Raw genomic sequence first — 288,358 nt, 5'->3', positions numbered from 1 at the left:
CATATCAACAAGGTTTGACAATTTTTAGTAGTACAAAAATTCGAATAAGCAAATAACAATTTTCTGCGTTTGGGTGGGTGCAAAGATGATTTTCTTATCAATTGCTGTAAGAATAAAAAAAAGACGGTTAGAAACTGACTGTTTTCGGTTTTTGAAATTGGACTCCTGTACTGCCTATAATCGCATACCAGTCCCATATGGATTTTCATCGTTTTTGAGTTAAATATCAGATTCCATCTATTTCTTGCTCTACTATCGATTAAGGAAACAAAAAAGTATGTTTTATTTGAAAAAGTCGGAAAAAAATGTGAGGTCAAATTGTCCCATCTTAAAATTAATCGCATATCAGTCCCACCAAATGTTCTCTTAAGTATTGCCATATTTTTTTCTTCAATCCATGGGGTCTACCAAAGACCCTATTGATACCCTAAACAAAGCTGGAATTTATAAAATTGCATGCAGTCACTAAAAAACGTAACCTAGGGATACGTTTCAAAGAACATTTCGCAGAAGTGAACAAAGCAAGTAAAGTTTCAACAAATGCCCCACCACACCATTTCAAATCAAAAGTGGCTGAACATATTTTTAACGAGGAACATCCACTAACTTCGGATAACATTCACCTCCTCCGCCCCGTTAATAATTTATGGAAATTAGACGTAGCTGAAAGTTTAGAAATTTATAAACAACACTCATGCACGCTTCTCAATAAAGACGCAGGTAATCACCCCTCATGGCTATTCAATCTGCTTCCCAAAAACCCCAGACATGGTACGGTAAACAATCGACCGCATAATTCCCTACCTAACTCCAATTAAGGGTGCTAAATTTTCATTTTTACCTACTACAAATAAAAAAAACAGGATTTACGCTTTGCTCTTTACCAGTCCACATAAGCACTGAGGAAGACTGTACGTCACAGTCGAAATATATATTTGCGGACTGAATTTCAATATTTATTTCCAAAAAAATATAAAAGTATAACGGAAACCGATAACTATTTCTATGATTGATCTCAATCACTCTGCTAAGACGCTCGTTATAGATTTTCTAGACATGTAGCACATATTTGGTCTGTTTTCAAGCTTTTTACTGTTAAAAAATCATCAAATAATTAAATAATGCAAGGTTGTTTCAAACACACACAAATTGTCAGAACTCAGTAGAAATCGTTTTCATTGGTTAGCTAAAAACAGCTTGTACCTCTTTTCATCGCCGTCGTCTTCTGTCAAGTCACTGTTGTAATGAAATTGGAGACTTCCCTATCTCAATACCACTTTTCCAATATGCCAAATGCACGGACTAATGCGGAATAATTTTATTCAGCACGTATTGCGAAACACTGAAGACGTAAGAAAGGAAATTATTCAGTAGCATATCTAAGACTCCAACCTTATATTTTGCTTGTTCTAAGACGACCTTAAAGTTGGGGTAAGTAATGGTTGGACGTCTCCCCCATTTTTCATGCAGCATAGAAGCTGTCTGCGGTCATAAACATCTGCCCATATTCAAAATACTTGAGAAAAATATGACTACTCCTCACATAGCGGTTGAGAGTGAGACTGGTATGTGATTTTTTTGCTACTCGATGGCCTTAATAATCTCATACCAGTCTCGTCTTTATTTTTCATTGTAGTTTTCACGAAAAAGGCACTTCTTTGATGAAAAAGTGATGATTAAGGTCTATTTCATTACATTATGTCGAAAAAATAAGAATAATCCACCCCAAACAGGTGGAATACCCAAAACAAGAAAAATATCTTTAAACGCTGTTTTCTCAACTCGACGATTTTCCAGATGGGACTGATATGCGATTATAGGCAGTGTATATGTTGCCGTAAGACGTATTCTACCTCAAAACACAACCTTTAAAAGTCAAGGTAAGTAAAAATAAAAGTAAAAATATAATGTTTTACTTGTTGATGGTTTTTATTGAAAGTTATGAAAAGACAACTTACTTTCACTGCCTAACTTCCGTTTATGTAATCGAGTATGACTATCGATCAACTACATCAACAATATTAGTCTTAAACGAAACTTCTAATCTCTATTAGGTGGTTAAGTTGCTTTACTTACGACAGTTATGTTCGCAATCACATGGGCATTAACAACTTCGAGAATCGCAAATTTGCCTCTCGCTAGGTTGCGAGAATAGGGCATTAAATGAAACATAGATGGCGTACACGATTTTTATTTAAATTTGGACAATTCATATTCACGTGTAACGTGAAAACAACAAGCTGTCAGTACATTTTGTTGTTGTCCACAGTGTTGATGAGTAAAACAGTGCAGTTTTCATTGAAAATATAATAAAAATGCTCCCTGAGGCACTGCAAAAGCGCCTGGCCAAGAGAGGCATTATTCAGGGCGATAGTGGTGCCACCCCGGCCGTTCAGCAAGCTCATCATCCACCTCCCCCATCCCGGCAGCAGCAACATTCCGAATCGTCCTCGCAATCGGATAGTGATTCCCAAGATGAGCGCCGGGATGCGGATCTCAACAACGAAGAAATCATTGCTGAAGACTATGATGAGTACGATCAGATCAACCCAGAAGCCTTCGAGTATCCAATTCAAAAACGGAAAATCAATCCAGCCTTGGATTGGTCCGAGAAAATGAAGCAAAAAATGGTCAAGCGCTACGGATTTCAGTCCGTCGATGGTTGTCAGAACAAGTATAATATACATCACCACTGTACGATGTATTGCGTTCAGCGCTACGGAGAGGTTGAATTCGAAATCGAGAAGGAATACGAGAAACGAGCGAAACGTCTTCTGGAACGATATCCACTTCCCCGACACTGGCGTAAGGAGTATGACATTGGTTGCAAAGCTTTTTATTTCTACAACAAAGAAACTAGGATTGTATCTTGGTTACCCCCTACCCATCCGGATGCAAAAATGACAAAAAGCGCCAAAGTTCTACGGAAGGAACTGATGGAGATTACTAAGAATCAGGAGAATGCTAACGATGCTATTCCAAAAGCCGTAATTGTGGAAAGCTATCCTCCACTTCCGAAGCCCTCAAGCCGTGAACAGGGAATGGTCGGACCGGTCGGTGAAACTCTGAAACCTCCAATAGTGAACCCACCGAAGCGACCTCACCTTAAACATCCTTCCAGGGATGATGAAAAACGACCTCGAGTCGCGGGAGCTAATCGAATCGAAAGAGATAGAGAGCGTGACCGCGATCGAGATCGTGAACGGGACCGAGATCGCGACAGGGATCGGCGAGATCGTCGGGGTGACGACCGTCGTGATGAGCGTCGTGAGCGTGACCGAGATCGCGAGAGGGGAGAAGGTCGTGGTGGTCGAAGTGGTAAACAGAGCGGCAACAGTGGTGCCCTTGATCCTATGGATCCGGCTGCCTACTCCGATATACCGCGTGGAACTTGGGCCAGCGGGTTAGATGCCGCTGCCGGTAAGAAGGAGAAAGAAAAGAAACCGGAGAAACGCAAGGCACCTCGTGAAGACGAAAGTGGCGATGAGCATGAGGTACTTAAGGTGGCTGCCATCAGTGAGTTTACCCAGGAAGATGACAAAGATGAATGAACATAGATTTTAAATAATAATTTGGAAATATAAACGATTGAATTGAACCGAAATGTTGGTTTTACTTTTCTAATCTAAGCAGCGGATGTTTCGGTATGTTGTGTCTCTCAGTCACAATCACTTTGTATAGAGAACATTTTGTTACACTTTATTTTTCATAGATCATGGCGATTCGCAAATTTTGTGTTTACGATTTTCGTAGGTAATCGTTTCAATTTATCCTAACATCAGTATCTTGTTTGTTTCCATTTTGTCACAATTAATTCTGCCTCTGATGATTGGAAATTTTTACCACCAAGTGGAAAAGGGTAATGGTGAAAGTTGAAGTAGAAATTTATCGAATAATATAAGAACAATTCGAAAAATGGTTGCCATTTTTCATTCAAAAAACTCTAATTCACAACACCTCTTCATCCTTGGTAAGAAATCTTTCACAAATAAATAAGGATGTGCTGATACAACGTTTCTGGTTTTGAATACATGATAAAACGGTACTCCCGCAGTATTTTTAGCTATGCAGGTTTCGTTAATAAAAATGACAAAATTGGATGTGCAGTGAAGCTTTCTTTTGCCTATTCCGTATTGCTCCAAATAACGTTACCTCATTACCTAACAGCGATAATAAAATATATCAAACGATCAACTCTCTCAGTTTCACTAAATTGCGCCAGTGCGACACGTTCTCATTTTGATTTCGCAGCGCATTTCCGGCCGCATTACTATCTACTTCTATGTATATGTCGATGAATTTAGATAAATTATTTAATTTATTCTCTTATAACACTACAAGGAATCGCAACCAATTTAAAATAATAAAACAAAATCAACATCGCATTTTAAACTACCCAGATCACAATAAAGGTTTTTTGTTGCTTTTTTTTAATGTCCACCTTTAGCTTTCATTGCTTAAAGTGGGTTAACAAACGAAAACATAAAATTTTTGTTTCCCCTGGAAGAACCGATTCTTATCATATTTGCACAATACACACACGCACAGTAGCTCAATTGTGTTTTCCACGGACAATGAATTTTTTACCATATTAACTTTCGAAACTCGAAGTGGACAGAGCCGTGAATAATCGCTATTGAACTATTGCGAGTTTAATTTTACCAAGCTTCGCTTGCGAAGATCTAAAACTCTTACAGCCAAGAACAAACGATTTCTAGTTTTAGTAACAAATGAATATGAAGAAGTTTCAAAAGAGTCGAATATCCTCGCCTGTAAAAGTCTCTTCGTCAATTCCGATTCCACGCCCTCTTGTCTGCAATCTCTTTTGCGTAACAATATAATTCAAGCATCATTCTTACAAGTTAAAACGTTGTATATGTTGGTACTTAAAGTATACTTAAAAGCAAGCCTTAGAAAACGTATTCGTGTGTAAACTATATTGTCGCATATAAAAAAAAACATAAGAGCGAGATTTATTTCCGAAGAAAAGCACCATTTGAAGCAGGTTTTAAACCTCCTTCTAACAGGATATTTTTTGTTAACAATATATATTGCAGAAAGCTACTTATTGCAAGCCAACCGTCTGCTGGTTGCAAACGTAAACTTAGACTAAATTAGGTTAGTACGTTCAATATATTAAAACACGAAAAAATAAAACAAAAGGAAATCGTAAATTCTCTAGATCTCTCTGGTTGACCCTTATACTAGATAACTTCTGCACGTTCATCATGCCGCGTTTCTGCCTGTCCTTTTGTCTGGTTTGTCGTTTGCATTTTGTTATTTCTGCTTCTAAATATCTAAGTTTTGAATTTGTGTATATACTGATCCTCGTCAGTAAACTGCCTAGCTTGCTTTTTTCTGTATTTTGTGTTCAGTTTAGCATTTACGTGTAGAGAAAACTATTCAATTGTATTGAGAGATTATTTTTTGTCAGGTTTTTGAACATGTTGTTAGTTCCTAATTATACTAGTTCCCGGTATTCTGTGCCGACCCGTCGCGGCACCGCATACTGTCTTTAATCATTATTCGAGACTGCTACTGTTCACTCTTTACACGCGTTTTTTAGGTCGCTGTATTATGCTGAGAATGTAATACCTGCAAGTATGGTTTAGCGAAGGAGAAAGATAGTTTAATATTTATAATGAACGATTCTAGCAAATGCAACTAGAGCAAGCATGTTATCAGCTAAATGAAGACTGAAAAACAAACAAAACTAATAAGATATGGTAAAATAAGACAATTATTGACTACCTACTTATCAAAATGCTATAGATTCAAATCTCAGTTCTGAACTAATTGCAGAATCTATTAACCCGAAGTCTTTCATACATCTCCGATACTTATACGATCATACTAAGCTGTCGTTCGCATATTAAGTCTTTTACATTTTTTAAATACTTCTTATTTTCAGGTCATATATAGCAAATCGATTTGTCTCGATCATCTCTAATCGAAATGTAACATTGATATATTAATAAGGTAGGGTAGCAAACAACTTCGGCAATGGCTTTCATCGGCAGGCCGTTCGCTACCTAACTCATGGTTGAATTTTCCATTTTTAGTTTTAACCAAGAGAGAATTATCAAGATTAGATTAAGAAATAACTTTGTCTAACTTTTGTAAGGAAGCTCCAATCATGTTTGTCTGGCTAAGATTTAATAATGGTAAGTTTTTTTTGGCAAATTTAAAAATAAAATCTTAAAAACGGAACTCGTAGCTTCAGAATATTTCCCTTTCCGTCACAGTCGTTAGAGATGCAGAGGTAAAATCAGCCTCTGACAACAACGATTATAATACTTTCTTCCTTCTTTCCCTAACGGACCGTAAGGACGTAAACTACGTCGTTATCGAATTTTTCAAGACAGCAGAAGCTTTTGAATTATAGTCGTGAAGATGGTAAATCAATCCCAAACAGGCATCTAGGATCCGCTATTAAACAGTGCATGTTAGTGCAGTTTCATTCATAAAATGTTATGCAAAGACCCGTTTCAAAATTTACAAAAGCAGCTAGAGTTTTGAACAATATATCGATTTTGAGTTGTGCCATTCTTGAAATCAACTGACGTTATAGTGACCTGCTTAAACTGCGGAATGACTACTGCACTATTTACAACGTGAAAAATACTAAACGAAAATCAGAATACAAGTAGACAGTAGAAAAGGACCAAGAAATATACGCTGTGATACACTGTTCTTCATTCGTTACGTGCCGATCCAAAGACGAACATCAAGCACCGATTGCATGCTAGATGGTAAGAAAAAGCTACATTTTGGCTCCGCACACAATGCTGTGCGTGCTTCACCAAATTTGCTGCTGCCTGTACCAGCATATTTTCCCTCAAGGCCCTCAGTTTCAATAACACTCTCACAGCAGACCGTGAAATTGTCTCATACAGGAGGTTGTTACGAGCCTCGTGAAAAATCTTTACTTTCCAGACATCAAAATAGTCTAGACTCATGGAAGCACACTTTTGCAGGTTCCTTAAGGTCCAAAACATGAGAAAAAAATGGTTTCGTTTCGTTGATAGTCAATTTATTTGATGCAAATTTTGTTGTCCTTCGGAAAGGCGGTTTTTCAAGCAAATTTTGACATTCAATCGTCAAAAGTGTTTATCAAACCCAAAGCTATCACCAACTCAATATTGTCAAAATATTGGAAATTTTATGAGGAAAAACTTTGCCGCAAAAACATGGCTCTAAAAAAAACGTGATTTCAAGTTTTTCGTGATTTAGTGTGGAGTGAAAAGATTAATTTTCATGTTCTTACAAATAGCATTAAGATGCTAGGTAACTAACAACTGGAGCCTTTGAAGAATTATTTTGATGTTTGCAGTTTTCTACTACAACCATCAGCAGCTGATGTTTTCTTGGTCAGTTTTCGGACTAAATTCGTTATAATCTGTTTTAAGGGCTCGTTCTGCAGGATCGTTGACAACTTCCAAGCTATCACATTTTGATTTGGTATCAAGATAATCTCTTCTTATTATCCAGGCGTTAGAATCTTTCTCGTTCAAAAAACTACTATCAAGCCGCAGTAGATATATCGAAAAACTGTAGTCACTTCTCCGTGACGTAAACTTTTACCCTTTTTTACGCTAGAAATGTCGTATGTATGTATGTGCTTCACCAAATAGCATATTTTCCCTCAAGACCCTCAGTTTTAATAACATTCTCACAGCAGACCGTGAAATTGTCTCATAAAGAAGGTAGTTACGAACCTCGTGAAAAATCTTTACTTTCCAGACATCAAAATAGTCTAGACTCATGGAAGCACACTTTTTTTCATTAAGTCTGGAACTCAGGGAGCTCACCACCCAAATGTTGGAAAATGGTGTTACAAACAAAATTTTTTTGGCAGCACCTCTAAAAAAACTAAAAAAAGGTTTTTTTATGTGAAATAAAAGAAAACATGTTTAGTTATTCAACTCTCCATGAAACCTAATCCTTTAATATTTTTCGCAGGTTTTTTTAAGGTCCAAAACATGAGAAAAAAAAATTGTTTCGTTTCGTTGACAGTCAATTTATTTTGCTGCAAATTTGGTTGACCTTCGGGAAGGCGATTTTTCAGGCAAGTTTTGACATTCAATCATCAAAAGTGTTTATCAAACCCGAAGCTATTACCAACTTTTATGGGGAAAAACTTTGCCGCAGACAACATGGCTCTTAAAAAACGTGATTTCAAGTTATTCATGATTTACTGTGGAATGAAAAGATTAATTTTCATGTTTTCTTGCACTTAACGATAATCAGGATGAGACAAAAACATTAAAAAATCAAATAGCATTAAGATGCTAGGTAACTAACAACTGAAGCTGTTGAAGAATTATTTTGATGTTTGCAGTTTTCTACTACAACCATCAGCAGCCGATGTTTTCTTGGTCAGTTCTCGGACTAAATTCGTTATAATCTGTTGCTATTTTAAGGGCTCGTTCTGCAGGATCGTTGACAACTTCCAAGCTATCACATTTTGATTTGGTATCAAGATAATCTCTTCTTATTATCCAGGCGTTGGAATCTTTCTCGTTCAAAAAACTTTTATCAAGCCGCAGTATATCGAAAAACTGTAGTCACTTCTCCGTGACGTAATCTTTTACCTTTTTTTACGCTGTCGTTTCCGCTGTTTTTCTCTTTCAAGCTTTGTACCAACTTCAGGCAAACATTGAGCACTAAAAGACACCATAAGAGCTTTTAGAATGTCTTCGACGTTGATTTGCTCAGTTCCTTGACAGAATAATTTTTCAAGTAATGCATAAATTGCAGATCGTTCAACGGCAATTCGAGCTTTATACCACCCTTTTAAGGAAACTTAAACCACAAAAAGTACGAATCTTAGGAGTAAATTGCAATCCACCATAAACTGCTCTCGGAACAGGAACATTTTTAGATCGTAGCCATCCATCTGGCATGGTGTAGTGCACCAGGACAACAATGTTTGCCGTTTCTCCCTCGCTGATTGTACCCTTAAGAGACGAAGAAGAATGGTTGTATTCATTTATTTTCTTTAATAAAACACTTAATTTATTGCTACCTTCAGGAAAACCAGCGTAACTATCCTTGTTCAATCTGTTCCATTCACTCCGAAAAAAATTGAACAGAGAGCCGTCTGGAGAAATCGTTGCTTGCTTGAAACAGGTCTTGTATGCCACGTAATGTCTACACGGAAAATCCAGCAGCTTCCTTCCGAGCAATCTTTTCAGGTTAACACCAGCTCCATTTTTCTCTCCAGAGTTGACAGCATTTTCCACCGGTTTCTTCAAGAAGCATCCATATTTCTCCAAGCTTTAAAACCTTTTTTTACTACCGTTCTTCCTGTTCCAGAGCCGATAAACGTTGTACTGATAATTTGCTCAAGAGAATTTAGTCTAGTAACCACAACGGCTAACTTTTCGGTCTTCCTTCGGGTAAACATCATCTGCTTGGAGTCAAAGTGAACCACAAAAGTGTTGTTTCTTTGGAAGTTCTTCTGAATAGCACTTCAACTTTTTTGGATCAAGACCAATAGTAACCGCTGTGGGCTCTAATAAACCAACTGCTTCTCGATTCGACACACGAGCTCGCTCCAAATTTTCGACAGCAGCATTCGTTGCCTTGTACTTTGACGAAATTTCGTCCAATCTGTCAGTTGTATCGTCTACGATAGCTTTTCTACGTTTCTTCCCAGTCGTCTTCTTATTGTTTTCTCTAGCCACCTATTCGCTCCAAAACTCGTACCGGACAGAATCGTTAAGGAGATACTTCGCGATGTGATTTACGCTAATGTTGAAAAACTGATCAAGATGCTTCTTTCCTATCTTCACTTCCGGCAATGCTGCTGATTTTTTCCTAAGTTTTCCTGAGACGTCGCCAGCCTCCGACAAGTTTGGAAACCCAGACAAAGACCGGCTTTATTCCAAAAAGCTACAGCTTCGGTTGCCACATTTTGAACACTTTGGTCAGTTGAATGATTTTGATTCTAATGCTGGCACCAGATTTCCAATTCTGACGGCAGATGGTTTCTAGGCAAGCTCTTGCGCGCTATCCCAGTTATGATATCCAGCTTAAGATTCTATTTTGGTGACTTGATAGATCTTTTTCCGTTCTGCGTTTAACGACAAGCGACGGAAAACTGATGAAATGCTCCAGTTCCAGAAGCTTCGAATCACTTGAAACTAAGGATGTTACTAAGCAACAATTGAATAAAACATTTTTTTACATGTTACTAGATTATCTGAACTCGACCTATTTGTTGACAGACAATTTAGTTGTGTTATAAACACATTATTGCTCAAAAAAGCATAAGAGTCCCATATGACTTTTGGGCAAATTTTAGTTTATGCTGTCAATGTATCTAATTTTGATCAAATTATCATATGCTTTGATGAAATTTTAAAGTTTGTTCTAAAAAATACTGGAAAAATACCAAAGCTCGCCTGTCCCATATAGAAAATAAAGGCATACGTATCCCATCCTGAATGTATATGCAATTGTCTTTTGAAAACAAAATTCCACATTTGTTATCGAATATGAGAGAAGTATTCACATAATAATATCATTGGCTGAAATAAATTAAAACACAGTTCATGTTTTCAATTAAAGATAATAAAACCGATTGACACTTGTGTGCATTTCCGAAGAAAATTGAAAGTTAAAATAAAGTTTTGTCTGGCAACTGTTTCCAGGAATCTTTTTTAGCATCTGGGAAGAGTGGAATTGAAGCGTTCGGGAGTGTGGCCTTACGGTCTGCATCAATTCCTCGTGGATTTATGAATTCCTAAAGATTCATTGTAGACTCTATGTCGAACGAGCTTTCGTCTATCTGTTTAGGTGCTTGTTGGTAGATAACATGCACCGTTTCATGTTGCAATCCGTTAAAATCAAACCGCTATATAGCAATTCGTATGATCCAAAAATGTTAAATTGAAATAAACTGTTCACATGACAGACACAATAAAGAATGATAATAAATGCCTTGGCCGCCTAAGAATGCGTTGGAGACCGATATGCCTTAATTCTTTGTAAATAGAGGAAAAATAGAGGCAAACGAGTCCTCCCATCATTTATTTCTAAGCCTGAAATTCATGCAAAAGTTCTTAAAACTCATGGAAATATAAAATGTTTTCTAAATTGTGACCATTTCCATATGGGACTCATATGCTTTTATGGGCAGAGTAATTAAAATATAAATTATTCATTCCTCAGTGAATCACGAATAACTTAAAATCATGTTTTTTTAGAGCCATACTGTATTCGGCAAAATTTTTCCCCATGAGCTTTAGGTTTGATACCCACTTTCGATGATTGAATGTGAAAATGTGCTTGAAAAATCCCCTTTCCTTAGGACAAAAAAATTTGCAGCTCAGTAAGTTGACTATGAACCAACCACAACACTTTTTCTTCACATTTTTTGAACCTTAAGGAACTCGCAAAAAATGTAAAAGGATTAGGTTCATGGAAAGTTAAATAACTGAACATGTTTATTGGATTTAACAGAATAAAACCTGATTTTTTTTTTAAATAATCATCAGGGCCATTCGAAAACATCATTTTCAGGAGTTGCCGCCGAAAAGAGTTTTGTTCGTAACATAATTTTCTATCATTTGGAGGGTAAGCCACCAGAATTATAGAGTTGATGCAATTCTGGGATGCCCTAGACTATACTAAAGAGAATATCACAGTAGGCAGTTGGTGTCTACTCATGAAGTTTGGGGCAAGCGTGCTCGCACGTGATTGGTTGATTGTTCATGAAAATTCGAAACTTCATCAATTTTTACTGCTAACCAAGGAGGTTATAATTTAAGTATCTCAAAATGGTCCGTCATCTTATCAATCCAACGACATATTGATTATTGTAACCCCTTATGTGGTCACTCAAGTATTTCCGTTTGAAATATTTCATGTCGACACCTTGGTTTCAGTTTCCGCCGAATGTACCCCGATTGTCTAGTGTATATGCTACATAAAAAACTAAAGTTCGTTGCACCACCAAAAAATGACAACATACGCAAAGCATACGATTGATACCACATTGGCCAATCAATACACTATCCGAATGGGCTTTCGCATTGTTAAAACATGGGTCAAGTACTTACCATATGCATCACCAGAATCTCCTTCGTCTTGAACGAAATGGGGCAAAGTTTGCATTTGAACGGTTTGTCATTGTCGTGCTCGGCGTAGATATGTGCCTTCAGGTTGTTCAGATGAACAAACGTCTTAATACAGCTGTCGCATTTGTAAATCTTCGGCCCGGTCGAGTTGGCCTCGCTCTCCTCGATCTGCTGTAACAGCTGCCGATGCAGGGAATTCTTGTCAATGCCGTTGGTGGTGATGACGGTTGACGGCGTACTGTTACTGCTCGCCAGTGCCGCCACTGGGGCATTGTTGGGACTCGTTGCGGCAAGCGCAGCACTACTGATGATGCTGCTACTGCTAGTGCTGCTGATACTGCTGCTAGGAACAGCGGTGGTGGTAATCAGCGGGTTGACATGCTTGCTCTGATTCACTGGCGCAGTGACACTGTGCGAGGCCGTTTCATCGTCGATCAAAATTACGTCTTGATCGGAGTTGGTTAAAACTGTAGCGGGTGGTCGTTTTGAATCAGATGTTTCTTCGGGTGCACCTGGTTTTTGAATTTTAGTTTCATCAATCATTACTTCGAAATCACAACTATCGGAAACGGATGAACGAGTGCTGAGAGATGTTCCCACGGTGTGGGACATAGCATGCGGTTGAGGAGACTGCACTTGATGCATCGATTGGACCGTTCGTTGGTCAACGGCCTGCGTGATTACTGTGGCATTCGATCCGTTTACGCTGTGATGGCTGTTGCGATGGGACTTGAAATCTAGATAGGAAGTGTACGTCTCCGTACACCGGTCGCACTTGTATACACCATTCTCGGAGTGCATCTCGATTACGTGGTTCTCCAATCGAGTCGGCAAACTGTACGTTCTGAAGCAGATGTCGCATTCGTACCTCTGCGAGGAATGGGCTTTTAAAAAGTGCTGCTGGCATTTTCTTTGCTTGGTAAATGTTTTCGAACACTTACCGCACCGGTAGAGAACTTTCGCGTGGTTTTTCATGTGTCTTTCATAGTTGTACTCGTACTTAAAACTAGTTTTGCAATGCTTACAAACAAATGGTCGATCGTGTACTCCTCTCGGTGTTATAACGCTACCGACTGCGGTGCCTCCTCCCTCGTCCATATAAACTTCTTCCTCTGGTAAGTGTTCAAGAGTGGTGCATTCAATCTCGGTTTGATTATCATATCCCTGTGGCACATAGTTTGCGGCATTCACGTACCCCTCGGCCGTAGTACGGATAGCATAAGTGTCAGTTCCATCGGTGTAGTATATCTCGTGACCTTCGGTAGGTTGAATGCCTTCCGCATCACTGTATCCGCCAATATGTATCTGCTGCTGTTGGGAGGTGCTGGACACAACCCGCACATCCCCTGATTCAATGTACTCGGTCATTGTACCATCGGCCGATACGTACTGAATTGTTTGCTGTTCCACAACCTGCGGGTCCTGCTGCATGACAGTCTGTTGATGCTGCTCCTGATGGTGTTCTTCCTCAGTCTCCTCTTGGTACTCGTCTACATCGGCCGATTCATCGATGGCCAGCGTTATATCGTCCCCATCGTCAACGTACTCTTCCATCCCAACTTTATTATCCTCCGTCGGTTGCATATGGTGCTGCTGATGCACGTGGCGATACTTTTCAGCAGTTTTCAACTCGTAATACTTTAGCTTAAGTATTTCATCATTTTCAATACATCTTCGACGAAACATATGGTACTCTTCCAGCTTACTTTTACAACCGAGGCATATTGAGGAAGGAAAATCCGTTGCATAAGTTACCTTAAATTGAACCATTCATAGTGAATTGAGTGGACTGAGATTGACAATCGGGATATTTACCTGTATTGTAGTCAGTTCTAGTATTTTCTGAATCAAGGGTTCATCTGGTGCATCTTTCGAGTAGTACACGGGTTGAAGCCGAGAGTTGGTGCTGCCCTCCGCCAAGCACAATCTGCACATATTCATATTGAGGCCAACTTTGACGGTGACTGTGCTGGTGGTATTGCTGCTGCTAGTAGAGGCGATGGTTTTGTTATTACTTGCGCTGCTCCTAGGACTATGGTGCTGGCCAGCAGCACTCCTACCTCTGCTGCTGTGAACGAAAACAAAAACAAGCGTACATCGTAATCAGCAGATATATTGCGAGCCGAACAAAAAAAAAATCTCGCGCTTAAATGTATAGCAAATAGGTACATACATAGTCGTAAATCTGCGAACATTGATTCAAAGCTCGTCTTCGCGCTACAAACAACACTTCTTGTTAACTGGCAGCGGTGGCTGATATAAGCGGCGCGTAGCATATCTTATTGGCTAAGCCAACCAAAGGCGCTTTAGGTGTATGCGAACGGTATTTGCGCTCCGAAACCTCAGAAACAACTTCGTATACATAAAGGCTATACGAGTGAGTGGCATGGCAAGGCAAGGCGCATTACCTATACACCAGCGAGCAAGAAGAAGCACGGATTGATTCCTGCAAGAAACCTCCGTTCGAGAAATCAAGGCTTGCGCAACGAATAATATATGCCACAATCGCAGTGGTGCCATGCAATTGTACTTCCCCAAAAACTGAAATTACGAATCTTTGCGCGTTGCTACCATAAGTTTCCTTGGAATCCTCACACTAGTTTGAGGTAAATTGAACTCCTTCAGGGGGTAACAAATGAGGCCAGATGCTAAAGACATGAATGAATATGTGTTTGAACAATCATGGAAAAATTGGTGGTATGTGAATTAACTATACTAAAGTCATGAAGCGTTGACGGCCAAATTTATACTGAGTTACCAATGGTAACTTACCATCAGTAGAGAATCACCACAAGTGATATTTAAATCATAAAAATTAAACGAGAACTCACAACTAAGTTATCGAAAATCACCAACCAAATTGGCAACACAGGCCGTCCCCACCGACCACAGTTGCATTGGTATTTTGATTCCACTGTGCATATTATTTTATTTCACACACAGCGGAGCTGGCAGCAGCAAAAAAACGAAGTGAGAGTAGAGCAGTACCATGAAGATCGAAGCAGCAAAGGAAAAAAAAAACCTTTCTCGAATTCTTCCTTCTGTCATCCATTTTTTCGCGAAAGGAATTTGTTCACCGTGCAATTTCTCGTCACCCAGTTTACTCACCGACTTGGTTCATCCTTGATTACGTTGCTTTCCACCTCCATCGTGAAATGGGACGCGAAAAGGCTGACAAAACTGGACAAAATTTGCACTTTTCCCAGCAAATCCCGAGCTGGGACTCTCTTCCTTCTGTTGCGTTTGCTAAAATACTACCGAACCGTCACCGTCCGTTCTCTGTTGTGTGTGCACGGATTACGCTACTAGGTTGGTCGCGGTTAGTAGTAGTGCCGTGTCGAGACTTTCATCGACCCACACCTCTACCAATTGCTTGCGATTCGCTTGCTGTTTTCCTTTAGCGCTGCATATATTTAAATGTATGTAGAACACCAACACGGCGACGGTTCGCGAACGATGCACTTTGGTTTCTTTCTCACTACCACCTTAACGTGTTGGACCAAAGTCTAATCACATCAGGTGCGCACCTGTTTTTCGTGAGATTGTGTGAGGATTCAATAAGAAATTCAAGGGAGCAATGAACTTGTAACTGACGAATAAACTAAAAGTTACACTTCATGATTGATCATAAACGTGATACAATGCTTGTACGATGAACTAATGAATGTTACTGTGCCACATATTGACAATTATAAAGTAAATGAATCACGACAAATGCACGCTAAAACCGCTGTTTCCACTTTCCAACTAAGCAAAACGTGCCATGGTTCATACTGATACGAATATTAATGCGTATTGAAGTAGAATACTTCTCTCAGGAAGTTCGGCTACATAGGGATGTGAAACGAAAATCTAAAACCGAAAAAAGTGAAAAATATGTCCAATTTCAAATGCTAACAAATCAGTTAGTACTCAATGGATTTCCTTCGTTCTTGCAGCAATAGATTGGAAAATCTTCTAAGATTCTTCCCAAATGAAGATAATTGTAATTTTATTATTCAAACTATTGTACTATTGAAAATAGTCAAGCCTTGTCAAAATGACAAATTCGACCTCTGATTGGTCGTTATATGATTGCTTCCCAAGCACGGATATATAAGAACTTGTTTTAGCCGAAGCCGCTCATAATAGTTCTAGATAGCGACAACAGCAGTCCTCCCTTAGCAGCAGCAGTAGCAGTGCAGTGGATACCAGCGATGGCGGATAGCGGCCACAGCTGTGGCATAGCAATGGATAGCGCACTAGGTGCAGCGGATCTCAGCATCGATAGCAGCTGGGCCAGCTGATGCAGGGACAGCGGATACCAATGGTAGCGTATAGCGGCCACAACTGTGGCATGGCTACGGATAGCGTAGCAGTTGCAGCGGGTATCAGCATCGATAGCAGCTGATGCAGTGAGGTACTTTAGTAAAATACAGACTCTGTGTGATAGCGGACACTAGTAAATGCATTCAATGGAGAGTTGACTCATTTTGACAACACGTGAGCCGTCTAATTTTGAGTGTTAAATCAGCTTTTCACTGTTTATTTTATCACAAGAAATACTTAATTCGCACTGTCAGTGATAACACCAAGATGTGATCGGTATCTTATCCGATATTGAATTGAACAACAAATTGTCCTTTTCAGGATGAGAAAAAGCTGATGATAGAAGAGTTAATATTTTCTCTTGAGTTAATTTACATTTTTAAATTTGTAATAGCTATAAATTTTACTTTATCTCCGTGTCTCAGGACGCACTGAATTATCTTTTCCCTCAGTCATGAGCACGACATCCGAAAAATTTTCATTATCTGCATAAAAATTAATTTTTTGCATGACAAAAATTTAAAAATTGTCAAGCCCCAACCATGACAAGCAACTTACTATTATATTGAAAACGGTCAATCCTTGTTGAAGCGCAAAATTCGATTGATATGATTAGCCAACATTTATTTACTAGAAAAAAAATGACTGACACGCAAGCAGCCGGAGTATCTTTCTTGTAAAAGTATTCTACTTCAACCTTGCGGTCGTGGCTTTGCACACAACCCTCCTGTGATTTTTTTCTATAGGACGATATTCAACTCTAAGAGCGCAATTTAAAATTCCTGTCGCATTTAGGAAAACGTTTTATGAACAAAAAATGTGCCAAAGTCAAACCGATTCTCATGTTTTTGCACCAATCGTATCGGGGCTTTTCCAAGCTTTGTATGATGTTGAAACGAGACATAGCCCTTTGAAAAAGGAATCGAAAATTAATAAAAAATTAAACGATAAAAGTCGGGTTTCTTGCTCACAATAAATCAATTACGTGCGACGGTGCCATAAATATGCCCATGGTAAAACCAGTAAAACCTCATCTTTTCTGAGTCAGCAAAAAATTCGACATGCTCATTCTATAATTGTTTTCATGAGCTTTGACCAATTTGACGACCTGAAAGTAAATAAAGCTTCTTTGAATTCAATTTGTTGCGTTGCGTTACGTAATTAATAAACGACGCCAAAATAAAAAGCAAATCTAACTCGACGGAAAAAAAACTTAATCTTTTTAGCTTTTACTATGAATTTCTTAGTTATGAGTGGTAAAAATACTACAAGTTATACAACCTTAGAGGTTGTATTAAATGGTGACGTAGTACTAAATCATGTAATTAACCGGAACATTCACCATGGCGGACGAAGGCATGTTTTGAAGTAGAATACTTCTCTCAGGAAGTTCGGCTACATAGGGATGTGAAATGAAAATCTAAAACCGAAAAAAGTGAAAAATATGTCCAATTTCAAATGCTAATAAATCGGTTAGTATTCGATGGATTTCCTTCGTTCTTGCAGCAATAGATTGGAAAATCTTCTAAGATTCTTCCCAAAATAAGATAATTGTAATTTTATTATTTACACTATTGTACTATCGAAAATAGTCAAGCCTTGTCAAAACGAAAAATTCGACCTCTGATTGGTCGTTACATGCTTGCTTCCCAAGCACGGTCGACAGGATCATATACCTTGTAATTGAAAACATGCTATTTGGCCTATATAAGAGCCTGTTTCATCCGGAGCCGCTCATAATAGTTCTAGACAGCGACAACAGCAGTCGTCCTTCCTTAGCAGCAGCGCTAGCCCTGTGGTTGGTCACCACGTCTCAGGAGCAGGGTTGATATTTGTTGACACTCTTGAGTGAAAGTGAAAAAAAGCATCCATAAACGTTATTTTTTTACAATCCTTTCAGAGTTCTCCCTTCCCGCTTTTTGCATGGAAGTGAACTGTCAAAACACCTCATTATATTTCATGCGATGAAAGCAAGACAACAAAATCAGTTTATCAGGTAACGAAGATTGTCAAGGCATCGGTCAGTGTCAGTGAAAAAGTGCTTCGGTGAGGTTCATTTTGGTTGAGTGGACTGTTTTTTTTTTCGCTTTGAAGTGAAGATCATTTGGTTGGATTTGTCGTCAAATTTTATTCCGTAACCGTGAACGATGCGCGCGATCTATTTCATCTGAGTATAACAGCACGTTACTAGGACGAAAATCTTGTGTATCCGAAAGAGTGCTGCGATCATTGGAAGTGAAAATTGAAAATGATTGGCTGTAATTTTCGAAGAATTTTGCTGGGGAAAATGACTTTTATCAGCACTGCTCAGGAGCAGCGCGGGTTTTCTCAGCGTGTGTCGCCAAACAGCCATTATTCCCCCCGTGTTGGGGCAGCATGAAGATTGCCATCAGGAAATCCAATTTTGAACATCAAAATGCCTTTTTGAAGGCAAATAAACAAGTCATTAAAGTTAATAATTTTTGTCAACGCAAGCAAGCATTCTGTGTTGCATATTAGCAATTTAAATTTGTCGCACCCGTCTAATTTACTGAATGTGAAATAGCTTCCATAGTGCATGTTGTCCGTGTATCTTAATTCCCGCAATGTTAAGGCAGCTCAAAGATTGTAATTAGCAACCGATTTTGAACCGCATAATGCTTTTTTTTAAGGCAAATAAAAAAATAATTGAAGGTTAATAATTTTCTGGCATCAACACAAGCAGACATTCTGTGTGGGATGCAATCAAATTCTGTTGTAGTTGTCTAATTTTCACTTTATTTAGTAAACCCCCCACTGTAGAGGCAGCGCAAAGGCTGCGATCAGCATAACCAACTTTGAATAACAAACTGCCCTGTTAGACCGCATTGACAAAGACAGTTAGTTCGACTATGCAGAGCTAATATGAAGTCGATCAATCAATCAGCAGTAACAGAATTTCGTCGTCTCCCAGTTGCCAAGTTGCAACATGATGCAACACGCAACAGCGAGCAAACGAAATCGCTTGATGTTACAAACCGCAATAAGATACGGGTTAAAACCGTTGCGTGTGTGAGAGCAACATCGGTGTTTATTCGCTGGATACAAAAATCAAATGTGAACTGTGGAATAATTCGTCTGAAGAACATAAGGAAATGGTAGACCTAAACTGAAAGGCGTGGCCTATTACGTAGCACCCTTCGGCTATAAAAGAGTGTTTCTGGGAAAACTAGCTACATTCATTAGTCGGAGAGTGAACTGGATGGACCGTCCACAACGTTGACAGCAGTAGCAGCAGATATCGGCACTCAGCAGTAACAGATCATAGCAGCGGTTCGCGCCTGTGGCTGCCTTCAAATTAAACACTTGTCCTGTGGTTGGTCACCACCTCTCAGAAGCAGCGCGGTTCTCCTCAGTGTGTGTCGCCAGACTGCCATTATTTCCCCACTGTTGGGGCAACATGAAGATTGCCATCAGGAAATCCAATTTTGGAAATCAAAATGCCTTTTTCAAGGCAAATAAACAAGTCATTGAAAGTTAATAATTTTTGTCAACGCAAGCAAGCATTCTGTGTTGCATCCTAGCAATTTAAATCTGTCGCACCCGTCGAATTTACTGAATGTGAAATAGCTTCCACAGTGCATGTTGTCCGTGTATCTTAATTCCCCCAATGTTATGGCAGCTCAAAAGTTGTAATCAGCAACCGATTTTGAACCGCAAAATGCTTTTGAAGTAGAATACTTCTCTCAGAAAGTTCGGCTATATAGGGATGTGAAATGAAAATCTAAAACTGAAAAAAGTGAGAAATACGTCCAATTTCAAATGCTAATAAATCGGTTAGTTTTCAATGGATTTCATTCGTTTCTGCAGCAATCGATTAGAAAGTCTTCTAAGATTCTTACCAAATGCATGAAATTGCAATTTTATTATTCGAACTATTGTACTATTGAAAATTCTTAAGCCTTGTCAAAACACAAAATTCGACCTCCGATTGGTCGTTATACGATTGCTTTCTTAAGCACGGTCGGCAGAGTTATGGACCTAATAAATTGGGAATGCATCATTTGGCCTATATAAGAGCTTCATCAGATAATAAACAGACATTTCATCGGATATTAAATTGAACAACTGAAATTTGAAGAACACAAATGAATATTTGAAGAGTTAATATTTTCTCATTTTGCGCTATAATCCAAAGTTAATTATCTTCATCTACATGCATACTCTGACTATTATTACGTGTTTGCGTCGCTTAGTGTTTGGCTACGGTTATGCAGAACGCAAATAACGGCACGATGCGATTCGGCAAGACGAAATGTGTTCACCACGGTAAGGCGAATCGCATCGCGCCGTCATTCGCGTTCTGCATAACCGTAGCCTTTGTTCCGTTCCCGTTTAATGATGTCGTATTAAATGTGCATATTACAATTCGGCAACACCTCAACTTCTCATTTGCACAAAGTTTATAAATATTCAATGAACTTCATTCAAAATATCAAACAAAAAGAAATTACAATACTGCCATTGAACGGTCAACGATTATATACTAGAAAAAATGACTGACACGCAAGAAGCCGGGTTATCTTTCTTGTAAAAGTATTCTACTTCAACCTTGCGGTCGTGGCTTTGCATACAACCTTCCTGTGATTTTTTAAGTTCTTTCTTCGTTATATTTATAAATCCCTCCTCAGTTTTCGCGGCGAAATTTTTGGAGTAGATCTTACGCTTCGGGTTTGCAAAGAAATCCTCGATGAGACGTAACTTGGTGACATTGGGCGAGTTCCCTAACTTGGGTACCACATCGATATTCAGCCGCTCCATCTTCTTGAACGATTGCTTCGGGTAATGGGCCGACTCCAGATCCGGCCAAAATACCGCGTCTTCGGCCTGATTGATGAACGAAGTAACTTCCGGCAGGTACTTCATACTATAAATTTCAGGCACAGAAGCACCTTCCTGGGTAACTAAGTGTGTGAAATAAACTTCACCTAGCAAAAAGCAAAATACGAAATACACTGCCGGTCGTTGCCATCCGGGGTGAGACAGGTCTCGTCGTTCATCACCACCGCCATGTCGTGAATTGCCGGGAAATCGATAGACCATCTTATTCAGGCGCTACTGCTGCGTCATTGCTTGCAGCTCCGAAACCAGTGGACGGGACAGCCGCTTCCTGACATGTATGTACATTAGACTGGGACACGGTTAGATGGGAAAAAAGCGATGGTGTAATTTTTTTGCTCCCATGCACTTTTCGTGTTCCTTATGGGTCCTATAACAACTGTGTAACTTTTCAGATCGATCGGTGAAACGCCCGATTTGCGCCCGATTTTTAAAGCTTCCATACGACTTTATATGGGAAAAACCACTTTTTCAAAACTTTTTCTATAGAGATGTCCACTTGGCTCCTAAAAATATATCAATACATGACATTTATAGGAAATTTTCCTGGGAAAAACACTTCTCAAGACCGCAAGGCGCTACCTTGCTTGTGAAAAAAGATATTCACCCTAGACTGATTAAATATCTGACGAACGGCTCACCATTGAATTTTACTAGCAATACTGCTGCAGCATGCTGCTGTTGCAAATTCAACCATGTGATGAGAAATGATATCGCTTAAATTTATCTTGGAGGCTTCCCCGAAGTTACTATGAGCAAAAATCATGCTTTGAAAATTATTTCCACGCGAAATTATTTCTCATACCTAAGCAAGTTTGTAATAGCAGCATGCCGTAGCAGTGTTGCTGGAATATTTCAATGAGCCGTCCGTCAGACACTCAATCAGTTTGGGGTAAATAGCGGTTTCTACAAGCATCGTAGCGGCTTACGGTCTTCAGAAGAGTTTTAACCAGGAAAATTTTCTTCAAATATCATGTATTGATATTTTTTTAAGAGCCTACTTGACATCTCTAATGAATAAGTATTGAAAAAGTGGATTTTCCCATATAAAATCGTATGGAAACTTTAAAAATCGGGCGCAAATCGGGCGTTTCACCGATCGATCTGAAAAGTTACACAGTTGTTATGGGAATCATAAGGAACACGAAAAGTGCATGGGAGCTAACATTTATTTTTTGTCCCACCCTAATGTACATGTTCGCCAGCTACTTTTTCACTGTTTGGCCGGATGCACCGATCTCCCGGCCAAGCGCACGCATCGATGTAGCCACTTTTCTCTCGGTCTTCCTCTTCAAAATCCTTTGGAGTTTCTTGTCGCTCAGGGTCGTAGGCCGTCCGGAACCGGGCTTTCATTCGATGCTGTCCAATAATGCCAAGATGTTGTAGATGCAGGAACGGGCGTATCCAGTGTCCACGAATTGTCGCACGATGTCCGTTTTCGACGCGACAAAACACCTTCTTTGAACGCGCACACTTCTGAACGGAGTGGCTTCACTGTTTTCGCCATCACGGCTAGAGTTCGACTGATAGAGCTGTCAATTTTTTTCTGCTGACTCATGAGATACTATGACTGCTTGGGTAGTTTCGTCAGTGCGTGTAAAGGTAAACACATAAAAAATCGGCAATGTTTGTCCATTTTGTCCTGCCAGTGAACTGCTTGGGGAACCCAAACTGTTTCTCAGGGAGGACACCATTCTCATCGGTGAAGTAAAGCAGGCGGCTTTGGATCGACATTACAAATAGCTTGGAGAGGAAAGAGAGTAAGCTGATTGGACGATAGCTCTTAGGGATAGAGAGATCTCTTCCTGGCTTGAGTACTGGGATGACTAGCTATTTTCCACATTGAAGGGAAGTAGTCAAGCTCCCAGCATCGATCTAAAACACGTGCTACAAAAGTAAATGAGCCGTAGCTCAAATGCTTGAGCTCGAGATTGAATCTTTCATCAAACCCCGGGGTCTCATATCCCTAGATCTCGTCGCTAGACTGATTAGCTCATCTGCCGTCACTCTTGCTTTTTCTGAAACCAAACGATTCGAATTGTCGACCATTACAACTCCCTCAGAAACAGTCAGCTCGAAAGGGCTGACGATTTTTCGCCCCAAATTGTGTGACGACACGCACTGTTGTGCCAGCGCTTTCGCCTCTTCAAAAGTTGTAATTAGAAGTTGACCATCTCCGGACAAGTTCAGCCGGAGGATGGGTTTTGGCTTCTTTTTAAAAACTTTGGCTAGAGATCAAAACAGTTTTGAGTTTGGATGGATCTGGGAAAGCTTTTGGCTAAACTCGCTGTTTCGTAGATCTTGGTCTTTTCAGGATCGGTCGCCAGTTCGTTGGTACTGGCGCCGATAGAAGTTTCTCAAACTTATTATGTGTTAAAAGGTGCTGTCGATATGGAAGGAGGTACCTACCTGAATTTTCTGTACAGGTCGGACTCGGTTATCCGGAGACTCGATTATCCGGAAACTCGATTATACAGAATATTAGACTCGATTATCCGGAATTTAATTTTTTTGGTGTCCTTTTTTATTTTGATTCCGAAATTTTGTCTTTAGCATCCCTTCTGGCATATTTGTTACCATTTAAGTCACTTCCGGCATGTTTGGGACATGTTCGAATTAAGTGAAAATAATCAATGTCCAATTTATTTTTTTTTTGCTTCTCAAGATTCTACACCTTTTCGCCTCAGGAAAAACTTCTGGTTACGCCACTGCATCATACAAGTAACATAAAGAAATGAAATATTTATTTTATGTTCGTTAATTGCAAATTTTCAGTGTTTTTGTGTGATTCGTTTATTCGAAAAGCTCGATTATCCGGAATGAATTTATGTTGTTGTTCCGGATAATCGAGTGTATTACAAAAGTTCACATCGTTGGACAACGTAATTGTAATTCCCTAACAAAAAAAAATCGAGTCCGACCTGTACTGGAAACGCCGAGTCACGGGCGATAATAATCGCACGCTGGAGGATGTTCAACGCCTAGACGATCTCTGCTGGAGTATTCAAAGGGTGGTCGATGTTAGTGTTCTCGTCGACGTTGGAATCGGACCCAGTCGGTGCGATGGTAGTTTCGCCGAGAATGATTGGCCACCATCTCAACAGTGGCACCCAAGGTCAGCACCACCGGCGAAAGCTCCTCCAACACCACTGGAACTTCGGAGATGGCCATGTTGGACAGGACAGAGTGAACCCCGGACCGGGAGATTCTGGAAGGGCACTTCGGTGCTAAGATGTTGTAATGCCTGGTCACATGATGGAGCCGTTTTGGTTTTGTCTTCAGTTGCCCCACACCTCGTGCCGAGCGTCCAGGTCCACCGGAATGATGTATTTCGCCCGCCGCCAAGTCAGCTTGGCCAGATCGTGTCGTGATTAGACAGCGGTACCGTCTCGGGTGTTGTTTTACTTAGCCAGGTTTCGACTTCGGCCCTGATGGCTTCGATAATCTTCAGCTGGAATCTCGGTAGTTGATTACACGCCGAAGAGTAATAGCCACACCCCCTCCAGCAGAATCTGTTCGATTCAGCCGTACAAACCGAAAATCAGGAAGGAAAACGTTCCTCAGGTTTGAAATGAGTTCACTACACTTTTCACTTTTTATTCACTTTCACTATTTAATTCTATCACTTTTCACTTGCAAATACGTATTTCGGCACTGACATAGTGCCTTCGTCAGTGCTTACACAGTCCAAATAAGCACTGACGAAGGCACTATGTCAGTGCCGAAATACATATTTGCAAGTGAAAAGTGAAAAGTGATAGAATTAAATAGTGAAAGTGAATAAAAAGTGAAAAGTGTAGTGAAAATTTTTCTATCAAGACGCTCGAACATAAGTGTATAAATTTGAAATGAGTTTCCGTGATGGTAGCAATGTCAATTTGGTATTCGTTGAGGAAGCTAAGCAGCTCATAATACTTTTTCCTAATGGAGCAAGCGTTCCAGTTAGTAATTTTGATGATTTCACAGGCCATACTTGGAAGTGTTCATCGCCGCAGAATGCAAATGTTCAGCTCGACTTTTGCAGGTGCGGAAAGTGCTGATGCATTCCCCGACCAACAAACCGTATTGCTCCATGGTGAGCATGGGTTCGTTATCAACTGCGCAAGTTGCAGCTTGGAGGTCATTTCAGACGAACTTCCTTGGAGACCCGGTGGGGGGGATTCCTACTGGATTTCGTTGCTTCAGCATACGTACAGGCACCTATGACGGGTCTGGTGGTTTGGTTCAGCGGCAGTGGGACGAGCAAGGATACCCGAAAAAAAAAATTACGATGTATTTTGTGGTGAGAACAGTAAATAGACCATATTTTTTATTGTAACTGTTCCGTCTCCGCCGAAAGCAGATCATTCACTGCTATGTTGTTACTGTCGACAACATACGCGGCATCGGTAGTCATTCCAACAGAAACCTAACAACCAATCAGCGAAGACCACCAAACCCCACCTCCAGCGCGACGCTATAAAAGCCGCGGTCGCATCGTGAAGTTTTGCACTCCCTCCCAGTGCGTGGAAAGCCGTTCTGGAGACTTACTTAATTACCCCTAACACCAATCCCCGGTCACTTCCTTCTAACAGCATCTGAAAAAGCCAATGCACATGGTCAGCATTTTGTCAACTCTCACAATTTAGGTCATGCTATGGTTAGCTCGCACGAGCATGCCGTCCAGGAATAATAACTAGAGTCGCCGATCTTCCCTCAATCCTTCCCTAAGAATCTAAAACATCTGCTGATGAGGTGTTAGCTGCCATCAAGCGCACCAAGAACATGAAGGCTGCCGGCGTCGATGAGGCCCTCAACCTTGAGCTGAAAATGTTGAGTCGAGAATTTTTCGAACACCTGGCAGCGATCTTTAATAAGTGTCTGGAGCTCAGCTACTTTCCGTCTCGCTGGAAGCTAGTTAAAGTGATCCCCATCCACAAACCTGGTAAGGACCCTACCAACGCTAAAAATTTTATATGGGAAAATCCACTTTTTCAAAACATATCCTCTAGAAATTTACAGCTGGCTCCAAAAAATATAACAATACATGATATTTGTAGGAAATTTTCCTGGGGATAATTCTTCTGAAGACTGTAAGGCGCTACAAAATTTGTAGAAAAAGTTATTCACCTAAAACTGATCGAATGTCTGACGAACGGCTCAACATTGAATTTTTCCAGCAACACTGCTGCAGCATGCTGCTGTTGCAAACTCAACAACGTGATGAGAAACAGTTTCGCGTAGAATTAGGCAGAGGGAATCTATCTGTCAAATGTCGTGTAACCGTGACCAGCATATTTGGCAACAAGGCGTCCTGTTGTTTTGGTTTGTGTCGTTTTGATTGAAGTAAAATTTAGTAGAATTGTAACGTTCTTTTTTAACAAAACTCTAAAAATCGCGGAAAACTTTTATTCATACTGCGTTGCGTAGTGAAATTTGGTGGCAGCAGCCTGCAATTAGCTGAAAATCATGAAGTTTCCTCACCACACAGGAAAACTTTTAAACGTCATGGACCAGAGTTGATCTGCCATAACGCACACATATATGAATTTTGACAGCAGTAAATCCCCCCTGGAATTAAGCTTATTTCCCTCTTTAAGGGGGAGTAATCATTCTACATAAAAACTTGATAGTTAATATTTTAAGCGAGCTCTTCGATAATGAAGATAACGTGAGCAAAGTATCATACCTTCAAGCATAATTCTACACGAAAATGTTTTTCACTACGTAGGGGTGTTTAGAAAGCTGATTTCTCACTTTTAGGGGTATGAATCACACAACGAATACTATCAAAATATAGGGATTGATATTCTAAGCATTTTCTCCGAAGATACTATGAGCAAAAAATCACGCTTTCAAGCTTAATTCTACGCGAAACTGTTTCTCATCACGTTGTTGAATTTGCAACAGCAGCATGCTGCAGCAGTGTTGCTGGAAAAATTCAATGTTGAGCCGTTCGTCAGACATTCGATCAGAACTTTTTGAATAACTTTTTCTACAAATTTTGTAGCGCCTTACAGTCTTCAGAAGAATTATTCCCAGGTAAATTTCCTATAGATATCATGTATTGGTATATTTTTTGGAGCCAACTGGAAATTTCTAGAGAATAAGTTTTTAAAAAGTGGATTTTCCCTTGTAAAATCGTATGGAAACTTTAAAAATCGGGCGCAAATCAGGCGTTCCACCGATCGATCAGAGAAGTTACACAGTTGTTACAGGACCCATAAGGAACACGAAAAGTGCATGGGAGCTAATATTTATTTTTTGTCCCACCCTAGTGCACATTTACTGATGCCCCAAGACGTGGTGGAAAACCCGGGCCTGTTGATCCCACAAAAAGGTGAAGGAATACTACAAGCGGCATCCTTCAGTATCAGTACGAGATGTGGCGAGAAAGCTTGGAACCTCGGCGAGTAACGTTATGCGTGCCAAGGGAAGAATGGGTCTGCAGACCTGTCGGAAGCAGAAGCAACCAAAATTAAATCCAAAACAAGCTGAATCTGTGAAACTGAGAGCTCGGAAGCTTTATGACAAACTTCTGACCAAAAAAATGGGGTGTGTTATCATGGATGACGAAACCTACAAAAAACTGGACTATAAGACTCTGCCAGGACCGCAATTTTATACATCACCGAAGGGAAAGGATGTCCCTGGACCAGTGAAAGACATTTACACCGAAAAATTCGGCAAGAAGGTAATGGTTAGGCAGGTTATTTGTGAATGTGGGAAAATATCTCGTCCATTCATTACGAATGAAACAATGAATGGTAAAATTTTTTTGAAAGAGTGTTTGCAGAAAAGGTTGTTACCCATGGTTAAGCAGCATAACAATCCTCCAATCTTACTACTACATTACTCTAAGGATGCACTAGGGTGGTATAAAACAAATATTGTCACATGTGTCCCAAAAGAGATGAATCCTCCAAACTGCCCTGAAATTCGCCCTATTGAAACTTTTTGGGCTTTGACCAAGGCAAAGCTGAGGAAATATGTCAAACCAGCGGACAATGTTGAAAAATTTAAAAAAGATTGACTTAAAGTGGTAAAAATGGTCGGAAAACACACTGTGCAAAAGCTTATGAGTAGTGTTAAGAGAAAAGTTAGAGAACTCGCGTATGCTACGAAAAATAATCCCAACTTGAATTGAAACTGGAAAGAAAACACTTATTATCTATATTTCAGAATAAAATGACCCGAAAAATTCTGTATATTTTGTTTTATTCAAGAAAGAAGATGTATTTATAATTTTCGGAACAGTCTATACTAGAATTCGTAAACCAGAATAACTTCTACCTCCCAGAACAGTTCGGGTTTAGACAGGGTCACTCCACCGTTCACCAACTGACTAGAGTTACTCAGATCCTTAGGCGGAACAAGTCCGTTAGTAAAACATCTGCTATGGCATTGTTGGACATCGAAAAAGCGTTCGACAATGTCTGGCATGATGGCCTGGCGTTTAAGCTGCAGCGATTCAACTTCCCGATCTTCCTCGTGTAGATCATCAAGAATTATCTGTCGAATAGATCATTCCAGGTCTTCCTCAACAACATTCCCTCTGATTCGTTCAACGTAAATGCTGGGGTCCCACAGGGAAGCCTTCTTGGTCCCATCCTGTTCAACATATTTACCTCAGATGCTCCTCCCCTTCCGGGTGGTGGCATCCTGTCAATGTTTGCAGACGACACTGCCATTATCTACAAAGGTCGAGTGATTAGAGCTTTGACGCGTAGATTACAAGAGGGTCTGGATGTTTTGTCCGACTATTTCAACAGCTGGAAGATCTGCATCAATGCAGCTAAGACCTAAGCTATTTTATTCCCGCATTCAAAATCAACTAGACTTGTTCCATTTGCCAATGTGAGAATTCATCTCAATAACACTCCCATCCAATGGTCGAGTGAGGTTGTCTATCTTGGTCTCTCCCTGGACCAAAAACTTCTATTTCGTTCACACGTAAAGAAAACTGTTACCAAGTGCAACATACTGACCAAATCCCTCTATCTTCTCATTAATAGGAAATCCACTCTTTCCCTCACTAACAAGCTTGCCGTCCACAAGCAAATAATTTTACCGGTCATAGAGTACGCTTTACCTGTCTGGGAGGGCTGCGCTAAAACCCACCATCTTAAACTTCAGATTGTTCAGAATAAAATATTACGTATGATACTAAACACCCCTCCGAGGACACGAAATTCTGAGATCCATCGCCTGGCTGGTCTTCAGGTGCTGGAAGAACGGAGAACAACATCGGTGACTAGGTTCAGAGAGTCCTGCGCCAGGTCACCTCACCAGATCATTCGTGAGCTGGTACCTTAGTTTTAGGTTAATTTCGAGTTAGTTATTCGTAGTTAAGTAGGTTATGAAAATTTATTCTCTATTAAAAACAAGTCCTATAAAGGAAGAACTGTAAAATTCTACACAAATGATGTAAATCTATAGCAATAAGTAACCAGCAAACCTCAGAATAAAGATGCAGAGCCTTGAAAGGCTTAACAATTATTATGTAAACCATATGTAATCATATAAAAACATGAATAAATATACTTTGAGTTAAAAAAAAAGTGGAGTTTTGCAGTTTTGTTTTAACCATCGTTCTGTAAGCATCAGCAGTAGGAAGTAGAAGAAAATAAAAGTAGTTAAGAAATATCAACTGTGTTCAACTCTGCTATAGTTTTTCGTCCTCGGCAAGGAGCAAAGTCAAATCCCAGTTCTTTTCAGAGCTTCCAAGAATTGATTGATTGACGCTTGCTCCCTTTGCTCGTTCCACCGAATACAGTTCACTTTGCTATAGCAAGAGTTCTTCCCAGACCGAACAGTAACCATAAAAAACATGGTATTTTTACTGTAACCTTGCAAACGGTTTTTGTTATTACCATGTTTTAACAATGTTTTTTGTTGTTTAATCTACCACCGACAATAATTTTACCATAAAAAACATTGCCAGTAACTTCTAAATGTATGGGAAAAGTGCCTGGAAAAATGCTGTTAAGATACATAACAACCCATGGTTTCATGGTAAAAATCAATAACAATGTTTTTTATTGTTCTGGACAATGATATTTAATGTAGAAATGATGTATTTATAATGAAAAACATAGTTAAATTATGGTAAAATTATGTACAATTACAGCAACTCTTAAGGTGTTTCTGATGTTGTTTTTGTTCGGGTATACGATGACGGAGCAAATGACAGGGAACTTCTTTGTGTTGTTTGGAGGTACCCAGGTTCGGATTTAAGGGGGCGAAGGGGGCAAATGCCCCACTCGGGGGCCCCCGAGTCCTAGGCCAGACGTGAGGACAGAGTGGTGACCTTTTTTTTGCTCGCCACCTTCCAGCGAAGCGTCATTTCAAAATTAAAATTTTCTAACCTCTATTTTTTTTAAGAATAGAGGCCCCCACGACAATATCTGCCCCGGGTCTCCCACCACCTAAATCCGGCCTGGAGGCACCTTTCGGCGACCTGGCTGATTGTTGGTGCGCGTTTCGGGCATGTTTTTACTGGTTGCTTTGTGGGCAGCGCCACAGCTGGCGCACACCGAATCGGTGGTCTTCATCAGTTGGTAGGCATCAGGGGCTTGCGTTTGGCCACATTTAATTCAGCGGTGGGCTATATAGCAATGTTTAATCACGTATCTAAACACCAGGCAGTTAGAGCATTGGATGACGTCACAATGCACTGGTTTGTGATTCTCCCAGGCTACAATGATGTGGAAAAGTATTCGAATGGACTGCAGATCCGCCAGGCACGTTGAACTTTTCTCTAAGTTTACGAGGTACAGTTCGTTACGGTATTTCCGGGTCCTGTTGTGATGCGTCATCTTGTGGATCTGGACTAGCGTGAGTCTCTTTGCCTCCAGTTCCTCACCGCACTGGTACTCTTCTGCAACGCTCTCAGTCTATGAAACAGGATGCGGGAGAATCTTGGAAGCAAAATAAGGAAGTGTTATGCCTTTATAATTGCTGTAATCGAGTCGATAGCTCTTTTCATTGACTGGACGAATAAGTCCGCCCAATCAGTCCACTGATAGTTCATCTTCGGCAGTTAACAACTGCTCACTGCCAGCTTTGAAACAGACCTAATCCAAGCTTGGTGGATCCACAGCTTGTCCACCCTTCTCTATTTCTCTCCGGTTTCAGTCGCTCGCTCCTCTTCGCCGTTCAACAACACCTGAAAGTTGCTTCCAACGCATAGCCACCAAAGTCGCATCGGTTATTAGGTTCCTTCAAGACTTCAGTTTCAGCAGGTCAATAAATTCATTGGGAAAGAAGATTGTCGTAAACTCATAGTTTATATTGAAAAAAAAAAAAAAGATTTAAGATTTGGAAACGTCCCTAGAGACATATTAAAAAGTACATCAGTCGATGAGCTAGTTCAGCATTTTTCAATAAAGAATAACTTCAGTATTTTTTTCTTATTTATCTCTTTTTCTCTAGATTCATTTTTTTAACAGATAAACTTTCGAAGAAATTCAGCAACAAGAAAAGATTATTGTTCACTAAAACTAAATGTGAGTTTTTTTATTATGTTTTACGCTTACCTTTTTCAAGTCAATTATTTTGATTATATTATTGTATTAATTTATTCTTTCTCTAGATGGCCTATCTCTCTACGTTGTATGCATTACCCTAGAACAATTTGAACGAAGTCTGAGTCCGTAAATGATGGGTCTTGACATCTTAACTGATGGCAATCACAAACGAAGCGGAAGGAAGTTATGAGACGAACAAAATAAATAGTACATTTTCCTATAGGTGCATTGGTTTAGCTGGGTAGCATGTTTGTATAAATTCGCTGCGAGTACTCAGTCACAACTTGCTCGTATTCTTCTGAATTTAGAATTTTAAATTAGTTATTTATGAATGAATTCAAGTAAATATTCTGGTAGTGCATCGCGAAGTGTCATACAACAAAGGTATTGAATATTCGGAATAAATTGTGAAAAATATTGTTTGAAAACTGAACGCAATTAAAAGTCAATTGAATGTAAAAGATAGTATTTTGGTATCCGACCATCACTGCAATCTTTGAGATATTATAGTATGACATCATTAACATGCAGAGTAACTACAGTATATTTAGAGCCTCTCTTTTGGTTTATTCTTGCACTGCAAAAGACACTGGATGCACTGTTTGAAATATACTGCGGTTTTCCAAACTTAAACTATGATCGAAGACAAAAACTTCGAATGTTTATAATCGAAGGCGAAAAAATTCTAGTCGTCACAAAAAAAAATTGAAAATTCATTGTACAGGAATGAGCTCGACAACCCGTCTCTTTATATACACGCTTTTTTAAATAAATTCCTTAAAAACGGACAAATTCACAAATCTGAACCACTGAGTTACAGAGAATACAAAAAGAACTAAAATTTACACATTAAATATGAAACTACGAAAGAAGCTGCAAACTTACTTGAACAATACTTTCACTGGTCGAACACATTTCGAAAGCAAACCGATGAATCATATGTTTTGTTAGTAAATTTGTCTATGAATTTGAAAAATAAACCTGTTTCGTAAACATTCACACATCCTTGCATATCTATCGTTCATTATTTACGTCAGCTGTAATTTTTTTTCTTGCTTTTGATTTCTTTTTTTTTAGCATTAACTGGTCATGTCGATATTGTTTGGGTATGCTGCCGATTCGATTACCTTATAAAATGCGTGTTCAAGGTAACCGACTTTGGAACGAAAAAGACAACCGGCGAAAGTATCACCTCGAAGAACAAAACCCTAGATAGCAATAGTTCCGAATATCTTACTGCTGCTGCAGCCCCTGTTGACTAGATTGGTTGGACGAAGAATGGGACAGCGAAGCACCGGAACCAGTCCGATCTGTCGTCCCATTAGGCACCTTTTCGTTGCTATTAGTTCGCTCGACGCCGGCTTCCGCTTTGGCTTCCAGGACGGCAATACAGTGGTTTATACTCTTGATAGCTTCTTTACGAGCGGATTTGATTTGCGGCTGATCCTCGGCGTCAATCGAGTCCAGCTTCAGAAGATTCTGTGTCAGCATTTCGTCCAAATAGATGTAGGTTTTGTCCCGTTTACCTTCCTTTCCACCCTGAAACCGTTCAACTTGATCAAAAATGGCCAGCACATCTCGCTGGATCTTTTGAATTTTGCTAATCGGATCATTGGCGGCTGGTTGGGTTGGCGCTGGTGGCGGTTTTGGCTGTGAATCTGTCTGATCTTGGGCAGCGGATGCTTGCTGTTTAGCTTCCTGTTCCTGCTGCGGTTGCTGTTGAAAGCATTGAGGCGAAGGCATTTGTCGTGGCTGAGAAGAGCCACGAGAGGGCGGTTGTTGTGAAAGAGGCACTGTTGTCGCGGTAAATCCACCATCGGTAAAGATAGGAACTTGTCTAGCCGGGGATGACTCTCTGGCTGGGCTGCTCTTGTTGAAAAACGTTGAATTTGGAAATGTTCGTACTGGGAAGTCTCGGGTACGGTCAAATATAGATCCATGTTTAAAAAAATCACTGGTATTGTGAGACGGCATCTCCATCGGTGGTGGTTCCGGCATTGAGCTGGTAGATGAATTGTTACTTGGCTGACTCTCCGGAATCTTATTCACCAACGGCTCCGATCGTCCTTCGACGAAAATCGGAATATGCCGCACCGTTGGCTGAGATTGTTGTGGCTGTTCCTGTTGCGACATCGAAACGGTGATCTAAGAAAGCATGGAAAAAATATTCCGTCAGTCAAAATCGATACCATTTTAGAAGACCTTGAAATTTTTGTCCCCAGTACTAGGGATTACTCATTACTTATTGCGGTGCCTATTGCACCGTATTTTGACAGTTCGTATTACTACAGGAAACTACACTGACGAAACAATGCAACCGCTCGATATTTCCAGTGTTACGAAAGCTAAAAAAAGCTTGTCAAGAAAAACCCACCTTCTTTTTCCGTCAGATTTTCCTTCTTGGTTCGTTTTATTTTCCGAACACAACCTTCAGCGCTCTTCGCTCGTTCGACGTGTGTTTGAATTTCGCACTTCCTCGCACGGGGTTTCCGCACCAGCTGCTCCAACACTAGCGTTGCTTCTCCTCACACACTCGCTCACAAATGCGCACCTCACCCCCACACGACAGCGAGCGAGAGGTGACGAGTTTGTTCTAGAACTGCTTCGCTTAGTTCCTCGTTTAAACCACTGGTCAAAACTGCTGTCCGATTTCAACAAATTTTCGCACCTATAACACCAGTAAGTCGACACTTGAACCCGTGCTATCACTCGTTCCGGTAAGCACAAGTATCGCGAACAAATCAGACCTGGGTAATTATGAATTTAGACCGCACTAATCGACTTTAGAAACAGCAGGACTTTCGCGAAAAGCTGCTAATCGCGGCTGACGGATGAAAATTATGCGACCGAGCAGAAAGACATTTGACAGCTGCCTGCAATGCAGCTTCCTTGCCAAGCAGGCGAAATAGACGCATGTCAGGCCAATTTCAGGGTTGTGCTCACGTGCAGCATATACTTTTCTGGCCAAACTTGTAAAAAAGCGAAAAAGCTATAGTGCGAAAAAAATTTATTTAATTTTACTATTAGTTGATCCAGTTGACCATGCTGCAAAAACCTGAGAGAGAGAGGCGCCAGCTGGCTTTGTTTTTATGCTCACGAATGTCATCGTGAACCAGACAAGAAATGTCATGGATGAAATGAAATATGGATGAAATGAAATATGGAGAGTATCTTGGATGAAATGAAATATGGAGAGTATCGTAGTCGATGTAAATTAATCCGGCATTTATTTTCTCAAGATAATTTTTGAAATTAATATTTCTGAAAGATAAATTATTTCTGTTCTATTTTTCGCCTTGGTTTATTTCCAGTCTAATTTAGTTGTAAATGTGATAATTTTTTTGCTTTGGTGATTTAAGCGTTTTTACGAAAGCTCTCACTTTATCAAAGGCCTGCATATCAATATTTTAACCAACGTCGCTCAACCATAAATTTGGAATTAAAATACTGCATAGTTTATTTTTAATTTACAGGTAAATATGAACTTTCACTATGTAATCAATATTTACTGTATTCCTATTTATTATTTGAAATTGAAGGTGAAGTTAATATCTCTTAACATATATTGAAAACTATGTTGGAGTTTTCTTTAGTAGAATAATATATACAACCATCTCCTAACATGATGTAGAAATTCCAATAAGCCCAATGTATGAACAATAATAATAATGACACCCACAGTATAGATGTAAAACTCATATAGGCGGGATCTCACTAAGCAATGATGGCACAGTTGATATCGGAAACAATCTGCCTAAGCTTTTATTTTTACCTCGAAGGCACTGTTTAAAAGCACTTGCATCAACCACCCAAAAACAATAACACATTGCTGGTGCCTGTCACTGTGAAATTGAAATTCTTTTGAATTCGTAACATTTATTTGCCTGAAGAGCATTGCGCGGACCAACCGCCTCTCACGTCACTGAATTCTATCCACCGCGTTAAAATAATAATAAATTAAATAATGGATCAATCGAATGTCGATGAAAAAAAAGTAGACAAATCCCATTGCAACCTAACCTTAGTTCACAGAGGATTATCAGAACTACTAATTCTTAATTGCACGGACGGAAACTGAATCCATGAATTTACTTTCGCTACATCAAAAATAAATTATAATATTCAACCGATCTGACAATCATCTCAAGTTTGAACATATTTTTGAATAATATCATCATCAAAACGAGAGACAGATGCGCACGCTGACTTGATTGAAACTATTGTGAAATATTTTTCTTGCACAAAAACAAAAAACGAAGTAGACGAAAACAAAATTGAACTGTCATTGAGCTGGCGCCTCTCTCTCAGGCAAAAACTATCGACACAGGCCACACAGACACACAGATGTTCATGTAACAAAATTGATCGAAAATTTCGTGTAAATTTTCGAACAGAAATTTAATTTATCTCGGCAAACTTCCCAACGACGAACATTCAGCAAATATTGTGCATGCAGAGAAAAATCGGAAGCGACGAGTCGCTCACCTGACAAGGATTTTCCAGCGAATTCAACAACAACAACAATTGATTCAACATAAAATGTCCCGAAATGTGCCATTGTAATGTTTTCTAATAGTTTCGAATGTATTCTAGTCGCAAAACTATGTCAATTTAATCAAAGAACATTAAAACTGCATCGTACTGTGCGAGAAATAATCATACAAAATGACATCGCTGGAAATCTTCGCGTCGCTGGACTCACCAGCGAATTGCAGAGTAGTGCTGCAGCGACAATATATCGATCTACCGTAAGTGTGTGGTATTGGCAAAATAAAGACAACCGACAGATAAATTATATTGCAACTATAACGTGTCCGTCTAGTTCCCTATTACACGAATGTTTTTCTTGCTGTTCACCTTTTTTTTGGCGATCACACCTTCTATTTTGTATGGAGAAAGCGTCATTACGCCGTGTGGGTAACTGGGCCTTTATTCCCATGTCGACGATATCATGTGTAGAGCTCTCCATTTGATTCTGTATTGGTGTGATGCATTAGTGTTAGTGAGATAGTTTTCTTTGTTAGCTGTAAGAATTTTTTGTTAACTGTAAGAATCTCGAACAAAAAACAAATAAACAGAGATGAATTCTACGCACAATATCTCAGATTGCAATGGTGCTAATGTTCAGTTTTGCTTGGAGAACTCTAGGGTTGTATATAACATTCGGTATGCGATACACATATTTTGCAGTGCACAACCGCTTTATTGAGAGTTTACTTATCTTCGCACGAAGGCTGTCGGTAAGGTGCCGAGCAGTGTTTATTTTACTCCTTAGGCCTTTGCCATAGTAGACGCGAAAAGCGACGCGAACCGATTCGTCCGGCCGTCAGTTAATGTCCACCTCTACTTACTGCTGTACATAAACCGACGGCCGGACGAATCGGCTCGCGCCACTTTTCGCGTCTACTATGGCAAAGGATAGCTTCTTCTTCTCACAGCCTTTTTCAACAGCCGTCACACGACATCCTTCATAGGCAAATTAAAAAAGAGAGGGAAAATGTCTCCAGTCGATTCGGGCTGTTATCGAAACACGCTGTTTGTGTAGTGCGGGCACGAACGTCTGAATAAAAAACAGCTTCTTCTCTTTTCTGCATTCGCAATCCCGAAGACTTGGATTTGGAGGATAATAATACCGAATCGACACAAGGAGTACATTTTTCGTTTCCTCTTGTGATACTCTGTTGCCAATATGTTCTCAATGTGACTACCGGACTGCTAGCGCGGATAGGTGTCACGAACAAATAACAACAGAAAACATATCTGTTTAGAAACAACGCAACCGCTGACTTTTCACTGACTGACGATAACTATTAAATTGACGAAAAGGCTTTAGAATAACTCATTCCTATTTAAGCTCTCGTCCAAGCAAGACTTATTTTTAACTAATTAATAAAACTTAATTGTTCTTGAGTTCCCGTCTCATCTTTACTCTTTGTCGGTTGGGAATCACCGGGTTACACTGTTTATTTATGTTTACGAAGTAGAATAACTTGCGAACGATTGATTGATCGATTTTAGCACATTTTCTCCAATTTCACGTAAAACTTTATACAAAATGAAACTTGCAGATATTAGTTGTGTCCCGAGGGGTGAGACAGTGATTTGTCTGTGATGTCCTTACGGTCCTTAGGGAAGTAAAGAAGAAAGTGTGACAACCGTTGTTGCCAGAGACCGAGTTTACCTCTGCATCTCTAACGACTATAACGGGATATGAGGTACTTTTTATCACGGTGGTCAGTAATGGATTTTTATACTTCATCTTTCCCTCTACACGCCTATTTTTATAGACACTACTACCACTTATATAAGACATATGGGATATCGTGTACCAGAAAAAACGCCAGTGTTACGTATGTCTTATGTATGTGCTACTACTCTTCTTTACCAAGCCTCGTTTAGTTACCCTGAAAAGTATCGGCAATTATAACCGCCTTTCGCTTATCGAAGCGGACTCTGTAACCGTGAGGCCACGAGCTAGTTGTTAGAATTTACTAAAAACTGATGCGCCACAAGAAAACGTGCTTTGAAAAAATGTAAGTCATTAATTTGTGTTTTTTTTTGACGTGGGACTACGTCTTTGTTTACAATACTGGGATGCATTCTGTAAAATTGGGAATGAAACTGGCAAATGTTGCGTCAGATTTCAAACGTTAATAACAGCATAACCACATGATGAATAACAATAACCAATATGTTGTTCGATAGATAAAATGTGTAACAATTTTATAATACGCTATTTATCATTATTATTTCACTGCTCAACGGTGAAAATTGTTAAAAAGTTACAGGAAAGTTTACGCGAACAATGAACCAATTACATGCGAGCATTCCTTGCACAGACGACGTAAATGGACACCATCCGTTTTCCGTGATATTCTCTGTATCAATATCGATATAAAAATTGACAGAGTCTCCCCGTCCCAATAGGTCAATTTATTTTTGCTTCCATGAGCTTAGACTAATTTGATGTCTCGAAGGTAAAAGTTTTCCGAAGAGTTTGAAACAATCCTCATTCTTGAACAATTTCTAAACCTGCTTTCAGAACCTAATAAAAACTGATGTCTTGAAAGAAAACATGCCGGTAAAAGCAGTACCAGTACCAGTGGAGTAAAGAACCGCAGATCTCTCGTCATCTATGATTAGCGGTACTCTTCTGCTCGTACATTTCAGCGGTACACTTCTATTCATACTGCAGCGGTACTATTCGTATTGCAGTGGTACACTTTTGTTCGTACATTTCTATACGTGTGCAATCGAGGAAAAACTGCAATGTTGCTGTTGATGGTGATTGAAAGTCTCATAAATATGATTACCATAAATTACTCAACAAGAATTGTAAATTTTTGCAACGGATATTTATTTAATTTTATCTTCGATATTCGATATAGTGTCGAAAGAGTAAATTCCTAAATATATACATTTATAGAAGAGTAAGAGACTGCGAATGCTTGTGAATTTTTTGTTTTATTTACTAAGATTCACTCAGAATCTCTTTTTTCATTTCAAAATTGTTAGATGATAGATTATTATTCTAAGCTTTACCATAATAAACGTATATTAGCTGTCTTCGTAATACAGCGAAAGTTGTTATAGGCAAATGAAAAAAATTGTCAAGCAAAAAAACAAAAATGTAATTGTAGATTGCTACGATTTTTGGCTGGAACTTGTTAATAATTTTGTTTAAAATATCTTCTTTTGTTTGCCAATTAATGAACCTTTGTAAGACAAAACCATTCATTATGATAACGTAAGTATTATTGGATTTGGTTTTTGAGAATATAGAGTTAATTCTGACTTTGACCCATTACGAGAAATTCTTGGTGCTTCTCCAACAAGCAGGACATGCTTGTGCCTTGTCAAATACATGTTTTTTGCACAAAAAAATACTACAGGCATAACATCGTCAGATATAAACGATATTCTTTCGAGTGTTGTTGACTAAATTTCAAAAATAATTTCCAGGGGAGGCTGAAAAAAAAAGTACAGCTGCTGAGCAAACACATTGATTCTGTCTGCAGACTCTGTCAATTCTGTAACAAAAAATCCCCTAATTACAGTGTTTAGTCCCACGTCACCATTTCATACAACCCTAGGGCTGTATACCTTGTAGTATTTGTTTCTGTTTGCATTTTTGTAATTCAATTACATCAATTACATAATAATTGAATGCGAACGAACCGAGATATCTAATAAGGAAGCAAAATTATGTTGACTCAATCTTACAATGAGATATTGTCGCTGCAGCACTACTCTGCAATTCGCTGGTGACTCCAGCGACGCGAAGATTTCTAGCGATGTCACTTTGTATGATTATTTCTCGCACAGTACAATCGCATACATAAGACATACGTAACACTGGCGTTTTTTTCTGGTACACCCTGTCCAACTGCTCGATAAATAATGAACATAATGAATTTTCTTTTTCTCGGCTTTATCGACCTCCAGAGAAAATCCCATAAGGAACTGTCAAAAAGTTATTTACAAGATCAATGCAGCATGTTTCGAGTAGGAACGAGACAAATGCAGGGCTGCGCAGCTACACTGCCTTCAAAAACAACTCAAACAGTGATTTTATTCAGAGCGTGGTACCATTCGAGTAGTTCATTTTGTACCAACTTTTTTGGAAGATTTCTTCCTGAGTGTTACGTATGTCTTATGTATGAGGTACAATGCAGTTTTAATGTTCTTTGATTAAATTGACATAGTTTTGCGATAGAAAACAATCAAAACTATTAGAAAATATTACAGTCGCATATTTCGGGACATTTTATGTTGAATCAAAAACTACATTATATTAAAATACTACGAAATTCGCTGGATAATCCTTGTCAGACGAGCGACTCGTCACTTCCGTTTTTTCTCTGCATTCACAATAGTTCATGGGCTACAATATCCCGCAGCTATTAAAAAAGCAACAGTACTTTGACGACAAAACTAAAATATTATATACTTACGGCTACCTTGACTTTCGGACTGAAGATGCGTGGCATCAAACCTGTCTAGTGAATAAATTTACCGAGGGGTGGTTTCTGGTAGCTAAAAATCGTTGTAATGACAGCTTCGTAGTACATAAATATCTTTTTTAAGCCGTATTTAACGTTTGAACATAACGAAAATTTCACTTCGATTGAAACTATAAAAAATTGACCCAGCGAAATTGAAGGTTTTGAACTACACCTTTCCATTTTTGATTACTTTTTTAAGGTATAGGAATAATTAAATTATGCAGAAAAAAAAAGATTTTTTTAATGAGTGTTTAATTTTTCTATATATTCGGCATTTGCTTGTTTTTCCCAACCCTATGGCATCGCGTCACGTTTCAAGGGCTAACATCTCAACATATGTGTATACGAAAAAGCATTTCATCACCACTTTTCATACATCTTTATCTGACAGCTGACAGCGGCGCTGACGACAGCTCCTTAGAGGCGCGCTGGGTTTGTGTTCGACATATTTTGGACTACGGTTTCAGTTCGAACCCACCGTTGTCCCATAATGTCACATGTTATTTTTGGGTCATGAAAAGATGGCGTCGTTTCATAGACCTGATTTTTCTTTTGTTGCGCATGAACGAGTGTAGTTATTTTTCTGATAAATGACACTATTTTTTGTAAATGACCGTCATTTGCGGTTCAACACAAAGAGAACTGTGCTCAGTATTCGGATTGTAACTTCAACAGTCATGAATTGGCTTACACACTTAAAACTGGATCTTATGCTCGGCTAAAAAAACATCCGAGTTCATTCGGCAACTTTGGATTCAACCGATATTTCAGCATAAAAACGCCGGTTGCCGAAAGTCGTCAAATCGTTTTGCCGATACTTCGCCAAATAAACAAAGCTTGACGAGTCTCGTCCCTTTTTTTTCGAATTTACCGTTAAACTGATGCCGAGATCAGCAAAAACATTACTGGGATCTCGGCACGAGTTTTAATCGTTGCCGTATTTCGGCAATACAGCTGTCGTTCTAATGAACAAGTTGCCGCTATTTTTCTTAGTGCAAATTTATGCGTGTTACGGGCGAGCAAACTGGAAGCAGATTAAAGTATGGTTGAAATTTGTGCGAACTACATGTGTTTACAATATGTTAACCGAAAAAATGTAGTACAGATTCGTGAGAAGTGCGGCTGGAAGTCTAAAAAGGTGGGGTTTGAAATAGTGTAAATGCAATATCATTATATTTGTTTCAAGGATAAGCGTTAGACTAAATGTTTTGCTCACCCAAGCAGCACACATTGATGCAATGCAGCAAATGCAACTCCCAATGTAGCATTCACAGATTGTATTTATTCGCATCTTTTTACTTTTATTACTTGTATGCTTTTATTACTTGTTACTTTTATTCAACTTGTATGTAACCGAAAAAGCGCAAGAGGTGAAGCCTATATGCAACTAACAATGCTATGTAAAATCATCATCAGCATCGATTACGGCTGCAGCATAGGAGAAAAAGAGAGGAGAACCAAAATATAATTTTGTTTACCTTTACTCTCATTGCTCTTCGGTAGTTGTGTCGCGAAGATTCATCTGACTACGCATATTATAGAAAATCTGAATCATTCAAATTTATTGGAATTTTTCCTGATAGTTATGCAATTTTACTTGCGATTGAAAATTTACCGTGCAGAAAATGTTTTTACTTCGTAATTATTCACGCGCATCTTATGAAGCGTTTTAAACTAAATTTTATGATTCAAGCTCGCCAATTTATAAACCAAGTTCATAAGTGTAAAGTTCAAACTATAAACAAAAATCGTTCAAAAAACCATGCTCGATGAACATGCAGTGTTTCAAATGCAAAATATAAGATACCGAACCATATTTCCAACAATAACCATGTATCATTAATTTATATTAAATATGTCTGTTTACTGTGTGGCATTTTTAGCAAATACATTGTTCAACACGATGTTGCTATACATTTTCATCACAAGGTTGCATTCCTTGAAAGGAAACATCTGTGAAACAACAATACGCAATATCATGTGACATTATCGTTATTCAAAAGCGTCATGAATTATGCAGTTGGAAGTAGATTGCAGGAAACTACTAAGCAACTTTGAGTGTTGAATCACGAGATGGATACACATAAAAAACGCAATGTTGCTCAATTCTTTTAAATTCCATTAAAGCAACCGAAAAAGTTTCTTGAAACGTTAATAAAGGCTTAAAAAAAAACAAATATTAACTAGTATCATTTCAAAATATGTTGCAGGTGCTGCTTGGGTCAATGCCCCACATGCGACCAAGATAAAGACAAACATTCAAAACTCGATATGAATAAATTTTATTATTTATCAAAACTCATCGAGCCTATAGTTTTGAAAGAAAACTATCGAATTTTAAGCGAAATTATTCTTTGCGATTGGATTCCACTGAAAAAAAAAACGGCTCTTTACTGTGCCGAGCATTCAGCTTACATAACCGAAAAGTCGTTAGACTGGTTGCCGCCTAACGGCTGAATTTACCGAGAGTGCGGTCAAATGCGTACCGCGATTTTCGGCATAAAATGACATCTGTCAAATATTGGTTTTCCGAGATTCTCGGTAAAAGAAATTTAGCCGAGATGGTTACCGAGCACTCGGCTGTCCGAATCTCGGCACAAACGATGCCGAGATTCGGCGAAATTTCTTAAGTGTATCCACCTCACGCAAATTTAAAAAGAAACGAACAACCAGCCGTTTAAAAAAATAGCCTTATAGCATTTTACTTGCGGTAGAACAGTAGGGCCAATAATAATGATAAATAAATAGGTTTCTGCTAAAAGTTTGTTGAATACCACTTTCGTGAAGCCAACCCTATTTCGATATTTTTGAACGAGTTGAATTGTGGTGTGTAGGGACTGAACAATCATTGGAACGAACACAAACGCTTCATTCTGAAGTCAGTTGTCAAATACATTGAACGAAACCAATACCAACACACTGCAAACCTGTGCACAAGAGATGAGTCCATTTCCATTCAAAAGTCGTTTCGTACCAGAAGTTAGCAGCAGCAGCAGTGCCAGCCGTCAGAATTTTAGAAAAATTGAGTTTTAATTGTGAATGTAACCCAATCTAAATAGTTGCAGTAAGTTTCAAAATGTAAATAATGATTGTGTCCGCGGCTGGCAAGTGAAGTTTTTATGAAACAGAGTAAACAGCAAGCAATTTGTTCACAATTTTGGACGACGACATTTGGCAAGCAAGAAGCATGGAACAATCGGAGCTGCAAAGGAATCTGGCGATGTGAGTATCATCTCATCTTTCATCTGCTCGTTGTTGAAAATCCAGCGGAGAGGTTTTTTTTATCTATTCTGATGATTGCTAGAGCCCCTGGTTGTTTGCTCGATGGATGATGGAGGTAATTGTAGTTTCCATTTTTTTTCGGCTTTACGCATTACCACAATGTGGCCTGGTTGGTCTGCGAGAAGTGTTAGCTAAGCACCACCACACAGAACCAATCCAGCTAGCGATGAGTTTGCCCTGCTTCGCAGCAGAAAGCCACCACCAATAGAACAACACACTGGCAAAACCCTGCCCTGTAGGAAAATAGCTTCTGGCATTGGTATTGGTTTTTTATTGTGTATGAATTCATCAGCGACAGAGTGTTATTGAAGATAGGAAAAGAGGCAGAGGGTCACAGTAAGAACTTGAATGAGAAGAGAAGATACATACATCACAAAAGACTCTGCTGCGCTGCACAAAGGCGGCTCGAGTTTGCTTCTTATTGTTATTGATATTGTGCTTGTGCTCCGGCGGGGTACAGTGGGGCTGACTATTGTACTGTTGATACTGCGTGTAACGTGAGCGGCTAACTATCGAGTTTGCTGTTGTTTTCCTATAACATTCTCGCAAGTATTAGTTATCAGTATGTATCATATCGGCGTATTGATAAATAACCTGTTCTTGCTGTCATCATTGTACAGTAGATATGTTTCGGTATCAGGAAGTGATGAGGCCGACAATGGTAATATTGTTTCTGCTCATTGATGCTCTTACCCCATCACCCTTCTCACATTGGCTATTTGCGCTTGAACATTTTTGGGCATCGCTTGTATTCGCAGCAGCTCACAGCGAACCGCGGCGCAATGGCAGTCGTGACCGTTGTTGTTTTAACTTTTTTTTCTTCTACCAATGCTGCTTTTCTTTTGTTCACTCTGGTCTGCCTGCTAAACCGTCACCGCATAGTGGGACCAATCTGAAACAAAATGGTCAATTTTTGCAGCATAAAGTTTTCGCAGAAGTTTACTTGTGCCCTTTGGTGTCTGTTAAAACAGTTGTTAAAATTATTGTGACTCGTCGAATTCACTGTTTATAAAAAGAACAATTGTCTCATATGATATTTGATTGATTTTGCTACAAAAGCGGCTTAGTTTTATTTAAATTAATTTAAACACAGAAATTTTAACACACTGTTAGAAACTTTTGAAACAAAAAAAGATGCTAAAGATCATTTTGTGAAACTGGTTGACCGTCTCTCTTCAGATTGTTCCCACTGTTCATCGTTTCGATTGTGTGCGTGCTTGTGTTTGTTTTTCTGTGAGCACAACGTAACGTAGGCAGGCAAGCAGGCAGGCCGGAGGGTTCTTCTGTTCAAGCTGTATTCGATTGGTTTGCTGCGCTCGCACAGGCGTTTGCCTCCTCGTTTGGTCTACTAAAACGCGAACACGTTCGCAATGTATATTGGTTCGTATTGCGCTGACCGGTTCGACGATGAAGGAGTGAGCGAGACCTCGTCTGTAGACTGGTTGAAGCAAGACAGTGTTATCTATTGTTCTCGCCGGGGTGTCTTCGAGTGGTCGATAATGGGCGCGCGAGGGTGGGAGGATGCAACGCGACGGTAGGCGATGTGCAGAACAATGGGTTGCTGCTGCTGCGCGTTCAATGAAAACTAGATGGAATGTTCGCGATTGGGATGTTTTTTTTATTGTTGTCTGAGTTGGAAAGCGATGCTATTGATTGAGTAAGCGCAGGATCGATCGTATGATTTGATTTAGCTTCTTTTTCGTTCATCCACTGTTACTGAAATAAAACTGGTTTCCTTATGCAACCGATGATAATGTTTACACTTTGCTGTTCTTTCAGTCATCCAAAAAAGTTCTGTCGCCTGTGTCTAAGCAAAGACGAAAAACTGGTCAAAATACTCGAACATGAACCGGACGACACACTGGTGCAACAAGTTTATGAATGTACTACCGTGAAGGTGAGTAATCTTTTTCAACTATTACAATAATTACAATTAAGGTTCAATAGAGGGTCTACTCGTGACCTCGTCTAAAAGTTGGCTAACGTCCTCTAGTGTTTTGTAGTTTAAGTAAACGAAAAAAGGAAATTTTGACTGATTTTTATAACTTTTGTAACTATTTTGTTTGTACTGTAATTATATTGTAACTTTTTCGAATATGTTTGAGAAAAATGCATTTTAATTTTTGAACTCAAACTGTTTCAGTGCAATTTTTTATGAAAAAATAAAAAAAAATCAAATAAAATATTCAAACAATTACTGAAAAACTGTGAAATCATAATTCTGTAAATCTTACAATTTGCCGAGTTTGTTTGATAAAAAAAACTAACTTTTTTAAACTGTCGATCTACTGATTGACTCAAACAACCTAATTTCTAATTTGCTCCGTCTCTTTCAGATCACGCTAAAAGCTACCTATCCAGATGCAATTTGTGCAATGTGCGACCATAAAATGATTGAATACCGAACATTTCGCCGCATGTGTATCGAAACTGATGCCACGCTGCGGAAGCTTATCGATGGTGACGAAGTGGCCACAGAGAAAGAAGTAACTGCAACCAAACCCGAAGAGCAACCGGCAGACTCACTCGAGTTGATCGACTCTAGTGATATCAAAGATCTGCAATTGCAGTTATATGGATCGTCCGATGAAACCACTCTCAGCCAAGGTGAATTTAGCCAGCAACCGGATAAAACTGCTGCCGCAACGGTTGAAGATTCTGTGGGCAGTGAACGTTCAAGCTCTGCCACGCAGTTGCCTGAAAGCACCGATGTTACCTCGACCGATAGCGTTAAGGCAACTGTTGATGCTGCCGGTGACGATACAGAGCAAACCCCCAACAGGTCATCTGTAGCACAAACCCCAACCGTAACACCAATCAGAACGCCAACTATTAGCGTGAAACCGATATCAAGTTTGGCATCGTCTTCTTCGTCCCCAGCAACGGCATCGGCCGCAGTATCCCCGCTGCCGGCTGTTGACACTACAAAGCAAAGCATTGACGAAATTTTAGCAATAGCAAATGGCCACAGGGAAACTGATAAACAGAGTGTCCCAGCGACTGTTGGCGCCGATGGCCGACTGGAGTGCGTCATTTGCTCACGACCTTTCCGTAATACGTACACTTTGAAGCGGCACATGAATCTGCACACCGAGCAAAACTTGTACACCTGCGAATATTGTGGCAAGAAATTCAACGATCGTTCCAACTGGAAAATACATCTTCGTGCCCACACCGGTGAAAGCCTGCTCAGATGTGCCGTTTGTTTCAAAACATTTATATCTCCGTCGACGCTGAAGTACCACCTGCGGGCGCATCGAAAACTGCAGATCTACGAATGTCGGCTATGTGTCGAAGCATGCGAAACCTACGAAGCACTGGCGGCACACGTCGTCATAAAACATAGCGACATTCGCCCGGAAGACCTTGCCAAGACGGCTGACGATGCATTACTCGCTGGAGACTTTTTGAAAATCGAAATGGACGCCGAAGATAGCATGCTGGCTGCCGGTATTGCGGATCAGGAAGACACACCCGAAGTCTCACCAGCACCACCTCCACTGATACGGGCTCCTGTTCCGTTGACTCCAGCTGAGGGCCCTCCGCCAGTGGCAAAGACTTCGGAAGAATCTGGAGTTTCACTTGAAGTGCAAATCAAGGAAGAATTGCCCGATGTTGATGACATTGAAATCAAACAAGAACCGTTAGAGGACGATACCCTGGATCCAGATCCCGATGGACGGATCCAACTGAGTTCGATGCTTCCAGCCGAACCGGAAGAGGTGAGTTGTTCAAGTAGCATGTGTTGAATGTGTTCAGTTTAGTTAATCCTTATCTTCCCTCCCCACCAACAGGAGACGCCACCTGTCATTCTCTTCCGTTGTGATTATTGCATGAAAATTTTCAAATACTTGTACGAGCTGCGTGTACACATGAAGCTTCACAACGGTACCAAGGCGTTGGCCAAAACGTCGGAAAAGAAATCAGACGAAAGTTCATCGACTGCTGCCAGCGCGGGCAAGAAGCGGACCCGCACATTGCCCGTTGTTGTACAACCGGAATCACCGGCAACGAAGAAAGTTCGTCATCCATCGATCGACGAGGATGTCGGAGAGCTGGCCAACGCGCCCCTGCCGGAGCATAAGTGCAGCAAGTGCGACAAATGTTTCCGCACCGAAGAACTGCTCAAGGTGCACATCGAGACTCACAAAGCGGACGAGGACATAACGCAAGCCCGAAGCTGCAAGGTTTGCTTTAAAACATTCAAATGCGAGCTAAATCTGGTATCGCATATGCGCAAGCATCACCCTTACGAGACCTTCATGTCCGAGCAGCAGCTGCAGGCACTAGACGAAAAGCCCCCATCACCGGACAGCAGCAGCAACGATGGCAATCAGTCACAAGCAGAATCGCAAGAGTCACCTGCAGGTTCAACAACCGAGGCAGGAGCGACTACAGCAACCGAACGAAAGTGTGAAATATGCGCCCTCAGTTTTCAGTGTGCCTTCAAACTGGAGAAGCACGTATTGACCCACTTCCAGAACAACGAAGCAGTTGCGTTCGTGCCATCGGCCGATCGGCCTTACAAGTGTACCGAGTGCCATAAGCGGTTCAAGCGGAAGGACTATCTGCTGATTCACATCCGCACGCACACTGGCGAACGGCGCCATAAGTGCGACATGTGCTCCAGCGCGTTCGTTCATCCGTCGAATCTGATCACACACCGCAAGCTGCACTCAAACGAGCGACCATTCAAGTGTGATCTTTGTCCGGCTGCCTTTAAACTGTTTGCCGGACTGAAGATCCACCGGAAACGGTGTGCACTAAAGTATCTGCAGGAGAACTGTGTCACGTTGACGTAGAGAGTAGGGCGTTCTAAGTAAAGTATGTTTGACATATAAGTTGTTGGTGTATAACACACCTGCTTCCAAAATCTGTATTTTCTAGTTTTTTTTTTCTGTTTGAATCGGTTCGTGAGTTTAGTTCTTTTCTGTTTAGTAGGATATGTGATGTGTTTTTTTTTTGCGGTCAAACATCAATTTTAGCCGATAGGTTTAAAAATATTTCAAACGTAACATGTTTACAATACCTGTTTGTCTCGCAGCGAATAACATATTTTCCTTCTAGTTTTACGTTCGTAAAGTTAAGGCTAGCGTTTTTTGTAACAGCTTTGTGCATTGTAAGCCAGAGATATAACAGAGATTCCGTTCGTATGTGTTTGCATGATAGGCGCAGAGATGCGATAGGTATATGTGAAAATATATGCATATATAAAATTTATAGTATATGAATAACTAATACAAACTCATTGTAATGGCAATTTCACTGTCAAGCAATCCGCTAATTTTTACGTTTTTGTATTCAGTTTAGAATCCAATAAAGTTGATAATATTTTAGACGGCGTTTGTTACATTTTCAATTGATCACTTCACTTATTTTTTTTTTGCTCTCGGAGCAAACTGAGGATTTTATACATTGGTACGAAATATAAAAAATCATTCTTATATTTGGTCTGATTAATTTGAACGTTCGATACGGCATAAACAAGTTTCTTAATTGATGAACACAGCGTTCTAAACTAGTGTGTGGTTTTATTGTCTAACAGAGTTGGGCTATGTACTGTGATGGGATTCCAGTGATTGCTCAAGCTTTTAGTATCCTTCCTGCAGTCCAAAACTCAACTGTCAATCTTGGAATGGACTAGAGTCCAATGGCTGCGTGAAGATGTCAGCTAATTGATCTCTGGTTTCAACGGCATCCACTTGAGTTCGTCACCAAATTTCTAGCCATTTCTCTATTGTCTTCAAATTTAGTGACTGGTACTTCCGGATCTTCGACATACATGTCCTCAAGGATTCCAACGGAAGCCCTATCTACAGTGGCAGCACCCAGAGCAACCAATGCACATACTCAGATTCACATAGCGACTGTAGTTAGTTTCTTGCTGCACCATGACACTGTAGGGTTCTTAAGTTGGTGATCCTTCTCGTTGCAGTTAAAGACTGTTTTTGTTGCCGTATTAGCAGCGTTGCTTACGACGACTTTTGCCACTTGCGCCTACTTTTGAAGAGTTCTAGCTTTCCGATCGTGCAGTATTCTCATTCCCGGAATGTGGCGGACCTCTCTACAATCACTCATGCAAAACACGGTTGAGAGCTTTTTCTTCAAACTGATGATGGGATAAGCAGTGCATCTGGTGGAAAATGAATTGGTGGTGAACGCCGATTGCTAACACCATCCTAACGGTTCATAGCTTCGCGACAGGAGCGTCCGAACCGTAACGTTGCAGGCTACTGGTATTTCACGGCCTGGCCATCTTCGTCTTTCTTCACGCGAAATACTCACTTGGACAGGACGTTATCTTCCAAACGTCGTTTGCCTTCATGGACTGCAATTTGCTGTCAATCGCTTTCAACTTCTAGCCATTAAATCCGATCTGGACGCCTTGCGATGTTGCCGTAGCATTGAGGAGCATCCTATGGGTCACCTGAATTGACACTGAAACTGGTGAAGAAATTTTAAAAATTACCGGGGGTCTGTCTTTGGGACTTATCCCGTCTCCTTCGTGTCAAACTGTGCCGTTACCATGGCCTCATATTCACGGCATCGATCAAACATGGTCGTCGATAACGGAAACGAAGTACTTCGAGCTATCCCAGTTAGTAAGCCCGTTAGGTCCGCATACGTTCGAATGGATTCTTTCCAAGAGATTGTTGATTTCGGACGTGTGCCGTTAAATGGTCCATAGCATTGTTTCCCTTTCACGCACGCCTCACCGAATGCGAGCCTGTCCGCATTAAAGTCAGCGTAGATTCCTTATTGTCTACGATATCCTCGGTGTTGGCAAATGGCTGGACACGTGTAACTTGAGACTCTAATGTGGCCATTCACCTCTGCCCAGCAACTTCTGTCCCAACCTCCACGTGGTGCCGACCGGAATACGAGTAACCGTAGCGGAGATCGGGTAACCAACCCCCGGTGGAAACTATGGTCGTATGCTGACTGGTAAGGGGGTCGTACGCGGCTGTATCCCCATGGGGGCGGCGTACAACAGCGTCTGACCCGGAACGGGCGGCTGAAATATGGAATGCTGTATCCTCGCCAGCTACACCTAAGATGGCAGCCCCATCAGCAGGATGTAGGTATCGCGACCCTGGTAAGGTAGCATACCGAAACCTTTCTTCAACCACGAACAACGAATTTAGAAATACGGAACGGATCAATCGGCAACGACCCAGGCTACGAACAGGGAAAAAGATTAAGGTAAACGATTGGAAATTGGGTACTTGGAACGTCCGATCTCTCAATGAACCGGCGCGGGCTGGCTTGCTTGCTCGAGAACTACAGCGGCAGGGAGTCGAAATCGCAGCGATTCAGGAGGTTCGGTGGCCAAATTCCGAAGAAAGGGAATTCCGTGCAGTAGACCCTATTGCACGCACTTCTTTCAAGTACCACATCTACTACAGTGGCGGCAAAGCAGCGTCTACTACAGTGGCGGCAAAGCAGGTGTCGGTTTCGTAGTGCTGGGAAATCAGAAAACAAGAGTCATCCGGTGGAGGCCCGTAGATGACCGTATATGCGTGTTGAGGATTAAGGGCAAATTCTTCAACTACAGTTTAATCAACACCTACGCACTAGAGATGGTCGGGTATGGGAAATTTGTTACCCGTACCCGACCCGAACCCGAAGTCGGGTTTGTTTAAAATACCCGTACCCGACCCGACCCCGAAATTTTTTTTTTCCAACTACCCGTACCCGACCCGTACCCGAAAGAAAAATACCCCGAAATTGCCGGTACCCGACCCGTACCCGACCCGTCCTGGATTTTTTTAATTTATTTTTTTTCAAAAAACCTGGTTACCTAACACATTTTATGCACTAATTGTCATATGTGGTTTCTCGAGATGATGGCCGGAGTTAGGCTAGAACCGATTGTTCATGTGAACGAATGTTGATGAACCTAGAGTTCCAGGCGACATATTGGTTCTCCTTGAATCCAGCGTAGCACCTGTCACTGAGAACGTCCGCTCGTCTGATCTTGAAAAATTTGACCATATTTATCACGCAGTAAAATATCTATTCATAACTGTGTACGGAGTATTTGGGTTCCATTTTTCGTGTTAGTTACCTCATATTAAAATTGATCAAGGATTTCTATTATTTATTTCGTATGTATACGTATGATTCATATAAAATGCTGGAAATTTTTATTTTGTTTTCGAGAGATCAATAAAAATTCAATAGATTTTTTTTTTGTAAGATTAATAATAACTTTATAATGAACCAGATCGAAACAACTAGAAGATCAGGATAAATTACCCTATAGTGGACCTCTTTATTTTATTAATTTGTGTTTGTGATGCAGACTGACTGGACAAGAAGTTTTCAGATGGAAGTTTTCTGAAAATCACTCGAGTTTTCACATACAATGAATTAATCTGGCGGGTGGTCCACTATAAGGAAGGGATCCACTATATGTTAATTTACCCTACTAGAACAACACGGAGAATGATGAGAAATGTCTGGTAGAGTTTAAAATAAACGACGAGTTTTATATGCACATCGTAGCAACCTGGAATCTAAAATTCGGTATAACACAGATATTTCTGTACACGCGGCATCCCTGATCATAGTGCAAACCAAGACCTGGGAGGAAGAAACGAATACTACACTAAAAACCTGTCGAAACAGATGAAACGGACATTTTTCGTTTTTTGATAACGTGCAACTATCTTCCTGCTGTAACCCGAGCATGACTCGAACTAAGTTTCTAGTAACATCAGGAATACTAAATGTGCAAACTTGCCTGTTAAACACAGATTTTTTCAGTCAGTTTCTTCAGATTTTTAGGTTTATATATATTTACGCAGACTTTTTTTATTGTTCACACATTTATTTGACACGATTTCGTAGACTTGCGCAGAGTTGTAATACTTTTACAATTTTATACCTCACTATTTTGTGAAACGAAAATCAACATTCAACCGTGATGAAGTGTATAGTTCGAAATTGTTACCAAACGACAGTTTTTTTGATACCCGAGTAATAATTACGGAGGAGGTATTCCACATATAACACGTTTTAACCACTAAAATGCCTTAAAAAATCGGCAAACTTTCAAAACTCGTAGCTTACCAAAAGACAGAAATATTATATTTCAGAAAATATTATTGATTTTATTGCGTGTATGGATGTTATCATGATAAGTATTTTTCGAATAAGTCCACGGTCAAGTAAAATGCAATCATCTTTCCACAGTGATGACGTTGCCGGTGCAACTACAAAATTGTCGCTACATAAAACAGAAGTTGGTTAAGCAATTCCTCAAATTTCAAAAGAAAGCCGGCTGGCACCGTAAATCCAGAAAGCGCAAATTTAATAATCGGAATATTTTGGGTAACCACACTGAATACAAAAAAATGCTTGCATTGAATATTTTATCAAGTAAGGCGATAAGATACCTTCAAGTTATTACAATACCCGCTACTAAAAGATGGTTTTTTCTCCTGGTTCAAATTGACAACTCATTCTGGTTCATTTGACTTTCCCACAGTTTCGTATCCGTTTCTCCCTCCCAGACCAAGACTATGCTAAAACACCTCATAATGCACGAAAATCGAATTACCCGTACCCGACCCGAACCCGACCAGTTGAGAATTTTTCAAACCCGTACCCGACCCGAACCCGAAGCCTTGGTTTTTAAATTACCCGTACCCGACCCGAACCCGAAAAATATTTTTTGGCGTTACCCGAAACCCGACCCGAACCCGTCGGGTACGGGTCGGGTACGGGTATCGGGTAAAAATACCCGTACCCGACCATCTCTACTACGCACCGACAAACGACAAATCCGATGAAGTCAAAGATGAGTTCTATGACAAGCTTGAGCGAATTTATGACGAGTGCTCAAAACACGACGTAAAAGTCGTCATCGGAGACGCAAACGCACAGGTTGGGAGGGAGGAATTCTTCCGTCCGGTCATTGGAAGGCATAGCCTCTACTCGTTAACCAATGAAAACGGCCTGAGGCTGATAAACTTTGCCGCGGCCAGAGGAATGGCCATATGTAGCTCCTATTTTCCACGTTTGAATATTCGGAAACACACCTGGAGGCATCCAAATGGAGAAGCCTGCTCCCAGATCGATCACGTACTGATTGACGGTCGGCACTTTTCGGATGTTACTGATGTTAGGTCTTTTCGGGGACCAAACATTGACTCTGACCATTATCTCGTCGTTTGAAAGATCCGCGTACGGTTTTCGAACGTGCTGGAATCTCGCACAGAGAGGACGACGCGTTTCAACATTCAGCGGTTGAAAGCTGATGGCGTGGCAGCAGAATACGCCAGAGAGTTGGATCAACGGATCGCAGAACAGCAGGAGGAAGGAGTGGAAGACATAAACGGGATGTGGAGCAGTATCCACGGCGCCATCGAAACGACTGCTAGAGACGCGTGAAAGACAGCCTAATGGCTGGTTCGATGCACTACGCGTCAGAACAGAGAGAGGTACAGGGTGGCAAGAGCAGGGGGGATCTATCTGTCAAACATCGTGTAACCAGCATATTCGGCAACATGGTGTTTGTTTTGGTTTTTGTTCATTTTGGTTATGAAATTGATCGATGTGAAATATTATAGAATTGGAACGTTATTTTTATCAAAACTCGAGAAACCGCGGAAAACTTTTATGAATGTGTTGTGTAGTGATTTTTTCCTCATTATCGTTCATAGTTACAAACGTCACGGACCAACAAACGTCATGGACCAGAGCTGATCTGCGATAACGCACACATATATGAAATTTGACAGCATTAAACCCCCTCTGGGCAAGAGCTGCCGAAAACAAACCCATCGTCGGGAAAAGCGCGAGTACGAGGAGCAGGTGCTCGCTAGTGCAGAGGACAGCTATGCTCAAAACGATGTGCGGAGATTCTATAGAACAGAGTCACTAGCAGGAATTTCCATGTGCCGGTCATGTGTAATGACAAGGACGGCAACCTGCTTACTGATAAACCGACGGTTGCAGCCAGGTGAAAGGAGCATTTTCAGGCGCTCTTGAACGGTGAGGAGCCGGATGAGCAGAGCAGGAACAGGATGACGATTATGAGTGACGAACAAGCTGTGGAGCCAACAACACAGGGGGAGGTGAAAAAGGCGGTTAGTGAGCTCAAAAATGGCAAGGCCGCTGGGAAGGACGGTATCCCGGCCGAACTTCTAAAAGCGGGAAGCGAGCGGCTGTACTATGCGATCCACCAGATAATACTAAGGATCTGGGAGGATGAACAAATGCCGAACGACTGGTTGGAAGGCCTCATATGCCCTATCTATAAGAAGGGCCATCGATTGGATTGTGTCAACTATCGAGGCATAACGTTGCTCAACTCCGCATATAAAGTGCTCTCCCGTATCCTGTTCTTCAGGTTGAGACCGTTAACGGAATCCTTTGTTGGCGAATACCAGGCTGGTTTTCGACAGGGGCGTTCCATGACGGATCAAATTTTCACCCTGCGACAGATCCTCGATAAGTTCCGGGAGTACAACTTACCGACTCACCATCTGTTTGTGGACTTCAGGGCGGCATACAACTCAGTGAAAAAAAAACGAGCTGTGGCAGATCATGCTGGAACGCGGTTTCCTTACGAAACTAATTAAGCTGAGTCGTATGACACTGGAGAGATCAGAATCGTGCGTGCGGATAGCTGGCGAGACATCGACCGCGTTCGTAACGTTGGATGGACTGAAGCAGGGGGATGCGCTCTCCAACTTACTGTTTGACATCGCTCTTGAGGGTGCAGTACGAAGAGCAAATGTGGAAAGAAACGGAACGATCATCACGAAATCTCACATGCTTCTTGGCTTTGCGAACGGCATCGATATCATCGGTATCAACCGTAAGGGCGTGGAGGAGGCCTTTGTACCTTTTAAGAGGGAAGCAGCGAGATTGGGACTAGTCATTAACTCTGCCAAAACGAAGTACATGGTAGCTGACAGAGAGCGTGGGAGTCCTCGTGGTGTTGTTGCTGACGTGTAGATAGATGGGGAACGATTTGAAGTGGTTGACTTATTCGTTTATCTTGGAACGCTTGTGACATGTGACAACGATATGAGCCGTGAAGTGAAACGACGAGTTGCAGCTACGAACAGGGCCTTCTACGGACTACGTAACCAGCTAAGGTCTCGTAGTTTGCAAACTCGCACAAAACTAGCACTGTATAGGACGTGGATCCCCCCGGTGGTCCTTTACGGACATGAAGCTGGACGCTGAAGGAAGCTGATCGACGAGTGCTCGGAGTTTTTGAGCGTAAAGTTCTGCGATCGATACATGGCGGTGAACTAGAAGATGGAGTGTGGCGCAGACGCATGAATCACGAGTTGTACCAGGTATACAAACATGCTGATATAGTGAAGGTAATACAGCGGGGCAGGCTTCAGTGGACTGGACATGTAGCCAGGGTGCTTGGAACCAGGAACCAGGAAGAGGCCGTCGACTCCGTGGTAGGCCTCGCACGCGGTGGATGTGCGCGGTGGAAGAAGATGCACGATCTGCTGGTGTACGAGGAGACTGGAGAGCGGCTGCCCAAGACAGAAGAAGCTGAACATCTCTAATTCGTTCGGCCCTAGACCGGTTAACGGTCCGTTAGCCAACAAAGTAAAGTAAAGTAAAGTAAGTATCCTCGGTGCCACAAATTGGTCGCTTCTATGTGACACATATTTGTTGAAAATGTTCAAATGACCACCTCAATTCCGTACAAGTTGAAACAGCACCCGCCTCCACCAGCTTGTTCACCGACATCAAGTTGTCACAAAGCTCCGAGACATAGAGAACGTCCTTCATGTTTATTGTTGTTGCTTCTTCCGGTGATGGTTCTTCGATACCAGTCTTTCTTCAGCTTGTAAAATTCCGAGAACACAACCAGATCGTTCACTAGGTGGTTGGTTGAAGCGGAATCGAGCGTGAAAACCTACTTTCCAACCGAAGCAGGCACCGAACGATTCTCAATCGTATTTGCCTCATTACTCCTTATTCATAGGCGTAGCTAGAGGGGGGCAGGGCGTCGTTTCCCCCCCCCCCCCCCTTGTTGTTGACATTGGTGCAGAATTTGGTTTTCAATAACTCTAATAGCCAAAACGACATCTGTAGGTCATAGAAAAATCTGTGTAAAGTATCAGCCAGATCGAAAATAATTGATTGAAATGCTTGCCCTGTGTTGCGTGGAATTGCACAGGTTTTTCAGTTGATCCATTTTCAGTTGAAGGACATTGCAGCGGCAAAAGTACCGGGCAAATCAGCCTGCATCAACTAGCTTGGAGTGTTGGAACCGAGCTGTGACAGTTCCTCACCTTGATTCTCTTGCAACCTCACTGGAAACACGGTTCGGTCAAGATAGTGCACCTGCCTACGTGTTGTCCTTTCTGCATTCCGCTAACGTAATACGCATGTCGTTGGCAGAGTTCAAGCGCAAAACCGAAGTTTTCGGAATTTTTTACGAAGTTGACAATTTTGTTGGAGAGGTGGAAGTTTGGTATCAACATTGCAGCAGCATGAGAGCAGACCGTAAGAACTTGGAAAAGCTGGATCTTGTAGACCTGATAGCTGAAGCCCGTTCTTTCTTCCCTGCGACTGAGAAAGCAATTAAAATTGCACTTGCTTTACCATGTGAAACATGCACGATAGAACGCTCGTTCAGCACATTACGTCGGGTGAAAACCTGGCTTAGGTCAACAATGGTTGAACAGCGGTTGAGTGCTCTCTGCACTATAAAAAATCGACACGTTACTGCCAAGTGGATTCCACTTACTTCTGTGCTGATGGATGAAACATTTCATATAAAAGTGGAATACACTTGCGTTTCACTTCACAGCACAAAATTTAGTGTCTTACACTTCGGTTCGCCATGTCATGCATACCAAAATCAACTTTTTTACACTCAGATTTCAATGCTAAAACTCGTCAAATGTCAAAACACGTCAAAATACCGTGGATTCCAGTTAAAATCAATATCGGTCGACCTTTTAAAATGATTGGGTAGGTTTATTGGTGTTCATGTGTAAAGGGCATTTGGTATGAGCGTGTGATTTTTTTTTCAGTGTGCTTGCTGAGTGTTCATCGGCAGATGGTTAACAACAATAGACCATTTTACGAACTGACAGGTGTCACGGATCCTGCTGATATTGATGCTGCTGTTACGTGCGTTGTGGCAGCGATTCCGAGCTTTCTGACAAAATTTCATTCATGAATTGAGTTCAGAAACACCCGTAAAATGGTATGTCGTGAAAAGACACATGAACGTGAACCGCTTCCGTAACGTTTGATACCCGAAGATTTTATTGAGAATCTTGACTGTGTCTTCAAACTTCACGTCCTTTGGAAGCTTTGACAGGATGTAGTTGAGATAGCGACTGTGCGAATGGGTGTCCAGCTTCCGGAGAAATAAACACACCTTCGCCGCATCATTCAGCTGACCTGCATCGTTCTCGAAGAGGTCCTGGTAGCGGTTGAACTGAAGTCCGAAAGTAACTCCGTTTTCTTCGTCGAAGACAAACTCGGTGATGTTCGATGATAGGGACTCCAAAATCTGCTCCGAGGTTTGATACTGACGCTGCTGCTGCTGGACCGCCATCTGCTGTAAAAGTTGGGCCATCTTGATAATCATATCTTGAACTCCCGGTTGCGGCTGCTGATCAACTCTATCATCTGCCACGTTCGTGGATTCTTGAGATCCTCGTCGCCAAAATAATATGTCCAAAGGTTTAAATGAACTTAAGAGTTTTGACTAAAAAAATCTATTTATATTCGAGGTTGGAAAAAGAATAATAATCAAGATTAATCAAATTTTTCACCCTGATGTCAAGGACAACTTTTCACTGGTTGCCTTGATGTAGCAATGACTGAAAAATAGGAATAAATACTAGTATTTCTATTTTTCAAAATAGCATTTTTTTTACTTCTAAAATTTTGAAATTCTGGCTACGCCCATGGTTCCATAGCCAAAGTTGTTTTATTTTCGTAGGTACCAAAAGAGGAGCTCTTCCGGTTTTACATGCTTGGCCTGACTTTTATGGTGTACCTATGGCAATTTCAGCAATACAATGTTTGGGCAAGTTGTAGAGATAGAGTATCTCTACAAGTGCTTTATATATGACTTGTTCGAATTCTGCCTACTTGACAAAATATAGCCTAATGAGCATTCCAGCAATTATTTAGTGCAGAAAAATTTCTAAGTGCGAAGGTACTTACCTTTCAACAGTCCGCAATTTACACATGTTCATTCTAAAATAGGTACAAACCTGTACAAACTAGCAATACTCAGAGGGAGAGATATGCGAAGAGAGTGTTGTGAGCCAAACGAACATGTCAAAATTCGAGCCAAACGAACAAGAAAGGTAACACATTGAAAGGTCTTGCAATAAGGGTCGATAAAGAATATATTTATTTTTACACGTTTTTCATGTTTTATTGCTAAAACATGAATTGAGAATGCTCCAAAGTTGCTTCATCACAGTGATTTTTAACTGGTGGTTCACAAACCCTTTGTATAGTCTACAGAATAATGATGAAAGTATATAAAATAAACATAACATGAAATTTAACACCTTCACGGTTTTTGTGATGCACTTTAAAATTCCCCAGGACTTCCACCGTCACCATCAGTTATACGAGCCGAATAAAAATGTTAGTGAACATTGCGCTCTGAGAAGAGATCTGGCTCCTCTGATATGTGAAACCTAGTTGCCAAATCAGCGGTTTTTTCATCGCTTATCTCTCTCTTTGAGGATCTCTACACTGAGAGAAAAGCACTTAAGAATTTCATAAGTTATAACTTATAAACATGCATAATTTTGATTTCATTAGATACTTATGGATTGCATATCAAGCTTATAAATTTCATAAGTGTACTTAGCGATTTTCATATAAACGTTATGTGCATCCCATACGCGTAACTTATGTTTTCCATAAACGGCAAAGTTGTGAAAATTCCATAGTCATATCTTATAATATCTGCAAAATGGCAGGCCAGAATTGTCGATTTGTGCACCGTCAGATAAGTGTTAGAAGTTTTGGGATAAAGCTAAGCTGAAATTTGCACAGCTGGTGAGAATTGAAGCAAAAAAAACTGAGTACCTCTTTTCGAATCCTATAGGTATACCATTACATAAGGTCATCTATGTTTATTCTAGCAACTATTAAATCTTGTGATCGTTAAGAAGGACAACTCTGACGACATTCGGCAAGAGGAATCATATATATTTGTAATATTTGCTAGTAAAAAATAAGTAAGAACTACTGTAAAAAAAAATTTTATTAACAAAACATGTTAACATACTAGTATTATGTATTTCATGGCAACAATTATGAATTTCATGGCAGCAATTATAAGCTTTATAACATTAAACTAATTGTCGTGACGCTTAGAAGCCATCTTGTTGCGCTTTCCAAATTCGCGCAGTCCGACTAATCGCTTCAAATTTCGAACACAGAATTCGTTTTCTCTTGCTTTTCCCTTGCTTCCACTAGAAGATGTACCTCTCCACACTACTGTCCTCTTTAACGCTGCTCTTTCTCTCTCTCTCTCTCTCTCACACACACACACCACTCTATCTCTCTTTCCTTTACTTTTGTAAGAGCTCTTGTTTCCCGATGAGGACGTTATTTAGGGGCACCTCGTTTAACGCTCGTGTTGAGTAGTACGGCCGCTCTCTTAGTCGACTTTGCGATAGGATTACACGAACTCGAACTATGTAAATAGCGAGTTAGTGCTCACACATTCTACACGCCACATGAAGAGACACTAATTTTAAAGATAATTTATTTCGACCCGACTCATATCCCACACTAATGTTATCATATCAATCTGTTCATGAAATTCATATTGGAAAGCTATGATTTTTATATGTCTGTTCTTATAACATGCATTCCTACGGCCAATAAATTGTATAAGTATGACTTATGAAAATCTTTAGCAGCCGAGAACAAAATTTCTCCTCCAATTCTTAAGCCAAACTTATGACCATTCCTTATAAAAGAATCCTTGTGGCGCAAAATCATAAGAGGTTCTCATAGAACTCAATAGTTATTTTCTTTGCGTGTAGTACAAACCAGCTATCGTTTAAAAGGCAGTTAAGGGGTTATATACCTTTTTGGTCGAGAAAAATGAGGGAAGTTTGAATTTATTTTTAAGTGTATAGCACCATTTTCGTCGCATCAAAATAGTATTTTTCTGAAAGTACAGTTTATCAATAACAAAAAAAATTCGTTTGATTTTGAGATATACCAATTATAATGGCCGTTTCGCCGAAACGCTATTTTTTGCAGAGGCTTGCGGTAATCCTGATAGAGACTCAGCGGGTCAACCAAAATAAAAACTCAAATTATTTCATTAGTTAAGAAGTGTGCTGTGTCCTTGAACGATTGTTTTTATGAGTATTTTGTTTTCAATGCAAACGGGAACGTTTTTCCAAAAAAATGCATGTTTTGAGCGCTAAAAATTGCATTAAAAAATTTTTTGCGGCAAAATGTAACTGTATGTTTCAAAAAGCGATCGTTCAAGGACCGGCGAATTTTATAACGAAAATTTAAAAAAATAGATGAAGGAAATCGGTTCAGTAGTTTTCCCTCAATCAGGATCACGGCAAAGTCATTTTTCGGAAAACACTATTCCGAGATAATCGCGTGTAAAGTTTCAAGTTAAGCGGCCGTGTCAAAGCGCGCTGAAAATCGCTCTAACTTTCTTCCTATTGCTCAGATCTTTATGAAAATTTGAAAAACTGTTCTCAAGATGTTGTATTTGAAGATAATGCAATAAATTTTTTTTTCCGTTTTTTGAAAACTGAACTGAAACCCCTTAAGTAATACTCCGATTCCACTCTGCTGTTATAAAAAAAAAACAAACTTGAAAAGTGTCATTTATTTCCAGCGCATCCTGCGATTTCAAGTTTATAACCAACAACAAGACCCGCATGATGATGATGATATTTATTTTTTTCTTTCAGCGCTCTATTGTGACGAACAACATCGGTTAGTTGTATTTTTTTTCTTTCGAATATTTATTGTTCTGTTTAATTGGTTTACGGAAATATGCTTGTTTTTGTTTGTATTGTTCCACAGGATCGATTAATTATAATAACTACTACTATATCTCCACATCAGATTTGTAAACGGAAAAGGATGGGTGGGGGAGGGGAAATTTAAGGTAACGTGGGGTACAACCAGAGGTTGAGATGTACACATTATATCGTTTGCTGCTTGTTTACTTCCCAATTCATGTATCTGTTTTTTTTTATGTATTGAATTAGAAACTGCAAATGTAATTCGTCGGATAAGAATGTTTTTGTATGTTTGGGTTTGTTTTTTACTATCGTTAAACACTAGAATGTTTTTTCTGTGGTAAGTATTTCCGAATGCCCCGCTGGGCGTCGAAATTTGCGTTCGTTTTGTTTCTGTGTGTGTGAGAAGCCTTCCATGTTACCGCTGCAATGTTTTGTGTGTCTTATGCCTTACGAATATATTATTTGTTTCATTGATTTTGTTTTCAGTAAGTCAAATTACTACGTTTATCGAACAGGACTAGATTATTTTTTCTCTTTTTTTTACCGCATATCCTAAACCGTTCACCTCCGTGTGTTTATTTTTTTTCGAGCCTACGCGTTTTTTTTTCTTTGTCTATTCATTTGTGTCACATTACACCTAACCTACACTTACTGTTTACAATCCATATGTTTCGTTTTCCCACGTCCAAGCTTCAAATCCACCGTTTTTGCTTCCTTGTTTGTTACGACCATAGAACAGTTTATTTCAAATTTGATACACTGAACGTAAATGTACAATTCTTTCATTTCGGTGAAAATCCTTGGCATGGGGCGTTTTATTTGTTTTGTGTTTGACTTACTACGATGATGATACAGTTGTGTACATATGTTTGTTGGTAAATCTTGTTTAGAGGGTTATAATAATACAAAAATAAAGTTACGTCGATTGGCGCATGGCTACACGTGTTCCACCACAGTACTGTACTTGTATTTCGTTACCTTACCTAAATCAATCAATTAAAGACAATTATTGGTTTTGCATTCGCTTGAGCGGAAACTTTGTTTTTTAGTTTATTGTAAAGTTATGTACGTTTTTAAATACAATCAATCTGTTTGTTATCGGTTATTCCGTAGCCTTTGCTTGCCCATGGTTGATGCGAATTACGTTAGCTAGTTATAAGGAATTGTTACAGCTAGAGAGGGACCGTTAATAGGAGCATTTGATTCCGGGGGGAGCGGAAAATCCAACTATTTACATGCACTATGCTCAGACAGAGACGGAAAGTTTTGGCTGCTTTCATATACATACACGAGTAATTGCTATTGCGGTTTGTGTAACGATTATTGTGAGTGTGTTTTTCATAACTTTGAATTATCTGAACTTAAACGTGCTCTTTTTTGCTATCTTGTCATATTCTTGAACTGGAAATTCGGAATTCTGAATATAATTATGTTACGCGATTACAATCAATCAAAAGTAGCGAAACACATCCACTAGAGCAAATGATTTGGTTTGTGTCTTTGCTATAAACAGTTTCATTCGATGGGTAAGCTTTAAACTTCCGTCGAGCGTCCATAATTGGGACCAGCTGTAGCAGCAGCGGCAGCGGCCGCATCTTCCGAGCGGGACAGCTTGCGCTCCCTGCGTGTCTGCTGCGGTGGAGCAGGCGTCAACTGGCCAGGATTTACAGGCACCGCCGCCGCCGTGGTTTGTGTCTGCACTGGCGCCGCCTGCTGTTGCGGCGGCTGTTGCAGAATTTGCTGATGATAGATGGCACCCATCAGGGCGGTCGGATGCTGACCGGCATGCATTATGATCTGACCGGATGTGTTGCTGTGGGGCAGCATTCGTACCTTGATGTCGCTGCGCGAACCAGTGCTCGCGGAGGTGGATTGAAATGAGATTGACATTCCGCTATCTAGCGAGCCAACACTACCGCGCCGCTGGGGCTTCTCATTGCCAACTACAGGTGCGTGGAGGTATATGTGTGTGAGGAAAGAAACATACGCATAACAAAACCGGTGGCCAACAACCGAACCCGACGACGATGACGGTGATGATGATTGTGGGATGCCAGGCGATTCGCACGGTGCATTGGATGGGGTGACGATGATTTCGTTCGATGGGATGAGACGATTAGCGTGTCGAGTAGTGCGCACGTTCCGTTGGATGAAATGAGAAAAAAAAGTAGCAAGACAAGTCAAGATCAGTGGTGGCTTTCTAGGCGGGTTTCGTTTTGCTGCTGTACAGTCCTTTCGAACAGGATCTGTGCAGACAGCAAAGCCCGGATCAGATCATTTTGGTCCAGCTAGGGCCAATCGAGACAAAAAAGTACAACAAAAAACAACATTTCTTGCCTTCGATTTTTTAATGGCGAACCAACAAAAGAGTAAACAAACAAAATAGAATCTAGAATGACTTACATTGTTCGTGCATATCTAAGAGTGAATTGCTAAGAGCGCTTCGCTTCAACTGTGCTTCGCTATGTGTGTGTGCAATTCCGCAATCGCTCGGTGAGACACCGCCCCCGAGCACGCCGGTCCCGTTCGGACCACCGCCGCTGCCCTGGTGCAGATGGTGATGGTGATACTGACCGGCACAGACTTCGACGTCGGCGACGCCACTGTCGCGGTTTTCACTGTTTCCGCTGCGCTGTCCGCGGGCCGATTTTTGTCGCTCGAGTTCGGCTTCGATGCGGAGCGTTTCCATTTCGTCCATCTCGCTGATCGACTCCCGCAGGTCCTCCGCGAACTTACACCGGTCGTGCTCGTTGCGGGCGTTGAACGTGACCAGCACCTTTCCGTCAACCTTCTGCGACAGTCGGATGCAGTATGGGTAATCTATTGGAGTAAATAAAAAAAAAAAACGAATAAAAAATCAATGAAAAACTTTTCTATTGGTTCCGCAGCTAAAGGGGATACTCACTCGGCACATCGAGCAGCGTGACGACCATTCCGCACAGCGGATAGCTATTCCTGAAGGTGTACGTAACGGAGCTCTTTTTCTTGCTGAATATCTTCGTTATCACGAGTAGATCGTTGAACAGAAACACTTCGCGCTGATGAACGCCAGGTCGTTCCTTTTTGTTGATATCCGGGATCTCGTACAACCGACAGTAGCAGACTAACCGCCGGTGGGGCAGCGCAAGGTTCGGTTTTTTACCTACGATCGTTGCCTGCACCTTCATGACCTGCGTCACGTGATCCGAACCCGGTTTGAACTCGTTCGCCTTAACTCGCTCGTAGATTCCCATCAACATGTCCCGATCGATGTCATGGCAATCATCGATTCCGCGCAGATTCTTGATAAAGTCATCACACCGCATCCGCCGCTCCGGCTTCAGATTTGGCGTGTGAAGATCCGTGTTGAGCATGATGATGGCGAAGGCAAGCACAAAGACGGTGTCGTGCGAACGCAGTCGCGCCACAATATCACTGTTGCACTGGCAGTACCGGGCCGAGAAGACCTCCATCAGCCGTTCGATTTTCTGCGCCTCACCCGGCATCCGGAAGTAACCCTGGAACTTGCGCAGCGCAACGTCCACCTGCATACCGGAGAGATCCAGCTCGCCGGCGAAGCAGTCCAGCACGGCCATGTTGAAGGGGTTCTGCAGATTGCCCAGGTACTCGCCAATCATCTGCCGTGAGAGACCTTTCCGCGAGATGAGGAAGCGGGCGACGCCCTGCGGAGTGTTTTCCAGGAAGCCTTTGCGAATCAGATAGGTGATACCTTTTAACAAAATAAAACAGTTACAACTAGTAATAATTACAACAAAAAGACAAACTCACCTTTTTCGGGCTTTTTGTTGAACAGATTCAGTCCCACCCGGTATTGTCGCTTCCGGATCGTTTCGGAAACTTTGTAGCTGGTGGGCGTGTGTACGATTTGATCGTGCTGTTCCATCGAATACTGCGCGGCGCTTGTATGGGAGCTCAAACATTCGTTTTCCATGCTGCCACCAATCGTAACGTTTACACTTGTAGCTGACCCAACACCGCTGCTAGCGACGGCACTGGCAGCTCCAATCATGTGATCGGGACTTTGAGCGGTTATCTGGATTCCGCTGGCACTTCCGCTGCTACTGCCGGGACCCTTTCGCTTCCACTGGGGTGAGCTGGAACGGTCTGAGCCCAATTCGCCGACACCTTGTATCCGCTCGGCCGAGGCCGACGAATCGCTTCCGGAGGATTGTACTGAACTGAGTGAACCATTTTCGGCTGTTTTACACAGACCGTTGGGCCTTAGCGAACGGTTCGGGGTGTGCTGCGCGGAAGTGATGCTGGATGTTCTCTTTGGTACTTCGGGTGGCACTTTTCGACTGGCACTGCAAGCACTGCCCGCCGATCCGGAGCTGCCACCGGAGCTTCCGATGCCAATTCCACGCGGGCGCATGTAGATCTGAGCGGCCGTATAGTGCGGTGTGTACGGGCTTTGGTGTGCACTGCCGGCAGTGGCAACAATGGCCGCTCCGGAACCGGAATTCCACGAGAGGTTCATCGACGAAATGGTCGAATCTAGTACGGAACTGCCACCGCTAATGTTCAGATCTTGCGATCCGTATTGGCTTTGGTAGGTGGATGCGTTCACAACGGCGTTGTTGTAGTAGTTTTGCTGCTGCTGTTGTTGCTGCTGCTGGTGCAGAATATTCACATGTGGGTGAGAGTATTGCTGCTGGCTGCCAACCGAAACCGTCGTGGTCAGCTGGCCCTGGGACCAGGAGTTGTTGGCAGGTGGGGCAGGCGAGGCAGTGCCAGACTGACTGCGCGGAATCGGGCTCGAGTCCATGCGGCGCTCGCGCAGAGACATGCTGCGGACCGGGGTCACCCGGTGGTGCAGGGTTCCCGGTGGGGTTGCGGAAATTCTGTGGATTAGAAAGATGGATCAGTTAAGGTTGTTTTACATACGGAAATTATAAAGTAAAACTCACGTGGCACAAACACGCTGACCGCCGGCCACGAGGCTACCATCCTCGTACAGTTGAACCTCTTCCGATGGTAGATGGCCCTGCAGTTGCTGCTGCTGTGCCAGTAATTCCAGTTCCGCTTGTTGCTGTTGCTGCTGCTGATGCTGGACCCGCCGGCTCATGCGTTTCTCCGCCTTGGCCATCGCGGTAATCGAGGCAAACTTCTTCACCATCGTGTAATGCCGGAAGGCCCGCTGGATCGTGAGGGCTGCGTTACGTGCCTTGACGCCGCCGTATTTTCGCTCCAACAGCTCGATCTGCTTGTCCAACAGATCCTGCGACAGCTCATACCTGTTTGTGTCAAAACAAAGAGACAGAAAAAGAAAATGGTTATTAGTGAAAGAATTAACACTTCGATGCTTCGCTGGTTCAAGGGCGACTACTACACGGTTTGGATTAACATCCGAAAGAGGGCACTAAGCGCGACGAAAAGAATGTTTGTACCGCGCCAGACGATGTGTACATGACAAGCAACAAATGGGACCGCGGTGCTGCTGAAGCAAATGCGCGAATTCAAAGTGACATCGCCCCTGTTTTGGTGGTGTAAAACATGGCGTGCTTCTAAATTAAGTCTTCCTGAAAACAAAAAGAAACGGTGCCCCTTCGGAAAACTCGTATCGGTTTTTACCGTGACTAGGAACGTGATTTATGGTTTGGTTTTAGGTGCAAGAGGTTAGTCATTTGCCTTCGGCAAGCTTAGTATATGTCTTGAAGGGGTAAACAAAAATATGTTTTAAATTTTATAAATATCAATGGTGTCAAAAAATGCATAGGTAAATATTAATTTACTCGTTCGAAATTCAAAATTAATCTTTTGGAGACATCAATTGCCGGTTAAACTTTCAACCACAGAGAACAGACGTTCATCTTATTTTCAAAAGATGTGTAAAAACTTGCAACCGTCATTTTACAGTAAGTGGTAATGCACTCGCTATGTGGCGCTCGTGTCGCACAAAAACCAAGCACAGATATCGATAAAATATCGATACAGCAATATTTATGCAGTGCATCTGGGGCACCACAAGACAGATGTCGTTAGTTTATTAATGTATTTGGATTCAAATTTTTACACACGATTTTCAAATTTCTTTATATGAACATGAATGTCTGTTCTCTGTGTTTCAACTTTTAATTCAACGCTTCCTTCAAATGTCACAATCAATTTCACCTTGAATTATGGAATTTAATTTTTAAACAATTATTTTTTCTGGTAGTCTAAATTATTCGTTCGCTTAACCAGCTCACAGGATTATTGCACCACCAAATAGGTATATTTTGATTGCTAAACAAATTCTGCATTCTATACAAGGCCTTTGATGACTTGTTGTGTACTTTTTATTGACCTGATCGTACATTGAATGATAATCGCTGCTATGTCCAATTAGGTCAACAATTTTATTTAAAATCATTATCGACATGTCCTCTTTCAAAATCGAAGTCTCGTTTTCAATGTCTACACTTATGACGAATTCGTTTCACAAATGGGGTCGAACGGTTGTTCAGGAATGTTAGTGTTTTTGTCGAAATGTGATGCTTTAACTGTCTGAAACAATCATCATCCATCGGCATGGTGTTTGAGAAAAAATTGAATCAAAATTTTCTTCATTCGTTTTAGAACACATCTTGATTGATAAACAAAACCACCGGACTTGAAAAATGTTTTAGACAAGAAGAAAGAAGTTCTCTTTCATCCATTGCTTTGGTCGATCTTCCACTACCTTCCTGGAGAATTGTTGTTAGGGTTAGCATGAAGTTATACACAGTCGAAACCGGAAGACTTTCGCTTTTAAAATAGGTTACCGCGAACTTTTTGCTAAAATTATTGTGCGACTCTGTTAGGACTGTACAATGCGCTTGCACAAAGCTCCTTGCTTCGACGCCATTTTGAACAGAAGTGAATATGCATGAGCAAAACAAAAAAATACTGGCATAAAGAGGAGTGAGAGAGAGCTTCGGAGGAGAAATTAATTTTACCGGATTGTACAAAAAAGAATATTTTGGCTATGAGGTAAAATTTAAAATTCCAACTCTCTCTCTGACTTTTGACTCTGTTTAGCTCGATAACATAGGATTCTCAGGTTGCTACGAAAACCATACACAACCATACGTGTCAACAGTTAGACACAAAGTGCCGAAGATTTCTATAATTGTGCCTTTGGTTAACGAAAAATGAAAGTTCAAAATTAAATTAAAATAATGGTTCCATCGAAAAACTCGTCAATGTTTAAACACTCTTAAGCTCGTGTTATTATATTTATTCTTCATAAAAAAAAATATTTAAAAGAAACATAGAGAATCATCGAGAGTTAAAAAAAGGTTTATGGAAATGCTACTCTGAGTAAAACAACATTGGTTTCGTCGCTTCAAAGACAATATTTTCGATGTTGACGGCCGTCCGCGAGAAGGAAGGCCAAAAACCTTCGAAGACACTGAATTGTAATCGATGAGGATCCATGCCAAACGCAAGTACAGCTTGCTTTGGTTTTGAAAGTAACCCGCTTAACCGACTTCATACAAAGGCTGGCCAAGAAAAAAAAGGGTCGATAAATGCGACAAAAACGTGGTAGGTATTTACATAATTTTGGGGTGCTGAACACGAATCCATTTTTTATTAGGGGTCGTCCATAAAGCAGGTGATTCAATTTTTAACGATTTCTTGACACTTTCGACGTAGAACCCAACGCCGGCCGCGTCCTTGCAATCAGGTGGGAAAAGGGAAGGGATATTAGTGTGACACTTGCTATTTGAAGACCGTGTTAACCTTTGCATCTCCATAAAGGTCACGGGAAGGAGGTTTTTGTTAGTAGGAGAGGGCTCGTTGAATCTGGATTCACTTTGAAAAATGATGCGATCATACATTTAACTCCCTCAGGAGCCAGGCACACATAAGATATGTGAGCCTCTATTTACATATTTGCATAAGTGATTTTATTTATTTTGTCTGTATTTTTGAGGTTTTCAGCCTGCGGCTGGTTCGCCTCATTAATAAGTGATTTTAAGGAAACGAAGCAAAAATACTATTTGAATCGTAAATATAAGAAGCCGTAGGGAGCGGTATAATGTAAAATTAAAACGATGAATCCGCGCACAGTTGTTATCCATAGAAAAATTTCACTTATCTTGCGTATCATACCAGCTACTTTCTCCATTCCTCCGTCTTGCAACAAAACATAAACCCTGAAGCCTTACTAGTTTTTTTTTGTATTCAACGTTTTCTTGGTTTGACATAATTTAGATTCCATAAATACTTTTTAACGGTTTTCTTCATTTTTACACGTATTTTTATAACTTTTGAATGATAAATTTTGTGATTTTTGCCCAAATTTATATTTTATCCTTTAATTTTCATGGTTTTGATAAAATTACCTCCTAATATAAAAAAAAATCTGCTGTCGCATTTCTCAGTCAAGCGACAATTTGCGCAGTTCTGCGTTTTCACCTACGTTTTGGATGCAGTCACAACCGTGGTAAACTGCGGCAACAAAACGTTTAAGCTACTTTTCTGCAAAAAAAAACCCTTTCCAATATTTTTTAGTGTCAAGCCTACTGACCAAATTTCAGAATATCAAAATAAATTCAGATTTGTGTTGCACAGTATTTCGAAAACATTTACCTTCGTCACTAAAAAATTCCATGCTATCACTGAAGCTGCAGGGCACTTTAAACTAATGTACTTTTTAAAAAAAAAATATTTCGAAAAAAAACGTCAGTATGCCAAGCTTTGAAAAGTCATAAATGAAATCAGATTTCATGATATTGCGTCCAAATTTTGGATTTAGGCACTTGAATATTATAGTAAGAAACGAAAAATATTATAGAACAGCTGACGTGAAAAGATTTTTTGGCTGATGATCAGCGATTCTCCACTGTGCATTTTTAAGCGATTGCAGTGTTTGAGAATTCAAAAACAAGTATCTCGGGCTCCCTATTTGAAGTCAAGAAACGTTAAGTATCGTTTTTTTTTTCATGTGAACAACTGCTTTAGCGGCGAAAAAGGAAGGGTTTTCTTCATCGCATCGTGACGAGTGATGAAAATTGGATTGATTACAGCAACCCAAAGAAAAAAGGTCATGAGAATTGTCCGGTCATGCTTTTACGTCGTCGGTTCGGCCGAATATACACGCTACGAAGATAATGCTGTGTATTTGGTGGGGCCTGGTCGGCGTTGTTTATGATGAGATATTGAAGCCGAACGAAACCATTACTGGGGAATGGTATCTTTTGCAATTGATGCGAAGCAGCCGAGCGGTGCACGAAAAATGGCCACCATAGGAGCAGCGGAATGAAAAAGTGATTCTACTGCATGACAACGCTCGGCCTTATACTGTAAATGTTGTTAAAACTTAAATAGGAAGGCTCGAATGGTAAGTCCCACTTCACCCGTCATGTTCCCCAGCTTTCTCGCCGTTCGATTATTTCATATTTCGTTCGAAGGCACATGAAATGAGCACTAAGAACTCCACCCAACGCAGCAAAAAGAGCATAAGTTCTGTTCCACAAAAGCCTTGATTCCACCAAGATAAACGATGTGGTCTTATATTGGTTTGATAAAGTCCATTCTTAGGCCTGTTTTATTATACTAACCTTACCTCAAAAAAGTATCTAAGCCTCCATATTGATAGGTTTAAAATAAATATTCTAATAATTTTGGAATTGTTATCATTTAGGTAGAAGAAAACATGAAAGAAAAAAAAAACGAATTTTGACGTAGAACTACGTCTCTCAGGAAGCTCGGCTACATAGGGGTGTAAAATAAAAATCTAAAAACAGGAAAAATATGTCCAATTTAAAATACTAATAAGTCGTTTTTTGAATGGACCCCACTGCGACCAGTATAGCTTTTTGATCTTTTGTGGCATTGTCTGGACGTTTTTGCTATTCGCACATTTTTGTTTTATTTTTACCCTTTTGCAGTGTTACTTATTGAGAAGTAACCTGCTCCGTGTTGTTTGTGCTTTTTGTCTTCTTATTCTGACTTAGTAACCTACTTCCTTCCTTATCGGCTCTATCATGTCCTCCTTCAAGTTATAACTCTAACAGCGTATGACGTGCTAGAGTGCCTATGATCAGAGCTCCGAAATCTCACATTCAATGCTTGGAATACACCTGAAATGAAGCTAACTGTACACTCACACTCAACCTCTGCAGTGATACTGAATTGAATCTAGTTACCCTTACCCCAAATTTAACGTTCTACTGATTCGGCTGGTGTTACTTTTTGTCATGCTTCGGCATTCATTCGTTCAAGAAAGTAATGAATGCTATCAAACTTATAGCGCCTATTTAGTTTCGTCAGGCTACAGCAAGCATTGGGTGCTCTACAGGATGAAGCATGATTGTTAAAATAATGTTACTATAAAACCATTTTACAAGAAACCAATGGCTAATAGTTATTTCAGCACCAGGAATTGGAAAATCACTATCAATCCAGCGAATTGATAGAATTTTGAACAGAGACTTCAGTCAAGCAAGCGCAAAGTAGTTGACATTTGAACTAACGAGAGATTCACACCGCTATCGGCACGGTGAAAAGTTTTTATCAGAGCATGCTGTATGAGGGATAGAATAGAATGAAATAGCTGGAAATATTGTACTATGAATGCTCTTATTATTCGCCTTCACACAGTTCGGTTACTTTTTCCAAACTCTGCCTATGATATAATCGAAGCTTTAGACCAGTGGTTATTAAGTCTGGAAAGAAGATTTTGTGTGGAAGAGCCTGAGAATAAACCCATATTTGCCAACGAATGGCTTGGTTCTACTAAGATTCGAACCTATGACTATTTGCTTGTCGAAGCGGACTCTGTAACCTTGCAGCTACGAAGCTCTCCGAATAAGTCGGTTAGTTTCCAATGAATTTCCTTTGAGCTGGCTGCAATCGATCGGAGAATCATCTATGCATCCACACAAAAGGAAGTAATTCGATTGTTAGAAATTGTAAATTGCCAAGCCTTGTTGACACGCAGATTTCGACCTCTGATTGGTCGCTTAATGCTTGTTTTCCTTAGCACGGTCGACCAAAATATTTACCTATTGAACCGGGCATGCATTCTTTGGGCTACATAAGAGCCCGACCCTACTCAAACCAATCATTTTACTAGTAGATAACGTTTAGGATCATTTTAACTAGATAGGAGTGGGTAGAAGCAGTAGCGGCAGTGAATAACAGCAGCGGTAGTGGCAACGCTATGCGCAGTGGTACTTTCCTTGTTGAAAAACTGCTTTTGAGCGATAACGGCAGCATTAGTAATAGATACATCGGCCGACATTTTTTACAATGAAAAACTGCCGTATTTTGGCAACACTCAAACCGTAAAATTTTCACGTTAAAACAGTTTTCCACTGTGTCATCAGACGAATGCTTTATTTCCGCTGCTGGAAATAACCCTGAGATGCGATCAGCATCATATTCGAAATTCAACAAATCGAAATTCAACAAATTATTCCAGCTAAGATTAGCTTAGCTTGTCTATAAAATAGCAAATTAGTCTTTTGAGAACAAACAAAATACTTAAATAAATATTTCCTCGCTCATTTATTACACTTTATTTGAAATAGTGGAACGGTTGTAAATTCGACTTCATCCCCATGTCTCAGCACGAACTGAATTTTCTTTTCCTTCAGTAATAGGTAGCACCAAACAGCAGCGTAATAAAATGTTGCCTAACTGAGTTTTGTATCTTCTGGTATTTGCTTCTATACGACACTAAAACACATAACCAAGCCTTGAAAATTGTCAAACCTCAATAAGGCAAACACTGTACAATTGTATCCAGTTAACCGAGTATGCACTACTTGGGCTATATAAGAACCTGCTTCTGCTCAAATCAATCATTTTACAAGTAGATGGCCACTAGGACGGTCGTAACTAAGGCGTCGTACACAAATTACTTAACGCTCGAAAGGGGGGGGGGGGAGGGTTGAGTTTGTGTTACTTATTGTTATATATGGGAGGGAAGGGAGGGGGGTTAGTTGAAACAGTTACGTAACTGTTATTTTCCTTTAAATTTGAAAATTTCGGGGGGCTTAGCGGCACTCCTTCCTCTAGTAAAAAATTGCCTCTGTGCGGTAGTGGTATGCTTGCTTTAAAAGCCTGTCAACCGTCAAACTTTCAGCAGGAAAACAACCTTCCACATAACACAGATATGCGATCAGCGTCGTATCCGATATTATATCGAATAACAGTTAATATTTTTGGGAAGCTACAGCGGGTACAAATAGCGGCAGTGGTGGTAGTAGTACTTTTTTTGGCAAAAAAACAAAAGGGTTGTGTGAAAAGCCACGACCGTGAGGTTGACGTTAAGCTACATAGAGCGGTTCATTACAACACTTTCATTGTTGCATTCGGAAGTGATGTATTCTACGAATGATAGATGCTCTGATTACGATAGACTTTCTCTTATCAATGTTAATAACTTTTATCCAAAACTAACAAAATAGCTCTCTGGGAACAATGTGGCCCTGAAAAGATTCAGAACGGCATCCGGGGTTGTTTTTGCGGCCTATGGCCATCTTTGGCCATTTTCCAGGAACCGTAAATTAACATTTTGAATTTTAAAAGGGCGGTTTAAAACCGACCTTACATGCCGTTTCCAATCTTAAGTTAATTTATTAGTGTAGGATAAGATTTATTGTTATTGAAAGCAATGCAAGTGATGTAATGAACAACTTATGTAGTCCTACGTCAACCTTGCAGCCATGGATTTTCGTACAACCCTTCAGTTTTTCAACATGAAACATATTTTCAATCTGGTATTAAAAAAAGAATATTTCTAATATCAGTTTGAATGAATATTTTGTTATTCTAATAAGTAAACATTGTTTCCATAGGTTTTGAACGGAAATCATTCAGTTATGATAAATATTTTTTTTTTAATTTTAAACCCGACGTGAAATCTAGTTCATATTTATACAAAAGTGCGAAAAAACCCTCGCGCCAAAAATACACAAAACCATGTATTTTCCTGAGTTGCAGACATTTTTTACTTTGCCTCTACTATGCATGGAGTCGTCCCACTGTGCCTCGGCAGCAGCAATGTTGTTTTCACTTGGCTGCACACAAATGGAATTTGACCAACGCTCTACTCATACATACATGTTCAATATTTTCCTTCAAGACTTCAGTTTTACTAAGCATTCCAATAGCAGATTATTAAGCTGACTGACGAAGGAAGTTGTTACGAACTTTTCAAAAAAGCTTTATCTTCGAGACATCAACCATGTCTAGACTCATGGAAGCAATGTTGCAGATTTAATGTTAGGGTGCTTTTTGACCGCGTGCCAATAGCTCGTTCCACAAGTACGATTTGGAGAAACGATGTATGACAAACTTGTAGCCACTAGGTAGTACTACAAGTTTGTCGAATAGTGCAATGTTCTAACTCATATATGTACCTGAAGCGTGAGGGCCCATATTCAATGCAATATTCAGCCAATATTCGCGGTGAATATTAAAATATTTACCGCGAATATTGGCTGAAAATCTCACTGAATATGGGTTCTCCCACTTCAGTTATAAGAGTTAGAGCATTGCTTTTTTCGACAAACTTGTGGCATTACTTGATGACTGCAAGTATATCAATATTGCGAAACGAGTTAACGGCACGCGGTCAATTAAATTGAAATGACACCCCAAAATTGAATATGCAACCTTGCATGGAAGCAAACATCAGTTGACCTATTGGGACGGAAAGATTGTCAATTTTTTGCCACTGATGTAGAGAATATCACATTAGCCAGTTGGTGCCTACTGATGAATTCTCTGCCAGGCGTGTTCGCACGTGATTGGTTCATTGTTCGTGGAAGAAACTTCTCAACAATTTTCACTGCTAAACTTTGAAGTAATAATGATAACCGAAGTATCGCAAAATCATTTCATCAATTCAATTAATAGTACAACTCCATCGTCTGGTCACACAAACATTATCGTTCAAAATATTTAGTTTTAGTTTCCGCAGAATGTACCCCGATATAGTGCGGTAAGACGTAGTCCTACGTTAAAAAAACAGTGAGAACTGAGCTGCGCGTTTGATGTTTGAGAATGTATTGAAAATTGTCGTTCCATTTAGCTCAAATATGTTTAATTTGGTTATATGCTCATTTAACGAAAATTAGATCAATTGGATCAATCAGTTAAACCTTTTTTTACATGTACAATTTCTTTTTAACAGAAATTTGAGTTTTTGTTATAGCATGTTTCTCTCTCATTCTGGCTACATTTTAATCAGATTTGCAGATAATTCTTTCTTTGTTTATTGTTCTGTTCTATTGTAAAACTGACGTCACAGGGTATCATTATGGAAAACTTTTTGTAAAGAGTTTTATTTCAACCACAAAAAAAAATATTAACCTTTTCTTATACACTCCTTCCAGTTTCTATAAGACCAGGTGCTATTTTACTAGTCCCGCGTTAGAAAGAACATCTCTGTTTTCGATTCATATTTCAAAGTGTTGGTATTTGTGACAGCTATTTACAGCATGATTATTACATGTTTATGTGTGCAGGCGCTCCACGTAATTTTCAGTGACCAGTTTATATAAGACCAGTTGGCTTTTTCGTCTTTTTGATTTTTTGAGACTGAATTCACAAAAAGCTGGAATGAAAAGTGCTGACAGAACGAGAGAATGGACAAATTGAATTGGGAAGATTGAATTTGGACGTTTTTCGTCAAGTCTTGGTCAAAAGTCCTTACATAAAACGGGTTAAATAGATGAAGGTCTCTTATTTTACATCGGACCTTTTCACATCGAAAGAAGATTCAGAAATCAACACGAACCGATAATGGAACTTGGTAAGTATTGAGAACAAGTTCATTTATTATAACTTAATTTTCACTAGAAGCGGTTTCAAAAATTCTTCAGTGGAAAAAGTATTTAGTAGTGCTTTGATTCATCTGGATTAATTGCAGCGATGAAAAGAAGTTTCACCCAGGTGGTCTTGCTGGATTTAATGAATATTCACGTGATTTGGGGAAGGAGCAGCAGTATTTTTCTACTATGAACTTTGGTAGAGGTTCCTGTATGATTTGTTTAGGGTTTTGCGCAACCGGAAAGCTCAGAATTGCTTTTGCATCTTGCAAAATAAATAACAGGGACTACATTCAGGTTCTAGAAGGCTCCCTGCTACCTTTTTTGCGCAAAAACTTTAGAAAAAGTTCCTGTTCTAACAAGACAATGGATCATGGATCAGAAAAATGACTTGCTGCACTGGTCCGCAACATATTGGAAATCCTGGTTCGTAGGATTTAAGCTGAGAGTAAAAAATTTCTTCTTGAAAAAAATCGAGCTTTGAGAAAAATGTTTTTTTTTTTTTAATTTTTTTGGAACATTATACCGACCAAACAAACTGTAAACCAACTTTTGTTTATCAATAATAAAATCAAAAGCTTGTTTATGAATAATAATGCTCGGTGCAGGAGATACTCCCAAAACTTGATGTCCCTTGTCAAACTTTGGGGCTATTTCCTAGTCCAAGTGGAATAGCTCAGGAGTAGTATAAAAATTACAAATTGAAAAATACCCCGCTCACATTTTTGGAAGTTTGGTTTTGATACTAATATACTACTGAAATAAGGCGAATATCAGCAGAGATTTTTTGCATTTATCGTGCAGGTGGTAAATGAAAGTCACAGTTGCACATGAAATGCTACTTTCCAAGTAACCAACGTCAAAACCACGTGTGTTTTGACGTCAAATAGCTGTTCAGTCGCACTTTCCAGCAATTAGAGAACGTTCAACACTGAACGCAGCGCAATTCTAAATAGTAGGCAATTAGCAGTGTTATGTCATAGTACAGTAATAAAACTCTAAATTCTTAGAACATAAATCATGTGAAACCAATGAATCCTCTGAAGTACAAACACTCACTGGTATTCTCCTACTCAAAGGTATTTTCGAAAGTGCGATTTTTCATTCGGTCCACAGCGGTAGAAAATGATCAATTAAAGCTGTACTCACACTGACGGTGGGTTCGCGGATGCATCGCATACAAACTAATAGCGGAAGCAATTTCATTTCTTACAGTTCGCCTTCGGTGTGTCATTCGTGACTGAATCACATCCAAAAAATCAGTACATACTCCACATATCAAGGCCATTGTAGTCGGGCGCCTATGGTGGAACAAATTGGTGTAGAAAACCGGGAACCCGAAGAAGGTAAGTGACATCGTTCCGGTCTAGTGGTTTGTCATCAAGAACCTGTCCCTGCGAGCAGTAGTTTGACTGCGAAGAGGGCTCTATCAAAAAACACTCAACGTGCGCTCACGTTCTAAACTATGCGTGGTACACTCATAAAATTACGATGCATTGACCTTACGAGTGCTCTCTAATTTAATAGAGCAACCAACTGCGCGGCGTACGCGGCCGAACCGAAAGCCGAGGGTGGAAAACCTTTAAACTGACTTATATTACGACATTAAGACACTAAAATTAGACACTGTTCTTCGTAAACCCGTGATTTTGAGCAGCCTGTCAAAAGTAATAAACGTGTCACAACAACACTCGAATATATTAAACGTGATTAATTACCATACGAATTTAATCTCAAGTTTGCACACGCAATAGGCCGAGTTGCGACGGTTCTGTAAACCGTTGACTAGACTGGACTGTGCTGCCGTGCTGGCTTCGGCGCTGCTGCTACTGGCCAGCAACAGTTGTTCGACATTTCCCGATTTGCCGCGCCGTTTTCGCCGCCGACGCCGCACCAGCGGATCCTGCGAGCTGGCGCGACGAATATTGTACATCACCTCATTGTTGTTATCGTTGTTTCCCGGAAAGGAATTCTGGCTTGCAGCGGCAGCAGCAACAGCAGCAGTAATATCAGTAACGACAGCAGCAACAGTGGTGACCTCCTTCGGGTTTCCATTTTCGGCCGGATAGCACTGACAGCAGCATGAGCAGACACAATCGCACTGAAATTCCGGTTGATTGTTGTCACCACCGGAGGAGCCATCATCGGTGGCCTCGTCCGTCAGACTAACGGTGGTCCGTTCGGGCTGGTTATTGTTGCTATTGTACATATTTGGCTGACGGTGATGGTTTTGTTCGCGATTTACACTTTCGTTTCGCTACCACCGTTGTGGACAGCGAGAGGACGCAGAATAATGGGTTGCTGCTAATGATGCTGTTACTACTTGTTGTTGTCGATAGATTGTCAAACAACATTGTGTTACTTTGGACGCGGTTTTGAATAATAAAAAAACAGTCACTGCGTGCGGTACGCGCCACTTCCACTTCCGACGAAGAATGAATACACTTTAATTTGAATGTTGTCAACACTAAGCGCCGTTCCCTTATGCGGGCGGTCTACTTTCCGCACTGCACTGCGTGCGCGATCGGAATGGTGGGTTCTAGAAGTCAGTCGATGCCTACTGGGTTCCCTACGGAAGAAGGAACATTCGGGGAGAGTTCATTGTTGTGGAACTGTGAGAAACCTTTTCCGATCACTCCGACAACTAGCTGAAATTGTAAGAGTTCTATTTTTCTTCGCTGGGTAATCCTGAACCGTTTTCAGAGGGTCACAGGTGCGAGACGTGAGTTTTTGTTAAACTGGTAGAGTAAAGTGTGTTCCGAAACGTGACACAAACAACAGATTCTGCGGGACTGATTTGGAAACCGAAAAATCGCACCGAGATATATTTTTGTGCAATATGTTTGCATGTGGCTGTTATCGAAAGGCGATAAGGGGCTTCGGTCTGTGCTGTTAGGTTCGATAAACTACGTAAGACCGTAGAGAAACGAATAAAAAATGTTTAAGTATGATTATCGGATTGAAGTTCACGTGCTTGAATTTATACATCAACTCTTGTCATAACGACAAAAAGCTGTTTTAACATCAAAAATAGACAACAAATTCTTCCACCAATAAACCATGTTTCGCTGTATTTTGGTAGATATCGATATTTTATTTTCGCATCCGTGGTCACCAATTGATAAACCAACTGAGCAGAAGATAAGATAGTGACAAATATTTTGCACAGAGTAGGCACTGGGAAACGTGTCACAGTATAGGGTGATGCATGAGAGTAAATCCACGTCAAATGAGCGATTTGAATGATTCAAAAACTTTTCTGAAGATGTTTGATGATTCTGGTGAATATTTGAATTTTCCATGAAATAATAAACTAATCTGACATGCGAAATATTGATCAACTCATGCTACATGACCCCACTTGGCAACGTTTACCGATCCGATGTTATTATTCCAAGGCACCCAAGAGATGTTGGATAGCTTCCAGATTCCCAACTACAACGAACTTCGTTCACGTTATCCCTGGCCGAAATTATTGGAGCGTACGCTTCGACGCGGAACGCATCCTCCACTGATGCCACAAAAAAAAAAAAACGCCAACGAGTGTTGACTTATTTTATTCATCCGAAATCGGCAGCAGCAGGGCGTGTGCATGGGACCGACCACAAAAGGCGCGATTGCATATCATCCGATCTTAATTAACACATTCGATGAAACCGCGAAGCGCACTTTGTGTAAACCCCAAGTTCGGAGCACTCGGCAGCAATATATCATCACGGTTCTGTGTACTTCTGTGCGTGCGTGGAAACGGGGGGACAACGGTTGGGAAACTACCAGTGTTCATATGCTCACACAAAACTAATGATCTTTTAAACATTGCTCCAATTTTCTCGTCTGTTGTTTTTTTTCGCTTTTCTCGCCGCGCTTCTGGCAGGCCTCCTTTGTTTACAGCATCACCCAAGCACTTCTCGGTTCTCATTTGTTTATTCACATGCGTTTCTGCTGCAACCAGAAGACTTCTTCTGGGATTTCATCATATACACGATGGGTTCTTCTTTGTCATTTCTCGTTTGTTTCCGACTAGCAAACACACAATCACAATCTACACGACAAGAAGGAGTTCAGGAAAGGTGTTTCTACATCCGTGGGATTTTTTTTCGTCCGTTTTCAGTGCCCCGAATCACTTGTTTCTTGGGATCTTTGTTCCTTTTTTTTGTGTGCCAAGCTTCCGACACTTGGTCCAGTCACACTGTGTGGAAGCTCTGCAGACGTACCAATTACAATGCAATTAGTTCCGTTTCAGAACGAGAAGAAAACGCTTCCGGTCCAGGTTTCATTCCTTTGTCCTAGCGTTTGTCGCTGCAGGATCTCAAGGCGAGTGGAGAGCACATCCGCATGCACAATCCGGTGTCTGAGTGCGGCGAGGAAGACATTAATTCTTGAACCCAAACCAGACTGACCCAGCTGCATTGTTCGGCTCACGCACTGAATACCCCTTCGATTGATTCACCACCAATCGATCGGGGTTAGTTTGCCCTTTCCTCTTTCATTGGAGTGAGTAACAATCGCTCGACAAGCACTGTTTAGAAGTTGTAATTAAATCGCGGCAATTATAAAATTCCTCGTTGCGGCTTTTTTTCCCTTCGGTTTTCGTTGTAGCTTCGAGTGACGTCGTTTAGGACGCGGGACAGAGCGGAAGTAGTCGTGATTTACCGTGTGCACCGTTGAGTTAACGAGCCGTGACCGGACCTCAATGCACGCGCGTAAAAAAAAAAAACAACACGCCACGGAACGACGGAACCGCTCGTTCTCATCGATGCGATGCGCGAAACCGTTGTGGTGTGGTGACCGACCGCCCGCGTACCGTACGGCCGGCTGCCGGAGGAGAACTGCAAAACTCGGTTGATCCGAAGCAATACTAGCGACACGACTACGAGACGCGAGACTCGTGCGCTGCGCTCGCGAGTGGCCAAACGTTTGTTCGTTCGCTCGTACGTACGTATATCGGGCACCTTCTAATTGTGATCCGTCCGATCTGGACCGAGAAATCGACAGGCAGCGGCTCATCATCGCTCGACTGATTGGCCCACGGTGGGTGCACACGGTGCACCACCTAGATCTGGCAGCTAGCCCTAGTGAGCTTCTCCTAGGCGCGTCTTCTTCGCATCGTGCGCGTCTTCGCCGCCCGGTGAGAGGCGAGAATGTGATTTACCGTCAGCTAGTGGGTGTTAACGGTTGATAGCGATAAGCGTGAAGCGCTCTCGACACATAATACATAATCACGCCGTAATTGTTCATCTCTATATAGGCATAATACACCGACTAAGGCGCAGGGTGTAAACATCTGGCGTTTGGATGAATTTTGTATGACTTTACAAATATCTCGGACAAATTAAGTTATGGGCAACACCCATAAAAAAGCCGTGACTTTCAACCATGACGACATTCCTTCCTCAATTGGAAAAGTTCACTCCAATCATCAAACATTTTTACAATCGCCAATCACGGTTACTCATTGTAAATACGAGAGAGAGAAAAAAAACCTTCACAATCCACGCTGCTGTTGAACACCCCGCGAGCATAAATAAGGAATACAATTTCCAGCTCCCCGATTGTTGGCATGAAATTGGAACAGTCCTACGAAGGAACTGTGTTACGTTTTCAAGGATTACACATTACCGAAGCTCAAGCGTTTCGCGGGCTGAGCTGATTGATGTGACATAAATTTTGGCAGCGAAAAAAGTTTATGCTATTAGCATATGAAATGAGCATTATAGGGTTGATTTATAGAGGGTGAAATTTCCTTCATTTTAAGCTGAAGAGTGAAGACTAAGAAATCACGATCCTATCAGTTGTTACCATCAATGCAGTGCTCTTTTGGGATATAAAAATAACACCATCGAGTGAAAAGTGGGGCAATCTTGAGAAAATTTAAATGATGAATGAATTATTTTAGAAATAAAATCAAGGGACATTTTTTTCATCGGCTTGTGAAAAGCATCTAATAGAGAGAGAGAAAAAACATAAAAGACAGTGTTTTTGGCCTGAAATATTTGTTATTTGCCACGCTTCATAAATTACGAATCATTTTAAGTAATATTTCCATGAGTGTTTTCATATAAAAACTCAAATAGCAAAAGAAGAACAATCGTATGGAGAGGCAATACTTGCACCTAAACTCAAGTGCCATAAATTGTGAAATATTTGTTATTTGCCACACTTCATAAATTACGAATCATTTCAAGTAATATTTCCAAGAGTGTTTTCATATAAAAACTCAAATAGCGAAAGAAGAACAATCGTATGGAGAGGCAATACTTGCACCTAAACTCAAGTGCCATAAATTGTTTTGGGCCCAAAATTGGACATCCAAAAATAAGAGCATATTCTATGGAAAATATTTTCAAGGCATTTTTTCTCGATTTTCTCAAAAAAAAAATGTTTCCCATTGAGTCGATATCCTTCATTCTGCAGAGCTTCTTTAATTGGATGCATCTGTAAGAGGAATTATAGTAATCTGCTAATTTTGTAATGCCACATGTCACAAGATGCAAGAACTGGACTTAATCTAGAACCAAAACAAATTTGTCCCAGTTTTTCTCTAAGACCGAGCTACATTTTGCAACCAAGATTTATAATGAAATAAAATAATTAAATATTTCAACCAAGATTTAAACTACAAAAAACTTCTGGAACAAATACTAACAAGTTATGGAATAAAGAGGAACGTTTCGGAGATTGCGTCACTAGTCCTGTTATATTTTCTTTTAATTTTACTTCATAAATCAAATTTAGATAATATTTTCGAGTTTGCTTCAAAGAAAAAATCGAAAAACGGAAAAAAGAATATTTGGAAAGACAATTTTCGGGATTAACAGACATCATATAGAAATTTAGGAATTAGAGAATTTTTTTTGAGGATATTTCCTGGAGAATTTCTCAGCAACCTCTTGAAAATTTCAAAATCTTTCATTCTGCAAAGCTAGATTCATTATCAGGTGTATAAACAGTCAGTAAAACAGGTCACATCAGAATTGGCCTTCGGTGGATTAGCGGTGTGAAAAAATATGTTAGAATTCAAGCCAAATAAGTGTCATTTCAACGCTACAAAAATGGCGACGACTTCGAAAACAAGGAGCGTTCTAGAGCTATGAAAAATTTCGACGCAGACGTAGACGCAGAATTGGAGGTGAAACCATCATATGAGCTCTCTACTGATGACAAATGATGCGTTTGAACTAAGGATTAAATAAAAAATAGCCACAATACAAGAAAAGACCAATAAAATGATTCTTTTGCACGACAACGCTCGGCCACATGTTGCTAAGGTCGTCAAAACGTATCTGTTAACGCTAAACCGCCGTATTCTCGTGATATCGCTCTATGCGAAATTGGGTACATTCATAGATAGCGTCAGAAAACGACTAACTTCCGATACGGAATTCATATACCTTCGGCCAGAAAGATGGGGCAGTTGTGTCTAGCGATAAACAATATTTTCACAAATAAGAATGTTACTATTTTTTCACAATGAAGCCTTGAATTATCATAACAATGCAGTCTTGAATTATAAACGGAGGTTATCGACTCGTTCACCTGATAGCTATGAAGTTTTAGTGTAGAATTTACCTTTACTTATTTGACGTGCAAATTTCTGGGCGAAAATAGTTCTTTGCACTCCAGAGCAAGTTCGAGGCTGGAAAATCTGAGATTAAATTAATTAGCCTAGCCTAGCCTAGCAATTTATATTATTCTTAATATCATAATTTTTTATACAGCAGAGTTTTGACGTAGAACTACGTCTTAATTTAGTAGGATACGCAGTGTCCATGCCCCTTAGACACGGCCATCACGGATTTGGTTCAAAATTGGAAGATATATTCATCTAGATTCACTTTGTAAAAATTACAATTTTGGTATTGATTGGAATACCCCCCGCTCTATGGAACCACACTCTTTGTTGCAAAATAACGCTTTTTTGTTCAAAATCACTTGATTTTTTTCTTACAATTCACAGAAAATCCGAAAAATGCTGATCGATGTTTAAAAAAAAATAAACCAAGGAATCCAAGAAAAAATATATTTTTGAACCGAAAATATTGCCAGATGAATTATCTTTGTATTTTGAAACTAAATTTACATCTTTCGGCAAATGCAGCCATTTTATTTGAAATTTGATAAATTCATCGTGTTCTTTGGGAAATTTCACGTATCACCCCGAGGTATAATGGGTCAATCTGAAGATATGCCATTTTCATGAAACCAGTTCTTACTTTCTCCATATTATATTTAATCATATTTATTGGAAAATGTCTAAACAACAAAATAAATGATTTAGATCTTTCTTTATTGCAGCAGCGTTGCCAGATTTTTTTCCCCGTAAAATTAATTCAATCGATATATTTTAAGCCTTACAAAAATATTAAAAACACGCAGAAATATATAAAAAAGCAAGCAATTTTTTTTTATTTTCTTTTGATATTTGTTCATTTCATTATGGGTCATTCCATACTAAGTGACCACGAAAAAGTACAAACTTGGACACGACCATCACAGATTTTGCTCAAAGTTGGGAGAATTATTCATCTACTGTCACTTTGGAAAAATCCCAAATTTGGTGTCGATTGGAATACCCCCCGCTCTGTGGGACCCCCTGCTTATTGCAATGTCACGCTTTTTTTGTTCAAAATCTTTTTTTTTCTTTTTCTTACAATTCATAGACGTAAGATGTCCGAAAAATACTGATAGATGATTTTTGAAGAAAATAAACCAAGGAATCCAAAAAAATATAAGTTTTGACCGGAAGTGTTGCCAAATAAATTATTTTTGTATTTGAAAACTAAATTCACATTTTTCGGCAAATGCAGCCATTTTTATTTTAAATTTGATAATTTCATCGTGTTCCTTGGAAAATTTCACATAAGAAACAACTATCATCCTGAGGTAATATAAGCCAATTTCGAGATATTACATTTTTACGAAAAAAGTTGTAAACTTCGTAGTCAATTTTTTTCACAATTTATAGACGTAAGACGCCCGGAAAATAGTGATAGGTGAATTTTGAATAAAATAAACCAAGGAATCCAGACAAAATATTATTTTTGACCGGAAGTGTTGCCAGATAGATTATTTTTGTATTTTAAAACTAAATTTGCATTTTTCGGCAGATGCAGCAGGCAGATTTTATTCCAAGTTTGATGGTTTCATCGTATTTCTTGGAAAATTTTACGTAAGAAACACTTATCACCCCATGGTATTATGAGCCAATCTCGAGATATAGCATTTTTACGAAAATAGTTCTGAATTTCGTAATTAACGTTTCGTAAAAATGTTATATCTCTAGATTGGCTCATATTACCACGGAGTGGTAAGTGCTTCTTACGTAAAATTTTCTGAGAAACACGATGAAACCATCAAATTTAAAATAAAATTAACTGCATTGGCCGAAAAATGCAAATTTAATTTAAAAATACAAAAATAATCTATCTGGCAACAGTTCCGGGAAAAAACAATATTTTTTTCTGGATTCCTTGGTTTATTTCCCTCAAAATTCACCTAATACTAATTTTCGGGCGTCTTACGTCAATAAATTATAAAATAAAATAATTACGAAATTTACAACTTTTTTCGTAAAAATGTTATATCTCGAGATTGGCTCATATTACCACGAGATGATAGTTGTTTCTCATGTGAAATTTTCCAAGGAACACGATGAAATTATCAAATTTAAAATAAAAATGGCTGCATTTGCCGAAAAATGTAAATTTAGTTTTCAAATACAAAAATTATTTATCTAGCAACACTTGCGGTCAAAACTTTTATTTTTTCTGGATTCCTTGGTTTATTTTCTTCAAAAATCATCTATCAGTATTTTCGGACATCTTACGTCTATGAATTGTAAGAAAAAGAAAAAAGATTTTTGACAAAAATTGCGCGACTTTGCAATAAAGAGGGGGGTCCTGGCGAGCGGGGGGTATTCCAATCGACCCGAAAATTGGGATTTTTCCAAAGAGACAGTAGATGAATAATTCCCTCAACTTTGAACAAAATCTGTGTGAAAATAACTGAAAGAAAAGAGACAACACTGCTGAAATAGAAGAAAAATATATTTGGATTCTCTGATAGACAGAAAAATCCTAAAAATCATTTATTGTGCAGTTCTTTGGGATAGGAAGTTAAAAGAAATTTTCCATTAAATATGTTTGTTTGATATAAAAAGGAGAAATTCGAAACTTGTTTCGCAAAAATGGTATAGATTGACTCATATTACCTCATGGTTATTTCTTACGTGAGATTTTTTAAACACAATGAAGTTATCAAATTTTAAAATAAAAATGGACAAAATTTGCAAATTTAATGTAGGTTTTTGATTTGCCAAAATATGTTTTTTTTTTCAAATAAAAAATCCATCCGACAACATTTCTGTCGAAAATCATATTTTTTCTGGATTCCTTGTTTTATTATTTTTTAAATCATCTATCAGTACTTTTCAGATATTTTATGTCTATGAGTTGTAAGGGAAAGAACAAGAGGTTCTGTACAGAAAATGCGTTATTTTGTAACAAAGAGGAGGGTTTCCCAGAGCGGGGGGTGTTCCACTCGACACCAAAATTGTGATTTTTTCAAAGTGACCCTGAATGGATAATTCTCCCAACTTTTAGCAAAATTCGTAATAGTCGATGTAAAGTTTAGCTTTTGTGGGTTTCTCCAAATTTGTGGTATAATAGTTGACACAACTTTTCAAGAGAAAATTATTCAAAAGTTGAGCTTAAAATCAATCATTTTTGGCTTAGTTTCGGACCACTCAACCAATCACCAGCTCGCTCCTATAGCTTGTGCCAGATGCCCGTTTTTGAATGCACTCAATGTTACTTTCTTCAAACAGATCTTGAAATGCCTTAATCGGCAGGTGAACTTACCTCCAAACTTTTGATATGAGCATATCTTTTCAATCGCAAACCAGGGAAAAATGGGCTCAAAATCCCGAGCTCGCATTCTGTTCGCGATGTTTATTTTGGAATCATGTTGTTAGAGGCTCCACCTTTTTTCAAGTTCTATCATTTCCCCAGTTTCACAAGACCCATAATTATTTTATTCCGTATGTAATTTTGAATGAGGTGTAATGCATTTTGTGTAGCGCATTCAGCATTTTTGGCAAAATACGCCGAAGTTGGAATTTAGTTTTGTATATACCGCTGTTCAACATTATCTAACAACGTGAACATCGAACTACTGCATATCTGTTGATAAAAATCATTCACATATAAATGCTCCATGATGAAACCGCGTGCGATATCCGCACTGGCATAATTTCATCCGTTGTCTCGTCTGGTTTTTGATTTAGAAGGACTTTAACCATAATATCATCTTGTTCACTGATGTTAATTTTGCACCAATGCATCCTACGGCAGCGGCTGAGGGATAACTGTTTCGTTCTGAGTTCGAAATACTCTGAACTAAAATCCTCTTGCTTAAATCTTTTCAGTATGTTGTATGAAGGGTAATAAATTTTCGCTTTGAAATGTTTGTGATTATGTTGTAACGTCATAGATTTTAGGTGCTTAAAAATTCCTTTTTTGTGCCAAATAATCAACAATCGCGGGAAGTGTTAGTTTTCTCATTTCATTTAAAGGCAACGACGGCTGAAGCGCATCGAGAGTTAAATAAAGTAACGGAAATGCTGGATCTAAGAGAAACAACGCGCCGTGATTCGTTCCGTCTTTTTAAAGACAGTAACTTCGATGTTTACGATTGTCTGCGTGAAGAAAGACTAAATGCAGGAGCAGGTATTAGGAGCCACCCGCCAAGCCACTTCCAATCGATTGTATATTTTGGGCGCGATTCAAAAACAGGAAACTTGGGTTCTTTTTTATTTGAACCCAAGCGACGGTGAGCGTCATTTTTCTCCTGTAAACAACTGCTCCAGCGGCAAAAAAGGGAAGAATTTTCTTCATTGCATCGTGATGAGTAATGCGAAACATATTTAGCATTACAGCAACCCGAAAAAATAAAATCAGAAAGTGCCCGATCATTCTTCTATGTTGTATACACAAGGGTTATGCTGTATATTTGGTGCAAATAGGTGTGATTTATTATGAGCTATTGAAACCGAACCAAATTGTCACTGGGGAACGGTATTGACTTTACTTGATGCGATCAAGCCGAGCACTGCGCAAAAACTGCCACAATACGAGCAGAGGCACGAAAAAGTGATTATAATGCATGACAACTTGTTCCATTCGAAGGCACATAACTTGGCTGATCAGCAGTTTTGTTCATATGAAGACATCGAGAAATGACTTAATTCGTGGATCGGGACCAACGGACACTAGCAATGTTCCGGATTTTAGGAGTGGTATTAGAAACCTGAAAGAACCAAGAAATCAGATAAAGTTCTACGCGTTGCAAATGCACACACTCCCAAAATCCGGAACATTTCCGGTGTCCATCAATCACGTCGAGTTCTCGAGTAATATGTATTAGGAAACCAGGATAGTTTTCCAGTAAAATAAAACCGGTTTCATCAAAATTAATTCATTTTTCGTGAAGTTCTGGCTATTTAAAAATTGACAAATTTTTGCCTGTCTCAATCATTTTGTCTACAGTATATAGATAGTTTTGGACGAATCCATTCCAATCGCGGCACAGATAAGAAACAGACCTTCGTAACGAAATCACGTGCAGGCATGCAAATCTCTGTCACTGTTTTGCTCACACGATTTATAGATTGTTGATTGTTTTTTCTAGTCGAACCGCTCACACATAAACACAAGGCACACAAGACGGTAGCCGCTCCTGAAGAAAGGAAACCGTAGATCACTCAATAAAATCTCAGCTCATCTGCTGCGGCGGGACATAATAAAGCCAGTTAGTTGCTGGATAAGTTGTTAGGAATGATGTTGTAAACATTGCTCGCCCCGATTCAGTCGAGTCATTGGAATTGAGAGTGCATCACGTAGTGGAATCCAGAGCTGTATGACAGACAGCAGTGGTGGGGCCGATGGCCGCGATGAAGGGCCCACACATGAGTGATATATTGCGGGGATTGGCTGCAGCTTTTCCTCTTTCTTCTAGCAGTCGGTGTGATTAATTTTTCACCGTCAAATATTGAGACCGGGAAACTCTCCGCAGAAGCGGAGCTTCCGCGTTACAAGAACGGCTGAATGACATGTGGATTTCTAGCCGACAGCCGCATTTTCAAACCCATCAAAGGTGAGATTATGATGGAGCCGTAACGTGAGAAAAACGTCCACCGCCGGGTGTCATCTGTTGCCGATTTATCTCTCCCAGGGTGACCGATCAACACGAAGATTTTATCTGCGACATCTTTTAGATTCGTCCAAGGCGCCGTCGTATGTTTTTTTTTTATCTTCTCGCAAACTAATTCCAGTCACGTCAAGCTTCTTTGATGTTTTGATATGAAAGAAACATGATTTTACTCGGAATGGTTTTGCTTTTGGGTATTTTGCTGGTGAAATCTAACAAATGGTGTAGGATAGCCCAGACCGAACTATTTACACGACATTTGATCTCCTGTTTACGTGTTTGTCCATCACCGTGGCGAGCACCACACTTGTGTGGCAAAGTGGAGCGACGCCATTTGTGCCGTTCGATGATCGCTGCCCCAGTGACGTTCGAAGAAAAGAAACCTCCCACAGCCGTTTAGAAGCAAAAAATGGCCTGTAAAACACACCAAGCGCCAGCTGGTGTGCGCACGCGGATCACCGAAGTCCAGACGTCGTCTCTTTGTATTGTGTCAAGCGGTTTTGCTTGGTTTACTTTAAAGGTTAGACAAAATGGGTACACGATTCGGCACAATACGTTTTTATACCTACGTACATCGCGCTATTAATTACCTTCAATTAACCGAAGTGTGCGCTCACTAAGAAGAACGGGTCCGGCTGTCCGTCCGTCCTAGAGGTGTAGTTTCACTCTCGTTCAGTTACTGTTGGTTTGTTTTTATCAATTAGTCTGCAATTATCACGTTCGCGGTTCTGGCGCACGGTTAGCAGCCCTGGGCTGTGCTATTTCTTCCAAGGTAGAGATTTGACTGAGTTCGCAACGTTTTGCCCCTTCGAGAGAAGCTGGCCCGTTATCAGTGCGCGACTGTACAAGCAAAGCCACGAAGGTAAATTATTGTTGTTGCCACAAGAACAAACTTCCCCGCAGGAGATGCGCCTTTGTCACAGACGCAGTGGAAACAGACCTCCGGTGATAATGGCAAAACATCATCGATGGTAATCGAAAACTGCGAATGGGAATTTTGGTCCTGATAAAAACGACCTCTAAGAGAATCGTTGATGTTTTTTTTACGTTTTCCCTTTTAGGAATAGCAATCGTGATCTTGAATGTTAAATCTCAAAATATTTATTCAGTGAATAATAAAATCAGACCCCAAGCGCAACTCACAGATCTGTTAAGCTGTGGCTTAACGGGCGCTTCGTTGTTATCACTTTAGTGCACTTGTGTACACTTAAGTGACGCTGTAGCAGGTTTGCGGAAAGAAAAACAACGAAAAGTAAAGAGCGCCGCTTGCAGGTTTGTTCGGTGACGTTTGTTTACTTTTAGTTCGCTATACTTAGAAAAAACGAAACAAAAAACCAAATAAAGCTGAACTCGAACTGAAATGTTCCACTTAATTGGGTCTCTGTTGTTTTGCATGGAGCGACTCAATTGACATATTCTGATCAGTAGAGCGATCTGCTTATGTAAAAGTCACAAGGTGTGTGACTCACACTAAGCTGAACAAACTCACTCATAACGTTCTTTGAGAACATGTCGCGTAAGATTGAATATTTCTATCTGAGTCGAAAAACTGACTCAACGTCGTAAAAAAGTGCTAAAGTGCTAAAGCTGCTATCAAACATGCAACATCGCTCACATTGCTAAGCAGCATTAGCAGCACCCACGCTCGGCCAGTCGTAAATAGAGAAAAACGAAAAACGTTTTGTCCGTTTCATGTTACATCCAACCGTCGCCCGGTTGCAGCTATTCGCACCTAGGTGTCTCTCGGCTAGGTTAACCGATCTGTCATAGACAACGGACTGAGCAGAGGCTGAGCTCCCATAATCCTATTAGAGATGATTTACATGTCATCAATTAAAATCTTACATCACTGACGGTCGGATCAATAATCCCGGAGGGAAGTGTCGCAATGTTACGCAATCATAAATTGTGGTGTTTAAGGTGAAACGGGACGTGGTCGCGATCAACTCGAATTTTGCAATCTAATTTTCTCTTGATTTATGAAGACTACGTACATGAAACTTTGATTAATTGTTTTCACAACTTTTGCATGCCTGAAGTAGCAATTTGAGTGCTGTTTATTTAGTGGAAGCCGAATTTTTTACGATCAAAATACAGAAGTAAAAAGAACTCTAACCTCAAAATTGTATAAGAAAAGGCCACATTCCCGTTTCACCTTAAAATGCCCAAGTGACGACCAGGTGGAATAAAAAAAAACTGTGGGTTCACAATCAATTATTGATATTCTACTTACGCATTTTGAACCCGCGTCCGCTTGAGCACCTCGCCGTTGTTACGGATCGAACCCTTCTTGTGCAGCGTCGGGGTGGTGATCGTCGTCTGATGGCCACCGAGCTGGTGATGGTAACTGTTCGGCTGGTGGTGATGATGATGGTAGGCAAGCTGCTGTGGCGATACGTAATGTTGGTGCTGGGTTTGCGCCGAGCTGACCGTCGTCTGCGGCAGATACACGTACCCACCGGAGGCCGTGACCACCGCGCCGCTGCTTCCTCCGGTGGAGCCCCCGCAGAGGCTGCTCGCATTGCTGCTGCTGGCACCACTGGCCAGGATACCATTGCCCGGGTGGTGATGGTGGGTCGAGTAAATCTGGGATGGACGATCGATCTTTTGTGGAAAACTGCCGAAAGAGAGAGAAAGAAAACAACAAAAAGGATAATTAAAACCTTGACGAAAAAGAGCAGATGTTTCGGTTTCGAGCATTGCTTTTGATTCCACGGTCAACGAGATGTGAACGGAAAGCAGCACAGAAGATAGTGAGTAAGGAAAAAAAAATTTAAAGATGCTGAGCAGCGTGAAGATGGAAAAAAATTGAAAGCTGATACATGAATGCAATTATAAATCAGGTTTCGATGCTACCTGGTGCAGTGGTTACGGTTTGCTTTGCAAAAAGGGACACACACTCAACAGTTAGTTTCGCGGGAAAAAGGACATCTGTTCCAATATTCGTTGCGATTTTTTTTTCGTGATTCAACCAACCGCAAGGGGCTGACCGTGTGGTGGAGGAAGGTTAATGGTTGAGTATTTAAATTGTCGTAACTCAGCTTGACAGTAAAACTCACTTCAGCTGACACAGTAACTGATTTCGAATTGATTTCAGCAGATTTGGATTTTTTTTAATTGATTTACTATAATTTAAATTTGCAAATAAAACTAATAGCTATCAAAACTAATGCGAGTGAATGAATGAAAAAAATAATTAAATCGAAAATTAGCTCCAATGCCCAAATGGAAATTTGATGAAATCTCAGTTGGTAACCCAATAGTAACTATTAAAAACAGTATGTTGAAAAATAATGCTCTGGAACCATGATAATGTCAAGTATTTTTGTCATAATTTCGTAATAATGACTAATTTAAAGTTCAATTAACCCTTGAAAACTGATAATTGTTAAATAGCTTTTTTATTTTGTACTATAGCGTGGCAAAATGTTCAGCAAAAATATGCATTTCTGTATGACCAATTACTTTATAAAAGATAAAAAAAATGCAGATAATCTTGGAAAAAAGTTATGTAGAAAATTATAATTTTAGTGAACTATATAAAACTATTTATATCTTTTTAAATGTAAGAGATATAAATTTGACATCCCCGACAAAGTTGCTAGTAAAAGCAACTTTTATAACTTTCTCGAAGACGCTGGCTGTCCACTTCTTTTTTTCTGTATGGACTTCCTTACTGCGACCAGAATCGTTGACCTATTGTAAGATATGCCCGGGTGTCTGCTGTATCCTGCACTTCTATTATTAGCAATACCGCTATTGAGAAGTGGTATGCTTATTATTATTTTATTAGTGCTTGTGTTTAAGTGGTTTTGCCTTTTCTTTTACACGGTTACTGTTCTACTATACCGTGCCTCGTTCCTCCTGCCAAATATCACCAGTTACAATTCCCTAGAGAAGTTTCGTCGTGCGTCCTCACGCAAAGGTATTATAGATTTCAGCGTAAAGGAAGAGTAAGTGGTGGGGAAGACTGAGAATAAACTCATGCTTAAGTCCTTTTTGCATTGAATGGCTTGATTCTACTAAGATTCGAACCCACGACCATTCGCTTGACAAAGCGGATCCTGTAACCTTGCGGCTACGCAGCACCTCTTGCTGTCTACATCGCTGCCCTAAAATAACAAATTCTTCATATCCATTCTGGGTAGATTATTCACTGAATCGTCAATTCAATAAAAGTGCAACAAAATACATAGAATCTTTTCCAAACAAATTATATCAGAAGTATAAGTTTTATTAAAGCTTTTGTCGAAATCATCATCATTAACACCAAGGTGCATATGAACACCGAAGTGCATTCGAAAGATTCTCATGTGAATAATTTAAAGGATAAAACCTGTGAATAATTTAAAGGATAAAAGAAATTCATTTCAAGAATTTTTGTAATTTGAACTTTTTTTATTGGTCAGGAAAGAAATCAGACTCTTAATCATTGATTTTAGGTATTTAGAATTCAACATCACAAGACTTGAGAAGAACTAAATTTTATAATTTTGAGATACAAAGATTCCAGGATTCGATGATTACTTCTCTGACATTAGAAAAACTGATACTTGTGGTTTTATTATTTTACGTTTCATGAATACTGGGGACCAAGATTCCAGAATTTTATTGTTTGAAGAAGTAAAAATATTGTAACCTGTCACTTCAGGATTCTAGGATTATGGGGAGTCAACGTTTCTGGAGTTTGAGATTGGTTTGAGGAATTCGGGATTTTCGAATCTAAGAATTTAGAAATTTTTAGATTCCGAGAGGTGGGATTTCAGAATTTTATATTTTTACGGGTTTGAGCTATTGGAAAATAATGATTTCGAGGATTCGAAAAACTTCAGCATTTCTTGGATTTCTGGATTATTCAATTTTGGAATCATAGAATTCATGTAATAGAGGATATTACAATCTTGGAGCTTTGGGGTTTTAGGATTATGGGATTTGGGTTTAGGAGGAATTCGGCTTTTTCGGGTCTGAAAAGAATTTCGGGTTGCTTGAATTTTTGGAACACAAGATTCTAATTCTCTAAATGGTTAGATGCCAATATTTCATGATTTGTTAATTCAAGGTTTTGTATAACTTCAGTATTCCAGATTTTCTGGAATTAACATGTTTAAAAAAAAGCCCTAAGATGCTACCTTAGAATTTTATATTATATATTATAAATTCTGTTTATTACCACTGGTCACCAAAAGCGAAAACATGCTTAAACCAGTCCACATAAGCACTGGTGATGGCTATATGTCACAGTCGAAATACGTATTTGCGCGGACTGAATTTCTATATTTATTTCCCAAATTTCTAGTAGAGTCTAACGGAATACTTATAATTCTTTCTTCTGATTTCTCATTATAGATTTTCCAAATGCTGCCCCAAAGCTCAAAAAACGTTATGTTTACGAGAAAACTCATTTAAGTCTCTGGAAAAAGGTTGGTGACCAGGGGTACCAAAATTCACATGAATGGATAAAAAGCTATAATCTTTCATTTAGTTCCAGTTTGGACTTTAGGGCCTGTTATTGAATTGTGTTGACCAGTGTCATTTAATACTTCAATAATTAGAATGTTTCGGGATTTTTCCGAAATTCAGAATATAAGAAACTTTGGATTTTATAATCTAAGATTTTAAGATATGAGAATTTTCAGGATTTCAGTGTTTCAGGAATTTTGAACTCGGTAAAATTAAGATTGATAACTGAATACGAAGGTTTTCAAATTTTTGGTATCTTACGATTTCAATATTGCCCGATTTGAGAACTTAAGGTTTTTTTTGCATTTAGAAGTTATGAGATTTTAGGCTTGTTGTGATAACAAGATTATAAAATTTTGAAACTTTGGTACTTGATGGTTTTAGGATCTTTCATAATTTCACGATTTTAGGCTGGTTAGAAAATTAAGATTTAAAAGCCTTAAGATTCGCTCATTTGTAGATATCAGGTTTTTTTTAGTTTTAGGATTTTAAGATATACGGATAATCTCTTGGCTGGTCTCGAGGATATTAGGATTAGGAAATTTTAGCATTGCAGTATCTTTTTCAGGAATTTGAAATTTTTTTAAATTCCAGAATTTGAGGTTTTAGAATTCTAGATTCATGCAACACAGGAATTTTGGGTCTAGAGATGTAAGGATTATGGGATTTAAACAGATTAATTTAGTTTTTTGAAATTTTTGGAATGCAAGGTTAAGGAACTTTGAATGAGGGGAGCTCGTAGCCCCAAGATTACCGAGTTCGCTTCGACAAATGAATGGTCATGCATTCGAATCTTAATAGAATCAGACCGTTAGATATCAGATTTTCATGCATGGGTTTATTCTCAGGCTCCCTCCCATCCCCTTCACCCTAAATTCCGGAAAAAAGTCACACACAGTCAAATAAATACCACTCCAGGCAGTTGTAATTGCCGATACTTGACAGAGTAACTAACAAGGCTCGGTAAAGAAGAGCAGTAGAGTCTATATAAGGCGTGTAAACGGAAAAGTGAAAGTATAAAAATCTTCTACTGACCACGGTGACAAAGTAACCTCTCTTTCCGTTACAGTCGTTGGAGATGCAGAGGTAAACTCGGTCCCAGGAAACAATGATTGAATCACAACCTTCTTTGCTTACCTAATCGATCGTAAAGAAGCAACAAGCGCCCTTATCGATCTATGCAAAGTGGAAGCTACTGAATTGAATGGTAAGGAACGGCTTAAGCCGTTCCGCCTATTTTAATAAGTCGATGGAAACTTCAAGATCACGCAAGATTGAAAATTTTTGATCGGTAAAAATCGAGAATTCTATGGTTTTCTAAGATTTTCAAGAGAAGAGGGAGAACTCTAGAAGTTTAATAATTTAGGTTCTTAGGACCTGATATTTTGAGATTAACTGATTTTAGGATTTTTGTAAATTGAAAAGAAGAATTTTATGCATACACGTTTTATTTACGCCTTTTTGGAATCGATCATTATTATCTTTTGTAGTGCTTTTCAAGTACATTACACTGCCCGGACGAACACATACGATTCGCATAGGTTCTCTAGGATTCCTCACATCGGATTCGTGAGCGTCCTTGAAAAGGATTCCTGAAAAAAGAATCCTCAGGAATGCCCTGTGGCTAGGGGCACCAAAATTCACAGGAATGGTTAAAAAGCTACAATCTTTCATTTTTTCCAGTTTGAGTTTTAGGGCCACACCTGTGTTGACTAGTGTTATAACATGTGATCATCAGACCTTCTAGCTGGTCTTGAGATACGATGCTGGCCTAACAAGCCAGCCGTCGCATAGTGTTTCCAAATCGAGAAGCGGACGGCAAAACTATTTTTTCAAGTCCTATGTTATCCATATATTCTAGAAAGTTGCTTCGTTTACTGCTGTCCTTCATATGCTTTAATGGAATCAGTTACAAATTTCGCCGTATAGAGGGCGCCATGCCTAACTTTTAAAAGTGACTTGCTAGACGAATAGTTTCTTCTGCAAAGTTGTACAGAATTTTATTACAAAACTGTTTGCTGAATACCTCAAACCTCAAGAGATTGAGATTTCAGAGCAACAAGATGTTTTCTAAAAAGGCTTTTTAAAAGCAGTTTTTCATCCATATGTCCAACTCTAAGGCCTAAAACATGACTGTATAATATTGAGAGTAACGTGGTTGCCGTCCGTTTCTCGATTTGGACACACTGTGCGTCGTAGGTTCGAGTGCCAGCTCGGAAGAGACTGTTAGTGTCAGTAGGATCGTAGCACTAGCCCCGCAATTGTCCTGTACACTAAAACAGTTGGCTGCGAAGTCTGTGTAAATAAAACAGAAAGTCGAGTTCCGAATCGGAATGTTGCACCAAGGCTTTGCTCTTATTATTCTAGTATAATAAAAAGATGAGAATCTTATTGAAGGCAGCGTAATGTTATACAGGTCAATACAGGTGTTACAGAGATAAAAAAAAATCCTGTTCACTTCTTAAGCCAAAGTTATTTATTTATCGATTTGGTCTCAAAATTTTGCCTTTATTCTTAGATAAAAATAAAAATGAAAATGATACTCCTTTATACTTTCATTTCGCATAATCGGTTTCTAAATTGACAAGTTTGAATTTCACAATTGTGATGATAGAATATCATCATTTTTCTTTTGGGACATCATTTTGGAGTGCTAAATACCACAGGATATCGTATTTGCCTATCTAAATATGGGATTTCCGAGCTATTATTACTACTGCGCAGATGTAAGACGTGTAAAAACAACCAAGTTCCGTTAAAAAAAAAGCACGCAAACTTGAAAAAAAAAGCTTCGAGCTCGCAATAATTTGTTTGGTCAAACAACAGCTGCATTATTTAAATAATTCTCGCCAAGACTGTGTCACATAAAATGGATTAGGTGTCATACACAAACGCTAAAAATGTAGATTTCAGACCCCCTTCCCTTCTATGTATCAAAACGTAACGTTCGATATGACTCCTCCCGCATAAAATTACGGAACGCTAAACAACCTGACCCCCTCCAAATTTTAAATTTCGAGCAAACATCGCAGTTACGTAACTGTCTCAATCCCCCCCCCCTCCACCTTCCCTCTATGTAAATAAAAGTAACGTAGACTTCACCCACCTCCCTCCTTCATGCGTTACGTAATTTAGGTACGGCTCCTTAAATTTGGTATTTTTTGCTAATGTCCCAGTAGTAAACATGTGCGTCTTAAATTACTCGATGAATCAGGCTCGATTGCCTATCAAATTAACAATTGTAACGAATCTGGCTTGTTTTTTATTTAAATGAAATGTTTTTTATTTAAATTAAATGTGGTTCAAAACAACCGTCTTATCGATGTAGATGAAATTCATTTGGCAGCGCTGTTTAGTTTTCTCGAACCACTAATAATAACACAAGAACTGAGGAAGAACTAATCATTTATATATTGTCAAAAAGAATCTAGCATCTCCTGGAATAGGAAGACACATTGTGTTTCGGATGGCCTGGAAAAGTATAGTCTTCAGCAAAATTTGTTCAGGGGTTCTGGTTCATGGACAGCTCAGTGCAGGATTCTGTCGCTACGTGACGTTAGTATGAATTCAATTCTTCATATTTTGATCTGAACTCATCCCGTAATTCTCACTCTCTAGAAAGCTGCGGTCTTCAGCAAAGTCATTCAAAAGGTCAAAGGCTTTTGGATGGTGGAAAGTTAAGTACGGAATTTCACCACTATGTGGTGCTAGTGTGCATGCAATTCTTCGTATTTTGACCTTGATTTACCTAGACTACGACTCCGTCCTCCTAGAAAGCTTCTGAACAACTTTCCTAAAGAATGCAGGTTTTAAAATAGTTGGATTTACGCGATGAACTTCCAAATTCAAAACATTCATAACTACATGCACACTAGCGCCATGTCAAAGTACCAATTGCCACATGAAATTGCGTTTACCTTTTTTTCATTTGAGATTTTAGGGGTATAACTCCTACTCCGTGAATTAAAATGCAGTATGACTGACAGTTCTCGTTCCACAAATCACGTTAATATGAAGCAATAAGGGCAAATTTAAAAATAAAACTTTCAAATGCTGCATTATTCACAAAATTTAGATTTTTTTTTGGTATTTGTACCCGATGTCCCGTAAGTAAACACCTACGTCATTGAGATAAATGAATTTAGGCAACATAGAATTAGTTGACTTTCGTGAACTTTCCTCTGTGCTTCTTAGAAAAATAAGAGAAGAAAGTATCTACAGAGTTCGAACGCTGATTTTCAGAGGCTTTTTCTAGGAGAAATTTGGTTGATTTAATATTAGTTCCAAAGTCATGCCTCATCTAAGTTGAATTAAATTATTTTCATTACGACTTACTTATGACTCTAGTTTTACCAAACCGCTGTGACAGACTAATCGCCTTTACGAAGTAAAATTAGTGATAATTACATTGCTAGTTTTTTTTTTAATTAGAGAACCATAACGAAAACGCTCTGCCACCTACCCTCCAGAGCCTCAATCTAATTTACGGTTTTAATTTTACGAAAAAAAAAACCTACAAATAACGACCGCACTGTGCACTGCATGTGGCTCTGTGACAGTATGGGAACGGGGTTCGACGTTCTACGATAGGAAAAACGTTCCTGGTTTCTGTTTCGTTCTTCAATATCGGCTGCACAATTAGAGATAAACCATTAGGAAATGGTTCAGCAAGCGCTATCACATGGTCACACGAAGAGGAGCAGTACCATTCCGGCACGTTTTTTTGTAAAGTCTAATGCGCTGGTCGTCGTCGTATTACAGTCCCACGTTTGCACAGAACATACGGGATTGAACCTGAAGCGGATGGACTCCTCGGTGCAACGCTCTCGAGCGCGGGGGCAGCGATCTCATACAGTTTTGCTTAATTAAAAATGTAATTTATAACTTCTATGGTTGGCTGATCAAGCGGTACCACACATAAGTGTGCGCACGGTTTTCCTTTCTTAGCGGGTTCCAGTTTTCTGGAGCACCCGTAGGAATTGCCGAAGATTATGTACATGAATATTCATGCAGTAGTAGGGATATATATATAAAAAAAAACCGTGTACTCGAAGTTGTTTGCCTAATGTGTACTTTCACGTGTGAAGTTTTATTTTTGGATGCACGAAACATGTGCACTGATTACCAGCAGCAACTACCGACGCCGTCTACTTACGGCTTTCGAAGTACAGCGGATCAACACCAGATGATCACTTTAGAATGTTGTAAACAAAACAGTTGTTTTAGGATCGTCCCTTTTTTGTTGCCCTTCCTGTGCAATACAGACACTTCTAACACCCCGGACCGGAGAGCAGAGAGACAGCAGCATTTTTTCTCTGATAGTGCTTGAACGGTAGACTGGCAGAGGGAGGTGAGACAGATGGTCAAGTAAAACGGATAGTAATAGAAACCGTGCGGTGTGGTTTTTCTACGAAGGATAAATGATGAGTTGGCAGGAACACTTATAGATTGGGCGTGTGGCCCAGACACGCGTCTTCCTGATGGTCGCCATGGTGACGCCTGCAGCCACGCGCTTTCCGGTAACTTATTATGTTATAGTCTTGGTGAAAGGAGATTTATCAATTCGAAATGCCAGAATCAATTATTCATTATTAAAAGGTTGAACATCCCGCAGAGTGAGTTGAAAGGCAACTTCCCGAACAAAGGTCACTAAAATCATCTAGAAATGTTGGCATACTTTATTTCACTAAGCTTGGATTCGCAGTCACGTCAGCTGGCTGATAGCAGAAGCAGTGACTTCGAACACGAACCGAAATGTTATGAGCTATAAAACCCGCGAAGGATATAGAAAATTTGCATTAGTTCGGGTGGCGGTTTGTGGAAATTCACCACCGGGCGCACATTTCACCACCCGGTGTGTAACGACGCCATCACTGTGGGGAAATTTAACGGGAAATGATTTTCTCGTACCACCGCGAGCCGTCCGTCCTAGTCGGAAGTCCTGACGGAAAGTGGAAAATTATGAAAATGAAGTTTACTGTACTTGGGCTTGGGTATTTCCACAGCCGATGACAGCAGCGGAGTTTTCGATACATTTTTGTGATTTTAGAGCCATACTTTATATGGCGAAGTTGCTTATTATAATTTGGTCTACATTTAAACTGAGGTGAAAATTAGGGTGGTCCTAGAACCAACGAAATAAACCAACTAAAATTTTTATTTGTGGAAAAATAAAATTTTATTTTCAGTAAAGTTGTAGATCACTTGATTTTAAGCAGCTTTGTTGAAGACTACTTTCTTGTAGCTCTTAAATTGACTGAATTAGAGCAATTTTGCCTAGGGTGGCTCTTAAAAAACGGTTTCTTCGCTCTACTTTGTTAAATTCAATTTTCTCAGTAAAATTATGTTCAGACGACTTTTAGAGCTTTAAAGACGCAACTTTTGGTGGCCATACTTTAGCGATATCTTTTATGGGTGAAAAGCTATTAAGCTTTATATTTTTAAAATACGCCCTTTTCAACTGTTGATATCTCTGAATGGGGCAGATGAAAAAAATATCTTCTTCCTTCTAGTATGGCTCTAAAATCATAAAAATGTATCGAAAACTCCATTTCCGCCTAAATTGTCGTTCTGTACCACTGTGCAGCGTAGGCAGAGCCAGAGAGGAAGAAGGTGATGATGGCGGCCTAGTTTTTAACTGTTACCCGGAGGAGTGGCGATTAACATAACAATTAAAAAGCGGTAGGGATAATTTTTATGGTACACTTCACTTGCGAGGGTGCATTGATATACGGCAGCACTCCGCCTTTGAGGTTATCGGAATAATCACACCTAGGGTGAATCTTCTCTCTATGAAAACTGAAATTCAACTTGCATAATTGAGCCGAATACTTAACATCTAGCGTGGCGTGACGAATATATTATTTGGAAATGTGTCAACAGCTCAAATATATTTACAGATAAAGAATCAGAGAATGACTCGAGAAAATGGCACAATAACAGTTCAAATACTAAGAAAATTAAACCGTGTAGTAAACTAAAACAAAAATAACATATACAAGAAGTATGTAAAACGTCCCAAAACGGTGTTTGTACTTGAAAGTTCAAAAAACTCCAAAAAAAAAGTAGAAAACATAAGCTATTCTTCTTGTGAGCTTTCGTACAAGAAACAAAGAATTGAAACCAAAAATAGAAACAAAATTCAACACAAATTTTAGTAATAAGTATTGAAGGCAAGTGGATTATGCAGCACTTGGTTTGCAAACCGAACTTAACTATCAATTGACAGGTAGTTTTGAAGACCATTAGATCTTACATCGTAGAGTCTTCTAATTGAGGAATTAATCATCCTTCTAATTACCCTGTATCGTTAAATTATAGTTCGAAAATAAGCGAAATAAAATTTTATAAACACGCTATTTAAACAACACTAAAACTAAATGAAATAAATCAGTATTAAAAAAATAACACACTACCTTCCACCTATAATAAATCCAGAGATACAGATAATCATTTTGGCACGCAGTCCAATTCGGTTGTTTTAAGCTAGCGGTATTTTTTTTGTTTGCTTGTTTTGCTTTTCTACAACGGTAAGATGCCAAACCGTTCTACGCGAGCACAAACTAAAACAAAAAACAAAGCGTGTCTCTATGTGGGTCCCAGGTGCAAGGGTTTTTTCGCTACAAATATCACAACCCTTAAGGGTAAACACACGCACACACAAACAATAGGCAAAAGCTAGAAAGCGTGTTCCTCTAGCAACAAATTTGCGACGCTAGGCAGTGTTTTTGTTTTGTTTTTTTTTTGCCACAAAAACGGTCACTAGCTAATTGTGAGCAAGCAGTGATCAAACTCAAACGCCGGATAACATCGATAGCATAAACATAAACATAGTCAACAACAGAATATAAATCACACACTAAAACACACACGAAAAAAAAGTATTTTCGCTCTCGCGAGTGGAAGCAAAAAAGAGGGGAGAATGTACACAGAGTTTGATAACGGTATTCGAAAATCAATACTTCAGTATCTGAAACAGTAGCATTTTCGCTCTGCTACTGCTGTTGCTGTTGTTGTTGCTCTTTTCGTTCACTTTTCCGGCTGGATGCTCCACCAGTGGAGGCACAGACAGAACAAACAAAAAAGGAATCACCGAATTTTTACCGCTCTTCGCTCTCACTATTCTTATCTAACGAGTCCGGAAAGCTATTATCCTTGCTTGAATGAGACTGTCTTCTCCCTCGCGGGTCACATCACACTACGTCGTACTACTACAATGCGTCACAGAGTTCTTTTACGTCACAAATTCCAAACGCAGTCTCAAAGAACACGCACGCCAAAGTCTACAAAACAATGCAATTTTTCACACATCCACTATAGAGACGGGTTCCGAATCACTGTGCGACGGATTCGCCCAAACTTGCCGTACAGGGTGCTGGAGGGCGGCGGTGGGTGGCAGGCGTTTTCCCGAATCATCGGGGGGACGAAAAATCGATAAGCTCTTAACAATACACACGCTGCTGCTGCTGCTTTTCTACTCGTAACGTTCGACAGGATCTTTTCTCAGTCGATTAGGAGTTTCCAAAAGTCGAAAATATCCTCCAAAATATAGCACTTTTGTTCACTATAGATGTTTTAAATATTTGCAAAAAAAAATCACAGATCACGGTTCACTGGGAGCGCTCACTACCGACCGCGACCGTTGCGCTCTCTCCAGGAATCAAATTACCACTATATATTTGTATGCTGAAACCGGCTAACGCGTCGTTTCGCGTGTCCTTCTGCGAGCGAATGAATGCAGGAGGGTGCACGCTTCGTTTTCAAGGTTCACTTTTCACCGTTGCTCGTTGCTCGGCGACATCCTTCGGCTGACTGAACCGAACCCGAGGACTCAGGATGGCTTTTGTTCTGCTGTGGGCTCTGTGTGCTGTGGAACAACGGCGCTTGCTGTTTCTCCTCTCACGTGCGACGCTCGTCGTCGTCGTTGTTGTTGTCGTTGCTGTGCTGTGCTCGCAGAAGCTACGCCAGGCATGCGTTTTGCTTTACGTTCGGTTTACTACTGACAACAAAACCAGAGTGGATAGTGTGGTGCCTATTTTTGGGGTTTCTCGCCTTCCCGGTTAGCACGGACTCTAGCCGTCGTAGCGACGTCGTTGTGTGTTTTTTACGAGTTGCTGCTGCTGCTGTGGGACAATGAATGGTCGTACAACGTAGAAAAAAAGCAAGCAAGTAGAAGGCGAGCGAGTGAAGAAAGTGCAAAGGGACGGGTTGGGTATGAATTGATCCACCCAGCAGGATTTTTTCGAAGTGATGTTATGTGAAATGTACTAACGTGAAGTGTCTTCGAAATGATTTCAATAGAGGATAGCTATTTCCATTGGCTTGTCATCTTTTATTTGTAAGACCTTTTCATTATTTTCAATTCAGTGTGTTGGAACATTTATTATCTTTAGAAGCACTGATAGTTTTTTTCGAAAAATTAAAGCGAAATTGATATTCTGCTATGCAGTAGAGATGGTTGGGTTTGATGTTTTTCAAAGCCGTACCCGACCCGAACCCGAATTTTTTTTTCGGTCGAAACCCGAGCCCGACCCGAACCCGAAACTTTTTTTTTCGTTCAAACCCGAACCCGACCCGAACCCGAATATTTTATTTTCATGAAACCCGAACCCGACCCGAGCCCGAAATTGTGAAACCCGAACCCGACCCGAACCCGAGATTTCATAGATTTTATAGTCGGGTTTCGAGTTTGCATACCCAAACCCGACCTAAGCCCGGCATTTTCAAACCCGAACCCGAAAGTTTTTTTTTCACCAAACCCGAACCCGACCCGTACCCGACACTTTCGAAAATTTTCAAACCCGAACCCGACCCGAACCCATCGGGACCATCTCTACTATGCAGGCATAAAATTCTCCACAGTGAAATTTATAATATTTTACAACGAGAACAAAACCGTTGAAAACAACACGACTACCTTACTTACTTTACTTTGTTTTAAGGTTTCTTTTACAAGGTTTTTTAGACAGATTTTCGAATTACGCGGTTTTTTTTTGCCGGGTTTGCAAATTATCGTGTTTTTTAGAATTTACCAGAATAAGCAGTTTCTTTTAGATTTTTTTTTGTTGATTAGAAAACCAAAAACGTCTTGAGTTTTTTTTTCAAAATTTTTAAATTATCGCGGCTTTTCGAAATAACACAATTTTTACGAAGTGTGCAGAGAATATACAACCTAGTTAATCACATTCTCGGTTAACGTAGTGGCTTATTTAAGTCTTCCATTGGGTTGTCAGAGTGTGTTCTATTCCCACTGTCGGGATGTAGCCATGAAATTAAACACAAATTGTCCTTCTCAGGACAAGAAAAAAATTAATGATTGGAAATTTATTGTTCTCTCAAGAATATATCTATTCCAAAACTTAAATCACTGCTCAATTATTCATCACACGATGCCCTCATATTCATCACACTGTTAATCATGAATGAACGTAGCCGCAGCCCGTCTTAGTAGGTTACCTAGATATCCGCTGTAGTTGTTTACGTGGAAAAATGGTAACCTAGGTATCCACTACAGTGCTGTAGATTTAAGTCAGTTATGTCGAAAAAATTCAATTAAAAAAATTCAGTATGATTTTTTCGTATTAACAGAAACTGATTTGGCAACTTTTGATTTTCTTCAACGCAGTGAAAACAGATGAAAATACATACAGTTATAATGTAAGAATTGTAGAAATTCATCTCATATATTTTTACTAATTCAAGCTTGTTTTAGGAAATTCGAGGTGAACATTTCAAAGATTGAAGTATTCTTAGTGTAGTGAGTGATTTTGTTTAGTGATTGAAATAAAAAAGTGGTCCACTAGAGATAAAAAAAAAACTTTGGTTGGCTGCTGAACGAGGATTTTACTTTATGAGGAATCTAAAGTGAACTAAGAAGAATCCATTCCATGGATAGCAGATTGGTATAAGAAGAAAATATACGTTTTTTCCTGCTTTCAATTGTGTTTTCATGTTGTATGAGATGAATATATGGGCGGAGATGAATAATGGAGCAGCTCCCCTGCGCCTCCAATTAGCATAATGTGAAATATTATGGTTTTATGATGTTAATTATTGTACTATTGAAAAAAGCGGAGCCTTGTTTTGGACCAGATAACGATCAATCAGAGTTGAAAACAAGGCCAACAGTGGCGTAGCCTTTTTTCTGGAAACCAAAAAATTCAGGTAAATCGACTTTCTGTCATCCAGTTCGAAAACCTGCTGACTCGACGATCCATTCATTTCTAAGACGTTTGTCTTTCTCAATATCATAAATTTAATGCTTTTTTATCGGCCAAAAAAGTTGAGCTTTCACTGCTCCAAGGCATGACTTCCAAAAGTCCGATTGCAAAGGCAAAGTTATTTTTTGCGTCTTTGCCAACGACTTGTAATACAGAACTCTCCGTACGTACGGAGAAAATAAAGACCACACGACTTCAAGAATGTTACTAGATTTATTTTATTAAACAAATTCTACTGAAACCCTGGAGAGAAATTTTTTTCTTTTCCTATTTAACGCCTGTCCTTTTAAAGTTTTTTATTTCTTGTCTTTGAAAACCTTATTGCTTATTTGTTGCCTACTCATGCCGCTGCCATGCGGTCGTCGTTGTTTCTCCCGTGGAAATCAGGTGTCCTGTATCAGCACTTTATTCTGGCGGAGGAATGCCGGGAAAATAAACTACTTTAGATTATGCAACAGGAGGTTGCTTAAAATGTTTGTATGAGGGAATGTGGTTTTGTGACTGTGCCTGTGGGAAAGAGGCAACTGCACGATCAAGTTGGAACTTTTTTCGAGAAGATTTAATTTTTCAGACCAATTGGTGAACGAAATACCCACGGTTGTTTTGAACTACGCAACGATTAATTTAAGCAGAACGTGCGTTGCACGGTAAGCGATACGCTAATGATAGCAGAAAAACACTTCATTTCCTACGTTGTCCTCTCCTATTCTCTTTCTTCAGTATTTTCTCGCACTCATTTCTCTATTGTGAAGCAACCCGTATTGAAAGTGACTAATATGAGCGCGCCAAACCACTGTTTTTCTAATGCCGTTTGTAACATGATAGTAATTGTCACTCAACCTCCCTCTCTCTCTCCAATGCTCCAAAGTTGTTATTTTTCCATCCTTCATTTCCATTATCCGCAGCATACCTTGCGGATGTTAAGAAAAATATCGTTTCATAAAATTTGGTAGAAAAAATTTCTAGGTCTATTTGCTGCTCGCCTTAACAACTTCTCCACTGGGGAGGGACATGGTCATGCGAAATGAGCAAAACAGAACAAACAAGGGATGCTACGGATATTCGCATCCGCATCCGTAAATACGGTACATTTAAATGGCGTCTGGGGTCGATTTCGGCCCCTGAAAATCATCTCGAAACACGGACTGAGGATGTGGTATAGACTTAGAAAAAATTTCTCTCGTCCAGACGGGACTTGAACCCCTCGAAAAAAAAACAATTTTTCTAAGTCTATATCACATTCTCAGCCCGTGTTCATTATTAACATCCTCGAAAAAATCACATAAATTGACTACTTTATAACTTAAAATTTGTTCTGATTGTTCTTTTTTATCATTGTTTCGTCTGTTTATTGTCAGAGAAATATTGTTAATCAGCTACGTAATCATTTATACAGCCAACATTTTATTACTTAAGGGCATTTTTTTATTACTTATTGTGTCTTACGACTGCGCATTATACACAAAAAGTAATAACCACGAGGTAACAAAAATTATGACGGGCACACGCTTGTATGTGTTTCTGTAGGAGAACATACAGTCAAGCACCGCAATGCATGTGTTAGCAAGACTTCACTCGCTGCATTTGTATTGATGCAACGATCAGGTTAATTTTCGTCCCCTTCATCCACACATAATCAGAATCTCAACCGTCAACTTCAAATGTCTAATTAGAAACACTTTCGTTCCGTCCCCCAGTGTTTACTTGAAATGGAAATATGTAATACTGTCTGACCAGAGTTGCCGAAGTTGGGAATATTGTTTGGATGGGCACGAGTTTTGTATTTTCAAACAGGTGCAAAAGATTTGCTCTTGTCATATTCTTTCTCTACTCCGTATGCATACAACGAGCGAACTAATACACGCACACCGGATGAATTTGAAGAAACTTGCAACATGTGCAACATATGCGACGGTGTGTGATTTTTTTTTGACTTGAGATGGAAAGGGAGCAGTTTTTGACAGAATAAATCTTGCATGTGGTTGAAACGACCATTATTAGATAGTCGTACTCCCGTAACACGTGCTAAATATATGACAGTATGTGTTGTTACTTGACTGAGGAGGAATTTTATTGCCTTTTAAGTAATGGATTTGTTACCTAAAAGGCAATTTTGCGCTATTGCCTCTGAAGTAATAAGGAAAAGTTTTGCGTGTAGGAAGTCCGACTTTGTAACGAAATGCTACGATGTGGAATGGGGGGTGGGAAACCTAAAAAAAGCTTCGTCAAATTGGACAATTTTCGTGAAGCACACGATGTTTTCGGTATTTCTACTCAAAAAAACAGTAGAGCTAATTACACCTCTGAATCAAGAAAATCGGAAAATACTAATATGTCATAAGGTCGGGGAAAATCGGTGAATATTCGGGTAATTGATTTCGGAAATTTACTCTACAATCCAAAATTGAAAGTCATGAAAAAAGCTGAAGCTTTCTATAACAGGTTCTGCTCCAATTTTTATTTCGTTCGAAAATTGAGCGGCTCACGACAACGTCTAACCTGGTGTTAACTTGAATAGTTATTTCAAAAGGGTAGATACCTCACAGGATTCAATATTTGTTCAATATTACTGTATATTATTACCAGTTCTGAATTTGTTGACATCGAATTGCCTTTTTGTTGCCACACAACAAATTATAGTTTTTTTCAAATTCGCTAGTCTAAAAATTTATCAGTTCACTGGAATCGCTCAATAAGATACGAGACGCGTAAAAAACTGCGTGAATTTCGAAATCTGCATAAATTTTGAAACCCACGTAAAGAAACTTTACTTGTAGAAAGTTTTTCGTGGTGTATGTCTGATACTCTCGAAAAAGATTAAAAAGCAAATGTAGTTCCATTTATGAATCAGGATATAGGGAAACTGTTCCATTATTCATCTCATTAAGCCGATATTCACGAAGAATGCACAGATTAAATACCAAATTTTCACGAAATCATTGAACAAATAAACAAAAACCGATTACGTGCTCTTATGGAATCGCCCAGCATTGTATATTTAGTAAACTTAGCTAGATTTATCCTGAATTTTGTAAAACAAACCATTTTCCACAACGCTTCCATATCCATCTCAATACTTGAATCACTGCTCAATTATTCATCTCACGACGCCCCCATATTCATCTCACTGTTAATCATGAATAAATCACATTATCATGAATGAACGTAGCCGCAGCCCGTCGTAATAGGTTATCTAGATATCCGCTGTAGTTGTTTACGTGCAAAATTGGTAACTTAGGTAACCACTGCAGTGCTGTCGATTTATATCAAATATGTCGGAATAATTCAACATTTTCAGTACGATTTTTTCGTATTAACAGAAACTGATTTGGCAACTTTTGATTTTCTTCAACGCAGTGAAAACAGATGAAAATACATACAGTTGAACTTTAGGAATTGTAGAAATTCATCTCATATATTGCTGCTTATTCAAGTTTGTTTCTGGAAATTTGAGGTGAACATTTCAGAGATTAAAGTATTCTTAGTGTAGTGAGTGATTTTGTTTTGTGATTAAAATAAAAATTGGTCCGTTAGTAATGAAAAAAACTTAAGTTGGCTGCTGAACGAGTCCCGTTGTAGCCGTATAGAACAATGTGCGGATGTTTGTTTTCTGAGGTAGATGATTGAATTAAATGAGTTTTCGAGTGCAGATGCCCGACTATAATATCAAATTTAAAACTTTTGAGTGAGATTTTGAGGATTCCACTTTGAGGGAAATCTAAAGTGAACTAAGACTAATCCATTCCATGGAATAGCAGATTGGTTTAGTTAGAAAATATGCGTTATTTCCTGTTTTCAATTGTGTTTTCATGTTGAATGAGTTTTTTACCTAGTACGAATCCCATGCGCAAAGCGACTCCAGTTCAGTGATGCCTTTTTGACTGGTAAGTTTTAAGAACATCTGATCTGGACGTATAACAATAAAATACCAATGGTAATTTGGTGTCCAAATTAAAATATACAGCAGCGTTAAAAAATATAGAGTCTAGTAGTGAATTTGCTTTTTGGAATTAGTATTGAGGCTTTTCTCACGCCGGCTTAGACGTTGTCTTGAGCCGCTCAATTTTTGAGCGAAAATTTATGTTTATTGGACATTTGCTATAAAAAATATAATTGAAAATAAAGAAAAATGTACAAACAGGGTCATAATGATTTTACGATGATGATTTCACTCGCTTTCCCACCACCGATAATCGTAACAGTGAAAATCGATGCAGGGATGCGAAAAGTGGAAACCAACATCTCATGGAAGCACAGCACAGAGTGTGGTGGTGGTGATGGGGTAGCTATGCAACCGTGCGGCTCGCAGTCTCAGTGTGCGTAAGGGCGAATGAGTGGAAGCAGGGGAAGAACTCCAAAAACATTGGGACGCCTCGACGGTCGTAAAAGCGGTAGCAGGCAGGCAGCCAGTGCGCGATGATGTCTGTTGCAGAAGTTCGTTCCAAATAGAGCGGCGGTTCGAGAATGGTGGCCAATGGATTGCAAAGTTCATGGGCTAGTCTTTTGATAATTAGAATCATTCTCATACATACCAACAATTTCAGTTTGCAAGCTAATAGTCAAATAAGTTATCGATTACAGACAAGCAAAATATGTGCCACCACTCGGTCAGTCCTCATTGCAGCATTGAGCGTAAACCTAGCAGATGCTTCTGGTCACCGATTTACCACCAATCAGAGCAGTTTCGCTCTTATGCTCCTATGGGTGTAAGAAATTTATACACACGCAGTGCACAGCAGCAGCATAAAAACAAACTGTGCAGGAAAAAAAAACGGAAAATGATTACAAGCCGAGTTTTCCACCGTGGATCGTTATTGTATAGAAACATAGATTCACAGTAGGAATGTAGAAAAATTTCTAGAACAACTGTTAAGGAATCCCTTGAAGCTCTGGTGAAGGGATTTTTTTTTGCCTCTCACATTTACCACCTTTTGTGTGAGGATGAAATATGTTGCAGGGATGGATGTTAGAGAATGGCGATTGTGTTTCGCAGTTCAGTGTCGTTTTTATTCCTTTTATCATGTTTATATGCATACTGCTGCTGAAGTATGTTGGCATAAATTGAAATTATTATCAGTCATAAGATGCATAAAAAATGAGTACTGCTTCTCACATATCAGGCCGGATTAGTGTTTTAATTTTCCTGCAACATGCAGGTTCCTCTCGTTCGCTCCGTAATAAAATACTTATGATAGCTTGAAACAATATTTACTCTGAGGATATGGCAGAGGATCAGAGATAGGTCTTGCCATACGAGAAAGGACGGTCAGGCGAAAGCCTCAAGGCGAGAAGGGAAACCACTTTTAATGTCCTTTCAAACAAGGATTCGGATGGGCAGCAAAAAGCTAATAAATATTATCTTTACTCTGCTGCCTGAGTTTCTTTCTAGACCAGGGGGAGCACTACGTGCACAAATCGGTGTTGACGGAGTGCGCAGGCAAATTTTCAAGCAATATCCAGCATCCGTGACAGCGTCCATGAGCGACATGACCGGCGAGAAAGAGTCAAGTGTGGTACGACGAAAACGACAAGATTTATAAATAGCAGAGGAAAATAAACCAGGAAGAGGAGGAAATCCGTCCCTAAAAATTTGCGATGGGGCCATAAGAGGAGCGTGAAGAGTACGCATGTGTGATAACATTTATGTGTCGTTTCTGTTGAGGAATTTGCTGTTTGTAATTCTACTTAAGCTCGATTGCTGCTATGGTTTAGTTTGGGCTCGAGGCAGTGTTTGTTGTTTTGAATAAAATGGAATATGAGGAATGGCATTTAAAACCCTAATGTAGGACTAGTATGCAGGCATTAAAACTGAGGCAATTTAGGAATCATTACCATCTCAATTAAGCCAGCCCATCTATTGATAATCGCTTCACCGTAGGATTTTCCTCACACTGCTGATCTCGGTGCGATTTTTCACCAGGGGGTGATGGCAAACGCATCCCCAGGGGATCACTGTTATTAACCACCCGTGGCAGCCTGAGACGATTCCGTCTCCGTCGTCGTCGACGCCTCTGGTCGACCGAATGCCAAAAATGTGACGTCCCCTTGGGAAGTATTCCATAGTGGAACTCCACTGAATGGAACAAACGGGTGAAGTTCAGAGATCGTTAACCTTTTCCGCTTCCTTAAGATAGTGGGTTGAAGACTGTTTGGTAATTAGAGGGCCGGCTGCCTCGAAAGGAGGGATAAATTTTAATTGAACAGTCCATTCGCGTTGGATAATAGTCCACTTCGAATGGAGAGGATATTCAAAGTGAGTTGGATTTTGGCTACTGGCATGTCAAGGGATGACAAATATTTCTCTCTGTACGGCTGACAAACAAATATTTCACTTCATAATCAAGTAAGAATAATATCTCATTTTTTCATTATTAGGTTGGAATGAAATTACTCATTCTTGAGTTGAAATTTTGTGGTAGTTTTATTTCATCAAGGGGTTTTGATCAAATATTGGATGAAGATAATTGAACCAAAAATAACGTAATAAATTTTGGTTTACGTTTATCAAATCGCTGGATTATGTTGACTGCATGAGATCAGAAATTTCAATTATACATTACCAATCCAAAGGACTTCACAACATTGTTGGTTGATCATCTCACCTGCAAAAAGAAACAAAAAGTAAATATTAGATGTTATGCTATGTTAATGACACACTTAATTACTTAAAAAGCGATAAAATATGCTCCTACCAAAATTCCCTTACCAGTCTCCGTCTACCGAAAATCAATTATCTCATCAATCCCAGGACGTACACGAAAAAGGACGAACCCTGTCATCGTGTAACCACAGACTCCATAAAAACAGCCGCGTCACAGTTCCTAAACCATTAATTTCATTAAGTTTCAACCCAATCGCGCTCTCGAAGATAACTCGCAAGATAGACGAGCTCAAAACGGCTCGGATTTTGGGATCGGAGTAATCTCAATTATCGGTTTCTGTTGGTAAGCGCCGTACCACGCCTGATGATATGACTCCTATGGGCATCTTCAGATTCCCGTGGAGTCCACGATTAGAGCCATGCGAATAGGTAAGCTGAGGCAAACGATTAACGCTGCTTAGGCAGCCTGGGACCACCCAAATCGCTGGTGCATTCGTGAAGACAGTCTGTGGTCCACACTGCCGAACATGACTTGATTTATGAATCGTAGCTGGGGTCTATCCGATCCGTTGTTGTTGTTAAGCACTTTTTATGATTCTATTTTGTTTGAAAATACTGAGACGCTATGCAGTTGTTGGGGTTTTAGAATCTCCCCTATCGCCATCTATAGAAAAATCTTGTTCGAGAGCTGTGAAGAACAAACGCGGTATCGAAGCAATGTTAATTGATGTTCTCATTTCCCGAAAACAAAACTAGACCACCCACGTTATGGGTGTTTTTGTTGAGATTTTTGGTCAGAACAACTTTTGTGTTCGATGTTCGACCACCGCTGCAATATAAAAACCCACCCACTTGCAAACGAGACTCGTTCCATATTGGCAACCGGACGGCGGCAAACGACGCAGTTCAAAGATTGGCCTCCGGATTTTGTCATGTCTCCATCAGCCTTCACGCTTTGACGGAGGCCGGTCGAGATTATGACATATTTATGCAAAACCGAAGGGAAAATCCCGGACAGGACAATTTGGCACCGGCTCGGCTTGTCGCCAGGCACAGCAGGACCTGCTGGCACAGCGGGGACGCTCAGCTGCCGGTCGACAAAAATTTCGAACGGGAAACACGGATTGTCTGCAAATATTTTGACCTGCTTTGTGGTGGTGGTAATCTCGGATGACGAGCCCCGACGGCGGATTGCCGGCAGGCAATGTTGCAATTAGTTCTTGTGGATGCTTCGCCGCGAGGAAAAAAAGGGTCCTTCTGATGTCATATACGGCAAATCGTCCTTGTTTCCGGCTTTTTACGCTTCTCGAAGGTTTTCTTATGCTGTGAGTTGCCTCGTCTAGAGAGTGTGCTTGCGTGCAGTTTTTGGGATGTTATGCTTTTAGGAGTTTTCGGATAAGATTGTGAGGGTGGCAAATTGAGTGTGTGTGGCGAATGAGGATTCACGCAATTTATCTAGATGCTAGAACTGTTTCAATTTCAGTAAAAAAGTGCAAAGAAAATGTCTGCTTGTGAACTTGTCGATGCTTCTGGATGAAATTGAAGGCAATTATTTCTAGTCTAAAAATATTATCAAATCAAATTTTCGGCCTTTAGAATGCAAAAAATAAATTAAAATAATTTTTATCATGTTTTTAGATCGAATTTACTCAAATACTCAACTTTTTTTAAATTTTCTATGTAGGGTTAAATGGAGCCAAGAGATATTTTTATATTTTCCCCAAAAACAATAGCAAACAAATAAAAATGAAAAGTTTTTTCATTTATAAATATCAAAAACTTTGAACAGGATTAAGTTATTCATGATTTTTGTTACAAATGTTTGTCTTTAAGACGAACTCTAGAAGACATTTTTTTCTCCAAAGACAGTTTTGTTGTAAAAATTGAAAGGAGAAAGTAAGAGATAAAAAGATGATTAAAAAGCTACAATTATTCAATTTTTTTCAGTTTAAGTGAAAAATTTATTTCACTTTTGTCGACTTATAACACCAGTCCACAGCAGAGGACTACTAGAGTTAGAATAGAAAAAAATTGGAGCCAAAAAAATCGACCTTCAGACAGACAGAATAAGAGTTAGGTTGAAGAAAATTAAAATATGAGTAGATTAAACTAAAAATACATTAAATGCAAAAGCGGAGCAAAAAACGATGAAAGGAAAAAGATTTAAAATCAAATAGAGTACATTGGGGTTTGAGTAGAGCCACAGTAAAGCAGAGAAATGATAGTTTTGTATAGTATGAATAAAATAGTAGTGTTCGACAACACCACAATTCTAGTACGCATAGATGACCCGGCAACCAGGATGATTGCAGAGGTATTCCACATCAAAAAGGAAGGCGAAATGCGAACGGTTAACCTACAACGTGAGTGTGGAAATTTCAACACCACCTACAACGGACTATTGGCTCGGTTAAGGAGAGAGCCGAAAACGCGAACGCGAACGAATGCTACCGATGACGAAGTGGGCGACATAGGGAGCAGGAAAATTTATGTTAGTATAGTTTAGTCAGACAAGACCGATAGGTTGCACACAGCCATTTGTAAGTGTTAAATGTGTAATTGTTTTAAAAAAGAAAAATTTTAATAGAGAATAATAAATATTTTCAGGCGTCTGATGATGGTCGAAGAATAGTAGACCGAAACGCGTTACGCGAAATTAAGCTGTTTCATTTAACTTTCACCGATAAGAGCCAATAAAACAGATAAGTAAGTGAATAAAATAGTAGTAGCCTAGCAGTAGAGTGGAAATAAAATAGAACAGTTGTAGCCTAGGCCTAGCAGTAGAATGGAAATAAAATAGAACAGTAGTAGACTAGGAGTAGATCAGAATAGGAGTAAAGTAGAAGTAGAGTAGGAGTACACTAGGAGTAAAGCAGGAGTAGAGTAGGAGCAAAAAGCAGAGTAATAGTAGAGTAGAAGTAGAGTAACAGTAGAGTAGAATTAGAGTACGAGTAGAGTAGGTGTAGAGTAGAAGTAGATTAGAAGTAGAGTAGAGCAGGAGTAGAGTAGAAGTATAGTAAGAGTAGAGTAATAGTAGTAGTAGAATAGGAGTAGCGTAGAAGTAGATTAGTTACGGGTAGATGGTCTGTAGGTGCGGTATTGGCCTAACAAGCCAGTCGTCGCAGGTTGGAGTCGCGGGAGAGACTGTTAAGGTGCCGCCACACGGACGCTAATTCCCTTAGTTTCTAAGTCTTAGTTGATTGTAAAAAGCATTTTTTCATCACTGAATAGTAGGCTATGAACTATTCGGGCATGACGGAGTAGTTTAGGGTCTCTATTGTCGTTTTCGTTTTTGCGGTGTAGCCACCCCGCGGACTACACTTTGTCCTATCACTGTTTTTTTTACATTTTCCGGACTATCCCGGACTACCCTTTTTCTGTCCCGGACAGTTCGCGCAAGAAACAGAGTGCAGTTTTGAAGACACCAACACATTCGCACGTATGTGTCAAAATCAAAAAAAATGTGTCAAAATCGGTTTGCTTTGATTATCGTTCATCGCGTGTCTAACATCAGGTTGAATTTTATTTATTTTATTTTGTTATTTTGTCATTTTTCAGTAAATTGGCAAATTTTTCGTACAGCAGCACAAACGCGATAAAAGACAATGGCGATAATGACCAAAACAAAAGTGACAGCTACCTCTGGTATTATACGCACACCATTGCAACTGCTCGGAAAGTGTTTTTTTTTTAAGCTGCAAAGCGTAGTCCGGGAGGGGATAGTCCTGCCGTAAAAACGAATTCGACATATGTTATAGCTTTTGACAGTACAATCCCGCGTTATGATGAAAAAAATGTTTTTTACAATCAACCAAGGCTTAGAAACTAAAGGAATTAGCGTCCGTGTGGCACCTTTAGTGTCAGTTGGATCGTAGCGCTAGCTCCGCAATTGTACTGTACACTAAACAGTTGGCTGCAAAATCTGTGTATAAATAAACAGAAGGTCTGGTTCCGAATCGGAATGTAGCACCAAAGCTTTACTTAGAGTAGAGTAGAGTAGAGTAGAGTAGAGTAGAGTAGTGTAGAGTAGAGTAAAATCAAGTAAAATCAATCAAGTAAAGAAAAGTAAAGTAATCAAGTAAAATCAAGTAGAGTAAAATCAGGTTAGAGTAGAATTTGATCAAAGTAAAGTAGAATCAGGTTGAATAGAATCAGAGAATCAGAGTAGAGCAGGGTAGAGGTGATTCAGAGTAAAGTAAAACCAGTGCGAGTAGAATAAGAGTAAAATAGAATAAAATGGAGTAGGAACAGAAACAGAGTGGAGTACAATAAACAGAGTGGAGCAGGGTTAGAGTAGAATTGAATCAGAGTGAAAAAGAATCAGAGTGGCCCAGGATCAGAGAGGAGCAGAATCAGAGTGGAGTAGAATCAGAGTGAAGCAGGGTTAGAGTAGAATTGAACCACAGCAATGTAGAATCAGTGTGTAATAGAGTACAGTACAATCAGGTCTTTTACGGTTTTTTAACTGTTTTTTTACGTGGGTTTTAGAATCAACGTGGGTCATTCCATACGAAGTGATCACGAAAAAGCACAAACTTGGACACGATCATCACAGGTTTTGCTCGAAGTTGAGAGAATTATCCATCTACTGTTACTTTGGAAGATTCCCAAATTTGGTGTCGATTGGAAATTTATTTTTTATTTTTTACAGTTCGTAGACGTAAAATGTCCGGAAAATACTGTTATATCTCGAGATTGGCTCATATTACCACGGGGTGATAAGTGTTTCTTGCGTAAAATGCTCCGAGAAATACGATGAACCATCAAATTTAAAATAAAACTAGCTGAATTTGCCGAAAAATGCACATTTAGTTTTAAAATACACAAATGATCTATCTGGCAACACTTCCAGTCAAAAACAATATTTTTTTCTGGATTCCTCGGTTTATTTCTTTAAAAATTCACCTATCACTATTTTTCGGGTGTCTTACGTCTATAAATTATAAAATAAATTGATTACAAAATTTACAACTATTTTCGTAAAAATGTTGTATCTCGGGATTGGCTTATATTATCTCGGGATGATAGTTGTTTCTTACGTGAAATTGTTCATGAAATTTTAATTCAAAATGGCTGGCATTTGCTGAAAAATGTAAATTTGGTTTTTGAATACAAAAATAATTTATATGGCAACACTTCTGATCAAAAGTCCTATTTTTTCTGGATTCCTTGGTTTATTTTTTTCAAAAATCGTCTATCAGTATTTTTCCGACATCTTACGTCTATAAATTGTAAGAAAGAGAAAAAAAAATTAACAAAAATAGCGTGACTTTGCTCTTTATTGCAAAGTCCTTCAGAGCGGGGGGAGTGGTCCTTCAATCGACACCAAAATTGGGATTTTTCCAAAGAGACAGTAGATGAATATTTCCCCCACATTTGAGCTAAATCTGTGATGGTCGTGTCCAAGTGGCATGTACACTTCGTATGGAATGACCAACGTGTTTTTTAATTACGCGTTTTTTTTGCGTTACCGCGTTAATTAAAAAATCTTTCATTTCGAATTAACGCGGGTTGGGAACCAAAAATATCTAAGCGTTTATTGTGTTAAAGACTTAGTCAAAAATAAACCCTCCACCCTCCGAAGGATCCGGAATAAACTTAACCGTCAATTTTCAATAAATTCAACATTTCGTAATAATGGTCGTAGAGCGTCGCGAGTTTTTTTCTAAAGCTTTTCCAGGGGGTTTACTCAACGTGGATTTTTCGATCAATGTGGTTTTATGACGTAGAAATACGTCTCACGGTAAAAATATGGAGATACAAATTCAAAAACCGAAATTAACAAGAGTGCACACGAATTGTTCATTTTCAAATGCTTAAAACTTTGCCAGTTTTCAATGGATTTCCTGCATTTTTGCAGCAATCGTTTGGAAAATTAGATATGCATCCACCAACATGTGGAATATTCTGATTTTGTGATGCTAGCTATTGTACTATCTGTAAAATGTAGAGCCTTGATGAACGCTTATTTTGACCAATCAGAGCTAAAAACAAGGACAAATATCAGGCAAAACTATCAGTCTCAGTTTTGATGAAACTAAACATCCAGTCCAAATCCAATTTTTTTTCCCCAACACAGCCGACGATTTGACTACTCGTGAACAATTTTGCAAGAAGTATTTTCAATGTCATTTTATAGTCTACGAGGTTCCTCCTCCACTGAAACCCTGGTATAAGAGATAGCAAACAAAAAATGCACCTTCATTTCTATTCCTAAGACCGTACTATACGGATGGTAATGTCTGATCGATGCATAGAAAAACCCAAAGACCAAATTTCATTCATTCCGTGCTGGGCTCTATTCTCCTGGCAGGTGAAATTTATCGACGGCAGCGCGAAGGAAATGCTTAAATGTGCTGGTTCTGGAGCACCCGTCTATTTGGTGGTTTTGATAGAATACTTGCTAGCTGCTGGAGAACTGAAAATGCTGCCGTGATAACAAGAAAACTTGAATGAAGAATGACGAGAAACTAAACTATTGTGATACGCCAATGGCACTATTCAGCGCCCCCAAATCAATTAATTGTAGAAGTTATTATTTTTTTGCATCTCACTAAAACGTTGATATCAGTGATAAAGAGTTATATTTGAAACAATTTTGTTTTCAAACGTGTGAAATTACATGCAAGACTGCAGCTTATCTAATCTAGTTTGAATTTATTGAATGACAAATAACTCCAGAATCTGCTTGTTTGAATCGCGATGTCCCCCAGTTCAGAGTATATTCGTATTTATTTTTTTCAGAGAGGAAACTATGCTGAACGCACTGTCGCTAATGCAACCGTCTATTTGGCACCTATGGCGAAATATTTGGTTACTGTAGACATGATTTATTCTACGTTATCCGTAACTGACACTCACAAACAAACTCCAACCTGTTGTTGTCTTCACTCGCCCATTTTCATTTTGTGATATCACTTGCCAGTGACGATCGAAAGCAATTTAAATTCAAATACCTACCAAGAGGAATCGCTATGAATATAACTTAATACGTAAACCATTTTATCCATTCATTCTATAAACATTTTTGTAACTTTCGCTTCTAGATTGTAGAGAAAATAAATCGCTACAACTCCGTCGGCTAATTTTTTTGATGAAGTGCAAAACTTCTGTAGTCCATCGTCAACCACGCGGTCGAGCCATGGATACCATCCTCCTACTATTTACGGTGAAGAGTTCTATTTTTTGACGGTGGCGACTGTTTCGCAACCTTCCAAACTAATGACTTCAAATCAATCGAACAACGTTCCTCTTCAAGAGTATCAATGATATCAAAGGGAGTTGGAAGAGTGAAATTTCAGAAGCGATGAGTTGATTAACCCCAGTCGAGTGTGTTTCCAAACCAAGTTGTCGTAATTCTACATTAAAATGCGGTCGTGTTGTAAACACAACCTCTTCAACTATTTTACGCGGATTTTCGAATTACCGATTTTTTACACGTTGTTTTTTACGAGATACGTATCCCCCGCGTGAAAAACGTGACTGTATATTCAAAGTAGAGTAGATAATAATCAAATAAGCAGTATCTGTTGAAATCCATTTTTAGAAAGATGATTCTCTCACTCAAGTTTCTTCAAGGTCTTTGAAAAGAAAAGACTAGCAGCACCGTGAGGTGGTGTAGGAGGAGTAGGTGGAGCATTCTAGAAAAAATATTCCTTCAGACTGTGTATCATCAATTGAGTATTCTTAAGATATTAAAACCCGAAAATGAATCCTTAATTAATAAATACATTACATGAACATTCAAACACTTTTCTTTAAAACCGTTAGCCCAATCATCTTGTTGTCAAAGAATGAATTGGATAATATTGATTATGCATATCAATGAACTTATGGTTTTTACTGGAGAACCACGGAAAAATTATGAAAAACTTTTTTTTTATTGAAACAATTTTCAACCTTAATTCAAAATAACTCAAAAACCAATGCATTTAGAATGTTAACTACCTAGAGCTTTTTCATTTAAAATGACTGCCTGAGTCTTTTAAAAGCATTCGAATACAAATATTTCGCAAATATGTTGGAATTAATTTTTTCAATCTTTCATAAAAAAATAACTTTAAAAGTTGCGTAATAACTTCAAGTTACTTGAAAATTTAAAAAAAAATCAATTTTTTTTATTTAAATTTAGTGTTTATATACGCTCTTTTGAAAATTACTCATGAGTCTGAAAATTCTCTATCAGTGACAAATGCTAAGTTTGCTAAGCCAAATACATGTGCAAAGTTTGATTCTAATAAAAAATGGTCGATAGGTAATTTGGGGCTTTTTTGCTCTCGTCTATATTCATTTTTAACTATTCTACTGTATTTTAAACAATGAATAGGCGAGTTTCAAAAGGTGAAGTAATTATTCCCCACGACAACAACAGAACTGAATAAATGAAGGAGCTAAGAATCCATTTTCACTTCAAACGAACTACGCGAACAAAGGTCCCACGATAAGCCATTTCAGTAGCGCAAACAGCGTGTAGCAAATCTATTGAAAAGTTCCCGAACTCTCTATAGCGCATAATTGTACGTACAATAAAAAAACCCGATAGAAATAGAATTCAAAACTGTTTCTTCTGCGCTTCTAGTTTGGATTTCTTTCCTTACTGGTTCGTAGAAATCCCGTAGCAAAGTAAACAGAAAATTTGAACGCTTGATTGCACTTCTTACGTCAAGTCGCCTGTTGCACATTTTACAATTACGGGCTACCTTTGTTATGAACCTTCTGTGCAGATTACTTCTCCCTCAGACGAAAGACTGATTTCACGGCGAGGAGGATGAAAATAGCTGTACACAAATAATAGATTAAATCCCTGAAACTTTCTTTCCGATGCAAAGTGGATGTTACAGACTGTGGAACTAAAAAAAAAATGTGTTTATTATAGAACAACTTCCATATGAACTCCAAAATATGTTACCCATCACAACAACACGTTTCTATCATCTTTCATCGGCAGTTTACTCCTGATCCCGAACCACGTGGCGCGAATCGATAATTTATTCACCGACTCGTAACAGTTCCCCGAAATTCAACGGGTAATTAATAAAGATGCAAACACACACACGAGCAGCATCCTCTCCCGAGATTCTCGATTGCCACTAGAATGCAAAGTGCATACGATTAACAGATATAAATCTGAAAAGTGAGAGCAAAACATAGACAGGAAACCGGAGCGCTCGGTTTGCTTCGCACCACGAGAAGAAGCAGCCCAGCTGTCGTCTGTCGTTTCGGAGTTTATGTTTTTACAACCTTCTTTCTATTGTTGGTGCCGGTGCAGCAAGGCTGCAGCCCGTAAGAAAAAAATCTCCGATCCGAGTATGAAGCATTTTGTCATCCCACTTTCCGGTCGTTGCCAACAGCGAAGACAGAAATCCGACGGCAAGGATTTGCGACATGTGCGTTCGAATAGAGGCTGAAGAAGTTTGCCGCTGACTGCAACTCAAAAAACAACGGAAGCGTACAGCATTCGCCGCCTACCCAAATTGACTTTAAAGATCACTTTACCTAGAATTGAACTAAAAACTTTCTTAACTCATTATTTATTCTGAACGACTACTCCTTTTATTAGATTGGACTCCACTGGCGGTTCATTGTTCAACTTTTACCACAAAGGTTGCGACACCGGATTAACTCAAATCGTGCCTGGAAGAAGATCACGATTCCAGTCTAGAACCTAGCCGACAGAAACCGCTGAATTGTCTTTACGTGGTGATTTAGCTCTCTCATAACAAGATTTAAAAGCTTAAAACGAAAGAAAAATCACGTTACAGGTTATTATACTTGGGGTTCCTCACCCAACTGAGCTTCACATATGAGTAAAAATAAAAATCGATGATCAATCACAGACTTATTCCCTTTCAATGCAGCTAAGCTTACCCAGCAGTATCGAATTCCATAACCCCATCGGAGTTTGTGGATCGAAAATTCATCGGAAAAAAGGCTATGAACGCAAAATGTCAGGAAATATTCATTCCACACTGCTGGTGAAGTGACCCGGAAAGTGACTCCCGTTCGAAGATAAATCCCAGAAGATGGGCGCAAAAAAAAAACTTGGTAACATATGCAGAGCGAGTGGGAAAACCATTCCCCCTTTCTTGAATTGCTTCCTGATGTGCCCTTTTTTTGTTTCAACACAAGATCGTAAAATTTGCTATTTATACCGGGATCAGTCTGGGAATAGGAAACTAGCTCGAGACATACTCCAGTTTAATATGGTCCACCGGGACGGACAGGGGAATAGAGAATTGTCGTCATAAAATTGCTGCAGCATATTGTGTCTTTATGAAATGATTCTTTTTTTCGGCCACCCACACGTCCTTCGTCAGGCGACCGCAGGAAGCGCCGGAAGGCTGCCAATCGGGAGAAATGATATCCTAGAGCAAGTCTAGTTTCATACATCGTAGGGCGTGGCTCTACAAAGTTTCGTTTCCGAAGCAGAATAAAAACGAAAGGATAAATAAAGGACAACACGAAATCTCATCCCAAATAAATACGCGTTGAAGAAACAAATCAACAATCGAACTAAGAAAATGCCGACCGCAATAAAATGTCCTAAAATATTATCATGCAATTTATTACGGCCTGCGGAAGGCCAACCATGAGTATTGCGGCACAGAAGAAGCGACTTGATAGCCATCATCGGGAGGATGTTATACATGAAATATGATTGCTACTGGATTGGAACAAAAAAAAGAGGATAACAAGATAGTTTTTTCCCACGATTCGTTACTATCTACTAATTTGTTATCTTTCCATAGGAGAAATTATTTCTAGTTGCAATAATCAGAGTACTCAGATTAGAGTACAAAAGGAGGAATTATATAATACCTCTCTAGCATTTAGGCTCTGGAGACAGTGTGAATAAATTATGTGAAAGTGCAGACTAAACTAAAATAATCGTCTGCAGTGGAAACTCTTGTGCTTTGTTAAATTGAATGCTTTCACTAACCACTGTGAGTAGTTCGTTCCTAGAAAAAAAATTGTTCTGCCGAAAGTGTTTTAATCTCTTGAAAAGTTGATGGTTGGAGATTTTTCGCAGTGAGCAAAGCAGCAGCATTTATCGAAGAAAGTCATACGCTGGCGAAAGTTTCTGCTTCTGGCACTTAGTACCTACCATTGAGGGCAGGAATAAAATATAAGTAACTCTCGTAAGCGTTTTCCCCGAATTGTGTTTTTCGGGTTGTTCAAGGTTACATTTTGTAGTAAAAGCTTCGATTTTTGTCTTGCTTTGAACGAACACGAAGTCAATTGGATGGTTCTTCAATACCACGTTATTTATTACCACTTTCCACTTTCGATTCACGGAACAAAAAGTTCTGATTTTGCCAATTTTTGCAATAGTCAAGCATGAAAGTGTGATCACCAATGAACTGGTTTTAGAATTCCAGGTATAAAAAACCCAAAAAACGATATCGTAGCTTCAAAACGTAGAAAAAAAATCAAAAAGAAATAATGATTATTCCATCTAAAGTAATGAACACCTGGCTCCAACTTAGAGAATTGTTCATATAAGGTTACTATGCAAAAATCCCAACTTTGGCGTAATCCTTCGCTCCATGAAACCCCCTCTTTTTTGATAAAAGTGCCATTTTTCGTCAAAAACCCTTATTTTATTTCAATTGGCTGCAAATACATAATATCTAGAAGTAGACCGATACATTAATTTCTAAGAAAAAAAAACAGAAAAATATCAATTTTAAGCGACAGTGGCAACACTGTTCTTTTCGCATTTGAAAAATTTAATTTGCACTTACCGGCAATGAACATATGTATTTAGATTATTATTTTATTATTTTATCATCATTTTGACAAAGTTTTACACGAGAAACACTAACCACTCTGAGATATTATGAGCAACACTCTAGTTGCAGCATTTTTAAGATATGAAGTAGAATTTTCTCAGGTTTTAAGCAATCTACTCTTTGATTTTTTTTTATATCTTCCGATATTTCGTATCAGCTGAACATTCTAGAAATTTGTATTTCGAAGAAAATTAATCAAAGATTCCAAAAAACAATTTTGACCGGCAGTATTGCCAGATATGTTATTTCTACATTTTCTTTGATTTGCTCTCAATTTTTATTCTAATTTGGCTAATATCGCAAGAACTCTTTTGATCACGAACATGTTGGATGATGGAATTTCAAGGAAACTAGAGAAGAAATTCCCGTGGTTCTGTGGTTAGCTATGTCGGTTGGCTAGCTCTCCCACACGGTTGTGATATCGGGTTCGATTCCCGATCGGGTCGAGGATCTTTTCGAGCTGGAAATTTTCTCGACTCAGCACTGGGGCACGGTGTATCGTTGTACTTATCCTACACATGCAAAATGTGCCAAAAACAATATTGAGAAAGAATTCTCTCAACTAATCTATTTGATCGAGACCGCATTAGCCCCCCAGGCTAGCGTGCGGGATTTTTATTTGTAGACAAGACATTTAGTTGCTAGTTACTGGGTTATTCATAAAATGCATGTTTTTTTATTTTTCGGAACTTTCAAGTTCGAACTTAAACAAAGGTTTTATTTATAGTTGATTTTTTTTTCTAGAATTAGATTTCCACTTATGAAATTAATTTACCGCAGGTTGTAATAAAATATTGTATTGACAATTGATTGCCTCTGAAAAAATATTAATATTATTTTTGAAAACGTACATACTCAAATTAATTCAATTTTAAGTATTTTTGGACAAGGAAATAGGAAACTAGAAAACCGAAAGAAAACTAGAAAATTTTACTTAAACTAAGCAATTGGATGTTGTCTGCTGACAGTGCTGTATGTGGTGTGTACATAATTAGGAGGTGAGTGCTATAAGAAATTTAAAACTTTGAAGTATGAAAGTCTATTCCTAGTGAAAACTTAATCAATGAAAAAACCTCTCTGCGTAGTTTAAATTATAACTTTGAAATTCAAAAACTGTTTCTACTGATAGCCAAGCAACTGTCAATACTTCCGGTCAAAATGTATATCTTCCTGGCTTCCTTGGCGCATTACCTTTAAATTGCATTCAGGATGTCCATAAACAGAAAAAAATGTAAGAAAAATATAAAAGGACAAAAATGAAAATGAATAAAAAAAATTGAATAAAAAGAGTAAAAAATTTTTAAAAAATACTAAAATCTCAGGAAAACTATGTAAGTATCAAATTTGAAATCAGAATATAAAATATAAATGCCGAAAACTGCAGTTTTATTTTCCAAATGCAAGAAGAATACACATGGGAACACTGTCGCCAAAAAATTTTTTTTGACGTATAACTACGTTTCTCAGGAATTTCGGCTGTGTAAATGAGAATCTGAGAACGAAAAAAGAGAAAAATATTTTCAACTCCAAATGCTAATATGTCAATTAGTTAAAAATGGACGCAGATTTCGACTACTGATTGATTGCCTGATGCTTGCTTTTCCTAGCACGATCGACAGAATTGTGTTAGGTACACAACCGGAAATGCACTCTTTGGGCTATCCAAGAGCCTGGTTCTGCTCGAACTGATTAGTCAATTAGCGGATCGCCAATAAGACGGTCCTAACTAAGCAGCAGCGGGTAGTAGCAGCAACAACATCAGATAGCTACAACAGCAGTAGATAACAGTGGATAGCTGCAGCGGGTATTTTTTTTTTGTAAGATTTGGACCACTGCGACCATTATTTTGATCTTTCGTGGTATTAGCAGCGAGTAGTTGCAGCCGATACCAGCAGCAGTAGTTGCATCGAGTTCCAGCAGCAGTAGTAGTAGCAGCGTCAGTGGTAAGTGCAGCGACACTACTTCTTTCTATAGTAAAAAAACTTCCTTTGTGCGGTAGCACCAGCATCAGCGGTATGTACCAGCAACGGATACTGACGTAGAACTACTTAGACTGCGATAGACTATATTCTTAATATTTATTATTTATTTCTGTGAAAAATGACAACTGGGGTCGTGGCTTTGCATACAACCCTTCTGTAATTTTTATTGCTTTACTAATTTTCCTAAAAAATAATGTATCAGTGATTTCAGGACCTTCTATTTTTTTAATAACAACCGTACAATGTCCAAAATGATTAGCTGTGTGCGCCGACGTTGGTCAGGTCCCCCCGACCCACCAGAACATCCTAGCGGTTTCAAAGCGCCTGCTGCGTCGATGATGGTTCGTAGCTGTATCCAGGCGTGGGAAGCTCCCACTGGTGTCTACAATAGTGTCTCAGCTTTCTAACGAGAAATAACGTGAAAATCAACGCCTCGTGCTATAAGGCCGATATTCTGGAGGAGGTTGTGACCCCGGAGACCTCCACGAGAAGATGAATTACATCCCTCAATAGGACTTGAATAAATAATGAATCTTTTGTATTTTCATATTTGTAACACATTTTTAAAGTGTATTCGAACTTATTAATCACGCTGTATATTAAAAAAAAAACATGTCAAAAATTGAAAATGAAGGATATGTCAGAATGTGTTTAGATAAGAAAGAAGAATGTAAAAGAACAGAATTGAAAATGCTAAAACGTCGAATATAAAAAAAATCGAGAATAACATACAGGTTTCAAAGTTTATTCGGACTTTGGAATTTGTTTTTTAAGCGTTTTCATATATCACAGCATCATAATGAAAGTTTTCAACAATTTTTTGCCACAAATCTAAAGTTTTTAATATTGCCTAGCCAAGACAAGAAAGATACTCATCATTCGCCTTCGAAATGAGTTAACTTGACGCGCAACATTGTTCGATTCCGTCACTTACCACGGTAACCCAACCTTTCCTTTCCGTCGCAATATTGGAGATGCAGAGGTAAACTCAGTCTCTGACAACAACGACTGTTACACCTCCTTCCGGTTCCGTTTTTTTTTCTTCATCTATAATTTATTTGACACGGCACAAATACAATATAATGTTTAACGGCGCCAATTATATCTGGTAGCTTACTTTCTAAAGTATCTTAATAACTGAAAGCAAATTTTTTATCCTCGCTGCCGACTACGAGCTGACTTCCGGTCCCGTTAACGAGCTATACAAAGCGGGAGCTACTGAATTATTGTACATTGAATATGGTAAACTTATCTTAAGTAGTTATTTACGTGGTTTTCTGTGCAACTTCACTAGCTCAGATTCATCAGGGAGGAGCTAATTGTTTCTTTTCAATAATTTCCATTCCGTTTGACATAAAAAAATTAATTTCGAGTGTAATCGAAGCTCTACCGCAAAGGAAAGAAGAAAATTATCGTTACTTATGCTAGGTCATTTTTACTTTCGAAACTTTTATACTACTTCCGAGCTTCTTGCCACTACAGAGCCATAAACTTACCGTACGTGAAGAATCACTTGCCAACAAAAATTGACAGAAGCTTTTCTGTTAAAAAAATCTACTACTTCTGAATTGAATGTTGTCCTTTTGCAATCAATTTCAAGATCATTTAAATGTTCATAGGAGCTGGAAGATAAGATTTCCATATACCTGGGAAGATTTTTTTTTACCAAAAATACATCACCGAGGAGACAAAGAACTAAAACGATTTGAATGAACTGAAAATCGAGATCCGTTCGTTTCAGCTTGCATGTTCGCTCTCCTGCTTTGGATGTTGGAGAGCAGTGGAACGAACGAAATCAAAGATCCTTTTCAGTTGCAGTGGAGCATGTCACGGCAAAGGCAGAAATCTTTGAAGAAGAGTTGTATTTGTCTTCCGGTGGTGCCGCCATCACGGCTCAGCTGGAGAAGAGAGCAATTTCACGGCGTATCTTCGATGTTCCTATCTTCTCCCAGTCCCGCAGCACCGGATTCAATTACTTACGAAAGTGCAGTTTTTTGTGTTGGCTTTTTTTCGATAGTTGATTACTTTCCTACCTTCTTTGGCGGGGCGCTGTTTGCTGGATTTTTTTTTATCGGTGTGTGTACTCATACAATCAATCGTCCCAGGTCAAACAGATCATCGAACATCGAGTCAAACATTTTCCGCCGGCTTTCTATTCTAGCCGGTAAGTTCTTTGATCCTCTTCGTGCGCCCATCTGCTCTATTACCTAGCGGCGGCCTACATTGGAATGCAAATATCTATATACCTATATACAACAATATCGGCTTAGTTGATAACATTTTGTGTTGCCGCATAGTTGACAGGGTGGATTCGTGAATGGATGTATCCTCTCTGTTGGATCACATTGACGATGATAGATAGATTGCCAACACGCGCTCGGTGGCGATGGTTCCGGCCGGCGTAAAACATCGAAAAGGCAAAGCCCACCCACCAGCGGAGTAAACTGCTATCGCTAAACATGGTTCGGCCTATGATGGTAGAATGTGCATGACCTCTCTACTTAAACAAGAGGCCCGCCTGGGAGTGCACGCGGAAGTAGTTATCGAATGGCATTCAGTATGACTTTTTTGCTGCCTAGCTTGGAGTTCAGTGGAACAGCGACGACGACACGACAATGACGCCCGGGACAGCAATTGGGTTTTGTGTGACACATGCAGATTTGAAAGGTCTGCCTGTATGCAGAATTGCACACACTGATTGCTGTTGCCAAGCTTTCACGCTTTTGCTGCTGCTGCCGGAGTAGATGGCTCCTGTTTGTTGCTGCGCTGTGCTGCATAGTGGAAAGTCAAACAGAAACCGGGAATGGCAAGCAGGTTTTGTCAATAATTATCAGCACGCGCAGCTGGGACCGCACGGGTCGTCTCTCTGTGAGCAATTGCAAGTGAATCGAACGTCGATGCATGTTGCGGCAGACGTCGTTTGTTTAAATCATGCGATGAGCCGGATCGTGGAATTACGTACGATTTGATTAATTTTAAGCTTATGTTTTATTTCCAGCCCGTGTGGGACTTCTTGTCCATACCGATTCAATGGCACGACTATAAGTTATTGGTCCACGCCAAATTGCCTATTATTTGTTCTTCAGAGCTCATTGGTTCTGTAGGGAACGATATTGCAAAAATGTTCTGCACCCCCAATAATCACAATCTTTTCCCCTTTTCCTGAGAGAACATTTCATAATTTGCAGCAAAGTTGTGAAGAGGAGTTGTGTAACAAAATAACTCAAACATTTTTTTGACATCATCTGCCACTTTTCAGAGACCATATGTTTTAAAAACGAGCAACTGTGATATATAGGTTATAATCTTAATTTACTTGGCATTTAAAGAGTTTCAACTTTGTAAGAGATAATTAGGTATAATAACACAATCGTTGGAATTTCCGGTACAAAACATGGCAAGAGCTTCGCTTCCCAAGTTTATTTCACACTTCAGCTAGCGCATGATGGCCAACGACCAACCGGATTCTTGCGATCGGTCGCAACATATCTTCTCACCAGGCCATTAGAGGCAAAATATATACAAACTGTTGCTCGCTCTGGCGAGACGCTTTAGCCTTCCAAGAACCAGCCCAAGTCAGAATAGAACAACAAACGCATCTGTTGCCTTGTGTTGAGCACCCACAATGGCATAAAAGCGGGAATTCCACCCTTCCGTTGGCACATATTAACAATTTAATTTTATATTTATTGTTTTAATTTTAACTTAATTATGACTTCACCTTTGTCGATGTTCAGATCCGGGAACTGTCGTCAATCTTTCAGCTGAAACCATATGTAGCATCATCAATGGACAAAGCAACTGCGGTCTCAATCATAAAACCTGTCGACTGTCGACAGATTCAAAATATGTCTCGTCTAGCCACGGTATGGCAAGCAAGCTGAGAGCAATTCAAAATTCTGACAAACAGACAAGTCATAGGTTTTTATTTCGAAAACCTTCCAGAAGTTTGACCCAGGCAGCGCGACAGCTGCAAACTTTGGCCAGGTCACGATCGATGGCTAACAACTGCAGCACAGACACACACATTCTTTTTCTCCAAGGGCTTAACGCACCGAGCCGAGACTCCGGCTCGAATTAAGCTAATGGAAGCGGGTAGGCTGTAATCTGCTGTCTCTCATATTCGAGGGCTCAACTGGCGAGGAGAACCGAACAAAATGTAGATCGCTCCCGGTTCATCAAAACGACTGTGTCGTTTTACACCGAGTTTCTCTCGCAAGGACAGCAACAACAGAAAGTACAAGAACAAACGCCAGGTGCTGGCCGGGAAAAAAATGAAAAAAGGCGAGCAGAAGATGGCCCTTTGCACTGGTTCTTTGTTCGAAAACAGTTTTTGGGATATTCATCTTCATATTTTTCTTTCATTCGATATTTTGAAAATGATGAAAAAACATCCTCCAGCTCGGAACCAGAATGTAGCATTCAAAACTTCTTGATGATGTGTGCAGATGGAACTTAAATATTATACCGTAGACAAGTCCGACATGTTCCTTTTAAACAGAGACGTTGTTTTCGCAGCAGATTCGACACCTTCGCTTTTCGGTGGTTTTTTGTTCGATTCGTTCGCCAAACGAAATTAAATTATGAGAGAAAAAATGATGAAAAACATAAAAACAAACCTTACTGGCAGATGAAATGCTAAATTTGCTCTGAGCAAACAACGGGCACACACTCTGGTTTGGTAGAGGCCGAATGATGCTGAAAACGAAAAGATGCTGCTTGTGGACAAATTTCCGGAAGGAGCTGTTCAAACTTGGAGTGCTTTCGGAACCACTTGTCCAGGAGGATGGAGAATGGTTGTTTTTAATTGTTGAAATCTCGAGTGCACTACGCGAGATCTCGAGCAGTAGATTGAATGGATTGAATGATGATGAGAAAAAAAATCACGATGCCCAGGGGAGCAAAAAACGATGGAACATATTTACCACTTGTATGAAGACAAATTGGTTGGAAATATTCGTACCTGGAAAGAGAGAAAAAAAGAGAAGTCAATAACAGAATCAATAGAATTTAAACTTTCTAATAATGAAACTCTTTATTCTTCTTTTATCTTAATAACATCAACTAAGAACCCTTCCAGATGATTTATAAAATTCTCTAATATAAATGTTGTAAAATAATTGCAAAATATGGTGAATTACTCTTTTGACCAAATTAAATTTAGTGGCGTTTTTTATTACTGTAGTTCAAATGGAGAAGTTTCATTTTAAATGCAGGGTCGTTGAAGGAAAACAAAAATAAAAACAAAGAGAATACAAAGTTGAACAAAAAATGACTAGAAATTAGGAAATTGTTAAATTTGGAAAAAAACAAGCTTTGGAAAGGAATGAAAACTGGATAAACAGGAAGATAAGTTTTATAGTTAAGAAAGATAGTTAATCAAAGAAAATTAAAAAATACGAGAAATGTAAATACAGATAAACAGAAAAAAGGACGGTTGAAAAAATGAAATAAAGAAAAAACGGATGAGGGAGTGAAACTTATTTGATATTTCGCTTCCTTAAATTTGTTTTCGAGGATGTGACATAGAAAAAACATAAAAAAATGACAAAAAAAGATGATAAAATAACAAATAGAAAAAAAACTAAGATTCAGAAGGAAAGGGACAAAACAGCAAGAGAAAATATGAAAATGGAAAATTCTCAAAAGTCAAAAGAAAATATCACCCGAAACAGGACAGATGAAAAATGTTGAGATGAATAATGTTGAAAGAAAAGTTTGAAGCGCATAAGAAGATGAGAATAACGAACGAAAATAAACAAAATTGACAAGAAAAACGAGAGATGAAAAATTGAAAAATAAAGAGAAAAAAAATAAGGCGTCGTACACAAATTACGTAACGCTAAAAATCTAGATTTCAGACCCCCTCCCCCCCTATGTAACGATAAGTAACGTTCGACGACTCCCTCCCCTAAAATTACGTAACGCTGATCAGCCTGACCCCCCTCCAAAATTTTCAATTTCGAGCAAACATCACAGCTACGTAACTGTCTTTACTACCCCCCCCCCCCCTCTCCCCTACGTAACAATAAGTAACGCTGATTCAAACTCCCTCCCCTCCCTTCATGCGTTACGTAATTTATGGACGACGCCTAACTGACACGTGAAAGCAAAAACTGAAATTACCAATGCAAATGGATCCTCAAATGGTTAAAATAAAACAAGAAGTTTGCAGATACAAGAAATTGAAAAAAACATGGACAAAAAACTGAACAAAAGAGTGTACAAAAACAGACGAAAAGTGAAGAAAAACTTTGCTTGCTGCCTTTTTGTATTTTTCAGGAAACAAAGAAAGGAGAGAATAAATGAAAATAAGAAAATACTTTTCTTAGTAGCTAGAAAAAGAAAAACCATCGTTTCAAATTTGGCCAAAAATCGGAGCAAAACAGTAAACCAGTAAAAAGGGATGAATAGACAGGGTGACGAAAAAATGTTCACAATCAAATTCCCTGATTTTCCCTGATATTCCCTGAAATATAACATCAATTTCCCTGATATTTTTCAATATTTTTCAGCATTCAGCATGGAAAAGTGCGACATAGATGAACGAAACTCTGAAATCTCAGTGAAAAAAGTATTCGGATATGAAACCAAGCAGTGAAGGTACCGCATTAGACTTTTACGTTGGAAAAAACCGTTTTGGCGCTGAAGAGTCGTTTAAAAATTTCAAGAAATTAAAAACCAATATAATAAAAAAAAACCAAATAAATTAGTTGAAATAGAAGAAGATAAGGAAATAGAAGTAAATAGTCAAGGAGAATAAATCCAAAGATAGAAACTTAGTAACGAAAAAAAAAACAAGAAGAAAAATAGAACTATCGAGCAAAAATAATGAAGTCAAAATTCGAAAGAACAAATAAAATGAAAATAAATATGGAAAAAACGCACCACAAAACATTTAACAGACAACCAAAATAGAGAAAGGGGACGGTCAAGGAAATGAGGAAGGTACATAGAAAAAAAAAGAAAAAAAAGAACACAAAGTACAAACGAACGACACGAAAACGAGAAGTTGAACATTAAAATGCTGCGAAATATAGAAATTGCAGAACTAAGAAAATGATACTAGAGTATTCAATTCTTAAAAGGCATGGAAGCTGTATATAAGGGAAAATGTCTTGAGATAAGAAAAGAAGAAAGTGAAAAAAAAAAAATAAAAAAAAAACAAAATTAGAAAGGTTATCACCTTACTAGATATGTATAAAAAGAAGATAATAGAAATAAAAGAGCGCCGCTTTCGTTTTTTCGTTTTAAGAAAATAAAGAAGCATCGAGTAAAACAGAAATATGAAAGAAAAAGCAAGAAAAAGTAAATTAATACCTTAGGGGGTTATATACCTTTTTGGTCGAGAAAAATGAGGGAAGTTTGAATTTATTTTTAAGTGCATAGCACCATTTTTATTGCATCAAAGTGGTATTTTTCTGAAAGTACAGTTAATCAACAAAAAAAAAATACGTTTGATTTTGAGATACAACCAATTATTATTACTGGAGTAATGGTCGTTTCCCCGAAACGCTTTTTTTTCGCAGAGGCTTGCGGTGATCCTGGTAGAGACTCAGCGGGTCAACTAAATTCAAAAAACTCATATTATTTCATTAGTTTAGAAGTGTGCCGTGTCCTTGTACGATCGCTTTTATGAGTATTTTGTTTTCAGAGCAAATGGGAACGTTTTTCTCAAAAAATGCACGTTTTGAGCGCTAATAATTGCATTGAAATTTTTTTTGCGGCAAAATGAAACTGTATGTTTCAAAAAGCGATCGTTCATGGACCAGCGAATTTAATAACAAAAATTAAAAAAAAAAAGATGAAGTAAATCGGTTTAGTAGTTTTTCCGCAATCAGGATCACGGCAAAGTCATTTTTCGAAAAACACTATTCCGAGATAATTGCTCAGATCTTTATGAAAATTGGTGAAAATGTTCTCTTTGTTGTAGTTCAATATAATGTAATAAAAAAATTTTCGATTTGTTGAAAACTAAAGAGGTATATAACCCCTTAAGGAATCACAATCGAAAAAATAATAGAAAGAAGAGGAGAGAGAGAAACAGAAATTAAAAAGCAACATTAAAATAGAAGAGTGAATTAAAAATTATATTAAGATTAAAAATAATGAAAAAAAAAATAATGAAAATAAAATAATGAAAATAAACAAGGGAAACATGAGAATCATTTTAGAACAAATAAAAAAACAAACAGCTACATAAAACGTGTAAATTGTAGAAAAACTTGACTTTTTTTAAATCAAAGGAGAATGTCATACAAAGGATTAAGAAACGAAAAATTAAAGTGAAAACATCGGTTTGTGAATGTAAAAATCAAAAAAAGTTGGGATAAAAAATGTTTAAAAGAAAAGTTATGCTCTTAAGAAGGGGGAAAAAACGAACAATGAGACAACACATTGATCAAAAAAAGAGTGGAATTAAAAATTATAACAATGAATTAGCAGCGAAATAACGGACATGAAAAGTGATTCAAATATAGAAAAAAAAGACAATAAAAAAAGGAAGCAAGAACACGAAGTGAAAACAAATGACACAAAAAATCAAAAGTAAACAAGAAGAACTGGAAGAATAAAAACTGGAGGAAAATAGTAAATTTTAACAACAAGAATGAAAAGTTTAACAGTATGACGAGGAAAACATAATTGTGGAAAAAAATAACAAATAGAAAATTAAAAATCAAATAAGGGCAAAATAAAGTGATAAGAAACGGATGAACAGAAGAGAGAGAATAGGTGAATAAGTATATAAAATGAAGCAAAACTGAAATGGAAGAGAAAGCTATTTTGCATTCCGATTTTCTCGTTCTAAGGAAATATAACATTAAGAAAAAGAAAAACTAAAGAAAAACAAGAGAAATATGAATAGTGGATGAATGCAAAAATTAAAAAAAAACTAGTCAAAAGAGAAAAAAAAGGAAAACTGAAATTAAAAAGCAGCATAAAAATAAGAGTGAAACAAAAAAAAGGAAAACATTAAGATTAAAAAGAATGAAGCAAAAACGAATGCACAAGGAAAATTTTGAAATTATTTTAGAACAAATAAAAGCTTGTTTTAAAAATTAAAAGAAACCAAATAAAAAAATTAAAAGAAACTAAATAAAAAATCAACAAAGAATGTCACATAAAGAAAGAGGAAACAAAAAACTAAAGCGAAAATATTGCTTTGTAAATGTGAAAACAGGAAAAATTGAGTTAAAGAAAGTTGAAAGAAAGATTAAGAGCAATTAAGAAGAGACGAAAAACAAAAAAAGGGACTGATTAACACTGATTAACGAGAGAACAAAGAAATGAAAAATTAGAATAATAAATAAACAGTAAAAAAGCTGGCATAAATGAAAAAAAAAAAATATCAAATAACGAACAAAGGGGTGTTCAAAAATACACAAAATGCAGAGAAAAACTTTTTGCGTTTGCTTCTATTCTATAGTTTTTTGGAAATAAAGAAGACCGAAAAAAATTGAAGCAAAAATTAAACAAAAACGAAAATAAGAAGAGAATTAAGCAAAAAAAAACTCTGTTTTAAAAGCTAGAAAAAAAGCATCGCCTCTAAATCGGCCAAAAATCACTGCAACACACACAAAAAAAAAACAGTTAAAAAGGCATGAATAAAAAAATCATTAACAAGTTAATCAAAAACACAGGAAAACACTTTTGAAGGCAAGTATTAATTGAAAATATTCCAATTAGAGCCTGAAAAGCCTGATCTTCAAAATATGAAAAAAGCAAAATCGAATCCAATTATGGATCAAAACCGCTGAAGAACACTAAAGCATGGTAGAAAAGTTGTGAATAGACAAAGAAACCACTTCTGAATGTCATGAAAAATAAGATTAGAAATGTAAATAAAATTAAATTGTTATGAGAACTGAACATACAGGAAAGTACTGAAATTAACTAGGGAAGAAAGTAAAATCAGCGATAAAAAAAATTAATCAAAAATAAAAAAAAAATGAGTAGAGTAGAATGAGAAAACACGGATGAACAGAAAAGAGAGAACAGTTAAAAAGTATACAAAAAAAAATTGAAGCGGCGAAGAAAGCTACATATTTGATATTTTGCATTCCTTATTCGAAAACAGAGAAATGACAGAATAAAAAAGGACATAAAAATAAATGTAAATTTAATGAAAAAAAAAGAATAAAAAAACAACAGCAGCAAGATGAGAAAGGAGAAAAAAAGAAATTCAAAAGTAACAGATAAATAAAGGAGTGAAGCAGAAAAAGAGAAAAACTACGATTAAAACATAAACTAAAAATGAATAAAAAACTTTAGAGTTATTTTAGAACAAATAAAGAAACAAACAGCACGATAAAACATACAAATTGAAGAAAGAACAATTCAATTTCCATATGAATCAAAAGAAAAAGTTACACAGAAAAAATATAAAATCCAAAGCAAAAATTTCACGTTTGAAAGCAAGAATTTAAATTTGTTAACACGAACAACTTCGAATAAGAAAAAAAAACAAAACAAGAGAATGTTTTGTTTGTTTCATTTTAATTAACAAACGAGCGTTAAAAAACAGACGAAATGCAAATAAAAATTTACTTATTTGCTGTCTTTTTATCTTTTCGAAAAAACGAAACTGAAACGAAAGAGAGAAAATACAGAAACAATAAAGTGAAGGAAATTAAGCTAAAAATCTCCATTCAACAGCTAGAATAGAGATAAGTATCGCTCCAAGTTTGTCCTGAAATTGCTTCAATACACGAAAAAAGGCATGAATAGATAAAAAAAAGTCATGGCATGAATAGATGAAAAGAATCACCATGAAAAACCATTGAAAATTAATTTTAAAGTTGGTCAAACACACAGAAAATGCTTTGGAGTAAAACTTCATTCCAAATTACTGAAAAACACCAAAAAATTATAGAAAAAGCATGAATTTTTAAAAGTCAGTGATAAAATTTAAATAGAAAAAGCTCTATTATGGCTTTTCCAGGGCAAAGACAAAAAGCATGAAACTAAAACGGAAAGAGAAGGAAAATAAGAAGGAATTGAAGAAAAAAGAAAACAGATGAAAGAGAAAAAAGAAAAGAAGAGGAAAAGAAGCACACATTGAGAGAAAGTAAGACAATGCCAAACAAAATTAGAATTCGGAGCAGACGGAAAAAAATGACAAAAAAATCAAAACAGGATGCGGAAGATCAAGAAAAAGTATAATACAACGTAAAATAAGAAAAACACAAAAATAAAGAAATAGAATTTCTATGAAAATAACCAAAAGTGTACCCAAATAGACAAAAAAAAAGACGAAGAGGTTTTTACTTTTCACATTTTTTTAGAAAAAGAGGATTCGAAAGATAATCAAAAAAGCATAAGAAACTGCAACAAAAGAGGAGGTAGAGCAAAACAAAAACAAAAAGAGATTTATGTGAGGCAAAATGGGATAAAAAATGAACTAGAGAGGAGGTGAAAATCATAAAAACAATGTAGAATGTTATAAGAACTAAAAATAGATAAAGAAATATCTCAATTAAAGGACTGTTTTGAGAGGTACAAAGAAAGGAAGATTTGAAAATGGAAAAAACTCATTGCGAAATGCCGTGAAAGATCCATAAAAAAGAAAAAAGTAAGAAACTAAAACGCTAAATGCGAGAAAATGAAAGAAAACTTAATAAAATAAATACAGGAAAATGAATACAATGAAAGGCTGAAATAAAGTTAAATGAGAAAGTAAGAGTATTAGAAACATGCAAAATTTGAAAGAAAAATTGAATAAAAAATAATATGCAAAAAATAATGGAAAGAATATAAAACGAAAAATAGATGAAAAAAGGAAAAAAAGAGTGGAGAACAAGCACAAATTGAGAAAAATTAAAAATAAATATACTTATTCCAAAATAAAACGACCCTAATAAAAAATAAATATATATATGAACAAACAATTTATAGAAACAGACAAAAAGGAGAGAAAAAGTAGTTTCGTTTACTATCTTTTTTTTTAGGGATGAGCAATAGAATAAGTCGGCAGCGGAATGTGATACGATATAGATTGTGGAACAGTACCACCGTCCCCCGTAGTTTAATTGGTCAAAACACCATGCTGGAGACAGGGAGATTACGGGTTCAAGTCCCGTCGGGATGCGGTATATTTTTCCAAATCTGTATCATATTTCCAGTTCGCTTAGTTTTCGTTCTCTCTAATTCACATACTGTCTGCTTAATGAACTCGTTTACTATCCTTTCATATTTTTAAGAAAAGAAAAACAAAATGTCAAAAACTACCCCAAGAAGGAAAAAAAACGAAAAAGGAATAAATGAATGTGGAATATGAAGACAGTAAAAAATGAGTAGAAATTGAAGGAAAAATTGAATAACCAAAAAACAAATGAAAGAATCAACGCAGAAATTGAGAAAGAAAAGGCAGATGAAGATTAAAAGGAAGGGAGACATAGAAAAAAGGATACTAACATTAAATATACAAAACAATGCTCTAAATAACAATTTGAAATAAGAAAATATGATAAAATAAAAACAAATAGCAAAACAGAACACAAAGTTTCTAGAGAAGATTACCACAATGGGAAACATCGTTAGAATAAAAAGACTAAAGAAAAAGACGATTAAGAGTTTTCAATCAAAAACTGACGAATATTTAAAACGAATCCCAACTTGACCACGGCGTATTAATTTACAACATTATTTTACAACTTCCTATTATCCAGTTCGCATTTGAAGCTTTTCCAGCTTATTAACAAAGCTAAATGATGGTTCTAAATTTCGTACTGCCATAAAAATACCCCGAGAGCAGCTGCTTTGCGAAAATAATTCGGTAGCTTATCTCGAGCGCCCTTCTGTCGGTCTAAGGTTACCATTCGCTGTCGGAATCAATTAGAAATTCGCAGAAACGCCGTGTTGGACATTTGTCGTGCACAGCAACAGCACACACTCCAAGTAGCCCATTTTCGTCGAGCTTCAAATGTTAACATATTAACATCTTGCGCTCAACTTGGGATGAATTGCGTCCAACAAAAAAAAAAAAAAAAAAAAAAACGAAAAATATAATCACAATTCAGAAGGATTAAAGTAGCACCTGCTTCAGTTCGGACCAGATCGACAAGCCTTACATAATTACTATCTGCCCCTCAGTTTAAGTGTGAGCCCATACGCGAGAGCAAACTCAGCAGTAGCGTCGTGTCCGTCGTTGTCCGATTTGTGCCCGGGCAGAGAAAAAAAGGACGATAATCAAGTTCTGTTGAACGCATTTTGATTTAACTTCGATGCACGTGGCCGTGTCTCGCAGTGCGGTGCGGGTTTCGTTTACATCCGTCGATGAGGGCCAGGTGCTTTTTTCATTGGAACTCGATAAAACTGATACAAAGTGGTTCGTTGTTTTCGTCGTCTGATCCTTTGTTTATGTTGACTTGATTGGAGCGATTTTTTTTCCTCGGGCGCATATTTTTTCCAGCGGGGACTATAAAATGTTTGATGATGGTTAATAAAATTTTACAAAGTTAATCAATGTCACAATCAACTAAGTGGCACATTGCACAAAAAAATGCACAATGCGATCAATGTGTCAGACATCGGGGTGTCAATTTGCATTTGTATGTATTTTTTGTTTCAAAATAAAAAAAAAATTACGAAGTGTTTATGAAGGGTGACAAAAGAATAGTAATTTGAAGTGCTGCAAAGCAGCTGCAGGAAACAAAAAAGGCGAGAAAAGACCGAACAAATGAAGACTTGTTGATGATAGTTTGATTCAATTAGTTGGGGTTTTTGCTGGTCCGACTGTCTCTCAATTCAATCAGATGGTTATTATATTTGTTTACGACTTGATTTGATATTGGAATGCATCTGTCATTTCATATCTTCGTTTATGTTGTTGACTTGAGACTACACATGCACAATTTAAATCTAATTAAAATCTAAATATGTGACCGTGTACTATACTTTATATAATGTTTCAGCCATTTTGGAGGCTCGAAAAGCAAAAAAAAAAAACAACATTTGAAACAGTCTAAAATCGTAAGAAAGAAATATTCCTACTTTTTTGATGGAAACATAATTTTTATGCTAAAACTTCCGCTCAGACGACAAATTTACCAAAGCTTCCACATCAGTATGCTTTCGTTCGTTGCATCTCGTTTTTTTCACTGATGAACAAGCTTTAGTAGTACTCGCAGCGCCAACTTCGTGTGGAACGGCGAACCTCAACAGCTCGAAGCTTTCATTCAAGCTGTGAGCGGCGAGAGTTTTTGGATAGCAATTCTCTCGCTTCTCTCGTGCACTTACTTTATACCGTCACAAGCGCTTTGCACCGTTTTAATTTTCCACCACCCACCCGCCAACCCAACCGTTGTATAAACGGTGTTGCAATGGCGCGACAGCAAAAACGATCTCACTAGATTTGTGTGCCGGCACAAGTGATGACTAACATAATCGTCACCACCTTGTAGCACGGCAGAAGCCGCAAGTTCACCGTGGAATAAATTAAATCGAACTGACTGAAGGGATCTGGCTGGACTGCAGTCGCCTCTACAGTTTCCATTAGTGGAAACTTTACCCCGACGATTATAAACGAGAGTACACACGTGATGGGATGTCGTAAGCTTGTTCTGCCGCCGCCACGGCGGTGCAATTCAGAAGTGCATCTTTTTTGTGCATCTCAACCAGTATGCAAATGAGACGCGGCGAAAATGCAAACGTGTGAGATGTTCGCCGCTTATGGATGGGATCAGTGGGAAATCCAGTTACTAGAGGATTAGAGGCAAGCGTCCAGCGACGGTTGGCGCAGAACTTGTTAGAAGATAGTGTGGCCTTTTCATGGATTCTAATGAAGTAAAAATTTATGAGGAAGTGGATTAGCAACGTTCGACTGCTAAAGACGTGACGTAATTTGAATTTCTAAACCATGACTGTAAAACAACCCGGGGTTATTCATGTTCACCGCATGAGTGAAATCTTGAGCGAAATGTCATTCAAATTACATAGGACGCGAAAGCTAGTTAGAAAAAGAGAAAGGCTGATGCTCTCATTAGAGTTGGTGCTCTGTTCCTATTTGTATTTTGGAGCCAGACTACGACTTGTTCATTAGAGTCTCTCGTGTCGGCGATGGATCATTGCACGAGTCACACAAAAAATAACAAATTAACCGTAATTGGTACGAAAAGACCAACCGAGACTTAACTATTTTTTCTAGTTTGTCTGTCGGCTCTATCATTCATACATGTGTATGTAGAAGACTTTCGTTTTTCGCGAACCCTTATTCAGATCGTGAGTGTTATTAGCACCAACCCCGTCTTTGATGAGGTCCGTGCTTATTATCTATCCACTGAGGCCGCCTCGAAACAGTCGAGGAATCCGGTAGCCGAGTGTTGAAGTAGCAGGTTTTTTTCCGCAACTACTATCGGGGAGGAGAGGCTTGAATGGGGTGATGTAAATCATTATACTTCAATGGCGATCGGTGTATGAGCATTTTTTTACTCCGTAGAGTAAATCCATCCACCTGATTCAACATAGACCCCGACAACATAGTTCTGGGGGTTTGAACTTAAGTGTCTGTTCATTCGACGTTATGCAAATAGGCTTTAGCCGGCGGTTAGTGGCCCGGTTAGCAGCACATGATAGATGGTTTGTTGTGGTCAGCCGACCGCGAAGATGACGAGAAGAGATGTAGTCATCGTATGCCGGGAAACGTCTGTCGGCTGCTGGAGCCGAATAGGAGAGAAACGGTGTTGAGGTGATGAAAATGCTTGCTTCTTTGAGGCAGAAAACAAAAAAAAAGCACGGATGCAGGTTCACTATGTACGGAGCAGTCATTATCGTTGGCGCAAAACGTTACTGTTTCAGGTGGCTTCATTCTTTTGATTGTTCTCTACCGTGCAGATATTGCAACAGGTTTTAAAACGGCAGCTGTTAAACAATCGGTGTTGAGTGCAGCGAAGTTATGCATTGCTGAGTTCTACTATGGAGGATTCCAAATGATGTTTTCAATTGTCATTCGGATGTTATTTGTATTTGAAAAAAAAAAAAAATGTTTGTTACATGATTTATCTAATCGATAAAGTATTTTCTTACTGTAGAGCAAAAAGAACTCTGTCATTCTATTCAGAAGCCTGTGGTATAAGGAACGCAAAACTATATTTGAAATATAATAAAAATCTACAACGATGACGAAAGTTGTTTAATACTGACTATACTTTAGGTTTAGTTTTCGGTATATGACCTATTGCTTATTTCGTGGTTTATGACAAATTGAACTTTGAAAAATGATTAAAATAAAAATTAAAACCTTTCAGTTATAACTCTGGTAGTCCTGATAAGAACCGATTTAACTGTTCTTGTGGTCAAGAATGGTAAAGGCTGTTTCCAAAAATAATGGTAACTCACTGTAAATATGTTTCGTTTTCATTACTTTTTATAAATATTGAAGCCGTATCTGGTTCCATCCGACACGATAAGATTTCGATTATGTTCCTTGCAAGTTGTAACACGAAAGAATGAGTTATTTTTTGCGTGGCTAAGAGCTCCATTAATTCGGTCCTACTGATTGCCTACAGGAAATGAGATTCCTTGCAAGTTGTAACACGATAGAATGAGTTATTTTTTGCGTGGCTAAGAGCTCCATTAATCCGGTCCTACTGATTGCCTACAGGAAATGAGATTCATGTTTCCTACGGAACATCCTGTAGGAGCCTATGACCACTGCTACCATTAGTTAGATATATTTTGGTATACCATCCTACGGAACATACGGAATAAAATCTCTGTTCGTCTTGCGAAACTCGGAAAATAACAGACCTATAAAAAAGGCAGAGCCTCTTACAACATGTGCCTGAAATGAACATCGCGAACAGAGATCGATTTCGTGATTAGTTAGCCGTTGCTTTTCCAATTGATTTTTGGTTCATTTTGTCGCCAACAATTTGGTGAATACTTTACCTATCGATTAAGACATTACTGGTTAAGATCTATTTACGTTTATGAACGATTCTACACTATATTTTCACAGCATATCACCCTACTAAAGTAGGACATAGTCCTGCGTCAGAAAACGTACGTTTAATAAAAGTTTGAAATTCGAAATTCATAATAAAAACGATTGAAGACTTTATAAAAGTACTTGATAACAAACAATTCAAATTTGGAGGTTGAAAAAATTAAAATAAAAGCTTCTAAATTGGAGAATTCAATCAGAAATGGAATACCAAAACAATAAACAAAAATCGAAAACAAGAAACTGAAACTGAAACTAGATAATCATAAACTTAAAAATAATAATAATAATTAAAAAAACAACAAGCTCCAGCAATCTGAAATCAGAAAATAAAAATCGATGTTGAGGAAGCGTAGAAAACCTAAAATCGAGAATGGTGTAAAGTGAAATAAGGAATTAACACAGGTAAAGATAAGTTTTGCCCTAGAGCTCACACTGGAAAATCGAAGATTAAAGAATTCAACCACTCCTGTGAATTTAGGTGCCCATAGTAAAGATAACTTTTTTAGAGACTTAAATGAGGTTTCCCGTAAGCCAACGTACAAGCTACGAGCCTGACGTGCTATTATTCGGCGGTCTTTTGGCACACTTTAGAAGAGCAACTTTTTTGAGCTTTATGGCAAAATTTTTTCGCTTTCGTTAACCAGTGTGATTGGTTGAAAATAAAGGGTTAAAGGTGGGAATGGAAAATTCAACATTCAACTATCAGTATTTAAAACTCGAATTCGAAACTGGTCAATCTACAAATTTAAAACAACCAATATGAAGTTGTACATTGATAAATGAAAATGAAGAACTGAAACTTTAGTTTTCAGATATTGATACTGAAAAGTGAGTTTTAAGAATAAAGAACTCGAATTTAACCAAAATTAATTAAGCACTTTAAATAAAAAATTCAAAACAATATATTTAAAACTCTGAATTGTAAGTTTAAAGTGCCGATCAACATGCTAATTTCCGGACAACAATATGAAAATTCAAAAGTTCAGACATCGCAATCCGAAACTTGAAATACAAAACTCAGACGAAGCTCAAAGTTTTCCCACAACTTGATGTCCCGGGTTTGTGATGACATAAATTGAACATTGGGATAATCTACAGTGCCGAGTGTCTATAATTCATAAAAAATATTTTCGGCGTTTAAACAGTCGCTATAGTGAATTCAGTAAAGTTGTAGATAATAATGTGTATCCTTCAAAAAAAAAAAAAAAATATATATATACACTTAAAAAATAACCTTTTTTTTCAAAACACCCTTAGTTTTTTGGTTTTTATTGTACCATATTCCAAAAAGCATCAATGTGTAATCAATGATGTGTTATTTTTGTGGAAAAAATTCTAGATCATTAAAAAGAAGAGTTTTGTAGATATTCAGTGTATAATGATTTTTTTGACTTTTTCATAAGAAGAAATTTTTCTTCTTATGGTATATATTTTTCTGGAACGTTGAAAATACAACTTTGCTGAAAACATATCATAAACCAAACAAACCATTTTGGCTCAAACGAACAAAACATTTTTTTCAATTCTTGTGCTTTATTTCTCATTTTATCATCACTAAATTTTGACAGATTGTAGCAAACATTGTTGTCTTATATGAGTAAAAAAAAGATTTTCCAAAAAGGTACTTTTGCAGATATTTAATATTTGGTGGCAATTTGTAAAATTTTTTACAGTGTATTTATTTTTTCTAGAGTCGCAATTTTTTATCTATGTACAAATTTACTAAAGACACCATTTCAATCAAACAAACCGTTTCTCTGATATGAAATAATTTATTCATCAGTCACATATTTAAATAGGTCCTTTCGAAACAGCAGTCGTGAGACTACATAAAGAACTGAAATTTTGGAATGACCTCCTCATCAAAAAGGAACAACTGTGCCAGTGTGTTTCAGTGAAATCGGAAATAATCGATTTGTGGAGTAGCGTGGACTTGCTCTTATGGTGAACAAACTGCAATGACACGTTCGTGAGTGATTCCATTGTGGCTTCATATACTTTAGTTGTGTGAGGATGTCTGATTTTGTACCAAGTTATCGTTCGTTTTTCATTCAAAAAAAAAGGCGGCTGAAGCGCATTGAGAGTTAAAAATACAGAAATGTTGCTCTAAGTGGAGTTTCGATTTGACAACTGTCCGAGTGAACGAAGGCCGAAAACCTTCGAAGGCGCTGAATTGGAGGAATCGTTCATTGCGGATCCATGTCAAACGCAGGAACAGCTTGCTTTGTTTTTAAGAGTTTTTTGCCTCACCATTTTCAAGCGGTTGCATACTGTTGGGAATGATTCAAAAGAAAGGTTTTAATATTTTCTTTAAAATTGTCGTTTTTGATTTGGCTGAAACTTTGCATAGACGTTTCTAAGGGCAAAAGATGCCATTCTGTGCTATTGGTTTGATTTTTCGGAGCACGACTCATTTTTAAGAAACTATTGAAAAAATGCTATTTTTAATAAGGTATTGATGATTACAAATATTCTTAGGGCCAAAACGGTTTGTTTAATCTGTGTGACGTCTTTGGCAAAGTTGTAGAAAAAAATATACACTCTAAAAAAAATAATTATTTATTTTTTGAAAAACAAAAGCGTAAAGAGAAATTCATTTCAAACTTTCATTAAAAATCTTTTTTTAATAAAAAAAAAAAAGATTACCCAAAAAATGCAGTCCGATCATGAATAAATCAAGGAAAAAAAAGTTATGACTTTTTGAACAAAAACAAAATTTTTTTTTCAGGGGGCATTTTTTTTTGGAAGGAAAAAAGTATTATTTACAAATTTGCATAGTTGCCAATCAAACAAACCGTTTTGTCTGTAAAAATATTTTGATTTCTCTATAGTGAGCTCAATTGGAAAATAAAAATATTTCTACAGCCAAAACGGTTTGAATGATTGACATAGTGTCGCTGGCAACAATTTTGTCCTTCAAAAAAAATAAATACCCTTGAAAACAAATTTTTTTTTTAAGTCAACTTGGTTTCTTCATGATCGGACGTGTTGCATTCTAAGGTGATCTTTTGTAGTTTTCATAGATAAAAATTTATTTTCAAGAATAAGCTTTTATAGATAATTAATTTTCATTTTTTTTTCAAAAAAATTGATAATTATTGCAGACTGTTAATTTTTTTCGGAAAGCCAAAACTATTATCTACAACTTTGCCCAGGACGTTACACTGATCAAACAAACCGTTTTGGCCCTAAAATATTTGTAATCATCAATACCTTCCTAAAATAGCATTTTTCAATAGTTTCTCAAAAATGAGTCTCGCTCCGAAAAATTAAACCAATAGCAAAAAATGGCATCTTTCACCTTTAGAAACGTCTATGCAAAGTTTCAGCCGAATCAAAAATGGTCGATAAAGTTGGTTGCCCGTTTCCTGTGGAATTGATCAGCTGCAAAAAGGAAAGGTTTTATTCATTGCATCGTCACGGGTGATGAAAAATGGATTCATTACAGCAAACCCAGAGAACAGATAGTCAATGAGGACTTCTCGGTCATGCTTCTACCTCGTGTTATGCTGTGTATTTGGTTGGACCAGGTCGATATTATTTATTATAAGCTGTTGAAACCGAACGAAAACCGTCACTGGGGAACGGTTTTGACTTCAGATGATACGATTAAGCCGAGTACTGAGCAAAAAACTGTCATAATACGAGCAGAAGCATGAAAAAATGATTCTACTTCATGACAACGCTCGGCCTCATACTGCCAAAATCGTTAAACTTACCCAGAAATGAGAAGTCCTACTTCACTTGATGTGTGCATAGCCTGGAAAGACGAACAATTTTGTCGTACCGGTATTCAAGCTATACCCGAAAGAGGGGACAAAATTGTAGCTAGCGATGAGGAATACTTCGAATGACTTATTTTGATTATTTTATCAAAATAAAGTTGCATACCAAATAGTGAACAGAAATTAGAAATTGAAGAAAAAAATTAAATTATTAAGTAAAAATTACATAATAATTAAATAGGTATCAACAATTTAGAATTCGAAGCATTAAATTCAATGACTTTTGATGAAGGTAAGTGAAAAGTGAACAAAAAAATCGTGAAATATGAATCTTTAGGAAATGAAAGTTTAGGGCTCCGTTAAATAAAATTGAAAATTAAAAAGAGGAAATGCTAAATTACAAATTGGGGGATAAATAAACAAATATCTAAGAATATAAAGGCAAAGTTGTAATCCAAAAACGGAAATTTTATTTCTTAGGTAAAAACGGTATAAAAATCAAAATTTCAAAACTAATGTCTAAAAGATAGAAACATTGATTTGCCAATCATCAATATCGATTTTCCAATTTAAGGTTTTCAACTTTAAATTTCAATTTTAATTTTAATTTTCAATTCAACTCTCAGATTGAGAATCTAAAATGAAAAATAGTAAATTGAAAATCTAAAATGAAAATGAATATTGATGGGTCATTCCTCTCCAATGTCAGGTTGAAGGTTGCCCCAAACTTGTGGGATTTCAGAACTTACACTTTGTTTACGCGGAATTCTGAATTCGCGTTTTTTAACGTGAATTTTGAAATTCACGCGTTTTTTCAAGCGCTACATGTCTTTTGCGTAAAAAAGACTTTATTGTATTTTCAGTTTAGTTGCGCAGCTTTCAACTGACCACGAGCTCACTTCCCCTTCGCTCGCTTTAGGTTGCTCACTCAATCGCTCAATATGAATGAAGAATGTGCGAAAATCAATTGCTCACTAAGCTCTGGTGTTCGTGACGCCTTGACAGAGCGTCGTAGTGCATGGCAATAAAAATCGATTTTCGTTTTTTTTAGTGCTCAAAGAAAGATTCTCACCACAAAGATTTCTAAGTCCCAGAAAGTCGGTTTGTGATGATTCTGTCGTAGCAATGGTGACATTTTTTCAATATTGGGCTTGTTGAAATTTGAATTGAAAATCATGCTCACTTCTCCTTTGCTCGTTTTCAACTCTTTGCTGGATTACAATATACAGAGTGTTAGGCAGCTCACTTAAAATCCTTCGAGGGGTGATAGAGGACCCTATTTGATGAAAAAAATCCTTCTACGCATATGACCAAAATTTAACTACTGCAGAGTTATTCACTTTTTCCAGTTTTCGGTTATGTTTTCTTTCAACGGGTTCTAGCAACAAGAAGTATGATAGCTAGCTCAATTCTGTTGATTTCGTTGGAAAGCTGAGGAAATTTCGTTATCAATAGGGTCTTAAAAACGTCAAACTAGAGAAAACTAGAGAAAAAAGAAGCACTTAGAAAGGAACAAATGTGAAATCAAATATTTTTCGAGAACTAAACTGCAATTTTCTCTTTGAAATGAGTGATGAATATGGGGTTTGTTGTTGACCGAATTAAACATTAAATTTTATTTCAAAAGTTGTTTTTTGACACCAAGCATCTAACTCGTTTAGTTTAGCTGCTATTTCACTTGAAAGGCAATGCACTTACATTTAGTGTAGTAAGATTCACAATTTTCTTTTTTTTGTAGGCTTCTCTCTATCACCCCTTAAAGAATATTAAGTGAGCTGCCTATTACCCTGTATAGAGAATGTGCGAAAGTCAACCGCGGTTGGCACAACTACCGAAATTTTTTTTCTGTGTCATTCCATCGCCTTCGCAACCACTGTAAATTTCATTCAATAGCCTGGCACAAAGGGTAGCACAAACAAATTTCACTTTTATTCTGTTCATTGTGTTCTATTTCCGGTTAAAACGTGCTAGTCATTCAAATTATAGAAGAATGATAATAAAAATTGGGTCATAATTAGTGTTTCCTATTTATTCAACATGGATTTTTGTGTAGGGGTCTAGTCATCAGACGGTGAAGGTTTTTCTCAATTTTTTGAGGTGTTTTTTCACCACATAGAACAGACAGAGAAATAAACCCTTAACCCCTCATAGCACTCTGACGTCTTAACAATCAGAAAAATGCCAGGAAAACTTAGACTATATTTTTTCTGATTAAATATGCAACAATCGTAGTCCTTAGACAACCATGCGGTCGTGTCTCTGAAACCACCCTCCTACTTATTTGATAAGTTGCCGTTATCCTCAATGTTATGTTCAGAGCTGAAAGCTAGAAGTGCAATCGAGACTTAAAACTGAAAGGTCCAAGGTTCAGAATTCGTGGTTAGTTCGTGGTTTCAAAATGCAAATATCACAATCCTCTATATACCTAGTGATAAAGGTTTAACCTAATGAGATTCGACGGAGGTTGAAATGCAAGTAAACAGTTTTTAAAATTTAAAAAATCTTATTCCAGTGAATAAAACACTTTTGTATGTAGCGGTACAAGGTACCGGCGTACAATATTTGAAAAATCCCCGTCAACGAAGAAGCGCACCAGCATCGAATGTTAAACAGTTACGCAAGACCTCTGGTCGTTCGCGCCAATTTGCTGCGCAAATTTTTCGAAACCGCAAAAGGGTTTTGACCGTGACTGTTGAATAATAATAATAAATACGACCATGAAATCTCCTACCTGATGCGTCATCGCATCCAAGACGTGCGCTTATAACCACAGTCACAACAACGCAAACTCCGTAGCGGGTGAGGATTTTCCATCGCTTTTTTGGTTGCCTTTCTACCTTCTACGCATTTTCCTAACACTAAGTGATCTTACAGCATTTGCAAAGGGGGGAGGTGCATTGGTATCTGCATTGGAGAAGGAGGACTGGAAATCAATAGTGTAATGTTGCGTATATCACTGCACTCTGATTGTATCACCCAGTGCGCTACGTAATGCGAGTAAGTCTGGTACGGTTTTCATTTTCTGATTGGTGAATATTTCTCATCCCCAAGATTTACTGAGCGAACACAGTTTGAATGATTTCTTGAAGGTCTCTGTCTACTTATGAAATCATCAGTTGAGCTCATGGAAATGTGTCTCCTGTAAGGCGGATTTAATTTCATTTAAATTTCAACGATGATTTAATTGTGCAAATTTAAATACATAGTAATCTAACGCAACGCAAGTGCTTCGTGGAAATCCGGAACAACACGAACCACTCACAATGCAAACGACGATACAATGGTTAATGGAGCCAACCCTAATCGAACCGGCGGCTAAAGTCACGCGCGGTAGTTTTAATTTTCGCTCTTCAAATCGTTAAACATACCGACAGCCGCCGCATTGCAGTGTTAGCAGCAGCAGCACCGGCGGCGTGACTCGAAATCGACAATTTAATTTCACACGACGACGACCGTCGGCGCGATATGACTGCAGAAATTAACTCCTCGATTGAACACAGACAAGGGTAGAAGGTGATTCGCGTGTTTGAGTCTGCTTCTAGACGAAGGTCAACTTTTTTGGCATGTCATGACTGACGATCCGATCGTTGTTTGGAATCGATTTGCACCTGCTGTGACCAATGCGGCCGTGATTGATCGAAGGATTTCTTTTTTCCATACAAACTATGGGAAACGGTGAGCGATTTGCAATTCACACTGCCTTTGCGGTGGTCTGTTGATTAAATTCGAAACTCTCTGGCAGTCACGTGAGCGCAGCACGGTGACTGTAGTAGCGTGAATTGCAGGTGCGATTGAGCGAGATCCGTTTGACCTTGGTTCGAGTAAGGCTGCCCTTGCCCCGACGGGGGAGTAATAACAGTGCCTAAGCGAATGTGGAGGAAAACCGCTCGTGTATCAGAAGCACTTATTAAGCTAAAACAGATTAATTATGGGTTGACAGGCAAGTCAATGTGTTTGCAATTACGTGAATCGTAAATGATTTTTTTCGTGTTTAGCTGCGTTGTTGAGGGTTGGCAAATGATGTCTAACGTTAAGTAAGCAGGGAGGAAAAAAGTTTCTGTCACACAAAGCTCAGCTCAATTCTATGTCTACTTTGGCTCACTGTTTTACCCAGGAACGGAGCGAAACGTGGTTTTGAAATACCGCAAACGAAACTACTTGAGTATATATTGATTGCTATTAGACGGATTAGTGCCGCTGTTTATTGTTTGTTGGGAAACCCCATCACTTAGCGGTGTGTTGTTTGGGAATAAATATACATCTGTGTTTATCTTTTTTATTTTGTTTCAGTTTGAAGCTTGCGATACTTCGTTATAAATAAATGACTAAAAACTTTGAGCGTCTCGTCTAATTCCTTATGGTTAAAAGTTTTAACAGATTTGACAGTAAAACTAGAGGTGAAGCGTCACGAACCAACCTGTCGGGATTCGAATTACCCACTGAGGTCCAATCTACAGGGTCTTCAACAAACAACACATACCGGCAGATTGAATTATACCTCATAAAAATGCACACCCCAAATCGCGTAATCTACTATTGTATGCAGCAAATAATCACACAGAAATTTCCTTTTCCATTTTTTTTAATTATTTTATAATCACTCCTTCATGATGGATCTGAGCTAGTGAAGTTGCTTAAAAAACACTGTGTTCAATATACGACAGTTTGGCAGCTTTTGCATGGCATAGATCGATAACGGCGCCGGCTACATCCTCACGATCGGTTAAGAAATAGACTGGCCCAGAGTTGCAAATTGTCTGGAAACCCGGGGGCTCACCATTCAAATGAATGCTTAGACTGTCAGAAACAATTAGTAGGGGAACTGCTCCATTATTCATCTCAACTCACATATTCATCTCATACAACATGAAAACACAATTGAAAACAGAAAAAACGCATATTTTCAAACTAAACTAATCTCCTAATTCATGGAATGGATTCTTCTTAGTTCACTTCAGATTTCTCATAAAGTAAAATCCTCAAAAACTCACTTAAAAGCATTAAATTTGATATCATAGTCGGGCATCTGCACTTGAAAACTCATTTAAATCAATCACCTACCTCAGAAAACAAAATCCGCTCATTGTTCTACACGGCTACAACGGGACTCGTTCAGCAGCCAACCAAAGTTTTTTTTTCATCACTAGCGGACCACTTTTTATTTCAACCACTAAACAACAAAATCACTCACTACATTAAGAATACTTTAATCTTTGAAATGTTCACCTCAAATTTCCAAAAACAAGCTTGAATTAGCAGAAATATATGCGATGAATTTCTACAATTCCTAAATTTCAACTGTATGTATTTCAATCTGTTTTCACTGCGTTGAAGAAAATTAAAAGTTGCCAAATCAGTTTCTGTTAATACTAAAATGTCATACTGGAAATGTTGAATAATTCCGACATAATTGACATAACTCGACAGCACTGCAGTGGTTACCTGGGTTACGAATTTTGCACATAAACAACTACAGCGGATATCTAGGTAACCTAATACTACGGGCTGCAACTACGTTCATTTATGATAATGTGATTCATTCATGATTAACAGTATGATATATGGGGGCGTCGTGAGATGAATAATTGAGCAGTGATTTTTGTTTTGAGATGAATATGAAAGCGTTGTGAAAAATGGTTTGTTTTACGAAATTCAGGATAAATCTAGCTAATTTTACTAAATATACAATGCTGAACGATTCCATAAGAGCACGTAAGCGTATTTTGCTAATTTGTTCAATGATTTCGTGAAAATTTAGTGTTTAAACCGTGCATTTTTCGTGAATATCGGCATAATGAGATGAATAATGGAGCAGTTCTCCTAGTTCTTTAAGAAGTGATGAACGTGACTGAGTGCTTGTTGCTCGGGACAGCACTACAGCAGGAGACTGAAATAGTTTTAATCAAAAATCAGTCGAGGAAAAGGAAAATGCACTACTGACGGTGGCAAAAAGCTAAAACAGTTCATCGAAAAAGTCAGTTATTGGTTATCAAAATTCATAATTTATGTTTAAATTTCATTTGACAATTATTAGCCCTATTCTATCTTCTGCAAAGTCATTACTCATAAGATTTCTTATCTAATATGGCTCAATGTTAGGGGTGTGCGAAACCGGCTTTTCTGCTGTCGAAACGAAACGAAACGAAATTAACCCTTAATTTCGGTTTCGCCAAATTAGTCGAAACGAAATCAAGGTGGATTTCGAGTTCTCGAGACGAAACGAAATTGGTCTCTAAATTTCGCGAAATTTCGCGAAATTTCGAAAAATAAAATAAATGTTTCTGAAACATAGCATTACAATGATTTGTAACGTTGGAGCGAAGGCTAACGAAGTACCCTTCAGCAGCTGATCGCAAAGTGCTTACCTGGTCGACGAAGAGTAACGTAGGTATTCAGATATCGATAAACCGACAATGACGAGAAAATCAAAAATTTTAAAAACTAAAATCTTGATACATTCATTTACACAGATTATATTGCAGGTAATAGTAACGCGATAGATACAAATGATATAAAGGTCAAACTCGAAATGTCTTTGTAAATAATATTTGAATAAACTTCTGAACATAAGATTATTTAGTCCCTAGATAAGTCATGTCGCTAGTGTGCCCATTGTATTCGAGGCAAATCATGTTGCACAAAAGATCCCAAGCACTAGAGTCGATTTGTCGCGTTTCGACTTGAAAACTGCTTTGAGAATCATGATCTAGTAGACTTACCTCTATTTTGAGCCTTGTTATGGGCAAAAACTGCCAAAAGAAAAAGCAGACTACACTGAATCAAATTGCTTGCACATAAATGTGTTATCATTGCTTGACTTTAGCTTTTAACGATTGTTTATCATTTAAGAACTGATTATCATCCTTTGCTTGCTGGATGAGCACATCGAAAGTGAAACGGTGTGAAACTGAATCGTTAAACAGTTCATGTTTGTATATGATCTCCCTAACCCATTCCCGGCGGAGCCATACGGCATCACCCGCCGGGAACATGGATGATTTTCTTTCACATATGCGCTTGAATTCATGCTGTAAATTATCGACAACTATCACTGAAAATATAAATTATTAGTGAATTATTAGTGCATGGAGTATTTCATATGACTTTTTTAATTTCATCCGTCTGATACTTCTGAATAATAAATTCTCTAATAAGGACTCGACGATTCCGTTCAGTGCAACGACGTTTGACGTTACGTCCCCAAGCAAATCAACTCTATACATAACCTGTAAAAATCCAGCGACGCCAGCGACATTACTTATCTAGGGACTAAATAATCTTATTTCTGAACTGATTCTTTTGGTTTGAATGCAACTATGTTTGAAATAGTAATCCTTCTTTCATAGCACTTTCATCATTCAAAATCCAAGTTATGTCCTAGAGCTCGAACTGGAAAACATGAGAGATGGTAGGTAGGTTTACAACCATTCCTGTGAGTTTTGGTGTCCCTAGCAAAGATAACTTTTCCAAAGAGTTTTTCCCTATGCAAACGTAAAAGCGACGAATCCGATAAGCAATTCCTCGGCGGCCTTCTGATGCATTTTTGCATTCTCTAAAAGCAGCAAAATTCAGAGGAATGGTTAAAAAGCTGTAAAACCTTTGGAGGGCAACAATTTTGAGCTTTAGGGCAACTTTTTTTCGCTTTTGTCGACCAGTGTTATTGAATTTTTTTTAACACCGTTTAGTCAGATTAGATTAAGTGACATCTTTATCAATTCGAGGAAAACAAAATTTAAGTTAACTTTTCTGTAAATGTCCCAGTTTCAATATTTTTTGTCATTTTAGATTTGGCTTAAACTTTGCATAAACGTTTCTATAGGATGGAAAGCTAATTAAAATGCTATTTTGGGAGGATAATCACAATATTATAAATATTTTTAAATATTTATAAATATTTTCAGAGTCAAAAGTTTTTTGATCAGTGTGACGTCTCTGGAAAAGTTTTAGATAGTAATTTTATCTTTCCGATAAAAAAACTCATTTCATTTTTTTTTAATGTAAAAGAAACATTAAAATTAATATAAAAAAGCTAATTTTCAAAAATCTTTATTTTTATATAAAAATTACAATAAAATTACCGAAGCGATGAAGAAATAAAAAAAAAAGTTATTTGATTTCAAAAAAAAAAAAAAAATACAACATGTTTATTTTTGGAAGGACAATATTTTTATCTACAACTTTGCCAAAGGCACTATGCCAATCGAACCAACTGTTTCGATTATAAAAATATTTTAACTACCCACAGAGTGCCCAATTGGAGAATAAATTATTTTTTCAGCTAAATCGGTTTGTTTGTATGGTTGTAGAAAAAAATTTTGTCCCAAAAAAATATGCCCTGTGAGTTTCTGCGACACCAAAAATAATAAAATGCATTTGGGACCATTCCTAAACTAGGTGGTCATATTTTGATCCCTTTTATACCCTCCTACTCCCCCGTGGTCTTTCGTGGTCTTTTGTTTTGGATCTTATTCTGCAAATATATGTACAATATATGTTTTTCATACTTTAAATTTTATGTTTTCCATACTTTAAATTCATAAAAAAATGAAGGTTTAAGAAAACTGATTATAAGTTATTTCGCAAATTGTAAATAGAATTTTCAGTAATATCATTTTCTCAAAACCAAAATAACAAATAGATAATGGTTGTTCAATTTTTAATAATATTTCATTGTCTTTAAAAAAAAAATAATAATTTCCTTACCTGAAAGTAATTTAAAATTAACTATTCTGTTGAGCATATTCGAAATGATTTTTAATTTGTTGTTGAGTATCAAAATAAATAAAATTTGTTTAAGCAGTTTGATCATCTACGATAAATTTTTCGCTTATAGTTATGGTAAATTGTATACACATCTAGGAATCATCTAGAAAAATAATTAGTTGATAATAAGTGAAACCTTACTTTTAGTGATTTTCAGGTATCGGATTTGTAACTTAGTTTTTTTAATAAATAACAAAGTTTTTGAATGTCGAACAAAATATAAACATATTTCTTTCTTCCTTCAGTTTACGAACATCCAGGTCTTATATATTGTTTTTAAGACCAACACGTTGATTTTTTTTACCGGTCGTTGAGAATTGAAATATACTTCCAGAAAAAATGTCATCAATCCCGATGCATTGCAAAATAGAACTATTATTCTAAAGAAGTAAATGCCATATAAGGCAAAGCCTGTTTAAAACAAAAAAAAAAATTCGGATAAATTTGAAATATGTTTCAAAAATTTGATTACAGTTAATTGCTGACAACTCTCAAACTTTCCGTGACACTTTTTAATTATCAAGTCGTGTCAAATAAGCGGGGGCCTAGTGTGGTTGGTAACGTCTCCGCCAACCACGCTCGACGCCTGGGTTCGAATCCCACCGCCGACATAGGTGTCGATGGTTGTGAAGTGGCGTGATCCACTCACAACCAACCCAACTGGTCTAGATTCAATCCTAGCCGACACCGGAAAATTTTCTGAGGCGAAAAATCTCTGGGATCACGCCTTCCATCGCATGAGGAAGTAAAGCCGTTGGCGCCGGTCCGTTAATAAAAACGGGTCGTGAGTTAGGGTCCTGGGTGTGGAGTCGCCTCCCCGGGCGTCGGTGATTGGCCACAACAGTGGCGGAACTAGACCGACGGAAAATAAGCGAGAATAAAAAAAAAAAAGTCGTGTCAAATAAAAAATTGCGAAAGCTTCGTCTTGACTTAGTAGCAACAATATATTATAAGTCAGAAAAAAGACTACGTGGTCTATTCGTTAACCCCCACACCCCCCGCGTGATTTTTCGTGGTCTTTTGAGAACACCCCCCCCCCCCCACCCGTCTCCCTATATATGTCTACCTGGTTTGGGAACGGCCCCTTTGAAACAAACCAAAAATAATTTTTCTTTCAACCAATCAACAGTTAGAATGGAATGTTGCAATGCAACAAACAAATAGTTTTCTTTTTACTCAATTAAGTTATTCGTAATCATCCTCGTTCTCTTATTTCTCGTTCTTTCTAACCTTTCTTTTCTTCTACCTTGTATATTCGTCAAGTGCAAAGTCAGAATCACTTTTATGCTATAATCTGAACTTGTTTTTGACATTGTAAAATTTTGTGTCCCCTAAAACAAGAGTAACATTTCTCAGTTATGTGTTCAACGAGAGCGAACCATGTACTTTTTATTCATTCATTGATAAAGTATACATTTTTGGTAACACGTTTAAAATATTTTTGATAAGGTACCTGGCAATTTTGAAACCAATGCTGACTTTGAAGTCAGAGTGTTTTGAAACAATACTAAACATTCAGGCAATTACAACTTTGTCTGCTTAACACATCGATCACTCTGTCTGCACACTATAAGACATGATATCTGGTAAGCCTAGTGATAGCAATGAACTATCTGAAAAAAAAACACATTTAAATACACTACGGTGTGCGAAGAGGAGTCCTCTAACACAGAGAAATCCGAAAAAACGCTTGAAATTTTTCACAAGTCGAGTAGCATAGAACATTTGGCCTGTAAGATAGAGCTTCAGAGCTTTAGTTTTGACAGAAATTGCTATGCCCTCCTAAACGAAAGACAAAAAGTGACCTCTTTAACCTTGTGCGCTGCAAATATAACCACATTTTGATGCACGTAAAAGATGCGTAAAATTTATTCCTACAAACAAATTACTAGATACCTTGTAGCGCATTTGAACGGCTTCATATTCCTCGAATATGACTTCAGTGATGACATGAATTTTATGCTCTGCGCGAATAAAAAAAAATACTTCCCGCATGATGTTACGGTTTTGTCTTTAAAAACAAAAATTACCGGCTGAGAGTTTATTCTTCTATGTCTGACTTAGCATACCAGATATCTGTTGAGACATATTCAATTTAATTTATAGTCGCAATGAGCACAAACCAAAATAATGTAATAATGTGCGTCGGGAATTTGGTCCGAAATTTCGCGAAATTTCGTAATCGTCGAAATTGGAAGTTTAATTTCGCGAAATTTTAGGCGGAATTTAGCGAAATTCAACGAAATTTTTCGGCAATTTCGCGAAACCGAAATTTCGTGAAATTTCGGGAAATCTCGAGTTTTGCGAAATTATACGAAATCATTCGAAATCTCGCACAGCCTTACTCAATGTACGGTATCCACTTTAAACGATTGGAGGCCGAAATATTAAAGAAAAATAAACTTTTTCGATAATTTTAAAAAATATATTGCATGCTTAGGACCCTGAACTGCTCTGAAAAAAATCTGGCATGTAGCTTTCATTTGAAGGGTGAGCTTCCAGGTTTCCAGACAATTTTCGGTCAGCCTATTAGGGAAGGAAGGAAGAACACTTCCTATCGTTTTTTGTCAGAGTCCGAATTTACCTCGGCATCTCTAACGACTGTTACAGAAAGAAAGATACTTTATCACCGTGGTAGGTGATGAATTGTTGAACTTTTTACCTTACCTTCTATTGGTATTTTTTACCATGCCTCTTTAGTTACTTCTGCCAAGTATCGATAGTTATAATTATGTGCAGAGGTGTATTCATTTAACTGTGAGTCGGGCTTGACTTTTTTGTGGTTTAGCGTTAGGGAATGGTTAAAGTGGGGAGGAGAGACTGAGAATGAACCCGCGCGTAAACTTCCTCTGATACCGAACGGTCTGATTCTACTAAGATTCGAACTCAGGACCAGCCGCTTGTCGTTAGGTGCAGAATAGTGCCGGTCATCTCGTGCCTGATTTCACCCGTGTACATATTTGGAGGCTGCAAAATGGCTGGAAATTCAGCCCGAAATAACCAGAGAAGCAAAATTATTGGAAAATGGCAATCCGAAATGGCGATAAATTGTACAAATTTGCCGGTGTTGTTACTTTTGTGATTCACAATGGCACCCAAAATTATGTAAAGTTCAATTTTTCCTATCACGAAACGTCGCTGATGGCGGTGGAAATCTAGCAAACAATTCAAAAATGTTTTTCTTCCTTGTCATTTTCTATTCTGCTGCGCTCCGCCTTCTTTCCAAGTAACTTACGAAACCTTGATATAAACGGTACCATTCGAACATTTTACCATAATTTTCATTCAAAGGTCGCACCCGTGACGTACAGACGCCCGATTTTTGTAAGTATAACAGTTTTACAGCGATGGCAGTTTGCGAAGCGTTGAGTTAAGTGAATAAACAAATATATTGGGAATTTGTACGAGCATCTCAATCCTCGCAATTTCTCGACATATGAATATGGTGTATAAGCACAATTTCCAGAAGCGTGCGAAGGATCGGCAGGAGACGAATCGCTGGCCATCAGCCAAAAAAATTTTTGGCTTTAACATTCAAGTGTCTAAATCCAAAATTTTAAGCGCAATATCATGAAATCTGAATTTTTATGACTTTTCAAAGCTTGGCATACTGACGTTTTTTGAGATTTTTTTGAAAAAAAGTCCATTACTTTAAACGCTTTTTAGCTTCAATGACAGCTTGGATTTTTTAGGCGTCAAAGGAAAAGTTGTTGTAAATATTGTGCAAAACAAACCCTTTTCATTAGATATTGTAAGATTTGGTCATAGTAGGCCTGACTTTAAAAAAATATTTCAAAAACGTGATTTTTTGTAGAAAAGTAGCTTAAAACTTTAGTTGCCGCAGTTTGCCACGGTTGTGACTACATACAAAATTTAGGTAAAAACGTAAGCTTTCAAATGCATACTGTCCGCTGTAGCGCAAAATAAGCGATAGCAGATTTTTTTTTTTGAAGTTGGAATTTCATCCAGGATTAATTAAACCATGATACCCCATTAATGAAAATTTATGATATCGAACTCAACCCGAAAGGATAAAATATAAATTTGAGCGAAAATCACAAAATTTATCAATAAAAAATTATAAAAATAAGTGTTAAAACTGAAAACAGTAAACAAATATTTATGAAATCTTAATTATGTCCAACTAATTTATCACTTGCTGCATATTTAAAACAATATTGAAAACATTCAGCCGTTTTCAATTTATGATCATGAAATTCTTTAAACTGATTGAAGTGTTAAACTCCGGCCCGTTTGCAGATTGCTTTTGCTCCACACTCGTTTGCATACGAAAGTAAAGCACACAGTTTGCTGTATGAGAAAAACAAAGAACATTACTTCGCCTTCCGTATCTTTTCGTATTCATTTAGAACGTTATTTTTAACGATATTGGCACTACTTGTGGTCAAAGATCATATAATTCTATAAAAAACGTAAAGTGCCAAAAACATTAAAATTGGATTTCGTGCTTTATGGACGGCTCCAAACAAAAAATGGATGCCAGATTCGTGTCCAGCGTCCCAACATTTTTGTCACATTTATCGACATTTTTTTTTTGCTTGGCCAGCCTTTGTATGAAGTCGCCCCCAGAGCTCCAAAATCTCACATTCAATGCTTGGAATACACCTGAAGTAAAGTTAAGTGTGCACTCACCCTCACTCTTTGCAGTGATACTGAATTGAATCTAGTTACCCTTACCCTAAAATTAACGTTCTATTGATTCGGCTGGTGTTACGCTTTGCCATTCATTCGTTGATGAAAGTAATGAATGTCATCGGACTTATAGTGTTTATTTAGTTACGTCAGGCTACAGCAAGCATTGGGAGCTGTACAGGATAAAGCATGATTCTTTAAATTAATGTTACTATAGAACCATTTTACAAGAAACCAATGGCTAATATATAGTTATTTCAGCTCCAAGAATTGGAAAATGACTATCAATCCAGCGAATTGATAAAATTTTTAACAGAGACTTCAGTCAAGCAAGCGCAAAGTAGTTGATATTCGAACAAACGAGAGATTCAAACCGCTATGGGCACGGTAAAAAGTTTTTGTCACAGCATGCTGTATGAGGGATAGAATAGAAACAAATAGGTGAATATATTGTGCTCTTATTATTTCGCCTTCACACAGTTCTGTCGCTTTATCCGAACTCTGGTCGCTCCACCGTGCTACGTCATGCAGTCGTGTCTTGGACACCATAATGCTACTATTTTTTTGTTCGTTCTTCTTCATCGAAAGCATGTTTTAACTTTTTTCGTCTCATCTCTACCACATTCTGTCTCTCACGATCTTGCTTTACCTCTCTTACTTTTTTTAGCCGCCCATCCCATCACATGTTGCGGCAGAACGTAGTTTGTCGCAGTTCCCCAGCCGGCGATCAAATTCTTCTATTCTGTACTACAGCGATCATGGACAAAAGACGATAAAGCATTTCTAGTCAGTCCACTCGCAGCCACCGCCACTGGCGGCTGGTCATGCTACCGACAGCAGCTATTGTTTTATTTTATATCACCCTTCCGTTTGTGTGTTCGTTTGCTGCTGTTGGATTTAACAACGGGTCCTATTCGGTGCCGTGAACAGGATACCAACCTGGACAACGTGTACTAGCCGCGACATCATTCCTGTCGTTCAAGTTGCTCGCTAATAAAAAGCGTGTGAAATTTTGATATTCGAACTGTGCAAGTTCCTGTTTGAAGTATTTACAATGGCCGACTCAACGAGAGTGCGGCATTGTTTTAATTGGCTTTTTTCTCTCCGTTTTTTCGTCGAATTAAAGAACAAAGAATTAAAGTATTTATTGAACAAGGTCTTGTAGGCACTTAAGGGTGCCCGCTATTTGTCCTTTGAGCATAGCCTTATCTGTGCACGACATTGCAGATTCTTCTACTGTTTTCAATATCGCTGAGCCTAGCTGGTGGGATCGTTTTATTAGTTTCGCAAACTCGTACAATTTAGAGGTCACGTCGGGTACGTAGCGCCTGGCGAGGCACTACGTGGCGAGGCTCCACGTGGCGAGGTCCGACGTGGGGAGGCCAATAGCGCGGTGCCGTGGTCGCCACGACCCTGGTGCGCGTTGCGCTGGGAGAGGCGCTGCGAGATGTGGAACAGCTTGCTAAAACCAAAACCGTGTTAATTCAGCTAGCCCAAAGCGACGGCTTCGCCGCTGAGTTGAGGATTGCCGGATGAATCCATTCTTAGACCGAGAGGGCGTATTGAGGGTTGGAGGTCGGTTCAGCTTATCTCAACTGCCCTATCAGACAAAAAATCCTTCCTTACTTCCCAGCTTTCATCCTTTCTTCCTGCTAATTGCCCAACATTACCATCACCAAATGTTTCACGCCGGAGGACGGCTTCTACTAATGCCATTCGTGAAGAATTTTGGCCGCTGCAAGGCCGTAAGCTCGCTCACGTAGATGCTTCCGCTGTACTCGCCTCGATCCGGTACCTGCGCAACAACAAATCGGCCAATTAGGGGAGGATTGTGCAAAACGCACCAGTTAAGCATTTGCGCGATTTACAGCGCTTCAAATAATTTCAAAGCGACATCGAACGTGTAGGACGATTGTAGGATCCATTTATTGTATGTTTATGACGAAATTTATTATTCTTTTTTGGCAAAAATTACCGCCAAACAAGCCCGTAACCAAAACGCACCACAACAAAGGTCAGTATGCTCCAAAGCAGTAGGCTAATATGCCACTAGCGGAAATCAGCACGCGAAGTCGGAAGCGCTTGAAGTCTCGAAAGTAAAATAAAAAATAATGGAACATGCTCTAAGTTGTCAAGCAATCTCCTGCAAGCTCTTCGTAGTGCATTCTGCCCCGATTTTAATTTTGATTGTTTTTAGATAAAAGTTGACGAAATTTAGTGAAATAATTTGAAATACTCATAGTAATATAAACTCCAAAAGTGTAAAGGTCAGGGGAACCATAGTTGTATTATTTACAAGTCAGTTAATCATAAAAGCTAAAATAAAATTCATGAATAATTACATGTTGGACAGAGCCACAGCCAATTGCACAGTTTTTTGAGTATTTTAGTCATTATGGCACACTTTTTTATATGACAACTGTATAGAAGCTGGGTTTTTATGAAAAAAGCGAAGAATTTCATCATAAAAAGCCACATGTGTAAGTTTTTTGGGAATTAATAGCATAGGCCATGTTACCCAACTGGTGCGTCTTATACGGCTCTCCCAATCCCAAGCCGCCCATTTAGTGTTACGGGTGTCGACTATGCTGGACCGTTCTACTTCAAGCCGATGCACAAACGGGCTGCACCTGGGAAAGTATATCTATGCCTCTTCATTCGCTTCGCAACGAAAGCAGTTCTCTTAGAGCTAGTCAGTGATTAATCAACGCCAGGTTCTTCTGGTCTTCCTGCCCACATTCACTCGGACAACGGCCAAGAACGACTTGAACGAGCTGTTTGCCATGAAGCGCTGATGAATTCTCGGCCCTTGCTTCCGATGTCAGACGACACGAGCGATTTGGCTGCACTCACGCCCGCTCATTTCCTGATCGGTTCCAGTATGCTGGCCCTGCCCGACCCAGATCATTAACATATTCCCGTAAACCGGCTGCACCACTTCCAAGAACTGCAGTTACATTTACAGAAATTTTGGAGTCACTGGCGCGCCGAGTATCTGCAAAAGGACACCACGATGAATCCCCGGAACCACACGTTGCTGCCTGGCAGATTAGTTGTAGTCGTCGATGAGCTACAGCCACCCATTTGTTGGCCATTAGCACGCCGTCGTAACCATTTCCCCCGGCCCAGACGGTTTGACGAGGGTGGTTTCGCTTCGCACCGCTCGAGGAATCATCACACGCCCCATCACCGAAATCTGCTTGCTTCCGGATCACACTGCTGCTGTTGCTGAAGGAGATGAAGCTGAGTAACAGTTCTAAGTGTTATGCCAAATATTACTGTTTCGTGTTAGATTGATAGAAGTAGTCCAACGTTAATTGTTATGTAAAAATGTTAAATGTAGTTGTAAATTTGTCATTATTGAAATAGTACCTAATTTCAAGGAGGCGGCGATGTTACGTAATATGTTAAATTTACTTTTATTTTCATCACAATATCATCTCGCTTCACGATTTTTATTCTAGACCAACTTTATAAGGGGCTCCGCTTTTTTCAAGTTCTGTCATTCTCCTAGTTTCTCAAAACGCAAAAAAAACCCTATTTCGTATGTGATACGCTTGAACGTAACATGAATCTCATTTCGTTTTTCCAAACAGTGAAATTGGACTGATGAAGCACTAAGCCACGCAACAAAAGAATTCAATGAATTTTGCAAAACGAAGCCTGGTTTTTCTCGTGAGTAACTAGGTTGAAGTGTTTGATGGATAATAACGCTAGTAAACATAGGCTTTGCCGTAGAACAGGGAAAAAGTTAAGATAACAGCTCTTTAACCATTTCTGTGAATTTTGGTGTCTCTAGAAAAGATAACTTTTTCAGGGACTCTAATGAGTTTTCCCATAAGCCAACGTAAAAAAAGCGAACACGACGAGCAATTACTCTTCGTAAACTGACGCACCAAAAATTACAAAGGATGTTAATTAGCTATAATCTTTCCAGGGCATTTATTTTGAGCTTAACGACCAGTGTAATTTACGTAGTCGCAGGTCAGACATGCGGTCGTGTCTTGGGTATCATTCCCTACTTTTATTTATAATATCTGATTTCGTCTTTTTCTGTCGAATGTAATTTAACTGATTTTTTTGTGCAAGCTCGAGCTCTGACTTCCATAATCACGTTTATTAATGTTTGCAAAAGATTTCGTTATGATTGAAGAGAATGAATTTATTTTTCTATTTTTAAACTTGTCTTGACCTAATTTATTCTCCGCTAGTTTCGCCGTAAATTTTAAATCTTTTTTGCACTTCAATAAAGTTACTTAAGCTAATTTAAATTAATACTTCATTTTTTACTTTCATTCTATTCATCCGTTATTAAATTCAGAAATGACTAAGAAAAAGAATCAAGGAGATTTTTTTCGAAAATAAACACCACCAATAATATAATTCCCCGTCCACACCAACTCTATTCCGGAAGCCGTAGCAGTCAAATCACAACAAACAATGTAAAGCATAATTTACGAAACCATTTCAGTACTGAATTTAGATACTTTCTATTAAAATCACGCTGCAACCTTGCGGGATGGAGTTTAATTTCTTTCGTTTTCCGACCGCCATAAGCTCTTAATCGTTGGCTCAATGTGCAGTGTTTAGGAAGGGCCCTTTCAACAGCTGATTCCATCCAGCAACTGTGCGCTGCACTTAGCTGAGTCATCGCTGAGCTCGACGGCCCTAGCGCGACCTTGGTAAGCTCTCGGTGTTTTGAGAAAATCGTGCACTTGCTATCTAGCGCACACCAGAACGGGGATTGCGTTCATTAGCGCACAATTATACAGACCGCGGGCTCTACTTTTTTCCTGTAAGTTCAACTGATTCTCGGAGTGATGCAGCACGAATTGGTTGCTGACTAATGCATACCGGCTTGGATGCACGACTATATTAACCTTTGCTTAGTCTAATCGTATTTCATTTAAATAAAAACGTAAAACAACTTTTGGTTGGGTAAGCACCAAGAAGAAAAACTGATTAATTCTCAAATCTGTTTATAAGAAAATAAAACTATAAACGTTCACAGCAGCATTCAAATTAAGATACAGTGAAACCGGTTCCCAGCATCTGATCGTACATAACCGCATCTGCAATGAAATGCAACAGTAATCGATTCCTGCATAATCTTGACTTGGATCCGATGGTAGAAAAATCCTCCGGAACTATTTGCCATTAACGGTAATTGGTACCTCTAGGTATCGGCAGTTTTGTAATCTGTGATTAAAATGTCAAACATTTTAAGCAATTTATAGCCGGAATGATTTTGCAAAATTATTCAAGATCGCCGTGATCTACAGTTTCTCTCGCACACAAAATTCGTTGTATCATTCATCGGCAGCTTTGCAAAAGAAAAAAAAACATAATCCTTGAGCTCCATGTCTGGAACTAAAAGCTCGAAAGCTTAACTTGTAATGTAAAATACTTCCGCTCGGAGTTGCGCTGAGATAGCCCTTCACCTGGGAGGTAAATCCAACCGAGTTGGCAGCCTCCACCAGATCACGGCTGTTCGTTGTTCGAGTGATCAGGCGGCGCGAATGGCGAATCGGTCGATCGAATTCGGTTGCACACCGATTGCAACCCCGACAGAGCGTCTAGAGCTAATTGTTCCCTTTGAAGCCGTAGTAGTTTCCAATGTGTTACGCTTGACACTTTATCCGGCTTGGAATAACGACGTCGACGACAACGACGACGGCGACGATAAACACGCGCGCTGCGGTTGATCAGGTATAGCGCGTTTGGTCGCCCGAACAGCGGGAAATCGGAGCCCACATACTGTGCGGTGTAACGGCAGCAGGTGGACCCTTTGCTTGGCTACCCGGCGCATGCAAGTTTGAAAGTAAACATTAATTAATTAAAGGTTGGCTTTTTTTTCATTGAATTTTAGCCTTTTGTGGATGCAGTAGTGTTTGTACAGGTACCGGTTTGCTCTCGGCTGCCATTACGGGAGAAGCCGCCATGTGAGGGGCTGGTTTGACGTAACCGATTTGGAACTGTGCTCTACTATTGCAGTTGGTTTTTTTTCTACTGATGACCAATTCAGTTTAATGGGAACAGCGGATTTTGAGCATTGTAATGTAAATTTCTAAACAAGTGCATTCCAGAAGGTCAAACCAGTCAAAAAATGATATTTATTTAATAGACAATTTTTACATCACTAGCAAGTTTTTCTTGATCAGGGGTTATCCACAAATTATGTAAGGGCTTAGGGGGGTGAAGGAGGAGGGGCTATCCAAGTTTCTTACGAATGCTTACGAGGGAGAGAGGGCGATTCGAAATAATCTTACGTAAGATTGAAAAATTAACTCAAACTTAATTTTCAATTTTATAAACTTTAACATGATAATAACCAAACTGGTTAATTTCTTTTGTTTTCATTCTTTACGATTTTTTTCGAAAAAAAAATCCCTCAAAAGAAAATCTTACATAAAATTTGTGGGGGAAGGAGGAGGGTCGAAAATTTCGTAAAAAGTCATTACGTCATTCGTAAATGATGCCCAAGTCCGTCAGTTACATTTTTACATTTTTTTGCGCCTCCGGAGTTTTGATATTTTCAGCATTCTGGATAATTTTCGCGCATTTTCGACATTTTTTCTTTTTGCTGCAGTTGATATTTTTGTTAATTTATGTCTTTTTTTGTCATTTCAATCGTTTCGGTCTTTTTTTATTTTTATCGAATTTGTTAGTTTTGTTGCAAGTTTCGTCATTTTAATCTTCTATCATTTAGTAATACAGACCTCGTTCGATTTTGGCACGTTTCGTTTTTGGCACGGTTCAATTTTGGCAACATAAAAACTTTGGACGTGTTGCCACCAGCAACTTTTCAAGCGTGGAATTTAATTCTCGCTTCAGTCCGGTAGACATTGGACAACACTGTTCGGATTGGTTATATAATTGGCTATTGAATTTTCTCCTTAGTCCGGTAGGCATCATAAAAAATTTAAATTTGGACGTGTTGCCAAAATCGAACATGGCCTGTATTTGTCATGTTTGTCATTTTTCTATCATTCATGTCATGCGTTTTTTGTTCTAATTGTACTTTTTGTTTTTTTGTCGTTTCCGACATTTTTATCGTTTTGCCATTTTTTGTAGTTTTGACATATTTATAATTTGTGTTATTATTGACTTTTTTATCATTTTTCTACTACACTTTTCACTTTTTATTCACTTTCACTATTTAATTCTATCACTTTTCACTTTTCACTTGCAAATACGTATTTCGGCACTGACATAGTGCCTTCGTCAGTGCTTATTTGGCACTATGTCAGTGCCGAAATACGTATTTGCAAGTGAAAAGTGAAAAGTGATAGAATTAAATAGTGAAAGTGAATAAAAAGTGAAAAGTGTAGTAAAAAAAAAAATTTTCTATCAAGACGCTCGAACATAAGTGAATAAATCATTTTTCTACTTTTCAATTTAATGCGACGATATTGTTGCTGTTTGATATTTTTATCTATTTGGTCTTTGGGAACATCCATAAATGACGTAGCATTCGATGGGGAGGGTGGGGGGTCAAGCCAAGCTACGTAGCAAATATGAAACTAAGAAAAAAAATTGGATTTTTTTTAACCCTCTAGTGTCCAATGCCGCCATTTGGCGGGCTTCAGTCAAAAAGCTTCTAAAAAGCTTCAATAAATACTTATAGTGAATTTACCGAAGCCCGTCTAGAAATTAACTTGGGCACTAGAGGGTTAATTGTTCATTTTCATCACTGTTTTGTCTGTTTAGGGTCATTTTTATAACTGCCTTGTCTTTTTTTGTTCATTTATAACACAAGGTATGTTTTTGATAATAAAATTTGCATAAAAAAATTTGGAGGGGGGGGGGGGTTGTAGTAAAGCTACGTTATTATAAAGATAGGGGGTCTGACTTTGTGACGAAATGCTACGATGGGGGAGGGGGGATCAAAAAAACCCTAAAAAAGCTGCGTCATTTATGCATGCTCCCTTTTTGTCATTTTTTGAACTTTGTCAACTTTGATTGTTGATTTGATTTTGATCATTTTGACGATTTTGATCATTTTGACGTATAACTTTTGACATTTGATGTTCGGCTACATGAGAGGTCAAAATGAAAATTCATAAACGGAAAAGAGAAAAAATATGTCCAATTTCAAATGCCTATAAGTCGGTTATTTTTAAAAGTTTTTTTTTTGGAAAATCATCTATGCATCTACCCAAAAATTATATATTTGGAATATTGTAATATTGAAAATTATCAAGTCTTGCTGAAACGTAGAATTCACCATCAGATTGGTCACATAATGCTAGTTTTCCCTAGCACGGCCGACAGAATTATATACCTAGCAAATTGGGATGTGCTCTTTGGGCCATATAAGAGACTAGTAGCGGGTAGCAGAAGTAGCGGTACTTCCTCTATTAAAAAGCTGTCTTTGGGCCGAAGTGACAGCATCTGCAGTAGGTAATTCGGCCAGCATTTCCATTTTCCCATTGCTCAGCACGAATTAAATTTTTTTTCCTTCAGCAATATCTTATCTGCTTCCATACGATACTAAAAAGTATGATCAAACCTTCAAAATTGTCAAGCCTCAATTATGCAAACAGTGTGCTATTAAAAATGGTCGTTTAATGCTTGCTTTTCCTAACACGGTCGACAGTATTATTTATATAGTTAACCGGGAATGCATAATTTGGGCTATATATAGAAGCCAGCTTCTGCTTAAACTAATCATATCATTAGTGGATGGCGACAATGATAGCCATTACAAGGTAGCACTGGGTAACAGCAGCAGCAGCAGCGAATAACAGCTGCAGCAGGTACCAGCAGCGGTAGTAATAGCAGCGTCAGCGATACAACACTTCCCTTAGAAAAAAACTACCTTTGTGCGGTAGCGGGAATATCAATGGTAGGGCCGTTGGCCGGCGCTTTCACCAGTAGAAAGCACTGAATCCAGATAACACAAAACACACTGTTCAGTGACGTTGTATATGGGGCATTCCATACGAAGTGTACATGCCACTTGGACACGACCATCACAGATTTTGTTCAAAGTTGGGGGATTTATTCAGCTACCGTCTCTTTGAAAAAATCCCAATTTTGGTGTCGATTGGAATACCTCCCGCTTTCCATATTGCTCTCTTTATTGCAAAGTCGCGCAATTTTTGTCAAAAATCTCTTTTTTCTTTTTCTTACAATTCATAGACGTGAGATGTTCGAAAAATACTGATAGACGATTTATGAAGAAAGTAAACCAAGGAATCCAGAAAAAATATAAGTTTTGACCGGAAGTGTTGCCAGATAAATTATTTTTGTATTTGAAAACTAAATTTACATTTTTCGGCAAATGCAGCCATTTTTATTTTGAATTTGATAATTCCATCGTATTCCTTAGAAAATTTCACATAAAAAACAACTATCATCCCGAGGTAATATGAGCCAATCTCGAGATATAACATTTTTACGAAAAAAGTTGTAAATTTCGTAATTGTTTTATTTTATGATTTATAGACCTAAGACACCCGGAAAATAGTGATAGGTGAATTTTGAGGAAAATAAACCACGGAATCCAAAAAAAATATTGTTTTTGTCCGGAAGTGTTGCCAGATAGATTATTTAGTATTTTTAAATTAAATTTGCATTTTTCTGACAATGCAGCTAATTTTATTTTAAAATTGGTGGTTTCATCGTGTTTCTCAGAAAATTTTACGTAAAAAGCACTTACCACTCCGTGGTAATACGAGCCAATCTTGAAATATAACATTTTTACGAAAAATTAATTACGAAATTCTGAACTATTTTCGTAAAAATGCTATATCTCGAGATTGGCTCATAATACCACGGGGTGATAATTGTTTCTTTCGTAAAATTTTTTTAATGAATACGACGAAACCATCAAATTTGGAATAAAATAAGCTGCGTTTGCCGAAAAATGCAAATTTAGTTTTAAAATATAAAAATAATCTATCTGGCAACAGTTCCGGTCATAAATAATATTTTTGATGGATTCTTTGATTTATTTTCTTCAAAATTCACCTATCACTATTTTCCGGGTGTCTTACGTCTATAAATTGTAAAAAAATTAATTACGGTGTTTACAACTTTTTTCGTAAAAATGTTATATCTCGAGATTGGCTCATACTACCTCGGGATGATAGTTGTTTCTTATGTGAAATTTTCCAAGGAACACGATGAAATTATCAAATTTAAAATAAAAATGGCGGCAATTGCCGAAAAATGTAAATTTAGTTTTCAAATACAAAAATAATTTATCTGGCAACACTCCCGGTCAAAACTTATATTTTTTCTGAATTCCTTGGTTTTTTTTGCTTCAATAATCATCTATCAGTATTTCTCGGACAACTTACGTCTATGAATTGTACGAAAAAAAAAGAGATTTTGAACAAAAAATGCGCGACTTTGCAATAAACAGGGGGGTCCCACAGAGTGGGAGGTATTCCAATCGACACCAAATTTAGGATTTTTCCAAAGTGACAGTAGATAAATAATTCTACCAACTTTAAGCAAAATCTGTGATGGTCGTGTCCGAGTTTGTGTTTTTTCGTGGTCACTTCGTATGGAATGACCTATACGCATATTGAAATTCAGTAGCGCTTCAACTCCTCTTTGCGCTAAATTTTAAAAATATTACATACAAATATAGAACAAACAACCTTATGTTATTTTTCGTCTACCTTGCGGTCGTGGTTTTGTATACAACTTTTCTGTTATTTTTATCTTTTTTTTTCAATTATTCAATTTTTTTTTAATATTGCCATATTTTGTTCAAATTCTGATTTATTCAGATATATCAAACTTTTTATTCCTTTTTGGGACATTGTTAAAATTTTTAAATATTTTGAACATTTTTAAATTACGTAATTATTTTTGATTTCGAATTATTCGATATTTGATTATTTTGGCCATTTCGACATTTTTGACATTTTGACATTTTTACATTCTTTTGTTTTTTTGTCGTTTAACATTTGTTTTTTTTTACATTTAAAAATTTTGCTATTTGTTTTGTCATTTTTAGGTTATGTTTCTGTTTTTTTTTGTGTCGCTAACAGCGTTGCCAGGTCAATTTTTTAAACATCTTGTAAAAGCAAAAATAAAATCTGGGAAAAATCTGGCAGTCATTTTGTGGGGCGAAAGGTATTTTTTTTGGATAAAATTTTTAGGGTACCCAACATTTGAAGTGAAAAATATGCCAAACTTTTGCGCCAAATTTGAAGTGATGACCTGTTTGCAAAACAGAGAAAATAAAATCTGGATGAAATTTGGATCAATTATGCAAAATCTGGATAACTGGACATCAAATCTGTTTATCTGTTAACATCTGTATACATGTAAAAAAATCTAGATAATTCAGATAAATCTGGATACCTGGCAACGCTGGTTGCAAAGGTTGTATTTTGCAATTTTTGCTGTTAAAATCAAAGACTTTTTCGATATTTAAAACGGTTTAAATTTTTTTCAAAATGGTAATTTATATTTTTTTTAAGTTAAGTGATTTAAAATGTAACCATTTTTGTAGATTTTGGCCTTTTTTCCTTTTTCTTCCAGTATTGTCTCTAGTGTGATTATTGTTTTTGTCATTTTGTCGTATTCTTTGTCTTGTTTCGACGTTTTTATAGTTATCATTTTTAATAATTGATCATTTTTCTGTTATTTGACATCATTTTTACTATTTTCTACTTCGTCAGTTTTGAAATTTCGAAAATTTTGCTCTTTAAGGTGAAACCTCATTGAATCCAAAAATGGCCGACTTCGAGTCACCACTTCGAATTATCAAAAGCACAAGACTCGAAATACTCATTGCGTTTCTTATGAAAATTCTATTTTATGTTTGCTTCACCACAGCAAACATAAAATAGCATTTTCACAGGGAACGCAATAACTATTTCCGAGTCTTATGCTTCCGAAATTTGGAGTGGTGACTCTAGGTCGGCCTTTTTTGGATTCAATGAGGTTTCACCTTAAACCATTTTCAATATTTTGTTATTTTTGTCGTTTCATATCCGATATTTTTGACATTTTTGGTTATTTTTGGCATTTGTTACATTTTTGACGGTTCCTCGTGATGAACATTTTTGACATTTCCGGAGTATTTTTTGAAAAATTCTGACATTCGATGTTTTGACGGTTTCGCTAATTTACTAGTTTTGGAAATTTTAACATTTCTGATAATTTAAAATTATGAAATTTTCTAAAAATTTTAACGATTTAGCATTCTATAGATTTTTGGCATTTTGCACATCATCGACGTCGATTGTTGACATAAAATTGTCAACCCTTTAGACATTTTTGAATATTTTCAAAGTTTGGACAGGTTTTATATTTTTCATATTTTTGGCATTTTTTTTTATTTTTGGGTCTTTTGAATATTAAACTTAAAAGAGAGTTTGAAATATTTCCGACGTTCGACGTTTCCGTTAAATAATTTTATGTTCTAAGCCATTGGAATATTTTTATATTTAAAAGACATTTCAATAGCATTAAATTCATTCTCTGATTTGTTTGACATTTGTGTCATTTTTAATGTTTTTACATTGTTTTTTACTTTTGTTTATTTTGCGGTTGTTTGTGATATCTAACACTGGCCGACTAAAGCTCAAAATAGCTGATCTATAAAGTTTATTGCATTTCAACCCTTCCTATGAAATTTGGTTTTTCAAGCCAGTGTAAAAATGCGTCAACTTACGTCTAAGTGTCGCATAGTAATTGCTCGTCGGGTTCGCCGCTTTAATGTTATGTTTGCGAGCGAACTCATTTGATTCTCTGAGAAATATGCTGGTGACTAGGGGCACCAAAAATCACAGGAATGATAAACAAGTTAAAATTTTATATTTTTTTTAATTTGCGCTTTAGTCACGCCTGTGTTGACCAGTGTCATATATGATATTTTATTAGATTTGAGATTTAGCACTCTTATTATTTTATGTCATTTTTGTTAGTGCAGTCGTTTCGACTTTTTTGTTATTTTGTCAGTTCTGTCCTTTATAACTTTTGTCGTTTTAGTAATATTTGCTATGTTTGTCATTTTTTGTTTTTTTGTCATGTTTTTTTTTGTCATATGTATCATTTTGTCTTTCTTTCAATTTTTATCATTCGCATCTCTTAAGCATTTGTGTCATTTTTGTCTTCTTTAACATTTTTTAATTTTTCTTTTGCGTGATATTTTATGTATTAACATTTTTAACATGTTCGTAATTTTGTCATTTATGTGTGGTGAATTTTGTCTGTTTTGATTTTTTTTATTGTTGTCGTTCATTCATGTCTGTTTCATTATTTTTGCTGCGTTTGAGTTTTCATCGTTTATTTCGTTTCGATTTCGGCATGCTTGTCAAGTTTAATTTCTCAACCATTTTAGGAAATCCTCAGTTCATTTTTTTATGTTTTTTACAAATTTTTATTATTTTTTCAGTATTGGTCATTTTTATTTTTTATCGCCATCTTTGACAAAATAATTTTTGTCGTTTTCGCCATGTTTGTCTACTGATCAATTCTGCCATTTTGTCACGTTGTAAATTCATCATTTTTTTATTCTATTTTGTCATTTAATTTTTGTCGTCTCTGTAATATTTGTTTTTTTTTCTCACTTGGTTTGTTCATCATTTTGACGATTTTGTCATTTTTGTCGTAGTTTAACTTTTTTGTTGTTTGTCTTCTTTGTAATTTCTGTCGTTTCGATTATTTTTACCATTTTCGTAGTTCGTAATCAATATTTTTGACGGTTCGCTCTTTTATTTTGCATTTTTTCATTCGAAATTTTTGTGGATTAAATTGGTCAAATTTAATCATTTTGTCACTTTCAGCAGTTACGGTAATTTAACAAGTGTCATCTATTTAGACATCATTGCATTTTTTTATTTCGAGAATTTCGCCAATCATTGGTTGGTTTAAAAAAAATTTTAAATTTTGATAATTTGATCAATTTTGATAGTTTTACCAAATTTGCAATATTTTGATGTACGGTTATTCCACTAATATGGGCAGGGCTGGAATTCACCTCAGTGCGGACAGAACCACACAAATTTGTACACAACACATTTGCCATCAAACCGTGCGTGCCACTCCCGATATTTTGTTTGTGTTCTCTTCTCCCTATTCGCTCTTTTGTATTTCTTTCGAAAAAATAAGACTGAGTACGCTTTGTGCATTTGCCAAAAAGTGCGACACCACACATTGTGTCTTACTTTGTGTGTTGCTTGGGGCAATGATTTTCGGATTTGACAAACAAACGATTATAGTATTAAATTTTTTTGCACTTCATTTGACTCCTACTGAAATAATTTAGGAGCTAATTTTCAGTGTTGCTCAATGGGTTTTGTTTCAAAACTAAAAATAGTTTCTTCCCGGAGATAGCCGCAATATGTCTTGTACATGAACAGTAGGGTGGCAATAGAAATCGACTTTTCGAATTTCGTTTAGAAGTAGGGCTCAATAGTTTCGTCTTCGAAAAAAGTTCCCATACAAAACTTCAGCTTAATCTTCGGGAACACGAAAGCATTATTTTGTGACCAATGAAAAAAATGCACAGGTAGTTCATAAATTTCTGAATACAGTCAGGTTTTTTTACGCGGGGGATACGTACCTCGTAAAAAAACCTCGTTAAATCGAAAATCCGCGTAAAATAACTGCGCTAATTCAAAAATCCGCGTGAAAAAACCGCGTTAATTCAAAAATCCGCTTAAAAAATACCACGTTATTTTAAAAATCCGCGTAAAGTAATTCATTAAGAAGGGCTTCAGAAAAAACCCGAGACGCTCTAGAACCAGTATTTGAAATTGTCCTCTTTGACGGTCATTCTGGATCTATCGGTGGGCGGAGGGTATTTTTTGGTCTAAGTCTTTTACTAGATAAACATTTAAACGTTTCTGGTTCCTACGTTTGTTCGGAAATTCGCGAAATTTTTTTTTTGAATTAGAGCGGTATCGTGTAAAAAAAATTAAAAAATCCGCGTAAAAAAACCTCGTTAAAAAATCCGCGTATAAAAAACCGCGTAAAAACCCTGACTGTATCAAAAAATTCTGATACCGAATGTCTTAAAAATGCATGCAACATCGAGATCTGGTGTTATCCATAAACAAAAAATTGAAAAAATCGATCGGTTAAAGTTTCACTTTTCGACTGAACGAACTTCTAAATGCGACAAAGGACATTTTTTTCCATACAATGACTTGTATAATGAACGGTATCAGTAGTGAATGTATGTAGCGATTGTATATGAATACAGAGACAGAAACATGTCTGGACGTGCGTAATATGTCCTAAGAAACACGTCGTTTCTTGGTTGCTTTTCTCTGCTATTTTTTCTACCCGCAACGCAACGCAAACTGCTCAAACTGAAGCTCTTTGTTCACACGCAATGTGTCACAAAAAGCAGCACAAAGTGTTTTTCCGTTCTCCCTCTCTTGAAATATTTCTCACTTGGTGATATCTTTCATAGTCATTTCGTTTTCGCTCTTTCTCTTTGTGCCTGTTGGTTGTCAAAATGTGTAGGTACCGTTCTCGTTGTGCCTTGATATAAAATTCACACACTGAGCGCAATGAGTGTGCGAATGACAGCCCTGAATATGGGTAATTACATTTTTCATAAAACAGTTGAATTGATTTTAATTTGCAATTGTCACAAAAATAAGTAAAATTTAATAATCTTGATCGGTGCATTGGGAGAAGTGACCCATAACATTGGGATGATGTTCTTGATTTTGTGTACAAGTGTGAGTCGATTCAAACAAACCAATTGGAGTCAAAACCATGGATGATCGAAGGTACATATCAGAACAATGATATTGATATCAAAACATTGCCAGTTTACATTTCTCTAATTTTATGTTCATTTTCTACATTCGTGGTCCCACGTTGACTGACCCATAATTGTGAAGGGGTTTTTTATGATATTTATGACATTCATAGAATGAAAATAGAAAATTCTTGATGCGTTAGAATGTAAATATTTGATTGTGGGTGGCAATATACCAGGAAATTGGTAATAATATTTTGATTTACTAGGAGAACAATTAGGGAAATATTTCTTGAGAAACATTTCAAAAGGTCCTATCTGCTTTGATCGATTTTTTTATTAATCACTTCCATTCAATCACCACCCACAACTTATTAAACATCTTTCATGACACGTTATTTGCAAAAGTTGATAGCGTAGGGATCACTCTAGCCTTCTGAACGAAAACTACGCTTGGGAGAATTACTACAACTGAACCATTATCAAAATAAAAAAACGCTTCGGAAAAACGTTGAAAGCAGATAGGACCTTTCGAAATGTTTATCTGGATTTGAGCTGTTAAAAACTGTATAATATCGGAATTATGTAAGTGATTTGGATTGGTTTCTTATAGATGTTACAGAAATCCTATTCAGAGTTTTACTACTAACTTAGAGTTACAGCTGATGGCATTGGGTGCAAACAATGAAATCTCACCTGAAAAGACACAAAACATACGGCGTTAATAACATATATTAGAAGCAGCTGAACGAAGGTTTTTCTGGCACTAGAGCTTCTTCTAGTTTGATGCTGCGAAATAGCAATTTGAACCCCATTAATGTTGCTACAAGAGAAGTCTAATAGCAGCATCAGGTAGGCAGGCAGGTGAACAGCAGCAAATGTCAACATGAATAACAGCAAATTTTGAAAGCGATAATTTTCCCACCGCACACGCAGTGGCACTAACCCAGCAGTAAACATCGGACAGTAGAGAAAAAAAAATAAGCTCATGAAATCTCTGCTCCGCGCAATGCAGGCGGCTGCTGGCTGAGGCTGTCGGTCGGCAGTTACCACAATTGGCAATAAAGTATGTAAGCAAAAATAAAACTAACAAGAGAAACAAAACACAACCGAGAGTGCCACCCGGGCGGGCCCCGGCTGGCAATATAGCATTAGAGTTTTAAACAAGTGAAGCCGGGGCTTCACGACGATGTCGGGTGCCCAGCGGTTTGCTTTACTGGCTGTGCTGTGTGGTTGCAACACACTCCAACTTTAACTCCATCCATCGAGCATCACCACAGCAGTTGTGAGGTTGGCCTGCTAGCTCAGATGCTCTAAAAATAGAACTTATCGCCGATAGCGGTAGCACAGTTCTCACGATTAGCTGTTCGCTCACATACACACGTACTTACTTACTGTACAAATAACTCGCTGAGTGTCCCCTCCTAACCCGGCAGTTAACGACTTGCAGGTGGGAAAGGAGGCTGTAAGGTATACTTAAAACCTTCCGAAAGAAAAAAAAACAATAAAAAGCTCGGAATAGGTCAACCTATTCTTCAATCTATTGGAGCCTCCATTAAAAGTATTCAAATCTCTTTGGAATAAATTAAAGTTTTCATTATATAGATGAATATTCATCCGAAAGCAAAGCGACCGTAACTGATAGATGTGCATCAATTTGTTAAGCCAAGTTTGTAAGAAAAAAAAACGCGTTCCGGCTAGTTGATATAATCAACAGTTTTCACTCCCAGCGGAGGCTGAACCACGCGCGACTGATAATCGTGAAGGTGATGGTCTAGTTGTGCCCGGTCCAGGTAAAGGTCAAGTTTACGCGCGTTGGCTGCGGATGATGACAGCACGTAGCCGGTAACTGTTGATGGTGCTGATGATGATTTGAGGTACGATATTTTTCATCGTGACTGAACTATCCAAGGTAATCGGTTTGCCGAGGAAAGGGTTCTGGTGATTGTTGCGTGGCTGGAGTAATGAGTTACCGGTTTGCCTTGCATGCTGTTGAGAAGCTATGCTACGATTGGTTAATTGTGCCTCTGCAATGATAAGCCTACGAATGTACCAGAAAATAGTGTTCTCAGAAGTAGCAGATTGATTTTCAATGCTGTTCACTTGACCGTTTCAGGAAGTGGCTCAACTATAGGCAAATAAAATAAGCCGTAAAATTTCTGTTTTTTTACACAAAGACACAAAGCGATGTCTTTGTCAGGAGTTGATTTTTGTTGAGTAGTTTTGTACTTGTATTGAATATAACAACATGATTAGCTAATTAACCAAGCTTGAGAAATCATAACTAGCCTTTAGATTGATTTATAAAATCAGAATCTCAATTTACTCCATAGCCTAATTGCATAGAAGACTAATTGGCAAGTGTTGCATTGTACAATATTATTGCCATAAGCATTCAAAGAGTTTTTTTGTTTTCGTTACCATAAAGTTGTAATGACTTTTGGACGTGATTGTTCATTTCTTCTCAAGATCGCGCAAGTTCGAAATTGCTTCATTTACGTTTTTTGTTTAGGTTGAGCAACTATGGGTAACAAATAGGTATGCTAATTCACTACTTCCTGCTTGCAACTGAACTGCGAGAGCCTATGTCATTACTTGCATTGGAAAAAAAATCTTACGTTGGATCAGAATAATAAAAAATAATTAGAAAATAATATGTTCTCTATTTAGTTTAATTCAAATAACTAGTTTGCATAGTCAAAAAAACACTGTTTATACATTGAACGTTTTCAGTAATTTTAACTTTGAACACTTTTAGTTCTGTTGAATATTTATTTTAGGAATCATCATAAGTTGTGCGATATCGTTGATTTCAGGTTCATTTTTTGTTGAAAGTTTCATATGGCGAAAAAAATTAAAATTGAATTGTCTGATTTTTCCTGGTATTCTCCTAAATATGAAGAATAAAATCCTGATATGTTTAAGTGTTTAGTATGTACACTCCAAATGGAGTAAAAATGTAGTAAAACTCCAATGGAAAAGTTTTCAATCAAATTTAAGACCAAACAGAGAAAACTTTAACGATTTTTATCCTAAAATAAATTTTCCCTGATCCAAAAACGGAATCCCTGAATTTTCGTCATTATGTTATTAGCCTTTCTTGACGCATTAAACGTCGTTGAATATGTGACATTTTTGACATTTTCAACATATTTTACAGTTTCGATTCGACAAGGTAGTCATTATCATTTATCTGACGGCGTCGTTAGGTGGTATGCATTGTGGGCAGGGTTCAGCCATTATTTTTGTTTCCAATAAACGCCGTATCCTTTATTTATTAGAGTTCACGAGATCACGTTAAAAATCAAAGAGATAGAGTTATCAGATTTAGAGTTCAAACACATTTTGTGGTAAATATGGAAGCACTGCACACACTGCACACTACGCAAATATTTCGATCCCTTTCGTTCTCACAGCAACATGTATCAAACCCCTCGACAATCCTGTATACAAAGGCTCAACTTACACATCTACAAAAGTTACATCTCTAGTATTAATTTGCTCTGGAATACACGGAACTGATGGCGTCAGGAAACCTGGGCAACACGTTGGAGTACGTTCACTTGCAATAGTTGCCATTGCATAGTTTCACAAGCTTTCTTTCTCTTTTTGCCACTAACGAATAGAAGCAACTGTTGCCCACAATGGAAATGGATTGGCCAAAAAGGAACTGTGAAAATTAATTTTTCACGATCGAGTTCAAAAGCTCTATGTAACTTTCCGTAACATTTTAGAATTTTTGCAATAAGACAGAAGGTAGGAAAATATGATAAAAAATAAAAGATGAAATGCGACCATTTACTAAAGAAAGAAGACAGTTGAAAACATAACAACTAGCATATAAAGACTAACTGGCGAGAAACAGTAAATTACCCAATTTTTTAGCCTTAAAGGCTTAAAGCAATAATCGCAGTTCTGCTTATTCTATGGGCTTTTTCTGCAAAATTTAATAATGTTTATTTATCATTTAACAATTCATTATTATTTTCTTGTTATACTTGTTTTGGCTTGCCACCAATTTTAAGCCGATTTTTTTCTGGTCTGCTTTAAAATTTTATTTTAGAATGTTTTAAAACGTTTTCCAATGGTTTTTGGACCTATAACTTTTTTCTAGACCAAACCATTCTCCGTTTGTAAAAATATTTACAAAATACACGGTGTTTCTTTCGAAACAAAAAGTGGTTAAAAACGGTTTGTTCGATATTAGCTGTAATTTATCCAGCTTTCCACGAGCGGTAATGGCGGACAGTGCACGCAGCTCATTTTGACGTTTTCTGTAGGTCAGAGAAATTTCAATCGCAGTAACGGGGTAGAAAATATAACAACGTCGTAACGTAGCCTGGCAACTTCAACAAACAATGGGCGTTTTGTTATTTAAATTTCGTCGTGCGCATGCGCGGATCAAAATAAACAAACGTGTTTTGTAAAGTTGCTATGCTACGTTGCAAAATTTTTATGTTTTTCACTCCGTTACTGCGATTGAAAATTCCTCGACCTACAGCCCGAGCAGGAGAAAATATCATTATAATATCACAACCAGATATTGGAAATGCACCTCATTTTGATCTTAATATGGTTTACATAGTTGGTAAAATAACAAAAAAAAAATCACAAAATATTGTTCCTCCAAGACTATATAAATAACAAAGCTTGATATTTCAATAACAAACCAAGAATTTGCATTAAACATCACGAAAATGACCGATACAGATATTTTCAACTTATGAACGCTGAATGCATAACTGATATATTATAAATAATCAATAATGAACAAATTTCACTTAAAACAACAATATCGCACGCTTAGCCTTGGGGCTAATAGCGGTCTCGATCAACTAGATTAGTTGAGAGAATTCGTTATCGATATTGTTTTTGGCACATTTTGCATGTGTAGGATAAGTACAACGATACACCGTGCCCTAGTGCTGGTCGAGAAAATTTCCAGCTCGAAAAGATCCTCGACTCGATCGGGAATCGAACCCGATATCACAAACGTGTGGGAGAGCTAGCCGACCGACATTGCTAACCACAGAGCCACGGGGACCACGATTTTCACTTAAAAACATACTTTTAATGAGATATTTAAAAATCAACTCAAATATCTCATTGAAGGCATAGCGAGATATGATATCAACATATTATGATATTTTCATATGCATGTTTGAAACGTGAATATCTTTCGAATAACACGATAAGTCCTCATAGCTAAATATGTTATTAATCAGTTATGATTTTGTTATGCTCTCCTGCCCGGGAGGAAACGTCAAAATTGGCTGCGTGCACTGTCCGCCATTACCGCTCGTGGAAAGCTGGATAGCTTCAACAGGCAATTTTTTATTGAAATTAATTTTTTGATCTGAGATATTTTTATTTTGAAATTTTAAAGCAAATTTCCTTAGTTTCTTTCTCCACATTATTCAAGCAGTTTGATTTTTGTTTATTTCATGATTTAACATTTAACATTTTACGAAAAATTAATTACGAAATTCAGAACTATTTTCGTAAAAATGCTATATCTCGAGATTGGCTCATATTACCACGGGGTGATAAGTGTGTCTTACGTAAAATTTTCCAATAAATACGATGAAACCATCAAATTTGAAATAAAATTAGCTGCATTGGCCGAAAAATGCAAATTTAGTTTTAAAATACAAAAAATCTATCTGGCAACACTTCCGGGCAAAAAAAATATTTTTTCTGGATTCCTTGGTTTATTTTCTCAAAAATTCACCTATCACTATTTTCCGGGTGTCTTACATCTATAAATTGTGAAAAAAAATTACGAATTTTACAACTTTTTTCGTAAAAATCTTATATCTCGAGATTGGCTCATATTACCTCGGGATGATAGTTGTTTCTTATGTGAAATTTTCCAAGGAATACGATGAAATTATCAAATTTAAAATAAAAATGGCTGCATTTGCCGAAAAATGTAAATTTAGTTTTCAAATACAAAAACTAATTCATCTGGCAACACTTCCGGTTAAAAATTATATTTTTGCTGGATTTCTGGGTTTATTTGCCTCAAAAATCATCTATCAGTATTTTTCGGAAATCTTACATCTATGAATTGTGAGAGAAAGAAAAAAGAGATTTTGAACAAAATATGCGTGACTTTGCAATAAACAGGGGGGTCCCACAGAGCGGGGGGTATTCCAATCGACACCAAATTTGGGATTTTTCCAAAGTGATAGTAGATGAATAATTCTCCCAACTTTGAGCAAAATCTGCGATGGTCATGTCCAAGTTTGTGCTTTTTCGTGGTCACTTCGTATGGAATGACCTATATGCGATTCGACATTAAATTGTCTTACTGTGCAGCATAACCTTCGCAGCGTGTATATCCGAGCCATAACCGGATAATCCCAAGACTTTCCAAGTTCCTTATTTCTGAATCATTCCCAAGGCATGCAATCGCTTGGAAATGGCTTGGTGGGTAACTCCTAATACGGAATCAAGCTGTTCCTGCGTTTTGTATGAATCCTCGTTGAGCAATTCCTTCAATTCAGCATTTTCGAGAGTTTTTAGTCTTCTTTCCACGGACAGTCGTTGACATCGGAATTAACGTCTTTAAAGCGAAGGAACTGACGTTGTTTCACTTAGCAAAGCAACGCCGTATACTTTTCAAGCTCTCGATGCGCTTCAGTCATCATTTCCTTTTAACAAAATGAGAAAATTTCCACTTTCCGCAAATGACGATTATTTGGCACAAAATCAAACGTTTTCGCACAACTAAACAATACAACAAAATCACTCACGTTTCAGGTATGTCAAACGACCAGTACTTTCTAATGGCGACGTCTATTGACAAGACGCACCTAATAGATAAAACTAAAATTGAGAATAGTATGGAGCTTAGGACATTCTAAATATATTGACAATTATAACAGCTACGTAGCTGCGAGGTTACAGAGTCCGCTTTGTTAAGCGGATGGTCGTGGGTTCGAATCTTAGTAGAATCAGGCCATTAGATATCAAGAAGGACTTCAAGCATGGGTTTATTCTCGGGCTTCCCACCAGTTTCTTTGCGCTGGAATCTACAATACCTTTGCGTGACTTCCTCTTAACAAAAATAGTCCCTCTTATCAATAAAACTGGCCAGAAGGACGCACGACAAAATTCTCCAGGGAATTATAATTGGCGATATTACACACAAGCACTGATAAAAAAATAATAATAAGCATGTCACTTCTCAATAGCGGTATTGGTAATAATGGGAGTGCGGGATACAGCACCCGAGCATATCTCACAATACATTAACGATTCTGGTCGCAGTGAGGAAGTCCATACAGGAAAAAAATTGACATTTTAGATACTCGTTTACATGTTGATATAACTGCTTTCGCTTGCCTTTGTTTTAAATTTTCTTATTATTTTTAAAATTGTTTATATTTTTGACTTTCATAATAGGGCCAACGGTTTATTTTTTCTAACAATAATGATTATTTTTTTATTCTTGATAAATTATGATTATTTGACTTTCTATTATTTTCATTTTGTTTAACAACTATTTAGTTTCGGACATTTAAAAATAAGATTGAAGGGTTTTGATTTTACTATTTAAATTTTCGGAAGTGATCAGAAGATTTTTTTTTCGATTTCTAATCACTATTTTGATGATAGAATTGGAATTTTATTACATTTTCTTCATTCGTTTTGGTTTAGACCCATTTATTTCGAAGGCCTCGAAACCTAAGTAGAAGAAGAACCTAGGTAGAAGATTAGTTCAAAATAGTTGCTTTAAAAAGACAGCTTTTAAACATTCCTGTAAATTTTGGAACCCCTATTGTATGAAGAAGTGTGTCAAAATACCGCAAAGTAAGTGCTCGTCAGGTTCGCCACTTCAACGCCTGGTTTCAGGAAAATTCATTCAAGTGTCTGAAAAAGTTAACTATGCTATACTATACTATGAATGGTTTAAAAGCTATAATTGCAGTCAAACAAACGTGCTTCTTTGAAGAAAAATCTTCGTCCTTATTCGAAACGTTACATTCATGCGTCACCATGTGAGCTTACTGCCTAGTAACTAATTTACGTGAAAACGGTTTTTGTCTTCTAATGGGTGTGTACGCTTGCTGTTACCAACATAAGCGCACTCTGAAAAAAGGGCACATAAAATCCACCTGAAAAATCACGTAAGTGACTGACCTTAGGAAAATCTACCATTTTACGTGACATTAGTAACTTTCACCTGAACTTCAACTACAATCGATCAAATTGTAATGTACATAGTTTCCGCGCGTTGGTTTTCGTGTGTTTTGAATTTGTTAGTATTAGTGCGGCTGTGGTGTGACGTTTCCGACAACGGAGTTTACGCGATTTTTTAGTATGCAAAAAAAAAATCAATATGGCGTACGAAGAACGCCTGAGCCTTTAGCTGATTTAATATTGAAGAAAACGCAATGTAAGTAGTCAGAATAATATTGAGATCAACAAAAGTAACAAATAAAACTTTCGAGTTTTCAGTTGATGATTTCTTTCCGAACCTCCGGAACGATTGGAATCGTCAACAGTCAGTTTCGAGCGGAACACCTCCTGCGCCAGCTGCGAGTCAGAATTCTGAACGATTCCCGGTCTCCTGTTAAAAATATCGGTCTAAGCAAGTTATTTTTTTGTTGATATTCGAAAATAAACTTTATTTTTATATGCGCTGTTTATTCTGTTCACTTAAAATTCACTTAGGTTCCATCTAAATGACATGTAAAAAGTACGTGAAAGTTTATGCGTTCTATTCATAATTTCATCAAAATATCACGTAAAAAGAAACGTGAAAACCAGGTTATGATTACCTGACCAACACGTAGACGATTGACAGTGAAGTTGACACTAACACACTGACACATGGTCGGCCTTCGAGAAATCGGCAAAAGTTACGTGAAAAGAAGGTGGATGAGAACCAGCCACTTTCCCCGGTAAATTTTACGTGCATTTTTTCAGAGAGCGGGATTACTGCCGGTTTTTGTCTTTTTAGGCTTGCTTATATAGACATTGCACAGTGGTCCAGAAACTGGACCACTGGGGAAATTTGGGTTAGGAGCTCTATAGCAATATTTTGGAGAAAAACTTTCTTCTACAAAGTTGTTACATATGATAAGCGCTTATTGAAAAATTATTTAAAATTAGGGTGACCAAAATTTTCTATGCAATCAAGTATCTAACTTTTTTATCTCTGTAGATAGAAGAAAAACTTGCTCTACAATGTTATAGCTCCATGATTTTAAGTAACTTTTTAAAAAAAATTTCTCTATCTTTGAAAACAACCGACTTATATTGAAATTTTCTAATCTAATTTTTTTTATTTCAAGTTTCACCTCAAACTGACTTCGAACGACTTTTAGAGCTTTTTAAGAGAAACAATTTGCAATGCTGATATCGTAAATATCTCAATTCTACTTGAAGTTATTAATGTTTTTCATAAAAAAATATGCGTTTTTCATTTGTTTGTCATTCCTTTTGGGGCGGACGGTATTCGATTAAAGGGTATTCGATTTTCTGTAGTAGAATTAAATGGAAACATAACCTATTCTCAATATTCAATTCCATTCTACTAAGACGCTCAAAATGAAATTGATTAAAAATATCGCTTGGTCTCATTTTGAAGGGCATACTTGACTCTATAGATGGAAGAATTTTTAAAAATATGTTATTTTTTGAGTTTGTGCAAATTCAATTTAAAAACATGACAAAAATGTCAATAATTTTATGCATTATGCATATAAAAGCAAGCAGATTTATTTTTTTTGTATTTTTGGTATCTTATAACTAGAAATAATTACCTATAAGTTGATTCATAAAGATTAAAAATCGATCAACTGGTTCAAAAGTTATGAATTTTTTTTGAATTAAATATATCGAACCGTCCTAACAACCCAACGAAAAACTACGGGTTTGATTATTTTCAACATAGATCCATCCCTGCGATTTTGAGCACAATTGAAGCACTTTGCGTGATCAACTTTAGAATAGGGTGATCATAAAAACGACTGTGTTGGAAGTATTTAATTTTAAAAAAATTCATAACTTTTAACCCAGTTGATCGGTTTTCAATCTTCATGGATCAAATTAAAGGTAATTATTTCTAGTTATGAGAAAAAATATCAGAAAAATAAATCTGCTTGTTTTTATATGCATAATGTAGAAAATTATTTAAATTGTTTTCATGTTTTCAAATTGAATTTACTTAAATTTAAAAAAAATTTATATGTTTAAAAATTCCTCCATCTATAGAGTCAAGTATGCCATTAAAAATGAGATCAAGAGATATTTTTTATGTTTGCCCAAAAAAAAAATTACAAACAAATGAAAAACGCATATATTTTGATGAAAAACATAAATAATTTCGACCAGAATTACGATATTTATAATACCAGTATTGCAAATTGTTTCTCGTAAAAAGCTCTACAAGTCGTTTAAAGACAGTTTTAAGGTAAAACTTGAAATAAAAAAGTTAGTAAAAAAAGTCAATATAAATCGGTTGTTTTCAAAGATAGAGGAAAACTTTTTTTAGCTTTTATGTTTTTTTATTCTATCTACAAAGATTAAAAAGTTAGATACTAGATTGCATAGGAAACTTTAGTCACCCTTATTTTGGATAATTTTTCAATAAACGCTTTATCAAATGTAACAACTTTGTAGAAGAAAGTTTTTCTCTAAATTATTGCTATAGAGCTCTAGATCCAAATTTCCCCCCAAAATTTGGTTTCTAAGCCATTGTGCATTGGCGACATTACAACCTACGAAACAAAATTTCAAAAAAATCGTTATTTTTCTGAACGAAAAAATCGTCATCGAGTGGCACGTCTGATTATCTGTGCTATAATGTTCCATTTTTCCAATTCGAGCTTTGGGACAAAATTTGTGTTTACCAGTTTTCTGCTTTTAAGATTTTTAAAGTATTTACAGGATTTCGGACTGAAATATTTTTTATTTCATCCCATTTCATTTATTTGTAGTAGGAAGACTGCGTTTCTATTTGATTTAAGATTTAATTCATAAGCTTGTTCCAAATCTGCATCTTCTAGCCGAAAATCATTTTCGCCTTTTTTCAGCAGCCAGAAACATATTTCAGGTTATTTTGATTCAACGTGGTAAAAAATATATCAATTGCGGCATCTAAGATCAAAGATATTATTTGCTTCAGTTTTTCTGTATTCATCGGTAGGTTTTCCTGTTTAAAAAAGCGTTTCTTGTAATTTGTGCCAGAATTTGCTCTTTAATTTACAAAACCGAAAAAAACTATTAACACGCACATTTATTCTATTATTTGCATTGTTAATATATTTTCCTTTTCTGGCGTTTAATTCCAGTATTTAAAGTAAATTGCAGAATTTTAATACGTTAAATAATAGTGTTTTTTTGTTCACATTAAATTGGACAGTTATTGGACTGTGAACCACACTTACAATGTTAGTTACTCCTGCTCATAAAAGTTTGTTCATTTGTGTTTGAATTTAATGATTTCCTTTTCTGACTTTTCAAGCTTAAGAACAAAAAGACTTTTGTAAAACGCATGTTTCATCAATTTCTGGCCTTCAGTTCCAGTAAGCTTGAGCAAAACTCAGATTTTTCTTCACATTTATATATATATATATATATATATATATATATATATATATATATATATATATATATATATATATATATATATATATATATATATATATATATATATATATATATATATATATATATATATATATATATATATATATATATATATATATATATATATATATATATATATATATATATATATATATATATATATATATATATATATATATATATATATATATATTTACGGCTCCTACGGTAAGGCTATTTTAAAAATTCTAATTATTTAATCGATAAATTCTAGCCAAGTTCTATGTGTTTGGTCTATTTAAACATTTGTTGTGATTTTAAACCTGATTTGGAATCTGATTTGGGATCCTGAACAAAAATTCTAGATAAATATGATGCCAATATAAAACCATGTAAAATAGGGTTTCAATTTTCTAAGATGTTATAGGCAAGTGAAAGATAGACAGAGTATCTGTGAAACAAGCAAAAGATAGAAAAGAAATAGGACAAATGAAGAACTGTATCTTTGCTTCTGGAGATGAAACAAACTTGGTCCGAAACGTCATATACAGTAAAATCCTACAATTGCATCTTTTCAACTGATAAAAAGTGTCAAACAAACCATCAACCTTACCTTAAAACCGTCGCATGATGCGTGGTGTGCGTTTCCGTTTCCTTTTTCTTCCCGGAGTAGCTCACCACCGTAATATGGCGGGTTTGTGTTCGTACAACCCGTCGCACCCGACTCCGACCATCCCCCACATAGACCACGGTAGTTCTCTTCTTGTTACCACCCCCACTGCTACCGGTGTGATCACTACCATTGCTGAGGACACTACCCGCACTGTGGTGGTTATTATTATTACTATCATTCTTCCTCGAATCACTTCCACTTTCCGACTTCAGATTCAGACTATCCAACTTTTCACTCAAATCGTAGTAGCTGCTATGCTGATGCGGATAGTACCGGAAGTACTTCTCCGAACTGCCCGGACTCGGAGCACTAAACGCATTCTGGTACTTGAGCTTTTCGCCCTCACTGCTCGGATGGTGATACTGCCGGGATGAAGATCGGGACGACGATCGACGTTCACCCCCGGATGGGGAGGATCCGTTTGCGCGCCCGTGATTATGCGGATGATGATGGTGGTGGTGATAGTGTCGATGATGGTTCTTAAAATGATGATGATGGTCACCGACGTTGCCAGCCCCGACGAACAGCTCCGGATCGAGCATTTTTCGGCGTGATTTTGATCGATCGTGACAGCAGACTTTGCTTGAACACTGGGCGGGTCTAGATTGCCGGCAGTCGCATAGTTTCCTCTCTATGCTGCGATTGTTTCCCCGCGCGCTGCTCGCCTCTTTCTCTGGGAGTCGCTGGGTTACCACGGCGCTGCAGTTTATTGTTTAATTAATTACGGTCGTTTTTCAATTTCACTTTTAATATCACTTTCCTTTGTTACAACGAGAAGCTCTTTTTCACACATACACAAAGCACACAAAGCATACAGTCACTTTTTTTTCGCTGCTCTCGGCTGATTCGCTCTGGCCTGTTGATTGTTTTCTCTACAAAAGAAAACTTTCGAAACAATACCTTCGACTAACTAACAAATTAGTAAACACGATGCTGTACGGCCTACGGTGCGGCGCCGGTAGCCAATGATGGATGAAAATGGACCGGAATATGGCGCAGATGGTCGATTAAGAAAAATAAAAGAAAAAAACTGCTACAATTGGATGACGGTGGTTAATCGTTGCTGGAAGCTCTCTGGCTTATGGGCGGGAAATTCGATTTCGGCGTTTTTTTTTTGTTTCACTTTTTCGATTTGATTTGGTAATAAACTTTTTTGGTCGTCATTGCGGTGCGGTTCACAGTACTAATCTGCGTGTTGCGGCATGATGCGGAGTGGTGCAATATCTAGAGCTGTAGGAGGAGGAGCAGGAAAAACATGTAAACTATCGAGCTTAATTTACACTGAATGATCCGGTCGATCAACCAGTTAATCTTACTTACAACACAGCGGAAAGTCATTTCTGGTGCCGAAAACCAAGCCTAAACGGCTAATACACTTTTTACGATGAACCGAATATTTTTTTTTAAAGAATAGTTTGTTCCTAAATTTACAACCACAGGCTTGAAGTGAACCAAGAGGAAGGTGAGACGAATTGTATTTGTATATAAAATTCAGTGTTCCAACTCTTTCTTTGAAACTCTTTTTCTTCCAATGCCCATGCACAACTGTACGGGATTATGCCATGAGGACATTGCAAACTAATTGTACCTAAGAATAGATGATAAAATTTGTCACGAAAACCGTACACAACCGTACGGGTCAGCAGGGTGACTGCCAGGTTACAGCATTTGCATGTTAGTTGTTCGTTTGAATAGAATGCTATTTTCGAGGCCTGTTGTTTTGTATAACATTTCGTTGACTGCCTAAGGGAAATAAGCGGAGTATTCGCACTTGAAACTTTTTGCCATGCAATAAATAATAAATGATAGAAATTATGTACATCACGCCACCGAATGATTCACTAATAAATATTGTCTAACAGACTTTCAGTCAACAGAACTTTTAGGTCATCAGTTAGCATTTGTCTATCACTTTACCTGGTTGCCAACTGGACTTCCAGGCGCAAGTGTGTGTGTGTGTGTGAATGTTTGTGAACCCATCGTACATCAACCTGGTCTGCCAATGCTATTTGCCGGACTCATTTGCAGCGTATTCCCGCAAAATATTTACTCAAACTTATTTATTTGTTTTCGTCTAAAGAATACGAACGAAAATGAGGCACCACAACTTCTTGGAGTGTGCGTGGGATCTGCCACTGAATTGACCGCTTTGTTGACCTCCAATTGATCGTGGCACAAACTCGCCGTGGTACGAGGAAAAGGAGCTTGCTATTTAGCAATTTCACGCGCGGAGGTGTTAAATACCGGTTTCTTTTTCGGCGGTAAATTTCGTTACTTGTCGATCGGTTTTGCTATGGTAAGTCTGTCTGGCTGGAGCAGAGAAGCTGCTTTGGTCGTAATTATTTCCAAGCGCTGAGGTAATGCTACGAAAATAATAACACGCCTGTGTGGCTATAACGGGATAAGCGTAGGGGGGTTAGTCACCGCAATCTATTAGAGCGATCGCTAAAAATAATCACCTCGCTGTGCTAAAAACAAATTGGTGAAAGTGCGGTTCTACCAAAAACAGTTAATAACCTGTTTGAACTTGAGCTTGCCTGAAATGGCCTTTACACGATTAATATTCGTTAGACTCTTCAGGGGATTTACTGCCATAATACATAACACCTGGCTAACCTTCAGCCTGACAACCTTAACTACCCATAACTGAAAGTGAAACCACCATAAAGAATGGCATTACTGGCTTATGCTTCGGTTGACTTCATCGAGGGAGAAACCTCCCGTATAGGCATAAATCAGTGTGACAATACGCCAGATTCCGAACTGTCGAAACCATTAAATGTATTCAGGTGTAGCAGCAGCTTTGGCCAAGGATGATGATCCATCCACTATTTTTTGCACTTCGACCGAATCTGTCACGACTCTCGCGAGCCGCGAGACTGATCAATTTGACATTGAGCATGATTTCGAAGCAAGCTTAATATTGTTGTTTTTTTTTTCCTCTCTCTCTTCTTCCACTACCTACCACCGCGCGTCGCTGCTGTTATAGAAATCAAACAATCACCGCTGAATTGCTACCGGGGAGGCATGCAAATTTCTTCAGGGTCTTTGGCAGACCATTGCGAGATTATCTCACAAGAGGCGGGGAAAAGTGATGATAATCTTTGGGAAGATCTGGTGGAGCTGGTTTTGGATACAAAAAAGCGCAAGTTAATAAAATGTAGTGATGGGTTTTCTACGAGGATTTGATACCATCTTGTGGTGCTTTTTTTCCGGTGAAATATGGCTTCACGCAGCTGATTTCGGGCAGCATCCTATAGTACGCTTATTGAGATGTTGTAAATTAGCTCATAATTAGAGGGATACGGAGTGTATACGTAGCAACGTTTCGGAGACAATGCAGTCGCTAAATTTGAAGAGAGATTGGTGAAACTTTCGCCTTGGCGGTAGTAAAATCGTGACTCGGTGAATCCTAATTTCGGGGCAGAGAAGGTGTGAGCAACTAACTGAATGATCAGTGAAAATTTTCTTTTATTTGTTGGCGGACTTCCGGTTTATTCTGTGGTTGATGAGTCATTGAAATGCAAAGAGATGTTTTATCTATTTTTTAAACCACTGCAAAACATATGATGTTTAGTCTTATATGACTTACAAATGTTTTAGGATGAATCAAGTCAGTTTTGATTGAGATTTTAAACGTTCTATAAAATTGATTCTTTTCAACAATCAAGAGTGAAACTTTTTCTCCGTATATTTCGTGAGGAAATATTCTTAAGTTTTTTCAAATTTCGTTATTTTTCGAATACGCTGCCAACAGATAATCCAGTGAAGGGTTACAACCGTCTTCGTGAATCAATTAAGTAAAAAAAACCGCCAAGAATAAGAGTAACATCAATATTTTTTCATTGCCACTAGGAAGGGCTCTTGAACTATCCTAACCACCTTTCGCAGTCCTAACCACCCTGACATACAAATTTCAACGTTGATCGGTTCAGTAGTTTTCACGTTTATAAGGATTAAACAGACAGACAGAACTGCATTTTTATATGTTCAGATTGCTTGTAGTTATTTAAACCGTGTATTTTAAGTATTAAAACATTGGTTTACCATGAAAAAAAAAACAAATTTTTCAGTTGTCACCCGCTATGCACTCGGCTCAGTTAATTTGATTTATATATCGGCACAAAGTTCTTTGTGCTAACGGGAAATCTACCTTTGGAAGTATTTCCATTATTCATTATGAAATAATGAATAATAATATTAGGTGCGCAACTAAGTCCTCGCCATTTTGAGGGCAACTTAATTTTAAAAATAATGTTACCTTCAACCAATCGCAAATCGCTAACTACAAATTTGTTCCATATTTCTGGCAGAGCTCGAATTAACGATTGGTAGTATGAGGCCGAGCGTTGTCATGCTGTAGAATCATTTTCGGTGCCTCTGGTCGTGTTGTGGTCGTTTTTCGCGTAGTGCTCGGCTTCAATCGCATCAATTGCAGTCGACACAGTTCCCCACCGATAGTTTCGTTCGGTTTCAACAGCTCAAAATAAACATCACCGACCTACGTTTCTTGTTTTATAACAATTTCCAAATCACGATTGCAAACGCTTGGCAGGTGGAGCCTAGCGCGATAGGGCCGAGTGGAGCCGAGCGCGATAGGCAGTAGCGTAATAATTGACGGAGACGAGTTCGAGGTGGTTGACGGATTTGTATACCTCGGTTCTTTGGTAATCCCCAGACGTATTGTAGCTGGAAGTCGTGCCTACTACGGACTCCACAAAACTTTGAGGTCTGGTAAACTTCACCCCCGTACCAAATGCACCATGTACAAGACGCTTGTAAGACCAGTAGTCCTCTACGGGCACGAGACATGGACAATGCTCGAGGAGGACTTGCGAGCACTGGCCGTTTTCGACGAACGACGTGTGCTTAGGACTATCTTCGGCGGAGTATGTGAGGATGGCGTATGGAGGCGAAGGATGAACCACGAGCTGGTGCAACTCTACGGCGAACCCAGTATCCAGAAAACCGCGAAAGCTGGAAGGGTATCCAGCCGGTACAAGACGTAGAGGTGCACAACGAGCTAGGTGGTTAGACCAAGTGGAGCAAGATCTTGGAAGTGTGGGACTCTCAAGAAACTGGAGACAAGCTGCCATGGACTGAGGACGTTGGTGTAACATTGTGACACAGGTGAAATTCTGAGGGATGTTTCACCAGGAAAGTAAGTAAGTAAGGGGCCATCCACATACCACGTGGACAGATTTTTAACGATTTTGATCCCCCCCCCCTCCTTCCGTGGACAACTGCTCATATAAATTATTTTTTCTTTTCTATGGACCGTGGACATTCCACATATCCCCCCCACCCCCCAAGCTGTCCACGTTCAATTGTATGTGGATGACGCCTAAGTGATTAGGATTGCAAACACTTGGAAATGGCTTGGCAGGTAACTTCTAATACCGAAGCAAGCTGTTCCTGCGTTTGGTATGTATCCATTTCGATCCCTCCAAACGAGCGTCTTCGAAGGTTTTTGGCCTTCCTCCCCGCGAACAGTCAACAGCAATATTACCGTCTTCAAAGCGACGGAATCAACCACGGTAGGTTCATTCACTTAAGGGGTAATATCAACCAAAAAAAAAATTTCTTGTCCTTTTTTTTTTTATTGGCTTAAATCTTGCTAAACTATCATAGAATCAAAATCTACATCGCCCAAGTACTGATCTATACTCAAAATTCGTTTAAACCGATTTTTACCGAACAACTTTTATGCTTCAAAATAACATTTTTCATTTATTCTAGCGATGATCGTTTTTCTTTTTATTTCGAGGCTTTGGAAACTAACAGAAGTTACCTATGATCGTTATAGTGATTCAAATTTAAAGTATAAAGGTCCCTGCATAAAGTTTCGACCGTTGTAGCGTCTCTACAGCACGTGTTTACTCACAAGTTCTCTTTGTTCAGTCGATCAGCCATTCTCGTTGTGTACGTTCTTTGTTTGAGTTTTTCTATACGTAGATGATTTTCGTTATATTTAAAAGTGCTTAAATGTGAGTGACAAGTTTGAGTTTTGCGTGAGATCGGACGCCAACCGCGTCAAAGTCGCTGAGCATCGCATTTCTGATATCGCGAAATAGGCTAGGCGCAGCCTTACATCAGATAATAAAAAGGAAGAAGAGGAAAATAAAGCCCAGGAATGACATCTTTACGGCGCAGGGATTCCAAAAATATAATCATGTGTACTTCACTAGCGACACTTATGTAGACAATGAAAAAAAAATTTTTTTGGTTATAGGTGGCGTTGGGCACGACTGCTACTGCTCGCCGCGGAAGAACTTTTAAAAAAAGCGGTTCACGGCAATCGCTATACAGCCTCCATTTTGTAAAAATAAGCAATGATTTTTTTTTCTATTCTACAAGAGTTGCTTGATCCAATGATATATTATTTATATACCTTACATCTCAAATGTCCTTCAAAAAAATCACGAAAAAAGCCTTGTTTTTTTTTGAGCATTTGGTAGACATTACCCCTTAAAGCAGCATTTTCAAAAACAAAAATTTAACTCTCGATGCGCTTCAGCGCAAAAGAAAGTAACGCTTCTCGAAAATGACGATTATTTGGCACCAAATCAGACATTTTTACATAATTAAAAGTATGCGAATGCTTAATAACATCAAGAACTAAGTTGCGTACCTCATATTTTTTGAATAAAAACAAAACAATGTGTTTTGGATGGTTGATTTTGTTTGATTTTTGTTTAACAAATTAAACTCACCTTGTAAGATATTTTTCCATAATTATGTACTTTTTTCCAATGTGATGTTTATAAGAAGATTGTGATTATCTTTGTTAAAGTCGTGTAAAACCATGTTACGATTTTTGAAAAAAAAAAAAATAGTGATTCAAGCTATAAAGTATATTCATATGATTTTAAGCTAATAAACAACGCATCTTTTGATATAGAAAAAAGGGTGATCAATTCACCTTAAAGTTAGATAGAATGGTCCTACTTCATTTGATTGAGATAGACGCATAGTGTCTTCAGTAAATCTCTTACATATTACGAACCATATAAAGTTTTCTTTCAAAAGGCACTAAAAATCCTAGTTTGCGTTCTAATTTTTTCCCACATTTTTCCGAATTTTTAAACCTTCTACAAAGTTATCAGCCTTCCAAAACTTCATGTTTTTGCAAAAAAAAAAATATTATGTTTTATCTATTAAAATAAACAAGCTATTTGCCATATAGTAATATTTTCAGGGGTAATTGCACGTCCGCCATCTCTAAATCTCGCAATTATTCACAAGTGGCAGTTCCACTGGCAATTAAGATACAAACTTTCGGCTTTTAAATTCTGTAGACAGCATCCTCGATTAATTGTTGTTTTCAAATTCATCGGTGTTGTTTCAACTACGTCATAGATTTGTTTTCTTCTGTTTTCTGCTTGCGGGTGAATGAAGAAAAAGTGAAAAAAGTCTCAATTTGTATGTGTTTTGAAATGTATTGAGAGATATTTTGTGAAAGGGCTATCAGTAAACCACGTATAAACATTAAGGGTCATTTCTGATCCTTCTTCCGTTAGCTTAGAAAATAGCTAAAAGTCACGAGAAATTAATTTTTTAAGCTGCTTGAGATATGTATGACACTAACAGAACAACTTTACAGCTTTATGCAAACACTAGTACCTAACCTACAAACTAGTAGTCGAATTTATGTTTCACTCATATGAGAGCCCTCCCTTCCAGAAGAGGGAGGGGTGTCAAATAACCATTGACATATTTCTTACTCCTGAAAACCTCACCATGTCAAATTTGGTTCCATTTGCTTGATTAGTTTTCATGTTACGCAGAAGTTTGTGTTATATTTGTATGGGAGCCCTCCATTTAGGAAGAGGGAGGGGTGTTGAGCTACTCTAATAACCTTTTCCGGCCTCAAAAACCCCTACATACAAATTTTCACGCCGATTGGTACAGTAGTACAGGTAGACAGATAGAACTGCTTTTTTATATGATAAGATTTCTTGTAGTAATTTAAATCACTTATTTTACGTATTAAATTATTGGTTTACCATCGCTCATAACAAAATATTAATAAAAAAAAAATCCCGATTTTATCACATTCCCTATTTTATCACCCCAAACATCATCCAGGGGGTGATATATTCGGGTGATCACTGAAAAGGGTTTGAGCGGTCGTCAACGCACACTTCGTTAGTTTGCCATCTTCAGTTTACAACAATTCAGTAGCTACCGTTTTGTATAGATCAATAACGGCGCCGGCATTTTGCTTACGATCGTTAGAGTAAGGAAGAATGTTGTAAGGGAGGACGTGTAACAGTCTTTATTGTCGGAGACCGAGTTTACCTCTGCATCTCCACGAATGCGACGGAAAGGTCGAATTTGATCACCGTGGCAAGTGACGAATCGAATAAAGTTGCGCGCGAAGCTAGCTCATTGAGCAGGTAAACGAAGGTATACATTGCGTAGTCGTTAAAATAATTAGGATATTCATCGGCCGAACGAAACCTACTCCGATTTGCAACACGTTTATTTGAAAGTAACGGATGAGCAATCTCCAGCTAAACGGTTATGCCAAGACCGAGTTTATTTCTGAATCGCTACGACTGCGGTGAAAGGAGAGGTTTTTGTTATCATGTCTCCGTGGTGATTGATGGAATCGAACGATGTTGCGCACGAAGGTAGCTCGTTACAAAAACGAACTAACGATTCAAACACCGCGATTCTATGCGAATAACGCGCGCGAAAATCAGCTACCCCTCGAAGCACTTAAGAATCCATATCAATTTCTATTACCAAACCCAATTCGCAAGATATTTTACAATGATGTACTTGGAATTTTGTGGCTCAAATTATTCCATAAAATTTCAAAATTTCACAAAATTTCAATCATTTCACATATTACAAATCCACTATAAAAAAGTGTAACGCTTTTTTGTATATTCTACAACGCAAGCCACAATTTTCATAATATTCCGAATTCCATGTCCACAATCCTTAGACTAATATGATGTCTCGAAGGTGAAAGTTTTCCGAAAAGTTTAAAACAATCCCCATTCTTGAACAATTCCTAAGTCTGCTTTCAGAACCTAATAAAAACTGATGTCTTGAAAGAAAACATGCCGGTAAAAGCAACAGTCCAGTGGAGTCTCTTGTACACTCGGTACACTTCTATTCGTACTGCAGCGGTACTAATCGGTACATTTTTGTTCGTGCATTTCTATTCGTGTGCAATCGAGGAAAAACTGCAATGCTGCTGTTGATGACGATTGAAAGTTTATCTCATAAATATGATTACTATAAATTACTCAACAAGAATTGTAAGATTTTGTTACGGATCTTTATTTGATTTTGTTTTCGATATTCATTAAATAATCGTGATCGGATAGTATCGAAAGAGTAAATTTCCAAATATACACATTTATAGAAGAGTAAGAGCCTACGAATGCTTGGGAATTTTTGGATTATTTACTAAGATTCATTCAGAATCTCTTTTTACCTTTCAAAATTGTTAGATGATGTATTATTATTCTGAGCGTTGCCATAATAAACGTATATTAGATGTCTTCGTAATACAGCGAATGCAGTTGTAGACAAATGAAAAAAAATGTTAAGCGAAAAACGAAAATGGAATTGTTGATTGCTACGATTTTTTTGCTGGAACTTGTTACTAATTTTGTTTAACATGTCTTCTTAGGGGCTTCCATATTATTTTGAAAGTGAGATCCACATTATAGATTTGATTTAATCAGAGTTAAATGAGACAAAACCATTCATTATGATAACGTAAGTATTATGGGATTTGGTTTTCGAGGATATGGAGTTGATTCTGACTTTGACGCATTACGAGAAATTCTTGGTTCTTCTTCAACAAGCACGATACACTTGTGCCTTGTCAAATTCATGTTGATTGCACAAAAAAATACTACAGGCGTAATATCGCCAAATATAAACGATATTCTTTCGAGTGTTGTTGAATATATTTCGAAAATTGATTTCCAGGGGAGGCTGAAAATAAAAATACGTACAGTCGCTGAGCAAACACATTGATTCTGTCTGCCGACTGTAACAAAAAATCCCCTAATTATAGAACAGACACGACAAAGTGATCTATTCGCACGACAACGCTCAGCCACATGTTGCTAACGTCGTCAAAACCGATGTGGAAATGCGGAAATGGTACGTCCTACCTCATCTCCTGTCATCGCCCCATCCGATTACCACCTTTTCCACCAAAACCAAATCCAAAAGTTGGGTGCATTCGTAGATAGTGTTAAAAACGACTACACCAGCACTAACCGACACGGAATCCGTATGAATCCGTTTTTTCTAGCGATGTACTATATTTTCATAAATAAGAATGTAACTATTTTGACGTAGAACTACGTCTCTAAGAAAGTTCGGCTACACAGGGGTGTAAAATGAATATCTAAAAAAGGAAAAAGGTACGAGGGTTGTCCCCTTTAAAATGAATATAAGTTGCTCGGTTTTTTTCCTTCGTTCTTGCAGCAATCGAGAATCAAAATATCCTCGCATTCGTTTAAAAGCAAAAAATTGTAATTAGATTATTCGAACTATTGTAGTATTGAAAACTGTGTGAAAACGCAGATTTCGATCGCCGATTGGTCACTTAATGCTTGCTTTCCCTAACACGGTCGACAAAATCAAAAACCTAGTTAGCCAGGAATGCTCTATATGGGCTATATAAGAGCCCACTTCTGCTCGAACCAATCGCTTTACCAGTGGTTGGCCATTAGGACGGTTCTAAAAAAGTAGCACTGGATAGCAGCAACGGTAGATGCTGAGGCACTTCATTTAATAGAATAACAGAAGGGTTACTTGCAAAGCCACAACCGCAAGTTGACGTATAACTATGTATATGGAGCTGTTCGTTAAAACACTTGCACTTTTGCATTCGGGAGTGATCGCGAATTCTTTGAATGATAGACGCGAAGATTACGATAGACTATGGATCTCATATCAATGTCAATAACTTTTATCCTACACTAATAAACTCTCTAAAAATAATGTTATGACTCTGAAAGGATTCAAAATGACAACTGGGGTCGATTTACGGCTTATGAATATCACCGAGATAATATGGCAATACTCATGTAAGCTGTTATTTGTTACTGATTATTTTAAACTTGCTGTCGTGGTCCACCTTTTTTTCACAATAAAGCCTCAAATTACAAAAACGGCGATTTTTAATTTGTAGGTATACTTGATACTTTCGGAAAAAAAATAGAGAGCAGTTGGGAAAAAAAAAGATCAAGTAAAATCTGAATAAACGATTTGAAAAAAAATAGCAAAGAGATTTTGCGGAAAGTCGACTTGTCTGAGAAGTTAGCTTAGGAAAAAGGCGTAAGTTTTTAAACTTAATGATTATGAGCAAAAAATAGATAATTTTGAAGAAAATCAATATTTGAATTGATTTCGAGATAATTTATGTCTTCCCATTCTAATATGTATTTGTAATGACTTGAAAAGAAACGCGTCTAATGGAAAAATGTCTTCAATCCAATCAATGTTTGTTGAAAACAACGCGTAGAATTTATATCGTCTATTATTTTTCTGGAACTTACATATTTTGGCTCAACCTGAAAAACTACTCGAAATTCGTAAATTAAAAAAAAAGCTATACTTTAAATTCGAGTGGTTTTCCCAAAAGCCATGGTTTTCGAGTAATTTGCATTCAATATTTCTCATTGAAAATTTTTAGTAGGGTTACTTAAATAATCAATCGGTTTAGATCCATCTCACACATCTTTTCAGTAAAACATTTTAACCCAACAATGGGGCTCCGATAATCCGAGTCCCACAGAGGACTAATTATCTCCGCCTCCGCCTCACATAAATCGTGTACACAACCCTTAACCCAACCGCCAAACCGGCTAATTACCGACTGTCGATCACACTTTCATCGAGCACACGAAATCGGAATCTCAGCCCTTCTTCCTCTGCGGAACATCGTCGGTGTTAAGAACCGCGATTCCCACAACATGATTGCTCCCACAAACATAAAATAAAAGGAAAAATAACAACAACAATAACAACATCTGTGGATTTGCATAATAACTGCGCAATTTTCCAACATTGTTCTGGCTCTCTCTCTCTCTCCTGCTTTTAAGGCAGACTTTCGCTTTCGCTTGTGGCATGGAGTTACCACCGTTTCCGTTTTCTTGAATCGTGTAATCGAATTACCCGCTCAGATCGCATCTCAAGCACAGCAGCCCGGTTCCGAACAAGCGGCAATCTGCAATTGTTGTCAGTGCGCGCAGTCAGCCAACTTCCTGCGTTTCTAAGTACGATTTGGATTGTGTGGTTACTCTCGTAGGAACACTGCTATCGCATTTCGGCCTACTGAACCGCAAATCTCATCAGCTCTAGCAAAGCTCCGCTTTGGTTTGATTGGTAATTGAATTTTTCCCAGGCTCATCACCCTCGTACTCACGGAAATGACCCTTCGCTGGCCGAATCCGATCCGGGCACTGTTTGAACGAATAAACCATACCGAAATTGACCAATTATTGCTAATTCCACGCCGAGGTTTCGGTTTTTCCCAAAAAAAAACTGGCCAGCCGTCAGTGCAGAGGTGATGGTGGATTTCTAAAGAGAGCGAGGAAAAAATAGCTGATCGATTTGATTTGATAATTTAATCACCACGCTCGGTTGTTCGTCGAAGGCAGGAGGCCTTTTGAAATAGAAAACGCCTTCCTTGATTAATTAGCTGTGTTTGTGACGATCGCTTGTGAAACTGGCGCAACGAATGACGAGGTGCTGAACTGCTAATTAACTGTTCGAGACAGATTTTTGCTCTCTGGTTCAGGAGTTTTTTTTCTGGTAGGAGACTAGAAATCCCGGAAGAACAAGCTGCTTAAAACGCTAAGAAGTTGCAAGTTCTGCCGCGGTCGCCATGTAGAACGCCACGACAATGGTGGTGTACAAACAATGCACGAACTACTTCAGGTACGATTATCAACTTTCCGTGTTTGTTCTTGGGTTTGTTGAAACTCCCAAGCCCCACGGTGTCCCACTTCCTACACATTTCACCATAAACAAACGCAAATTAGTAAACGCGGACAACAATAAGCTCGAGTCGGCAATGGTGCAATCGACATTTGTGCGAACGCACGTAAAAAAGCGTTATTTGCACAAGAATCTCTGTCGCGCTGCGGGCGCGGCCAGCAAGAAGTGAACTAGTTTTGGCCTGTCAAATTCACACACCGCCGGGGCAAATCTTGGCGCCACAAACGCACACATACTGCGTGGAGAATTCTTCGGCTGAGATTATACAACATTTGTAGAAACTGGTCAGCTGAAAGGCTTGATTTCATTCGAATGCCCAACTTATGTTCCGATTGTGTTACGTAAGACCTCGCGCGGCGCGGGGAATGGATTTTTCGACGCTCTGTTCTGCTAAAAAAGGCAAAAGTGGAAACGGGAAGCGAAGCATAAAATCCGGGGATTGGTTGGAAATCGAGCGACTAATCTGTTCGATTGAGTGCCGAGTTTTATTGCGCCCCTTCACATCATGCGCATTCCGGTTTATTGCTCTTTTCCATTCGGATTTCGAGTGCACAATTGCCTATCCGCTCGAAAGGTAATGAAGTTCGGAGCTTCGAGTTTAACGCCTACGGAGGGTGTGCTTCTTTTCTTCCGCGCGTCGGGAAACGATAAGTGCCTTCACAGGCGCGGAGGAAGCAAGCCGTTGAATTTATTCGATTGTCTCTGTGTCAAGTCAAATTGAACCGAGCCTGGGCTGGATGTGAAAAAATTAAAAACAAATGCTCACTTTTACGGCCGACTTCGAAGGATATTGAAACTTCCGATTCGGAAGGTAGTTTTATGTGTTTTTCATATGATAGAATAAAATAAAACATATAAAACAAATTGTTCTAATTCAATTGATTCAATGCAAACACTATGCGTATCATTATTTCTTCAATGGTTTTTTTATGACAAATTCATGAAAGTGACAAAGACCTTGATTAAAACCCATCAGAAAAAGATGCTTAATAAAAACATTTTATAACCAGGTTTAACACTCCTTTCTTGTTTTGGGGCTTGTAAAAAAAATTTACTTCTACTTAAGAACGCTTTTTAACTATTTCTGTTTCGACAGAAAATGTAACCGTGAATTCTTCCATCATATAATTATTTTTTATATGTTAACTTATTTATGGTTACAGCCATTGTTGTTTACCACCGAATATTCCGAAAAACGGTGGTAAACAACAATGGCTGTGGTCATAAATAAATTGAATAGTTTAGCCAGCAATTTATACCAAAATTACTGAAACCAGCCATCACTGCAAACAACAATTTGTTCGACAGAGGCTCCATGAGAAAAACAAACAAACAATCCGTCGAAATAGTTCGCTTTTCCTCGACTTTACCGACGGCACCGCAGACTAGCCGCCTAATGAAGATTATGATAATATCAATTTTTTTTGCGCACATTTCCGTGTGTTTCGTTCGTGTATGGACTGGGTCAGTCGGGTGATGTGTGTGGTCGATTTTCGCTGCTGAGATTGACCGTTTGAACTCGCACACGCTCTCCGTGTGCGGTGCTCCGCGCTGCTAGTCGCGTAACAGTTCGAAAGTGAAGCTCAATTTTCAATTGATTGATGGTTTCATCAATGTTACTGCGCGAAGAGTTACTAATTGAATAATGCAGCTTACTTTTTTACTCTTCTCTCGGAAAGCGTTTCGTAGATTATCATCCATACGGCATAATGTTATGTTTGACTCGGGTAATGGTTCGCAATGGTGCTGTTTTAACCTGGCGGTATGTTTTAAAACCGCAACCACACAAACGACAAACGCGGTGTGCGGGTACGAATAAAAAAGAAAGTACAACCGGTGATGGTTCACGTACCCAAACGGTCCGTTGTGACATTATGGGGTTTACAACGGAAGTGACAGCAGCACGTTGAAGTCGTTTTTTTTGGTCCCCGTTTGGAGGAGTAGAGGCTTTGCACAATTTCCTGATCCCCTGTGTTTGGTGGTGGAAGCAATGTCGCAGTAATGTCAATCAAAAACAAAATGACAACAAAATGTATTCATTGTTCAGTAGTAAAAGCACCTTCCCCGGATAGACCTCAATCAAACGGAATTTGAGCATATGTATGCTGCTGTTCATAATAAACAAAAGATTGGACCAAGTCATAATCATGCACAGGGGAGAGTGGGTGTTTAACACCCCTTTCCTAAAAGCGAAGGAAAAACGCTTTGTTGAGAGAGTTGAGAAAAAACTAAGCATTAACTAATTCAATTATATGTGCAAGCCAATGTCATTAAATGCGGTAATACTAGCACAGAATTGAACGATTTGAAATAAGTGTTTTTTTTTGTAAGATTTAGAGCACTGTGACTGATCTTTTGTACCACATTATGAAATAGTGTTAGTTCTGCCAGAAATTTGTACAGTTCATCAAGATTCTAGGAATTATCAAGTACTGAGCGTTGGTAGATTGCCATTATCACAGTTTTCATATCGACAGTGAGTAATCAATCGGAGATATTTTAAGTCTAAAATGGAGAAAAAAAAATTATATTCCGCAAAATTCGCCTAATCTTAGGTTTAACGTGTAAAAAATGAAACAAAAAAGCTTGAGAAAGTTTAACGGTTTAACGTGTAAAAAATGAAACAAAAATGCTAAAGAAGAGTTATCATTATTATTTCAATGAAACTTGGGCTTTGGTTGTTAAAAAAGTACCAAAATTCATTCACCGGGGTTTGAATAAACATACATCAAAAATATTCGGGCGCTAGATAAAAAGACAAGATGATTGAATGTTATTCATAGAATTCTTAAAACTCATAGAAATATCTTAAATGTCAAATTTGATAAAACAAGTTTTTTAAAAAACTAGAACTAGAAAAACTATAAAAAATTTAAAATTGTTGAAAAAGATTAATTTTACTAAGCACCAGCACTTTACTTTACTAAGCACATTACAGTCAGGAACTAAGAAGAAATATTGTTAAACTTGGCAATAAACTGGTAAAAATTTCATAGATAGATAAACCTCGAAAAAAAAAATACTGTCAGTAAACGGTTGAAAAGTTGTCAGAAAAATTTGGGCAAATTTCCGAAAAAAATGTTTTAAAGCTTAATCTCAATAAAAACGTATTACTAGCTGGTAAACTGAAAACGGTTGGTTAACTATCAGGAAACTGTCTGAAAAATGTTAGACAAAATTTTCAAATTGCTAGTGAGAGTGGTAACATGTTTAATTCACAAATATTAGTTCAATTCTCTACGCAGACTACGGTGAGAAATCGAAAAGGAATATTTTAAATTTTCAAATATCTTCGAATTTTCATCAGAAAAAAATCATTGGTAGAAATCGCATAGTCGAATTGCATATCAGAAAGTCAGAAAGTATAACAAGCTGGTTAAAAAAGCTAGAAAAAAATAGAGTATATAGAGTAGCAAATAAATAAAAGTAGACTAGGAGTAGAGTAGGTGTAGTGGAGTAAAAGTAAAGTGGTTGTAGAGGAGAAGTAGAGTAGGATTAGAGTAGAAAAAGAATACGAGTAGACTATAAGTAAACTGAGAAGTAGAGCAGGAGTAAAGTGGAAGTAGAATAAAAGTAGACTAAAAGTAGAATAGAAGTAAGAGTAGAATAGGAGTCGATCAGGAGTCGATACAGCAGAAGTAGAATAAAAGTAGGATAGGAGTAGAGTAAAATAGAAGTAGAGTACGTTTAGATAGGAGTAGAGTAGGAGTAGAATAGAAGTGGTGTAAGAGAATACTAGGAGTAGAGTAGGAGTAGAATTGGATTAGACTAAAAGTAAACAAGGAGTAGAAAAGAAGCAGACTAGAGGTAGAGTAGGAGTACAGTAGAGGTAGAATAAAAGTAGACTAGCAGTAGATTAGGAGTATAGTAGGATAGTAGGAGTAGAGTGAGAGTAAATTAGGAGTAAAGCAGGCGTAGAGTAGAAGTAGAGTAGGAGTAAAATAGGAGTAGAGTAGGAGTAGAGTAGGTTTAGAGTAGGAGAAGAGTAGGAGTAGAATAGGAGTAGAATAGGAGCAAAGAAGGAGTGAAGTAGGAGTAGAATTGGAGTAGACTAAAAGTAAACTAAGAGTAGAATAGCAGCAGACTAGGAGTAGAGTAAGAGTAAAGTAGAAGTGGAATAGAAGAAGACTAGCAGTAGAGTAGGAGTAGGATAGGAGTAGACTAGAAGTAGATTAGGAGTATAGTAGGAGTAGACTGAGAGTAAATTAGGAGTAAAGCAGGAGTAGACTAGAAGTAGTGTAGAAGTAGAATAGCAGAAGAGGAGGAGTAGAGTTGAGTTGAGTGAAGTGAAATAAAGAACGTAGAGTAGAGTAGAGTAGAGCAGAACCAAAATGCATTGACTGTTTAGTCAAAAAAAAAAATATCAGTCAAATCTTTGTAAGAAATATAAAATTTATGCCAAAAAACCAAAAAGACATCTTAGCACGCTGGAAATATTGAAATTGAAAAAACATTAGCTAGCTTTAAAACATCAAATCCATTATGCTCAAATAGCCACCAACCAGACAATTGAACATAAAAACAGTTAATTTACCACAGCAAAATGTCTAAAAAGGAATTCTCAACAAAAAGTTGAAAATTGTGAGAGAAATGTCAAAACCGTTGAAATTGTTTATATTCATATGAAAAAGAACAAAAAAGGTCGAAAAAACAGTTAGAGAAGTCAAAATATTGTTAGAGAAATGTCAAAACAATTTCAGAATATTTAAATTAGATAGAATATTTAATTTACATTAAAATTAAAAAAAAAAGTCACAACTCGATCAAATCTCTGTAAGCAAAATCTAATTCATGGAAAAAAATTTTCAATGGTATGCCTAAGATAAGCCCAAACGGGCAAAACTATGCCTGAAAATTAAAATTTTGAAGATTTACCGGAAAGCCTGTAATCAACAGTCGAAGAGAGATATCTAGCGCGCTGGGAATCATAAATTTACAATTAAACTTGCAGTTTCATTAGCTTAAAAAATCGTTAACGGGGTTTCAATAGCCCCAAAAAATTAACTTATCCGGGCACTAGTGAAAAAGTCAAGACGTTCGAAGATCATTCATAAACATGTCACAAATGCCAAACTTGTTTAAATTGCTAAAAATATTCAATAAGAAAAAAACTCGAAAGAACTATAAGGTACGCAACTAAGTTTTCGCTGTTTGGCAAAAGATGGCGCCAGCATAGATGTGTCATATAGCAGCGTCATATAATTTCAGTTGCGTGAAAATGTCGATAAACAATCATCATTCGCGAGAAGTGATACTTTTCTCATTCTATTTAAAGAAAACCGAGGCTGAAGTGCATCGAGAGCTAAAAAAAAAATAAATAGGCTGTTTATAAGACACGACCGCAAGTTGAGGGTCAAATTACAACAGCCTGTCTTATATTAATGTGTTTTTAGCAACAGGTTTGGGAATAAACTCCATTGAATAGTGTGAAGCGGTAAATTTCAGTGATAATTCTTGTTTAACCTCCTTTTTTTATTAATTAATTGGAAGCCTTGAAAAGAAGCGTTGATTTTAGACTGCCATTTACCGATGACACTTTCCAGTAAGGGTTAATCGTCTTCTTACTGCAGTAATCGATTATACGACGACTGAATTTCTGCATGCTATTTATTCATTTTTTCATGAAAAATTACTATTTGAAAAATCATTGTAAAACAGATATCAAAAAACGGCTATGTAACAAATTAGATAATTCATTTTTACATGCTGGAAAAAAAATTCAGCCAAATCGGTTCAGTAGATGCTGAGAAAAACTTACGACCAGTTAAAAAAACATGGTTTCAACAAAAACGCTGCAAACAGCTTCGTACTTATTATATTCGCACCCACAACATGCAAATCGATAGCCAAAATACCCGAACACTTAGTCGTACTCTGAACATCCGAAAAACAAATCACGAAGAATTATTATTTTGCAACTTTCCAGAGTATCCCAATTTTCCGCATTTTGGTAGACGCATAAGTAATTTTCCATTTAATTGCTGTAAGAATTAAGGAAATCCGTTCGAAACTGACTGAGTTTTAAGCATTTAAAAGTGTAAAATTTCCTTGACGCTCTCGGTGTTTTCGGTTGCTCATTTCGTACACCTGTATATGTTGCCGTAAGACGTAATTCTACGTCAAAAAGTTTACGGAAATGCTGCTTCAAGGTAAACAACCCACCTCTATTATGGCTTTAAACACGGTAGTTTTAATGTTGATGTTAGCGTGAAAAAGGCCAAAAACCTTCGGAAACGCTGAACTAGGGGAATTGCTCGCTGATGATCTATGCTTAACGCAGGAACAGCTTGCTTCAGCACTAGGAGTTACCCGCCAAACCATTTCCGAGTAAATGGGGATTATTCAAAACCAAGAAACCAGTAACAAGAGAGAATGGGATCTCTTTATCGCATCGTGACGGGTGTTGAAAAATGGAATGATTACAGCAACCCAAAGAAAACAATGTCTTGGTTTGGCCAAATGTACACGCTGCGAAGATTATGCTGTGTATTTGATGAGATTGTTTATTAGGAGCTGTTGAAGCCGAACGAAACCATCACTGGGAAACGGTGTCGACTTCAACTAATGCACTCAAGCAGCGTACTGCGTGAGAAAAGGTTCAAAATACGAGCAGATGCACGAAAAAGTGATTCTGCTGCATGACAACGTTCGGCATCATGCAGCCAAAGTCGTTAAAACTTACATAGAAGCGCTCAAATGGGAGGTCCTACCTCATCCGTCATATTCTCCAGATATTCCGCCGTCAGGTTTCGACTTGTTCGAGCTCATCCAGAGGATGCAGTTGCATTAAACAGTATCAGAAAAATATTAAAAATAGCCAAATGATTTTTTCAAATATGCATTAAAAAAGCAGTCACAAGATGTCAGAAAACTAGTTAAAACTATTTGAAAGCAATCAGAGATTAGTCAAAATAATAAAAGAGACATGACAGAAAATTGTTACAATTATCAAAAATGTTTTGAAAATGCGTCAAAAATATTTCAAATATCCAAAAACCGAATTTTCAAAATAGATCAAATCTATGTAGAAAATATTAACAAAATCATGTCAAAAAAGAACCGTACCCACAGGCTGATTGTTGTCGACGGTTCTTGTCGATGGTATTAAATCTTCTAATCAGGCGATATAGTCTAACGGTCTAAAAATTCGTTAGGGTAAACATGGCAGGGGTTTTTGACCGAAATAAAAAATGTATTCCAGAAAAAAAAACAAAGGCAGGCGTTTTAAACTTTTCAAACCGAGAGATTTTATCGAACTGTGCCTGAATCCCACACACAGTATATAGATGTATTTACGATCCCGGGTTACCCATCCATTAGAAAACGGTTGCGCCAGAAATGCCGTCGACATCGAAGCTCCCATAGAATCCCAAATTTGGCGCCCAACCGCTAATTAAGCCATAAATGCGCCGTGTTCAAAGTTGGCTTATCTAGTACAGCTCCCCGATCCCACACGATTCTCCAACTCCGAAAAGTAACGGATTCTAGCTCGAGTGTGAGACAAAAGTGTACCCTGTTCCATCGGGACAATTGTAGAAGCATGCCGGATCGAATCGGAGTATCGTCTGACGCTGCGTGGGCCACCACCGGGGGCGGCCATTCAAAACCAATCGCTTTTGTTATTTCTCAGCTAGTTGCGTTACATCGGGGAATTCTGTGTGTTTCTTTCCCGCAGCTCTGTTGATAATTGCTCTGCGGTGGGTTTGCGACGCTTCAACACGCGTTCGAAAGCGTGGGCGCTAAACTCCTGAAGTCCAAATTAAAATCAACAAGTTTTCTCCCAGCGACCCGCAGCGTACGTCGTTCACCAACCAAAAAAAGAACATTGCTGCATCGCGCATTCACTGAACTGCGATGTTTTGTTGCAAAAGTCTTCTACCGCTGGGATTCCACAGTGACCACAAATTGAGGACACCGCTAAGTAGTCAATGTTTACTGTTTTGATTGGGATTTTCTCCGCTTCGTGTTGGCTCCGTTTTGCGACCACTTTGCATGCGGCTTAAGTTTAGCCAACCACAGCCGTAGGTAGTAAGCAAGCAAAAAACCGATCGCTATTTGATTGCTTGCTTACCGAGTGTACTCGACTCGGGCCTGGATCAGCCATCAACGGTTTGATATGGGTGTTCAAGGCAAGCCGCGCGCACCAGCACTAGGACTGATGGAGGTTATTTAACATATACAGTAAGTACGTGCGGCGGCTACAGCTTATCTAGAGCGCGGAAAATGAAACCGTGCACTGCACTGGCCAGCCAACAGTGGTGTTTATGGTGGTAGCAGCAGCTATGCTTACAATTATCATGCGCGTCAGGAATGGACTTTCTCGTTTTGGTGGGCTAACCAATGAAGCACGCGATCCGTGCCACGCTGATTGACCCAGAATGCGCAGGATCGCGCGAGTTTGCACATTCTGGCTGCTAAATTGTTGGGGAAAAGCAACTGCGCGAGCTAATTAAAAGGTTAGATAACCAGGATTGTTTTCTGTTGCTGCACGAACCCACAACAAGCACAACAGGCTGGTGAAAGTTATTCGTTCCAATTAGCAAAATTTCATGTTGAAACAATTGTTATTTCAAAGGCAAACCGTGAGAAACAAATTTGCAAAATCCATCAACCACCTTGGCAGCAGTGATTTTGATTGCCGCCACGATCAGTCGCAAAGCAGCGCAAATTGAAATAATTTGAACTGACCTTCCAGTAGGGGTTGACTGGTGGGGGTTTGAAGCACCACGTTTGATTATATGCCAAGTGATGATAGAATCATAGGTAAACAGAGGAAGAGTGGCAGAGGGATCAATGCTCCTGGCTGCTACGTCGGCTTAAATTGGCCGATAGACAATCAAAATTCAGGTTGCATCCCATCGAACCGCAAATGGAAGTCACTTCTTCCGCCAAACCGCCAATGTTGAGAGTGCAGCTGTGGCTCGGAGCTGCGGAGGAGTGAATGAACACTTAACTGATCGATTAATATTCAATGACATTGCTGCGCATGTATTGGTGTGTGTAAGCGTTTGTCTTCCACTAGCCCTCGATCGGGGGACCTTGTGCTGCTATAGCGTAGCTGCTTTGTTTCTATAATCATGCGGGGGTGATGATAACAAAGTGGTTTCTGGTCGAGTGCTAATGACTGACTAATGGCTTTATAGGCACACTAATAAAAATGATTATGAAGCATGACACCAGCAACATGTGAAGATGTGCGGGTTTGTTTATGAACTTGGATCGAGTTCGGTTGCTTATGGCTGTAATACTAATCATACTGTGGGCGATAAACAACGGAGGGTGGCTTAGGTTTGGGGCCTCTTAACATTTTTGATTGCGATACGATCATACTTTAACATAACAATTGAGCGTAACAGTTTCCGAAAAATGTTGAATTTTTTTTTTGGTTTTGAATTTGTAAAATCTTTGATTACAGACTCATATCAAAGCTTTTGGAAATCAAGAAAGTGGAAAAAATCCTGTTTTTTAGGAAGATGACTAGAGATTGCATCGAGATTTATTTAGCGAGAATATATGAACTAATGTTAAGCGGTGTTTGACCAATAAATAGTTAATGGGTTCAATGATGGCAATTTCGGTCACGGGTTTCTTTAAAACACGTTTTATTATGTCAAAGCCAACGTTTCAAGGATATATTTCCTCGTCCTCAGGGCAACTACGATTAACAGTTTACAATTTACATAAATTAGTCACACGAATTAAGTTATTACATACACAACTTACAAACAAAACAAACAAGTTCTCGTCAAAATATGGTGCATTGGTGTAAAATTGCTTTAGGTTAACTGCACTACACTATGGATATGAAATATACAAAATATTAATTGGTTTGTGACTTTTCAAAATTAAAAAAAAAAAAAAAACGCAAACGGATGAGCTACACTTACACAGTATCTTCCAACACACATCACACACGATTAAAGCCGTCGGGAAATGTTGCGTCAAAACGGGGAGAAATAATGTTGCAAGACAGAGATAGAGAGTGCTAGAGACTGTAGTAGTCTGCATCAACATGTGAGAGATCGCAGCGTGCCGGAGTAAGCGATGCTTAAGTTGTTCGTGTCCGTTCTATAATTTATTGCGGATCTGTCACATGCGATGTAACACATTTCTAACACCTGTAATGCTTGAATCCTGTCATCCGAAGTTAAAATTCTAGTGTTGGCTAAATTGAAACTGTGATTCTCTTCTATCGCATGCTTCATCAACGCCGTCTTTTTAAACTCATCTTCCCTTCCCTCCCTCTCAGTGCTAGAATCTCTATACTGTTCGTAGCGTTTCATGAGAGAGCGGTGCGCGGCAAGACGGTTCTTCAGTTGCTGTGTAGTCATACCAATGTATGAGCTATCGCAGTCTGCACACGGGATACGGTATATAACGTTTCTTTTTGAAAGATGCGAAGAAGAGTCTTTGAGTTTCGTGAAAAGTAGTCTGTTGGTTTTGACGCATTTGAAACTCAGACTGATATTTTCATGGTTCTTTTTAATGCTGCGTGCAAGTGCGGGTGTGAGGCCGTCAACATGGTGCAAAGATCGATATACTTTCGGTTCCGAGTTTACTTCCTCAACAACGTTATTCGTGCTTTGGTTGATAAATCTGTTGATTAACCGATTTATCAGTGAGCTCGGATAGTTGTTGGTAAGCAAGTGCTCGCGTACTATCTGCTTATTTTCCGTGAGCGATTTGTTCGTCGATAATCGAAACACTCTCCCAATAAAACCGGTTGCCGTATTCAATTTCTGTGCCAGCGGGTGCATCGAGAGAAAATTAAGAATTCTCCCGGAAGCGACAGGTTTCTTATACCACTCGGTCACGATATTTTGTTCGTTGGTTCTAATAAGAACCATATCTAAATACGGTAAACGGTTGTTATTTTCTACCTCATATGTGAATTGAATATGTGAGTCGAACCCGTTGAGAGCGTTCCTCACATATTCAATCTTGTCAGCTGGGAGAGCGGTGAACAAATCGTCGACGTATTTTTTAATACATGGAATGTGTACATCGATCTTCGCAAGCACATCATCAAGTAATGTAGTCATTACAAGATCAGCTAAAGCAGGTGACAAAGGATTCCCCATGGCTGTCCCCTCCTTTTGCCGGTAATAGGCCCCACGGAAGGTGAAATAACTGGACGAGATGTTAAACTCAATGAGCTTGATAAAAACATTTTGATCTTTGATCGTCGTATTTTTCTCGATCAAGTTCCAGTTATTTCTCACCGCTTGTACCACCAAGTCTCTCGGTATGCAAGTGAACAGGCTTACCACATCAAACGATACCAATACATACTAATGAAATCGCTAGTTTGGTTTTGGCGAACTTCTACAACAAGAAGGGGAAGAGGTTTTGCCGACCTTCTTTTTTTGGATTTTATTCATATTCTTCCTCTCTCCAATATTATTTCTAATTTCTGACAGTGAGCACTGAATTTTGCATGTTATTGCTCTGTTATTTTTGCCTTGCAGCATTTTTTCTCAGTACTTTCTTTTTATAGAAGCCTTCCACACATGTTCCCTAATCAATCCAGACTAACTATTTCCGTTTCATCTGAAACTTTGCACAGGTGTTTCTTTTATGAAAAGCTGACGTTTGAAGTAGTGCATGAGGCTTATTTCTGTAGTATCAATTATGTGGGTTTCAGTACATATATTCAGTCTATACGCAGTTTTTTATCATTACTTTGGAAGCAATAACGAAAAATTCTCGGTTGTGTAACATTTTTTTACTAAAAAGCAATAATAGATAATTGTCTTATCACAGCAGTACTTTTTTGGGAAACTTGGCGTGTGAAATGAACAACACCACGGAGCTCACTTCCTTCGTGGGGGAAGTAAATTACGAAGCACCTTGCCAGTCATTGCCATCCAGGGTGAGATAGGTCTCGTCGTGCATCACTTTTTGATTTGGCTGAAACTTTGCACAGACGTTTCTATAGGCAAAAGATGCCATTTTATGCTTTTGGTTAATTTTTTTGGAACACGACTAATTTTTGTGAAGCTATTGAAAAATGCTATTTTGGGAAGGTATTGATGATTGCAAACATTTTTAGGGCCGAAACGGTTTGTTTAATCGGTGTGCTGTCTTCGACAAAGACGTATGAAATTGTTTTGTCCTTTCGGAGAAAAATATACACATTATTTTTTTCACAAGGTATATTTTTTTATGGAAGGACAAAATTACTATCTACAACTTTGCCGAAGATACTATGTCAATCAAACAAACCGTTTTGACTGTAAAAATATTTTAAATTCCTCATAGAGTGCTCTATTGGAAATTAAAATTTTTTCTACAGTCAAAACGGTTTGAATGATTGGCATAGTGCCTTTAACAAAGTTGTAGATAACAATTTTGTCCTTCTAACAAAAATATGTCCCTCGAAAAATATTTTTTTTTCTTTCAAAAAATCTTTTTTTTTTCTTGATTTCTTTATGATCGGAATGGTTGCATTATTTAGGTAATCTTTAGTAGTGTGTAGAAAAAATAATTTTTCTTTTAAGATTTTTTCAAAAAATAAATAATATTTTTTAGGGTGTATATTGTTTTCGGAAAGACAAAATTACTATCTACGACTTTGTCGAAGACGTCACTCCGATCAAACAAACCGTTTTAGTCCCAAAAATATTTGTAATCATCAATACCTTCCCAAAATAGCTATTTTCAATAGCTTCTCAAAAATAAGTCGTGTTCCAAAAAATTGAACCAAAAGCACAAAATGGTATCTTTTGCCTATAGAATCGTCTATGCAAAGTTTCAGCCGAATCAAAAATAGTCGATTAAATTGGTTGCCCGTTCTTTAGTGGAACTGCTCTGCATGGGTAGTTGCGGCAGTGCGTGTGAAGCTAAACCCATGAAAAATCGGCAATTTTTGTTCATTTTTTGCAAATGTTATTAAAATTTTCCTTAATACTTTTTCCATTTTTTATCGAGCGAAAAGACGATTCTCTTCAGTTCATTTCCAGCACATTCAAAATTTGTCTCATTCTTTCATAGCGCAATTCAATGTCAAGGTATTTTGGCAATATGCAATTTAGTTTATTATCTGTAATTGCAAGTCTTGTACATAAGTTAAGTTTATGGATAGCCAAATGAAAAAAAAAAATTAAAAAGTATAGTCGTTTTCGAAAAACAAAAAAATAAAATAAATAACACCATCGAATATATAGAAGTTAAGTTTCGTTTGTATTTTCCACCATAGCTGTGGAATGTTCGAGCCGATTTCCACTAAACTTGAAATACGTATTCCTTGTACCTACAAAAGAGGTGGTCCTAGAATAATTGAAAAAAAAAGGCAGGAGTAATCTCTGAAGAAGGAAGGGGTCTTGATATGATATTCAAAATCCATGAAGACGGCTTCCAGTTTCTGGAAAACTGTATCAAACTGTGTTGGCATTTCCAGAAGCAAAATGACGCCTACAAACCAAAAATCGGTGTCCGACGACATTTTAAACTTGTATGGCAACGAAAAAAAAAATGGAACGACGGCCACAGACTAAATAACATCATTTTTCTATCCTATAAAAAGACTTCCTTTTTCTGGAAATCAAAGTAAAATTAACGAAAATGCTCTCCAATGTTGGTTAAGGCACCATAACAATGGGAATGAATAACAATTGATGTTATGCGCTCAACTGATTCCGATTTTATTTTGTTCGAAAACTACGCATGGTTTTTTTTTATTTTTTACATTGACAGTGTTTTTTTTTTGAATTCTGTTCTGAAATATAAGCCATCAGAGTAAAACAGTTAACCTCCAATTTGATAAGCGTTTTATTCATTTTCAGCACATTGATTATGCCTGAGTTTTCGAACATTCTTGCCCAACATTTTTTGAGTTTTGTGTATCTTTCAGAGCCCCGTTTATATATTTTTGTGTATTTGAACTACAGACCAACATAAACCCCACTTTGATTGTGATTAATTTAGTGACAGCACTACAACATATATGTTCGATTCCTTTTTAGTAAATTTTATGAATATTTTTCATTGTTGACCCTGGATTAGGTACTATTTTGTTTATTCTATGTGATGCGAAGATCTCATTTTTCTATCGCACTCAAAAAAAAAATTATTTTATATTTTTTCATCACCTTTTTTAGGATTTTGTTTTTAAGATTCTGATTGTGAGCATGCGATGAATTTTGAGATTTTCTATCTGCACAAATTCGTTTACCGCATTTTGATAATTTCCGTCAGTATCCTGATTTTTTTAATTAAATTTTGACTGTGAGCACTCTCACTACACAGTTAAAAAAAATTTACATTTGTTCAAATGCACATAAATGGAGCATTGGAAACCATGTAATATTCCGTGTGGCATCGTATTCATCTGCAATGTAAATGAATATATTGTTAATTTGCTTGCATATTTATATTCAAAGTTTAATGTTTATATCACTTAACGTACATATTTACATGGTTCAGAACGGTTCTGTATTGTGCGTGATTAACGGTGTGAATATGTGCTTCAAACCGTTATGTGCAGGCCCGGATTTGAGGGGGGGGGAGGTCAAAGGGGGCAAATGCCCCGTGCCTTCCAAATCTAGGGCCCCCTAGTTCTGGGGCGACCTTTTTTTTGCTCGTAATCGTAGCCCCACAGAACGTAACCTCTTCTGAATGTTTCAAGAATTCGAGAAAGGAGGGCCTCACAAACAAATTTGCCCCGGGCCGCCCAGTGTTTAAATCCGGCTCTTGTTATGTGCTTTCGTTTGTATTAGTTGTGAGTTTCATTTTTTGGTAATGTGTAGTTTTCTGCCTGTTAATACCTTGATTATATTTATGAAATTTTTGTTTCCAATTAGAGCCGTTATGAGTTTTCGTGAAGTTTGCTAAACACTTTCAAAATTCAGTTTGTAAGAATTGTTTTTGCTGGGTTATTCAACAATTCCATTCAAAAATGACCTACCCGAAATGTTTTGACATCAAATTTAGAATAATTCCATAATTCTGCTAGACTTCAGAACCATTTTTGTTTCACCTCTAGGAGATCAATTGCATGATAAGTTTGTTTGGATTCCTCAGGAAATTTTACATAAAATATGAAATTTTTACGTCGGTATATTTTTTATTTAATTTGGAGATAGAATTGTTTTTCATTTTCAATGTCCATCAAAACTACCATGCGTCTCCATTGAAAAAGATTCTGCTATGCGAAAATATCAAACGATTGGGTCTTCTGGGTCTTGAACCTTCCATCGCGACAACATACGATTTGAGTCATGCTACTACGTTGCTGTAACTTTTTTCTAAGCTCTCGAGTATCTTTTTTCAACGGAGACGCATGGTGGCTGTGACCTTAAAGATGAATAAAATCTATCTCTCAAATAAAATATATACCTCCGTTTAATTTTTTTATTTTATGTAAATTTTTTCAGAAATCTATAAAAAATCAAACGACAGAGTCTCCTCGGTCTCAAATCCTCCCGACTCCAGAGCGGCAAAAAACGGTTTGTATCATATTTTTTGCATTCTAATAACCATTTATTTAACGTACAGTGATATTTTTCAGCCAACTTAAACCTGCAAAACTTAAACTTGGTGCAAAATAAATATTAAAAATTAAAAAATCGGCTTAAAAGTTGCAAATTTTTGAAAATTTGATGTTTTGCCAAAAGTCGATTTTGTGGGCAACTCAATGACAGAAAGTGTCAGCGCAAGGGTCAAAAAAAATAAATAAAGGATCCAAAATGTTAACTTTTAGTGCTATACCAACGCCGATTCTCTAATAATTTTCTTATCTCATGCATTAAACATTTGGTTTTTTGGGCTTCGAGTGCGCGCTGTTATTCCATCTGTTGTTCATTAAATACTGCATGTTTCAAATCAGAATGAACTTTAAAACCCATCCCCCGTGGGAACTGGGTTAACATGTTGGAGATAGCCTGTTTTCGCAAGGCGAAAAGCTTTCCAATTAAAAGATAATGCCGCTAACTCACTGCCTCCATCAACATAGAATTGACATTTGACGTCGTTTCGTTAAACATCATTCCCCGCAGTGCAACGGAGCGGTAAAACGGTTCGACAAATTAATTCCGCTGGCGATTACGCCTCTCCCGCTCTCGCAGTGACAGCCGAATTTGCGATGCAAAAATGATGACCACTTTCGTGGCGATGGGGTCAGAAAGTAAGCCGCGTACCGTTTCATCCACAGCCGAGCCGGTCCCAAAACGAGTGAATTACCGAGCGGCCGCTCGCGCGGTGGACATCACAAGCCGTTATGAACGGGGACGCGCAAATTTGGGACAGACTGCGCAATACATATCGCGTTACGTTACCGTCGAGACACGCGAAACAAAGAGGGGTACATAATAATTACCGGTTCATGTGCGCGGTGCGCGAAAATATATAGTACAGCAAAAAAAAAAAAAACAAATCCGGCAGATGGCTCTTTTTTGACTCTTTCGACAACGGTCAGCTGCGTCAGAAAAGGGCTCATCCGTTGAAAAACGTTAACCGCCGGTTGCTTCTACCGGACTATCGGCTGAAAAAAAAAACACTTTCTTACAAACCTCTAATAGCACCTAGTGACGTTTGAACTGCCTTCAAATTTAATGGTTCGGTTTTTATCGTGTACGATTTAGCCAACAACAACGAAATTGAATCTAATCTCACTCCCAATCATCGTCGGAGCTTTGTTACCATCATCAGTGATTGTTTTCATCGGTGTTTTGTTATGGTTTTTTTTTCCGAAACACGGCGAAGGCCATACAACACACCGTTATTACTATATTATTATAAGTAGTTAATGATTTCGCTCAAAAGCCCATAATGATGGGTTTTAAGGCTACTTGCTACACCCCGAGCCGGCCCAGCATCATCTGCAGGTTGAAATTTCATCTTTTCTCCTCCCCGTGAGCTAGACAGCTAGATAAATGTATTTTCTCTAGCCTGCGAAAATGAGTTTTAGGGTTTCTCTTTCGCTTTGTCAATCGCTGTTAAAGGAAAGGGAGTCGAATTTCAATGGTTTTCATGTGCGGTCAGGTTTCGGCTCCGTTGCAATTGACAGTTGGAGCTTTTGATTAGGTTTTTTTTTTTTATTTCCTATGTCAGTTTTATGTCGACACGTAATACAGAGCCTGTTGCTCGGTTCAGCATAAACCGGGGGACGGTTGTAGATGTTTCCACATCCCATCTTTTTGAATGTCTGATTTACACCTTAACCTAGTTCTCGAAACAAGCCTCATAAGTTTTAAACCAAACATGGAGCTCTGGCAAGTAAAGTCGGTACCAGACTAGTGAACGTGTCTAGCTTCACGCACTGCACGCTAGCTAGCTCCTAGGAAAGAGGAATCGGCTTCGTGTTTGAGTTCTGCTGGCACTTGATGTGGGATGTAACCGTGCTTCGAACGGAGCGTGTGGCTGAAACGCTGTACATCCGTTCCACAACACACACCGCCAACGATGGTTGCAGTAGTATTTTTGCTATCTAATTTGCATAAAATGTCTAACTGCTGTTGCTGCTGATGCAGCTAGATATGGGAAACATACATTCGAACAGGTTTGAACCAAAACCAGAACACAGAAAAGTGCATTTGTACTGTCACTGGTACCTACAAAGAGGATCTCCATTCATGTGTTTCGATGTTTGTGGTTGGAACGCATTGACTCTCGGATTTATTTCTGTTCTATGGCAAAACACGATATCGCACAATTCTAAGAGGTACAATTTATTCGTGAACCGCAAAAAATATCGAGAATGGTCATTTTATTATCCATTTAATTTATTGTTTATGACTTGATTTTTTATCATCCTTATCTGCGCCATAAGAGATTTCATCTAACTCTTAAAAGTATTTTTGTGACGTAGGTAGTCCGTCTCACTCTATACTCAGTATTATTACATAATGTATTGATTAACTAGTCATCAGCATCAAATTATAAACGACAGCAGACAAAAACCGCAAATCAGCTTTGCCGACCTCGCCGCAAAGCCTGCCCGAGTGTCGTTACCTTCGAGGGCTACGGGAGGCTTAGTACTAGTATACGTCTCTCTCAACAACCGTGACGACTAGTGGTGACATATTTTACGCAATCTGGCACCGAAGCAGAGCAGGCCCCAGTTCTTCGGGGGTTCGTAGAGTTTGCTTCAGCACAGCCTTCGGTGCTGCGGTCTTAGGAGCCACGACAACGTCGCCGGAGTGTCAGTTTCGTAATCGATCTCTTTTCCACAATTGGCTCGCCGCCTTATTATCATCCTCATCATCATGATCGCCAGTAATCATCGCAAGCAAGGGGATCGCGGCTATCGTTTTTTTTTTCTTTCTGCGGAAAATAGTAATAGTAATTAATCGAACGCATGTACGCCGGTCGGCGCTGGTTAATTGCGCATTCGCGCGTGGACGATTTGGTTGGGATTTTGGAAACTAGGTGAAAATTTCTGTGTTTGGTTTCGCTAATAGCATGAGAGTATTGTTTTAACTTGCCCCCGCGCGCCTGCCCTGACGACGTTTCGTCGACAGAGACCCAGTGAAACAGGTTTTTTTTTCTGCTGCGGGATTATGTGATGCGCGCAGAGTGCTACTACTAACATACATTAAGTCATGCAGTGGTCGGTGCAACGCGGCGTCAGGTGGATTCGTAAGAGTGTAACTTCTTTTTCTGCGGTAATTTCCTGAGCAATTTTAGGGGTTCGGCTTGGAGTGCTTTCTACTCCCTTTTGGACCCACGGCTGTTGCACAATTGCAACATGTTCGATTGGCTTGCTTCGCGTGTAATTTGGATTAATTTGAGACGTCGAACGCTATTTAATTTAATTGACGTTGGCCAAACTTGAGTAACGAAAAAAAAATCCTTTGTATGCTAACGATAATGGGAAAAAGCTGATAACGCAACTACTATATTTATTTAAATTTCTTCACCTTTCACCTTTGCAAAATTTCAGCCCTATCGGTCCTAATTTGGTGTCAAAGAGAAACGGTTTTTCATCCGAGACTTCAATCTCGACTGAGGTTTAAACGTAAGAATGAGGTGAGTTAGACGTTTTTACTTGAACGAAACTTCGCACACGTATTTAGCTAAGCAAACTGAGTATTTTCCACAGGTGTGCAATTGCATAGAAGTTTCTATGGGCAAAAGATACTATTTTGTGCTATTGCCTTAATTTGTAGGAACACAGTTAATTTTTAAAAGCTAATTGAAAATGCCATTTTGGGAAGGAAGATTTTTAGAACCAAAACGGTTTGTTTGTTCGGTGTGACGTCTTGTAATTTTGTGTTTTCAAAAATATATACACTCTAAAAAAGCTATGTTTTTTTTTTGAAAAAGAGATAAAAGCAAAACTAAAAATTATTTATCTAAAATACTACAAGGTATACAGCCCTAGAGGTTGTATGAAATGGTGACGTAGGACTAAATGTATACATTATATGCTGCGATAAACTGTTCATAGGCAACACTACCGTTTTTATTTGATGGTCGTTATTATAAAACTAACGATGCAATACATGAAAATTTTACACTAGTAATAGTTGCGAAAATTCTCATAACTCTCATCTTCAAGCATCTATAGCTCTGAAAAGAACCGATTCCATAATCTTCAGCTCGAAATGTGTGCTATAGAGCGCTGATGATCGCACCACCACCGGTAATATTGAATATTTTGTTGGCCGCGCATAAAATTTGCTCTCCGCTGTGCCCTCCAGTAGCTGTGCCAGCAAAATATCCTGCAGCGTACGATGGTAACTGTTGCTGCCGTATGCAAAATAAAGGTAACATGCTTCGCGGTGCCTGGAAGTTGACTCGTATGCAGCTCTCGTTTCTCAATGCCGCGTACCTCTAACAGCTATACTCCACTCGCTATTGTGTGACAAACTAGACTGAAGCTGAAATTCCTACACACAGTCTTTTGTATCGAGTTCAGAGTAGATTTTTGCCATTAAGACGTGGCCACACAGCTTGGAGAAAGAGGAACAAACCAAAACACTTTGTTAAGTCAAAGTATGTAGGCAGAGGAATTTATTTCGTCCATGTTATTGTTATCTGTGCTCGGGAAGCAAGCCAATAACGAGGGAAATGTATGGGACAGCTTGACCTTGGAACTTTTCACCTTTTTCCACCATTAAGCAGTAAACCAACAATGTTGAACATTATATCAAAAAATTGTAAAAAAAATTGTCAATTTAGATAGGATTTCGGCTCTATTATCGTCAGGTTTTACCTATTATCGTCCGGGGGGTTTATGAAGTCATAGAGAACTTATATTTTGCAGAGAGGTACTCTGCATTTTTAATGAACCATCATGCAAGAATATCACTTACCCCCCAACGATAATATTTTAAACCTGACGATAATAGAGGCGATACCCAAGTCCATTTTGATTTTCTTAAACTTTTTTCCAGATTTTTTTTTTTAGATTGCGTGTTTTAAACGAAAAGACAAAATTATTATCTACAACTTTGCCGAAGACGTCACACCGGTCAAACAAACCGTTTTGAGCTCTTGAAATATTTGTAATCATCTATACCTTCCCAAATACAGCATTTTTTGAAAAATGAGTCGAGTTCCAAGATATTAAACCAATAGCACAAAATGGTATCTTTTGCCCATAGAAACGTCTATGCAAAGTTGCAGCAAAATCAAAAGAGACAATTTAAAAAAAAATCAAAACTAAAACATTTTGTTGTGGAACCGCTCAGGTGGAGGAATTTTTAAAGCCCAAGAGTAATTTTGGCATAGGTTTTGATCCTGTTGAGAAAAACTTGAGTGTATTTTAAAAATTTAGAATACAACTGTTCTGAAAAAAAAATAGAAATAATTTTTTTTAAGACCTAACTTTTAATGAAAAATCAGTCTTTCATTTCTACATCCTGGACTGTCTACTAAATATAGTAATGTTTACTTTAAATTTCATAAAAAAAACAGAAGGGTTGTGTACTAAGCGACGACCGCAAGGCCAACATAACCTACAACATTTTCATTTTTCACCCCTTCAGAAGTTTTCCCAAAGACGTAGTTCTACGTGAAAAATAAAGTTTTCACTTTTTATTACATCCCTTGTTGTAGATAGCGTAGATGATAGTTTTGATATGTTTACGTTTATAGGTGAGTACCTTTTCAAAAATCAGGTCCCCTTTGTTGGTCCTCCGCACGCGCTTCCGAGTATTACGCTTGTATTTAGCGTTCATATACTTAACCATCTCACTGACTAAACTTTTGATTGATTTTTCCATAAACGCTTTGAATAAACTTACCGAGACTAATAGAACACTTCAAAGTAATAATACACTAGTAAGAAGTGAGAAAACAATATTCACGTGCTGGTGTACGAAATGTATGTCTGTGTTAGGGAACCTCCAAGTGGTTGTGAAAATTTCCCTATCTACTATCAACCTATTTCAACCATCAATAAATTATTTCAACAAACTAAAAAGAATAAGGGATCCAAGACACGGTTGTGAAGTCTTCATCCACTAACGACTAATCCGACAACTACAAAAATAAATCATATCATTGCCTACTTTTCAATTTACCTGAGAGAAAATAACCACGACTTTTCCAATGCTTTGTTTGGTGATTGTCCGTTACACCATCCGCTGGTAAAATGATGTTTAAACCGAAAGCAGACTCTTATATAGATCCCGAAGTACTCGCCGACACTGGTAGAAACGGGAAGACTGCTGCTGCTAAAATTAACCGTCTGTCGCACCACCCGATAGTAAAATGATTTGTTTGAATCGAAGCAGGCTCTTAAATAGCCCCAAAATTGCATTCCCGGTTAGTTAGTCATATTATTCTGTCGTCTGTATTAGGGAAAGTATTGATGAATCGCATACATGCATGTAGCTGCTTCAACAAGGTTCAAAAATTTTTAATAGTATAATAGTTCGCATAATCAAATAATAATTTCCTGAGTTAAGGCGGATGTGTAGTAAATCCGTTGGAAACTTCGCCTTCGCCTTCTGATTGATACAGAGTGACTTCGCCTTCTGTTCTGATACAGATTTTTTTTACACCCGTAAAAAAATATTTAAAATTAAAAATTTTCAAAAGTTTTCACCAAAAACCAACTTGAGTTTCTTCTAGTACAAACCATTCGTTTCGCTCTAATATTTCTATATTTCTATTTTCTAGTTCTATTCCATAGTATTCCGGCCGAGTTAAGGTACCAATGCAATGCAATTTAATTCATTTAATTTTAACCATAATTTGGGAGCACACATCTTGCGTCAATAATGTTCACATAGTTTTTTACTGATAAGACATCAATTTCGTGTGGGTTCCAGAGTTAGGGAAAACTAAAGCGTTAGATTGTCTTCGCACACGTGTTTAACTTATTGAATTGAGTATTTTCAAAGGGTGGAAAAAAATTTGGACTCGAAAGTAAATTTATTAAACGGCGTATGCATTTTGGCGTAGGCTCATTCGTAGCATTATAATTATTCAAGCTGATGAACCACGAATAACTTACAAACAAGACGTATTTTCATGAAAAACTCAAAATTTCCTAACTTTTTTTTGACAAAATTATTAGCTCTGCCGAAGACACTATATCGACCAAATCGTTTAGGTTTTTAAAATATTTTTATCATTAATAGACACTCGTTTCAGGAAATTTGATTTAGGTTTAACGGGAAATTTAACATTGAGAGTTTTTAAAATTTTTATCTCTCCGAGCTCAAACAACTATCACTGTTTAGCAAACATTGTGTAGTTTTCGTAGAAAAAAATATAGATTTTTATATCGTGAATTTTTTGAGATATTAAATTTATAATAACATTTTTACGTGTTTATCTTAATTTTTTTTTTTCTACGCTGTGTTTTCTTTGTGGAAGTACAAAATTACTGTCTGCAACTTTTCCAAAGAATCATGCCAATCTAACAAACCGTTGTGGTTCAGCTTAGGATTTGAAAAAGTGGGCTTTTTGAGATTAATTTTTATTTTCTCAAATTTTGCAAATGTTTTATAGACAAAACTATCATTTACAACCTTGCCGAAGACTCAAAAAATATTTGCAATCATTGATAGCATTTTTACATAACCCATGTTCAAATCTTAGTCATGATTCGAAAAAAATACTAATAGCACGAAATGACATCTTTAGCCCATAGGAACATCTGTGCAAAGTTTCAACTAAATAAAAAAAAAAGACAAAAAAAATAGAATTGGGGCATTTTCTGTGGAAATGCTTAAATAGAAGCGGACCAAGAATGCTCCCATGCAGAACGCCATACAAGCTTGTAGCCAAGTGAGACGTGTTGTACACAATGTTGTATTATTCAAACTTCTGTCCGTTTATCCGATTAACAAGAATTTTAGTTTGTTGTAGTTTGTATCTCATCTAGATTGAAAGCGGTAGATTCAGGAATCACTGAACTAAAAACTGAATGTAATTCTCACTCAATTAGACTCTTCCAATTGGTTTTTCCCGTACCCGAGTCACAAACAAACAACATTCTGGCGAAAAAATTTACGCTTGCGAAAAATAAACATTCTTCACTATAAATTTTACCACTCTTCACTGGGTATTGAAATTCAAAACGATCGACAACAAAAATTTACCTCCGCTTGAATTAAGCAACGAAAAAAAAGGCGAACTATTTTGGTATGCAAAGCAGCAATTTGAAAGTTGAACTGTACGTCGTGTGCATTAGCTCTATTAATTACAGCTGAGTGCAGTACTTTTTTTTTATTCGCTGACAGGAAGGTTTTGCAGTAGGGTGGTCTTGTTAATTGCTAACGCAGTAAATTATTCCATTCTATATTTGCTTGGTCGGCTTTTACTGTGAACGAAATATTCATCAATTGATGAAACCAATTTGAAAGCCAATTAGTCGCAAAACTGTTTTCCTCTCAGCCAACCCCGTCATCATCAATGTGTTACATTATTGCTGCGTTGCACAGGGCAAAAAGGCGCGATTGTTGCGTTTTATGCTGAGGCCCAATTTTTTTTCGGAGCGTACGACTTTCAGCGGTAAATTACAGTGTATGCTTCATGGTCACACGAGTGCTACCTGTACTATCGGTTTCATCCAATTAAATTCGTTACCCAACGGCCTCCGGCGGTAACCGTGGACATCCGTCAGCCATTGATAGTTTGCGATACGACCGACGTGCAAGCGCAGGACGGAATGCACAAACGGGATTATGTAAATTTGGGCGAAATGCGCAACCAAACCGGAAAAAGATTCCGCGGAAATTGAGCATTAGTTCCAGCTCGGGAAGCCCATCGTAACCATTCTACCGATGCCGCACCGTGCGCTACCGCCGGGCTGTGAATGAAGTTGTCCGTCAGTCAGAAGCGGAGTTCACTTTTTCGTGTTTTTTGATTCAGAGCCAAAGTTTTGTGGAAATTGAAATACGACGAAAATCCGGTCCATTAACAACGCAGTGGACTAGCAGTTACCGTTAAAGTTGAAACGCTAATTGGCGGACAAATGGACTCGTACTGGTGCTGGGTAGTTTTGCCATTTGACAGACACGGTTGCCACAGGCAGCGAAAAACTAAAACATAAGCAGCAGCAAGCCCTCATCAAATTATGACGATGGTCAAAGCTGCGTTTGACACATCGACAAGAGGAAAATGTAAAACTAGCTGCCAAGCCGCGCTTGGTCACCTTTCTGGGACATCAATTTGGACCATCGCACTTTTGGACTACGCGGCAATCTCCATCTGCGCTACGATAAATCATCATTGATTGCCGGTTCTTCGCGGCGACCGGGTGTTGAGTGCTTCGATGTACGTTATTATTATGTAGGCAGACCGGCGGCGGTGTGCATCCGAGTGAGGAAGCAGCCATCACACGGAAGGAGGTACCACGCACTACAACATGCTTTTCTAATTATCGTGCCTCTCTGAGTGTTTGTATGCTGCATGCAGACTCGCGCGCACCTCGGAGTTTTCTCCGCGTGCGGACTAGCAAGCAGAAGACTGGCTTGTTATGGACCGAACGCCTACAATCCAAACTGGTGTTTTTCAAAAAGTACCAGGAGGACTCACGCACCCACATATAAACGCGAGAATTCCTCTTGCTCGCAGCCGTTGTGAAATTCAATCCGGTCATCAGATGATGGGCTATCGTCTTGCGATGATCAGATTCAGATTAGGAGGTGCGAGTGTTAACGAATGCCAATGAACTGGGTTTTGCAAATCTATTCCCAATTCTCCCCCAGAAGAATAAGAGAAAAAACACATACATGATAAGAATATGGAAAATTAAGTATGAGTCTAATTAGCTAACTGTTTAAAGTCAATTGTATTTGGGAGGTATAAATGATTTATAAAAATATAATCTCGGAAATCGAATGTCATAAATTCAGTCATTACCATCTACTAATAAACGAGGTATCTGAAAATATAGTGGTGATTATAACGAGACAATAGGAGCTTTCGCCAGCAAGAAATAAATAGAAATCCAAGAATCATGAAGATTCCTTTGCAGCCTGCTAAAAAACCGGGAACTAGTTATTTTTCAACTACAAACCATCCTTCGGACTCCCGTTACGATCGGCCCACTGAACATCAGCAATCTTTCTTCGTTTCATCCATCAACTGTGCGCGGGTTCGTTCGGTCCCTAGAGAGAGAGAGAGAGTGCCCACTCGAGAACGCCCGTTCGAACTTGACCACACTAATTACAGCTAAGCCTACACACGCCATGAGCACGAGCCCGTTTGTTGTACGCTCAGGTGCTACTATAACAATACAGTTGTGTGATTCCGGAATTCTGATAAAATCAGTTCAGTTGTGCTAACTGTTATAAAAGTGCTTACCAGGGTGGAACATTACCGTTCGCTGCCGCTACTAGCTGTGTCTTTCTCAGAAAAACCTTCTGCTTTTTCAAACAGAAAACTGATTGAACCAGGAAAATTTTTGGCAATAACTCTAATGCAGTTTTTTATTATTCACGAACAGAAATGCGTGGAATTCTAAATTTATTACCCTAAACATACAGCAGTTTGTCTGCAATCCGAAACCAACACAAACACGACTTGGAATGGATTCAACAATAGAACTAGCTTTTATACTTCAAATCCGGTATAATTTACAGTTTGAATAAAAGATGAGATTAATGCGACCTGTTCGCAAATAAAACATACCAGCCGTAGACGGATCATAGTGAAAAATGCAATTTTAAATGAGCCGTCATATCTTGGATGCCAACACAAATTCAAAAAATAATTAATGTCTATGAGTTCAAAGAGAGATTAAACCTCACCATCAGTAGTGACGGGAACTTGAGAGCGGATGAGATCGCGTGTGTGTGGACGGAAAGCAGAGAAAGAGCACTTTTTCTAACTCAACCCTTTGTTCGCACGGAACAAATGCATTTTGATGCACGTTTCACTATCATCTCGAGAGCGCCTCCTAAACTTGCTTGAATATTTCATTCGATCAAATAGAATAGTACACGCTGGGCACTAAATCATCACGCGATCGTCACTGTATATATGACAATCGAAAAGTGAGACTCTGTTCCCTTAGCTCTAAACTTGTTTCTCTGTATAACGCGCGCGGTGAATTACGTTTCTATTCTGCGAGGGTAACGATACCTGACATTATTGTCTATTCACGTGTTTTGTGCTGCCGTTCACGATACATGATGGGACGTTTGTCCACGAATATAACTAGAATTTGTGCAAGGGAAGCGAGATGAAAACTGAGTAGATATCATACAAACTTTCTATGAATTCCCAGAGTCGAAAAGTATGACACTATTTCATTGAATTCGTGTTAGTAAGCAACTTTTCATGAGAACCACCATAATTAATAATTTCTGAGCATCCTGGCCACCGTGAGGTGGTTAATTTGGAAAAAATCAGAACTCACCTTGAAAAAATCAGAACTCACAATCCGTATATTTAAAGGAGCTTCGTACCGTAAGTTACAGAGTCCGCTTTAAGGGGTAATGTCTACAAAAAAAAAATTTTTTTCTTGCCATTTTTTTATTGGCTTAAATCATGCTAACACTATCCTAGAATCAAAATCTACATCGCCCAAGTAGTGATTTATACTCAAAATTCGTTTAAACCAATTTTTACCGAACAACTTTTATGCTTCAAAATAACATTTTTCGTTTATTTTGGCGATGCTCGTTTTTCTTTTTATTTCAAAGCTTCGTAAACTAACAGAAGTTACCTATGATCGTTATAGTGATTCAAATTTGAAGTATAAAGGTCGCTGCATCAAGTTTCGACCGTTATAACGTCTCTACAGCACGTGTTTACTCACAATTTCCCTTTGTTCACTGGATCAGCCATTCTCGTTGTGTACGTTCTTTGTTTGAGTTTTTTTCTATACGTTTTAACTGTGAGTTATATTCAAAACTGCTTAAATGTGAGTGACAAGTTTGAGTTTTGCGTGAGTTCGGACGCCAACCGCGTCAAAGTCGCTGAGCATCGCATGTCTGATATCGCTAGGCGCAGCCTTACATCAGATAACAAAAAGGAAGAAGAGGAAAATAAAGCCCAGGAATGACAACTTTACGGCGCAGGGACAGCTGACTGAAAGTAAAAAAAAATTAAGGGGCTTTATTATCGCGATTCTTAAGATTTATAGCATTTTGGAACTTAAAACGCATTTTACTCAAAACCATGTTTTCAAATTCGGCGAGCAGTAGAACTGAAAAAGTTTATATCCGATTGACTTGAAATTTTAACTGTAGCTTCTTCATTAGATTATCTAAAGAAGTGCACACGATTTTAGCGATTGATTTACAACAACAAATGATATAAACAATTAAAGTCTATTTTTTTTTGTCAAATGAATTTTTTATTTTTCAAACTGGTGCCATTTTGCGAAGAAAAATTCTGAAAATATAATCATGTGTACTTCACTAGCGACACTTATGTAGATAATGAAAAAAAAAATTGTTTTGGTTATAGGTGGCGTTGGGCACGACTTCTACTGGTTGCCGCGGAAGAACTTAAAAAAAAACCGGTTCACGGCAATCACTGTACAACCGCCATTCTGTTAAAACAAATAGCAATGATTTTTTTCTATTCTCCGAGAGTTGCTTAATCCAATGATATATCATTTATATACCTTACATCTCAAATGTTCTTAAAAAAAATCATGAAAAAAGCCTTGTTTATTTGATTATTTGGTAGATATTACCCATAAACAAACGGGTGGTCATGGGTTCGGATCTCCATAGAGTTGCAAAAGGACTTTAAGCAAGGATTTATTTACGGGGTTCTTCACACAAAACTCCTCTCCATACTGAACCTTCGGAGATTTCATCCACCAAAAGCACGTTGTACGCTGCTAGAGTGATAGTTTGCTAGAGAGTGAAGTTGCACAAAAAACCACGTATATGGCTACCTGGGATTAGTTTGCCTTCTTCAGTGTACAACAATTCAGTAGCTCCCGCTTTATATAGATCGATAACGGAGCCGGCTACGTTCTTAGAGTCGTTAGGGTAAGAAAGGAGGTTATAAGAAAGGAGGTTATAAGGAAGAGGTGTAAGATTCGTAGTTATAAGAGACTGATTTTACCTCTGCATCTCCGAGACCGCGATAGAAAGGAATGGTTATGTCGCCGTGGTAAGCGAACGTTTCTCATTAGAAAGACAAACGATAAGTATGTTTCTTTCTGTCTCTGCGGGCGGCGCGCGCAGAATGCATCCATCAACTAAAGCATCCAAGTGTTCCAAAATTTGTCTATTACGCGAGTACACTCGAGAAAGCAAACGCACTTTGGCAGGCAGATTAACTGCGATATTATATAAGGATAAGATGATGATAAAATAAATAAATTTTTATTGAAAATTAAAATGCTCCTAACAAAAAATTATGAGGATTTGTGTCTAAAGGCACAAAAGCAGGCTGGACGTTGGTACTTTTATACCATTGTTTATACACAAGAATGACCTGCGTCACGTAGAGCGCAACATTGATATTGGAGAAAATGAGTCCGAATCGTTTTGAGTCCATAGGTGTCATTGTTTGAGAACTGAGGCAATGAATAATTTTTTGGTTGATTCAGAAAATTTTCGTAGTCTTCTAATTCAGCAAAAACGTAACTTCGAAAACCGGTTGTCTTTCGTCCTAGGGATCCAAGAGTAGAGGGATTTCCAAATGACTGATCATTGATTATTGTATCTGAATTACGGAGTTATAACCATTTTGACCCCGACCACTTAACCAATTTCAAATTTTTGTTTTGCCCCAGTAGCTATCTGTAAGACGAAGTCCTACGTTAAAATATGTTTTCATTGTTTAGAATAACCATTACTGTAAAATGCATCATATGTTAGCCAGATTCCGAACCAACTCGACCAGATATTGGGTGTGTTTTCAAAGAATTCAATGAAAATCTGTGGGTGTGTATGCCTTACTAAACTAAGCAAGTTTGTATACTTCCGTTTTCAGAAAATCTATCTAGATGGAAGCTCCTAGCCTTAGGGTTACAGAATCCGCTTCGATAAGCGAATGGCCATGAGTTTGCATCTTAGTAGAATGAGACCGTTTGGTGTCAAAGGGACTTTCACGTATGGGTTTATTCTCAGGTTTCCTTCATCCCCCATTTTAGCCCTTCCCTCACGGCAGGCTCAAAAACAAAAAAAAGGTTAGGGCAGACACACAGTTGAATGAATACACACCTCTCCGGGCAATTGTAATTTTCGATATTTGGTAACTAACAAGGCTCAATAAAAAAGAGCAGTAGATTTGTAAGTGTGGGGGTAAGGGTAAAGGTGTAAAATGATAAATGTAAGTTTACCACGGTGACAAATATACCTTTTTCTCTTCGTAACAGTCGTTAGAGATGCAGAAGGAAAACTTCGTCTTTAGCAACAAGGATAAATACACTTTCTTCCTTCTTTTCCTAACCGACAGTAAGGACGTAGCCGGCACCGTTATCGATCTGTACAAAACGGAATCTACTGAATTGTTGTAAATTGAAGATCCCAAATAGCCATCTATATGTGATTCTAGGCTTTCCAGTTCGATGTACGATGCTGGCCGTCATCCCCCTCCCCGCAAAAGGGGGAGAATCATGTGAAGACAAATTGTTATTGTTCTTTGAGTAACGTTTACACTCTTGATATAACATTAAACAGATTTCAAATAAGGGGCCATCCACATACCATGTGGACAGATTTTTAACGATTTTGACCCCCCCCCTCCCCCTCCGTGGACAACTGCCCATATAAATTCTAAAAAAAATGTATGGACCGTGGACATTACCCAACCCCCCTCCCAAAGCTGTTTACGTGGTATGTGGAATGCCCCTTTTTTAGTATTGTAGAGGAATTGGGGCAAAATTGATATGACGACATCCATAAATTACGTAACGCAAAAAAAAAACAATTTTTGGATCCCACCTCCCATATGTAACGAAACGTAACACCAACACCTACCCCTCGTAAAAATGACGTAACGCTGTAGAAGAATTTTCCTGGTAAAAATGCTCGTTTTTGGATAGTCTCTCTAGAGTTTTTGTGTTACGTAACGCTTATCTTACCTCCCCCCCCCTTCCGTATGTAACAAATCGTAACGCTCAAGGATACCCCCTTTCCCCCATATGAGCGTTACGTAATTTATGGATGCCACCTATGTTGTTGACATTTTACGTGGATCAGACACCTACCAATCGATTACTGAGATTTTTTACCCAATATAAGACATAATTCGACTACCACTTTTCGATATTAGCGCATTACCATTGATGCTCAGACATACTCGATGTTATTTTGCTCTGTGAAATATACTGAAACCATGCCAAAACCGGTTTCGTAGAATCACTGTTTCGAGCTCAGTTTTTGTCCGATTTAAGATCTGTTTTTTTAAGATGGGTTATATGTGGTCAAACTCTTAGAATTTTGATATTTGGTCTTAAAACAAAATGGCGTCGAAAAAACATCGAAAATTTCCGATTCCTCGAAAATTCAAAATGGCGCCATTGTGGCCCCTGGAGTTGAAATATGTTCAAACTCGGGGAAATTTGGATTTGTATCAGAAAACACAAAAAAATTATATATAGAAATCAAGGCAGAAAGAAAGTCAATTTTTGTTACACAGTGTAATTGGTCATTTTTGCAAACCAGATGTCGCCATCTGGAATTTCAACCTTGCGTCTGACGTTTATTTCTGGTTTTTGGACATCTACTTGGATTCAAAATGACCATTTTCAGCTGTTTTCTAGAAACAGGAAGTTTCCATTTCGGATTTTGCAATGGCAATGGGGAGAAGCTGCCATTTGAAAATTTAAAATGGTTGATTTCCGGCCTCTAGATATCATTCCGGTTCCGAAAACACCTTCATTGAATGGTATTTGACTCTTTTTTAAGCTCTGATTGGATTGAAATTTTGGATTGAATAAACTGTTCACATGACATACACAATAAGGAATGATAATAAATGCCTTGGCCGTCTTAGAATGCGTGGAGACTGATATGCTTTTATTTTTTATATATAAAAAGAAAATAAAGGTAAACGAGTCCCATAATTTATTTCCAAGCCTGGAATTCATGCAAAAGTTCTTAGAACTCATGGAAATATATAATGTTCCACCTCATAAACATACAGTAGAATAATACATACTTTTTGTCAAATCATAGTTATTTGCATCAAATTCAAGATTAGAACTTAAATTGCAATTTTCTCAATTGTGAGCATTTCCATATGGGACTCTTATGCTTCAATGGGCAGTATAGAAAAGGGGTTAACTGTAGGCTAATAAACATCGAATTCCAATTTACATCAAGTGAAAAAACAGTTTTTCTCAGAATGGTCCACCGAAGGAAGTGGTCCATACAAGGTAGTTCTACCCTATCAACTATTAATACAAGAAAACAACATTTCATACATAATGAACCCTGGGACCCTAATAGGAAAATTAGTTCGTTCGCGCACAGTAAAATCAACAAAAGGTAGTTTTTGGTGTTTAGAGTACTACTTTGGATGGACCACGTCCTTTAGTGGATTACCCATCAGATAAACTCAATTCATGGGAGGGATTTTCAGAAAACTTCCTATCTCCAGAATTACAAAATTATATGGGGTAAACTAACTTTTAGTGGACCCTTTTCCTATAGTGGACCACACGTCAGATTAAATCAATTAATGCGAATACTCAAGGGATTTTCAGGAAACTTTCATCGGGAAACATCTTATCCAGCCAATCTTAATTACAAAGATTTATAAATTCCGTTTTATATTAAAAGAAATTAAGTTCATCTGACAGGTGATCCGCTTAGGTTAATAAAGGATTAAAGGTTAATTTACCCTAAATTCCGATTAAATGTTAAGAGAAACTGAGGAAATCTGGCGAGTGGTCCACTATAGGAGAATGGTCCACTGTAGGTTAATTTATACTATTAACAAAAATGGAGATCAAACAAAAGTTCTACCTTATATTAGGTAAGAGACTTATATATATTAGTCAAATATTGGAATACTGCTTCGAAAGTAGGGTAAACTATTTTGGACGGACCACCGGTCAGATTAACTCAATTTATATCTATTGGATTATCGACAGTTTTCGGTGAAAAGTTACTAAATGGGGTAAATTAACTTATAGTGAACCTCTTTATTTTTCAATCAATAGTAGACCACCCGTCAGATTAATTCCATTTCTCTTAACATAAATTGGAATTTATAAATGTTTGTGATGCAGATTGGCTGGATAAGATGTTTCTAGATGGAAGTTTTCTGTAAATCCCACGAATTTTCGCGTAAATTCAGTTAACTTGGTAGGTGGTCCACTAAAGGAAAGCGGTCCACTATAGATTATTTCACCTCATGTTAAGAGAAATTAAGTTATTCTGACGAGTGGTCCACTATAGAAAAGGGGTCCGTAATAGGTATATCTATCAAGATAATAATCATTTTTTCGTCAGAGTGGTACACTGAAGTAAGTGGTTTACCAAGATAGTTCCACCCTATACAGAATTTGGGTCATTTACATCTAAATTAGTCAATGCACCTACTAAGGGGTCCATTACTAGCATATGGATCCTCTATCGGGTTATTATGTATTTGTCACTTCTATCAATCAATATAATAACAAAATATAGTACAGTCCCTCCACAGTTATGGGTCAGCTGCAATTATGGGTCACTTTCACGCAAATAAGTCTATTCTCACGAAACTGAACAATTTTCATTAGCAGTCATTAGCATTCATACGATTAAAATGATTAGAAGTTGAAAATGTCACTAAAAACTATAATTCTGCTCGGTGCAATAAGTGCAGTGACCCATAATTGTAGTAATGTTACATCTGCGGTACACGGGTGCGGGTCAGTCAATATTTTGGCTATTTTTATTAATTTTACATGATTATGCGACAAGACTGAATAAAATAACTTATTATCAAGCTTTTATAACAATAAAATAACCTGTGTTATAGTCTAAATGATTTTGAATGCCAAAAGTGGCCCATAATTGTGTCTTTGGCTATGTAAGTGATATTTTTCTTCCCTACCTATTTACACGCATCAACTGCAGTGAAACTAATTGTTGATCGAAAGTACACATCAGAACATAGAGATAGATAGTAAAACATTCGTAGTTGATAATTTTCCTGTTTTTATATCTATTTTGAACATTCAGACAACACGTTGACTGACCCATTATTGTAGAGGAACTTTAACTTCCAAACTTCACAGATTTTACCTATACAGATTTTACATTCGGATCAGAAACCATTTTGCTATCTAAAGTGATTGAAAATGTAGGGTAAATAAACCTATAGTGGATCCCTTTGCTTTATTACCCTGTAGTGGATCAGCCGTCAGATTATCTCAACTCTTCTTAATATAAATCGGAATTTATAAATGTTTGTGATGCAGATTGACTGGATAACATGTTTCCCGATGGAAAATTTTCTGAAAATCTCTCTAATTTTCGCATAAATTGAGCTAATCTGGCGGGTGGTCCACTATAGGAAAGAGGTCCACTATATGTGTGACGTCACACCCTGCGAAGAACCCAATGCTCCGTCACGAGCCTTATAATTAAAGTTAAATTCCTAGGAGGGCATAGCCTTCTGCTATGCTTCAGTCGAACATTTTGGTTCCCTTGACAGAGGACCGCGAACGGCTCTGTCAACACTCTATGTATCAACAGATTATGCCACAGGTGGCAAAGAACTTCGCGCAGCCTTCTGCTGTGCCACCGGCAAACAAACTCAACCAAAATAAACAAGTTTTGTGTTATGAACAAAACGCCGCCCGTACTTTAGCAGTACTAGATTAGGTTAAGAGATTAGTAAGGTAAACAGAGAGTGGAGAAAGTCTCCCTCTCTGAGTTACCGGTAGGGTATATTTAAGTAGTGATGTACAAAAATAAAGTCAGTTAGTCCACGTTAATCTTGTGTATTAATTCCGCGCCGAATGCGCGTACAGGGTTTTCAGAAGAATTCCCTGGTAGGTTATATATGTTAATTTACCCTACATTCCAAATTGCAGTTTAAACATCAGTTTATGATTAACTTCAAATTTAAGTGTATACAGAATTTATGGATTCAAAGTGTGGATCCAATTTTAACTCTGGTTCCGGTCTACACGTAAATCCTGGTTCAAATCAAAATACGCATTTCATATAGTGGACCACTCGTCAGATGAAGTCAATTTCTCTTAAATAGGAATTTATAAATGTCCTCGTGATTCTGATGTAGATTGGCTGAATAAAACGTTTTTCGATGGAAGTTTTCGAAAATCCTTCATGTTTTTGCATAAATTTAGTTAATCTGGGTGGTGGTCCACTGGCACTGTAGGAAAGGGGTCTACTATAGGTTAATTTATCCTAAATCCATGCCAAGGAAATCTCAGTTTACATGAAAATCCTTCGAGATCCAAATTCCAAATTACGGTACAATCGCAAGTATTAACCCATGCAGGTCCAAGTCGGACTTCGCTCAACCTTTAATTCAGTATTGAATTTAGACCGAACGTCGCTCATAACATAAGCTAAAATTCCAAAGTTGCCTGAATATCGATTGCAAATCCAAAACTTCTTCTAGTCCCGATCCAAATCCAAACCACTTAATTTCACCTCCAAATTTCACTTTGAGTCTTGGAGTGAGAATTATTAACTAACCAAGGTTCAAACGATTGAAAATCGTAAAAAAAATTTTGTTCTTTATATTTATTCGAGCTTTTGGCCTCCCGGTATTTCAGGTATTTTTATCAAAAGAAACCTCCTTCGAACAGCACTTTATAATAAAAAGAAATAACAGAGCGTTTATTATGGATGATTTAAACTCTGATCACCATCATGAATTCAACCACCATCCCACATTTTATCAAATAGTGTGAATTAACTTATAGTGGACCCCTTTCCTATAGTGGACCACCTACCAGATCAACTTAGTTTTTGCGAAAATTCGAGGGATTTTCAGAAAACTTTTATCGGGAAACATTTTATCTTAGCAATCGGCATTGAAATGACAAGAAACATTTATAAGTTCCGATTTATGTTAAAAGAAATTGAGTTAATCAGACTGGTGGTCCTCTATAGGTTAATAAAGCAATATGGTCCACTATAGGTTAATTTTCGCTAAGTGCATTTTCAACGTGGAGGCAAACACCGATTTGAGGTTTGAGACCATGCACAATATTTCCAAAGCTGCAAAAACGTGATCGAAACTATGGAAATTGATTTGAGAGCCATAGCGTCTTCAGTAAAGTTGTCCCATAAATTATTTTCTATTTTAAAGAGGTTGCAATTTTGTGATGAATTATCCTAAAAGAAAGGAACAAATTTTACTTTTCTCATTTTTACAAGAAGAAACTTTGTTCGGCAATGTTATTCCACATTTTACCAAAAACAACTTTGCCGAAGGCACCATACTTCTAACTGCTTATTGGATAGAGTTTTGTGTAGTTTTCGTTTGAATGTCCCCAATATCTATTTTTACCTGAACAAATTCTAGAGATAACAATAAACTTTTTACGGTAAAAATATGTGTTTTGTTATAACAAACAACAATGTAAAACATTGAAAAATCGCAGAAAATCATATTAAAAGTTATATTGAAAAAATAGAATTTAGGTGCATTCTATAGGAAACTCTACAAAAGTTCATTTAAATAGGCAGATAGAAGTATGATATCTTCGGCAATGTTATTTCTTATAAAATATGCCGCAACTTTGCCGGACTAAGGGGATTTTTAGGTGCGAAAATGCAAGAAGTAAAATTCCACTATAGCGGAAAATCGGGATTTTTCAGATATTTGATCGTGAACTAGATTTTCGCCAGGTTTTTGCCGGCGTTATTTTGCAAAAGTTTCGGAGAAATATTCTAAAATGTTTGCTCTGACGCGAAACGTCATTTTTCATGCTTTGTACTCTTCATCGTTTACTCTTTTAAAAGGTAAGCGACGTGTTTGCATTCCGATACTAAAATCGACTTGAATCTATACTGACCCGAAACAAATCCTATACAACCCTTGAATCTTCACAAACTTTTCGTAAACTATTTAAATACAAATTTAAAATCATTAGTATTCCACCACTGGAATTCAACAACATTTTGCAGCATAGATACAAAAGCATAAAATGTAGCTTAATTCATCTACTTTCCTCCCATCGGATCCGGCCTTCCGTCCGAACACCAGCAGCATTTCCATTTCACGCTTCAGCTCATATTTAATTCTCGTCGTTACCGGACGCGTCCGGATAGCACTTGTATCATTGATGAGCTATTGCACCCGAACGGCCTCTGTTGCATATCCGAACCGGAAAGAACAAGAGCAAAAAACAGCGACAATCGAGAATCATCCTGATTAGTGATGCTGCCCTGGCAACCCGGATGGATGAGAAGAAATTCACTCAACCGGTTGATCACGATTCGCCTGGCATGCTTTCGTTCGATTAGGGATTTACATGAATAAAATATTTGGACTAAATAGAACCAGCAAGTTTTTGTGAAGGATCATTACCCTGATTCAGCACACGTACGAATTTATCTATCACTTTGGTGCTGGATGAAAACTGGAACGCATGAACACGCGGAAAGCGAGAGTCACGACGCGGTACGAAGTAGGCCAACAGGCTTTGAGTTCTGGTTGGCGCACCGTTCCGGGAAGTGCACTCGATCACACGTATGCAGTCGCGAGTAGCCAGCGAAATGTGCACAATCTCCCGCGCCTGTAGGGCGGCGGGTGGTAATGGTATATCAGGTTTTATCGGTTCAGCCTTGAAAGCACGTGAATCATCGCACATTTTTAGCCCCCATTGGATGATGATGGCGATTGGAGAGCAACCAATGGAGCAGGAACTGTTTAAACTGTTACTAAATATATGGGCAACTTTCAGTTTGTAGGTTCCACGAAACCCGTTTTGATTTGCTGACCTAAACACTGCCAGGTTTAGTTCGTTTGCAACTTCTGAAACACGCAGACTACGTTTATTTCGAAATGTTAAAAGTGCTGACTAGTAGGATAGAAGCACCGATTTTGATCAAAGCGCCAGTTTCCATAAGCCGGAAGAAAAAATTTCAAGTAAAGGAAAAGTCACGCAAATAAAGTAATGGCAAACATGAATAGATAAACTTCATGCAAAACACACCATGGCCAAACCGGGTGTTTCTACCCTAACGGTAACTACGAGGAAACTGACTCCGTTTCGGAGCATGGTTCAGATCTGAACCGGCTAAATTCGCAATAATTTAATGTAATGTTCGAGTGCTAGATTTTTCAGTTGATAGAACGGGGGCACAATTCGGTCAGACAGCCGAAGAACACGAGCGGGCTTTTATTGTACGTGGATCATCAAATGTGTTACTTTGCTGATGTTGCAGAAACGAGTAGCCGCCGCTTTTTATGGCTGGAAGTTGCTGCCGGGTGTGTAAAACAAGCAAGGCTAAACGGAACCGTCTAACAATTCGGTCGCGGTCATAAAACCGACCGCGCGCCTTGCACCGATCGTCTCCGGTATGACTGCAGGCAGGGTTAAGGACGTGATTCTCGATGTGTACAAAAAGGAGCACAATGCTTGAACGGCTTGATTGACGGAGGTTACGCTTGCTACTGGAATTTAATTTGAAATTAGTGCTGATTTGACATTTTTACCACCTGAGCATTTATTCGCCGTCATAATCGCTAAAGTTTCAATTCGCGCCAGTCACTGAATTCCTGCTCCGGCAAAAAAATATCGCTGCTTAACCGCGAATAAACACAACTTATTCTCTCCCGTTTTTGCTCTTCTTCTCTTTAAACTGCTTTTGTTTCCGTTTGCAAAGAATTGCTACTGCAATCCGCGCACACCTTACCGTATAATTTTTGTGGTAATTTAATTTGCCACTCTGCCCGGTTTTACATAGAGTACCGCGAAGTGAGAGAAGCCAAGCCGCGTCGGTTTGAGTCTGTAATGTTTAGGGCTGCCTGCCACTTGACAAGCTGGATAGAAGCAATAGAAGTGGAGCTACAAAGCGGAAAGCGCTCGTGCCACTGAACAACAACACTCGGCAGCACCGCTAGCCAGCGTCGTCATCACGATGCTCATTAATACGATATACCTAGTGTGTGTGTAGTATGCTTATTGTACTGAGTACTTCCTTTCCGCTTCCTCTCCACTGGGATGCACAGCAGCAGCAGCGCGTCACAAAGAGGTGTTAGGGGGAGATGAGGTGTTGTGGAAACATGGCAGGTACGTGCCGTACCGGGATTTGGCCTAGACTTAATTGCCTTTTGCCGTTCCGTCGTCATTGTTTTGCTCCGCTTTTCGCTCATTTCGGTGACTGCCCATGCCCCGTGTCGTACGGCCTAGTGTGTGCCCTAATAGGCACACATGAAGATATTCATGGCTCGAGGGGAGCCAAATTTGGGCCTGGAGTATATGCATAACTCTGAACTGAATTTGCTATGAACCCCAGACTAATGAGAATACGTCTAAATTTCGCTGCTTGACGTATATGTAATACAAATTCGTCAGTGGTTCGCACTATGTAATTATTTTATCTTAAAGCTTGCGCGGTTTTAATGCTGTCTGCTACTTATACACTAAAGAGACCATAGAACAGGATTGGACTGTTAAGAGAAATTTCTCATATCATAATGGAAAAATAAATCTTATCAAACATGCTTGTTGCTACAAATCTGAGCCGGAACAATTAGCGCTACACTAATTTAATGAAATGTTATATAAAAAAAAAGGAAAAAGAGTCTTTAAGTTATGTGAACAGTAGAAGATGAAGAGTACAAAGCATGAAGAATAACGTTTTTCAGTTGAGTTGCTACAATGTCATGTCGTGTGACAAGGTGCTATTTTTCGCCTTGAATTTCAGAGATACGAGATAAAAGTTATCCTATATGCAACAAACGAAAAATTTTGCCAAAATATGATATAATCAGTTCGAAACGGTGATCAAAATCTAAATCTTAGCAAATATAAGCTCTTTTATCCGAAGGAAGTTTGATTGTAAATTTCAGCGCTTCCTAGTTCGACTCTATTAAATCGTTAAGAATGGCTGGGAATTCAACTTTTACAAAAATGGTAGCACCCTATTGGCTATAGACCCTCCAGTTAAATTGAAATAAACTGTGTCATAATTATTTTCCGTTTTCAATCAATGATGGCTTGGTTCCAAGGATAATTGTTCTTTTAAAATTTGATCTTGGCTTCGAAATAAAAAAAAACCGTTTCAAGGTTTTAGTGCAGTTCAGAGTTTAGACTAAAACAACAGAACAAAGTTTCAGAGTTTAGACTAAAACAACAGAAGGAACAGAATGAATTGAATTTTGAATTTGGAATCGAGGTTTTCAAAGGTACAAAAATTCAACAGTGCTAAAATTTTGATGTCAGAAAATTAGAGAAATATGGATATTATTAAATACCCGTACAGATCTATTTTAGGTTAAAAATAAATGCTTATGCACGAAAAACTGAAAATTTAAATGATAAATTTGTGTCTTTCGAAATGTTTTTAGTTATCAATAATTTTCATTATTTTATATTCGCATATGTAGAGTTTTCTTTTACTAGCATCAGTTCTCAAATTGTTGCAAATACGAACTACAAATTATTATTATGTTACAATCATAATATATTATTTTGTTTTCGAATAATTGATAAAATTGATGAAATTACCTAAAAATAAAAGGAATTATTCTGCTTGGGAATGTCGTGATCAACACAAACCATTTATTACAGCGGTATTCATTTAATTACAATATAAGTGCAACCGTTTAGCGAAACTAAACATAAATTAACCTTCTAAGATGTAAAGCAAAACTCAAGAAGTGAAAAGAAAAAAACAAATGTAAACAAGCAAAGAGTAATAAATAAAGATCAAAAAGTAAGAAGTTAAACATGTGTTACAATAAACGAAAAGAGAAAAGAAAAATTAGACGGTAAAGAGGCAAATGCAAAAAGTAACAAGCAAAAGATAAATATTTAAAAGTAAAAACAAAAAGCACGAAGAAAAGAGTCGAAAATAAGAAGAGAAAAATGAAGAGTAAACAATAAACAGTAAAGAGTGTACAATAAAAAGTTAACAATATAATTTGAAAGTGGGAAGAATGAAAAAAGTTGTAAGAAATAAGAAATGAAAAGTAAACAGTAAACAGTAAAGAGTAATATGTAAACGGTTGAAAGTAAACAGTGAAAAGTAATAATAAAAGATTAATAGTAGAAAAAGAAATGAACATGAGTAATTCCACAAAACTTGGGCAACCAATTTAATCAATCATTTTTAAGTTGGCTGAAGCTTTGCATAGACGTTTCTTTAGGCAAAAGATGCCATTTTGTGCTATTGGTTTAATTTTTTGGAACACGACTCATTTTTCACAAGCTACTGAAAAATGCTATTTTGTGAGGTATTGATGAGCTTGAGCTTGTGCTTGACGACCGTACATTTCGTAGTTGATCGTGATCCGTGATCGATCGGAGCTAGTGAAGTTGCACAGAGAACCACGTACATGGCAGCTTGGGATTAGTTTACCATCTTCCTTGTACAACAATTCAGGAGCTTCCGCTTTGTATAGATCGATAACGGCGCCGGCCACGTCCTTACGATCATTAGAGTGAGAAAGGAAATTTTAAGGAAGGAACTGTATCAGTTGTTGTTGTCGGAGACCGAGTTTACCTCTGCATCTCCACGACTGCGACGGAAAGAAAGGGTTGCGTCACCGTGGTTAGTGACGGAATCGAAAGATGTTGCGCGCGAAGTTTATTCATTACGAAGGCGAACGATTATTTTGTCCAACACCGCGAATCTATGCGAGCGGCGCGCGCGAAGCTATTTTGGGAGGTATTGATGATTACAAATATTTTTAGAGCCAAAACGATTTGTTTGATCGGTGTGACGTCTTCGGCAAAATTGTAGATTGTAATTTTTTCTCTCCGAAAACAATATACATTTTAAAAAAATATTATTATTTTGGAAAGAAATTAAAATAAAAATAATCTAAAAGAAGCTCATTTTTTAAATATTTCTTTTTATAAAAACTACAAAAGGTTACCTAAACAATGCAACCGGTCGGATCATGGAGAAATAAAGAAAGTAAAAATAAAGAAAATAAGAAACTATGATTTTTCTAAAAAAAAAGTTTTTTAATTTTTTTCCGAGGGGCTTGTATTTTTTTAAGGACAAAATTATTATCTACAACTTTGTCGAAGATACTATGCCAATTATTCAAACCGTTTTGGCTGTAGAAATATTTTTTATTTCCAATAGAGCCTCTATGGCGAATTAAAAATATTTTTACAGTCAAAAGAGTTTGTTTGATTGGCATAGTCTCTTTGAAAAAGTTGTAGATAGTAATTTTGTCCTTCCTTAAACAAATTTAGACTGTGAAAAAAATATTATTTTTTATTTCAAAATACTCATACCTCGATATGAGGCAACCTCGATATAACGTAACTTTTTAAATGTCTTGATCTTGAAAATAAATGATACAGCAACTGTTTTTGGGGTATAAATTGCTTCAAAAAAATATTTGTAGTAAGTTTTGAAACCAATGAAACCAATGCTAAAATTGTCCCAAATGGGCATAAGAGAGGTTTAAAAATACTAATAGGTGATGAGAAATTGGTTTTCACACATCCTCCAATAACAATTCACAGTCTTGCATCAATTGAAAAAAATTTTTTTTTTGCTTGTTGAAATTTTCTCTAAATGGACATGAGAAGGGTTCAAAAATACTGATAGGTGATGGGAAATGGGTTTTCGCGCATCTTTGAGTAGCCATCAGCAGTCTTGCATCAACTAAAAAAAAATTTTTGGCTTGTTGAAAATTGTCCTAAATGGGCAGAAGAATGGTTTAAAAATACTGATAGGTTATGGAAAATAGGTTTTCGCGCATCTTTGAGTTACCATTAACATTCTTGCATAAATTTTAAAAAAGAATTTTTTTTTGCTTCGATATAACGTAACTCGATATTACGTAAGGGGCCATCCACATACCACGTGGACAGCTTAGGGGGGGTAGGGGATTTTGTAATGTCCACGGTCCCTACAATAAAAAAAGAATTTATATGGGCATTTGTCCACGAGGGGGGGGGGTCAAAGTCGTTAAAAATCTGTCCACGTGGTATGTGGATGGCCCCTAACGAAAATAAAAATAAAGTTGCCTTATATCGAGGTATGACTGTATCTTAATTTGTTTTTGCTTAATTTCTTCATAATCGGAGAGTTTTTTTTTAAAGTGTACATTTTTATTTGGAAAAACAAAATATCTACTTTGTCGAAATCGTCACACCGATCAAACAAACCGTTTTGGCCCTAAAAATATTTATAATCATCAATACCTTCTCAGAAAAGCATTTTTCAAAGCTTCTCAAAAATGAGTCGTGTTCCAAAATATTAAACCAATAGCACAAAGTGATATCTTTTGCCTATAAAAACGTCTATACGAAGTTTCAGTCGAATCAAAAATGACAATTAAAAAAAAAAAAACATTAAAACTGGGATATTTTTGTGGAACTGCTCACACAGGTAAAAAGTAAAGAGTAAACAGTAACAAGTGAAAAGTAAAAAGCAATAATTAAAAATAAAAAGTAAAAGTAAAAAGAAGCAAGTAAAAAGTCAAAAATCAAAAGTAAAATGTAAAAAGTAAAAAATTATAACTAAAGAATAGATAGTGAAAAGTAATAAGTAAAACGTAAAAATTAAACAGTTGAAGGTAAGAAAGTGAAGAGTATTTTTTGAAAATAAAAAAGAAAAAGTGAAAAGTAAAAAGTAAAATGAAAAAAGTAAAAAGTACTTACTAAAGTAAAAAGTCAAAAATCAAAAGTTAAAAGTGAAATGTTACATGTAAAAAATGAAAACTTAAGGATAAAAAATGAAAGGTAATAAGTGTAACGTAAAAAGTAAACAGCTGGAAGTCAAAAGTAAAATGTTAAATGTATCAGGTAAAAAGCAAAAAGGAAAAAAATAAAAGTGAAAAGTTAAAAGTATAAAAATTGAAAGAAAAGAGTAGAAAGTAAAAAATAAAAAGTGGAAATTAAAACGTTAAAAGTAAAACGTAGAGAGTAAAAGGTTCTCCACTAACAGTACACAGTGAAAAATGAAAAGTTAAATGTATAAAGTAAAAAATAAAAAGTAAAAACTAAGGACTAAAAAGTGGAAAGTCATAAGTAAAACGTAAAAAGTAATCAGTTAAAAATGAAAAGTAAAAAGAAAAAAGTAAAAATTCAAAAGTCGAAAATCAAAAATAAAAAGTAAAATGTAGGAAGTGAAAAGCGAAAAAAAAATCTAGGGTATCGAACGTCTTCGTCAGTGGTTTTCTTCGGCAGGTTTTTGCATAAGATTGCTGCAGAAAACCTGCCGAAGAAAACCACTGACGAAGACGTTCGATACCCTTTAAAAAAGTCATACGTAAAAAGTAAAAAAATTAAAAATAAAAAGTAAAAAGCTCATAGTGAAATGTAAAAAATAAAAAGTGAAAATCAAAAAGTAAAAAGTAAAAAATAAAAACTAAAAAGTGGAAAGTAAACAGTAAAAAATTTTAAATTAAAGTTGGTAAATTAAAAAGTGAAAAGCAATAGGTAAAAATCGAAGGTAAAACTTTGAAAATAACAAGTAAAGAGTAAAAAGTAAAAAAAGCGGAAAGTAAACAGTAAAAAATAAAAATTAGGCTTCTCAAAAATGAGTCGTGTTCCAAAAAATAAAACCAATAGCACAAAGTGGTTTTTTTTGCCTATAAAAACGTCTATACGAAGTTTCAGCAGAATCAAAAATGACAATTGAAAAAAAAATTTAAAACTGGGATATTTTTTGTAGAACTGCTCACAAGATAAAAACTAAAGAGTAAACAGTAACAAGTGAAAAGTAAAAAGCAAAAATTAAAAATAAAAAGTAGAAGTAAAAGAAGCAAGTAAAAAGTCAAAAATCAAAAGTAAAATGTAAAAAGTAAAAAACTATAACTAAAGGATAAATAGTGAAAAGTAATAAGTAAAACGTAAAAATTAAACAGTTGAAGGTAAGAAAGTGAAGAGTATTTTTTGAAAATAAAAAAGAATTTCACTTTTAGTAAAATGAAAAAAGTAACAAGTACTTACTAAAGTAAAAAGTCAAAAATCAAAAGTTAAAAGTGAAATGTTAAATGTAAAAAATGAAAACTTAAGAATAAAAAGTGAAAGGTAATAAGTGTAACGTAAAAAGTAAACAGCTGGAAGTCAAAAGTAAAATGTTAAATGTATCAGGTAAAAAGCAAAAAGGAAAAAAATAAAAGTGAAAAGTTAAAAGTATAAAAATTAAAAGAAAAGAGTAGAAAGTAAAATATAAAAAGTGGAAATTAAAACGTTAAAAGTAAAACGTAGAGAGTAAAAGGTGCTCCACTAACAGTACACAGTGAAAAATGAAAAGTAAAATGTATAAAGTAAAAAATAAAAAGTAAAAACTAAGGAGTAAAAAGTGGAAAGTCATAAGTAAAACGTAAAAAGTAATCAGTTAAAAATAAAAAGTAAAAAGGAAAAAGTAAAAATTCGAAAGTCGAAAATAAAAAGCTAAAATGTAATAAGTGAAAAGCGAAAAAAAATCTAGGGTATTGAACGTCTTCGTCAGTGGTTTCCTTCGGCAGGTTTTTGCATAAGATTGCTGCAGAAAAGCTGCCGAAGAAAACCACTGAAGAAGACGTTCGATACCCTATTAAAAAGTCAAACGTAAAAAGTAAAAAAAGTAAAAATTAAAAGTAAAAAGCTCATAGTGAAATGTAAAAAATAAAAAGTGAAAATCAAAAAGTGAAAAGCAAAAAATAAAAACTATAAAGTGGAAAGTAAACAGTAAACAATTAAAAGTTAAAGGCCAAATGTAAATTGAAAAGTGAAAAGTAATCGGTAAAAATCGAAGGAAAACCTTTAAAAATAACAAGTAAAAAATAAAAAGTAAAAAAAAGCGGAAAGTAAACAGTAAATAATAAAAATTAAGAGTAAAAACTAAAAATAAAAAGTAAAAAAAATAAAAAGCAAAACGTTGAATGTAAAAAATAAAATGTAAAAAGTAAACAGCAAAAACATAAAAGGTAAAAATAAAATGTAACGTAAGAAAACAAAAGTCGAAAATCAAAAGTAAAAAGAAATGCCAAAAAGCAAAAAGTAAGAAATAATACATAAAAATCAAAAAAGCAGTAAAGTGTGAAGAATCACAACAAAATAAGTAAATTGTAAAAAATGAGAAGAAAAAGTGAAAAATAAAAAGTAAAGAATAATAAGTAACAAATAATAAGTAGAAAGTAAATTAAAAAGTGGAAAGTGAACAGTGAAAAATTAAAAGCCAAATGTAAATTAAAAAGTGAAAAGTAATAGGTAAAAATGAGAGGTAAAACTTCAAAAATAACAAGTGAAGAGTAAAAAGTGAAAAAAAGTGGAAAGGGAACAATAAAAAATTAAACAGTTAAAAGTAAAAACTAAAAAATAATAAGGCAGTTACATATTTTATTTTCATTTTATGTCACCCCCTCCCCCCCCCTTCAGAAATCTTGAATATTGGAAGGGGAAGAAAAAAAGCTCAAACCGTTTTGTTCATTTCATTGGTTTTTCGACAGCATAAATGCTTAATTTAGCAACAAACAAGTCAGGTGACAGCGAGAGGGGCGTCGAAAGGCAAGCGAAATAAATAATAATCATAATAAAGTGTTATTTTTCAACATTTATTTGAGTGCAAGTTACAAACGTCATAACTTGCACACAAACTTTGATCAAAGATATTTCTTTTTTTTCGTCTCGGTGTTATTTATTTTTTGCCACCCCCTTTGCTAACTTTGATAACCTTGGACATAAAAAGAATTCGAAATTTGTATCAGCCTAAGTAAAACAATAAAAAATAAAACGTTGAATGTAAAAAATTAAGAGTAAGAAGTAAAAAATAAAACATAAAAAATAAATATTGATCAGCAAACAAATAAAAGTTAAAAATAAAATGTAAAGTAAGAAGTCAAAAGTCAAAAATCAAAAGTGAAAAGTAAAAAAAAATAAGTAAAAAGAAAAAGATAAAACGTTACAAGTAAAAAGCAAAAATAAAATTAAAATGTGAAAAGTAAGCAGTAAAATTTACTTTTTACTGCTTACTTTTCACATTTTTTACTTTTCACATTTTTCACAGCTCAAAAGTAAAAATGCAAACATCAGAAGTAAAAAGTAAAAGGTAAGAAGTAAAATTTAAAGGTAAAAAGTAAAGAGTAAAAAATTTAAACCAGGAAATGAAGAAAATAAACAATTTTTTTTGTAAATAAAAACTCTTAATAATAAGTTTCAGACATATTGGTAGGCATGAAACAGTTTCTACGTAGGTTTTCCAACAAGTTTTTATATGTGAATGATAGTGAATGATATTGGTTGGCAGGATTGGGGACAGGATTTTTTTTCTTTCGTATCTTGTTTTCAGAACCTATGTTCCGTAGGATTTTTCGATTTTTGATTAGTACAGAAATTACAGGAAGCAAAAAATCCCTGAAGGAACTACCTAGCAGAAAGCAACCGTAATTGATTCAGGTCCCATACTTCGAACTGATAAACACGTAAATTTACTGTGAAGGAAGCTACTCCAACAAAGTCAAGTTCTTTCATTGTGTGAATTTGATCCTTGCAATGTAATTCTGTTTTCAAAATCAGAGACGACTTAATGTGGCAAAGCATTGTTACAAGACATTGTTTGCAAGGGTTGCAAGACATTGTTTTATAATGTTAGTAGCGGCTGACAACAACGTCTGATCTAGACTGAGCGGATAGTTTACGAAATTGATCAAATAAGACAGTTAACAGGCTAGATAAGGGGATCTTTTTTCCCATGAAAAACGAGAATCTTCTATAAAGTCATCCTCTGTTACTTATGTTAATTGAAGAATGGTATGGAAGCTATTAGGTGCGCAACTAAGTTCCCGCTATTTTTCAATAGACAGGCGCTAACAGAAAGTACATCTAAAACATGATGACCCAAGCTGAGACACATGGTGAATAAACCACTATGACATTGGTTATTGATTCCGAACTATTGTCATTTATTTTCTTATTGCAATCAAAGAAAACAGCGACTGAAGCGCATCGAGAGTTGGGAAAAGTCTGCGACACTGAATCTCTTAGCGAAACAACGTACTTTGAAGACGATAATTTCGATGTTCACGACTGTTCACGTTAAGCAAGGCCATAAAACCTTCGGAGACGTTGTGGTTCAATGCCAAACGCAGGAACAGCTTGCTTCAATATAAGGAGTTACCCGCTAAGTTTTTTCCCAGCGATGGCATCGTGACGTTTATTGAAAAATTGATTCATTATAGCAACCCATAAAGAAGAAAGTCATATGGACTGCTCGGTCGTTCCGGACGCCCCTACGAAGGTTATGATGTGTATTTATTGAAACCATTATGAGTTGTTGAAAGCGAATGAAACTATCACTCGAAAACGGTTCAATAGATGCGATTAAACCGAGCACTGCGTGAGAAATGGTGTAAGAAGAGGCACGAAAGTGATTCTACTGCGTGACAACACTCGGTCCCATACTGCCTAAGTTGTTAGAACTCACATAGAAGCTTTTGAATGGGGAGTCCTATCTTACCCGCCATATTCCCCAGATATTGTCCGGTCCGATTATTGCTTGTTTCGTTCGATTTACATTGAAATTTGGACACATACTGAGAGTTCGATTTGTAGCTTGGATTTGTAGTTGAGGTTATTTTCATGTGGATAGTTAGAATCAGGATTTTTCAATTTGGAACTGTGCTGGGGTTTTGACACTCTGAAGTAATTGAACTGTGCAGGGTTCGCTTTGATTTGAGTGCCACTAAAGTTTTGAACGAGATCTATAGTTTAGATAAATTTTCTCGAAAACTAAGTTTAAGGCTGAACATTTAATTTATATGTGAATTTGAATTTGGATTAAAATTGACCTATAGCTCGGAATGATAATCAGAGATTTGGGTTTGAGATGGAACTGAACGATAGATCGAAATTAAAGTTCAAACGAAGATCAGATCAGGTCCTGGATTAGAATTTGGATTGGGATTTTGACGTATGTAAATAAAAAGTTTTGTTAGAATCCGGATTTAAATTTAGCCGAAACTAGGTTGTCTATCGGGATTACATTTTAGACTAGTTTAGGATTTTAAATCGATATAGGGATTATGATTTGGATCGGGACTTAAAACAGAAAATCGATTTGAACGCAGATCCATGTTAGGTTCAATTTTTAGATTTGAAATAGAATTCGACTTGACTAAAAGGAATTAAAACCGATATAGGAATGTGGACCGGTATTTTACTTTTGAATTTTATTTTGGAATTGGTATGGAATCGGTATCCTGAATAAAAACGTACCGTGATGAATTCAAACCAGAATTTGTATTTGAAATAAACTTAGAATCCTAATTTGGATTTCGAGACTTCGAACAGAATGAGGATTTAAATTAGCACAGTGATTTTTCAAACTAGATCTATCTAAGCCTGATAGAGCTGAAATAGGATTTGGATCCGGGTGCAGAACGAAAAAGGGATTCGAACTGAAATGTCGGGTGCGATCTACTAGCATGATAGTTTTAAACTGGAATTTCAATTTGGAATTCAGATTTTGACTTGAACTCGAAAAAAACTTTTTTTTATTCAATGATCGCTCTCCTAACCAGACAGCTTGAGGCTTCGTACACTACAATGGAGCCCTGGTTAGAAAAACGTGTAGTAGAAGTCACAGCTTTCTAAAAACAATTCTTCTCATTCCAGCGGTAAAGGGTTGCAACACCAGTTCAAAAATTTCCCAATCATTTCCAATAATGGCCCATAAAGCACCTGCTTTCACAAAACAAGCGTAACACAACAATAGCGTTCATAATAGTGGCCAAATTTCTATAGTCAATAATAATCCTCTTAAGACTGTCGTCAGCTGGCGCGCTGTGTGCATAACTATGCACGGCGCGAATCGTTTCGTTCACACTGCTCTACCCGAGTGTCTGGTGACACCCGGCTAATCATCATCATAACAATACCGCCCCACATCAAAATGTAAGGTTTCACGCGGAACTCAATCAGGAATGCGGCACACAACTAAACGCTGTAATAATTTGGCGTTGTTTCGAAACAATCCTCCCCACGTGTGTTGTCATATGAGCGCGAGTGGAATCGAAAACAAACAATAGTCCTAGGTTGTACCTGCTGCTGAAACAATCAAAGGGAAGGGAGGGCTTATAATAGTTGCAATTAGAAGTCACCAGTCACACCAAAATGTGGCAATCAAGTTAATATCTATTGTGAATTGTTCGGTTTGATGGCGGTTGTGGCACCAGAAATGACTTTCGAAGCATGTGTTTTTTTTTGTTTTACTTAGCCTAGGCGGTGAAAAGTGTGCGGGCTAGGCGCGAGCGGCGAATTTCGTATAGGCAAAAGTTGTGCGTAATCCAATTTCGATTCACGTGATTATTCTTTTTGTTTCTTTCGTTTGATTTTCACCTTCACTGGATTCCATTTACCTTTTTTTCTCGGGAGGATTTTTCTTCTTTCTTCTCATCAAACCTGCCCAAATGAAAGCGAACACCATTCGGGTAATTATTTAAACCGATTATTCACTGGGCCTGTTTTTTCGGAGCAGAAGCGCAATCGGTTTTCACTCGCGATGGGGTGGTAATGTGTTTACACAATTCTCACGGCGGCGGCTTGCGCGGGCTACGAAAAGTTACGGGAACCGGTTTTTTTTATTCGGGATTGGGTTTTCCACTTAAAAAAGCTGGAATGATGCCTTACTCATGCGGCGATCGTTTGTTTTTGTGTTTTTTTGGTTCTTTGAATCACAGCTGGAGGAGTTACGAGGAACGGTGACGTCAGACGATGATCTCAAAGTTGGCTTCATTTGGGTCATCTGTGTCATTTAGGCTAACGCTGGGGGGAACTTCAAACAAGGCCGTTACGAAAAGTAATTGGCTGCGTTAATTTTTTTTGGCACACATATTGCCGTTTGACGTTTATGCCTCTATTCGCAGGTGAAGCGGTGCGGAATGATTAAAGCTATTTCAACGGCCAATTAATTACTGATTGGAACTAGCAGAACATGGTGGTCTGTCGCATAGTGATTTTTGAATTAGCCAGGAAGCGACAAACGTTTTTTAATTTACAACAATATCATACTGATAGGATGAACAAACAAACAATATGAAACGGAAGCCATAACTTAGTTAAAAAAGTTAATTAGTTTTAACCAGATTGAACGGAAAATTTCGAAACCATGTAGAAGATTGCAAAACCCAATCTCAATCTAAGCCAAGTGACGCCTGGTCAGCCGGTGCAATCAGCTGGTTTGTCTCCACAGTTTCGAGCGGCTCGTTCCGATACAATCTACCGCGAAGGCCGGCCGGTAGAAGACAGGTTGTAGAAAATGAAGTAAATCGCGGGGATGGCAAGAAGTTGAGATTCCACCCTGCGCCACTTTCGCCTACTACTTGGAAATGAAGGAAAAAAGTATGGCGCTTAAAAACGTTGCTAAGCGAAGAAGTCTTTAAAGCAGCTTTGTGCTGTGAATGTCAACTGTGTACTATTTATAAAACGGCATTTCGCCTACTTTTGTCACGCCAGCAGCACTGCAACGGAACTGGTTGGGCCGGATCTGTGCAAACGCAACTCTCGCACTCACAGGTCGGAAGGTATTAAAAACAAAACCGGAGTCTGAAACGAATAAATTGTGCCCCGAAAGTCGGCCGTCGTCGGTTGGCGGAGAATGACATACCGTGAGGAGGGTGGTATTTTCTCAACAACATGCATTGGCAGGGCTGCAACAGTTTCTCGCCAAATAGGGAACCTCCATCAAGGTGAGCCATGACCGATTGCGGCAGCAGCAGCGATGGACAATCGAAATTAAGTACGGCACGAGTTGGGTTGTTATGTTGTGTGATACGTTCGATTGGCTGTGACGATTATGGAACGCTTGCGTGAGAAGAGAGTGTTAGGCGAGCGTCGTTAATAGGGAAATTGATTTCAATACGCGCGGAGAAGGTTTTGTCATCAGCGGGACAGCGCGCTGATGAACAATGAAAAATTGAAATGTAACAAAAGGTGCAGTAATGAAGTTTGTTAATCCATGAAAAACGACCTTCTTTGGTACGACTGAACATTTATTTGTTTGAATGTGTTGGGCGCATTGACAGTTCGTCACTTTTAGATGTAAATGCCGTTTTAAATCAGTTATAATTTAATAACATCGATTGTGGCAAGGTTAAAAAATTGCAAACGGAAAAAATTTAAAACATTAACATTTATAAACAAAACTCTTATAATTATAACTCGTGATCGCAAAATTTATGACGCGCAATTATTTTTGGCATGATTTTATCTTCTTGATAAATCGCTATTTAGCGATTTAACATTAACGAAACTGTTAAATCTGTTAAATTTTTTTTCGTTGAAACATTAATAGCTAATAAGAGCAGTTGTAAAAAAAATATTTGCAAAAACTGAATCGTTAACAACAAAAATTGCTTGTTTTGATGTGGTCTGCAATTTCCCTCTATACTAGACAAGAGAAACACTAGCTTGCTTCAGAGCTTTTAAGTATGAACAGAGTTTTCAGTTGAGTAATTAGAATTTTCCTTGAATTCCTCTTATCCTTAGGAAACTTTGAGTCGATTTTCATTAATCATAAATTATACATTAACCGGTTTTGGATGACGCCAAAGAGTAAGCTGTAAATGGTTTTTGCTTTCTAAATCCAAAAATATAGTATAAAATTTCTAATTTCGCCGTCACTTTTTACGTCTAAAAAATATCGCATAAAAAGCGCGTAAATTCTGAAATACCGTACTTTTAAAGAAGAATAAACCGAGACCTACGATAAATACCTTCGAAATCGACTTAAGAATTATAAAAATCAAGAAAAAAGTTGAAGAGGTTGTGTTTGAGACACGACCGCAAGGTTAACGTAGAACTACGACAGCCTGTCTCATGTCAATGTATTTGTTGCAATGAAGCGGTAAATTTCAGTAGTGATTCTCTTTCAATTGTCTCTAACGCCAAGATTACGATAGATTTTCTATTCCGATTACTGGAAGTATGTGGTTATCTTCCAGGAACTGAAAGTTGCAACCAAAGATTTTGAAAATGCGCCTTGAGTCGATTTCAGTTTTTTTGGGCATCATTCCCACTCCGGAAGGTGTGACAGAAAAGTGTCAGCTCCAATGAACTTTTCGTGTTTGTTATGGATCCTATAACAACTACATAAACTTTCAGATCAATCGGTGATATCTCGCACCCGATTTGTTAGGTTTCCATACGAATTTATATGGGAGCACCGACTTTTTCAAAACTTATTCTCCAGAGATGAAAGTTGGCTCCTAAAAATATATCGATAGATGATATTTATAGAAAAATTGCTTGAGAAAAACTTTTCTGAAGACCGTGTCGTGCTACGATGCTTGTGGAAAAAGTGATTTACCTCAAACTGATTGAATATTGATTTTCCAGTTACCGGAAGTCACCATTTCTAACTTTAAAATGGTGTCTTGGGTCAATTAACGGTCTTGAAATTGGACATTTGCCGTGACACTCTCGAAATGTCGAGTATTTAAATTTCCACTCCTATCCCAGAATGTTGCCGTAAGACGTAATTCTACGTCAAAAACAAAAAAGGTCAGGTACAATCTGCCCCCGATTTTATCACATTTTTCACCCGATTTTATCATCATAAAAAACTTTACAGAAGACATCATGTTTCTATCTCTTACATATTGCAAGCAACATAAAGTTTTCTATGAGAAGGCATTAAAAATCGTTATTTACATTTTATAATTTTTCTGGTTGCAATAATTGAGAGATATCAGCATGCTGTCTTCGGCAAAGTTTAGTGCTGTGAGAACATCTAATATTTTGCTTATGGTACTGCGCTACAAAAAAGCAAGTAATTCATTTTACCAATTCAAACAAAAACATGAACGAATAAAAAACTCAGTTGTAATTTATTTACAACTTTACATCGATTTTTTTTAGGCTTTTTATTTATTTAGGTTTGTTCAGAAAAGTTTTAGGCAACTGAATTATCTATCTAAAAAATGTTTAAAAAAATAGTGATGATCGATTTTTCATAGTCACTTTTTGTTTTTAAAATTTTTTTTTCAGTACAGGATCTCAAATTGAATTTTTTAAATATTTTTTAAAAGCTCAGACAGTTTTCTCAAATTCATCCCTTGACAACTTTTCTCTATTTTCTGTCATTATTCAGATATAGCGATTTATGAAAAAACAACTGCAGCTTTTTTCATATGTTTGTACAGATAAATTTTCCAAAAAAAAATCGCCGATTTTATGTATTTAGTTATTAATTTAACATCTTCATTAAAAAAAAAAATTTAAAAATTCCCCGATTTTATCACTTTCCCTATTTTATCACGCCAAAAATCATCAGGGTGAGATATAATCGGGAGATCACTGTGTTTTCTATTCGTTAATCGAATTTTTTTTTCATCAAACCCGAACCAGACCCGTACCTGACACTTTTAAAATATTTCAAATCCGAACCCGACCCGAGCCCAACGGGTTCAGGTCGGGTACGGGTTTCGGGTTTTCAAATCCGAAACCCGACCATCTTTATGGACTAATCTTTAACCCTTAAATGCGCAATGTTGTTTTGAAACAACACTACTAAAAACGTTTTAAAATATACGTATTTTAGTATTTTTTAGAAATAAAATTCATTAGAACAACTCTCTAGACTCAAACGAAAAAAACTTAACAGCTGGAAGTACTGTATTTGAATGTTTTGTTTTTATTTTTGGTGTCAAAATCTCGGAAACGAAAAAAAACATGTCGAGATTCCCGACTGGTGCTCACTGTCCTTGAAAATAAATTTTAAAATAAGGTTAGTGGTTAGTGAAAAAGTTTGAATTATCAGTAATTTTACTAAAAAAGGTCAATTTTAAAGATACTGTTAACAAAAGTAATTGTTTCGACTTTATTCTGCGATCAAGTCACAGTGTTGTTTAAAAACAACATGATAATATTTGCACATTAAAAAGTAAATCTTTCAATTTTTTTATGCATATTGGTTAGTTTTAGAGCAGTTAACCTGTAGAACAAAGATTTTATGTTTTAAGATGATTTTTTAACATCGTGCGCATTTAAGGGTTAAAATTCATTTTAATGAATAATAAAAGAAATTGTATCATTTGGAAGATTTTCGCCTTCAACATTTATTTGTATAACATCGAAACACATAACTTTGTAAAAGGCACAAAAAAGATAGCTACTACAAAGAGCGAGATATTACTAAAAAAGTAAGAAAATAAAAGGCAAAACACTAGCATACGAATCCTGCATAGGATGAATATTATTATAATCACTCTACGGAAGTATTTGAAACGTTTTTCCCTTTCAGCACCGGATGTGGTATTCAAAAGGACCCATTTTTTACATATGTTGGCATTTTTGTGTCTTCTACAAAGTTGTGTGTTCGATTAATATACAAATACAGAGTGATCGGCTTCTTGTTGGGAGTATTTCAGGGGCTGATAGAAGGCCACAATTACTGAAATAAGCTTTACTACCCATAAGGCCTAACGTTGATCTACTCGGAGTTATTCAATTTCCAAGTTTCTTTTATACTCTTCCATATAGGGGCTGTAACTTTAGGTGTATACCACTTAGAGCAGTTCTATTTTTTTTTTTTGAAAGTTGAGACAATTTTCTACTAGATACAGCTTTTAGATGTTTGAATGAATGGAAAAAATAACGTTCTGTATGCAAAAATATTCAAAAAACAGTACTATTTTAAACGTATTTTAATGTTTTCTCACGAAAAACGTCGTTAACATTATCGTTCTTTATCTGTTTCGAGTTATCGGGAAATTTTAATTTTAATGCAACATGCTGGATGTTCGATTGCCAGATTTATGTTGATGCAGGTTCTCCACCAAAAGTACTGCATTAAAATTGAAATTTTTCAAAACCCAAAGCAGATAGAGAGTTGGTGTCAAAAAAAAACGAACTGTAGAGCCGTTAAACCGTTCAATTTTAGCAAAAAAACAATTCACTTAACCAAGTTTTTTTTGTGAGAAAACATTAAAAGACGTTTGAAATAGTACAACTTCAAAAATTTTTACTTACAGAACGTTAGTTTTCACATTCATTCAGACAAGCGATAGTTGTATTTATTAAAAAAAAAAACAGCTTTCAAATGAAACCAATAGTGCAAAAAAAAAAGAATCCCGTAAAAAAAAAGTCGCGTAATTTTCAACAATTCGTGTAAAAAAAAAGATCACGTCGTTCTGATAAAATTATTCGCCACGTGTAAAAAAAATCGTGTTAAATAAAATTACGTAAAAGAAAATCGCGTAAAAAAAGAATTCAGTGTATATATTTTAACATTAATATCTCTTCGGTATATTTTTTCAAAACTATGCAAGTTTTTCAGACATTATAGAAAAAGGTTAAGGTTTATAAATATTTTTTTTTGAATTTTTGAGATTTTTGAAAGTCACTGGGATTAAACAAAACAATTACAACGGTTAGAATAATATAAACCAATGAAAAGAACAACATTACAGGTCTTTTTGATCAATTACGGATGATTCTATAAAAAACAACCACGTAGAAGCTTCTGCCTGAATAAATTGAGTTATGAAGTATTAAACACTTCATTTTCAAAAAAAAAATGCGTTCAGAACATATTATTTGATCCTCTTTTTATGAGTCAGTGAATAAACAGTGGATTTCTAGGAACTGATATCGAACCATTTCAACACCACTCTGTCGTTCCGCAAGGCTTTAACTTTGGCTCTCTATTGTTAATAATGTTCGTTCTGTCCACGTGGAATGCGGATGGCCCCAAATCCGCGAAAAAAGCACATAATTTCGAAGTTTTAAGTATAAAAAACCGCAAAAAAATCAAATTTCTCGTTTAAAAAAACACATGAATTCCGCGTAATAAGGATGCGTAAAAAGCGACCTTGGTGCATTTCATATACGGTATTTTTTTTTTTTGAATGCATAGAAAATTCGCACTTGTATACTTTAACAGATGTTTATGCAAAAGAGTACAGTACATTTTTCAAAGTTCAGAATAAGTTTAAAAAAAAAGCTAGAATTGTAACAGTTCAACACAAACGTAATGCTTTTTGAAAGTTTCCGAATGAATGTTATGTGTTGATACCCTCTTCAAATTTTTCCAAACTACTTCTTACATTATAAAAAAAAATATTAAAATGATTTTTTAGCCAATGAGGTTTTGTTTCCATATTACTCGTTGAAATTCTGAAAAGTTCTGGAAACTTTTCAACATGTCACTAAACCAATGCTTTTTCGGTTACAAGCCAGGTTAATTTTTTTTTCTCAAATTTTGTATTAGAATTTTATAATATGCATAACATATATATTTAGTCGTATTACAGAAGATCGTTTTATCTTTTTCATTTTGAAAACATACTGCAACCTGAGGGTTAAAAATAGTACACAAAATTAACTCAACGGTTTTGAGTTCACAGCCAACCAACTCGCACGTGTCGCTTGATACCGTTCAGGGAACCGCGAAAAATCGAAAGTCAATTTATCAACGACGACGGCACAAGCGTCATGTTTTTCGAACAGCTTCCCAATAACATCATACGAGAGAACAGACGCAGGTTTCTACTGAAAAGCAGAAAAAACCGAACCTGTTGCCATCTGTTTTCTATCAATAATAATTCGATATATCGCGCTTAACGCGCGTTCTACATGCTGGGGTACGAACTACCTTCAGATGACACATCTGTCCGGTCAATCTTCAAGCATTTCAGCCACGGTCACCGACAGCTGGATGGATAAATAAGTATAAATATATTCCTGTTTTTTTTTTTGCTGCCCAATGGCGCGATGATGTCGCAACCAGCTTAGAATGACACAGAGAACTACATTTGTGGGGATGCGCCCTTCTGACATGGTACAACACGATAACCACACACAAAAAAAGTTCAACCCAACGCCATATGCATCCACGCCACTACTGGTTGGAAGGGAAAAGCCACCGGAGGAGGAAGTAAAAAACAAACAATCAGCACAACTGCGGTTCGCGAATTATACGACGAATCAACGGTACTTCTGTTCGTATTTTTGTCACTGTTTCACCGGCTGTCACTTTATATTCTTCTCAGCTGCTCGTGTGCTTTTTGCTGCTGCTTCGATCACTGTTTTATTCATTTCCTCCCTCGTCATCGTCACTACTAACTGCTGAAGGTTTTTTTGCCTATACCATATCCGCTGGTCTCGCTTGCCTGTTTTTCGATTCCCACACACTCTTCAATTTGATTAATTTTTCAACATACATTACTCTGCTGGATTTCCACTCTGATGATTCTTCCTCAGCTTTGCAGCCTTGCTTGATTTGTAGGAGGATGTCGTTAATTTCTGCGTTTTTTTTTCTACACTCCTTTTCTCATCACTCAATTTGTCGATACGTACTTCGTTTCGTGTGTTATTTTACTCACTACTGTACACTGGATTTTGAGTAATTCCTTCACTTAATTTACATTTCACTCGCACATTTCGCTCGAACTTAAAACCTAATCAAGAGGCGATGGTTATCAGTGCGTACACCTCTTAGATGAATAAGCAGTCGGAGTAAATTTCTACACTTTTACATGGAATTTATCGACCAGTTCGATATTACTTCGCCACGTGCGGGCGCCCAGGGCCGGGTATCCCGAACGAAGGAATGCACAAGCGCGCTCGCCCTTGCTAGGGACTGCATCCAGTAATCCACACACACCGACACGCACGCACACACAATACCGAACCGTCGTCGTCGTAAACTTATGTCAGCGGCTGCACAGTTGCAGCGATCGATGAGCGGCGATCCAAACGAGTTCGCACTTCGAGTTTAACTGATTCCGTTCGCACTGGCGGAGAAACGCCGATGCATACCCGCGCGGGTTGGCGGTTGTTTGCTGGATCGCCGCGGTGTTGATGAGGTTAAGCGATGCGGAGCGAACGGCCGCGAGTGCCGCTGGAGAAATATGCTCTCTCTCATTGAGTGCTGGGTGCTTTTCTGTGTGAGCTTTTAATAGAGTCGACTACCAGATAGCATTTGTTGGTGCAGTATCGTAAGTTGTAAGATTATTTATCGTTGTTGATATTTCTCCTTGTAAAAGTCAATTTTAGTTTGTAATCATAAGTTTTGTTATTTTTGCATAGCGAGATGCACAGATTTTTTTTTACACGACACAATACAATTTTATGTTTAACGAAATTTGTTGTTTTTTAACCTTAACTTATCTTACGATTTCAATCTTGTTTCAAGCTGCGGTCTTCAACAAACTTGTGCAGAATGCTGCAGACATCGTGAATATCTCGATTCTATTCAAAGTTATCAATGCTTTTCATAAAAAAATTTGCGTTATTCATTTGGTTGTCATTCTTTTTGGGGCAAACATAAAAAACATCTTTTGGACTAAATTTGAAAGGCACATTTGACAATAATTTTATATGGCTGCACGATGGAGGACGCCGTTATCCAAATAGCTACAACGTCTACGAGTCACTACAGTTCACCCGGCACATTGACACAGTTTACGCTACAATGTTGTATCTTGCTCGAATGAAGGCTTTAGAATGAACCCACGCAAACCAATGCACAGTTATTGGCCATTAGAAAAGAAATTTGAAACAAATAATTTAAATTGCATAAATACTTCTGGAAAATTTAAATCGCTGACTACTGTGGACTATTTTAATACTGCAACTTTCTAAGAGTTTGAATTCCCATGATAAATTTAGTTCATAACACTCGAAACCAAAAGCACAAACTAGTGCAACGTAATGGTGTTATTCCCAACCAAACCTTTCATAAACCAAAAGCCCTTAACCTTCTGAACAATTTTACTGAAGACCGGAACTTTATAAGCGGTTGAATTCACGAGATAAAGTATGAAGAAAATACTGAAAACTTCATGCACACTAGTACATGAATAAAAAAATTTCCCTGAATATTTTTCAATTTTCCCTGATATTCCCTGTTACTCACAGATTTTCCTGATCGAAAAATGGATTCTCTGACATTCTCTGACTTTCTAGGTTTTTCCTGGTCATCGCCACTCTGTCTACGGTTACCATTTTTCTTCGAAAAGAGAAGATGTGGTGCGTTATATCCTGACCTTTGAAACAACTTTGCTAAAGACATCAACTTTTTACGTGGTTGACCGACCGAATGAACCAGGTTCAAAATACGCAAAACTACATACACACTAGTGCCACGTTATCTTGTAGGAGCTTATGACCACTGCTACCATTAGTTAGATATATTGTGGTAAAGTGCCACGGCGCACCAACTAAAAACTATTGGCCTCCTGAGCAACTTTGCTCAACTTTTTAAATGGTGGTATTTTCGGGATAAATTAAATTAGAAATACTCAAAACTATATGCACACTAGGACCGCGTTGTGGCTGAATTTCGAACCATACTGTCCGCCCATTGCAAGCCCTTTGACGTCCTGAACAACTTCACTGAAGACCACAACCCTCAATGAATCACATTTTATTGATAAATTTCTTATTTTGTATGATTTGGACCACTGCGACTTTTATTTTGATTTCTTATGGTAAATAACTTACTTAACGACTGATTTATGATCTATACATTGAACAAAAGATTGTAACGAAAAACTTTATTGATTTTATTTGGCGTAGCTTCAATGTAGCGAATAAATAAGCAAAACTGATCTCCATTTACTGAACGCTTTCATAATCAGTTTCTTTGAAGAGTAACATCAAATATTGTAATAGGTTGTAACTTGTTCCCTTTTGGAGCATTTAACTATTTTGGTTCATTTCTAAATAAGAAAAAAGGTACAGTGTGTAATAACAATAAATCCATCTTTTTTATAAAATTTTATTAGCTCTGCTATGAATGCAGGATGTTTTTTTCTAGTAAATAGAACAGATAAGCTGCCTGGCAATCAATAATTTTTAGAATTTTCAACTTTTTTTTATTCCTGGAGTTTTTGAAACTTTTACGATTCTTAACAAATTTGACATCATTGACCTTTTTTGACTCTAAACTAATGTGAAATATTTTATTTTTTGTTATTATTATTTCATAGTCTTTTTTGATGTTTTCATTTGTTTCAAGCATCTTGTGTTAGGTGCGCAACAATGTTTTAACTCTCCTTGGATTTTCTCGGTGAATCGAAAAAAAATCAACCATCCCAAGAAAATAAAATTACACGGCGATCAAAACCCCAAATAATAAGTTCTTATTTTATTTTGTTTGAGAAAAAAAAAACCTAAATTAATCCACCTAGTGGTACAGAAACCTTTGTTATACTAACTATTACTTTATCCATATTAGGCCAGTCAATTCCAAATCGTATACCTACGTTAGCCCAATTTCAATAATGAATGAAATGAATTTAAAAGATAGTTTTCAGAGAGTTAACCAAAGAAGATCATTGAATTAAAGCTTGACGTGGTTTTCGCAAATAATATGAATGTTATCACTGAATTGCATGAGTCTCGTTTTTTCGATCACAAACCAATTTTTAAATGCTGGCTAGAAGCAATTAATTTTTTTGAAGTAGAATACTTCTCTCAGGAAGTTCGGCTACATAGGGATGTGAAATGTAATTCTAAAACCGAAAAAAGTGAAAAATATGTCCAATTTCAAATGCTAATAAATCGGTTAGTATTCGATGGATTTCCTTCGTTCTTGCAGCAATAGATTGGAAAATCTTCTAAGATTCTTCCCAAAATAAGATAATTGTAATTTTATTATTCACACTATTGTACTATTGAAAATAGTCAAGCCTTGTCAAAACGAAAAATTCGACCTCTGATTGGTCGTTATATGCTTGCTTCCCAAGCACGGTCGACAGGATCATCTACCTTGCAATTGAAAACATGCTATTTGGCCTATATAACAGCCTGTTTCAGCCGGAGCCGCTCATTCTTCGTCTCACGCTTGGTGTGTACAAACGTGTTTGTTACAACAACTGAAAGTTTTAGTTTACCTATCGCATTCGTTTATTTTACCTATCGCATTCGTTATACAACAGTACGTTGTCGTGTCCCAACGAAATGGGAAAAACGGGTTCCAGTAAGGAGCAAAACAATAAGCGTCCTCGTGACCCTGCTGAAAAGGATGATGGAATCGCCAAGAAGATACTAGCTGCTAACAAGTTTGCATCGCTAGCTGACCAAACTACCGAGAAAACGGAAAAGAAGGAGAAAATGCCGCCTTTCTACGTAAAAGGTTTCCCGCCTGGACTAAGGCAACACTTCAATGAACTTATCAGCAAAGGGCTGATAGCTACCCTGAGGCTATGCACGGACGGCTACAAAATCGTCGTTCCATCCACCCCACATTACAAGGCAGTAGAGGCTTACCTGAAGCAAACAAAAGCGGAGTATTTTACTCACGATATTGCAGCTACAAAACCATTCAAAGTTGTACTGCGTGGTTTACCGGAATTGGAACTGGACGAGTTAAAAACGGAGCTTGTCGCTTACGGCCTAGAAGTGGAAGCAGTATACAAAATGATAAGACACAACAAAGCCATCAAGAATCGTGATCAGTTATACCTGATCCACCTGACCAGGGGTTCAACTACACTGAGCACAGTGAAAACAATCACCGCCCTATTCAACATCATCGTGCAATGGGAGCGATGCAAACCGATTCATCGCGATGTCACGCAGTGTTCCAATTGCTTGAACTATGGACATGGCACAAAGAATTGCCACATCAAGAGTCGCTGCATGAAATGTGCAGGTCCGCATCGAACAGTGGATTGTCTTGTTGAGGAAGCCGAACAAATCAAGTGTCTCAACTGTGACAAAGAGCATGCTACGAACAGCCGTTCCTGTCCAAAACGAGCAGAATTTATCAAAATTCGAAGTGAAATTGCCAATCGCCAGCGACCGTCGAATAGAAAAAGTGTACAACCTAGCGTTACACCAACCCCGCCAGCGACTTCAAGTACGTTGCCGTTTCCACCTCCTCCAACTGGTGGTGTTCCTAGCCGGGACCCCCCCGGATTTTTGAGTTATGCACAGGCTGCCAGCATGCCCCCAGCAAGTAGCAATTTGTACTCGATGGAACAGCTAGCTACGCTGTTTCTTAAACTCGATCAGCAAACAAAGGCTTGTCGCACCAACCAGGAACAGATTGCGGTCATAATGACTTTTTACTACCGTCATGGATCCATTCTTTCGAATCCTTAACTGGAATGCCCGCTCTGTGGCCAACAAGAAGTTAGAACTTTTACATTTTCTGAACACACACCACATCGATGTCGCTGCAATAACCGAAACACATTTGAAGCCGAACATAAACTTCTGCCTGCCGGGACACTCGGTAGTCAGACTGGACCGCACAACCTCAGCTGGGGGCGGGGTTGCAATCGCCATAAGGAGAGGACTACCATACAAATCACTACCGAGTTTCAACACAACCTTTGTCGAAGCTGTAGGAATCGAAATTACCACCACTGATGGACCACTCACATTAATTGCGGTCTATTGTCCGAAGCAGTCTCGTCGGGCAAATGAAACCACGGTGAAATTGAAGAACGACATCCAAAAGCTGTCTAGAAGAGGAGGCAATTTCGTCATCACAGGTGATCTCAATGCTCGCCACTCCGCTTGGGGTGACTCCAGGTGCAACTCAAATGGTAACATCATCGTAGAAGATTCCGAAGCTGGATATTACTATCCCGCTCATCCGGAATTGCCAACTTACATCTCTCCTGGTGGTGTAGGCTCTAAGCTTGACATTTTTCTGACCAACATCACCGATCGATTTTTGATTCCGAAAACCATAACAGAGCTCTCCTCGGATCATCTTCCGGTCTTCGCTGAGATTGGTGCTAACGTAGAGCGGCGTCAAATTCAACAAAGAAGAAATTACCATCGTGCAAATTGGGTTCAGCTGCAGCGGTATGTTGAAAACCATCTTGATGCGGACATCACTTTGAACAGCACTGGAGACATCGATCGTACTCTACAGTCCATGATAGACGTCATCCAAGAAGCAGAGTGCCGCTACATCCCATCTGTTCCAGTGACACGTAAGTTTGCGCAAATCGACGATAACACCAAGCGCATAATTTCCTTGCGAAACTCACTGAGAAGGCAATATCAACGTACCCGCAACCCTAGGCACCGATTCTACGCTAGACAGCTAACAAAAATCGTTCAAGAACGTCTGGAGAAAGTGAAAAACAGACAGTTTGCAACCGAATTACGTAATTTGCCCAACTGCTCACGGCCATTTTGGCGTGTGGCTAAAGTGTTGAAGAACAAACCAAAACCCATTCCGCCATTAATAGTGAATAGTGAAACTTTGCTAACTTCCCGCGAAAAGGCTTGTGCTATCTCTCAGCATTTTGCCGCTTCCCACAATCTTGGTCGTGATATTGTGAGTGGAATCGAACCAGCTGTCAGTGAATCGATAGTAATTCTGGCCCGCACACCGAATATCATACCACCTGATCAGCGGATAACAGTGGACGAGGTACAAAACAACATAAAATTCTCTCGGAACATGAAGGCTCCCGGATTTGACGGAGTGTTCAACCTTGTGCTCAAAAACCTTGGACCAACAGCCTTGTCTGTGGTGGAAAAAGTGTTCAACCGATGCCGTGAATTAGCGTACTTTCCAACAAAGTGGAAACTGGCGAAAGTGATTCCCATTTCGAAACCAGGAAAGGATCCCACATGCCCCAAAAGCTACCGTCCCATCAGTCTGCTTTCTGCCCTCAGCAGGGTATTCGAACGATGCATCTACAGCCGTATTCTGTGCCACGCAGAAGTGAACAACATATTCCTGGACGAACAGTTCGGTTTTCGCAGAGGCCATTCAACAACATATCAACTGCAGAAAGTAACAAAACTCATCAATCGGAACAAGGAGCTATCTAAAACAACTGCCATGGCCTGCCTGGACATAGAAAAAGCATTCGACAACGTGTGGCACGACGGGCTTATCTACAAGCTACAGCGCTACAACTATCCCGTTTATCTAGTGAAGATTATGCAAAACTATCTTACGCTGCGCAAGTCTCAGATCTGTGTGCTGGGTGGCCTGTCTGATCCATACGACGTAGAAGCTGGTGTTCCACAGGGCAGCATCCTTGGTCCTGTTCTGTACAACTTATTCACATCAGATATTCCTGAACTACCCAATGGAGGCATCCTGTCGCTGTTTGCTGATGATACCGCCATTATGTACGAGGGCAGACAGATCAACCAAATAGTTAAAAAGCTGCAAACTGGGCTTAACGTCTTCGTGAATTACCTCACCTCATGGAAAATTTGTGTGAATGCAGCAAAAACTCAGACCATAGTCTTCCCACATCGGAATAGTCAACGTTTGGTGCCGACAACAAAGATTCGGTTGAACAATGTGGATATTCCCTGGTCGTCAAATGTTCGCTACCTTGGTTTGACCTATGATCATAAGCTACTTTATCGCCCCCACATTGAACAAACAGTAACGAAAAGCTTAGTGCTAATGAAGAAGTTGTACCCGCTAATCAACCGAAAATCGAAATTATCCGTCGTGAATAAATTGACGGTATACAAACAGGTCATCCTGCCGATGCTTCTATACGCCTCGTCGATCTGGAGAACCTGCGCGAGAACCCACCTGCAAAAGATTCAACGGATCCAGAACAAGTTCCTGAAAATGATCTTGAACGTGCCCTTCGGAACCCGAACATCAGAAGTGCATCAAATAGCTGGTATCGATATGACCGAAAACATAATCTCTGCACACGCTGAAAACACTAAAAACAACGCACTTAACTCTAGTGCGGTGCTCATTCGTGAGCTTTATTTATAAGTAGCTAGGTATATTTATTTAATAATTAAAACTCTAATGCCGAGCATTAAATATAAATCATGTACGTAGAAAAGGAAAAAGTAGTAACACTTATAGTACATTAAAAACATCAGAGTTGAAAAGTTGATAAAATTGAATCTCTCACAATGTTCAAAAAACAAATGTATAATGAAAATACCGTAAGAAAAATAAAGAATATTGAATCCAAAAAAAAAATCCGGAGCCGCTCATAATAATTCTAGACAGCGACAACAGCAGTCGTCCTTCCTTAGCAGCAGCACTAGCCTTGTGGTTGGTCACCACGTCTCAGCAGCAGCGCGGTTTTTCTCAGCGTGTGTCGCCAGACAGCCATTATTCCCCCCGTGTTGGGGCAGCATGAAGATTGCCATCAGGAAATCCAATTTTGGAAATCAAAATGCCTTTTTCAAGGCGAATAAACAAGTCATTGAAAGTTAATAATTTTTGTCAACGCAAACAAGCATTCTGTGTTGCAACCTATCAATTTTAATTTGTCGTCTATTTAACTGAATGTGAAATAGCTTCCACAGTGCATGTTGTCCGTGTATCTTAATTCCCCCAATGTTAGGACAGCTCAAAAGTTGTAATTAGCAACCGATTTTGAACCGCAACATGCTTTTTTCAAGGTAAATAAAAAAAATATTGAAGGTTAATAATTTTCTGGCATCAACACAAGCAGACATTCTGTGCGGGATGCAATCAAATTCTGTTGTAGTTGTCTAATTTTCACTTTATTTAGTAAATCCCCCACTGTAGGGGCAGCGCAAAGGCTGCGATCAGCATAACCGACATTGAATAATAAACTGCCCTGTTAGAACGCATTCACAAAAGCAGTTAGTTCGACTATGCAGAGCTAATATGAAGTCGATTCAATCAATCAGTATAAACAAAATTTCGTCGTCTCCCAGCTGCCAAGTTGCAACATGATGCAACACGCAACAGCGAGCAAACGAAATCGCTTGATGTTACAAACCGCAATAAGATACGGGTTAAAACCGTTGCGTGTCTGAGAGCACCATCGGTGTTTATTCACTGGATACAAAAATCAAATGCGAATTGTGGAATAATTTGTCTGAAGAACATTAGGGAATGGAACAACTGAACTGATAGGGCATGGCCTATTTCGTAGCACCCTTCGGCTATAAAAGAGTGTTTCTGGAAAAACTAGCTACATTTATTAGTCGGAAGGTGAGCTGGATGGACCGTCTACAACGTTGACAGCAGCAGCAGCAGATATCAGCACTCAGCGGTAACAGAATATATCAGCGGGTTGCGCCTGTGGCTGCCTTCAAATTAAACAAATCACTTGCCCTGTGGTTGGTCACCACGTCTCAGGCCTCTGCCTGAGAACGAACGCCAACGCGAGCGATCGGGCGAGATTTTTGCCGTACATCAGCCGGCACTTCCTCTAATGGAAAAGTTGGATCATTTTGTTCAGAAGAATGTTACTGTCGGTAATATTACAGAGCTGTGATTGCATTATATCCGATATGGAATTGAACAATTGTCCTTTTGAGGATAAATAAAACACTTAAATTGAAAAGTTAATAGTTTTGGGTACCAGTAGCAGTATGGTAACAGCCTCAGCGGTAGGTGCAGCCGGTACTTCCCTTAGGCCGATGTTATAAAGAAGTAAATGGAAGAGGCACGGCGAAACAGTTCGGGTGTGCTTAGACTCGCGTCATTTTTCGTTGTTGATATTATTCCCGAACGCGAAAAGCGGCGCAACCGATTCGCCCGGCCGTAGGTTAATGTACAGCCGTAAATAGAGCTGTGTAAAAGTATTCTACTTCAACCTCGCGGGCGTGGCTTTGCACACAACCCTCCTGTGATTTTTTTAAATAATCGAACATGGGGCAACAGTGATAGATAACCATGATGCTGATTTCACACTAGAACAGAAACATGTATGTTAGTTTAATGCGGTTCTACTTATTCGCTTTATTTTCAGAAATCGTAGGACCTAGATTTATGAATCAGCAACAAAGTTTTAATACGAATTAAAGCAAACTTCTACAAACCTGCTCTCGAAATATAGTTTAGAATTATAGAGGAAAAAATATAGCTATTGATGAAAGTTGTCAATTTAATTCTATCTCAAATGCATTATCTGAAAATGAAGGTTCTCCACGATCTTTGAGAATTTTGGATTTCCAGAGTGTAAGCGAGAACATTATTCTTTTCGAAGGCCTAGGCTGTATGAAAAAATCCGAAATAAAGTCTTTTTAAATCTTGCTGCGATAACGAGAAGTGGAATAACATGGATACTCTGTTTGCACTTAGTCTTAAATTAATAAATGATACAGTATGCAATATTTATATCTTACATGAGCATATTGTATCATTCATAGAGATAAGTGACTTTTCACCTACGCACACTAGTAAACGTGTATAGCCATGTAGAGTTGCTTCAACACTTTCTCCTTATTTTGCCGATTACGTTCACCAGCTACTTCAGATTCCTGGTCACAAATTTAAAACATAAAATAAGTGTTCACCTGAAAAATTTTCCAGCTGTTCAAAACTTGGCATTTTAAACAAAACAGCGTTTCATTTGTGTTCTTCTTAACGGGTAGCACTAACACATTCGTACGTAAATAGACATCTTTGGTAAAGCTTTTCAAAATATTTGCATTGCTGATTGTTTTACATTTGCACACTGTGGGATCAGATTTTACTACAATGCTCGGCTCCCGAAAGCTGTAAACGTTTTTTACTCATCGCAAATCTAGGTTCAACGTACAATTTAGTATATATTTCCTAAGAAGTGAGGACGGAAGCGAGAAAAGGAGCTAAGTAAATAAACATTACAGTTTCTTCTAAAATCTGGATCAAATTTTCAAGAAAAAGCTAAAGTGTAATTTATTTACACTAGTTGAGATACACTACGAAGAGTGTAAAGATTATGAAAAGTCTCGATGATTGTTGATTTCCTTTGAGAAATAAATAGCGATACGAAAAAAAGAGGGATAGAGAAGAAGAAAGAGCAGTGGGAGAGAAAAATTATCCAGAAAGTAAAATATCCCATGTCTAAAATATACTTTGGTCATAACTCTACAGTTCAAGCAACCAGAGATCGCACTCAGTATGATTTTCAAAGAGCTCTGGGGCTTTCATTTGAGCATGCGAACATCAAAATCGGAATAGGCGTTCTGAAAAAGAGTGTTTTTTGGGTCGATTCTGATATACTACACATATAATCAACATATTTACACATACATACGTACAGACACACATACACAAACATACATAAACTGTTCAATTCGTCGATCTGAGTGAATTGGTATACAACACATGGCTCTCCGTGCCATTAATTTTGCCTCAAAAGTTAAATGTCTCATATAAAAAATACTCTTTAATCAATATTTTAAAATCTAAGCCACTAATCCAAAATTCACTCGGTAGCATTCTGGGGGACCACAGTAGCTTTCGTTTGCGTATAAGATAATTAAAATCGGATATTGCGTTCTATAAGAAAGGTGCGTTAGTATTTTGCGGCACATACATACAGACAACATACATACACACACACACATACACACACACATACACACACACATACACACGAACAGACATTGCTCAGTTCGTCGAGCTGAGTCGAATGGTATATACGGTTCGGCCCTCCGGGCCTTGGATCTATTTTGCGTTTTTCGACCGATTTTATAACCTTTGTTTAGTATAACAAAGGTAATAGTATAACAAAGGTAAAAACTCAAAAATCATTTTGAAAAAGCATGCAATCGCTTGGAAATGACATGAAGGGTAACTTCTCATACTGAAGCAAGCTGTTCCTGCGTTCGGCATAGATCCTCCTTTCTTCAATTCAACGTCTTTGGTGGTTGAAGCGACAAAATCAATCCCGGCACGTTGTTTCACTTAGAACAACTTTTTTAACTCTCGATGCGCTTCAGCTTCCTGCAAATGACGATTATTTTGTGTATTTTCACACTACTAAAAATATATGACGCCACAATGAAATAGTTTATTACAGCATTTTTGATAGAATCATTGAGAAATTTGTTTCTTGAATTTTTGACCTCTCAACCACTGCAATTGTCACTTTTCCATAAAAGATATATTCTCAGTTTTTCAATAAATTTGATATAATTAATTAATTTTTTTTTTGAGAATTGTCTTTTTAATTTTTTTTCCAGGATATTTGAGAATTTATCAATTTTTTTCATATATTTGGAAGCTATTTTCTTTTATAGACATCTAGATTTTTTGAGATATTTAAATACAGTCAGACCTCGATATAAGGCAACCTCGATATAACGTAACTTCTACCTCGATATAACGTAACTTTTTAAAATGTATTGAAATTGAAAATAAATGATACAGTAACTGTTTTTGGGCTGTAAATTGCTTCAAAAAACGTTCGTAGTAAGTTTTGAAACCAATGAAACCGATACGAAAATTGTCCAAAATGGGCATAAGGGAGATTTAAAAATATAAATAAGTGATGGGAAATAGGTTTTCACGCATCCTTCAGTAACAATTCACAGTCTTGCATCAATTAACAAATTTTTTTTTTGCTTGTTGAAATTTTCTCTAAATGGGCGTAAGAAAAGTGTAAAAATACTAATAGGTGTTGGGAAATAGGTTTTCGCGCATCTGTGAGTAGTCTTGCATTAATTGAAAAATTTTTTTTGCTTGTTGAAAATTGACATAAATGGGCATAAGAATGGTTTTAAAATACTGATAGGTGATGGGAAATAGGTTTTCACGTATCTTTGAGTAACCATTAACATTCTTACATAAATTAAAAAAATAATTTTCTTGCTTCGATATAATGTAACGAAAATAAAAATAAAGTTGCCTTATATCGAGGTATGACTGTATTATGGAAATTTACGATAATTAGGACATTTTTTACTTCCTGTGATTGACTTTTTTGATATATTCATTGTTTTCAACATTTTCAATATTATTAACACTTTTGAGAATTTTTGACATTTTGTTTTCGATATTTTTACCGTTTCAAACATTTCAAACGTTTTAAACATTTTACACGAACACTTTTCGGCGATTCTGAGCCCAATTAAGGGTCACTTTCTATTCTGGCTTCTCCTGGCCTTTGAAAGCACGATTCGGCGATTCTGAGCTCAGTTTTGGATAACTTTTTGTGCTTTTTTTTGCCTTTAGAAGCTATGAGCTCAATTTTCAATCACTTTTTATTTTGGCTTTTTTCTGCCCTTTAGAACAATTCTGAGTTCAATTTGCGATGACTTTTTATTTTGGATTTTTCTGCCCTTCAGAAGCACTGTTTGGCGACTCTGAGCTCAATTCGGGATTATTTTCTAATTTGGCTTTGCTGGTCGAATCTGAGCTCAGATTGAGATTACTTTCTATTTTGGCTTATGCTGGCCTTAAGAATCACTTTTCGGCGATTCTAAGCTCAAACTGGAATCATTTTCTATTTCGGCTTACTCTGGCCTTTAGAAGCACTTTTCAACGATTCTGAGCTCAATTTAAAATCATTTTCTATTTTGGGTTTTCTAGCTTCTAGAAGCACTTTTCGGCTATTCTGAGCTCAATTTGGGATCATTTTCTGTTTGGCCTTTTCTGGTCGATGCTAAGCTTAGTTTGAGATCACTTTCTATTTTGGCTTATGCTGGCCTTAAGAAACACTTTCCGGGCAATTCTGAACTTAATTTGAGATCATTTCCTATTTTGGCCTTTACTAGCTTCTAGAAGCGCTATTTAACGATTCTGAGCTTAATTTGGCATCATTTTCTATTTTAACTTATTCTGGCCTTTAGAAGCACTTTATAGCGATTTTAGGCTCAAATTGGGATCATTTTCTTTTTCGGCTTATTCTGGTCTTTTGAAGCACTTTTCAACGATTCTGAGCTCAATTTGGGATTATTTCCTATTTTGGGCTTTTCTAGCTTCCAAAATCACTTTTCGGCGATTCTGAGCTCAATTTAGGATCATTTTATGTTGTGGTTTTTTTTCTGGTCATTAGAAGCACTTTTCGGTAATTCTGAGCCCAATTTGGGATCATTTCCTGTTTTGGCCTTTACTGGCCTTTAAAAGCACTTTTTGGTGATTCTGAGCTCAATTTGGGATCATTTACTAATTTGGCCTTCTCTGGCTTCTAGAAGTACTTCGTGGCGATTCTGAGCTCAATTCGAGATTACTTTTCATTTTGGCTTCCTCGGTCGATTTTTAGCTCAATTTGAGATCACTTTATTTTCTGCCAGCCCTTCTCTGTGGTTCTGAGCTCAATTTGGGATCATTTCTTATTTTGGCTTTTGCTGGTCTTTAGAAGATCATTTTCTATTTTTTCTATTTTTTTCTGGCCTTCATAAGCTTTTTTCAGAGATTCTGAGCTTAATTTGGGGTTATTTTATATTTTGGCCCTTTAGAAACATTTTGAATATTTTAACAAAATTACCACTGTTGAAATTTATCATAACCGTGAATGTACAAACATGCATAGGTAAAAACAAACACGTACCAACCGATAAAACATTCGCCAAACGACCACCAGTAGAACGGATAAAGTACGCGCAGCTAGCATTCCGAATGAGATGAAAAACATTACAACTTCCAGTAAAACCTGTTTCGGAACTCTATTTGCGTAAAAAAAAGAATCGAGTAATTGAACACAAATCATTGAGTTTGGTTTTGCACTAGAATAGGTGGAACAATCGTCAGCTGTGAGCTCGAAAGCTCTCTCTTGGCCAAACTTTCGGAGAGCGCGAAAGAGACTCACTCAAGGCACTCACAGAGTACTCCCACGTGATGATCTCCCACTGGTGCTGTTTGTTTTCAAAATCAGCTTCGCAACGCAAACCCCGCGGGAAAAAAGTTTCGATCTATGTTTTAGCCTCAATCGAACTAGTTCTAAGCTGATTCGCTCGAGCGGCTAGTTTCTAGAGTGCATGCATGTTTGTGGCACATTTTAATGCAACAACAATATTTCCCCCCTTTTTTCAGAACCTTTTGCTACGTGTTTTTCTGTATGCGTGTGAGCATTTTTGCTGCTCGCGTTGTTTTCCACCACTTCTGTTTTTGTTACTGTTACGGGCATGTATTATTTTTAAATGCTGAATATACGATTTTTTTTCAATTCTATTTTTGGGTTTTCATTTGTGCAGTACATATTGCCTCTCGCTTTTCAACGCGTCTGACGTTTATGGTTTGTTTTTATTGCTGCTACCAACACGCCGTTGAGTGCCAGCCGAGTGAAGTGTGACGGAGTTCACATGTGGCTGCTAACCGTGCTGTTGCTGCTACTGTTCTTTCTTTTCTCTTCGATGGAACGATTTATGACGAACAGCAATAAAGTGGTGGCCAGCAAGCAAAGCTGTCGTTGGCGCCCTGGTTCTAAACAAACAACTGATAGGAACTTACGCACCCTGTGGTGATTGTTTTTATCAAGGATAGATTAATGGTCGACATTCAATGTCGAGGAATTGGAATGTATAACAACATAATTGATAGCCACATACAACCTCCCACTCAATAAATGATGCTTTTTTGTGTTGAGGAAGGATCTCAAATAGTCCCCAAATTTACAAAGTTTCACTGAACCCTAAGAGGGCGGTATCAACTCCACGGCGAGTTTGGGTGCAGTCACACATTAACGATTATCCATTTGTTTCTATTTCACAATCCATGCTTACGTAAGGCTAGTGAACCAGTTCGTGTGAACTGTCCATAACAGTTCTCAAGGCTGTGCAACTAATCGGCGATTTGACATGTTATGTAAGGAAAGGCAATCCCCAGGTTTAAGCTCCTCGGTGCTTCGGAAGCACGTTTTGAAGCGAAAAAAAAAACTAACAAGTAACAAGCACCAAGTTAGTTTGATGTAGTTGACATTCGTTAATATAATTATCACCTAGTTTGTAAACTGCTAAAACATGAGTAAGACAGAAAACAAATAACACTACCGCCTGAGAGGACAACAACTGATGAGTGTAGTCGAACAGAACAGTGAAAGCTCCGTCAGAGGAGGGCAATTAGTCGTCTAATAATCCAGAGCGTTGGCTGCAGCTGCTGGATCTATCCTTTGTTGTGCTGACAGAGGATGCCTCCAGGCAGTGCTGAAGTATATGGAACGTGACTATCGGAAGGTTCCGGCGCCGAATGCATATGCGCTCGCTCTGTCCGGCTGTTGGCGCACTTTGCCTCGCGACACACATCAGAGGAAAGCCGAGCTAACCGGGCTTATCAGCTGTCAAATTTATCGCATTGTCACGTCCCAGTGGAGACGAACGGGACGGAAAATTTAACGCCCCTCATAAATAATGATGCTGCTGCTGCAGCTCAGACATACGGAAAATGGTTACGGTCAGTCACTCAGACCCGGCAGACCGGAGTGGATTGGTATGATGAATTTTTCATCAAAATGTTTCAGTTCCTCTCCATTAGAGTGCGAGTTTAATCTGAATGGATCCCCTGATAGGCACCGCACATCAATGCGAGTGCAGAACTGGTCACCGTGTGTGTGCCTGAGTGCTAGTGATTATTCCATGAATGTTTCATTCAGAAACCATCTCTGGATGCATGTTCCGTTCATAGGGAAAGTTGATGGGTTTGTCTGGTTGAGTATAACATAACTCAAAACAAAAATGTACGTTCAATAAACTAGTTGAAATTCCTGTAGCACTTGTTATCGCGTCAGTTATGACGTAACGTAACTAAATCAACAACAAAACCGGTTTCAATTCGAGAGCTTTGGACCGATTTATTTGATTCGTGCACGGTGCACGACTTGCAAATTGGTTAAACAAACACAACAGCCCTGAAAAACCCCGCTTGGTTGGGCGAACAAACAAACACAATCACGACCGTAATCAATCAGTCAATCAAAAAGTTCGCGGGTAAAGGTTCGCTGTTTGCTACGCGCGGCGCGGTTCCATTTCAAGTCACTTGACGTCCCACCGTTCCACCCGTAAAGGTAGATAATTTCGGTGCGTGTTGATTGGAGAATAATTGACGGATGCTGACGAATTTGCTGGACCTGCGCTGCCGTGGGATTGAAGAATTTCGGGTACCGCACAAACATAAGCCCGGAAATACGCTGGGTGGCAAAGTTAACGATAGACAGCTAATAGTTGAATAGTTTCTTGGAATTAGATGAGCTGCGATTGGCTGGATAGGTTGTTTACGGAAAAAAAAACCGGCGGTTAGTAACCAGATATGCATTGAGGAGTTCTCAGCATAATCTTTGTATGCTTTTCGTTGTATCAATCGGCATGAGTCTGCTCGCAAAAATGCTGTCCAATTTCCGGAGGAGATTATACTGTACTTACCCATTTTAAGTTGAAAACTCTAGTGCCAGTGATTATCAATTCAATTTATCAATAGTCAGTAAATTACCTGGAAAAAAGAAAGAAAAATGACCATAATTAACATTTTAACTTAAAAAAATTTTATTGTATATCGGATCAAATTCGAGTATAACAAAAGAGATAATATATTGGTGTAAAGGTTAGTTGAGAAAAAAAAATCACAAGAAGGTTGTATGCAAAGCCACGACCGCAAGGTTGAAGTAGAATACTTTTACAAGAAAGATAACCCGGCTGCTTGCGTGTCAGTCATTTTTTTTAGTAAATAAACGTTGACCGTCATTGGCAGTATTGTAGTCGCAACACTAAGCGACGGAAACACGTAATAATAGTCAGAGTATGCATGTAGATAAAGATAGTTAACTTTGGATTATATCGCAAAACGAGAAAATATTAACTCTTCAAATAATCATTTGTGTTCTTCAAATTTCAGTTGTTCAATTTAATATCCGATGAAATGTTTGTTTATTATCTGATGAAGCTCTTATATAGGCCAAATGATGCATTCCCAATTTACTAGGTCCATAACTCTGCCGACCGTGCTTGGGAAAGCGCGGTATAACGACCAATCAGAGGTCGAATTTTGTGTTTTGACAAGGCTTAAGAGTTTTCAATGGTACAATAGTTCAAATGATAAAATTGCAATTTCATGCATTTGGTAGGAATCTTAGAAGATTTTCTAATCGATTGCTGCAAAAACGAAGGAAATCCATCGAAAACTAACCGATTTATTAGCATTTGAAATTTTTCTCACTTTTTTCAGTTTTAGATTTTCATTTTACATCCCTATGTAGCCGAACTTCCTGAGAGAAGTATTCTAATTCAAAATTAAATCTTCATTAATTCATTTGTTGTCCTTATAAAGACAATTGTTCAATTTATCATAGGATGTAGTGTTTATCTTACATCTCTGTGTTACCTTGATAGTGACTAAGGCGCACGGTGAACACAATGAGAAAGGTGTTTTCACATTGAAAACTAGACACGGCTTTACTGGAGGAAGTGTTGGCAAATGCATCTACCGCTAATACCACCGCTATCATACGAAAGCGCGTCGTTTCATGTGGGGAATATCAACAACGAAAAATGACGCGCGTCTAAGCATAACCCGAACTGTTTCGCCGTGCTGCTCCCATTTACCTTTACATCGGCCTCAGGGAAGTACCGGCTGCATCTGCATCTACCGTTGAGGCTGTCACTATACTGCTGTTGGTACCAAAAGCTATTAACTCTTCAAATAAGTGTGTTATTTGTTCTCAAAAGAACAATTGTTCAATTCAAAATCGGATTTACGCAATCGCATCTCTGTAATATTACCGACAATAATATTCTTCTGAACAAAACGATGCAACTTTCCCATTAGGCCTCTGCCATAATAGACGCGAACCGATTCGCTCGGCTGTAGATTAATGTACAGCCATCAGCAGGGATGCCACATGTACAGATTAATCTGTATTTTACAGATTTTTGGCCCAAGTAACGGTACAGAATCTGTGTATACAGATATACAGATTTTCGTCGAAAGGTACAGATTTACAGATTTTTCGAAATTGACATTAGTTTTTAAAAACACTCCAAATTTTATTTCATTAAATATTAAGCAAATTGAACATATTTTCAACTCCTCACATGTTTTAAGCTAAAAATTTTGTTCATATACCGTAAAAACTTAAAAAATACAAAGTTCTTTATGTATAAACAACACAGATTTTTTTTACAGATATTTATGTTCCAGATACAGATGCTCAGATTTTTTCAAGGGAAAACACAGATTAAAATGTGGCAAACCCTGGCCATCAGTAGAGCTGTACATTAACCTGCGGCCGAGCGAATCGGTTCGCGCCGCTTTTCGCGTCTACTATGGCAGAGGCCTTAGAGAAAGTTGCTGGCTGATGTATTCACTTCATGCAAGCCTGCTGCTGATGCTTCCCGCTACCATACTGAAACAGCATTTTAGTGAAGGGAGTGTCGTTGCATCAGCTGACCCTGCTACTATCGATGCTGATATACCCGCTGCAACAGCTACGCTATGCATAGCCATGCCACAGTTGTGGCCGCTATACGCTGGCCCAACTGCTGAGCAACTGCAACGCTATCCGTAGCCATGCCACAGTTGTGGCCGCCATTGGTATCCGCTGTACCTGTGGCCGCTATCCGCTATCGATGGTACCCACTGCTCGCTTCCGCTGCTGCTAAGGGAGGACTGCTGTCGTCGCTGTTCAGAACTATTATGAGCGGCTTCGACTAAAACAGGCTCTTATATAGGGATGAAAATAGGAATGAATTATTTTTCGTACATGGTGGAATGATGTAACTTGAAAAATATGTGTGACTTCATTCTGGCTCAGAGCGATCATTTGATGAGCTCCACCTCTTTTTTCAGTTTCTAAAGTTTTTCCTCAGTTTCGTAGCACGGATGCACAAAAATGATTTCTTGTGAACATTCTGTCGAGCCGGATCGATAGCACTCTCATTGAAGCAACAAAATAACATGTTTTGTGTCGTGTTGTGCAGCTTGGTTGAAGAAAATGTTCCCGTCCCTGTGTCGCATGTAAGCAAATTATTGCGATCAGTAGACAGTAGATAGTGTATCCAGTGAATAAACACCGATGGTGCTCTCACACACGCAACGGTTTTAACCCGTATCTTATTGCGGTTCGTAACATCAAGCGATTTCGTTCGCTCGCTGTTGCGTGTTGCATCATGTTGCAACTTGGCAGCTGGGAGACGACGAAATTCTGTTTATGCTGATTGATTGAATCGACTCCATATTAGCTCTGCATAGTCTAACTAACTGCTTTTGTGAATGCGTACTAACAGGGCAGTTTATTATTCAATGACGGTTATGCTGATCGCAGCCTTTGCGCTGCCCCTACAGTGGGGGGTTACTAAATAAAGTGAAAATTAGACAACTACAATAGAATTTGATTGCATCCCGCACAGAATGTCTGCTTGTGTTGAAGCCAGAAAATTATTAACCTTCAATTATTTTTTTTATTTGCCTTGAAAAAAGCATGTTGCGGTTCAAAATCGGTTGCTAATTACAACTTTTGAGCTGCCCTAACATTGAGGGAATTAAGATACACGGACAACATGCACTGTGGAAGCTATTTCACATTCAGTAAATTAGACGGGTGCGACAAATTTAAATTGCTAGGATGCAACACAGAATGCTTGCTTGCGTCGACAAAAATTATTAACTTTCAATGACTTGTTTATTTGCCTTGAAAAAGGCATTTTAATTTCCGAAATTGGATTTCCTGATGGCAATCTTCAAGCTGCCCCAACACGGGGGGATCAATGGCTGTCTGGCGACACACGCTGGGAAAAACCGCGCTGCTCCTGAAACGTGGTAACCAATCACAGGGCTAGTGCTGCTGTTAAGGAAGGACGTCTGCTGTTGTCGCTGTCTAGAACTATTATGAGCTGCTCCGGCTGAAACAGGCTCTTATATAGGCCAAATAGCATGTTTTCAATTGCAAGGTATATGATCCTGTAGACCGTGCTTGGGAAGCAAGCATATAACGACCAATCAGAGGTCGAATTTTTCGTTTTGACAAGGCTTGACTATTTTCAATAGTACAATAGTGTGAATAATAAAATTACAATTATCTTATTTTGGGAAGAATCTTAGAAGATTTTCCAATCTATTGCTGCAAGAACGAAGGAAATCCATCGAATACTAACCGATTTATTAGCATTTGAAATTGGACATATTTTTCACTTTTTTCGGTTTTAGATTTTCATTTCACATCCCTATGTAGCCGAACTTCCTGAGAGAAGTATTCTACTTCAAAAAACGACGGTCGGGTGTCGTCGGTCAAAGGGGGTTAGTTGCTGTACTACTGAGACGACTACAAGCCAATCGACAAAGCTTAAGCTTAAGCAAGACACACGAGATTTCAAAGCGAAGGAAACATCGCCACAACTTTAACACGAGGGTGAATTCAGAAACAGCGTCAGAAAAAAAAGAGCAAAGTAGCAAGCGAAATGAATTGCGCCAGAACTATATTGAGATACTAGAACAGAGCTATTTCCAGCATCAGCAAGAAAAGAAAAAGAGAGCTTCATTCTTAAGAAGAGCTTCGAATACGAAACCAAATGCGTAAACACGCTCCAACCTTTCGATTTTTCTCGTCACTTGACTCACAAGGTTTGAAGCATAAGAGTTCACCGATGATGGATGACGATTTACCAGAAGCGGGAACGCATGTATTCAATTACACGAACTTAGATTAACATACCCGAAAAAATAAATTGTAAAAAATTGTACCTAGAAGCTATCAAAAGACAGATCGTTGTATGTCTCTTAAAGAAGTGGGGGCGGATGTAACGGCACATAAAACTCACTTTTTTCCAAAGATCTCACATCTTCAGGACATTTCTTCACAAAGTAAACATTCTTTAGCTTTTATTCGTTAACTTTAAGAACCTATAGGATATAAAGGGACAAGTGGAGGCGCGATGACAATACTTTTGACGTGATTGTTTTCTATACTGGGATGCATTCTGTTAAATTGGAAATGAAACTGGCAAACGGTACGGCAGATTTCAAACGAAAATATATATACGACAATAACGATAAACGACATGATGGATAACAACAACCAATATGTTGTTGGATAGATGAAATGTTGGACAATTTATCACTATTATTCCATTGCTAAGTGGTGACAATTAATAAAAAAGTTCAAGGACCAATTTACGCGTACAAATACATGCCAGAACTCCTAGCACATACTACATGAATAGACATTAACCATTCCATGTAATATTCTCTTTATCAAAATAAAAAAAAATTAACAGAGTGTCCCCGTCCCGGAAAAAAACTCCATTCATCATGTCATAATTTTTGATGTTTTACATTTTTTCGAAGATTCTCAAACTACAAATGACCTTTTCCCAAAGTTTTATGACAATCGGTTTATATATCGATTTTTTATCGCATTTTGAATGCTGCTATATTTGGCAATTTCGATGATTAACATGTTTTAAATCACAATTTTAGGTCTTTCTTTAAGCACCTGTGGCTCCCTCAGTTTCGATCCGATTTTGATTTAACAAGTTCCATTTTGTGGGGAAATTTATGTACTCTTGGTTGATTTTCAAGACTTGCCAAAAATACAACCAATTTCTCAATCGAGGCAAAAAAATATGTATTTCCAATTTCATTTCTACCGTACAATCTTGTGAAATAGTTCGGAACGATCGGATAACCAACAGCCTACGGGAAATTTATTGTTCTTGTCAGATTTTTGGGTCCCGTTTTGCACATTGTTGAAATAAACTATGGAGACGTATGGTGGTCAGTTGTAAAATATTCAGTTTTGTATATTCAAACAAAATCATTGACTGCGAAATATACATGAAAGCTTTTTCCAGTAGTCTCAAGCATTTTTATATAAATTTGTAAATCGCTTTCAGTACTACAAGATGTATAAAGAGAGGATAGGTTGAATTGATGAGAATAAAATTTATCGTCTTTTATATTTCCAATGACGTTAAAATAAACTACCATACGATCTTATAATTTTCCTTAAAAGACCTCTAACTTATCATAGAAAGATCTTGTATTAATCAAACGGCTTGAAAGCAAAAAATTTTTGAAAATAAAATAAATTGAATTATGACGATTTACCCATGTACCCTAAGAACCAAACATGAAAATATGATTCGGAAGTTTTTTTTATGAAGAACGAGTAAGGGAACCACCCCAATATTCATCCGTCTCGTCGCTTTTATTTCGCTCTTCTCATCGCTCTTAACTTCCGACTGAATCGAGAGGTAAAATAAAACTAGGGTAACTATGGCTTCGTCAGGTGATATGCATTGTGGGCAGTATTCAGTTGCCAAGCTCTACTGCTTATATTCCACTCAGAAACTCAATGTATGTTAACTCACCTTGAACGTTTAAATTTTTTTTTGTTCGCATGAATGAATCACTCCATTAAAAACTCAAACATATTTATTGTTTTTTGACAAAAATTAAACTGTCCCTTTCACACATCTAGATATATCACCCGGCCGAAGAAAACTTTTACGAAACACATCTTCGCCGCTAGCGATATTTGATTACGGTTTTCTCGAGAAATATACATTTGTTCTCCCTCAAATAATCTTAGTTCCGTCGTACTAGCGAAAGCAAATAACTCATACACTTTGAACACTCACAGTTAATTGAGGATACGGGATGAATAAAACTTAAATTTATTTAACACATCCAACAGGTTGGTTTAGTTCGTCAGCATACAGCACGGCATGTTGCTGGTGTTTTCGTTGCCAGAACAAAAGGGATCTGTTTTTGTTGCAAAACGTGCAGTATCCTTTGGAATAGAGTTTATGAGATGTAAAACCATGTTTTGATGTTTATTGAATTGCAAAAACTTTTATTGCTATTTGCATATTCCTACACAAAGAACTTACTTTATAAATCAAATAGATGTAGTAATCAGATCTAGAGTACAAACATATTTTGCGGTAAATTTGGAGCCACTGCACACGCTGCGCACTGCGCAAATATCTCGATCCCTTTTGTTCTCAAACAGTAAACGACAACATGTATCAATCCCTCGACAATCGTGTGTACAGAAGCGCAGCAAACACATACACAAAAATACAAATATGACATCACTAGTATTAATTTGCACGTACAACTTATGGCGTCAGAATTCTACTCATACTTTGAATGGCGGAATAACGAAGAACGTTTATTTGCAATTCCTAGCAATGAAACTAGATGAAACGAATATAGTTTTACAAGCTTTCTTTCTCTCTCTGCTACTGACTGACGAACTAAACCAAATTCTGACTACAATGGAAATTGCTTGACCAAAAAGGAACTGTAAGAGTAACTTTTTACAATTAAATTTAGAAGCTCCGTTGTACTATTTGTGTCTTTCCTAATTTTTCCAATAAGATAAAAAGTAGGAAAGTATGCTAGAAAAATAATAAATGAAATTAGGCAGCTTACTGAAGAAGGATGACAGTTTAAAACATGACAAACGACATAAACTGACGAGAATTGGTAATTTACCCTACTTTTACTTTGAAAAAACTAAGTAAAATTTGACAGTAAATTGGACAAATAAGAGCAATGAGATGAATATAGGTGTTGAGAAGAATATAAGAGTGGTTCCCCTACTGAAAATTTTAAGCTTGATTGCTGTGTAATGCTAGTAAAATTCAATAGTGAGCCGTTCGTCAGACATTCAATCAATTTGGGGTGAATAACTTTTTTAACAAGCATCGTAGCGCCTTACGGTCTTCAGTAGAGTTTTTCCCAGGAAAATTTCCAACAAATATCATGTATCAATATATTTTTAGGAACCAAGTGGACATTTCTAGAGAATAAGTTTTGAAATAGTGGATTTTCCCATATAAAATCGTATGGGAACTTGAAAAATCTGGCGCAAAAATATAGTTCCACCGATCGATCTGAAAAGTTATAAGGTTGTTATAGGACCCATAAGGAACACGAAAAGTGCACGCGAGCTAGAATTTATTGTTTGTCCCACCCTAATGGGTCACCCTCTCAAACAGCACAAAATTATGATTAAATCTCAATGAACTTTTTACGGACAGCAAGAAAGAAGCCTTCTCTTCATACACAGTAAAAAAAAATACATTTGTTCAAATACACATAAATGGAGCATTGGAAACCATGTAATATTCCGTGTGGCATTATATTCACATGCAATGTAAATGAATATATTGTTAATTTGCATGCATATTTATGTTCAAAGCTTAATGTTTATATATCTTAACGTACAAATTTACATGGTTTAAAACGGTTCTGTATTGTGCATTATTAACGGTGTGAAATTGTATATGTTTTTCACTTAATGTGCTAGAAACCGTTATGTGCTTTCATTTGTATTAGTTGTAAATTTCCTTTGTTGGTACTGTGTAGATAACAAAAATATGGGGTCATCTCGTCCATGTTATACCGTCGAAGGGGTTAAATTTTCCACGACGATTACTTTCTGCTGCATTTTGAAGAACTTCTCTACTGTCGGCTTTTTGAAAAAATGAAAGTTTTTTTCCGGTGTGACAGCACCGTTTTCGTCGAGTCTAGCCTTAAAACTGAAACGTCAACAATAAAAATCAGCTGTCGATGCAAATTATACTGCCTCGTTTTTGGTGACCCATGCTGCCCCAATCGTTAATTTAGTTCACGATTGTGATTTTCATGATTATTTTACATTCATTTATGCTGAAAAACATATTATTTAGTACACCATGAGCAAAACAGATGCTGCAATGAAGGTTTTTTCAAATTATATAGTGTACGACGAGAGAACACGTTTTTTCAAAAGTGTGAATCGCGTAAGAAACTTAGCGAAAAAATATTTTATTTATTAGAAACAAGCAGTATGCAGATATGAACTATAAACACGTGATACATAGTTGAAAATACGTTACGCGTCATGCAAAATTAGTGTCATCACAAAAAAAGTTGTTTCACGCTCAAAAACGGCACTGACCTATCTTGCCCCGTGACCTATCTTGCCCCACCTTACCCTATGTAATTTGCAATCAATTAAAAAAGACTTTAAGATTTTTTTCCGATTTTTGTTCAGAGACCTGCCACTGTGCAATGGGTCAACTTATGTTTGCTTTCATGGAATTAGACTAATTTCATGTCTTGAGGGTACAGATTATTCGAAAAGTTTAAAACAATTTTTCTTCTTCAACAATATCTTAAACTGATTTCTAGAAGAGCAAGAGCTAACGAATGCTTGAGAATTTTTCGCCCAAATATTAAGATTTATTCAAAATCTTTTTTTTTTTTCATTTCAACATTGTTAGATGGTATTTTTGTATTATCAACTTACGTATTGTATTATTAACTTACAAAAAAATATACGCTAAAGTCGCTTTTTACGCGGGGGGTAGTTTCTAAGGTAACCAAGCTTCGTGATTTTCACATTTTGATACATTACAGACGAAGTCCGATTACAATAAAGTTAAATACGGTGCTCTGAGGCAACTAGACCTTCCATTTGATACTAATTTTGTGGAAATCGGTTCAGTCATCTTTGAGAAAAGTGAGTGAGTTTAAGTAGTCTTCGGAATATGTTTCTTTTCATCGCTGGCTTTCACATTTTGAAACATAACAGACAAAGTAATAGTCAAATCAATTGGGTTCTATGGGGCAACTAGATCTTCCATGTGACACTGATTTTATGAAAATCGGTCCAGCCATCTCTGAGAAAATCGAGTGAGATTGAAAATTTGCACATACACACACACACACATACACACATATACAAACACACACATACACACACACATACAGAAATTTCATTTTTATACTTTCGGTTTTGCCAGAGATTGCTATACCTTCCTAGGAGAAAGGCAAAAAGGCGGAGCCACTTACAACATGGGTCTAAAATTAACATCGCGAAGCGAGGTGCTATTTTTTAAAATCCTTCTAAAGCAAAAACGAGACAAGACAAAGGATGGTTTGATTTTGAAATGGATAACGTGCGTGATTAATACAAAAATCCGCTACAGACGCGACAGTAGTTTGCTATTCACCTCAACTTGATAATACAGTCATACCTCGATATAAGACAACCTCGATATAACGTAACTTTGTAAAATGTATAGAAATTGAAAATAAATGATACAGCAACTGTTTTTGGGCCTTAAATTGCTTCAAAAAAATGTTTGTAGTAAGTTTTGAAACCAATGAAACCAAGACGAAGATTGACCAAAATGGGCATAAGGAAGGTTTAAAAATACTAATAGGTGATGGGAAATATGTTTCCACGCATCCTTCAGTATCAATTCACAGTTTTGCATCAATTAAAAAAAAATTTTTTTTTTGCTTGTTGAAATTTTCTCTAAATGGGCATAAGAAAGGTTCAAAAATACTGATAGGAGATGAGAAATATATATATTTGAAATATTTGAAATATTTGATGAGAAATATTGCATCAATTAAAAAAGTTTTTTTTTGCTTGTTGAAAATTGTCTTGAATGGGCATTAGAATGGTTTAAACATACTGATAGGTGATTTTAAATAGGTTTTCACGCATCTTTGAGTGACCTCTTGTATCAATTGAAAAAAAAATATTTTGCTTCTGAAAATATTTCTAAATGGACATAAGAAAGGTTTAAAAATACTGATAGGTTATGGAAAACAGGTTTTCGCGCATATTTGAGTAACCATTAACATTCTTGCATAAATAAAAAAAAATTTTTGCCTCGATATAACGTAACTCGATATAACGTAAAAAAAATAAAAATAAAGTTGCCTTATATCGAGGTATTACTGTACTGTGCATAAACAGCGTTATATACAAAACTAATCCGATTTCATCTAAAAGTTCGGCGTGTTATGCTGAAATTTCTGATTTCGTTTTAAAACATTCATAACATTCATAACAAGTTGGAAGGTCTTAAGAAAGACGGTTAATTTGACTTCACAGTGGCATTTTGAGTTTCATTCTCTTGGTTGCCACTAGTCAACATCAGCACGAACAGAATTTTGTTATTCCTCAGCCGCACAGCTGCAATATGCAACACGCAACAGGGTAATGAACTGTTGCTGACTGAGAATGTGGCACCTCCTGCAGTCTGCTTTTATTTGGTTGAGCAAATACGGATATTTCACAGATGAAGGAAATTTTTAGACTCAAAAGTAAATATCTAGAATGGCGTAGTGGCAGAGCCTATCATTTGAAAGCATTTGAAGCATTGTAGCTCAGAAACCCTTGATTGTACGAAAAAGTGTCTAAGAGAAAATAGTATAAAATAAATGTAACCGTGTAAAAAAATATAAACGGTGAAAAACTATTTTTTTTCAGTGCAAAAAAATAAACACTAAGCTTGAAGTAGAAAATGTATTATTTTTTTTCGAAGATGCGAATAATGAACACGGGCTGAGGATGTGATTTAGACTTAGAAAAAATTTCCCTCGTCCAGACGGGACTCGAACACGCAATCTACGATGTCTCCGGCATGGTGTTTTGGCCAGATTAACTACTGGGAGAGGTAGTTTCCCCTAGGACCAATATCGATCACTCTTCTCTATTGCTCTATTCTCCACACACGCCTCGATCAACGATGTGGAAGTTATATTTGTTAAACTAATCACATTTTTTTGTCCTATGACTTACATCGGAGATTGCGGGTTCGAGTCCCGTCTAGAAGAGGGAATTTTTTTCTAAGTGTAAATCACATTCTCAGCCCGTGTTCATTATTCGCATCCTCGAAAAAAAATCACATACGTCACATAAGACAAAAAAATGTAATTAGTTCATGAACTAAAGTTTGATTTAGAAAAAAAGTATATTTTTTCTATTTTTTTAACCTGAAGTTATAACAAAATTGATGGTGAAAACTTCAATATGGAAAAATGAATGATTTTTTATTGACGTTTAAGTTTTGGACAATATTATCAATTTCGTCCTATTTTTTCAAAAAGATTATATTCTAATGATGCTAAATGATTGAAAAAAATATACCATTTTACTATTCGTTTCAAGTAATTATGGTTTTAAGTTGAGAAAATTGGAAAATAAACATTAAATTATGCAATAAATCCAAAAAGGGTTGAATTTTCTCTTCAAATTTATTTTTTCTTGAAACTTGACCTTCGGAACCTTTTGAAAGGAAGACCTGGATGGAGAAATAATAAACAGTTCTTTACGCTATTTTACGAATTACAATTATTATGTAGAGATACATCAAATTCCAATGATGCAGTATGATTTCAATAGTAATTTCAAATCTTAAAGCTCTTAGTATTAAAGTCTTGAAATATATCCGTTTTTTGAGACATTTAAAAATTAAGTTTGGAAATTTTCAGTTTTCTATGAAAAAACGCTTTTTGTGAGTTATTTGTAGTTCTCCAGCAGCAAACAGAAATTGATTGGAAAGCACGC

The 288,358-nt window shown here is 37.8% G+C and overlaps 5 protein-coding genes across 13 annotated transcripts; 2 read left to right on the top strand and 3 right to left on the bottom strand.

Annotated features, from left to right (window-relative positions):
• The first annotated feature begins 2,232 nt into the window (after positions 1–2,232).
• Positions 2,233–3,604, top strand: LOC129722493 (uncharacterized). The gene has a single exon (XM_055675948.1). It carries the CDS (start codon positions 2,316–2,318, stop codon positions 3,549–3,551), a length of 1,236 nt encoding a protein of 411 aa, XP_055531923.1. The 5' UTR covers positions 2,233–2,315; the 3' UTR covers positions 3,552–3,604.
• Positions 3,605–3,672: 68 nt separating this feature from the next.
• LOC129723471 (zinc finger protein 236-like) lies at positions 3,673–15,388 on the bottom strand. 2 transcript variants are annotated; one of them, XM_055677707.1, is made up of 4 exons: positions 15,195–15,388; positions 13,902–14,154; positions 12,069–13,841; positions 3,673–5,595 (listed from the first exon to the last, which is right to left on the bottom strand). In XM_055677707.1, the coding sequence occupies exons 1-4, from the start codon at positions 15,233–15,235 to the stop codon at positions 5,563–5,565; spliced, it is 2,100 nt and encodes a 699-aa protein (XP_055533682.1). In that variant the 5' UTR covers positions 15,236–15,388; the 3' UTR covers positions 3,673–5,562. The 2 variants fall into 2 exon arrangements, with proteins under 2 accessions (XP_055533682.1, XP_055533683.1); XM_055677708.1 differs by having other exon boundaries at positions 13,902–14,151.
• Positions 15,389–31,716: 16,328 nt separating this feature from the next.
• Positions 31,717–34,619, bottom strand: LOC129724627 (BAG domain-containing protein Samui). 2 transcript variants are annotated; one of them, XM_055679675.1, is made up of 2 exons: positions 34,134–34,619; positions 31,717–33,904 (listed from the first exon to the last, which is right to left on the bottom strand). In XM_055679675.1, the coding sequence occupies exon 2, from the start codon at positions 33,890–33,892 to the stop codon at positions 32,993–32,995; it is 900 nt and encodes a 299-aa protein (XP_055535650.1). In that variant the 5' UTR covers positions 33,893–33,904; positions 34,134–34,619; the 3' UTR covers positions 31,717–32,992. The 2 variants fall into 2 exon arrangements, with proteins under 2 accessions (XP_055535650.1, XP_055535651.1); XM_055679676.1 differs by lacking the exon at positions 34,134–34,619 and adding an exon at positions 34,002–34,095.
• A 9,085-nt stretch (positions 34,620–43,704) lies between these two features.
• LOC129721299 (zinc finger protein 628-like) lies at positions 43,705–49,382 on the top strand. Of its 2 annotated transcripts, none has more exons than XM_055673725.1 (4): positions 43,705–43,986; positions 45,826–45,943; positions 46,383–47,768; positions 47,841–49,382. In XM_055673725.1, the coding sequence occupies exons 1-4, from the start codon at positions 43,952–43,954 to the stop codon at positions 48,846–48,848; spliced, it is 2,547 nt and encodes an 848-aa protein (XP_055529700.1). In that variant the 5' UTR covers positions 43,705–43,951; the 3' UTR covers positions 48,849–49,382. The 2 variants fall into 2 exon arrangements, with proteins under 2 accessions (XP_055529700.1, XP_055529699.1); XM_055673724.1 differs by lacking the exon at positions 43,705–43,986 and adding an exon at positions 45,335–45,703.
• A 12,624-nt stretch (positions 49,383–62,006) lies between these two features.
• Positions 62,007–260,196, bottom strand: LOC129726010 (IQ motif and SEC7 domain-containing protein 1). 6 transcript variants are annotated; one of them, XM_055682529.1, is made up of 8 exons: positions 259,634–260,196; positions 189,014–190,303; positions 92,223–92,606; positions 66,941–67,267; positions 65,802–66,874; positions 64,939–65,742; positions 64,437–64,853; positions 62,007–63,976 (listed from the first exon to the last, which is right to left on the bottom strand). In XM_055682529.1, the coding sequence occupies exons 2-8, from the start codon at positions 189,613–189,615 to the stop codon at positions 63,567–63,569; spliced, it is 4,017 nt and encodes a 1,338-aa protein (XP_055538504.1). In that variant the 5' UTR covers positions 189,616–190,303; positions 259,634–260,196; the 3' UTR covers positions 62,007–63,566. The 6 variants fall into 6 exon arrangements, with proteins under 6 accessions (XP_055538504.1, XP_055538507.1, XP_055538510.1 ...); XM_055682532.1 differs by lacking the exons at positions 189,014–190,303; positions 259,634–260,196 and adding an exon at positions 103,818–104,439; XM_055682535.1 differs by lacking the exons at positions 189,014–190,303; positions 259,634–260,196 and adding an exon at positions 103,411–103,810.
• Between the last annotated feature and the right edge of the window lie 28,162 nt (positions 260,197–288,358).

This window comes from Wyeomyia smithii, chromosome 2 (assembly GCF_029784165.1).
Source record: "Wyeomyia smithii strain HCP4-BCI-WySm-NY-G18 chromosome 2, ASM2978416v1, whole genome shotgun sequence".
Lineage (NCBI taxonomy): Eukaryota > Metazoa > Arthropoda > Insecta > Diptera > Culicidae > Wyeomyia > Wyeomyia smithii.
Note: the sequence above shows the minus strand (reverse complement) of the source record. Positions and strands in the feature narration are given on the sequence as shown.

Coding starts and splice junctions, on each gene's coding strand:
- LOC129722493 (XM_055675948.1), top strand. CDS start 2,316: ATGCTCCCTGAGGCACTGCAAAAGCGCCTGGCCAAGAGAGGCATTATT.
- LOC129723471 (XM_055677707.1), bottom strand. CDS start 15,235: ATGGAGGTGGAAAGCAACGTAATCAAGGATGAACCAAGTCG. Junction 14,155..15,194: donor ATCAAGGATGAACCAAGTCG/GTGAGTAAACTG, acceptor TTTCGTTCACAG/CAGCAGAGGTAGGAGTGCTG. Junction 13,842..13,901: donor TAGAACTGACTACAATACAG/GTAAATATCCCG, acceptor GTTCAATTTAAG/GTAACTTATGCAACGGATTT.
- LOC129724627 (XM_055679675.1), bottom strand. CDS start 33,892: ATGTCGCAACAGGAACAGCCACAACAATCTCAGCCAACGGTGCGGCAT.
- LOC129721299 (XM_055673724.1), top strand. CDS start 45,636: ATGGAATGTTCGCGATTGGGATGTTTTTTTTATTGTTGTCTGAGTTGG. Junction 45,704..45,825: donor AAAGCGATGCTATTGATTGA/GTAAGCGCAGGA, acceptor CTGTTCTTTCAG/TCATCCAAAAAAGTTCTGTC. Junction 45,944..46,382: donor ATGAATGTACTACCGTGAAG/GTGAGTAATCTT, acceptor CGTCTCTTTCAG/ATCACGCTAAAAGCTACCTA.
- LOC129726010 (XM_055682529.1), bottom strand. CDS start 189,615: ATGCTCGATCCGGAGCTGTTCGTCGGGGCTGGCAACGTCGGTGACCAT. Junction 92,607..189,013: donor CATCATGCGACGGTTTTAAG/GTAAGGTTGATG, acceptor CTCTTTCGGCAG/TTTTCCACAAAAGATCGATC. Junction 63,977..64,436: donor CTTAGATATGCACGAACAAT/GTAAGTCATTCT, acceptor ACGCACCTGTAG/TTGGCAATGAGAAGCCCCAG.